Here is a 226122-nt window from a genome sequence, read left to right as displayed (position 1 = left end):
TGCAATACATTAGGTACACACGTAGAGAAGATGGTCTGTAGGAAGACTAAATAGTTACCCCACCCTCACCCCTATGGGCTATGATCACATTATAAACAAGACATCAATCAAAAAGTTACAAAACACCAACATAAAAAAAAAATAATAAAAGGGGATAAAAATGACATGAAATACGAAGACCAATAACTGAAAATTACATAAAAATACAGATGCTTCTTCATGTTTTTAGTCAGTAAAAATAAATACCAGGGAAATAATGGTACTGCAAGTTACATGAGGAAACAGAGAAGACAAACAAAGCAATGGTCGAGATATTAGGGAGATAAGGAAAGGGGGAAGTGAAGGTCTCTTCCCCCCCGCCCCCACCGGGTTCATTCACAACTCATCAGCATCAGGGTTGATTGTCAGGTCATTGATTAGCAGTAGTAAGGGAGTCCAGGTCTTATGAAAGAGTGTCAGGGATCCTTGAAGTGAAAATCGTATCTTTTCGAGATTAATACACTGTAATAGTTCCTGTATCCACCTGTCATGTGTGGGCGGGGAAACGTGCTTCCACTTCAGAAGAATGGAACGCCTGGCCAGCAGGGTTGTGAAGGCGATGACCCGCTGGGTCGTGGTGGGCATGTTCTGTGTTGGGGGGATGCCGAACAAGGCAGTTAGAGGGTTAAGGGGTATGGGTGTGTTAAGGGCCTGTTCAAGGGTTTTGAAAATACTAGACCAGAATGCATTCAGGCTGGGGCATGACCAAAACATATGCGTGTGATTGGCAGGAGATTGCTTGCATCTGTTACAGGCATCGCTTCTAAGAGGAAATATTTTGGCTAGTTTAGCATTGGTAAAGTGAGCCCTGTGGAGCACCTTACACTGCATTAGACCGTGCCTAGCACAGATAGATGAGGTTTGCACCAAACAAAGAATATCCCTCCACTTACTGTCAGATATGTCTACACCCAACTCACCCTCCCAGGACTCTTTTACAGATGTAGTAGAGGCTTGGTCAAAGGAGGCAAGTTTTCCATAAATAGTAGATACCAGCCTTTTTTGGTCACAATCAAGGGTGAGAAACTGGTCAATTCCTGACTCAGGGGGGCGGTTGGGAAAATGGGGAAATTGCTTTTGAGCAAAATGTCTAATTTGGAAGAAGCGGAAAAGATGACTATTTGGCAGGTGATATTTGGCTGACAAGGATGCAAAGTCAGAGAAAACCCCATCCTTGTAAAGATTACTGATTGTGACAAGCCCGTTACCAGCCCACATACGGAAGGTGGGGTCCGAGCAGGATGGGGAGAATGAGTGATTATTTAGTATTGGAGCTAGGATTGAGGCTCTGTGTAAGCCATGTTGCCTTCTGAATTGAAGCCAAATCTTAATAGTACTGGTAACAATTGGGTTGACTGAGATTTTGTGCGTCATTACGGGAAGTTGGGAGCAAATCACAGAGTGTAAGGAGCTAGAGGAGGAGGAGATCTCCATGTGAACCCATGGTGGGCTGGAGTTAGGAGTCTTGGGGCCAATCCAGTAAAGGAGTCGGTTAATATTAGAGGCCCAGTAGTAGTGACGGAAGTTCGGGAGTGCCAAGCCACCCTCCGACTTTGGGAGCTGAAGAATTGATTTTTTAAGACGGGCGGGTTTATCATCCCAAATGAACGCATTTAGTTGACTGTCAAGACTGGTGAAAAAAGATTTATTGATGTAAATTGGGATATGCTGGAAGAGATATAAGAATTTCGGCAGAATTACCATTTTAATAAGATTGACACGGCCAACAAGGGATAAGGGAAGGGAAGACCACCTAGATAGATCCGATTTGCATTTAGCTAAGAGTGGTTGAACATTTTTGGGAAACAGATCTTTAAAGGAGCTGGTGATGGACACCCCCAAGTATCTGAAGCCATCTGATGCAATATTAAAGGGAAAAGCGGTTGGGGGGAGTGTCTTCGCCAGTTGGTTTACAAAAAATAGTTCGCTCTTTTGGAGATTTAATTTGTAGCCTGATAAACGACCAAACTGCTCAAGGATTGACAATATAGGAGGAAGAGAGGACACAGGATTGGAGACGTATAGGAGAAGGTCATCCGCGTAAAGGGAAAGTTTGTGAACTATACCATGACGAGTGATGCCCTCAAACCCATTATGGCCTCTGAGCCATATAGCTAGAGGCTCGATGGCTAAATTAAACAATAGGGGAGAAAGCGGGCAGCCCTGGCGTGTCCCACGTTGGAGAGGGAAAGCAGACGATTGAATGCCATTTGTGTTTACCGATGCAGAAGGTGAGGCATATAAAAGCTTAATCCAAGAAATAAATTTTGAGTCAAAGCCAAATTTTTCTAAAATGAAGAACAAGTAGCTCCACTCCACCCTATCAAAAGCTTTTTCCGCATCGAGTGAAACTATGACTTCGGGGACATTGGACGGGGGTGAGAAAATAACATTAAGTAGCCTCCTGGTGTTGAAGAAAGAGTGTCTCCCTATCATAAAGCCTGTTTGGTCAAGCGGAACTATAGAAGGTATCACGAGTTGGAGGCGGAGGGACAAAATCTTAGCCAGTATTTTACAATCAACATTTAGGAGAGAAATTGGTCTGTAGCTGCCACAGAGAGTAGGATCTTTATCCTTCTTCAATAGTAGAGAGATGGATGCCATGGACAGGGTTTGAGGTAATCTGCCTTCTTTAAGGGAATCATTATACATCCTTGCTAGAATTGGGGCCAAAAGAGACGAATATGCCTTGTAGAATTCGACTGTGAAGCCGTCCGGACCAGGGGATTTCCCATTTTGCATAGATTTGATGGCTTCCTGTATCTCTAAAGTGGAAATGGGGTCCCCCATTCCGCCTGCGTTGACTACGTCAATTTGGGGGAAAGTTAAGGAGTCAAGAGGATTTGGGTTTATTGTGCCAATTGTGGGGCATTCAGAAGTGTACAAATTATTATAAAATTCAAAGAAAGACTTGTTTATTTCAATCGGGTCAGAGACTAAATTGCCTTCGGGCGACTTTACTTTGGGGATTAATCTGGAAGCGTTAACTGCCCGAGCCTGTTGAGCCAGAAGCCTCCCAGCCTTGTCCCCCTGTTCAAAAAAGCGCTGCTTAGTTTGCCTCAGTTGTCTCTCCACTACGCTCGTCATTAAAAGGTCATGTTCCAAATGTAATAATATGCGTTCTTTATATAAGGTTGGTGAGGGGGAGAAGGAATACGTTTCATCAATTCGGAGAAGTTCTTCCAAAATTGCCGACAGCCGAACCCTTTCATCCTTTCTTAGTTTGGAAACATACGATATAACCTGCCCACGAACATAGGCTTTAAGAGCCTCCCACACTGTTCCACAACTTACGTCAGCAGTGTCATTAATTTCGATATATAAACGAATCTGAGAGTTAACAAAGTCCTTAAACTTGTCATCTGACAGCAGGTGGGAACTGAACCTCCACAACTTAGCGGGAGTAACACTAAGAGGGAAGTGGATGTCAATTGATACAGGGGCGTGATCTGAGGTGGCTATAGGATGGTATTGACACGCGCTGGCAAGGTGTAGCAAGCTGTCATCAAGCAGAAAAAAATCTATTCGCGAGAATGTGTGGTGGACGTGTGAGAAAAAAGAGAAAGCTTTACTTTGAGGGTTTTTAAATCTCCAAGGGTCTGAGATTCCTAATTGTGCTGCATAATTTGAGACTACATTGGCGGATTTTGAGAGAGTGCCAAGTTTAAGGGATGACCTGTCGAGATGCACATCTTGAATCAAGTTAAAATCTCCACCCACGATTATGCGGTGATTGTCTGCGTTCGGGATTTTAGCAAAAAGGTTCATAAAGAATTGGTCATCATCCCAGTTGGGTGCGTAAACAGAAACCAAAATTACAGGCATGCCCTGCAAGACACCTGAAACTATGACGTAGCGGCCATTATTGTCGAGAATAGTATTTGTTGGTACGAACATCACACTCTTGTGAATAATAATGGCAGCACCTCTGGCTTTACTAGAAAATCTTGAGTGGAAGTAATGGCCCATCCATGCCCGCTTGATGCGAAGGGTGTCAGACGTTTTAAGGTGTGTTTCTTGTAAAAATATAATGTCCCCTTTAAGATGTTGCAATCGAGTCAAGACCTTACCAATTTTAATAGCTTTGTTCATTCCTCTGGTGTTCCAGGAGATCAGGCGCACACTTCTGCCAGCAGTCGTCATACTGTTAGTCATATGGGGAGTCTAATGAAGGTGGTCTGAAAACGTTGTGCTTCCCGAGGACTGAGGGGAGAGGAGTGGTGGGGGGGAAGAAGAAGACCGGGGAAGGGGAAAAAACAGTACAAAAAAAACAAGCGAAGGCAAAAATAGACAAACCATAAACAAAACACAACCCATAAACCCAAATGTGACCATACCCGGAGCATCGCAAATACAAACCCTGACTGAGCGCTATAGCTCAAAGCTCAACAGCAGAACTTATCTTCCGGGGTCCCGTTCCCTATACTAAAAGCGGGAAGCCCATTGTAACACGGAAAAGTATCAAGTGAACAAACAAAAAAACAAAAAACTCAAGTGTATATATATATATATGCATAAAATAGCAATTATACTAACATCCATAGATAGGTAAACAGCCTACCAATATAAGCATAGCAGGGGGCAATAAGGCACTGACATAGATCTCAAGTAACATACATAAATAAAATAAGGCCCAGAGATCAAGTAAAACAAAATAGAATTGCACTTTAAGGGTTAAAACCCATAGAAGGAATCAGTTCAAACAGCATTCAGAACAGTCCAAGTACCTGGGTCCCATGTAGTGTAAACAGTAGCAGGTACATTCATGTTCATTGCAATATCAGCACTAGGCTCAAACTATCACTGCAAATACCAGAGCGGCCAAAGTGCATGTACAAAAAGTGTCCATGAAAGCAGAATACAAAAAAAAGTCATAGTCTCTTACTAAACGTCCCATCAGACGCGTGAGACTGATTCAGCGTCAGGACGAATGGATGCTATGTAGCATTTAGCCTCTGCCACCGAGGAGAATCTCTTCTTACCTCCCTCCTTCGATACGATGGAAAGCCTCGCAGGGAACAGCAGGGCTGGCTTGAGCCCTAGGTTGTAAAGCTCCGCCATCACCTCTCGGTATTTGTAGCGCTGTTCCATCACTTCGGGTGCGTAGTCCTCGTAGATGGCGATGGGCGTACCTTGGTATTGTAGCTTGCCTCTCCTGGCCCGGGCCTCACGGATAATATTCTCCTTCTGCTGGTACCTATGGACGCGGATGATGACCGGCCGTGGCCTCTGTCCCGGCTTGGGCTTGTCGGTGAGTGAGCGGTGGGCCCTGTCGCACTCCGGCGGCGAATCAAAGACGCCCTCACCAAGGACCTCCATCAGCAGCTTCGGGAAGAATGTCGAGGGATGAGTGCCCTCAATGGATTCTGGCAAACCGACAATTCTTATATTGTTGCGCCGGCTGCGGGACTCGAGATCAGTGACCTTGGCCACCAGTTTAGCATTGCTGTCCGTTAGCGTAGCACAAGTAGCCTCCAGGGCTAACATGCGTTCGTCCTGCAAGTTAGCATTGGACTCGAGCGAAGCAATTGTCTGCCCGTGGTCTGACACAGTCGCTTGGATTCGGTCTAGTTTGGCTTCAAGAGTTGAGATGGCAGACTTAAAGTCGGCAGAGAGAGCTCTACGGTGGTCTTCAAGGAGGCTAGCCATGTCCGCCATGTTGAGATCGTTGCTAGCTAGCTCGGGGCTATCGGTCCCGGCGGTTTTTTCTTTTTTGTTGCTTTTCGCCAATTTGGACGGCATACTATGGTGGCGTTGTGAGCGGAATAATATTAATGTTCACTTGAATGTAAGTTAAAGAAAAGTTATGGGCTTCAGAAAAGTTACAGCACAAAAGTTTGCGGGAGCAGAACTACGCACGTCTCTACTCTGTCATGCCCAACCGGAAGTCTCAGGCCTATACTGTTTTGAATAATTTTGTAATCCATTTCATATTGTGTACATTTGCAGAAAGTAGAAGAACTCCTGGCAGAATCAGAAGTGGAGAGTAGCAGTTTTGCTTCCACAGAGGAATCAATGGAGATGGCCACTGATGGCACCGGAACAGGTTTGTGATTGCCCCCAGGTTTTGTTTTAGAGGAGTACATTGGCTGGTTTTACCTTGCATGTTATCATGACTGGCACACACAGTGGACACATGAAAAAAAAAATCTTCTTTGTAATATGCACACCTTAGATCTTACACTTGTTATGTAAAACAAAAAGCTTAGCATTAGTCTTGTTCCCAACACCAAACATGCAACCGGCAAACCAGTCTGCTAAATATAATTATTGTAGAAAGTTGCTAGTCAGGCATGATATTGACTTACATATGCATTGGCTCTAGCTAAGCATTACTGTAGGGTACATGTTTATCATGATAATATTGTCTAGAACTTCTAACCCCTCGAAAATATTTTACAACATCACACTATGAAATTTATGTTTTCACCTGGTAGGAACGACAGAGTCAAGATCAGGCCTGCCAGACAGACTGGACTCAGACAGCTACTGTCAGCATCAAGACACAGACTGGGAAACAACTCACAAAAACAAAGACACAGTCAAAGGGTAATGCCACTATTGATTGGTTAATAGTACTGCATTATTAAATCGAAGTTTAATCAGTTCCTAAAAAAAAAAAAAAACAGTTTGACAGGATGAGCGCGTGTGTCATATAATACTGTATTACAGTACGGGATATTCCTTCTAATGTTGAGTTTGTTAACTCTAAATAGTAAGCAACAGATCAACATAGATTTGTGGTTTTATATAAACACAATATAGTATTCCATTGATCATTTCATTTCCAGCATGCCAGGTGACGCCCGAGATGCTGACTGCAAGTCTACCAGTACCAGGGAGGCAGAGAAAGCTGAAAGTCCATGGCACCAGAGACCCAGCTACACCTGACCGGCCACCACAGGCTGCCTCTAGCAGCAGAAGCAGCCAGGCGTCAAAGCTGGAGCAACACCAACTGGAAGACGCGTCGTCCAGCAGTCCAGCTGCACCACCATCAGTATCAGGCTCCTCAGACTGGGAACCCAGTAGCCCCATCTCAGCGGCTGATTCTTCCCACAAGTCAGATCTGTCAGAAAGTCGGGAAGCATTTGGGGATGAGATCTGCAACAAGGAACCCAAATACATCGTCTTTGGCTCCAGCCTCGGGAAACTGCTACAGTGGTGCCACTGTCCATCTTGCGGCAGCGTCGACATCCGTCACGTGTGGACAACCACTGGAACACTACTTAATATCCACCAAACATGTGACTCCTGTCTGCAGGCAACTGAGTGGCAGAGTCAACCGAGCATTGGAAACTTCCCTGCAGGCAACATGCTGTTGTCTGCAAGCATACTGTTTGCCGGTGCGTCGCCAACAAAGGTGCTGCAAGTCCTAAACCACATGGGTGTGATGACCTACGTGAAACGAACATTCTTCTCACAACAGCGAGACATCCTGCAGCCTGCAATACAGGGTGTATGGACGCAACAACAGGCAGCCCACATTGCGATGCTGCAGACTGAAGGGCGACCTCTGGTTCTGGGGGGTGACGGCAGGGCCGACAGCCCTGGACACTGCGCAAAATTTGGAACATACACTACAATGGAGCTGGAATCAAATGTGGTGCTAGACCTACAGCTGGTGCAGGTACAGTTTATATTGTTCAAGTTCAGGGTTTTGTGTGAGAAATTTAAAACTTCATCTGTAAATATTGTAATAGTAACAGTGTTTCAAATCATATTCAGCTCATTGCAGAGCTCCTGTCTAGTTATCTGCCTAACTGGAATGTCCCCTGCTGTATTTTCAGAGCAACGAGTGTGGTGGGAGCTACCATATGGAACTGGAAGGCCTGAAGAGGATGGTGGCCTTCTTTGAGGACATCCTGGAGATTGGCACTCTCGTCACAGACCGACATCGCCAGATTGCCAAATGGATTAGAGAGAATATGCCGTACACAAAACATCTGTATGACATCTGGCATGTAGCCAAGTGTATGTGTCAATGTTGTTTCTTTTGAAGTTCAAGGAGTAGAGTCTTCTATTGAGTTATCGTAAAGTTGTTATCACCAGACAGACAGTGCAGTGTAACAAATCTTATTTGCACACCTCACTCAAATAGATAGATCTCTTTATGATGTCAGTTTTATTTATTGTCTTTGCAGCTGTTGGGAAGAAGCTGAAAGCCATCTGCAAGCTCAAGGGCACATGGTGTAGTCCTAAACGATAGCTGGGGATTCTGGGTAGTGTAGTGTCTTCTGCCATCCTTTACTACGAAAACATATTTGTTTCTCCGAATCGAAGGGGAAAAATACAAAAGCATTGCACACAATTTAAACCAATCAATGTTGTGTAATTAAGGATAATCTGGTGTTCTTTAGTCGATGAGTAGTGCAGATATCACTGTAAATCAATCGACAGTAAGGGGAATACTTACTTCCGGGTGTACAATTCTCCGTTATCCAATGGGAATGGACGCTCACATTGCCTTTAAGGGCAGCCGACACAAACGAATGCCGTGCTTCCATAAGCGTCAAATCCCGCCGCAGATGGGAATACATTGCAATCAGTTGAAAGCTATTTGCGTCCCTTTATGAAGCTGAAGGAGCCTAGGAGCGTCACAACTGCACGCCACGGGACCCTGACCAAACGTCGCTCCTGGACGATTATGGACTGAGAGTGTGTTGTCTATAATGGGGATTTAGAAAACAACGTTATGATACATAGAAGCCAACGGTATTCTATCGCAATCAATTGTCTTGATACAGCATGTATGGCTTTCAGCGAATTTGCCGCTATTTCACAAAAAATGAAAGCAAAGAAACAGTTTGTTTGAACCCCACTGACCTAGGATTAACTTTTGCTCCATTTCTCTCACTTGCTGACTGATCGTTCCTATCTTATTTAATATCTTCATTGTTCTGTCTTACCTCCACCTCCTCAAGGTGAATGACAGGAATTACGTGACGCCTACTCGAAGAACTGAGAATCTGCCTGTGTGTGTGTGTGTTTTAACTACTCTAACTTTATAGAGACCTTTTTGACACAGAAACACCTTGAAAATATCCCCATTATTTTTCTTTTCAAATAACATGTTCTTATCACAAAGTGCTGTAGTAAAATGTAACAGTTATTTGTGTAGATGTTACAATGAAATGTCATTGGGAAAAAATGACTTTGCAGCATTCTCAAATGTCACCATTTAGTTGTATTTTTGTTCTGTTTTCGAATAAGGCAAAAATAGCCTCATGCTTTGTGAAGCTAATCAGCCACCGGTCCCTTGTCTTTGTGAAAAGTGTTGCACTTTAGGCAATTCACAAAATTCCAGGCACATGTAATTATTGATTGCCTGGAAATGTCAAGAAAAGGCTATTATGATTCTATCCGGTGCTTCAGAAAAACACAAAAGAGCCCGTAGCGGGGGAGAACATTTTAAAATGCTTATGGCTGATTTCCTTTTTTATTAATTTTGCTTAGAATTTATAAATAGGTCGATTCAGAAGTGTTCTCAGTGGTCAATAACATATTATCACTCCTGAATGAAAAGCTTTTGACTTCAAACCTTTCAGTAGCCAAGATTACCATCATTGTTTCTGGCTTGATGATTGTGCGCCGAAGTTGTAATTATATTAGGTGATATTTTGAAAAGGTTTAATCAGCCCTAAAGGTGGTAAAATGTTATCAAACAGAGATGTAATGATGTTTTTCAGTTTTGTGAAAACCTCTACAGATTCACAAGGTAGGGAGTTGCTATAGGCTGGAATGTGTGAACATAAAAAAGATCAGACCTCTACAGGGGCCTACCTGGATGCTCTTTGTCTTGATGGGTTAGTGTCTGTGTTTCTTCCTAAAGTTCTACATGAAGCATATCAAATATTTTAGTGGTGACCATGTTTGTTGTTGATGATCCGTTAAGCTTAGGACACCTTTTGTTCAATTTTACAGTGATTTTCTACTGGGTAGTCTATCACTCAACCAGTCTATACCTGTTTTGCTACACAATATCACACACTCCAAAGACACAACCAGTGCAAAAAGGGGCCACATTCAAGAGAAAGTGCCGTTGGAGGCTAGGCAGAGGCGCGGGAAGGTATTTTGAGTGGGGGTGCTGAGGTGCGGTCCAATGCGCTAATTACGCACGGGGGGTGGGGATGACGTTGACATACACTGAGCAAAACCACACACACACACACACACCTAACACACACACACAAAGTCCATAACAATGGACTCCAGTGTAGTGGCGTTTTGTCCCGGAGGCCAAGGGAAGCCAGGCTTCCCCTGTTTTTTCGGATTGTAGTTATAATTTAAATAAATAACACTTTGTTTTGTTTCGATAATTTTCCTTTGCTGTGTGATGCTGCCGGCCCGTCTCTCCCCCATTCTCATTGAGTATTTTACAAAGAGTGAAACAAACAGCGACCCTCTAGATGTTATGGTGAAACAGTAGATTGCATTCACTGTTGCGAGAGGAGGCCAGCCGAATCTGGCTTCCCTTGGTGAAAAGAAATGGAGGGATTGACCACTCAGATGAGGCCCACGTGATGCCCCTGCCAACCTGTGATTGGTCAGGGCCATGCCAAGTGAAGCCAGCCGCTTCTTGCTTCCCTTCAGAGGCGGCTGGCGACTGGCGATTTGATTGGACACTGCCATCCAATCAAATCACATCAAGGTCAGTTTTAATACTGTAACTGTCATCACCGCCGTTAGAAATGATCAAACAAATGAAGTATTATGGAGGGTGGAGATTTGGCGTACTTAATCAAACATAACTTTACTAAACTTCCGCTACAGCAGCAACTACAAATTAAATCAGATGACAGGCCAATGCCCGCACTCGAGCTGTGTACACAGAGGAAAAAGTGAGCGAATCGGACGTTCAATGAGGACAATTATGTCCGCGTGGAGTGGCTAACTGGAAGCGCTAAACTTCAGCGTCTATTTTGCTGGCCATGTCTTCTTTTTGACAAGGATTCGTGCTCCCTGAACAATCCTTGGGCAACTTGTCTGCATAAATTAATAAGTAAAATGCTAAAATTAATAAGACGAGAGAGTTTCAGCTGGAGAGTGCGTGCAGACCTTTCGGTTAGATAACAGACGTGTGCAAGTCCTGCATCTGTGTGATAAAAATGTGTGTAAAATGATACTGGCCATTATTGACCACCCCCCCCGAACCAAAAAAATGGGCTTCCCCTAAATTTTTCCCCACGCCATGCTACTGCTCCAGTGCACGCTATTACGGGCACTATAGAGCACTAGGGGTTGGTGGATCGATCCCAAAATATCGATACTTCCGATATTACGTTACGTTTCAAAATATCAATACTAGAGAGAATAGGATCGATACTTTTATACTTTTTTTTCCGTCTCCTCTACTCGTCAATTTCTTCAAAAAACGATGTGCAGACGAACACTATGGAATGCCATTTAATCCAAAATTACATAAATAAAAAAATACATAAATAATTAAATAAATACATATATATATAAATATGCCTATGAAATAAATTCTGAAATAAATAAATGAGGCAATAAATATGTATACATGTACATTTAAATACACATTTATTTATTTAATGGGACTTTTATTTCAGTAGAGACGTGCCATAGAGCATGTTGCAAAACACACAATAGCCAGCATGTGTAGTTCTGGGGACGGGGTGGGGGAGGGGGGACGGGGTGGACCCGTTCAAATCCAGTTTTGGACAGTCTGCCGCGGTTCCATCCCATTTCAAAGTGTTGTTCGACGCTCTGCGTAACCCTCGGCGCACACTCAAACATGCAATCACAGAGCTTGAGGACTATCACAGGGTTTGTCAAGCGAAGCGGAGAGAATAATTACTTCCGGGTGTACAATTCTCTAAAGCAACTAGAGCTGCACCTAGTTAGGATGCCACCTGGGCGCCTCCCTAGGGAGGTGTTCCAGGCACGTCCAGCTGGGAAGAGACCAAGGGGTAGACCTAGAACCAGATGGAGGGATTATATCTCTTCTCTGGCCTGGGAGCGCCTTGGGATCCCCCAGTCAGAGCTGGTTGATGTGGCCAGGGAAAAGAAAGTTTGGGGCTCTCTGCTGGAACTGCTACCTCCGCGACCCGACCACGGATAAGCGGGAGAAGATGGATGGATGGAACTAGAGCTGCTCCGACTCTCGGTCCTGACCGTCCTGACGGACTCCAACTTGTGTTTATTAATCAAACAAATAAATAAACAGAAGGATAATTATGTGTTATTGTTGAGTAAATAACAGTGTGTGGTTTAGAAAAGAATACAAAATTAGAAGGAAAAAACGATGAAACAATACAGATTTCAGTATTCTGAGCCCCTACTCTCCCCATAACTGACGGCAACAAAAGTCCTACATTATTCAATTAAAATAAAGAAGTAAAAACAATAAGTGTGGCTTGATATTGAGTAAGAAAAAGGTTGATAAACGTTGTGAGAATGGATCTGCGGAGAGCAGATCCATTCACACGTCAGTGACCACCAACTGGCACAACGGGGGTGACTGTGGCGTTGGCGGAGTGATTACTGCGTTCGCCTCCCACCCATTTTTGTTTGTTTTACAACGTCTCGTGAGTAAGGTGCAGTACCGGAGTCCAACAGAGAGGCAGCAGTTGTGGGTCAGTAGACTGTGTACTGTGAAACCTTCCCTGCCTTGAAGAAGAATTGATCCTTCATTGTGAACAGCGCCATATAGAGAGATTCTATTATATTAAACACAAGTCATGTGCACGGAAATAATGTTCAACCATTGGTCAGACATTAAGGGGGTAAAAACGCAAATCCCGGCAATTTCTACCGTAGCCTCTGCCATGGAGCACCGGCACTTTCGGCAGGTTATTCTCATGCTGCTGTTAATCTGGAGATCAACAGACACTAGCAGCGGCGCGCGCTTATGATTATATAATCAGACAACGTCCGTTAAAAAACATTATAACATGTATAATGAGACGTTCTGCAGTAAGGAGGGGCGTTTCACCGACGACAGGTGTTCTTACTTTTATGTAGCTGACGGAGAATTTTTACTTTACACGACACTGTTCAACACTTAATTCTGCTTCACTCTTTAACTAACCTTGGATGTCTTGAAAGACTCTTTCGCTAAAGATTTTGAAGATATCCCCGCTCTTGTGACACGTAAATACTACGATTCCTATGTTTTGGTGCGGTTTGCGTTCACACCAGCAATGAGCCGCTCCAGAGTTCGCAAGCAAGCGCTCCGAGACCACCTATTTTAGCGGACCAGAGTCCGGTTGTTTAGTTCACTTAAGAGGTCTCGGATTGTGTTCACACCGACCAAAATGAACCGCACCAAGCGGCTAAACGCACCAGGGATCGATTCAACCGGACTATACAAGGCAGGTGTGAACGCACCCTTAAGTTTATAGTCTGTTTGAGTTTTGCCCGTGTGAACGCAAACCGAACCTTCTGAAAAATGAAACAATGTAACAAACTGTCGTCTTGTGCGCACCAGAAAACGGACTATTCGGTGTGAATGCACCCTAAATGTACATGTAGGCTATACATATTTATTGCCTCATTTATTTATTTCAGAATTGATTTCATAGGCATATTTATATATATATGCATTTATTTAATTATTTAATTTTGGCTTAAATGGCATTCCATAGCACACAAGTATGCCTAATGCCTATATGTGCTATTTTTCTCCACTGACGTCCTCCTCTCCTCGAGGCTCGCGCACGCGCAGCGCGCTCCCTGCCTGAACGCCGATTATCAAGCTGACTGACAGCAGCCAGCAGGGCAGGACAGCAGCAGCCAGCGACTCGCGAGTGCAACACACACACGCGCATGACGGCTTAGAGAAAGAGGAGCGTTGTGTGGAGCAATTTCACAACTGGCAATTAAAACTTAGCGAACTGTGATGTGTGCAAGAAGACAGTTCGCTACTCTGGCCACTTTGTATTGTTATTTTCCATGTTTGCACTTAAAATCTGCAAAAGTAAAACGTTTATTTGCCTATATAAACTGTCCTGTCTTTATTCATGAAAATGAATTCAGATTTAGTCTATTTATGATGCTTTCAGCTAAAAAATCATGTCATGCAGTTCTCCCCTATATGAAAGTACATAAGACGCTTTTCATGAATAAAGACAGGATCGGTATCGGCGATACTGGCCCTGAAATACTTGGTATCGGATCGAATCCAGATTTTGTGGTATCGCCCACCCCTATACACAAGTTATTGAGCCGTTTCCGCTCTACATCCTGAACTCCTCCCTTCGATGCAATGCACTTCCGTTTTGGCGGACTGGGTTTGTTTTGCTAGCTAGCTCCGTTGTGCCGACAAAGCACTGATATCGCAGAGACAAAGAGGATATAATTATTACAACATGAAGAAAAGTGGTTCGGGAACTACGTGTGCGGTAGTTGGTTGCAATCACTCGAGAAAGCACCTGAACGAGTGGTTAGATAGAGAGTGCTACGACCACAAACCAGCTACGAAGAGGCAATGTCCATGCGCTCCATTGTTGACATTTTTTCGCAAGCCTGATACCGACTCGGAATCAAGGACCTGGCTGAAGGCATTGAATTTAAAGAAACCACCCCGCAACGTTTTTGTTTGTTCCTATCACTTTGTTGACCAAAAACCAACCAAGGATAATCCTTTCCCAGCGTTGTGGTTGGGGTACAATCGCCCTCCCCAGCCAAAGAGACGTCAACTCACCCAGCGGACCACTGCCTCCCCCCAGATAAAGAAACACAGACTTGAAGCTGAGGGTAAGTTCAGCAACTTTAGCTATGAAGCTGACAATACTGTTAATTATGAATAAGTTGTCATACACTAACATTGCTACCGGTATTTTGCTAAGGCAGTTGATTGTTTTGGAGATGGGACAAACAATGCCCAGGACGGCTACTTCATTAATTGTGTGTGTGTGTGTGTGTGTGTGTGTGTGTGTGTGTGTGTGTGTGTGTGTGTGTGTGTGTGTGTGTGTGTGTGTGTGTGTGTGTGTGTGTGTGTGTGTGTGTGTGTGTGTATGTGTGTGTGTGCGCCTGCGTGTAGATAGATAGATAGATAGATAGATAGATAGATAGATAGATAGATAGATAGATAGATACTTTATTGATCCCCAAATGCCTGCCTGGACTCTATGCCTGCATTAATTTAGCTCCATCCATGTTTTCTCTTCCCCTTTTTAGATGCTCCTGAAACCTGTCAGCCTGCCTGTGAGACTGAGCCTGCTACACCAACATTTCAAGATGCCCAGACCCAATGGGAGGATCCGTCACATATTGACCACACATACTCTTCAACAACACAGTCTGTTAAAATAGACAAGGCCACACAGTGCGAGGCAGAAATGGGTCCTACTGTGACTAGCACCACGGTCATTGATGATGCTAGGTCCCGGCTGTATACAGGAGTGCGTATGGTTCAATTTTTCACCCTGGTGACGGTGTTGTTGCCTTTCAGTAAGCCATCAATTACCCTCCCTGTTGTTGACCAAATCCTGATGACCTTGATGAAGCTAAAACTAAACCTAATATTAGGAGATATTGCTCACCGCTTCAATGTGTCTACATCAATGGCAAGCATTGTGATTAGTCACTGGATTGACGTGATGGGTGAACAGTTCAAAGTCCTGATCCCCTGGCTTCCAAGAGAGACAATTCGTGCCACCATGCCCGTGTCGTTTCAGAGGAACTACCCTCGAACCACCTGCATCATTGACTGTGCCGAAAGTGCCATGCAGAGAGCCACAAACCACGACTCAAGGAGTGACACTTTCAGCCAGTACAAATCACGCAACACTGTGAAATATCTTGTCACTGTGGCCCCTAATGGGCTAATCATGTTTATATCTGACGCCTATGTTGGCAGAAGCAGCGATAAGTTTATCACCATGGACAGTGGGTTTCTAGACTATCTGAGGGCTGGTGATGAGGTCATGGCGGACCGTGGGTTCACCATTCGAGACTTGCTTGATGAGAGAAGGGTCAGTTTGAACATCCCTGCTTTCACCTACAGGCGCAATCAGTTGACCAATGAGGAGACGACACGCACCAGGCGAGTAGCCAATGTCCGCATACACGTGGAAAGAGCAATCCAGAGACTGAAGGTCTTTAAGATTTTATCCCAGACCGTTCCCATCAGCATGGCACCGAAACTGGACAACATCTTAACCATCTGTGCTGGCCTAGTTAACCTGAAGAGTCCACTGATCAGAGTGCCTCGTGAGGTTTAGAATCTTGCCTCGTGTCCCTGTCTACCAACACCCAGCCATGTTGTTCATTAAATACAGATAAACACAACAAATACTGCATGCATTGTATTTTTTAATATTATATATGAATATTTTCATAGTGATGTAATTGTGTGGGCTGCTTTTATATTTTAATTTGTAATACCTGTTAGGATTAAACATGTGATCTTTCTTGTTGAAGCCATTTCTTTAGTTTCCTCTCAACAATTAATTCATTCAGTGTTATTTATGTACAGTATGAGCTTAATATGAATGATGAACTGTGTTAAAAGAAATTGTAGCACTCTAAGGAACATATGAAATGCAATAATGCAATAACAGTGCAATAATGAAATTAAATTACATCAAACTTTATTTTCACTCAAACAGTACAGGCACATATGATATATTGCACAGCATAAAGAGATCATGTAAATTGTGCATTATGTAAACAACAGACAACTGTTGGCTCCTGTGGGCATGACCTAAATAAGGCAGTTTATTTTGGTTTTAAAATGCTGAGATATTTACTGCAGAACTGTAACCTTCCCTCAACAAAATCGTCAACAATTTTCGGGAGCATGTGGGCAAAGTAGAATGTGCGCAGCCTTATGATATGCCTTCAGACTGTCCATTGCTTTTCCATCTATTGCCATGGATTGAACGAAGTAGGAGCAAATTTTGCTGTACGTTATGCTGGGCCACGTCGTCATGTTATCCTCCCAGTTTTGCACTGAATTTGGGTGGGGGAGAGTAACGCCATCTCCAGTCAAAGAAGTAGAATCGTGTTCCCAAGCTAGCATCACTGTTAGCATCGAAATCGCTGTGTTTACACCAGTGCCCGTCTGACTGTTTACACCGGTTTACACCGACAGACGCTGTGCAAAAGACTTCCGGCGGAAATGAAGTGCATTTGTGTAGGGTTATGGCGCTACCCGTGGTTTGTCGCGTAAACTTGTCTATAGAGCACGCACAAATGCGCGAGCACACACACACACACTGGCCGTTTCTCAATCACGAGGATGCTTGCTTGGTAGCACATGTCTTCCGAGTCACTTGCTTCAGAAACTAGGCAAGAATCCTTCCTGGCATTCGGAAAACGAAGAGTGGAACAGGCTAGCAAGTGTGCAGGTGTGCGTCATATGAGAGGCCCCGCCTTACATTTTCCGCCACAGATTTGGGGAAATTGGTCCGTGCGCAAAGCATTGTGGGGATTTTAAGGACGCAAAGTCTACCCATGTGCAGCCTCGAAATTACCCCCAAACCAAGGACGCGGCCTCTATGGAATTCCAAGTATGCTGGAGATTGGAACAGTCCTCCGGCGGCACTCGATGACGTAGCATCCTTGAAATATTGGCTTGGAAGCCAGTTTCCTCGAGTTTGAGAAAAGGCCACACACACTATTAAGATGTAAAATATTATTTTACCAAAAATGTGGAATTTACATTAATTGAAGTAGGCTATCAAGGCATTGCTAATTCCTTGCTACATATTACACAGATTCTGCGTAATAGTGCCCTGCCCCTGTATCTTCTATTTAAATCGTTTTAGCAGATTTAGCGTTTTTAGTGAGAAAGCATTCCGATTTTTTTTCCGTTTTTGCGCCTTGTCAGTTACTGGTCACTTGTGTTGTGCGTCACGTTAAAAGTAGCCGACAAAAAACAAAACACTATCTTTCCACATCTTTTTTATTTTTCTTCCCTAAAGCTAAATAATTTATTATATAGTTTAAAATGATATATAATATAAAATATATCTCAGGCACAATGAAATGAAATACAAAATATATATATAAAGAAATACAAAAATAAAATCTGTAGTGAGGCGTGTGGTGCAGTGGTTTGTCCGTAGGTGTTCGGATCACAGGTTCAAACCCCACTGCAGTCAGCATGTCGTTGTGTACCTGGGCAAGACACTTCACCCCAAATTGCTCCTGTGGGGATTGTCCACAGTATTGAGTATGTGACGCTTTAAGCGTCTAACAAGTAACATGTAATGTAATACAGACAGAGGAGCTCCGCCTGCCGCTTTCCCGCGCCCCTGAGGCTAGGTGAGTTATTTTAGAGATTACTCATTACGGCCCGTCTACACAGCAGCGTTAAAAAAAATCTTCCAACGCTTCCAACGCTTCTCTGCACATTGACTTTGAATGAGGTGACGTCACTTTGCCTCGCTTTTCGCCAAACTGCATTGTGGGGAAGCAAAGCGAAGATTTCCAGGATTTCCAGGATTTTCAGGATTCAAAAGTTGAGCAATGTTCAACTTTTGAAGCTGAGGTGGAAGCGTCAGCCAATCAAATCCCGTTTATGCAAATCTGACAGTACAAACGAAAATGTTTTAAGAACAGTAGGACATAATGTTCTAACAATGTTTTCAAAAACATTTTAAGAAGGTTATCACCAAACATTTTAAGAATCTTTTTAGAGAGCGTTATCCTAGCTTTCAGAAGAACATTCTGGGAACCAAACAAAAACTTCCCGCTGAAAATGTTTTAAGAATAGGAGGGCATAATGTTCTAACAATGTTATCACCAAACATTTTAAGAATGTTTTTAGAGAACGTTATCCTACCTTTCAGAAGTACATTCTAGGAACCAAAATAAAACTTCTCGATGAAACTTTCCTAGAACAATGAATGGTAACATTCTCAAAATGTTTTTAGAACCAACAATGTCTAGCTGGGAACTCAGACATGCCTACGCAAACATGCAATATCATGAATTACGTGCTTGTTTTTTTCTAAAAAGGAAAATGTGGTGACATCAGATTTCTTTTAAACATCCTTTTCAAACAAATGCAACAATTTTGTTTTTTAAAGCGCACTACAAATAAATCTGACGTTGATCATGACCCTGTTAATATTTCGCATCACAGGAACATTTTATAAAAAAATAATAAACCTCCTGAAAACATTATCCAAATGTTGCTTTCAAAATGTTCTTCTTTGGTTATCATGTAACATTGAGGGAATTTTCTAGAAAAGAACATCTTTAATGTGTTACCCCAAGAGCGTCCAAAACACGTCCTTAGAATGTTGCAGGTAAAACGTTCCACCTTTGTTAACATATCACATGAAAGGAACATTTTATAAAAAAACGTTCTGTCATCTCAGGCCTCAATAACATCCTCAAAACATTTTCAGAATGTGGCTTGGAGAATGTTCTTTATTTGTTATCATTTAACATTGAGGGAACGTTTTATAAAGAACATCTTTAATTTGTTACCCCAAGAGCGTCCAAAACACGTCCTTAGAATGTTGCAGGTAAAACGTTCCACCTTTGTTAACATATCACATGAAAGGAACATTTTATAAAAAAACGTTCTGTCATCTCAGGCCTCAATAACATCCTCAAAACATCCTCTGAATGTTGCAGTTAAAACGTTATGTCTTAGTTAACCTTAAACCTTATAGGAACATTATTTGAAATAATAAACATCCTAAAAAGGTTATTTGAACGTCAGATTAAAACGTGTCTTTAAAACCGTATTAGAACCTATAGGTAACGTTAGCCAAAGTTGTGAGAACGTTCCCCGCTAGCTGGGATGTATTTATTATAAACGTTAGTCCTTAACTTCTATCACTGTGTATATCACCATTCAAACATATTTTAAAAGTTGAACAAACCCCACACAGCTCAGTAAACACTGTGAAATGTTGACTTTATTTAATCATTTCAGTAAAAACTAACGTTCATATTTAGGGAGGTTCAGTGGTTCCTAAGCTAAAGGAGGTTATAAAGGAAGTTTGAAACCTCCTTTCCTATCATGTAGAGAATTCGAATGGCACTTATTATTAAGATGTATGCGCTCATACATCTGAAGAAAATTATCACCAAAAATGTTAAGAATGTTTTTAGAGAACGTTATCCCACCTTTCAGAAGAACATTCTGGGAACCAAAATAAAACGCCCCGCTGAAAACGTTTTAAGAACAGTAGGGCATAATGTTCTAATAATGTTATCAAAAACATCTTAAGAAGGTTATCACCAAACATTTCAAGAATGTTTTTAAAGAACGTTATCCTACCTTTCAGAAGAACATTCTGGGAACCAAAATAAAATGTCCCGCTGAAAACATTCCTAGAACAACGAATGGTAACAAACATTTCTAGCTGGGAACTCACATATGCCACCGCAAACATGCAATATCTGTTTACAGGTTATCATGAATTAGGTGCTTGTTTGTTTTTTTCAAAAGGAAAATATGGTGACATCAGATTTTTTTAAAACATCCTTTTCAAACAAATGCAACAAGTTTGTTTTTTAAAGCGCTGTAGAAATAAATCTGACATTGACCATGACCGTGTTAATATTTGCCATACAGTAAACGCAACGTTTTATTAAAAAAGAATAACATCCTGAAAACATTTTCAGAATGTTTCTTGGAGAATGTTCTTCAATTGTTATCATGTAACATTGAGGGAAGGTTTTATAAAGAACATCTTTAATGTGTTACCCAACAACGTCCAAAACACATCCATAGAATGTTGCAGGCAAAACGTTCCACCTTTGTTAACATATCACATTAAAGGAACATTTTATAAAACACTTTCTGTCATCTCAGGCCTCAATAACATCCTGAAAACATTTTCAGAATGTTTCTTGGAGAATGTTCTTCATTTGTTATCATGTAACATTGAGGGAACATTTTATACAACCCTTTCTCTCATCTCAGGCCTCAATAACATCCTCAAAACATTTTCAGAATGTTGCTTTGAAAATGTTCTTCATTTGTTATCATGTAACATTGAGGGAACGTTTTATAAAGAAAATCTTTAATGTGTTACCCAACAACGTCCAAAACACGTCCTTAGAATGTTGCAGGCAAAACGTTCCACCTTTGTTAACATATCACATTAAAGGAACGTTTTATAAAAAAACTCAGGCCTTAATAACATCCTCAAAACATCCTCTGAATGTTGCAGTTAAAACGTTATGTCTTAGTTAACCTTAAACCTTATAGGAACATTATTTGAACAAATAAACATCCTAAACAGGTTCTTTGAACATCAGATTAAAACGTTTCTTTAAAACCTTGTTAGAACCAATAGGTAAAGTTAGCCAAAGTTGTGAGAACGTTTGCCGCTAGCTGGGTAGCCAATCAAACCGCGTGCAAGCTAGGAGAGCCAGACGCAGTTCATTTTCTATATTCCCTGAAAATGGAGGAGAAATTAGTTATTGCGGTAGCAAATCACCCGGTTCTTTATGACCAGTCGCTAATAACTTACTGGGATACAAACCGGAGGAACCAGGCATGGAGGGAGGTGGCAGAGACAGTGGGTGAAACTGGTAGGTTTTCGCCTGTTTGGGGATTTTATATCCAGTTTACTTCGTTTTAACATTGCTATTGCTTTGTATGTTAAGGTGACCAGATTTTCAAAATTAAAACCGGGGACATTTTGAGTTTTGCGGTCAATATATCATTAACATATCCAATTTTCTTCGCTGTTAAAGAAAAAAGGGGGACAATTCTGGTTCAATGTAATTCGAACATTTGAACTGTTGGATACAAACAGAAGTACGATAGCTCATATATGAGACTTCAAAGGTCTTTTATTTTGAAACTGTACATCAGATTGTCCCGATTCTCTCTGAGTGACTAGATGGGGTGTCCTGCTATCACCCTGAAGTGAAATAAGTATTTGATACTGGATAGTTTTTGTTTTATTTTTATCTAAAAACAGAGGGATGATAGCTCATATATGAGACTTCAGAGGTATTTTATTTTGAAACTCTACATCAGAATGTCCTGATTCTCTCTGAGTGATTAGATGGGGTGTCCTGCTATCACCCTGGAGCGAAATAAGTCTTTGATGATTTGACAGTTTTTTTTTATTCTTGTATAAAAACAGAAGGACGATAGCCCATATATGAGATTTCAAAAGTATTTTATTTTGAAATTCTACATCAGATTGCCTGATTTGCTCTGATTGACTAGATGGGGTCTCCTGCTATCACCCTGAAGTGGAATAAGTATTTGATTGACTTCGAATGACTCTTTGATTATGGATGGTTTTCATTAAATAATAATCAAAATATTATCAATCGATCTAATTTGAGATTTTAAACGGCATACATTTTAATAGTCACCCAGTGAAAATGTCAGATATGTCTTCATAACTGTATCCTTACATTTTACATTCACTCAGTTATAATGTGGTAGTTATACGTAGTTTGTTTTAAATTATTATTGATCATATTATATAGTAGCCTACATATTTCTTAATTTAAGCTCCAGTATATATGAATATGTTGGGTGTGTTTTTTAGGTATATTTGTTATTGACCGAGTAAACGCTTTTATTTTGAAGGCAGTTTTTACAGGCCTCTACCGTAATGCATAGGATATTCGCGCACCGCAATACAACGTACGGGCAGGCTTGACTGTGTTTTCCGAAGTAGGGGCTGGTTTGACCACGGTCTGTTTACCCAGTGTTTCCTGACATGAAACGTTTTATCTCACCTTGCTATGTGTTTTTAACGTATATTAAAAAACGGGGACATTTCCGGGGACAGTTTCAACCGGGGACAGGCCAATACAAACGGGGACTGTCCCCGGAAAACGGGGACGTCTGGTCACCCTATTGTATGTGGGTGGCGGGAGATTCATGAAATTGGTTGTTGGTCGCGTTGCTCGCAAATAATCCCCAAGCTTTCAGACACGCCCAGCTCCAAGATTTTCAAGATTTTTTAAAAACTGCTGTGTGGACGGGCCGTTACTCATTGTAGAATTAGCCTACCGTCTCTGTTGAGCTAACAGCTAATACCCTAGCTAGCTTGGAACATGCTAATGCTTATCAATCACAATAACTATTTTTTCCCCCGGTACTAGTCTGCAATTACTTCTTGGCTTTTGTTCTCAGCTTTTAAAATCATTGAATTGAAGGACATTTTACAAAAAAGTGGTGCATGCTACAGTTAGCATGCTCACTAGAGCTCAATACGAGAGCAATTAGTTTGCACCCTTCATCTATTTATTGCCAACCACAACACATATTGTAACTTGAGCCCCTCCTCAATATAACATGACAGTCACAATGTATATGTAGTAAACAACACATTATACTTTTAAATAATAAACACTGCAATACATTGGAGGCTATGATCATCTTTTGAGTCATAGTAATCCCAGACAGATCTAGTCTTTTCTGTAAACACGGTCTTTCATGCTTGTCACACTGTTACATTGCTGTCAGGATCCCAGGAGGATGTACCATCCAAGGCTTCTTCACACTCACAAAAGGTAAAGAATTAAATGAATACTTGTTTTACACACACACATGCCATATCTCTCCCATTTCATCTATCATTCCCTCTCTCTCATTCCTCTCTTCCTGTCCCCAGTGTTCAATTCCACATCGAGTTTTCACAGGAATTTAAGCATGAATTAATAATTAGCAACAGCTGCTGTTCTTGTGTATGTATGTCCATGTGTGTGTATATGTGAGCGAGTTTGTGTGCGTCTGGTGGATGCTAACTATTCTCACGGGCTCACTGTCACCTCAATCACATTTTGACACACTAAGCAGCCTGCCAAACACCATACACACAGACACATAGTGCACACATGTGTGTACATGCAAACGTTAACATCCAAATTATTATGCACACCCACACGTGAATGCACATGACACTTGCATCTATCATTCACCACCACACACACACAAACACTGTCTATGTATATTTTTGTGCCTCCTTGGCCCTCATCCATTTTGTCCTTTTCGTCTCCTTCCTTGTTTTCTCTTTCTCTGTCTTTGTCCCCATTTGCTCAGCTGCTAGCTATGAATTATGTATTATATCCTTATGGAGTGAGAAAAGTTAGCTTGGGGCTATCATTCCCCACTTAACGATCATTAGCTGTGTCTTTGCTCCAATTAGAGCTTGATGGCAATTCATGTCCTTTTTTTACATCTATCCAACTCCTACATAATGTAGCTTATTGCACCTGTTACTGTTGCAGAAAGGACATTTCACAAATGGTGTGTGAAACTGAACTGATACTACTTGTTATGCTGAGATTACATTGATCTTTGTATTGCAGAACATAGAAATATAAAAAATAGTTGCAGGCAAAAGTAAGACTGTGAGTATGTTGATAACATGGGATGAAGGAATGAAAGAGAGCAATAAAACGATTAATTGTTGCCTCTTGGATCCTGTCATTCAGGTTCATTTAATGATAATACTAATTTATTACACACCAGGAGATAGCAAACCTGTTGTTTCTTTTGACCTAAGGTATCCTCCATCAGCCATGCAGTAACATTGGTTCAGAAAGTTATACGCTGTCAAGCAGTGAAGTCTTTCTTTTTCTCCAACTGCAGTCGTATGCATACAGAAATCAGTTGAGACCACAGCTCAACCTTATCAGTAATGAATAACAATGATAAAAGAACAAACACACTTAGATATAAAAGAGTAAAAGGTGAACAGGCTTGCAAAAATTTCACACCTGTTTAGAGATGCATTGTCCCCAGTGGATAAAGCCTTCTTTTTCTTGGTGATCCCCTGATTTTAAGCTCTAGTGCTATAGACCTGTGGGTTTTGGTGAAGTGTCTAAAGACTTTGATGACTAATTAACTTGCATGGATAGGATACTAAATACATTTGCAGACATCTTGGGACCATATATTTCTGTTTTGGTGGTCATGCCACAACATTGCACATGCATGCATGCATGCGCAAGTCATGGTAAGATATCAATAATTTGTATGGCCCTCGAAGGATGTTGTAAAGATTGAGAGAGGAAAAAGGTTCCCCATCCCTGGTCTAAAGGATAGGTTGGTTTAAACTAAGACAGTGATCTGTCTTCATTGGTGGACATATGCAACAAAATATTTTACCTATATCAGAGGTTCAACCTAACCTCGTTGGGGCAAGATATCTACAACACCCAACACTGCTATGGTCCTATGTTGGGAGCTAAATGTTTCCAGGATGGTCTCTGCCTCAGCAGAGTGAGAATACATCTCTAAATACGAAATAAATGCTCTTTCACCTTAGGTTTAAAGTGTATGAGGTAGTATTTGACATACCTTGCCCAAGAACCTTTTATAACGACACATTGCAATTGATTGCTACCATTCTAGCTGTTGCCAGAATCAAACCTTTAACCTTTCAGTTACAATTCAGTTGGTTTCTGTAACCGCAATGCCCCCCTCGCCAACAGAGAAAACAAGTTGTTCCCTTTGTCATTAAACCTTTACTACACTGTTCTTTATTTTGTCAGTGTTTTCTCTCCTTTCCCAGATTCCTCTTTCCTTCACCAGACAGACTTTTTGCCAAGACCGGATTTTATTCTTGCTGACTTCAAGGCAATTTGCAGGATAAATGTCATCCTTTCCATTATGCTAACATTGCCGCACTTCTCGTCTTACCCCGCAGAGAAACACACACACACACACACACACAGACACACACACACACACACACACACACACACACACACACACACACACACACACACACACACACACACACACACACACACACACACACACACACACACACACACACACACACACACACACACACAAACACACACACACACACACTCACAAACACATTCAGACACTGAGTTTGTGTGAGCATGTTCCCTGTTAGCACCCTAGCCAGATGTACAGTGGGTGCCACTGCGGTGCCATGGTAACGAGCCATAAACCCAGACTTAAGTCTTGCCTGTAATAGTGTAGGAGTCCTTCTATTCTCTGTTGGTCACACAGCAGCAGTAAAGTTTATCTTTTTAAAGATTCCAAGAAGATGGCACCATAAAGCAGATCCAACAATTTGGACACGATCATTGCTTGACATACAATTAGCTAGATTGTTGTATGCTGTGGGGAGTTCTTCAAGACACTATAGATTTCCTTTTATGTGGTATAAAATGTACTTTATCATCCTCACTGTCTTTCTCTGCATGTGTCCACCCTTGTCCTCACTAGTTTAGCTTAGAGGGTTATGGCACTTTTCCACTGCAGGACCTAGCACGGCTTAGCACAGCTTAGTTTGGCCTTGGTAGGCCAGGCTCACTTTAAGCTGCATTTCCATTACACTTTAGTAATGGGGTAGTAACTATAGTAACACAGTGTAGGCGGGGTGATCGGCTGTTCGGCGGGCAGAGCGCAAGCCCCCAGGAAGTGTGCCGGACTCTGAGGAACAAATTCGTAGTGGCCAAACGGCGGTGCTACAATTTCCGTATCAGTCCGTGACGTCACTGGGCCCAGAAATACTTTTTCCCATTGACTAACATGGGGAAAGAAACGTCTGTAAATCAGCGGATAATGTTTTTTAAACTAAATAAACTTCCCAGTATGTATAGTCCTTATTAGAATCATTTGGTCCTCAGAGTTGTAAAATGCACTAAAAGCCGAATCTAGATTTGTTTTCTCTCTCCATTCTTCTACTGAGCCTAGAGTGGGAGCTCGGGGGCTTGAGGAGCGCATGCTCTGGGAGCGCACATACGGGTTCTTCTGCTCTGACAGCCAGGCATGATGGGTAATCTGTGACGTTTCGCTCTCTCAAAAGTTGGGAAATGTTGTCCTCATGCACCAATGAGCAGCTCTCATAGGAAAGAACGAGACCCCGCCTCCGACGCTGTATCCAGTTCTTATTATACATCCGTGGCGGAGCGACGCTGTGTAAAACTGCCGTGACGTCATCTTCAATGCGACACAGCTCAAACACCATAACGGAAGCAATCGTGTACTTGGTTCTTGATTTTTATCTATATAACAAGACGAAATACAGAAGAAGCCAACAGGAGAGTTTGGGCAATCATACAACGCAGCAGAGGCGACAAGACGACTGATCACTACCAAACGACAACGCTACTAGGTAAGCTAACGTTTGCTATCTAGCAATGTGTTAAGGGTCACACTCACTATACGCAGGGGCGCACCTTGCGAACAGGCAAGGCAGGAAACTGCTTGGTACCCCGGACCAGAAGGGGCCCCCCAAAGAAGGTAGATTAAGAAGGTCCACAGCAACGACAACATGAAAAAAAACTTTAATTTACTGCAGCGACATGTCGGGTAACCCCCTCAAGGGGTCCCCATGCATAGCGCGCCGTCAAAAGCTCATCATTTCAGTTGCGCTGCTCCGCTCCGGGGGGGGGGGGGGCTGTGCGTGGTGATGAAAAGCTAGTTCGAGGGGCCCCCAGTGAATGTTTGCCTAGGGCCCCCACAGACTCTAGAATCGCCACTGACTATACGACCAGTGTTTCAAGTTAATTAATTTTAGCTACCACTGTTACATATTCAAATATGTATGCTTTGTATGTGTATTTCAGAAGATATACCATTTGCAATGTCGCCGCCGCAGACCTTGTATTTGGACGTTCAACCGAGCTACCGAGTGGTGGGGTGTGATTATTCCATCCCACCTACACTCAGTGGGTGCAGAACTTCTGGACGTCTGAGGAAACCTACACCTATCTGTGCACCAAATCTCATTGAGAGGCCTGTGATGATGAATGGGAGGCAGCAGCGGCAGCAGAGCCTGGGGTAGCATTGGCACAAGGTGCAGAGGAGGAGGGCAGTGACATACGAGAGGGTCTGATGCAACACATTCATTGTACTGATTGTAAATTGTATTGAACATAAATAAATATGTTTTACTCTTTCACATATACATGTTTGTCAAATGATTCAAATTTTTTTTTATCAGAATTAACTATTTGGTAAATATTTTTAATTTCAAGCACCCCATAATAAGAACATTTGAGAAAATAAAAGATCATGAAAAGAAAATCTTTCTAATAAATTAAGAAAGTTGTTTTGTGGTTTGTTTTGTTTGTTTAGATCTACTATTAACACAGAGGAAATCACGATAAAAATATGTGTTACAAACAAACAGTTTAATCATCGAACGAGTGGAAATAACAAAGCAAACTATAAACATAAATACAAAAGTGCAAAACTATACATAAATGCAAGTGTAAAAGGCCACTACGGCCAGCTGCAGGTGCCGTTCCTGCTGGGCCAGATCTGCACTGTGCATCTCCCTCAGGACTGTGAGGTGCTCCTCTCCTCGTTTCCTCTATAGACAATAAGATAAAATAAAAATACAACTTTTTTTAATCACCGTAGGGAAATTCAGGCAGGTCTTATAGCAGCAACAGCAATAAGAATGAAAAAAACAGGACAGGTACTGTACAGGTCACGTAAGGATATAAGAATAAAATATATAAGTATAAACAGAACAACAGTAAGGATGAACTAAAGACAGTTCCGGCCCTAGATGTTTACAATGATTGTGAAAGTGAATTACATTATGTCCAGCCTGTTGATAATGATATGTATACATATGTATGAGTATGTACAAATATACAGTCATGAAGTCAATGGATAATTACAAATTAATATAAGTATGAATAAATATGAGACCAGTTTAAAGTGCAAAAATACAAAACAAAGCACAGTCCAAAATGAGTGGAAAGCAGTGCAGGTCCATGTGTCTGCTGCACAATACTTAACAATGAGCAATATACAAGAATATATTCGGATGTCACACACAATTTTACTAGCTGCAACATTAATAGTGATTCTTACTACTTTTAATTTTGGTACGTTACCTTACTTGTAACAGAGCATTTCCACACAGTGGTATTGCTTATTTTACTTACTGACGATGATCTAAAGTTTAAAAAAGGTCACAATTCCAGTCGTTTTGCCATGCCTATTTCTTTGTTGACGGTAGCTCGTCTGTTTTAAAAATTGTGTTTATGCGACGCTTGGAGAGTGTCTTGCGCAACGATTGTGATTATTCTCTCTGACCAATCAGCAGTCGAGAGTGTTTACCTCACTAGTTTGGTTTATTCAGCCCAGTCGTGGCCCGGTAAGAACCTCGATTTTGGAGGGCCAGAAAAATAGTGAAAAAGTACCCGTTAGCTGGAACTACCCCTACTGGAAAAGAAAAAAAAAGGCTTAAACCGTGCTACGTGCTGCAGTGGAAAAAAGCAATTAGTGGCTCAGCTTATTTCACACTATACGTCTCACTCCTATTCCTGTACGTTTTTTCCTGTCCTCTAAGTAACCATGAGGCAGAAGGACTGATGTATGGTTAAAAATATGGAAGAGGTTGCAGCGTCAAGAGCTACAATTTAATGGAGAGATAGAGGGATAAGAGAATAGTGAAGAAGTAGAATGGAAAGACAAAGAAATGGAAGGTCAAAAAGCGGGAAAGATTGTGATGTAGAGAGGAAAAAAGAAGAGTAGAAGGTTGAAAGAAGATGAAATCAGTTGGAAAGGTCATAGTGAGGCTACTAGCCATTCTCTCCAAAGACAAATGGGAACAAACCTTCTAAGACCTGATACTAAAATAACACTCCATTTTCTTTCTTTCTCTGTCAAAGCTTAGGTTTCCATGTGGCTTTGATTGGGTTATCATATCTGTCAATGAAACTAAAGAACATTGTGTTTATCTCTTATCTTTTCACATGTCTTTTATTTATCTGCTTCCTAATACAGTACTTCTTCTCTTTCCCCACATTTCCCTTTGTTCTTTCTGAGGATTTATTTTACAGAGGATGAACAGATTCCTATGTAAGCACGACACTCCAAGAAGAAATTGACCTCTTGGAGGAAACGGCCGAAAGAATAATATTTGAAAAAGTTGTGAACTTAGATTAACTGGGCAGAAAGAGTTTAGGGTGAAGATAAAAGGGCAGAGAAAGAGCAGGATGTAAAAGACAAATAAAGTGAAGGAGCTGTAATAATGACAGGAGATAAGAATAAAAGTATCACCAGTTCTTATCTACAAAACGTATTTTGTTCTCTGTAGAAGCTTGCACATACTGTATGTACACTTCTAACCCCTCAAACCAACACAGTCTCAATCCCAAATAGTCCAATCGCGACGCTTGGTCAGGATCCTTTGGCGTGAAGTTGTGACGTGCCGATTTTCCTTCAGCTTCATGAACGGACGCTCTAAAGATGTAATGATTTGGATGTGAACTAAATAAGTAGTGAATTAATAGGAAGGTTAATAAGGAACTAGCATTCTGGTCTAGATTGTATTATGTGTGATGCATATATTTCCAGGGAATTTTGTATTAACATCCAACTTCTAAAAACTTTTGTGATCAACTGCATTTAACCCAGTGGTTCTCAAACTTTTTCTGTCAGGCCCCCCTTTGGAGAAAAAAATAAGTTGGGCCCCCCCCAACACAAATAGTCAGGCTCAGTGGCAGCGCCAGAGATTTATTTTGGGGTGCTGTGGGGTAGCTTGACGTTTCATAGAGGGTGCTCAAACATGTACTGTAGGGTTTCCCATTAATGTACCGGGCGCTACAGTGGAATTTTCTAATGCAACAATCCCCACGCAAATACACAGTATACCCGCGACTGTTACAATGAAGGCTCGATAATCAGCTCACGGCATATAGGTGTAAGAAGGGGTAAAGTGCTATTTTTATAGGTGGTGTGTGGACCTCACATAGGGGGGTCAGGGGGCAAGCTCCCCCGGGAAGATTTGTTTTTAAATATTGAAGTTAAAAGCATCAATCTGGTGCACTTTGAGACCAAAATTAAGAGATCTATGGATACATCTCTCAACACAGAACTGTAAACAGATTTACTATTTCTTTATGGATATTTTACAAATCAATTAAACTTTATTCTTTTTTTTAATGTCATATAGTATTTCATACCTGTTTTTCATTTATTCTCTTATTTTTTTATAACTATAATGATCATATAATTGTGTGCCTCGGAAATAATTGTTTACATTAATGGTGACCAAAACATTTGAGACCCACTGAGATAACTCTGAGAGAGTCCTTTAGCCAGGGGCGGACTGGGAATAAAAAACAGCCCGGGACTCTCGACCGGCCCACCGCGGTGCCGCAAGTAAATACCACTAGTAAATTGTCGACTAATAATGAAGAAAATTAACACATTTGTTGCAATAGTAATTTATGCACTAACTACATTACTACTTGTAGCCTACTACAACATTTGAAACATCAGTTCTTCCTCATTTTCCTCAATTGTTCATATTTGGTTTATTAAAATAATGATATTGTGGTCATTGTTAAAAAATGTCTGCTATTATTATGAGTATTATTATTTGTATAATGCACTTTCTGCCTTCCTGTCATTAGGAGTTAGACATAGAATGGTTATGTAATTGATTTGATTAGAACCTTCATTATTCTAAACAGCTGGGACATTTCGCCAATACCTTTATATTTTCTACTCTTCACTTACTTGTCAGCATAGGTCGGCATTGATGTAGAGAGCCGACAGAAGACCTTGTTTATATTGGCATCATATTGAGAGGTGCAGCCAGTGACGCGTCCTAAAACCAGGAAGTAAGCTGCTGGTTCCCTCGACAAAAAGCAATGGGATTTCTCCACAGGGTTTTGGAATATACGTAGCTGGAAATAAGGTCTGTGGAAAACAAACCTGTTTGATAAATGCACGTTTTGTTCAGCCGGATAATCTCCATATGTCTACTCTACTTTTATAATTTTCGAATCATAAATCTAATCGATAGATTATAAAAGGGTTTTAGGACGCGTCACTGCACCACAAGAAGCCAACTCCATCGATCAAGCTGCCTAAAACTTTCTCTCCCTCTTCTTCTCATGCTCCCTTTCACTCTCCTTTAACTCCTCCGGTGACTTTCTTTTATTTGAAGATTGTTTTTTGCTCGGCGCTTGGCCGGTTACCGCTGGTATTAAAAACATTTTTGCGAATGGTTAGGTGGCGCGATAGTCTGCAGTGAAGGAGCGCGCTCCCGCTCACGGGAGCCTGCTCGCGCTGCACTCCGCAGCAAACAGCCGTTTGCTTTTCACCCAACAACGACAACCGACTCACGGAACGCTATGTTGTAGCGTCAGGGGCGGATCTAGACAAATATTCCTTGGGTGGCAAGAGGGTGGCAGGAGAATTTCAGGGGTGGCATGGTATTGTGTGTTTAGGTATAAACTGTTCAAAAGCATACCATTCATCATAGATCTCTACAATTTAACCAAGATATATTTGATGTTAAAGCCAACCCAACGATCTGTGCAAAGATGGGATAAGAAAAAGAAAGAAACATTGCAGGTTACCTGCAATGTTTTCTTTGCATACAATAAAAGTATGGGAGGAGTGGATCTTCTAGACTCGCTGATTGCTCGCTACAGAACAAAGATCAGGTCAAGGAAGTGGCATCACAAGATCGTGTTGCACATGATGGATTTCACTCTAGTGAATGCGTGGCTCTTGTACCCCAGGGACTGCAAGGACTGTGGCATCCCCAAGAAAGAAGTGTCCAGCCTGCTTAAATTCAAAGCTGAAGTTGCAAGTTGCCTTTGCAACGAGAGGAAAGTTTTGAAGAAGAGGGGGAGACCATCTCATAATGTTGACAGAGACCTGGCTGAGAAGAAGCACAGAGGTTCTTCCTCATCAGTGCCATCAACACATGTGCATCATGAACACACTGACCATTGGTCTGTGTGGGTGGAGAAAAAGGGCCGGTGCAAATACCCTGGCTGTAAGGGTGAAAGTGCAGTGATCAAAGTGTGTCACGTACCTGTGCTTCACTGCTGACAATAACTGCTTCATGAACTTCTACAATAGTGAGTCTATTTTGTCAAATGGCTCAATAAAGTTTGATGAAAGATGCCTAGGCTCTTTGCGTATTTATTCCTAAAGGTTGTTTCACAATGGTACAATGTTGCCTGCAGGCAACATTCAGACATGTAATCTTGTTAAAATATAAAAAACAACGATTTTCACATTTTCATTGGCATGCAATTTAACGTGTTGAGGCTATTTAGTATTTTCCATGTGTTTTTAAATACATTTTGTTCAAATTTGAAACAATAACTCTCTTTTTTCATAACTTACTATTATGGTACACTCAAGGCAACACACCCCAAAAAGTACCCCCAAATAATTATTTATTTGAAATACCTTTAGATTATGTTTATTTGGTCTATTATATGACAAAAAAACACTCCAAACATTTTTATCATAGTGCGTACCATCGAGGGTTTTAATGAATTTTAACTGAACAATAACTGAATGAGTTTGTCTCACTCTTAGACCAGCAGGGGTACCAAATCTATGCAGACTGCTGCAATAAGTATATTAATTAACTGTCTCGTCGATGTTTGTCTAAATTAATATTATGTTACTGTAGCTGTCAATCACTGTTATTATTCACATATTCAGTGTTATTATTAAAAAAAACTATATTTTTTGGAGGAGTTAATGATGAATGTTCCACAAGATGCTTGCTCACCCTCCTTCAAATTTGAAAGACAAGTAATTACTATCATATATCAATATAATCAAAAGAACAGTTCAGCACCGCACAACTTCATTGCAAACAGTTACAACCTTGACTTTACATTAGAAAGAACAAACATTAAAGAAGTGACTAACTGCATCAGTTAGGGTTAAAAAACGTGTATTCAGCTCAAACATAAACATCGCTGCAGTAAGTTATTTTCCAGTGGAAAGTCCTTACCTACTGGCCTAGTTAAATCAAAGTGGTTACTTTTTTATTTGACTTTCTCAGGACTTAAAACAGAAAAAAATAATATTTACAAACGTAAGGTCATCATCTTAACAGTTTATTATGCTCATCGAGTCATCCGTGAGCAGAGCATCAAGTTGGCATGCCTATAACAGCTGAATGTGGCGATTACCATCTTGCTCAGCAAAACGCCTCACAAACTTATTAAGATTTAAAGCTATGGTGCATTTTGATTCAATGCTGACTACAGCCTGAAGAACATATCGAGGATTAAAAAACTAATGTCACAACAGGACTTAGAAAAGCTTGTCCATGCTTTTAACTTTAGTAGACTCGACTACTGCAATAGTGTATTCACAGGGCCGACAAAAAAATCCATCAGAAAACTGCAGCTGATTCAGAACGCTGCTGCACGTGTCCTCACTAACATTAAAAGAGTGGATCACATCAGTCCGGTTCTGAAATCTTTACATTGGCTTCCAGTCGGCCAAATAATAGATTTTAAAGTACTATTGCTAAATCCTAAATCATTACATGGTTTAGGACCAAAGTATATTGTTGAACTCCTACATAATTACGAGCCATCAAGGTGCCTCAGGTCTTCTGGGACGGGTCTGCTATCGGTTCAGAGAGTAAAAACAAAACATGGAGAGGCAGCTATTATGCCCCGACAATCTGGAACAAACTACCCAAATCATGCACGTCCGCAGAAACGCTTACTATTTTTAAATCGAGACTAAAAACATATCTCTTTGGCGCTGCTTTTAATTGAGCTGCTCATATTTGCACTACAGTATGCCTTTTAAACATGTATTGTATACCTGTGGTGTTTATTTTAATTATTTTATTATATTTGCTTTGTAATGCCTGTTGTAAAATGCTGTTATATATGTGTTTTTACTGTATGTATTCCTAAAAAGTATTTTAATTTGTTTTGTAAAGCACTTTGAATTGTTGCGTACAGAAAAGTGCTATATAAATAAACTTGCCTTGCCTTGCAGCCAAACTTGACAGTCTCTTCTCTGTCATTCCAGACCGCAAATACCTCATTCCTTCCATTTACTTGGATCCAAAATGCTTCTCGTTTTGCGCTGTCCCCCCGTTCAAAGGAAATCGCCGCCAATCATATTTCCAGGCTCGCGCCAGGGCCGGGGGAGGGGTTACAAGGCGCGTCTTGTGCTGCATTCACTTGCACTCGGATATTAGAGATTTTCTCTCATAAATGCCCGATGAGCCACAACTTTTCTTTCAAAACAAAGCTGCCAACTGGGGTGGCAGCTGGGGTGGCAAGGCATTTTTCTGAGGTGGCAGCTGCCACCCCGTGCCACCCTGTAGAACCGCCACTGTGTAGCGTTGATAAACAAAACAATTTAACTAAATTGCTAGTCAAAATACCAATAACACAGGAAACATTTTTTAAAGCAATATTTTTAGTGGCCCGAGCGGGCAAGTGGAAAGTAGCCTACCTATGTTATGCTGGCCCGGGGTCGTAGGCCTGTCACGATAATTAATTGTGTTGGACGATAAAGTTTTCTGGAAATTATTGCGATAAACGATAATATTGTCGGCACCGTTTTAAGACCATTTTAGACATAATGATAAGATATAATAATAATTCAAGTACATCCTCTCAAACATAACTTTTTATTGAACATTCAACATTGCAAATGAAATGTGAAATAATATAAAATATATAAATGATATATAATAAATAAAACAAATTAATTAAATTATAATAAATTAATTAAATCACACACAACCAAAACAATAAATTAAATAGAGTCAGGCTGGTAAACAGAGCTCTCTCTCTCATATATATATATATATATATATATATATATAAATAAATAAATAAATATGAGCACACATTATCTCACAAGCAAAAGAAACCTCCTTAAAACAACAGTCAAGTGTACAGTCCACTGTCAAAGACCCAGATGCCTCAACAGGCCATATCCAAATCTGTTTTTCTAAGTTTTCGAGCAAGGAACACCAACATGTTTGCATTGTCGGGCGGGGGCTCTCCATCTCCAGCTGCCGTGTTTGCTCCCAGCTGGGAAAACGGAATGGGGTGGTTGTGTTTTAGGTGGTTTAAAATGCATGGTATTGCCTGCTTTTGTCGCTACCTTTTTTTAAACCAATGCGACACACCCCTCGGCTCATTCAAGTCTGTAGGTTCGCCTCGTTGATTTGGTTTGAATCCAAAATACTGCCACACCGGAGAATCGAGATGTGTGGTTAGGTTTTGTAACCAATTCCATTTCACTTTAAATTCCCCGCGAGTAAGTCACACGTTGTCTCCCGCTTGTCGCTATATTATTAATTTGGCTGCGACGCTGCTGCACGTGCACGCGGAGTGCCCTGACCTGGCTGTGTGTCAGCCCCGCCCCTCACAGCGCGCCTGGCAGCCACAGCGCTCCAGGCTAAAATGCTGGTCACATCTTTATGTAAACGGCAATTTATCGAGCTCAGAAAAGTAATCGAGTCCATTTTTATTTATCGTACGATAAGTCAATTTATCGATTATCGCGACAGACCTACCGGGTTGTCTAAATAGTGCTTCCGGGCCAGCGGGCCATTTATAAGGTCCGGCCCACATCGTCCGACCGGCCCACTTCAGTACCGGCCCATCGGGATTCGTCCAGAACGTCCCGATGGCCAGTCCCCCCCTGCCTTTAGCTCACTGAGTCTCTTACACTTTGTTGTTGAAAAAACTCCTTATATCCGTTAGCGTAGCTCGCTAGCACCAGAAGCTAACAACAACGATCTCCGGTACCGGTGCGCTCTCTCTCTCTCTCGCTCGCGCCCACACACACAAAATGTCCCATTCCACACACACACAGAGCCGAGCTTTAATGAAACACAGAGACCCAGACGTAATAGTACTGTATCATATTTTTTTGAATCAATAATTTTTCAAAATATAATCTTTTTTTTTTTTTTTTAATAACCATTTTTCCTCCTGGTCTCTCGCGCCCCCCCTGTCATGCCTCTGCCCCCCCTGGGGTCCCTTTGAGAACCACTGATTTAACCTATCCTCAAATCAACATTTTAAATTTGGTTTATGACCAAATACCTACAAACTAATGACATTCCCATAAGCCTCAGCTGTATGTAGTAGTTAATGCTTGTTACCAAATGCTAACATGCTAAAACAGTGTAGGCTATGTGCTAAATATAGCATACATTAGCATTTAGCTAGTACAGTATAACAGAGCCACTAGCATGAGCCTATTGCCTTTAACTTCCGCCGACATGGACCGATGCGGTGCTTCCCTGAGCGTCAAATACCGCCGCCGATGGGAATACATTGCAATCAGTTGAAAGATCTTTGCGTCCGTTTATGAAGCTGAAGGAGACTCGGTGCGTCACAACTGCACGCCAAAGGACACTGACCAAGCGTCGCTCCTGGAAGATCAGGGAGTGAGACTGTGTTGGAAGGTACTTTAAACATTTGTTTAAAAATCTGTATTTGAAATGACTAAAGGATGTTATCCAACTAATGTGAACTGTCCTCATAAATTAAGGCATCATAAATTAATAGCATAACATTATGTTGATATATTCATACATGCAAATTAGTCGCTTTTCGGCGCCTCCCGCTTTTTTAACGCTGATTTGGGTGACTTGTGTAATTCGTGGAGAACCGAAGAGTTTTTGTTTGGGGGGGGGGGGGGGGGGTCTGACTCATGGACTGACGGACAACTTCTCTCTTCAAAACATAGACTTTACTTGGGCGGGCCGCCCACGTATAGCCTATTAACGGCCGCCAAAGTATATTTTTGTATCCATCCGCGAGCATGACTAGTGGACAAATGATCCCTCGCTCTACGCCTCCTGTACCTGTTCGCTCTGCTATCGCGTGAAGGGTCTGCTTGCTAACAAGCAACCAACAGAAGACAAACAGGAGTCACATGTTGTTGCACATCAGTCATGCGCAAATGACTCGCACTTCTGCACCAGTCAGTTGCGCAAGCACCGCATGTAAGTACATTTTTCTGTTGGCTGTTATAACATCATTAGCTCTAAAGTGCATGTATGTTATGTATTTTTACCATAGACTATATATAAATGGTATTTTTTGTATAATACAATTGTATTGCATCAGCTAATTGTATTGCGTCAGCTAAATGAAATGTAATGTATTGTAGGCTATATAAGCTTTATTTGTACCTAAAGGTGATCGGCCCTCCGATTAAATCGGCAATTTCACTCCAAATGACTCCATTAATTATTAAGGTACAATTCCAAACGTGTACACCCTTTTAATTTTAATTTGGCAAATACTCCGTAAGCTCAATAATAACATATAAGAGCGATCAACGCGCTAAAATAAATTAGCATTACGCACGCGGTAATTTTATACTTGAACTATATTTCTGTCAAACTGATCAACATAAACGACATGAGCTTAATACTTAGTCATATTTTTCCTGTGCACTGTGGAAATGAACACATGACTGCTGTGTAGTTTACTAGTTTGGTATTGAAGTAGCCATATCTGATATTGAATAAGATTTAGAGGCCTAGCCATGAGTCTAATGAGTGTTTAATAATGGGGACACTTAACCTTAGTGCCAACTCTAATTTGCATTCATTTTCAGAATGAAAGATCTTGAGGAAAGTGATGCACTTGTTGTGAAAAAGCTGGATGCAGGTTGCAAATCCAGCTGGAAGTGGTCATGGCTAAAGCTAGATGTCACAATTGAGGTGAAGTCAGTCAAACACACATTCCCACTGTCAGACTTTTTCAAAAAAGTTGACAAAAAAGGATGTGCTAGATGCACTCTGTGCACAAAAGAAATTAATTATGGCAGCAGGGGCGTGCATGGCCTGTTGGCACACTGTCAGACAGAAATTCACAAACATAAAGTGACCACAATCACAGAAACACAAAGTGTTGCACAGCTCCTCAGAAAGAGCCCATTCCCAGCAACCCCCAAAGCAGCAGCTGACAAGATCAGGGAAAGGATAGCGCCTACACTACCAGTACCTATGTGTGATCGCATATCCAATGCAGAGGTATGTGTGTGTGTGTGTGTGTGTGTGTGTGTGTGTGTGTGTGTGGAGAGAAGAGTAGCCAAGCCAACACAACTGTCCTAATGCTTTTGTGCAATGTTGGGGGAGCTTTTTGTTTTAGAGCAAATGCTAAGTTAAAGGTGCTGTCAGTAGGAAGGTTCGTTGTAGCTAAATTAGATTTGTTTTCCTGAAATGAGTAATCTCATATATTTTAATCTGTTTTCTAGGCAATGGTCCTGGCTGTTATTGCTGAACATTCCCTACCTCTCTCAACTGCACCTGTCCTAGTTGAACTGAGTCAACAACTGGCTGCAGACAAAATAGCACTTAGTAGGATGAAACTGTCACGAACCGCTGCCTCTTACAAGATGGTGCATGGTCTGGGCCACACATTCTCTGAGAGAACGCTCTCCAACTTAAGGAAGTATCCCTTTTCTCTTAATGTAGATGAGAGTACATCTAGCAGTAATAAAAAGGTGCTTGCAATGCTTGTGAGCTACTTTGACCAAGAGCTGAAGGATGTTGTGGTGGAACATTTGGGTTCTCTGGAAGTTGTTAAAGTCAATGCTGCCAGCTTGGAGGAGCTCATCTGCAACTTCTTTAAGGAAAAAGATATTCCCTGGTCAAACCTGGTCAGCATAATGTTAGACTCATGCAATGTGATGCGAGGCAGCAAGTCAGGACTGGAGACAAGAATTAGACAGAACCATTGTAAAACGCTTCTTGATGTTGATGGTGATTCATGTCACCATGTGCACAATGCTGCAAAGAAGTTTGCAGAGCCCTTTGAGAACTACTTGGAGCAGCTGTTTACAGATCTCCATACTGACCACCTGTGGGCATCAGATCAGGTAACTGAATGTCAATTTTGATTTTAGCTTAAGTGATAGATTGAGTTTGTCCCCGTGTTTACTCTAATGTTTTGAGTTGTGTGACACTTAGTCTTGTAAAATGACTTATGTCTTTATTTGCAGATCATGTACCTGAAAGAAATCGCTGAATACATGGACATACCTGCTACAAATCCCAGGAGGTTTGTCTCCCACCGTTGGTTGTCTGCGTATGACGTTGGGATGCAAACAAAAAGACTGCTGCCTGTGTACAAGGTCCTGTACTATGGTTTCATGGGGAAAGAGGACAAAGCTCTCTACCAGGATCCATTGCAGAAGCTATATGAAGACTACCATGTCAGCGAGAAAGCACAGCGAAGGATCACATTTGTGCACCAAGACCTCAGTAAGAAAGGTATGTATATTAGTTTAAACAAGGAACTCAAATTGTGAATGTCCTGTTTCTGAGAAAGTTATTAATACTATAATAAAATGTGTTATCTTTGTTTTTCTTTTGGTAGGTATGACTGAATTGGGGAAGAAGAGGAAGAGCCGAGTGGTAAAGAAGATCTGGTTTGAGATCCAAAAAGTGGACCTGCATCTCAGTGTGTACCTCAGTGTACTGCCAATACTAAAAGAGTATGTGATGGTTTTCCAGGTGAGTGTTTTTTTGTATATACAGTGTATATAACACACACCATATAGAAATAACATGCATATTGCAATTTTATAAACAAAAGATGGTTCAGTATTTACTGAAACGTGCCCTTTCTGTGCATTTAAGGAAAGTCAAACCTTGGTCCACAAGCTGCATGACAAGCAGCTTCAAGTGTTTGTCAACTTCCTGGCTTGCTTTATCAAACCAGAGCATCTGAAGATTTCGCCCAAAGCATTGACAGAATTGGACTTGGCCAACCAGACACTTTATTCCCAGCCCTATATTGGTAAAGTGGCAGAAAACCTGGAAGCAGCCCGTCGAAAACACCCGGTTAGTGTGTGAAATAGATTAGTTAGTATTTAGGTAATGTTATATTAAAGTAAAAAAGAGTCCTGGTGGAAAGAGGCCAGGTTAACCCAAAGGCAGCACACCTCTTACTATTTCACATACATTTGAATATTATTCTTACACCAAATCTCGGGTTTTACCATAGTCATTTTTGTATGAATAATTGTTGCATGCCTTATTTAAACATTGTTTTGCTTGATGTTGACTAGTGCAGGCCATCATTTCACTGATAGCTTTAGTATTGAGAAACGTAGCACTGTGCTGCATGAAACTTAGGATATTCATCAAAGTGTTTTTTGTTTTTGTTTTGTATTTGTGTTAGGATTTCTTTGAAAAGGTGACCAAGGCATATGTGACTTGTGGCAAGTACATGCAGGTCAAATTGCCACTTAAAAGTAAGACCCTACAAGCCTTGTCCTCTATTGATCCTGTTGTGAGGGGCCATTCAGAAGCAGGGACTCAACTGATGAAGCTGGCAAGAATCTTGCAACACCTAGTTCCTCCAGAGAGTGACATCACCCAGGAAATAATCAGATACAACGTTGACTTAACACTGGCACAGTATCACGAGGGAGACAACATGGTCATGTGGTGGGCTCATGTTATGAGCACAGGGAAATATCCAGCTCTCAGTGGGGTTATCAGAGGTGCTCTTTCTATCTTCCATGGGCCCATGGTGGAGTCCTCATTTAACTTAATGGGAGATATTCTTGACCCTAAAAGCTCAAGAATGAACATTGCCACGCTCGATGCAATTCAGACAGCAAAGTATGCCATGAAGTCTAGGGGCATGACTGCCACCATGATGTTTAAGAGAGAAGACGAAAAGTTTGGACCAGTTGACAGAACACTGTGCCGCAACATGAGGTCTGCTGCAAGAAGGGATAAAGCACAGAGAGAGGAGAGGCTTATGGAGAAAGGGAGGAGACAGGTGGAGTATGGCTTCAAGAAAACATGTGCAAGTTCCCAAGAGAGCAAGAGGACAGCACAGCAAGAGGAGAAAGAAGCAAGGTTGAGACATGCAGCTAAGCAACGGAATGCTGCTAGACGTAAAGCAGTAGAAACACTTGTGCAAGCAAAGAAGAAGAAGAAAAACCCTTAAAGTCAAAAGTGTATAATATCTACCTGTAAATAATAATAATAAAAACCCTTGATTTATAACTTAACATCTATGTCTCCTCTTGATCTGAGTATATTATAAAGAATAGCCAGTTAATTGAAGCATTATACAGTTCTGTTTTATATGAGTGTTGAGAGATGTATCCATACATCTCTTAATTTTGCCCTCAAAGTGCACCAGATTGATGCATTTAACTTCAATTTAAAGAAAAAAATCTTCCCGGGGGAGCATGCCCCCGGACCCCCCTAGAGGAGGTGAGGTCCCCCCACAAATAAACAGGTTCATATGGATAGGATACTAGATAAGTTTGCACTCTCATTGTATATAATGATAATAGATATGTTTCATTGCGGAGGACCCCCTGTTTTGTGTGTCCCCCACTTCTTAAACCAAAGTTACGCCCTCGATAATATCTACCTGTAAATAATAATAGTAAAACCCCTTGATTTATAACTTAACATCTCTGTCTCCTACTGATCTGAGTATATTATAAAGAATAGCCAGTTAATTGAAGCATTATAGCACAGGCCTTTGTCAGACGGTATATTACGCAGTTTTTTTTCTGCTTCGAATAGTTCTCTCTTTTTTCACCATACCTGTGTTTGCATCCCTGTATATTGATAAAACAAGACTAAGAATGTGCAGCCATGTTTGAGATGAGCTGCGGCTCGCCTCGAAAGTAGACGAGAATAGCCGATTGCAGCCGGGGGAGGTCTCAAAAAGCTCGCCTGAAGTCGGACAGCTCGGAGTCGGCTTCTTCTTCTCTCGTTTTTTGGCGGATTGCAAACAACTTTAAGGTGCATACCGCCAACTCCGGAGTCTGCTTGACTCGGTTTGCATTTATAAAGAATGCACAAATGTGTTTAATCGTTAATGTCAGATATGTACTAAGTAAATACATTTGATCCTGCTCAAGATTAGATTTAACTTTATTATTATTGCACATATTACAGGTAGCCTACTGAGACAACGAAATGCAGTTTAGCTTCGAACCAGGAGTGCAAAAAGCAATAAAGTGAAAAGTAATGTACACAATCTACAGAATACAATATAGAATGAATTGAATGATGAGTATAGTATAAAATATATAGATATTTATTTCATGATGATAAACATTGTGGAACAATGATGACAAATTTGAATGGAAGTGGCGACGTAAAACTGACACAAAAAGACAAACTTTTGCCGCCAATGGAGAGTTTCATCACCAGCATGGGGTAAAAACATAGACTGTATATATAAATGGACGTAGGGTCCGTGACGTCACCCATAGGATTCTGCAGAGTTGCCGAGAAGCCCTTAGTAGGCGGAGTCGGCCACTAACGGCCCGTCCACACAGCGCCGTCGATGAAGCTTCAACGCTTCTGCCCATTCACTTTGAATGGGGTAACGTCACGCTTCGCCGAACTGCATTGGTGGGAGCGTAGCTACGCGTTGCTCGCATCAAAGGTTGAGCAATGTTCAACTTTTGGCGCCTCGCAGAAGCGTCAGCCAATGAAATCCTGTTTGTTCAAATCTGCCAGTACAAGCGCTAGCCAATCAAACCGCGTGTATGCTGGGAGAGACTACGCAGGTCCTTTCCTCCTATTCCAAAAAATGGAGGGAAAATTCATTATAGCGGTAGTGAATCACCCGGTGCTGTATGATCAGTCTCTGTTCATCTACCGGGATACAAACCGGAGGAGCTATGCATGGAGGGAGGTGGCAGAGACAATGGGTGAAACTGGTAGGTTTTCGCCTGTTTGGGGATTTTATATCCAGTGTACTTTGTTTTAACATTGCTATTGCTTTGTATGTCGGGGGCGGGAGATGCATGTGTTTGGTTGTTGGTCGCGTTGCTTCAGATACGCCCACCGCCAAGCGTCAACGCACGCTGCTGTGTGGACGCTCCGTAACGGCTCGACAGTGAGGTCAGAGTTCAACTCCCGCCTACTCCAGCCTGCTCCAAATAAGGGCAAAGAGGCGGAGGCGGGACCTGCTGCCACCTAGCTGAAAGTTCCAGAGCTAGCTGAAGCTAACAAGCTAAGCTAACATGCTCCCCATCTGCACACTGCCATGGCATTTTACGTTTCTAAGGTAAGCGGACATGAAACTATTCAGCAAAACTATAAATAATAATCTAAGTTATTGAGTTTTTAGCATAATACTTCAGAATCTTAAAATCCTTTAAAAACGTTTGTATGCAATTGTGCTAAATTCAAAACTGGAATCAAGCAAATATGAATATGTTTGCATAACATTAGTTATTTATATTTTGATATCACTTAATTATACGTTTAATACATTTAAGTCAAGCTAAGGTACATGTGATGGTAGCTAGTTCGTGCTCTTACCTGTGAGGCCTCCTCCAAACAGCATAATAACCAGACTGTATCATTAAAACTAAGTACCAGTTCTAGATCCTTGACTTTAGACAAACAATTCAAAAGACAACATGTATTTAAAGACCAATCTTTATTTGAATGTGCCTCTTAACCTGATATATGAGTTATACAGTAATAGTATTGACAATCTAAAAAAAGTGAGCAACTCAACAGTCAACTTAACATTTCTTATTGTCTAAAGCATTTGTGATTTTCATTTTCCCCCTCTCATATTCAGTGTGGACGGATTGAGACAGCATGGTGTCCAGAAAGCTGCAGAGACTTCAGGGAGAAACCTCTGTGTGATGGACGTCCTGTCTGTTGGTTTGGAGAGGACTGAGGGTCTTTCCTCAGCGAGGAGGACCAGGCCTGATGGAGGAGCCCATGCTGGGCATAGCTGATACCAACTGCACAGGCGTAGTCTGTCACTTTATTTGACTAAATGTGTTTACTTATACATTTAATAGGTTTACACCTTCTGTCCATATGTTCTTTTTATTTAAAACATTTGATTAACTTTTGGTTCACATTTCAATAAATTGTATTTGTATTTGCACTCCTTTTGTCCATTATTATTACTGAAAATGTTAGATTACACATTCACATCTGACTGAAGGTTGGCCCTATTTATTTGTGACGTTGCAAACTCTGCGGTACAAGGCACAAGTTATGTGAAGCTCATAAAGCGAGGCAAATAGAAATAATCAGCTGATGGAGTGTAGATATGGAAATATGTGCATTCGATCAGCTGACTGTTTTTACAATCAAAGTAATTTCTTAGTGTACTGGTCTTAAAATCTCATAACATCAGCTTTTAATGTTCCTCTTGGATGTTCTTCTTGACCCTCAGAGAAGGAGAAAATGTTGTGTCTTTCAGGCATGTCCTTTCCTAACAAAAATTACAGGAAACATAAAACATATTATTGCAGAACAAATGCGTTATTTATGAAAGTGGTGTGTTTGTGTGTTTAGGGGCTGTAGATACAATTATTTTGTAATTGTAATGTTTTTTTTTTATTACAACAGTGAGCTACAAAGACAATCAGATTATGAATGAACAGTATGAAGTTCATCAACATTGAAATATATGGTATCAAAATAATATTGAACTGTTATCAAAACGTAGTGCAACTGTAGAAGCTTGCTCTGTTGTCTCACTGAAAGAATAACTTTTACCACGTTTTTTACAGACAATATTGAGAGATAAATAGTAGCAGTTCTCACTGTGCTAAATATCTTTGACTTCAATACATTAAATTAGAAAGCTGACAAAATCACATTGCTTGTTAACATCTAAATGTAACTTTTTGCATGGAAAAAACCCTCAACTTCACCGATGTGTATGTGATCTAGTATTTAGTATTGTTTAATGGAATGTATATCAGTGTATTAAAGTCAATACTTCATTAATTTAAGCCAATATCTTTCTTGATTCTTTGTACAGTATGAAAAAAAGAGTCTTTGTACCTGAGCTGAAGTTCACTGCTGTGAGGAGTCCAGTTCTGTCTCTCACTCTCTGGTCCGGCCTGTCTGCATCACCTGGACACCTTAAACAAACAGATATATATGTAAAGTTCCATGTCTACAAACAATATAACTGATTATCTTCTGTTGAACATGTTGGATTGTGTATTGTCCGAGTCAGGGTCCTTTTTATTCTACTGTAACTTTGGAAATTGTGTTACCAATGCTTACTGTTTATTTGAAACCAATTTCACACAATACACACATACACTACTTCGACATTAGCTTGTCTACCTATTTGAGCATAGCCAATTTAAATTAACCTTAGCGATGCATACAGTTCCTACCTACATAATAAAATATCTCTCTTAAAGGCCCTGTGAAGTGTGCACATGTGCATGATCTGTTATGCTAATACGTATAGTAATGACCAAAATTGTCCATTGGAACCCATATCAAAAGATGTTGGAATAGCAACAAATTTGACGAGTTTTGAATTTTCCGGGGAAATCTGCAGTCGACCTTCGCCTTCGTGGGCGTGGCTTGCGATCTACTGCGTGACGTCACGAGATGGACGCCGCCGCACTGTTTACATTCACCACCGTTCGTTTTTTCTCTTTTTCAAAGTCGAATTTCTCAACGTTTTTGAGCTAGTATTTTCCTGGAAAGTGTGTCGGAGTCGACTGGAAGTGATTGCCAATCGAGAAAACCTGACAATGGAGGCGACAGTGAAGAAAGAGGGATGAAAAACACAGGGGAAACGATGCATTGCCGCTGGCTGTAGTAATGTCAAGTCTGCCGAAGTGGCGATGTTTCTGTTCCCAAAAGATGAAGGTGAGCCTGGCTGGTGTCATTGTTTCGTAGATTCTTTGATTGATCATGATAAATAAAGGCCACTGGTCGATTCGAGAGAGAGAGAGAAAGAGAGACTGACAGAGTTACAGGGTTGTTGTTAGCATCTGGTGCTAGCTCGGAGCTAACGGAGATTAGCTGTTTCAACAATAAGGAGAGGGAGAGTGCTCTCCTGTGGGACTGAGAGAGATAACGTCAGCTCAGGGAGGTAAACTGTAGCCTAAGTTATCTCAGTGGGTTTGGTCATCTATGTAAACAAATATTTCCATCTATGTAATATTAGTTGTATAAAATAGGTTAAGAAATCCTTCCAATGTTTTTTGATTATTGAAATATATGTTTCATATGAGTGTTGAGAGCTGTATCCATAAATCTCTTAATGTTGCCCTCAAAGTGCACCAGATTGATCACTTTCCTCATCTATCCTGTCCGAAAAGCTGTCCAAATCAATCATTTCTCTCACACTAGTATCACTTTCCAGAGTCTCCGCCATGTTTACAATCGCAACTGGGTACATCTTGTGACGTCACAGCCACTATCGTCTGCAACTTCCGTTAGGCTCAGACGGCAAGATTAATAATTCATTAATTATGAATTATTAAAAATTATTTTAGCCATGAACAGGCACAATGATATGTAAGGAATGAAACTGCCATTTCATTTTGGTGCAAAAACATGCACTTCACTGGGCCTTTAAGTTACAAGGATGACCTTATTTTATCAACCTCAAACAGAAGCCTTTTGTTCTACAGTATTATCCCACTTAACGCTTAACACTTGTCTATTTCGTTTTAACCTTTATAAATATAGTCTATGATTTTAACTTGGAGGCTACTATTAGCGCCGTTAGCACCGATGTAGCTACCACTCGCTTACACGCTAACCCAAGCCTTAACATTAATTACGTAGCTGATTAAAATCATTAACACATAATAATAATAATAATAATAATAATAAGTACTCGAATTTCACTTACCGCAAAACCGCATTCATGCACCGTCTGTTTCAACCGCAGAGCGAGCCACAATAGTCTGATATATAAGCATGAAGAACAAACAAGCACGGCCGGGGGCAAGTTGTGTTCCCTGGATGAGCGGAACAGGCAGAGTGCCTGTAGCTTCACGGAGCAGGTAGCAGAGAGACAAGTAGCTAACAGCAGCAGTCACTTCACAGAGCCGTCACTCAATGTGACCACGCCCTAATTTATGCAAAAACTTTAAGACCTAATATAAATAAAAGGTTCGTGTTAGAAAACAATTCACTCACAGATCCATAATCATGAAGGTGGAATCTAACTATATTCATAATAATATTTATTGCCTCCATGGGTAGAAACATGTTTTTTCTGCTGTAAAGTTGGGCATTTTAACATGGGGGTCTATGGAAATTGGTCCTTTCTGCAGTCAGTCCCTATCGGCCAATATATGAACTGCAGTGTGTGCCACTTCCGTATTGGCGTCCCGGCTCTTCCACAGAGTTTGCCGCTTGGATAAAAACCACCAATGAGCACTCAGCTCGATATACCAGCGAGTCGTTTCCCATTTCGCTTCCGCAGCCCATGGAGAGAAACTGCGCCGCCTCGCTCTCAAGTCTGCGGGCGTATTTGTCCCTCGAGATTTCAACGTCTCATGTAGGCGAGCCTCCAGAGTAAGTCGGACAAAATGACTAACCATCATGCAACGGCAACGCACTAGTAAGACGGCGATCGCAATTGCGCAGGTCTGCGTCGGTCTCGCTCATCTCAAACAAGCCTAATTACTAACAATCATGCAACGCACTAGCAAGACGGCGACCGCAATTGCGCAGGTCTGCGTTGGTCTCGCTCATCTCAAACAAGCCTAGTGTGAGCGTCCATTCCATAGAGAGGCAAAGTCCCACCCTTCTACTTCCGCCCCATGGGACCTTATTTCGGAAAAATTATGTATTGAAGTCAATGGGGAGAGAAAACGTATCTTTCGATCCCGTTTGAATTGTGCCATGAATTACACATATGATGTTTGTCAATCTTAAAAAATCCTTTCCATGTCAAAAAAGTCAATTTGTCGTAAAACTGTTGAAATATAAGACTATGAAAATACGCAACTAGAAAGACTACAAATCCCAGAGTTGCGTAAGTCATAATTGTTTTCCTCCACTAAATATAAGAGATAGCTAAGATAACTTTAACAATATGCCTTTGTGCTTTGTACCAGGCTGTAATCATACCAGCAATGGGTCTTACTCGTTCTTTCGCTTCCCGTCTGATGAAAGCACCAGGAGTGGCTGGCTGGATCAAGTTAGCTACCTAGCTAGTAGCAAGCACGTTAGTTAGCATTACAGCCGGCTTAGCCTTGTCGTTTTTATTAGCCTTAACATGAACAACATTAAGTTAACCAAAGTTTTCAACAGTAGAGTAGTAGTCATATTTCTTGAACCCTTTGAAGAGTAGGCCTACTGTCACACCGGTGTAGGCCTACTGTCACACCGGTGATCATTCTATAATACACCTTTAAGCCCGGATGCCCCCGAGGGAGACATGCTAACGCTAACGCTACATTAGCATCGGCGGTCTTTTATTACTGAATGCTATCTGCACAAATGCAAAAAAACATTGAACATTAAAAAGATCAGGCAGTTCAGGGAGAATCGAAGGAAGGCAGGCAGGCAGGCAGGCAGGCAGGCAGGCAGCTTTGCATGACATTCTTCTGGACGTGTTTCATTGTGCTGATAGTGAGGGTAGATAATCCCTTGTTTGGCAAGACAGTAGTGATGGCCATCTTGGTGACGTGTGTTGTTGTGCGAGACCAGAGATGTAGTTCATTGAGCGGTTTCACACAAAAAAGTCTTACTTCACATTTTTACGGAAAAACTTTATTTTTTTTACTTGCAAAATGATCTTTTAAATTGACAAACATCATATGTGTAATTTGTGGCACAATTCAAACGGGATCGAAAGATAATCTTTCTCTCTCCATTGACTTCAATTCATATTTTTTCCGAAATAAGGTCCCATGGAGGTCTACCGGAAGGAGAGGGACTTGGCCACTCTATGGAATCAAGGGACACATGAACAAATAAGGAGTGAGAGTGACAAGTTCGCCAAAACCGGAAGCTGCATACACTCTGGTGTCTACCATTAGCAGCTAACTTTTTTGCTCCGATTTTTACATAAAAATAGAATTATGGATTATAAATAATTGTTTCAAATCCACAGAAACATTGTCAACCTATGGATCAACCGATTCAGTCGCGTTTTTTCTCGTTTTAATACCATTGAACACATCTTTTGATCAGATTGATAACTACGTTGAGATGATCTCCCGTAAAAGCTCCGTAAAGGTACGTGTTGTTCGGATTGCTTAGTGATGATACTATATTTAAATAATCTGTGGAGTCTCAGCTTTAATCGGATATATTGTATGTGCTGTTTCGATAAGTAATAAGGGTATCTTAATTTTGAATTCTGTACTAAAGTGCGTTACCATTTTTTCGCTTAGTGCTAATTCAGATGCTTGGTATTACCCTTGTGTTTTGTTTTGGTAAAAATGGTTCATATCTTCAGTTGGCTGAGATTCTTCCTGTTAATCTGGTGCTACACATTAATAGTTTCATAAATGTTAAGAAGCCCTGAGACATAGTCTCGAAAAAAAACGGTGGGGGGAGTCCACTGGGGGGACCGCCATGCTTAAGAGGTTAATACACATGTTAATTTGACTCAGATGTGCTGATAACATCCGCAATATAAATCTTTAAACGTCTTCTTACCTTTAAAAGTCCATCACGAACGGTCTATTATGCTGCAACTCTAATGTGCTGCTAGCCGCGGATTGTGGAGCCTCTCAAAAGTTGGTTTCCTGCTTATGTATGCGTTTCTGGCCGTTGTTCCGCGTTTGCACCTGCCGGCCACTGTAGTTTATGAAGCTGAAGGAGACTTGGCAATTCACAACTGCCTGCTAAAGGACCCTGACCAAGCGTCGCAATTGGACTATCAGGGAGTGAGACTGTGTTGTAGTGATGGGCATTTCGAATCCCTTCGGGGACACAAATCTTTTGATTCAGTTCACTTTAAAGATTCGTTCACTGATTCGTTCACCGGTTCGCGAACGACTTCTGGTGATTTCCACGTTCGCGAACGATTCTTCTTTGTACTTAATTCGTTCAGTGAGTCTTCACTACTGCCGAAGTCCATACAAGAAGTTTGCTGGCGTAAAATGTATGATATTAAAACACATTTTACACCTCACCTTGTTGCCCCATGAATTATGCTCTGGGAATAGGCTACATATTATTTAAGAAATATAATTGGCCATTGTTAAATCTCATAAATTTGTGCCTGACTATACGATGTATCACAGCAGGCTAGCACGTTATACTTTCAAACCCATGCATGTACTATGTGGCCTAACTTAAATCCCAAAGCATTAAACTCCATTTGGCCGAGTTCAAAGTGAATAAAAAAATATAGCCTCTACATCGGTGATGATTTATTCATATTCTATGTACCCATCTATGTTTACCTTTAGCTAGCGGCTAAGCTAGTGGGACGCTACGGAGCCCAGCTATCCGCCCTCTGAAGCTTTTAGGGCCGACAGGGGGAGGAGAATGTCCCGCTAACGCTGTGTGTGTGTGTTTCACATTAACGGGACGCTATGGAGCTCAGGTATCCACCCTCTGAAGCTTTTAGGGCCGACAGGGGGAGGAGAATACAACGCTGTGTGTATTTATCGCTAAGCTAGCTGGATGCTACGGTTCAGGTATCCGTCCTCTGAGGCATTTATGGCGGACAGGTTGAGGAGGATGTCCCGCTCCTGTGTGTGTGTGTGTAACGGAGCTCAGATGAGAGGGCTCTGATTACAGTTTTAATCCTCTGTCAAACTACATGTTTTCTGCCATATTTGATGAGAGATAAAATTATTTTCTGCCACAGAGTTTTAAAGAGAATAACTGAAAAAGTACGCAGTAAAATAACTTCATAGTAGCCTACTTGTGGTAGAAGTCCAACTAGTACTGAGTCCAACAGTAAAGTACTTCATTGTATTTGTGGTAGTTGTCTAACTGAGTCCAACTCTGTGTACAGTAGATGGAACATCCAGTATTTCGGAGGGGCCCTAACGGGACCCTCCTCTTGAAAGAAAGGGATATAAGATAAAAGAACTGTAGGAAACAGTTCTGAACTGTTTCCGCCATTTCTTTAAGTTCGTCGTTCGCAAACAGCTTCTCTTTACCTTTTTGCGGAAGGCGGCGACTCAAAAAAACCAATCGTTTTGTGGGAGGAATCAGTTAATCTCGTTCACTTCAAAGATTCGTTCAAAAAGAACGAATCGTTCGCGAAAGACCCATCACTACTGTGTTGCTCAAACACCCAGACAAACAAGCACACACACAAGTAGAAGTGAGGCTGGAGGGGTTATGGCCCCTACATACGGCGGTGTGCGTTGCCGCTTCAACGCTTCTGCCCATTCACTTTGAATGGGGTGACGTCACGCTTCGCCGAACTGCATTGTAGGAACAAACACAAGCTCTAGCCAATCAAACCGCTGCTTGTGTTTCCGGGGCGGGAGATTCAGGTGATTGGTTGTTGGTCTAGCTTCAGACATGCCCGCCGGCAAGCGTCAACGCACGCCGCCGTGTGTAGGGGCCACTAGGGTGGGCTTGTAACTCCCATTTAGGTCAAGCTGGGGTTACGTATGTTACTTGTAAAATGCTATTTGAAGAATACATATTTCGGTAAATATTTGCAGTAAAGCTAACAGAAACCTCGATATTAATGAAATAAATTACATTTTACGAGAAGAAAAACAATGTGCTTAATTTCTTGAGTCCGTTAAAGGGTCAATACCACTCATGTTTGTAAAGCAAAAATAAAACTATAGCCTCCTAGCATAAAAAAACTGGACACAGCTAGCTTACCCAGTCATGCTTACTGGAGGGTGGAGGCTTCCTATAATTTATATTCAAATTATAAATACAAATACATTTAATGTGTCAATTATTGAACTTTAGAGGTGCCTTACAGTAAGTGACTTAGTTACATTCTGATACTGTTCGGCTTCCCCCTGTTTCAAATCGTTATGCTAAGCTACATGTAGGCCAGGGATCACCAACTGCATTTGTCCAAGGGCCAAAATGTATCCAATAGACACTTTCGCAGGCCAGCGATTTTTATATATAGCCCAGAATTTTGAAGTTGTTGAAGGGTTAACGGGTGTTAGTGGAGCACGCCTAGGTACTGCGGAGCGCATAAAGCTTAGCAGACTCTTCACTCTAATGAAGGATCACTTCTAGGCTACTGTCCGGCAGCTCCTGCCTCTCGGTTGGACCAGCGGGGTTAATGCTGCGGAGCGCATTCACAACGAAGGATCACTTCTTCTTCAAGGCAGGGCAGGCTACGCAGTACGCAGCCTACTGTCCCGCAGCTGCTGCCTCTCTGTTGGACTCCGGTACTGCACATTACTCACGAGACGTCGTATTAAAAAAAATGAATGGGGGGGCGAACGTACGGAGCCCCTAAAGGGACATGAAAAAAAAAAAAAAAAACGGAGAAAAAAAAGTCAGGATAACGGGTTAGTATCTCGTGCGCACGAGATACTTTCTCGTGCGCACGAGATACTAAGTCGTGCGCACGAGAAAGTATCTCGTGCGCACGAGATACTAACCCGTTATCCTGACTTTTTTTTGGGGAGAAAGTTACCGGTGCGCCAAGGAGGAAGTGAAGCGCACAGGACACAACCATTTAATTGCAGACTGTTATGTTTACGTGGGGAAATGACAGTGCATTATTTGAGATATATTTCGTACTCAGACTTCACTTTCAGGACATTTCGGCCAGGGGTGTGTGGTCACTCCAGGAGGCAGAGGGACGTGTAACTCAGAGAAGAGCAGCGCCAGCGCTCAAAGAGCTTTTACGCACCGCCTTCTGTGTTTACATTCATTCATAGATCAAAGCAGACTGGTTTACAAACTCTCCTGTTTTGCCAATCCGGTGGTTAAACCAATAGCTCTACACCCCTGGCCGAAATGTCCATAAAATTAAGTCTGACTTCAAAATATAGTCTATCTCAAATAATGTATGCTCTGTCATTTCCCCACGTAAACATAACAGTCTGCAATGAAATGGTTGTCTAATGTGTGTTCCACTTCCTCCTTGGTGCATCGGTAACTTTCTAAAAAAAAATAAAGTCAGGAAAACGGATTTGTTTCTCGTGCGCACGAGAAACGAATCAGTTTTCCTGACTTTATTTTTTTTCTCTCTCCATTTTTTTTTTTCCCATGTCCCTTTAGGGGCTCCGTACGAACGCACCAACCACTCCGCCAACGCCACAGTCACCCCCGTTGTGCGAGCCTGATCAGAATGTCTGGCGGGCCGGATGTGGCCCGCATGCCGCCAGTTGATGGTCACTGATGTAGGCTAACCAATTGCTATCTCTTGAGAAAAAAGTAAATATGCGTATTGAAATGAAATTGTGCATATTTCCCCTGACTGACTGAAAAAAGTCTTTAAAGTTTTGTCATGACAAAGTCAAACAGTGGAAAAGAAAATGTGTTGAAACCGATTTTCTACAGAATACCAAACATTGTAAATTGAACTTTAAATAATGTGGACCACCATCCACTAAAAAGTGTATTGCTAAATGTCAATTGGATTTTCTTTACTTAAAACATAGTGCCTCTATTTCTTTTGGAGGTTAAGGGGTCAAACTCCAAGAAACACTATTGATCCAATGCAGCATTAACATTCATGCTGACGACTTTAAAATGCAGTGCCTGTCAGTGAAGTATACGCCAGAAGGCTACAGGCTGGAACGCTCGCAAATGGGTATAAAATTACAATAGATGATTAGGACATTTTCTGGTGTAATTATCATGTTCTTCCATTTTTGTGAGCTGGTTCAGTATGAGTATGTCTTATTTTGTTTTCCTCTGTTTATTTATTTCTGTGCTTGCTTGCTTTTTTCATTATTGTACTTTTGGGTGTGATTTGTTGGAGATTTGGAGGATGTTGAAAACCAACCTCGTCTCCGCGTGTCGTTTGATAAGCTGGGTAAATTCGTGAAAAGGAAGGGATTAAGAAACACCAGAATACAAGTTAAACAATAATCTTGCTTTAATGATAAAGAGTAACAACACAAATACAAATACAAATACAAATACAAAGACAAAGGAAGTACTTCCTGCTCCCTCTCCTGTCCTACCCTCCTGGTCAGCCTGAAGAAAAAGAGGTCGAACCCCTGGAAAACACAGTGTTTCATACTAAAAACACAGGAGGGGGTGTGTGCGGGCTTTCCCCCCGAGGTCATCTTATTGGCAGAGACCAACACATGGCCTGTCGCACCCAATCAGTGCGACACAGCAGAAGAAACCCGGAAACAAAAAGTCTCTTTCAGTTTGACGAAGACCAGACACCTTTTGGTGTCTGGTACGAACCGGCTCTCAACAACAAGTTTCCTTATCTTATTTCACATCTTGTAGCCAGCACACAAACATCTCCTTTATGGCCCTTTGTCCCTGAGTCCATCTTCCCGCCTCAGGCTGCCACACACAAGTTAAAAGTATGTTTTAAGATATAGTTGTTATAGTTGGCTAAATATACGTAATACATGTTAATTACTTTCCTATCAATAACAACGAGGAACACATTACCTATGCTCTTAAGCAGTATTAGAGATGCTTTTCAAATAGTCAAACTTCACACAGGCCTACCTATGGCCCTTCCATTTGTTTGAGCTATTGTTCACATCTTTACTTCAAATAAAAGGTTTCACATTGTATATTTCCAGCTTCCTTTACACATACTGTTATTATTAATACAAAGTAACCAACCACACACATCTATTGAAAACAAGTCGATTCCCCTGATAATTGACATGCTGAAACTCTTCGGAATGTGTTCCCTCCCCCAACTCTCTCGTCCCTGTCATAAAAAACTGCTTCCATTTCATATAGAGTAATAAAAGATGTTTAAGCTAATTTCTCCACAATGTTTGTAGCCATTTAGTACCCACACATGAAAGAATAAGAACAGAGGTATAGTGGACCAGTAATCCTGTAGCACATATATTTACTGCAATGAAAACACACACACATCTGCTACAAGATTGTGTAACGCACACCCTTCTTTTACGAGGGAAACATTCCAGAGTTTCGGCACTATCTCCAAATAAGGGTGTCCCCTGCTCCCATCTCTTCTCTAAACACAAGGACTTCACCTCAATATATTGGGGGAGGGAAAAGATACTTTGTCCCTTCAAATGTAACACACATGAATATATATAAGGTGACATTAAAATGAATATACCAGATTTAACTTTCCTGCCATACCACGTTACTTTAATCCTTCAAATAATTCAAATAATCCTTCAGATTTAAGGAAAATGACCCTTATTCATAATAAAAGGGAAGGACTGAGAAAGTACAGGGTCTCTGAAATGTGGCTAGCTTTGAAAGGTCAGTGTGTGCGTGTGTGTGTTTGTCAGTAGCAATGCCTGACTTAAGGCAGCATTACATTTGAATTCCAAATAAATATACTTTTCTCCATTCGTTCACTGTTATGAACCGAGACACAGGACGCAGGACCCAAAAGCAGGACTCGAAGACAGTTGTCCAAAAATAGAATGTTCTTTAATAACAAAAACTATATCGTACTTTAAAAAAATAGAAAACAGTTAAATAGCCAAAGCTAAGTTGTACAGCAACACAAAAACTCACTTGGCAAAAGGTCTAAATCTCAAGGTAGGTATATCAGGAGTCAAAAAAGGCCCAGGTTCTCACGACATGAAACATAACGAACAGACAAAGGAACAAAGAAACACCAGGGCTATATATAGGTGAGGGGGATGGGCACAGGTGAAAACAATCAGGGCAGGGCCAAGCAATCTCAAGGGTGGGAAACACACAAAGGTAGGAAATGTGGGATCTGGAATGAGAGGAAAGATTACTTTCAAAATAAAAACAGGAAGTGACAAGATCAGAACACAAAACTAGAGTAAAAACATGACTAAACCTAACATACCTGTAGAGTCACAACAGTTCACTGTGTATAACACACTATTTCTACTTTCCTCTACCTTTTTACGTTCCCTCTTTCGGACCTGTGACCTGTTCAAAGACCGTGGCCTGTTGAAAATTCAATTTGCACTCACTGACTCTCAATCAGTCCCAGAGTCCCTGAGTTTGAGCAGCGTCACATTCTCATATGTAATTTATTTTCACAAGGAACACACGACAACAGTAATATCTCACACACTGAGGTCGTGTGGCATCCATTTTGACAAAAATAAATAGACAAATGGATTTGGATAGGGAGACTATGAAAATAATGGTGCTTATGTGTTTGGGCTATCTGAGCTGTGGCTTTGTTGAACAGTGTATCAAGTTGAATATACATTACCCTCACCCCAAATATATTTACATTTTCTATCAATATTTTCACTTTCTCAGCAGCTCTTTTAATATTTTCTCTCCCTTTTGGTATCTTTTGTGTATTTTTTCCACCATTAGCATTTCTTTTCCTTTTTTTCTTTCCCTTCATATCTCCGTTTCCCTCTGTTCTCTGTCTGTGTGGGTCAGACTTTCTCTCACAGTGGGGGATAGAAAAATAACATCATAATCTCAAATCTGCCACTTGGGATTTCACACATTATATGATGCCATACTTGGGCGTGCACAAGAAGAACATGTAAATGGGAGTTGATCAAGAGAAGACAGATTGATTTAAAATGTTATTAGCTTTTTACAAATATTAAAATCTAAAGCTAAATACTATACTACTATAGAATTAGATCTTGAAACCTTTGACAGAGAGAAGGTAGTGACTGAAACTTATCCCAGGAAACTCTAAGGGGAGCATTTACCACAACTCATAGAATCCCACTGTATGGTTCTTCCTAATATTGAGAAATATTTAAAGTTTATTGTCTTAACATTGGATTGTACAGTTCATTTATTTCTTTTGGTGAAACTAAGCCTTTACTAAGGCTGTCATTTATTTTAGGGAAATGTCTTGAGAATTGTAGCTTTAATGCTTAACTGTTGTTTAACTTGTGTTTTTTAGGAAAAGTGTTTGTGTACTGGTGCCTGAAGCAGAGGCAAGCGTTCCTGTCAATGTTGCATGACTTGCTTTTTTATTGTACTATTGTACTGTTGATCTTTAGCAATGCACATCCATACTTGAAAGGAAGCGCGCCATTTGCATAAAGGAAGCACACAATGAACAATTCTTTGCAACTGTTGCCTTTACCAAGACAGCTTAAGTTTGCACACTTACAGTAGGTGGATAGCTAGAAGTGCATAATACATATTATTCTCCAGTTTAAGGGGCATCAACACATTGCAATCTGTATAAAATTCTTTGAACCTCTTGGGAATTAATCCAAAGCGAGAGTCTGTGTCAATCTCCACTATTATTCGCGATGACAATGCTAGGATGAATAAAGCAGGCCGAGACATTTCCAATGAGATGGCATGTTTAACATAACAAAAGGATGTTTTTCCCTGCATCTTATTCTGTTTTTCTGAGAAACCCTGATTTCATTCAGGCAGTCAGTCAGTCTGCTCTCATCTCTTTTTTTGCATTGCCTTTTGTAAGCCCCCATAAGCCCCCATCTTTCCTTATACCCTTCACAACATTCTTTCATTCGGTCTATCGCTCTGTATTTCTTGTTACAGTATATTTCCTCATCATTTTCTGTATTCTCTCATTCCTCTCTGAGGATTTGCCCAGGACATAAAAAGCTTGTATATTTAATGATTTATTTATTTGTTTCTCATTTGCATGAGGGCAGAAGGGGTGATAGTGTGCATGTGCGTGTGGGCTGGATAAGAGGGGTCAAAGTATAAGTATGATGTAGTTATGGGTTTGCAATCAATGAATTTACATACAGTAATGGGGAATGTTTGGCAGGCAGAATGCTGCAGCCAGAAGGGAAAAAAGTCTGACCTCTGACAAATGGACTGATCACAGAGGCAGATGGAGACAGAGAAAGAGAGACTGACCTCGGAGAAAAACTGAACGATCTCCCACTTAATTTCACAGACACTCATTTACAGACGTTTTCATAAGAGAGGGAGAGAGAGGGAGCGGAGGGAAAGAGATTAAATTGCTTCATGCATTGATAATATCTTATATTTTGTATTAGAGGGAGACAGGACCGAGCCAAAGAAAGAGAGAGAAGGAGAGGGATCGACAGGCTGACCAATCTCTGGGCGATCTCCTTAATTTCACAGACGCTCATTTACAGGCGTTTTCATAGAAGAGAGGGAGATTAAATTGCTTCATGCATTGAAAGTGTCATATTTTTTGTAAAAGAGAGGGGAAGGAGATAGAGGGCGTGAACCCGTTGGTCTTTTGGTCTGCAATTCCACTGAATCCAATTCAGAGTTAGACTGCTGCCCATTCCATCGCTCTATTCATCACATTCTTATGGCTCTGAAAAGGCAAATACGACTGAATGTATTGATTTAAAGGACCAGGCGGGTGATATTCAAAACATTTCGTATCATCAACAGAAAAAGAAAAGCATCAATGGATTTAATCTAATGTTGCAGGTGTAGCCTGATAGATTTTTTCTCCTTGCCATAGAGCTCCACTTTTAACTATTAAAATCACATCAATGACCAGAACATTGCACTGGCTGACATTTCTACACAAAATATCGTCCCGCTTTCATAAATACATATAATCCACCAATATGTAGTATTCCAGTTCTGAAAATAGTCTCCAATAGGTGTACTACTTACTGTTGTTTGAGTAGCGTTTGCTTAAGAGACAGTACATATTTCTCAAAGGAAAATACTGATATTGAAAAAGAAATAACCTACATATTTCTTAAAGATTATCACTTTCACCTTAGTTCGTATTAAATTGAGAGTCATATACATTCGTTTTTTTTATTGAATACAAAATAAATAAAAGCCACAGGTAATCATAATGTCACAGGTAAGGTGGGACTTCAATTGCTGACATTTATTCAAAACAATATGCAATTGCATTTAGTTTTCTACTTTAGTCCTTTTCTTTTCCCATAGCTTTAAATACATATCTGTTTGGATATGCACAAACACATCTCCATAAACAAGACCATTTTACTTATATCCTGAAGCACTTTAATATTGATTGTGGTGTAAAATGTATATTTCTAGGTGTACATAAACTGAAATAAAGATCACTTCCCAGGGTGTATGTTGAGTCACAGACTGCCTTGATGTATTGCAACTTGGTACTGTGACATCAGTGGCGAATGGAGAGATCACAGCCCAGTAACATCACGCACACACACACACGCACTAACGCACGCACGCACACACACACACACACACACGCACGCACGCACGCACGCACGCACGCACGCACACACACACACACACACACACACACGCACACACCTCCCGGTCAACACAACAACTAATAGGAGCTGTCGGAATAATTCCCTGCTTGTTATACACACATAATTAGTTTTCAAAGTAGCTTTCCGCAAAATATAGTATCAATTACTTCCCCTCTCTCGCTATCCTCCTTGGAGACAGGTGAATCCTTTGCGCCCACATTTTCTGACGTGACAGTGTGTTAATTGAGCTATTAGCCAGAGGTGTGTGTGTGTGTGTGTGTGTGTGTGTGTGTGTGTGTGTGTGTGTGTGTGTGTGTGTGTGTGTGTGTGTGTGTGTGTGTGTGTGTGTGTGTGTGTGTGTGTGTGTGTGTGTGTGTGTGTGTGTGTGTGTGTGTGTGTGTGTGTGTGTGTGTGTGTGTGTGTGTGTGTGTGTGTGTGTGTGTACATGTGTACATGTGTATATGTACAGGTGTAGACATTCCTTTTATAATTCTGCTGTGAAATTACAAGCCTAAATCTTACTATAATAAGTTATAACACATCTTTTGTCATTGTCACACAAGGGGTATAAATTAATCTGAGGTAAATGTAGAACCCATTGTTTTTTTCTTTTCTTCTGAATGTCCTGATCTTGACTACACTAGTATGCTTGTCTTGTATATTTCTGTCTTATTTCCAAAAATATCATCGAAATGTTGGCAATGTTCACGGGAAATCTTACTCATAGACATTTGTTTCACTGTAATGTAAGCAAAAGTAACATTGTTTTTGTTTTCTTAGGTTTCGAGTAACCATTGGCGCTGCTCTTTACACAAGAGTTATGTTTTCTCAAATTCTCTGAGGTGTCCACTCCAAAGACATTTTTATTCTCTCTCATTTTCTCTTTCTTTTGCAGCATTTTCTGTTCCGTGATGAAACTTTAGCCATTGTTTGACTTTCCCTCAGTGATCCATTTGTGCATGTTTGTTTTGTGTCCATACAACCTCTCCTTCCATATACCAAGTTTAGAGCCAGTAGTCTGTCGGATTACAAGGTCACCCTCCTAAATTCAGCTCGAGTCTATCATTTTGACAGTCTTTTGTTGTGGTCAGGCCTGGAATTTCGTCATTTTAGGGGCAAGGCCACTTGGCCTTTTGAGTTGTCAATTTTTTAAGGGCACAAAGGCCAAAAGCCAGGGCACCAAGGCCATAAATTAAAACAATGATTTAACATACGATATGAAGTGACTACGATTGTATATGCATTTACAATACTTTTATATATATTTATTAAGCATTCAATGGACACCAAATTGCAATTAAACAAATTCTTTATTAAAACTACAAAGGATTCTTATAGCACAGACATGTTTGGCTCACTGTGAGACTTTGGTAGTGGGCCTACGTCAAGGTGCGTCCTTATTCTGAGTCACTTGAAGATGGAGATGATGACGAGTCAGGGAGATTTGGACTTTTGGGGTTCCTTTGACCATAGGGATGAATATTGGGTCTCCTTTTGTTGATGCCAGCTGCCCGCCATCTTGCCACAGCTTCATCACTTTGATATTCAGCAGGAGCACAACCCTGGGATTTGATGAGGAGTAGATCTTCAATTGTTGAAGTGTGCAGGCTTAAACGCCAATCGCCCTGCATTCTCTTCATTACTGAGAACTGCGTTCAACTTGAGAGGTAGAGACAGGAAAAACTAGGACTATTTGTATTAGGTGCAGCAGATTGGGGTACATTCTTCCCTTCTCCAACAAGAATCTGGACCATAATGGGAGGAAAGTTTCCCTACTATGGTGACGCACAATGTCGTATGTAGACAGTTCAGGCATGCCACAAGACATGTGAATGGGTATTTTGATCGCGTTTTGAAAATTGGGCGATATAAACGAGCAGCAAACATTGAACTTCCGTCTGCGATCGCCGGTGGTCAAATAAGTCTGCACAGAGGTCTTTGACAGCTAACAACACAGCGCTAACTGCCTAGCACTAGATAATAATAAAAAAAGAACACAACTGCAACATAACTCAGGGTTCTTACACCTTTTCCAAAGTCAAATTCAAGCACTTTTCAAGCATTTTCAAGGTGCATTTTCAAGCTTTTCAAGCAGCGTACAGCTGTTGTAAATTACATATTTATATGCACTTATTTATACTCAAATGATTATTTCCCTACCTCACATTAAATCCGATGTTCTTTATGCTATAAACAACCAAATGTGTGTTTCGTAATAGCATTCTACATAAGGATGACAAATTAAAGATAAGAAAACAAAGTTTAATATTGTAAAATGAGTGACCCATATCATATATAGTAGACTGGGCATCCCATATAACCTGGCTGAGCCAATATAAAACAATCAGCCAACTAACTTTTCAATAAATTCTTTATTAACATTTTTAACATTGTTTAGGTCCTTTTAGGGTGGCAGTAAACATACGGCTCTCCAAGGTTAGGACAAAACCATTGAAACACAAAGCTGATATAAAAAAAAGCGTGTGCAGGGATCCTCTTTCTGTGTAAGAGTTTTGGAGGTTTCCAGGGAATCTTTTTCAGAATATGAAACTTTTATTGCCAAAATCTCCCGATAAATACATGTTTGAAGCTTGTAAAGGGAAGATGACAGCTCTCCCTCGCACTAATGCTTTTACGTAGCGATGCTCCCCCCTCCCTCCCGCTGACATTATGAATGTATGGCGTATAGCAGGGGTCGGCAACCTTTTTGATATGAAGTGCCATTTTAAAAATGTTTTCAGCGTGCCAACGATCGATAATTATCAATGGGGGGGGGGGGGGGTTGAGGAGCTTGACGCTCGTCAACTATCAGCTGGAGGGCGGGGGAGCCTCGCTGCGGGGAAGCAGTGTGTGGACCTGTCAGCGCAACTTACATGATGCCGAATTTAACAAACACATTTAAATAATTGGTTTAAACGGCATAATAATAAGGACGATCGTCCGTTCTGTGATTCTCCAGAACACACAAGTTATGATATTAGGGTCATGCAGAGTGAGATGAGATCGCTGTCCCTTTAAGAGAGAGAGAGAGGGGTGCGGCTTGTGCATGTGTGTTTGTGGATGGTAGAGCGACAGTGAGGGAACGTGTATATGTTTCTGGAAGTGAAACGGGAAAGCAGAAAAACAGAGGTCTGTGATGTATTTTGTGAAACAGAAGAACAGCTAAATAAATGCAACGTCCTCCCAAGAAGAGCTCGCCTCTCTCCAGTCATTTGAGCTAAAGTGGGTTATTGAACCTGAAGCTTGTTGCTTCTGCCCTCCTCGACTACCGTCTGGGAGCCGACAGGAAAGTTCAACACACAGATGGCCAGTCCGCCCCTTTGTAGCATATTATTTCGATGAGAGATGAGGAGATCGCCACTGGGCTTTCAACTAAATACACAGCCACGCAAAAACTGCGTCATTTGTACAGCTCCTTATGGGTACTGCAATTAGTGAAGTGCTTTCCTCCGTGGTGAAACGATCAGCACTGCACCACGGAGGAAAGCCGCAGAAAGTCACCTGGAGTTAAAGAGCGGGGCTGCGTTGCGTGCATGGCTTCCTTCTGCAGGTAACGGGGAGATGACCTCTGGCGGCGGTCTCGCGTTCAGGATCCGAAAATTTATTTAAATATTTTGCACACTTATTCCACTTATTCCTAGTGTGCCACTGGTCATGCCAATGCTGGCACGCGTGCCAGGGGTTGCCGACCCCTTGCGTATAGTAATCATAGATAACACGGCAGGGTCCGTTACAGTTTGTTTTCATCTGATTTCAAATAAACAAAGTCTTGGCTTTCAGAATATTAAACTTGTTTTGGCAAATTCAGATGATAAATACAACTTTGAAGCTTGTAACGGCATAATTACAAGCAGAGAACGGAGTAACTTTACGTCAAAGCAGGCATAACAACAGCCGGTGTTTCTCGTGAGTGTTTTCCCCGGGAAACTAACACAATACACACAAACGCAAAAATACACAAACACACACTCGCGAGCTTCCCCCAGACCATTAATACAAACGAAAATATGTTTCCTCCATTAGAAAGCTAGGAATATCCTCTTTCCAACAGTGTATAACTCAAAATGTGTCTTCGGGTCAATGTGACTGATTTCGATGGAGCAAGTTTAGGCACGAAAAATACTACCAGTAGAAATACATTGCTTTTATGTGCTTCATCCTCTGAAAACCACAGGATGGCGACTGTCGCACATACTGACATAGGTACGCTCCTTTTTATTATTGTCACCTGCATAAGCAATAATCCCACATCGAGTTCGCTAACGTTACTAGCTTAAACAAACGTAACATGCAACGTTAGCCTAATCCAAAATGCTCTACTACGGCTTACCTTTCATATTGCTCGTCAGCGCAGACTCTCCCATCGCGAATAATTGAAATTCTTTGTGGCAAACTGTGCAGAAGGCGAATCGTTGGGTTGATCCTCGTTTTAGCCACAGCTTGTATTTCTTTTCGGATAGCCAACGCTCGTTAAAACAGCAACCTCCTGGCATACTGTTATTCTCTCATTAGAATGCCCAGGTCACACAAATAAAACACTTGCAGGTCGCGCGCATAGCGCGGGAAGGCCGGAGCGGAGCTGTTTTATGTAGAAGCGAAGCAACTAAGGGCGCTCCGACTTCTTTATTTTCTTTTAATCTAAAGAGCGAACTATTCAGTCAGACAGCAATTTATTGTAAAAGTAAAGCATTTACAATTTCAAGCACTTTATCTCAAATCCAAGCACCATTCCCAAAATTCAATCACTTTTCAAGTCATGAAAACACCTCGTAAAAATTCAAGCATTTTCAAGGATTTCAAGCACCCGTACGAACCCTGATAACTTATCCAAGTAGTAACAAAAACACTTCAAAATATTATAAGTATGCATTACCATACGAGCAAGAAATAGTAATGTTATCCATAAAATTACACTTAAAGCTGGACAAATGAAAAACTTAACGGCAAACAGGATCATCACAAAACCTTACCTCACCTCAGCCTTTTCTTGAGCGGAGAATCAGCTAGCTAGGTCCTAGAGACCGTCCTACGCACACGAACGCGTGAGGGGGTGGGCGGAGATAGGTCCTAGACTGATGTCAACTGTCATCATAGACCGTCCGAGCGGTGCATTCCAGGCTCAAATCAAGCGCACAGCTGATTTTTTTTTCCTCCTTCAAAATATGCTGGTGTTGAAGCCGTGTCAGAAAAGAGGCAGACTGCTAAACCACAAAACTTAGCCAGAGAGGGCATCAAGGCCACTGTGGCCTTATGGCAGATATCATTTTTAAGGGCACAAGGCCAAAGTGGGCCATGGCCCTCGTGGCCCTCGTGAAATTCCTGCCCTGGTTGTGGTTGTTGTTGTTTGGCAATCTGGCCCAAAAATTGCTTTTTTTATAATACAAAAGGCTCTGAGGAGGCCTGAAGTATGTAAACCATTTGAAATTGTTATATAATGTTTTTTATAAGACATGTGGACACATTTGGGGCACAAACTGTAAAACTGTTCCCTAAATCTGTCTGGCATCTAAAATGGAAAAAATCCTGAATCGCTTTGAATGATAAGTTCAAAGGAGCACAGTTAATATTTTGATCACACACATTTCTATAAACAGAGACCATTTCAATTAAGTAACATTGACTTCCATAGCCTGAAATCACTTAATTTGTATTTACTCTGTAATCATACCCTTAAATCACTCACTGCAGTTGCAATGTATCGTCCGTCAATGTTTATAGACTATCAAACCCAAAAAGTGTAACATTTTCAGAATTGGTAAATAATTTGACTTTGCTTAGTATTTTCCCATTTAAAGGTGACCTATCATGCAAAATGCACTTTTGTACGTCTTTTATACATGAATATGTGTCCCCGTTGTTCCAGGGAACTCACCAAGTGTCAGAAAACACAACCCTCTCTATTTTCCTCCATACTCAAATCTCTTAAAAAGGGGCTACAACGGATTTGATACAGACTGATCCAGATTTGAACACTTCTGTGACGTCACAAAAGTGGCGCTACGGCTATTGGGCCAACTCCACCAATCAGGAGGAGACAGCCACGGACATTGCAGTTTGAAAGCGCTGGAGACGCTGTAGTACATATGCCAGGCCTGTAGATGGTGCTGTTCTCACAGAATCAGCCCATGCAAAGACAGTGTTAAATTGAGCGAAATGAGGAATGGCTAAAATGCATGATCTGTTTGGTATTTTGAAAAATAAAAAGTATAAATATGCCTTATAGAGGTATGGTCCTACACTATATTATTCAAATATAGCATGATAGGTCCACTTTAATCATCCATCTATCTATCCATCTATCCATCTATCCATCCATCCATCCATCCCTTCCTCCGTCCATCCCTTTCTCCATCCATCCATCCATCCATCCCTCCCTCCATCCATCCATCCATCACTTCTTCCTTCCATCCCTTTCTCCGTCCATCCAGCCACCCCTTCCACCATCCATCCATCCATCTCTTCCACGATCCATTCATCCATATTAGCCTTATCCATCTTTAATTCAAAGATGCCCAGTTGAGCTATAAATGGTTTATACTCTTCCCTGGATAGAAGCATGGCAACTACACATGTGACACATTGAAGATCTCTGCACGGACAAGTGATGATCAACGGCTTTGTTATTACACACAGAAATAACTGTACACTGTGTGTGTGTGTGTGTGTGTGTGTGTGTGTGTGTGTGTGTGTGTGTGTGTGTGTGTGTGTGTGTGTGTGTGTGTGTGTGTGTGTGTGTGTGTGTGTGTGTGTGTGTGTGTGTGTGTGGGGGGGGGTGGATGTGTGTGTGTTAAAACATGTAGTGCTATTGACAGCCTGCTATTCTCCTACAGTGCAGTGGGATATGGGCTGTGACCATTGGTATATGTGTGTTCGGGCGACCAAGGATTTAGGGGAGTGGACTGATCGAAATCTCCGACTGACAAGTCCTCCTGTCGGTCTGTCTGTATCTGAGGGCGAACATGTGCCCGACCCCCCAACACACTCACATGCAAGACCAGTCTGCAGAGTGTAGGACAAATCTTTCAGTGACATATAACATGTTGAGCACCGGGGTATAGCATTCTATCTCGGCTGGATTTATTTTTTATTCTAATTTATTGATGAGATTTAGAGATTTGGAATGCAACACAGAGCAGTCTAAGTAATGTGAGCAGACAAAAGAATAATGAAGAATCAGAAAGAACAAATACAATAAATAAGTAAAAGAATATTGAAAACATTAACATTAAAATAGAACACTTTGATACTCTTTCGTTACAGCACAAACTTGTCATTGAAAACTAAAACACACGAAAAAAAGACGGAAAACATAGATGCTGGTCGCCCCGTCACAACCATAGACAGAAACACAAGTCGCATTGTATATAAAATATAATACAAAGGTTCATTAAAGCAGTTAGGCATAATCATATGTCAACTAACGGTTAACCCATATGCAAAAAATATCCCCATGTTGTATTACATTTGGCAAGAGAACTATTTATAGTACACCTACTTTTTCCACTTTAAGTAGAAATGCCTTACATGAAGCATGGAGCTAACGGTTATCCCTAAATTGGCAAGATGTACTGTAGGTAAATATAACCTTCCAAAATGACATCCATTTTCCATCTGTAAAGAACAAAGGTTGGTATACTCTATACAAGAACCACATGAACATTTTGTTCAGCTCTTCCTATACTTAACCCCTTTTCCTTGTGAGCCCACAGAAAGTATGTTTGGCCTTAACATCTATTATGTTAATACAAGGCTTTGAATTGTTCTTACCAAATTGTTTTAATATTTATTCTGTAGAGGTTTGGTTATTCTCTAAGAATGTTATAGTTGACAATATCAACATGATATCTGGACATTTGTGTGTTGTTCAATATCCAATAAACATACTTGAAAAAATAGAGTCAATAAAGATGGGGAATGTGAACATGTTGCTTATACAGTATATGACAAGTCAGAGGAACTAAATAGGTTAGGGTTCTTTAATCAAGGTATTTTCATTGAAGTTCTACAGACCACTAGCAACCCACTAAGCACACCCTTAGTGCCTACAGTATTGCACGTGTACAGTATCTTCTCAATAAAATACAATTATGTAAAAGTCATAATCCTAGTGTTAAGGTTATCAGTTTCCTTTTTTTATTTTTCTAAATCTGTCTGTTGTTACTTCCTGTCTTTGTGTGTTTTCCCACCTGTTTAGATTGTCCTAATGAGTTTCCCTTGTTCCCCATTAGACCTGCATCAACATGACCTCTCCACCTGCACTGTATCCCCTCATTAGTTCAGCTTCTATTAAAGTCCTGGTTTTCTGATTAGAAACTGTTGGATTCTTAATTGTTGTGTGCACAGGGAAGTGCTGTTCTGTTGTGCCTTGTCTTGACCCGACCAAGCCTGAATTAAAGGTATTTGGTGTTAAAAGTTCCTGTCTCCTGTTTATTGGTCCACCGTACTCTGCTTTCTGTGACAGTAAATATAGTATTTTACCTTTTAATATGCTGACCCCCAGGAAGGGAGTATATACATCAACATTATTTCCATGGAATGATAGTTGGGGCATGAGTTATTATTGTGTATGTGGCCCCCTGGCATTCTGTGATGTGCCTCTCCCCCCCATTCTTAATTCTGAATGCCTTGTGATGCCCAGGGTGATTTTAAAAGTATGATTGATTATACATCTGAAAAATAAAGGTACATTATATTCCGAGATATTTCAGAAGTAGGAGGTGATGGAGCGACTTTTGGAGGGACAAAGGAATATGTGTCCATGTAATTGAGTGCTTCCATGTACAATATGAGCTGTATGTGCACCCCGTGTATTTTCATTCAAGCATCTTATAATACTCTGCTATCCCCCACTGCACCCTTTAATTTTCCCTTTTCTTTTTTTTAATGCTGAACATGTTCTACTACACATATTGATTTGTTTGCCAGGGTCTGGATGCATCTGGCCCAACAGCAGGGGAGCATTCACATCCTAGCATGTTCTCCACAGTTCATAATGGAGGAGGCATGACACAGAGCACTGCTGAGGTTAGGAATGTACCATATGGGGTAAAGAGGGGGATGAGCAACCATATGGATCGAGGTTTGAATACAAGTGTGTCTACAGTATATGAGGAATTGTTTTTTTCAGTTAGTTTCAATGGTTTTGAAAGGTACAGAAAAATTGATTTGTTAATTACATTTTTCAATGTTTTGTTTTCTTTGGCAAGGTTGAGTTGTTATAATTCACACAAGGTTACGATTACCTTCTTTTAAAAGGATCACTCACCACTACAGTTTAAAGATGTGGTTGACCTCAAAATTATTAGTTTAGTCTGAGCACTTTTTTTTATTGTGAATGACTAAATATTTAAACATTGCCATGTACCCTATATAAAATCTGCAGCATACAATAAGAAGACAATAATATGAGTTCTGAATACTTTAGCTTTCTTCTTACTCCTTTGCAGTGAATGCAATAATATGAAAACTCATGTCCTAAATTATTATCAAGTGTAATTCTTACTTTCAAACTTTCACCAAAATAAAGGAGGGGAAAAAATGCATGCATCCACAATGTTCCTCCTCCCCTGGGGTTCATTAGAAGCAATGGAATTCAGTGACCCAGAAACTAAACCTAGCCCAAATCAATTAGCAGACATACACATGCATATTTGAGCTGCTAATTACAAAGCCAAACTCCACCTCAAAGGAGGGGTTTCCCCTTTGAAGATGAATCAAACAGTGAAAAACTAAAATGTTTTGTAAATATTTTTGTTGGCTTTTCAACATTAAAATGCTGAGCTGGCATCAACCAGAAGAAGATTTTTATGGGATTTGATTAGGTAACGACACCAATTTCACTGTCTGCTGTATGAATGTGGATCTCGTTAATATTATGACTGCAACAACAATGGTTATGTGGTATACCCTAAAGTCTGTTGTATTTGTTGCTAAGTGCGTGCTAACTCTAGGTTTTACAAGGGTTAAAAACTAGACTTTAGACTGTAGTCCTCCAACTCATACGACCAAATAGGCCGATTGTTCAGGCCCAATTATTACGACCAAATATGTCGTTTGTTCAAGCAAGCGCTTAATACGTCCTATAATTACGTTTGAAAGTTTTCGCCCTCTAGTGCTCAAACGTTACAGATGGTCGTTTATTCACAAATAACCCTCTCTGTAAAATCCTAAATTGTATGATAGTTTGGCCATTAAAACGCTTTTTGATTAGATTTCTAGCGAGAAGTGTATATTGTACTTTTAGAATCCACGTCCAGTCGATATGTAGGATCTGTCGTTTGATAGATATTACAAAGATGATTTGAGGCAGGCCCGGTTCTACGGGGGTGCATAAGTTGAGTCCTTATGCACCCTCATTTGAAAAATGAAAAGTGAAAAAAAAAAAAAAGTTGAAAAAAAAAAGAAGATATTACATATACTATAATAATAACAATAATAATAATAATAATAATAATAATAATAGTAGTAGTAATAATAATAAGAAGAAGAAAAATAAGAATTTAGTTGAAATAAAAAAAATTGTAATTGTGGTTGAATAACATTGTCTGCTGCATTTACTTGGTCAATTTAAACGGTAAGTAATGTTATTATGTCAGGTGTGCATGACCTGTGCCGCTGCGCGTTCATCATCTGCAAGTTGCTTACACAGCAGTCAGTGATGGACATCAGAAAATGGTTAAAACAACCAGCCCTAATCGCCAGCAGTAACACTGCATCTACTGCAGGTAATAACAGTTCAGATCATGGGGACATTACGTTACCCGCGGCCACTGTTGTGGACACTAACTAGACCCTCCAGAAAAACGCGGGCAAAAATCCTTGATTATGCGGGCTAAATTCCTTGATTATGCGGGCTAACATCCATGATTATGCGATTAAACATGCGGGGTTTTAATGTGATTTTATGCGGTGAAATTGCGGGAAGTTGTGAAATATGCGTAAAGTTGCGAAATATGCTAAATATGCGGGGAAAAAGAATTTAAAAAAAATTCAATATTGGGCTGTCTTATTTATTCTCTCTCACACACAACCTGCCACTAACGTTAAACCCCTTTACTATTCAATTAAACACATTCAATGTTTATTTATTGTAAAAGCAATTGGGCTATTTTAATCTCACACACACACCACCCCCCCCCCCCCACACACACACACACACACTTCTCCGCCTCATTCTGTTTTCATTTACTCGTTCGTTATCTGACCAGCTTCAATCATGTAGGCTACTCACTTCGTTTCTTGTAGCCCTCGAAAGGGTTTTGGAGGTTGATGCTCACCGTCGATTTTCTCTTATGCTCCAACCAATATACAGTCTATGGCTCCAACACACAGTTGCACGGGGTGCAGAATAGTTTCCCCCCACTTTTTGCATGGGCGAAGTTTGAACTTTAAGGTTGGGGGTGCCAAAAAATAACTACAAATGTAATGTATAGCTATAGGCTGCAACACAAGGATTCATACATGAAAATTGATCAGGATAGCCTACAGGCTACTGCAGGTGTGTTTTCATAACTAATATGCCCAATAGATGAAATTACTATGGCAGCGGAACTCGCCGCAAAATAAAACGGCTGCTGCGGCACATACTGCTGCTATAATTAGGCTATAACACAGAGGTCTGTAGGATCAATGTTCCCCAATGCTCACACACTTTTTAATGAACTGTATAGTGTTAAATATGTTCTTTATTCTCGCGTCCAGGAGAGAAGCTTTAAAATGAGACTAAATGGAGTCTCTGAAAAGATTCAAATGGGATACTTTAATTAAAAAAGGCGCGGTAGTGTTACAGACAGAATATTGTTCCGGCAGAAAACATCTGTGATCTGGCTCTCCTGAGCAAGAAGAGAAGAGACCGGATCTCTCCTCCGGCGCTTTTATATATCCTCTGCTGGCTCCTCCCCGCCAGCCGGCTCACCTCGTCTCCAATGTCCGTTATTCCATTTAAACAGAGGATAGGTTCTTTTCACATCCAATATATGCTTAACACGCCGTTTCTCCTCATATTCTCTTTCATCACTTTTCATTTAACACATTCTAAACGCTGTAATCAATACTCTAAACAATACTTCTCGGCTCGTTTGGTTTCCGGTCATTCCGGATGTTGTCACATGCTACTCTCGTCTGTAAACAATAATGTATTCAAATAAACTGTACTTTCATTTAATATTCAACATGGTAGTACCCCGACATCTATAGTTGTAGTGTTAAATCCGTAGGTTTCGGTTTGCACCACTCCATATCATTTCGCTACTCAATTCACCTCTTTAGGAAATCGTATAGACAAGTTTACGCGCCAAAACACGGGTAGCGCCATGACACTACACAAATGCACTTCATTTCCGCCGGAAGTCTTTTGCACAGCGTCTGTCGGTGTAAACCGATGTAAACAGTCAGACGGGCACTGGTGTAAACACAGCGATTTCGATGCTAACAGTGATGCTAGCTTGGGAACACGATTCTACTTCTTTGACTGGAGATGGCGTTACTCTCCCCCACCCGAATTCAGTGCAAAACTGGGAGGATAACATGACGACGTGGCCCAGCATAAAACCAAAATAAACTGCCTTATTTAGGTCATGCCCACAGGAGCCAACAGTTGTCTGTTGTTTACATAATGCACAATTTACATGATCTCTTTATGCTGTGCAATATATCATATGTGCCTGTACTGTTTGAGTGAAAATAAAGTTTGATGTAATTTCATTTCATTATTGCACTGTTATTGCATTATTGCATTTCATATGTTCCTTAGAGTGCTACAATTTCTTTTAACACAGTTCATCATTCATATTAAGCTCATACTGTACATAAATAACACTGAATTAATTAATTGTTGAGAGGAAACTAAAGAAATGGCTTCAACAAGAAAGATCACATGTTTAATCCTAACAGGTATTACAAATTAAAATATAAAAGCAGCCCACACAATTACATCACTATGAAAATATTCATATATAATATTAAAAAATACAATGCATGCAGTATTTGTTGTGTTTATCTGTATTTAATGAACAACATGGCTGGGTGCTGGGTGCTGGTTTGTGGTCGTAGCACTCTCTATCTAACCACTCGTTCAGGTGCTTTCTCGAGTGATTGCAACCAACTACCGCACACGTAGTTCCCGAACCACTTTTCTTCATGTTGTAATTGTTATATCCTCTTTGTCTCTGCGATATCAGTGCTTTGTCGGCACAACGGAGCTAGCTAGCAAAACAAACCCAGTCCGCCAAAACGGAAGTGCATTGCATCGAAGGGAGGAGTTCAGGATGTAGAGCGGAAACGGCTCAATAACTTGTGTATATTAGCCACATGCTAAATGCTAACCGTAGATGAAGGATTTTCAGAATAAAAGCTTAACTGCTTGTGCACAAGAATTTCTGGTTTTTCAGTATAAAAGAGCGTTTAAACTGACGGTATGTTTAAGCTACATTATACCATCAAAACATTGATTTTAATTTCTAACAATAGGCATACTAACTAATAACTGTAGGATATAAGCACAGCAGTTTTATCACATTTTGACCTAATTTCAGCGATGAAAACAAAGCCAACCAACAAAGTAATGACTTTTGTTCACCGTCATCTAGTGATTATGATCTCCATGCATTCAGTGTCTCTGCCCCACAACTGTCAGCAGCGGCCGCTAGCAGGACCGAAGCATGTGAGCACAACGCAAACGGGAGGATTTGGAGGATTTTGGTTTGAGCGTGGAGCGGTGTCTGCTGCTTACTGCAGCTGGCTATCCCCGGATGCAGATGCTGCGCAATTACGCATTTAAGCTCAACAAAACGAAATAATTTGAATGAATGGCTTACCTAGTGCAGCATCAGGCGCCTCTTTTTCCGGCTGGCATAGATGTCCACTATCTTCTCAACTGACAGTTTTGCAGTCAAATCTCCCTCAATGTGCAGCAGGGCCAGATCAGAAAATCTCTCCTGGATCATTGTAGTTCTCAGCCAGTTTCTGATCCTCCTCATTGCTGAGAAACTTCTCTCTGATGTCGCTGATCCAATGGGCAGTGTCAGTGCAAGCTGGAGTAATGGGAAGAAGTTTGGATAGCTCTCCTTGCTCACTTCGTTTTGCAGGTCCTTCAGGTTAATGGGAGATTGGACAGCACATTTTATCAGGTCCATTTCTGCTGTCACCAGCTGTGGATGGACGATCTTGAGGCTTGCATATTTTCTCAGAAGTGGTTCAATGCCTTTCTTCTCACACTTTATCACAGCATCACATGCCGCTGCAAGCTCCATGGCTTCACCTGAAAACCGTCTGTCCAACTCGGCCATCATATTGTCCAGCACAGGGAGATATAAATGACAGTAGATGGCGTGAGCCTCAAATTGTCCGTCTATTTCCTCATTCCTTTCATCTCGTTGGCGCTGCCCAAGTGTGGCCCCCACTACATACTGGTAAAGCGACAAAGGGGGTCTTGAACTTCTTTTTTGCTTTGTCATGGAGGGGGGGTCACTTTCTGCAGGGGCAACTGGCATGCCGACGTCCTCGCCAAACTGCTTGATCTGGCTCCATATGCCTTGCCAACCTTCCTCCTCTCCTCTGCGTTCCCTCAAGTGTGCTCTCAGACTGTTGATCGTGGAGGCAGCATCTGCAAGTGTTGTGGATTTGGACTGAAGTTTCTTGTGAACAACGTGCACAACCTGCAGTAGGTCCTCAAGGATAATGAGGCAGGCGATGAAGCCAGGTGTGGTCATGTGATTATACAACCCACTTGCTTCCACTGACCATTTCTCTCCTTCATCCACCATCTCCTTCAGACAGCGTGTGATAGGCACATAATGTGATTTAACCGCAAAGACGCATCGCCATTTGCTCGCCCAACGCGTGTCACTGGGTTGCCCAATTTCCTTTTGCCTTAATCTCGAGTGTTTTCTGCATCGCCAGAAACCTGTGGTGGTTGCTTGGTTCTGAAAACACGGAGTACAGCTTATCAATAACATTTAACGTCATTTTGATGTCTCTGTTGACTGTGCATGATTCCACCAGGACCAGATTAAGTTTATGGGCCATGCAGTGTACGTAGATGGCAAAGGGGTAATCTTCCTTGATACGCTGCTGCACTCCAGTTAAATGCCCAGACATAACTGAGGCCCCATCATACAACTGTGCGACTATTGGGACGTCCTGCAGTCCACATGACTCCAACCCCTTCTTGATACCCTCAACAATCCCAGCAGCATCTCGGGAGGCAGAGCAGTCAATGAAGCAGATTAATTGCTCCTTAACCTGTAGCTTTTCTGCATATCTGATACACACAGAAAGTTGTTCAGACTTTGATGATTTGGCCTCATCCGCGATAACCGTGAAAAAACCAGTCTCACGCACTGCATTTGCTATTTCCTCTCTGACTAGCTCTGCACACAAAGAGATGACCTCGTTTTGAAAATCTGGACTTGTACAATTAAAGTACTTCTCATCCTGCATTTTGCGGAAACTTGGGTCATACTTGCCGAGGAAGTCGCACAGACTCAAAAAGTTTCCCTTTGTTTCATCATCATCATCCGGCTTGCTTTTATCTGTTTCTGTATCGACTGTATTTGTGTGCTTTTTTTCATTTTTATTTTCTTGTATTTCCTTTTTTCTCCATTGTATTTCCCGATGTCCACGGAAAGGGAGGCCCAGTTGAGACAGCAGCTTAACGACATCCACGACCTTTGTCAAATACTCCCTGTTTTTATCCACTGTGTTCTGGTGACTGGTTGACAAGTGGACTCTGACAGATCCATGCTTTTCAGTTTCCTTGTAGCCCTCCCACAGTCTCATGCAGGCCTTGTGTTTTTCACAAGAGCTATGCTTTATCAGCCTCTCAGTTAGCTTACTCCAATATCGCCCGCCTTGTTTAGCTAGTGTGTCTTCCTCCTCTCCAATCTCCTTGGAAAAGTGGCGGCAACAAAAACAAAACACTGCGTCCCTTGAAACCGAGTACTCCAGCCACGGATGCTTGTTATAAAAGAATGCAGAAAAGCAACGATTTCTATCTCCAATTTTGTGTCTTGGGAAAACGGGAAGCACTGGCTGTTTGGGGCCCACACTTTTATCTCCTAGGTCACTGGGAAGTTGACCGCCATCAGAGGCTGTCTCACAGGGATTGCAAGCGGCGGGAGCTGCGGTGCCGACCGGCGCCAAGATGTGGTGGCTGGTCGACGGGCGAGGCGGGACTGGCGGGTCCGGAGCAGGTGCAGCTTGGGTGGCAGCAACGGTGGCGCTGGAACTTGAATCCGAAACTGGAGTTGTTTTGGTTGCGAAGAACCTGCGTATATCCATTTTTTTAGTCTTCTCCTGTCAGGTTTTGGCGGCTGGCAGACTCGACTTGTCTGAATTTGAGTGCTCAAAGTGCGCATGTGCGTGCAGCGTGTGAGGGCGCAGCAGCTGCACAGATCGTCTGTGTAGACTCATTTTTGAGTAATGTTCTGTCTCTGACAGCAGTACACACTGAGACAATATGTTTGTGGATTTAAATTTATTATGTTTATTGAGTTTGGATTTATTGATATAGCGTTCCAGAGTTATATTTATCTAGGCCACCTACTATCTGTACATCATAACTAAAAAAAAAAAAAAAAAGACTCCGGCCACCAGGGGGTGCCGGGCACCCCGGGAACTCCCCCAAACTTCGCCTATGACTTTTTGCCCGGTCTTTAGTAGAAATGTTCGTCGGTAAATGAGATGGATTCGATTTTTTCATCTTGGTGTTTTCTCTATCGTGTGAGCTCCACACGTTCACTGCTGGTTCACTCTATACATTGTTGTTTACATTCTGTTATGCGCGAGCTGATGACGTCACGTCAAGACGAGTTAACTTTTTTTTTTCTCAACTTTGTGTGGAAAAATGCCGGGATTATGCGGCCTTTTGATAAATATGCGGCCTTTTAAAAATCTGCGCCATTTTGCTTATTATGCGGTAAATTCTGCGATCGCAGAATCGCGTTTTCGTGGAGGGTCTAACAAACGCCTGACTCGCCGGCTTTGCCCGCCTCGCCCATGGAGGAGGAGCAGCCGTCTTGCCCCAGACGCCGCCACCCCTCGGCGGCCCGCAAGTGCCAGAGGACCTCGGCAAAACAGAGCCAGGTATATTTAAAAAAGTACCCAACTCGCCTGCACAGTGGGGTAAGGAACTCATTTTGCGATTGGCTGGAATATTCAGGTGAAAAAAGATGCCATCTTCTGCTATGCATGAAGACATTTCGGTTCAAGTAAGTCAGATGCCTTCACCACAACTGGCTACAACAACTGGCGCCATGCTCTTATAGGCTACGTGATAAGGAACTGGGAAGGCATGAATCAAGAAAAGAGCACATAGATCTATAGATCTCTTCATTTTGCTCTCAAAGTGCACCAGATTGATGCTTTTAACTTCAATATTTAAAAAAAAATCTTCCCAGGGGAGCATGCCCCCAGACCCCCCTAGAGGAGGTGAGGATCCCCTAGAGGGTGTTAGGTCCACTCCCCACTTAGGCCCCAGCCACACGAGGACGAAAACGGTCGTTTGCGTTACTGTTTAGTGTCATATAGACCGTTCGGCCACACGAGGACGACCGAATATGACAGTAAACAACTGCGGAAACGATAACGGGTCCCAAGGTGGATATAACGGCATACGTAACGCTTTGGGCGGTCCAACGGCTCCGTGTGTGCGCCCTATACGATCATTTTCTGATAATGATGACGCAATAGCCCCGCCTCTCCCCACCTCTGCTGCTTACCCCCGCGTCAAAGTAAACTGCACACTGAATTCAGATTATTTATCTTTCTCTCGATATGGACATAAACGCGAGTGAAGTCTAATCTGACAGGACGGAGACACGCAGCTCTACTCACCTGCAGCTCCTCCCGCTGTGATGCAGCGGTGAACGGAGCAAAACACACACTTCAAGTCAGATCATCACCCTTAGCTATTTTAATTACCTCTCAAACTACCTAAACTAGTTATAAATATGTTTATTTTTACTGTCGGCCGGGTCACTCATTACTGGATCAGCTGCTGCTTGAGACAGACACTGACGCTGTCCGAAGAGAGGGAGGAAAAAGAGAGGCTCCATGTATTATATTATTATATTATATAGATTAGTTATTCATTTGTTTTAAAGCTCAATAAATAGCAAAGGAGACCTTTGACCGGCACTTTTATAATTGTGTCCGGAAGATTAAAACTTTAATACATGTTGACTGGCAAAAAACTCTGCCCGGTTCCCTCGGCCCCACCGCGGAGAATAAACAGAAGGGCAACCATGACAACCATGCTTCTTCGCTGCTTTTGTGGAGGAAGTTATAGCACCATGTACAGGCTCCTGCATATGTACTGCAGCTTCTCCAGCGGTTGGAGCTAAACGGAGCTGTCTTGTGTGGACCATGGATGTATAATAAGAACTGGATACAGTGTGGGAGGCGGGGCCTCATTCATTCCTATGAGAGTTGCTCATTGGCGCATGATGATAAAATGGCCCAACTTTTGAGAGAGCGAAACGTCACAGATTACCCGGCATGCCTGAGAAGTACCCATATGTGAGCTCATAGCGCATGCGCAACTTTAACCAAAATGCTCGTTCACATCAAGCACGTCAATTTGCGTACACGTAACAGCACCGCACGTTCATGACAGCATGGTAATTGTCATAGTATTGTTAACTGACTACAAGGGGAGTTGTCATATACGTTACGGCATGTTTACGACAGTTACAGTAAGTGGGAGTGGCGCGAGAGGTAGTCTATGTTGGGATTGATGGACCACCGGAGGGGGGCAATAAAGCGTCCTATTAAATAACCAACTGTTCCGTTGTCTGTTAATATCCAAGATATTACATGGTGTCAGAAGTGTTCGAGGATGGCAAGTGTTTCGAGAAACCCGCCGAATGGTCAGACTGGAAGAAACGTTTTACCCGGTACAGGACAGCTACTAAATTGGACAAAGAAGAATGTCCAGTTCAAGTAAGCACGCTGGTGTATGCGCTCGGGAAGGAAGCAGAGAACATTCTCAGCTCTTTTACCTACGGGGAAGAGGAAAATGAGTGGCAGTATGATGTTGTACTGGCGAAATTTGACGCATATTTCATCCCGAAACGCAACATTATACATGAACGGGCATGTTTCAACCAGAGAGTGCAGAGCGCGGAAGAGCGCGTAGAGACATTCATCCGCGCACTATATGAGCTGTCGGAACATTGCAACTTCGGAACGGCTCGTGAGGAAAACATAAGAGACAGAATCTTGGTGGGAATTCTAGACAAGAATCTGTCTCAGAGGCTACAGCTGATCCCTAACCTCACTCTGGAGATGACGGTACAAGAGGCGCGTCAATCAGAGGAGGTAAAAGCTCAAGTTAACCAGCAAGGGGAGCGGGCTTACGCCGTGCAGGAAGTAGCACAACGGCATAGCAGAGTTGCAACACAGAAGTGGCGGCACCCACAGAGAGAGAGGCGCCAGGAGGGAGAGAGTGAGAATGACCACAGGAAGTGCTGGCGGTGCGGCAAAATGCCACACAGCCAGCAGGATGACTGCCCAGCAAGGAGGTCTACTTGCAATAATTGTGGGAAAAGTGGACACTGGGAAAGGGTGTGCAGGAGCAAGCAGGTGAGAGAAGTGACTGAGGGTGAGGGATCAGAAGATGGACAGTATTATTATCTGGGCTCAGTTAATAGCATGCCTCACAATGATAATGAATGGACATTGACATTAGAGATTGGCAGCTCACCTGTAGAATTTAAAATAGATACTGGAGCCGATCTATGTCATTAGAGGGCAGAGTGTGAATAACCTACTCAGCAGGCCAGTAGCTGTAGCAATGGGGTTAGTAAAGCGAGTGGGCGAGGTCAACACCAGTGAACAGGAGTTTGGCCTACTGAAAACACAGCTTGTGAAGATAGCTCTAAAGGACAATACCCAGCCCTATGCAGTATGCACAGCACGCCGGGTCCCCATACCGCTCCTGTGTGCAGTGAAAGAGGAGTTGGAGAGGATGGAAGCCAACGACATCATTGAAGCCGTGACTGACCCAACAGAGTGGTGCGCACCCATGGTGCCAGTCCAGAAAAAGTCTGGACCCCTCAGAGGGGATGATAGCTCAGCTCAGCGGCTCCACAGTCTTCTCATCACTTGACGCAGCGTCAGGGTTCTGGCAGATCCCACTGGACAAAGAAAGCCAGAGGTTGACCACCTTCATCACGCCGTACGGAAGGTACTGTTTTAAACGTCTTCCCTTTGGGATAAGCAGCGCACCTGAGATATTTCAGAGGAAGATGGTGGAGACGCTGGAAGGGCTGGATGGCGTTGCCGTCTACATGGACGACATCATCATCCATGGCAGCAACACTGGCGAACATGATGAGCGGCTGCAGAAGGTTCTGGATCGGCTGGAGTCTGCAGGCCTGAAGCTGAACAATGAGAAGTCTGTGCTGAGAAAGGAGGAGCTGCACTTCCTGGGTCATGTGATCAACAAAGATGGTGTACGACCCGACCAAGCCAAAGTGTCTGCAGTCAGCAAACTTGAACCACCAGAAAACGTGCAGGAACTAAAGAAAGCACTCGGCATGATCAACTACCTGGGGAAATATATTCCAGACCTTGCCACAGTGGGCCAGCCACTATATGCACTGTTAAAAGCAGACTCAGTGTGGATGTGGGGTCTGGTGCAACAAGCATCCTTAGAGCGAGTTAAAGAGCTCCTCACAACGTCACCTACCCTGGTGTACTATGATGTTAACAGGAGCACAGTGGTCTCAGCAGATGCAAGCAGTTATGGGATAGGCGGTGTCCTGCTGCAGCTCCATGGCGAGGACTGGAGACCGGTAGCATACTGCTCAAGGCGACTGAGCGACGCTGAAACCAGGTACGCTCAGATAGAGAAGGAGTGCCTGGCGAGCTTGTGGGCGTGTGAGAGGTTTCAGATGTATCTCTACGGCCTACCAGCATTCAAACTGATTACGCATCACAAACCCCTCATCCCACTGATGAACTCCAGGGATCTCGACAATGTGCCACTCCGCTGCCAGCGACTCCTCATGCGGTTGATGAAGTTCAACCCGGAGGCTGAGTATGCGCCGGGGAAAACCCTGCTGGTTGCAGACACACTGTCGAGGAGCCCACAGGAAGACAAGGGGATCAGTAGAGACACAGACGTGGAGTGTTACGTAGCAGCTGTGATGAGCAGCATTCCAGCATCGCCAAAAAAGATAGACAGCATCCGCGCGGAGACGGCAGCAGACGAGCAGCTCCAAGAAGTGATCAGGTACTTACAAGAGGGGTGGCCTGAACACCTAGCACACATAAACACCTGTGTTAGGGAGTACTTTCCCGTTAGGAACGAACTGTCTATGCATGATGGGGTAGTGACCAGAGGGAGTAGAACAGGGATACCAGGGAGATTGAGGTCAGAGATACTAGAACGCATACATGAGGGCCATCAAGGTCTTAACAAGTGCAGAGACAGGGCCAACACTTCGGTGTGGTGGCCTGGCATAGCCACACAGATCACACACAAAGTCGAGAACTGCAGTTACTGTCGGGAGCAGAGGAGAGCACAGAACAGAGAGCCTCTCCTGTCAACACCTCTCCCAGACAGGCCGTGGAAGAGAATTGGCATAGATTTATGTGAACATGAGAGAGAGATACCTAGTCATAGCTGACTACTACTCTAGATACCTGGAGATACTCCACATGCCTACCACGACTAGTGCACATGTGATCTTGAAGCTGAGAGCCACGTTTGCCCGGCACGGAATACCGGAGGAGGTTGTCAGTGACAACGGACCGCAGTTCAGCAGCGATGTCTTCAGAGGCTTTGCCTGTGACATGGACTTTAAGCACACAACCTCTAGTCCCCACAACCCACAAGGAAACGGTTATGCTGAACGTGCAGTTCAAACGGCAAAGGGGATTCTGAGACAAAAGGACCCCCTACTTGCTTTAATGGTTTACCGTTGTTCTCCACACAGCAGTACTGGTGTCAGTCCGGCTGAGCTCCTAATGGGCAGGAAAATCAGGACGACGCTGCCCACTCTGGCCAAGAACCTGCAACCAAGGTGGCCGAGTAGACATCACATCAGAGCTCGAGAGGCTGCGGAGAAGAGGAAACAGGCCTTCTACTATAACAAGCGCCATGGCGTGAGAGAGCTCACACCACTGCAGCGAGGAGACCATGTTCTCACCAGACTGGACAATCAAAAGAGAGAAAAAAAAGAGGAGATGTCATAGTTATTGATGTGTTTATATTGTTAAAGAAAAGATATCTAAGTTATTGATATGTGTTGAATTGTTAAAGAAAATATATCAAAGTTATTGATATGTGTTGATATTGTTAAAAGGAAAAAGGGAGATGTCATAGTATTGTTAACTGACTACAAGGGGAGTTGTTATATACGTTACGGCATGTTTACGACAGTTACAGTAAGTGGGAGTGGCGCGAGAGGTAGTGTATGTTGGGATTGATGAACCACCGGAGGGGGGCAATAAAGCGTCCTGTTAAATAACCAACTGTTCCGTTCTCTGTTAATATCCAAGATATTACAGTAATGGCTTGTTTTTATGATGGATTTGATATTAACGAGGCGGCAGTTAGCAGCTAGCGGCTAGCTAGTAATTATGCAAATGTACACATCAATCGTTATGTACTTATATTATGCTGTCACAGGATCTAGTGATATCCAAGCAACAGAGCTTCATTTAGCATGAAAGAATTATTGCACTAATATATATATATATATATACAGTGCAATAAGCTTCTTAGTGCAATAAGAAGCTACAGGGACGTTAATCTAACGTCGGTTATATTAACTTTATTTAATACAACATTTACGGTACAATATTTAATCATACAGCCCATGTAGTATAATATTTTACAAATGATGAATCACAGCAAACATGTGCAATATATCCATTATTACAGCTCCGTGGGATGGCAGTGAGACGATATGGGTCCGTTGTTATTGTGCATCCATGGGTAAAGATAAACGCATGTAGTGCTGAACCTGCTGAACACATAACATGAACGTGCCGGGCGGCGCGGTCCCGTGGGTTAGATGCGCGTTCATAATGCAGAGGGATATAACTCTCAGAATAACGTTATTAGCACATTTTTACAACTTGAGGAACGAATGTTTTTAATAAGGGCTATACAAACGTTCATACTGGGTAGTTTATTTAGTTTAAAAAAACATATCCAACGAGTTACAGACCACTCTTTCCCAATGTAAGTCAATGGGAAAAAGTGTTTCCGGGACCAGCAACCAAACGGAAGTGTAGTAGCGCCGTTTGGCCACAACGAATATTCTCATCAGACTCCGGCGCACTTCCTGGGGTGGACAGACACTATCCGGTGAACATTGCATGTGGACGGAAGCTTTTTTGCGATTGCGTTAATCCTATGCGTTTAGCCGTATGCGTCCTCGTGGGGCCGGGGCCTTATAAAAATAGCACTTTACCACTGCACCATCTCTAATCTCAGATGCACCCTGAGTCATTTTGTTCTGGAACCGGGCCGGCAGCCTCCATGTAAAGTTACGGGTTGAAAGCAGTATTTCCGGTCTCAAAGTTTTCATAATAAAACCAATGATCAAATGATTTAACAGTGATACATTTGCACAGGGTTGGGTTGTAACGGAATACATGTAACGGTGTTACATAATCAGAATACACAAATCAAGTAACTTGAGTGTTTGAAAAAAAAAGGGGCGGGTCCGCTCAGTGAAACGATAACAACGAAAAATGGAGGAACAGAAGTCTGCGTTTAAATTGTGTGTGTGTGTGTGTGTGTGTGTGTGTGTGTGTGTGTGTGTGTGTGTGTGTGTGTGTGTGTGTGTGTGTGTGTGTGAGTGTGTGTGTGTGTGTGTGTGTGTGTGTAGAGGTGTGTGTGGTTAAAACATATCAGCCTGCTGTCGCTCTTAGCCTTGCGTGAAAGGCACTGCGCGCTCCTCTTCTCAGAGGCTGAGTTACGGCTCCTACACACTGCGGCGTGCGTTACCGCTTCAATGCTTCTGCCCATTCACTTTGAATGGGGTGACGTCACGATTCACCGAACTGCATTGTGGGAGCAAAGCGTAGCTTCTCTCGCGGTGCTCGCTGCAAAAGTAGAGCTTTTGCCACCTCGACGGAGGCGTCAGCCAATCGAATCATATGCCAGTACAAGCTCTAGCCAATCAAACCCCGTGATTGTGTGTCTGGGGCGGGAGATTCATGGGATTGGTTGTTGGTCGAGTTTCAGCCCCCCCCGCCGGCAAGCGACAACAGCGCCGTCGTGTGTAGGAGCCGTTACGGTACGTCCACACAGCAGCTTTAAAAAAATCTTCCAACGCTTCCAACGCTTCTCTGCCCATTGACTTTGAATGGGGTTGACGTCACTTTGCTCGCTTTTCGCCGAACTGCATTGTGGGGAAGCAAAGCGAAGATTTATAGGATTTTCAGGATTCAAAAGTTGAGCAATGTTCAACTTTTGAAGCTGAGCTGGAAGCGTCAGCCAATCAAATCCCTTTTATGCAAATCTGACAGTACAAGCGCTAGCCAATCAAACCTCGTGCAAGCTGGGAGAGCCAGACCGCAGTTCATTTCCTCATATTCCAAACGAGAAATTACGGTAGCAAATCACCCGGTTCTTTACGACCAGAACTATTTACCGGTATACAAACCGGAGGAGGCATGGAGGGAGGTGGCAGAGACAGTGGGTGAAACTGGTAGGTTTTTCGCCTGTTTGGGGATTTTATATCCAGTTTACTTTGTTTAAACATTACTAGCAAGCGTAGACAGTATCTTTAGCCAGCATGGAATGTAGCATAAAATAGCACCATAGACATTCATCTCATACATGTTCATCATAGCCCTTCCCGCTGACACTTTAACTCTGCCACATCATAGACTATATGCATCACATTAATGCACACAATGTCATACTTCTTTCTGCACATATTCTGAGTGGAGAAGAACCGGGATTTTTTGCTTTGTATGTCGGGGGCGGGATATTCATGTGATTGTTTGTTAGTCGCGTTGCTCGCAAAAAATCCCCAAGCTCTCAGACACGCCCAGCACCAAGATTTTCAAGATTTTTTCAAAGCTGCTGTGTGGACGTACCGTTAACCTCCTGGTGCTGCAGAGATTTCATGAAGTGAATGACATTTAAAAAAAAATAAAAAATACTTTATTCCGAGTGTTCTTTCTTTTCTCTTTGGAAGTCATCACATAACAGCATTGTAATACACGGTTCGGCTGCATAAACTATTACATATCTGAGTCATTCAGAAAAGGTGGAATCTGGGTGATACAAATCTGCTGAAATATATTCCTTCTAAACACATCTAAAACGTGTTAAATAGCAATAACTAACTCTTAACTTGACGAATCCACAACAAGAGCTTAAAGTATTTTTCTTATTTTTTATACATTATGCAAAGCTTATTTACATAGGAATGTCACTGGTGTTATGTGTTACCAGGAAGAAAAGTAAAACCAGTTACACCACACAATTGAAAATATCAAGAATATACTGTAGTGATCTCTCTACAATAAAATAGCTTAGTGCAGGACGTCCAAAGATATTAACAGGAGGATGTGCAAAACAGACAAACTAATAAGGCTTTATTTAAACATTAAAGATTACTTAAGTTAAGGTCTTCTTTTGAATAAGAAAAAAACGTTGGGATTATCCACAGATAAATATGAAGTCTGACAAAGTACTTAACGTCCAATATATTGCATAGTTTAGTTTAGGTATCTCAGGTGTAACTAAAGTCTGATTTAAGGGTTGTTTATATTTTCACATTATTAATCAGAATGCAGAGTAAGTAAATGTAGTAATTACCTCTAAATTGTAGTAGAACAAAGTAGTATGCTGCTGTAACAAAAACATTTCCCAACTTGGGATCAATAAAGTATATCTTATCTTATCTTAGGATGATCGATGGCTACTGCCATACAGTATTTGCAAAATTTGCCTCTGAACCTTGACAAGTGCATGTTTCAGGCTTATCAATGAACAACAGGAGGGATTCACAGACATAAGGCCAGCTGTTAAATAAAGCTCTTCTGACCTTAGGTGTCATGTGGGTATATTAATTCACCCATTTATTAAAGATATGTTTTAAATTTGATAACACCACTGTCTTTCGTATCCCCTAAACCTCTAGGGTGTACACGTTTAATACTGGCAACTTCTAATTGTAGGAAATACGAAAACGTCTTATAAAGGGATGTGCCATATAATGTTGCGAAACACACAATAGCCAGCATGCATGTAGTCCTGGGGGAGGGGGGGGGGATGTATGGGCTGGACCCGGGGGCTGGACCAGTCCAATTCCAGTTTTGGAAAGTCTGCCGTGGTTCCATTCCATTTCAAAGAGCTGTTGACGCTCAGCGTAACCTTGTCGCACTGCCACTCCAACATCCAATCACAGGGCTTGATGACTAATCACGGGGTTTGTAAAGCAAAGCGGATGGTGTAGTCCCAAACGATAGCTGGGGATTCTGGGTAGTGTATTGTCTTCGGAAACTGTAGTGTCTAAACTCCTAAAAAACTATTTGTTTCTCTGAATCAAAGGTTAAAAACACAAAAGCATTGTACACAATTTAAACCAATCAATATTGTGTAATTAACAAGGATAAACTGATGTTTTTTAGTGGATGAGTAATGCAGATATCACTGTGTAATCATTTGACAGTGAGGGGAATATATCCGGTTTTATTATGAAAACTTCGAGACCGGAAAAACTGTTTTCACCCACACTAACTTTACATGGAAGCTGCATACACGTTATCCTGACGAGACCTCAGATCATCTTCGTAAATATCTATCAAACTATAGATCCTACACCTCCACTGGACCGGGATTCTTAAAGTACAATATACACTTCTCGCTAATCAAAAAGCATTTTAATGGCCAAACTATTCTACAATTTAGGATTTTCCAGAGAGGGTTATTTGTGAATAAACGAATAAACGGGAGCATGTTGTTTCTTACACGACCACTAGAGGTGCTACACTTTAAAACGTGGCTATGGGTCGTAATAGAGAGGCGAAGTCCCGCCCATCTACTTCCGACCCATGGGACCCCGGAAGCGGAAAATTATACATTGAAGTCAATGGAGAGAGAAAAGTAATATCTCGTTCCCGTTTGAATTGTTCCACGAATGACACATATGATGTTTGTCAAATTAAAAGAACATTTTGCAAGTCAAAAAAATTAAAATGTGTCGTAAAACTGTGAAGTTACACCTTTTTTTGTGTGAAACCGCTCAGTGAACTACAGATCTCTGGTCTCGCACAATACGCATCACCATCACAAAGATGGCCGTCACGTTAGCAAATGTCACCTGTTTCTTTCAGAATGAGGTGAAAAAGTATAAAACGAGGTGAAAATCACTCCAAGTCTGAGCATGTTGAGAGCTGTACATACACGAAATGGGAGTTAGTCGGTTCTGTAAGAGCCAGCATGCGGGCCCGGCTTTAAAAGGTTTCAGTGAGTAATATGAGTGCAATGTTTAACGTTAATGTCAGCTAGCTAACATTAGCTAACAAGGTACACTAACGTATTTTGTTTTAGCAACTAGTTTTCTCCTAAAGAACTTCATGGTCTCTGTGTATGCTGTGGATAACATTAGTGTTCACAAGAACAAGATACACTCCCGTGTTTTGTTTTAGTTGCTCTTCAGATTGACGCGGCCAGTTTTATATCGACTATATGTGTGATCTCCTTTTTACATCTCGTTGTGTCATTTGAGTTTATTTGCTGTGTGTAGATTCAAGGATTTTGGTTATCTTGTCAATTTGTTTGGTTATCTAGGCACAGCTGTGTGTGACTCCCTCTGGTACACTGGTATGTGTTTTCCTAATGTAGAGAGCATTGATTAATTAATAAACTACACACTGACTCTAGATCCTGACCAAATCCTTTTTTGTTGATCAAATGTTTTTCAAAAATGTATTGTATATTATATAACAGCTGCACATCACAGACCGGAGTCTCTGCTACTGTGGACCACGAAGGAGACGATCATCATCCCCATCCCCAAAGACCCTGCATGGCATGGAAATCTCCTCCTCCTGGAAAAATTCTACACCCAGAATATGCTCCCTGTGTTGGCCAGTAGAGAGGAGGACATTTAAATAAACATACTCTTAACACCCTCGGACTCTACGTTGTGTTTCGTATGTGTGATGGGGTGTTATGCAGAGGGGAGGAAAACAGGACACAGCAGATTGGGATTGTGGTGGAGATGCTGAGCAGTTATTTAATTGTTGCATGTAATTATTATTATACTGCGTGCTTCTTAGTTATTCCATCTTTTGCTGTAACATGGATCTGTATGTAACTCTATATTTACTTGTTATCTACCACACTTCCTTCTACACCATACACCATCATTATACATGATGGTGTATATAGGATATATATATTTGTATACATATCTGTAAATTGTATAATTTTATTTTTCGTATTTGGGATTTTTCTTTTGTCCACTCAAATACACTTGGCCCTTTCTCTTTTCCATGTGGAAAATGGCAGCTGCATATTCTGCTTTTCTCATCTGGCTCCCTGTCTGCTCGTCTACAATGAGAGAATTATATAATTAATTACTAATAATCATTTAAACCTGTTATTACCAATATTTCATAAATTCTTCATGTAAACTTAAGAGCACAGCTGTATTTTGAGTATGTCAACTTGGTTCATCTTACTGGGGGGCAGCTACATAGATGTCGGTGCAGTCAACAATCATTTTGCAGTTGAAGGCAGAATTAATTTATTATTGACTCAGAATGAAGCACAACTTCATGTCATACAATACATTGACTTTATTTGTAATTGTGTAAAAAAATATGAGCATTGATTAGCAAGCAGGACCTGCAGGAACAGAGAACGGTGATGGATGGAGCTGGGAAGAGAGAAGAATAAAGAAAACAGATCAACTTTATTATCGGATATTAAAAATTCAATTTCAAAACAAGTTGCCGCTCCTAGAGTTTTCTAGTATGTAAAGATGATTTCACATGACCAATGCAAAATATCACACTCAATACATGTGTGTCTCTGGGGGGTGCATTGTGCCTTTGATGTATATAAATAATATACCAGGGCTCGACATTAAGGACTGCCCGATGGCCCGGGGCCATCTAGTATTTAGCTCGGGCAATGAAGCCTCACCCGCTGGTTGCCCGATCGGGCAATCTATTATGCCAGTATCAAGCAGCTCGCGGATCCAGTAATGAGTGACCCGACAGTAACACTAAACATATCTATAACTAGTTTAGGTAGTTTGAGAGGTAATTAAAATAGCTACGTGTGATATTTTAACCGGAAGTGTGTGTTTTGTCCGCTCACCGCAGCATGTGATCATGCATAGCTGCGTGTCGACGGTGTCGACTCGTCAGAAGCAGCTGATCTCTCTCTCCCGTCAGATTAGACTTCACTCGCGTTTATGTCCATATTGATCAGATCTAGCTAGTTCTAGCTAATGATATGACTACCTGCTTATTAAAAGACACCTAAACAATAAGTGTCGCTATGCAACTGGGTGAGGCCACAAAGTATAGCGCACCATTATGCATTTGTTTACATGCCCACCGGAACCCTGAGGCATAACCAACAGATCAACGCACAATCAACCTATACAGGACATCTCTTTCTCCACATTAAGTGTTAGACATTAGAATTGACTATTCTTGTCTGTCACATACTCTTCTTGTCTGTCACATAAGTGGCGCAACTGAAGCGGTATTGCGCTAAAGGGAAATTATTTTGACCGAAGAAATTTAGATTTGCCGGCTATAACGGGAACTCTGACGTCACCATTTTGTGTGCTTCGCGGATGCGCTCGGCTCCTCTCGACTGCTGCTCGGGTCTGCTCTGTCAGCTTCCGGATGAGAAGCTTCGACCAATTTAGAGTAGATAACATTACAAACATTTTTAACAGGGGCCATAATAGTGTAAATAATGTTTGTTTTGGCAGTTACAACTGAATGTAATGTTTTCTAATTTTTTACATCTGGGAAGGCATTTGCCTTCATCAGATGGAAAGTGTCTTGACCAACAACTTAAGTATTTCTTATAGCTATGCAGGGCATGCAAGCGAGCAAACAAAAACAAGAACAAACAAGTGAAATAAAGAATAAAATTGAAATTGTACAATATAATATTGTGGTGGTTCATCTTATAATTCAGTCGAGAGAATGCACCAGACAGCATCTAAGACCTGCAAAAATCAAAATGTTCTAGGGGGAGGCCCCCCAAACCCTTTGTGCCATTTCGTCCGCGCGCATTTTTCAGGGCAATCTCTATTGGGCTCAGGGCCATCTGTAAATTAGCTTAGATGGTGATTTAAACAACACTTTAAAGTAACAACACTGAATAATTATCTCTTTTAATAATTTTCTCTCAGTAATCACTCAACTACTGTCTTTCCAAAAAACAGATTGACTCACTCTCACTATCATCACAATGAAACACGTCCAGAAGAATGTCATGCAAAGCTGCCTGCCTTCCTTCGACTCTCCCTGAACTGCCTGATATTTTAATGTTCAATGTTAACCATTTGTGCAGATAGCATGAAGTAGAAAAGATCCCTGATGCTAATGTGGCGTTAGCCTACCTCCCGCCCCTTTAGCACCTGGTGAAGGGGCGATAGGCTACTCTTCAAATGTTTCACAAAATACTTACCATCATGACTACTCTTACTGTTTAACATTTTGGTTTACTTTATGTTAAGGCTAATACAAATGACAAGGCTAAGTAATGTAATGTAATGCTAACTAACGTGCTCGCTACTAGCTATGTAGCTAACTTGACTATGTTCCATGCAAAACATGTATATTACATGATATGTTTGGTCCTGGTCCTTTCACCAGACGGGAAGCAATAGAACGAGCAAGTGGTATGATCACTTTTGTGATTACAACCTGGTACAAAGCACACAGGCATCTTGTAAAAGTGAATTTATTGGAGCAATCTCTTATATTTATTGGAGGGAATAAATCAGTTATGAGATCTTCTTCTTCTTCTTTGCTTTAATTGCGAGTTGCAACCAGTCTTGGAGCATTATCGCCTATGACATCACTTACGTGACCCAGAATGCGATTTGGGATTTGTAGTCTTTCTAGTTGCGTATTTTTAATAGTCTTATATTTCAACAGTTTTACGACAAACTGTGACTTTTTTTACATGGAAATTATTGTTTCAGATTGACAAACATCATATGTGTCATTCGTGGCACAATTCAAACGGGATCAAAAGATAACTTTTCTCTCTCCATTGACTTCAATGTATAATTTTCCGCTTCCGGGGTCCCATGGAGGCTCCCGGAAGGGGAGGGACTTCGCCTCTCTATCTATCTGCTTAAACAATCTACCTATAGAGAACCGCAGTGACGCGTCGTAAAACCCGGAAGTAAGTTAGCATTTTTAGCTCTTCCGGTTCCTTCCTCAAAAAGCAATGCATTTTTTCCATAGGGTTTTGGAAAATAGCTCAAAATAAGGTCTGTGGTTGACACAAATTTAAGAGGTAATTGACGTTTTGTTCTACGACATTAAATACATCAGCAGTGACCCCACTGGGGATTTTTGAAGAGTTTACATGTCTGAAAAACGATGGTTGTTACCGAATGGCTGAATAGGACTACAGAAATTGTCGAGGCCGTTGTACGTCATTGCGCCGAACAAGTAAACACTCCCGCTAAGTTTGTTTTCCCCTGTGTTCTGCTTGAAAGCAAGTACCTGCCTATCTTTAGTATCTGTATATCTATATCTGACCATTAGAATCTGTATTTTTGAAATTGTCGTTTTTAACACCGTAGTTTTACAAATTATAGAATAATTAATTACCAGTGTTTTCCAATTTTACTCGGCAGTTCGTTTTGTTGGCTAACGTTAGCTAAAGCTAGCGCTACTAGTTAGCTACGCAATGGTTTGTTGCTTTGCTCCGGGTTGCAGCCACAGGTCTTCACATGAAACGTGCTTGTTCTATCATTTCCCGGCCAATGTTTTCCAAAGGAGAGTCTGGATTCGTGCCATGAGGTAAGCTGACGTTACATTTTTGTCCATGTCACGGTGAAATGTAAATAATGGGTAGTGACTGTATCGCCGTTATAGAGATGGCGCTGCTGAAAAGACCGCAACATAAGTAAAGATAATGAATACATCCTATTAAAACCTGTGTGGCTTATATGATAAGTCTTATTAGTACAAGCAGCATAACGTTTCACCATGTAACTAAAGATTGTAGTCAGGGAAATCAGTTTGACACATTGAACTAATAACAAATCACCTCTGGCTGGCAGAGAACTCTCTGCTCCATAGCTTCTCTTGGACGTAAAATCACATGTTCATTTTACATTTATATTCAATTTAATATTCCATCCCTCACATACTTTTGTATATATAATAACTTATATTTTGTTTTTCTTGTTATGCTGCTGCAACACAAACATTTCCCAAATTGGGATCAATACAGTAATATCTTATCTTAATTAATTAAGAAATATAACTATTATAATTAGTGTAGCAGCTGACACCTATTTTCAATATGGATTAATCTACCATTTATTTCTTTAGTTCAATTTTCATCTATAAAAATGTCAAAATAGTGAAAATGTTCACGAGACTTATCAAAGTGCAAGGTTATATCTTTAGATGTTTTGTTTTAGCCTATGTACTGTATGTCTTAATGCTCTTACAGTATATGTGACGGTGTGACTTCCATGAAACTATATTTTATATCTTCCCAACAGACGAGCTGACAGGAAACCTAACACTCTAACAACCACAACATTGCAAAGGCGAGTAAATGTAAATTAAAAACAATTCACAATTTTTTTATTTCTTCTTCCTTGCAGTGAGGTGAAGCTGACCTTGCACTTGGTGCCAGTAAGGATGTTCCTCACGCAGGCTGAATGTTTCTCCTTCCTTACTGACACAGAAGCCCTTGATTTGCAATGCTTCACTAATTGTCATTTCCCTGGCTCTGTAGGGACACTTTACCTCCAGCACAGTGGAAGACCCTACCAGACCATCCGGAGATGCCCCCAACAATCCTGATAGGGAGAGCCACAAATCTGACTCATGGACCTGCATCTGAGTTGCAGTGGTGAATGCCCTGACGCCCTCACATTCATTCATAGTCCCCCACTGTACAGACACAACACCATCAAGGGCCTGTTGTTGCCCTAGCACCCTGGCAATAAAGGAAGCAGTCACACGCTTTGACCTCAGGACAGCTCCAAAGTTGCTGGCAGTCAACCTTCCTTTCCTGAACAAATGCCAGTTTGGTTTGGTTCGCTGACCAGTGGTAGCCACCTGAATTGCCCTCTCTTGCTCTTCAGACAATGCGATGCTTGCCACAATTGCCTCAAGTCCCTGATGCCCAACAGATTTGATAATTTCAGGAACAGTAAGTGTTTCCAAGCTGTAGTGTTCCTCTTCTGGCTCGGGGGAGAGAAGCCAAGAAATTCCTCAGAACCTGCCCCTGAGTCTGTCCCTCAGCCAGTCACGATCTTCGGAGGTGGGCTCTCTTGTCAGCGGGTTAAATTAGTTATTGGTTTCAACAGTCACATTAAAACAGTTACTAAATCAGCTTACTATCACCTAAAGAACATATCTAGGATTAAAAGACTAAAGTCACAGCAGGATTTGGAAAAACGTGTCCATGCTTTTATCTTCAGTAGACTGGACTACTGCAATGGTGTCTTCACAGGTCTCACTAAAAAATCTATTAGAAAGCTGCAGCTGATTCAGAACACCGCTGCTCGAGTCCTTACCAACACTAAGAAATTGGATCACATCGCTCCAGTTCTGAAGTATTTACACTAACTTCCTGTGTGTCAAAGAATAGATTTCAAAATACTGCTGCTGTTTATAAAGCACTGAATGGTTTAGGACCAAAATGCATTTCTGACCTCCTGCTAAATGATGAATCATCCAGATCTCTCAGGTCTTCAGGGACTGGTCAGCTTTCTGTCCCCAGAGTCAGAACTAAACATGGTAAAGCATCGTACAGTTATTATGCTCCAAATATCTGGAACAAACTCCCAGAAACCTGCAGGTCCGCTGCAACTCTTACTACTTTTAAATCCAGGCTGAAGACTTTTCTTTTTGTCGCTGCTCTTAATTGAACTATTCATATCTTAGACTGCACTGTAACTTTTATCCATGTATTTTTTCTTTTAATGTTTATTTTATTAGCTTTTCTTTTTAATGACTGATTTTAAATGCCATTTTCTTAATGTCTTTCATTTTTTGTAAAGCACTTTGAATTGCCTTGTGTTGAAAAGTGCTATATAAATAAACTTGCCTTGCCTAATAAAGATTTCATGTGACACATACAATTGATTTGTTGATCGGAATTAATGTGAATAAATTAACTCGGTCTTAAAAGGTTAACGGTACTCTTGCTATCACTACTCACCGACACTATAAACCTTGTCCCTCATGATAGCCCTGACAACACCGGTAAGCACACCTTCATCTAGGCTGCACTGTAACGTGTCCTGACTTGTAGTGGTTCTCTCCTCTATCTACACTCTTCTTGTCATCTTTGTAAAACGATATCAGACTGGTAATTAACACAGCCATGACTTCTAGTTAAATTCAGTGTGGCTAAAATGAAAAGCTTTGTTAAAATATGCAAGCACGCGAAAGTCAAATTCAGCTTTATTGTCAAAAATTCTACATGTGTTATACATCCAGAAATATCGTTTCCCACAGTGTGACATGTATACATAAAACAAAAAGGGCCTAGATAAACATGGTATACATTAAACAAAACGGGCCTAGATAACCGGGGTATACAGTTTAAAATGTTAATATATTTAAAGTGTTCAAAGTGCAGTTTCAGTGCAAGTCAGTTGAAACGATCTTAAGTTGGCGTGACGTTGAAGTCGTGCGACCCTGCTGCTGTACTGGCTTGTAGTTCGTTTATAGCATAACGTTAGCATTTCACTTTTGGCGACTAGATTTATGATTCAAAAATTATAAAAGTAGGGTTGACATGTGGAGATTATCCGGCTGAACAAAACGTGATCCCTCTCTTAAACGTGTGTCAACCACAGACCTTATTTCGAGCTATTTTCCAAAATCCTATGGAGAATTTGCATTGGTTTTTCGCGAAGGAACCGGAAGAAGTTTACTTCCGGGTTTTACGACGCGTCACTGCGGTTCTGTATTTGGTCGTTTTTTGTGGGAGGACAGGCTGCAGCTGTGCAACATGGCCAACTCTATAGATATGAAGGGGTTATCCTAAGTTAACGATACACTAAACTATTATTAGTTTCAGGTGATTATTATTAATAAAAACATAGTTCTAGTAGTTAGCTTAAAGTTTTGTTTCTATTTTTTACAAGCAATTAATAGTTTATTAAATATTTTTTACAAGAATAGGAAAAAAACAACATTCAAAGAAACAAAAAAAGAACATTTAAAACAAAGAGAATGCCCAGGTACTGCCAGGGGCGGACTGGCCATTGGGAATACCGGGAGTTTTCCCAGTGGGCCGGTGCTGTGCGTGGGCCGGAGGGCCAAAAAAAAGAAATGCCTAAATTCTACCGGCCCAAATTTGTAAGTGTTCTGGCCACTCCCTTGAGGGTTGTTTGATAGGCGTTTTGATAGGCTACCTATGTTCTATCTATCAGATAGTTTCACTTTCACACATCAGGCCCGTAGCAGCTGTCACTGCGCAGTGAACGATCAGGAGTGAGTGACTGAGAGACCTAGGTGGCAGTTGCTTACAGATGGATAAACAAGCTCCAAAGCGTAAAGGCGTTTTTGTATAGTTTGTGTATATAGTATACAGTATTGTAGCGAGGGCAGGGAAACGGGGTTCAGGGGGAGTGGCTGTACCCGTAGGATAGAAAAGGGGGAAGTGACGTCTGACTCAGAGGTCGCGCGGCTGTGGAGAAGAACGTGTTGCCCACATTCTGTTACTGAGTTTAGGCTAGTTAGCTAGCAGGTTTATTGTTTTGGATGCAGTCACTTTTGCCTCCACTTGCTGTTCAAATAAATGTTGAAAGAAAAAGTAAATCTGTTTACAGTTCTGTTTCATATGGGTGTTGAGAGATGTATCAATAGATTTAGTCCCTAATTTTGCTCTCAAAGTGCACCAGATTGATGCATTTAACTTCAACATTTAAAAAAAAAATCTTCCCGGGGGGGGCTAGCCCCCGGACCCCCCTAGAGGAGGTGAGGTCCACCACCTGCCCACACCCCCTGTTAAATTGTCTCACCTACATTGAGGATGCTTCCTACGCCCATGTTTTATTCCATGCGTCAAGTCAGGCAAATTGGGTCCAAATGTTATGTTATCAATGATCTGTTAACATTAAAATGAATACATATATGCTGTAACTATTTTGCTCTAGGCAACTCAAGGGCTCAGGTAATGTGATTACTATATGAATAATGGTCCAAAATAACATTAAATGCATAGGGTTTTTTGTTCAGTAACATACTTTCGTCGCCGGCCGGCCGATACATGCCGCGCATTAAGTGGGCCTGTCTGTCAATTAATCCCCGGGCCACTTTTTCCTCCCAGTCCGCCCCTGGGTGTTGCTAATACAGTAACCCTATTTCAGGCTCTGTTTTGTTCATGTGTCCCAGATGGCATAAACAAGGACCCTGAAACTAAAGAACCTCAATTAAATTCAGCTATAATTATTTATTTATGTTGAATATGATTTATTTTCTGTAAAAAATATATAATTTGTCAAAAGTAGTGTTTTAATTTTTGACATTTCAATATGCTGATTTTGATAATTATGGCTGTCCTTTGACTTTAAAGTCCCATGAATATACCATTTTTTTTAAACAATGGATCAAATGGTTAATTGATAGTTTGAGAGGTTTCAATTTCAGTGACAAATCCACAGAGGATTAGAACCCAACTCTGCTGATCTTTTCAACTCCACAAAGTATTTCAAGCATTTTAGACCTGAACTGAGATTTAAGAAAATGTAATATAACAATATCAAGGCACAAACATGATTCAGAATAAATGGTAATGAATGTTAATGTTGTTTTGTCTACCAACAGAATTTATTAAGATTATAAAAGTCATTTGTGTTGTTGTTTTAAGCTTATTTCACTGCCAAACAAACAAACAAGTAATCAATGCAGCTTTAACTATTTTGAGTGCATACTCCTGCTATGTTAAATAGCAGTATGCGGTTTAACATAGCATGAATGAATGTAATGAAGTATTTATGCAGCACAATACTGGTTTAAAAAAAAATAATTTCAGTATGTTTCCACCACTACAACAGTTACAGATACCTGCTTGTCTCATGGAGATATACCACAGGTCCTCCTTCCTGCAGTGGTCAGACTGTAACCACCACAGCCCCTGGTAACACAATACAGAATGTTGAGATATTTTGCAATAAAACCTCCATGTGCAATACACATGACACTTTTCCTAAATATGTGCTATAATCACCTTTATTTGAAATACCTACATTGTAATGAATGTCCCAAAAAGATTCTGTTTTAATAATGTCTCAACACCTTACATTACATGTCACTAAGTTCTGAAGTTGCTGCTCATCATTTTTAGCCATATGTCGTTTACTTACATACTTATGTGTCTTTAATTTCATTATAGTATAACTAATGTGTGATTTTATTCTATATATTAATATATTAGCTTATTCTGTATAATTGCATGATGTCTTTTTTTTTTTTTTTACCTGCAGCCACTTTTGCTTTTATGCCACTTTTGCTGTAAAAATGTATTGTAATTGGAAATGTACATTGTTATTTGGGTTAATAAAGGATTTTTGATTCTGATTCTTTACAGTTAAACAAAAGAACAAAGAGAAACTTCAATCACTCTTCAATCACTAGTCTTTTTGATTTTCTGCCCACCATGTCTCACATCACAGTCTTTTTTTATTATTATTTTCTTATTAATGTATTATATAAATGGACTCAGCAATTATTATTATTATGTATTTGTTCCTTTAATTCCTTATGTTCATTTTAAAGGAAACATGTTGTTCTTGTTTCTGTTCAGGTTGTTTATGAACATAGCAGTGCGTTTCTGTATAGATGTTGCAACTGTACAGAGCTTTGGCAATACCTATTGTATGTCATTATGGTCATACTGAAAGCTATTTTGAATTGAATTGACTGCAATTTTGTTTTCCTGCACACCATAGCTTGCTGTAACTTTAGCTCAGAATGTGTATACTACATAGATTGTGTATACTTCTCTGAACTTTTATCCTCGCAATAACTGGAGTACTTCCCCTTTAAGAAAGTGACAGCAACAAGCGGTGGAGGAGCTGGTCAGAAACTGGCCAGGAGCGGACGGCAGTGAAGGAATCTCCAAACTTTTCCAACACACAGTTCCATAGTCTGTGTTACTATTTAACTTCTCCTACGGCTTGTCATCGTAAGTGAAAAATAACGGGTTTGTTGCCGTATTTTGTGTGTCGGTGATGAAGTGAATGCCACTCACCGCATGGAAGAAGGAAAGTAGCGAGTGGAAAAACTTCTGGAGTGATGCCCGAGCGACTGCATCCCTCCCTCCAAAGTTCAGCTAAGGTGGCTAACATTAGCTAGCGCAAGACTCGACTCGCTGATATAAAAGTTAATAGGATAAGATAAACGTTTGTATCTACGCCAAAACACCTAGTAACACAATGACTAATGTATTGGCAAAGCGTCGTGAGGATAGTTAATGCTTGAGGCAAACTGAACCGCTTTCATCCTTGGCTTGTTATCTTAGCCCGGACCAGGTTACACTATCAAGCTAATACTTTTTTAGCAAAGTAGAGCTAGCTGGTAGACTGCTAGCCTCTGTGAAGTGAAGTTAACCAGAGTTAACGTGAGGTAAAACTCTGAGAAATTACACATTTCTCGTTTATCTCCAACATGAAAACACTGCTGTATTATTTTAACTTTTCTGGAAACTGAAAGTTAATACATGGACCAATGGTAGTACCAGTTGAGGACATGTACATAGATGATAACTCTCATGACTATAGCATGAGAAAGTAATGTAAAAGCCCGGATGTACCTACGCATGTCATTATTATTACATTGACTTGTGGAAATCAGTGGAAATGTCGTGGACAGACTGTTATTAGAAAATAGCTTTACTGACTCTGGACAACTTTGAGACGTTCTTCAACCATCCTTGCCACTTTATTAAGACTTTCTGAAGGACATACTGCGGGTTGGAGCCTTCCTGCATATTTATCACCTTTTATTCATCACCCACATCCCGAGGGTCTGCATCTTGGATGAAGAGGAGAGTGCTATGATGAAGGTGACGGTGACATTTGGGCAGACAGGTGTGGTGGTGCCCTGCAAGGAGGGGTGGACTGTGAGGGACCTCATCCAGCAAGCCACGCAGAGATACAGAAAACTCCTCGAACAGGTACCATTTAAATAATGAAAAAAATAGTAAGACACTTGGCCTATGTTGTGACACATGTGTATATTGTTATAGCTGCTCCAAAGGCAACAGTATTTATTATAATTTCAAACAAAAAAGGATTTGGTTTATGCACCAACATCAGTAAAAAAAAGATTTTGAGGGATATGCATATTGATTGAATATTGCTATATTGTAAAATATATTGTTATTTGAGTAAATGCCTTCATTAGAAAATAAAAGATGTATCCAGCAAGTAGTGGGTATTACTTGAGATTTTGTTGGGACTGATACTAGTACAATACTAGATAATTAGTACCAAAAAGTGTACAGTTATTGCGAGTCAAATAGTACTTGCTTTATAACTAACGTTCTACTGAAACATCGGCAGTTACATCTCAACATGTAACTTACCTTTTACTACACATTTTCATTGAAACAAAATAGGTCATTTCCAAGAACACGAATAGAAGCATGAACAAATGTGGTTTTAAGTCTATTTGACCTTCGAGCCACCATTTGGCTACATTATTCATTGTTAGAAATACTTTCCTAAAAAAATAGTACAATTTGTATGAAGTCCTGAAAGACTGATTTAAAAAAAGGCGAGATTACTTTTTATGAAACAGCAATTTCATAATATCTGAGGTTTTCCCCCAAGTCATAAAAGAATAATCGAATGCTCTGTCATTTTTATATCATGAAAAGGGCCATATGATTATCACACCTCAAAGTCTTGGGAAATTAGACAAAGCCATGGAGGTCCAGTTCTCCATAATTGCTGTATAAAAGATTAAAAGCATATCTGATGTGAATTGTGATGGTCCAGACAGGAGCAGGCATGAGTCGTTTCCACTTCTCCAGTGTAAAATGTAAATGAGACTCTCTTGTGGTTCCTTTATGACTGCTGTTGATTCCCCGCGCTGCTCCTGGGGCAGAAACCTCATGACCTCCATCAGACGACCAAATCTTCTCAGTGACTCTCTCCATATTGGCTCCATTATTCAAAGAGCACACCAGTCATATATATATATATATATATATATATATATATATATAGATGGCCTCGGTTGGGATTGAAGGGGAGAAGCTGTGTTTGTGTTTTCGCTAGACAGACACAGCCTTCGGAGAACTCTTTTCTTTTCATGCTCTTCTTTTTTTTTGCTCTTTTCACACTTTTGCCTTTTAATCTGCTTTCATCTACCTATCTATATCAGGCCTCCAAACTCCTTGTTTTTAACCCCTCTATATAATCTATCATAATTTTATGCTCACAAGTTCATCACCTCTTCACTTTCTACATAGCCAGAACTCTTGCTTCCCTTTAATTTAATCCCTTCTTCCTCTTTAAACACTTCCTTATTCACCTCCTGTTCTGCTTTATGAGATGACTCTGTTCCGCCTAGAAGTATAGATTCATAGTTTAAATTAGGGCTGCGTAAATAAATAATTGTAATTGTTTCAAAATTGCAATAGACTAGTGCAGTATCCAAATAGCTAGGGATGCACCGAATATTCGGCCGCCGAAAATTATCGGCCGAAAATGGTTAAAAAAGCCCTTTCGGCTTTCGGCCGAAAGGGTTCTAGCACCGAAAAAATATCACCGAATGTCAGAGAACAGGGTTACGTTGGTAAGCTAACGTGTTGTTGTGATGACGTAATCAAAACGCAGCGACAAGCACGGCGCGCGACCATGCTCGCGGCTGGCTCACAGCCAACATGTCTGCCGCTTGGAGATATTTAAAAATATCAGAGAAAGAGGCGCGGATTGCAATTTGTAAAACGTGTTCAGCTGACATTTCTCGAGGGGGTGTAACTGCAAAGACTTTCACCACTTCGGGATTAGTCCACCACTTGAAATCAAAACACCCGGACAAATATGCGGAGTAAGATCAAATCACAAGCACTGACAGCGAGAGACTGTTCAGCGCTGCCTCTCATGTGCTTGATGAGAAGAGGAACAGACTTATGACTGATAAAGCAGAGAAGCTAATGTTCATTAAAAAGAACCTCCCACTTTTCCTTAATAAGTAGACAAGGCTGGCTTATCATAAGCTTATCTAGTTCTACATGTCTACTCTATACCCACTTTCCTGAACAATTTTCATTGTGAGTTATAATTCACCACCTCAGGTTATCATTAGGGGGAAATGACAGCAGCACAGTGTTCAATATATTGTACTTTCGGTATCGAAATGATACAATGTTGTTTACATTGCTCATGAGGACAGACCACCTTATTTGCAGATTCTTGAAATTGTAATTTAATTTGTAATTGATTGTGGATTTTGTATCCAGTTTTCACTTTATGTATCTTTATACAATGTGTACTACTTTACTTATGAGGACAGACAGCCTTATTTAGATTCTTGAAATTCAGTTGTAATTTCATTTGTAAATAGTTACATTCATGTGGATTTATCCAGTTTGCACATTTGTATGCATGCACTTATAGGTGCATTTGTTGTTGTTGAAGGCCTGGCTGTTACAGTCTTTATTTACACTATTTTGTTGTAGGCCTAACTGGCCTAGATGTTTATGCAGTTTTAAAGCACCTTGGCTTTGTTCTGAATGCACTTTGTTGTAGTTATCCTACAGAGAAAAGAAAATGCACTTGACTTGGAATTAATGTACTATATGCATTCAAAAGTGCTGAATAAATGTTTTATGGACCCATACTAGTGATTATTATTTAAGTTAAGTTAAGTTTTTCCATAATCATTTATTTTTCCATAATCAGGCAGCTGAACAACATTGGTAAAAAATGTATACATTATATATATATATATATATATATATATATATATATTTCTATTAATAATTTTCGGCCTTTCGGCATTCGGTTTTCGGCCAACTGTTTCCTATTTTCGGTATCGGTTTCGGCCAAGAATTTCCCATTCGGTGCACCCCTACAAATAGCAGTACAGTATGTGCAACATTTGTTGATTTCTTTTTAAAATACCATTCTGATTAAAATATTTGTGTTCTGCCGAGAAGTCCCGACTTGCAGAAAGTATTGTACAGACTTCAAACTAACATATAGTATATATCATGTAAAAAGGTATTGTATGTAAGCTCTAAGCGTGGGTGTTTCCATTAGAAGCTGTTGATTGGCACCTGAGGGCCTGCTTTATCAAGGCAGACATTTTGCTATGTTGTAGGAAAAGCACAAGCGGCACTGATAACATTGAAAAACAACTGCATTCCAAAAAGCTCCTGGTAGTGTGCAAACAGGGTTAATGGCATTGGTCGGTGGCACATTTGATCATTGTCTGCCCTGAAAATGTAAATGTTTGAATGAATACACAATTCCAAACAAAGACCAGAACATATATATAATGATTTCTTAGCAAAAAGTTATTTAAAATTGTAGTCTTAATTCAAAAATAAAACGTTAATGCTTGGCATAAAAGTGTCAGATCAATCAAATGTAATGCCCGCCATATTACAGTGCAGTTTACATTCTAACTCTCACACTAGCGCTGCAACATTTGAGGTGTTATTGATGTTCACTGAGAGCGAAGTGAGTGCTCCAGGTGTGTTCTCCTGCAGCAGCGGTTTGTGTAATGATGCACCTCCCTGCTCTATCGATTAGCTCTCGGGGTGTTTCAATGCTTTGCTTCCTGTTTGTGTGATTGAAAAAGCTTGTTAAACACATGCACGCTGTGTGTGTTTTGGCTCTTCTTCCTTATCTTCTTCCTCTGTTGTCTTTCTCTCTCCCACACCTTTGTCAGCACTTCACAGTCTCCCCTCCTCTGAGTGTTTACATTCCCCTTTGTAACTTCTGTTTTGACTTGTCCTTCCGCCCTCTTTCTTCCCTCTTTTTGATAGCTAGTCCTTCTTTCTCCTTTTTACTCATAAGTTGTTTAATATTTTAGGTATTCTATTTGATTTTTCACACCTCCCATTCACCTGCTTTTGCCTCCTCATCAACTTCTTTCTCCTCCTTTTTTTGTGGAATGGATTTACGTATCACCTTAATTGCTCCCTCTCGTCTCTTCTTCTCTTATGTTTTTTTTTCCCTCAGTCTCTTCCCATCATTCCGTCATTTCCCTGTAACACTAATCTGTTGTAGCCGTGTAATTATGGCTGTTAATGTGTTCCAGGATTAGAAAGCAGGGATGTGTGTGTGTAGAGCTGTCCACTCCCTAATCCCCAACCCCCCAGTGCTAGGCAAATCATGTTTTTAAATGTTCACAAAGGCAGCTTTCTCCCTGACTCTCTACCTCTCCCCCTCATCCCTATCTGCTTCATCCTGCCCAGAAACTTAGTATTCTGCTTGTATTCAAAACATTATTTTAATCTTATGTGTTCCTGCGCGCATCCACTGTATCTAACTGACACTGGCAGTCCTATTTATCGGCTGCTTTGTTAGGAGTTCCCACAGCGGTGCTTAAGAGGAGCTAACACTTTGAATAGCTGTTAAAGCTACATTTCAGTGAGGGAGTTCTTGAGGTTTAGTCTTAAGTTGAGCTTCAGTGAGGAGTTTTCATTCTTTTGTTTTTAGATTCACATTGACTGCAGCCCAATAATAAGAATGTATCTGCCCTTTTTTTTTACCAAGTATGGAAAAAAAGGAGGATTCAAATGAGTCCTTTTATACTCATTCAGGTTCATATTTGTAATGTGTGCCTCTACTGTGACATGTTTTACATTATTTAATGTTCAAAAAATGCTTAATTGAGCCTTTGCAGGCCATTTACATGCACACAAACATATATCACACTAGAGCAGGGGTGGGGAACCTTTTTCCTCTCAAGGGCTATTTAAATTTTTTCAACATCCTCCGAGGGCCGTACAAATGATTGACCTCTGCTTAAAAAAACTAAAACCACAGCCCATTCCTTTCGCCTTTCTTTCATGCTGTGCAAAGAAAAAGCAACCTCTGAATCCAGATATCTCACCATGACTCGCGTATGCATGCACGTGCACGGTTGTGGCATGACCACCACAACAGAAAGATATGGACACAAGATGTGTGCAAATGTATTTAGTTTCCTATCCGTGTGAACATGATTTAAGTGGGGGGGGGGGACCTAACCTCCTCTAGGGGGGTCCGGGGGCATGTTCCTTTTTTATTTTAAATGTTGAAGTTAAAAGCATCAATCTGGTGCACTTTGAGAGCAACATTAAGAGATCTACGGATACATCTCTCAACACCCATATGAAACAGAACCGTAAACAGATTTTATTTTTCTTTATGGATATTTTACAAATCACTCCCCTTTCAAACTGTATTCTTGTTTATTAATAACAACTTTTTTACTGTCATAGTATTTCATACCTGTTTACTTTATTCTCTTATTTTTTTATAACTATAATGATGATATAAACATATGCCTTTACCTCACTGGTTGTAGAAAAAGCTTCTTATATTCGTTAGCATAGCTAGCTAACCAGATGCTAACTAGAAAATGCATTTCCTGCAGAAAATGCGTGCGAATGCTGCAAACTGTGAACATTTATGGCTGAAAATGCAGAAAAATCTGAATATGTTATTAGCTGAATGGTAGCTGCTTTTAGCTACAAAAATGCAGAAAACGCTTAATTTTTAAAAGAGAAGGTTTATAAAAAAGGTATAAACAACAACACATATAGCCTTGATGTCCTGAAATAGCTGAATAATGTAATAGTTGAATGGTTTCTGCAGGAGAGAGAGAGAGAGAGAGAGAGAGAGAGAGAGAGAGAGAGAGAGAGAGAGAGAGAGAGAGAGAGAGAGAGAGAGAGAGAGAGAGAGAGAGAGAGAGAGAGAGAGAGAGAGAGAGAGAGAGAGAGAGAGAGAGAGAGAGAGAGAGAGAGAGAGAGAGAGAGAGAGAGAGAGAGAGAGAGAGAGAGAGAGAGAGAGAGAGAGAGAGAGAGAGAGAGAGAGAGAGAGAGAGAGAGAGAGAGAGAGAGAGAGAGAGAGAGAGAGAGAGAGATTTTTTTTTTTTTTGAAACCACCTTTATTCACAATTTTTCACAAAAAACAAACAGACACATTATCACCATATAATAAACGTTCTGTTTGACATGGTGCTAAACTTAAAAACAAAAATCAGTAACATTGTTTAACTTTCACACAAAAAAAACCCCCTCACAACTGAGATCAGGAAAAAACATAGCATCTCTGGAAAAAGAGTCATTGTCATTTGGAGACTTCAGTCCATTCCAGTGAGCAGCGATCAGTGCCTCTGCAGCAGGAGGCACTGATCCACACACCTCCACCACCTTTCCCAGCGTGAGGATCCTCTCCTCACAGAGTCTCTGCTGCAGAGAAGGCCCAGCACCTTGAAGAGACCTCCATAGAAACCCGAGAGACCGTTCAACTGTAATCCTTTTAGGTCCATCAGGAACAGCGACTCAGCCAGACCCAGCCCACCACAGCGCTAATAAGGCCCGAGCTACGGGTCTCCAGACCAGGTCAGCAGGTCCAGTCAGGAAACTCTGGAGGAACCGGAGCCTGAAGGCAGCCCCTCTGCTCGCCAGGTGAACCAGGCCATGTCCCCCCTCCTCCTTTGGCAGGAACAGGAGGCTCTGAGGGACCCAGTGCATGCGGTCCCAGAAGAAAAGCACCACAAACAAAGATGCTCTCTTAGCATCCCCTTGAGAAACGTCAATCTTTAAAGAGCCCAGCTTTATGTCACTCATAATGACATTATAATTGCATAAACAAAAACATGGCTTAAGAAAAATAAAAAGAGAAAAAAATAAAAACAAGATGTACTTATTCATCATTCTTTGCAGTTTCCTCTCTAATCCTCTGAAGTATCTTCTTTAACCGAGCCTTCTCTGGGCCGCTGAAGAAAGGTTCCCCCAACGGCCCGTCTACACTACAGGCATAAAAAAATCTTGAAGCTGGGCGTGTCTGAAGCTTGGCGATTTTTTGCGAGCAACGCGACCAACAACCAATCACATGAATATCCCGCCCCCGACATACAAAGCAATAGCAATGTTAAAACGAAGTAAACTGGATATAAACTCTCCAAACAGGCGAAAAACCTACCAGTTTCACCCACTGTCTCTGCCACCTCCCTCCATGCCTGGTTCCTCCGGTTTGTATCCCGGTAAATAGTTCTGGTCGTAAAGAAACGGGTGATTTGCTACCGTAATATCTCGTTTGGAATATGAAGAAATGAACTGCGGTCTGGCTCTCCCAGCTTGCACGCGGTTTGATTGGCTGCGCTTGCACTGGCGGGATTTGCATAAACGGGATTTGATTGGCTGATGCTAAGCATCGAGCCTTAAAAGTTGAAAATTGTTCAACTTTTGATGCCGATAGATGCTCGTGATGCTTGCAAAGTCATGCCATGCTCCCCACAATGCAGTTCGGCGAAGATTAAAAATCTTCTACGTCATCCCATTTAAGTGAATGGGCGAAGCGTTGAAAGCATTTTTTGATGCCTGTAGTGTAGACGGGCCACACTGTCACTGTCCTCTGAGACTCCCTCTGGCTGAGAGGAGGAACACAGCGACTCCTTCTTTGACACCTTCCCTTTTTGAGCCACACTTCCTTTGCTCACTTGTTCGTTTTTCCTTTTAACAGGTAACCTTAATAAATCCTCATCCATTACCACATCCTCCAGAACAGACTCAACCACTCTGGCTGCAGTTTGCTCACTATCTGCTTCCTGCATGACCTGAGTGTCCGTATGTGTGATACTGTGTGTACCGGCTGCCTGTGTGCTTTCTACGCGTGAAACCGTTGGCTCTGCCACGGACCGACTGATCGGCAGATTCACCACCGGCGTTTCCGGCGCGGGCCCGGCCGTGAACAAAGCAACCGGCAGCGGCTCCGCCGCGGGCGCGGACCCGGACCCCATCACCGGCGGCCCGGCCTCGGACAAGGCAACCGGCAACGGCTCCGCCGCGGACACCGTCGGTCCCGCTGCGAGCACGGACGCTGCGAGCATGGACACAGCGGGCGCGTCACCCGCCCTCTCCGGGCACGCGCGGATCAGGTGTCCTGCCACTCCACAACCAAAACATTTGAAGATGTCAGACGTAACATATACAGTATACACAAAATCATCAATTTTGAACGTGAGAACCAGATTCAGATCCTCTTCATCATTCTTCAGGACCATAAGCACCTGTCTCCTAAAAGACACAACGTGCTTGAGGTACGGGGATTTACAGCCCAGGGGGATCAACTTAATGGGAGACGCAAGCTGCCCGTGTCGAGCCAGCTCTCTCTCCAACAACTCGTTTCTCAGAAACGGGGGTCCATTAGAGATGATTACTTTTTTTAGCTGGAGTGACAAGGGGTAGCACGGTTAACAGCATCCCTTTAATCACTAGCCCGCTCTCCACCAGCGGGTTAGCTTTCTCACTGCAGTCTAAAAATATGACCACTGCACTATTCATGCGGGAGGCAGATTTGACTCTGCCATATCCCACCACAGCCCCCACAGCCAGACCACACTCCTCCACCGACACACTTACAGGTGGAGAGAGCTTGATGGCGTGCTGGCGAGTCAGCTTCTCTAAACCAGCGCAGCTGCCACGGAACGCCATGCCGGGCGGCGTGACTGCAGCTGCAGCCGCTAGACAAACAATTAGGCAAACAATTCACCAGTGCAACCAAACAACACCACCAACAAAACCCAAAGTCGGTGAAGTGATGCACAAAGACATCAACTATCACCCAGAGAAAAGTGAATTGTTAACAATGGTTTGAAAAGTTGCAAACTTCTAACAAACGCTCTCCGCTCCGCTCACCGCTCCACTCACAACGAGAGAGAGAGAGAGATTTTGAAAAAGTTAAAAGTTTCCCATCATGTGCTGAAAAGGCTGAATAGTTTGATATTTCAATGGTTCCTGCAGCTGAAATTAGGATGAAGGAGTTAAATAAAGATATCAAATGTAAGTAGTAGTGATTGAACATTTACAAACACCTGTGTGTGTGTAAACCCAGAGATCAAAGGGTTCCATGGTGTCTGCTCTGATTGGATGATGTGACTCATGTGTGTGTGGCTCCAATCTGCCCAGCAACACCATGACAACCAACTGCAGCACTGAGTCCCATAAGAATGCATTGAGGAGTATATCTGACAATTTTTCCACCTGTTCAAAAAATATGGCTCCTATCAAAAAATTACCAGCCCTTGAGCATCAGGGAACCCCAATGAACGGAAATATGTTTGTTTTTTTGTTTTTGTGTGGTAAATGTGAAAGGAGATGTCTGAAGTGCACTTCACTCTGTTCTGAAGTAAGATCCGGATGTTGATGGGAATCAATTGGGAGCTAGCTGGGCTTTTTGTCTCTTCATGCCCTCAAGAGGCATTTTGTTTAATTTTTTTTCTAAATCTTTTTTTATTTTACAACCTAGGAGAGGTTTCCCTAAGTTTTTCATGAAAAAATATGTCTGAGGAGTGTAGGGTTTTCGAATTATGGCAAGTTTAAAACATTTTTGGGGGAGAATTTTAAGCACTGCTCCACTCTGTTTTGAGATCAAAGCACTCTAGATTTAACAAGCTGCTCCATCCACTGTAATGTTACAATCTGAAAAAGGTCTCTCTACCAAGCTCCAAACTAAATTCAATATCTCAAAAAGTTTAAAAGATATCAAAAAATCTGAATAGGAATTGAATAGCTGACGGTCTTGTGATCATTTGAAAGTGTCTTCCTGACATTGACTTCAATGATGTTAAAAAAAGAGTTTAAAAAGATGAATATTTCAAAAGGTGTGAAATATTTTGAAAAAGTTGAAAGTTTCCAATCAATTGCTGAAAAGGCTGAATAGTTTAATAGTTGAATGGTTTCTGTAGCTGAAAGTAAGCTGAAGTTATGGAGAGCTAAAGTATTGGCTGATTTGAAGGCTCTTCCCATTGACTTCCATGTTAAAAAAAGAGTTTAAATGGCTGAATATTTCAAAAAGTATAAAATATTTTGAAAAAGTTGAAGGTTTCCCATCGATTCCTGAACAGGCTGAATAGTTTAATATTTGAATGGTTTCTGTAGCTGAAAATAAGCTGAAGTTATGGAGTGCCAAAGTATTGGCTGAAATAAGGGGAAGAATAAAGATTTGAAGAACTATAGTGGAATCCCTTAAACAGCATTCGCACTAATAACAACAAAGTTATTGACTGTATGATCAGTATGACAGATGAACAGATCGCCACTGGGCTTTCAACTAAAGGCACAGCCACGCAAAAACTCCTTATGGGTACTGCAATTTCTGAAGTGCTGGAGCCGAGTTCTGGTGCTCTCTGTCAGCACTACACCCCTGTCAGATGAGACATATACCACGTGATGACACGTTAGGCTCGTGTTGTGTTCAAGGACCCTGACCTTGGCCAGGAAAAACAGGCACTCGCTTGTTTAATTATTTTGCGGTCTAGATTTCTTAAATTTTTTTCTTTTTTGCGTGTGTTTATAAATTACCTCGAGGGCCGTGCCGAATGGTCTGGAGGTCCGTATACGGCCCGGAGGCCGGAGGTTCCCCACCCCTGCACCAGAGGGAAGGGAAAACCCCTAAAAAGCATTAGGGCTCTCTAAGGCTTCGCTTTATTAAATGCTGTATAAAACGTTCAGTTTTCATTTATCTACTTTGAACATAAACATATTTATTCATGCTACGCTAAAGAAGTGGATCACACTAGAAAGACCCTCCAGAAAAACGCGGGCAAAAATCCTTGATTATGCGGGCTAAATTCCTTGATTATGCGATCAAACATGTAGGGTTTTCATGTGATTTTATGCGGTGAAATTGCGGGAAGTTGCGAAATATGCGGAAAGTTGCGAAATATGCTATATGCGGGAAGAAATAATATATATATTGGGCTATCTTATTTCTTCTCTCTCACACACAACCTGCCACTAACCTATTCAATTAAACACATTCAATGTTTATTTATTGTAAAAGCAATTGGGCTATTTTAATCTCAAACACACACACACACACACACCTCCCCCCCCCACACACACACACACACACACACTTCTCCGCCTCATTCTGTTTTCATTTACTCGTTCGTTATCTGACAAGCTTCAATCTTGTAGGCTACTCACCTTGTTTCTTGTAGCCTCGAAAGGGTTTTGGAGGTTGATGCCTCGGTGAACGTGAGTTGTTTGGCTTTCTTGTCCGCAGCAGCAGAAATCATTTTCGAATGTTGTTTCAAAGTGGGTCATCACCGTCGATTTTCTCTTATGCTCCAAAACACAGTTGCACGGGGTGCAGAATAGTTTCCCCCCACTTTTTGCCCGGTCTTTAGTAGAAATGTTCGTCGGTAAATGAGATGGATTAGATTTTTTCATCTTGGTGTTTTCTCTATCGTGTGCTCAACACGTTCACTCTATATACGTGGTGTTACCTCTGTGATGCGCGAGCTGATGACGTCACGTCAAGACGAGTTAACTTTTTTTTCACTTTGTAAAACGGAAAAATGCGCCTTGATATATGCGCCCTTATCTGCGCCATTTGTGGCTTTTATGCGTAAATTTGCTGCGATTATCTGGGCAGAATCGCGTTTTTCTGGAGGGTCTAGCTAGAGAACATGAATCAAAACCAAAGAATATAACCCAGCAGAGCACAATGGAAAAAGCTTAATGAAAGACATGGAATATGGCCAATAATGAGTCTACTGATTTTCCTCTTTATTTAACTCCCTGATCAGTCAGTTAACTCGGCAAGTGTCATTATTTGGTCAATTGTCATTTACTTCTTAATCCTCAGAGTACTTGGTGCACCGTGATCTGTAATTATTTGTTATAATACCACGAAGCAAAAACAGCTGGCTGACAGCTATAATATAGAGCTATCACCCTTGATGGATGAACATGGAGGCTAAGCTGAAATTGTGGCGGGGAAAAGTAGAACGAAAGAAGAAAGAACATGAAAAAATAAAACACAAGGTCCTTGTAGAGAGGAAATGAATAAACCGTTGAAGAAATCCGAGATGATGAATGTAAAAAGGAAGATAGCTGGCACAGCAGGGCGAATAGGAAGTGTGGCCGGGGAACAGGGAGGGAGGGAGGGAAGCAGAGGTGGTTTTTCAGGGGGAGTTGTCGGGAAGTTATTAGCTTGTTGACAGACTTCCTAATTACCTTGGGCCAAACAAAAGCGTGCAGCATGCTTATGGATTTATGTTGTCTCAGGTTCAATCCAGCTGTATTCTTTATAACATCAAGCTGGATCACATCAACATGAGAAACCTTTGTTAAATCTATTTGCAATACATGTATATTGTTATTATAGACTGTAAGATGGATGTATATGAAAGGGTTCCTGCCTATGTGGGTGTGTGCTGTAGTTTCATTAGCCAGGGCAGGAATGCTGATGAGGCGTGGCAAAAACAAGCTGATAAAATCGTAAAACATCCTGGACCGATGCCAGAGCTCAGGCAATTATATCTGAGAGAGAAGAAGGGGCAGGGAGGAGACGCGTGCCACTGTCTCAGACAAACTGCAGGAATGTGTTCATCCAACATGACAACTATTCTACTCTACTCTAATCTATTCAGTTGTCTTCTCCAAATGAGGTAGTGTGTAAGGATACACACATGCTTTTCCAAATTAGCCTGTCAAGCTTGCAATTGATAGATCATTATTACATAGAAGGAATAAATGCAGGTTATCCTGGTTGGTTGATTTTACATGCAATATTAAGGATTAAAAGATGGCTGTTCAACAGACAGAAATGTGTTCACATTTCTGAATCCTGATAGGGAGTTAAGACGCTAAAGAAATATCATGATAAACCTACCATAGTCTACGTTTGATGAGAGACATGCCACTAATGACAATAATGTAGGCATACTGCTGCTGTCAGTTGCTAGCCTAACTCTAACCCGTGAACGTTACCACAAAACTATATATTATTCATAACAGGTAATGTCAAAGCTATATGAACTGCATTGTTGTAGTTTAGCTGCAATATAGGCTATATGTAACATCTAACATTTAAAAAAGTCACCTGTAATAGTTACCTTATTTAGGACTAGATGCCGTTTGCATGGTGGAGAGCAGCAAGGTGATGAAGGGACCTTTGAAGACAGCGCCACTGCAGCGCATGCGCACTTCTTATCTCATAGTTATGACTTCTTATCTCATAATTATGACTTTTTATCTCATTATTATGACTTCCTATCTCAATATGACTTTTTATCTCATTATTTCGACTTTCGTATCTCATAATTATGACTTTTTATCTCATTATGACTTTCTATCTCAATATGACTTTTTATCTCATTATTATGACTTTTTATCTCATCATTTCGACTTTTCTTATCTCATAATTATGACTTTTTATCTCATTATTTCGACTTTCTTATCTCATAATTATGACTTTTTATCTCATTATTATGACTTTTTATCTCAATATTATGACTTTTTATCTCATAATTTCGACTTTTTTATCTCATAATTATGACTTATCATGGGGATTTTATTTTTTTCAATTGGCGGAAATGGGCTTCCATACATCAGAACTCACTGACTCTACTAAATAATATTTTGTAGTTATAATACTCATTATATTATAGCTACCATGCTTCACCATTTTGCAACAATTTCAGACCCCTCAGTGTTTCCGTTCTGGATCTTATTATAGGACATTACATTTGAGGTAAAAAGCTCCATCCCGACCCATTAGTGCTAAATTGGTTTTGATCATTTCAGAAAAGCATTTAAACAATTTTTTTCCCTTTCTTAATATATTCAAATAAAACGTTACGTTTTGATTTTATTTGAATTAATTTCTGTATTTCTATTTAATATCCATATATATTTTCATATTTTTTTTTCTTCTGTGGAAAATCTGTGCAGAAAATATAAAATCTACACCTGGAATAAAATAAGGCATGTATTGAATATTAAACAATTTATATATTTTAAAAAGAATTACAGAACTGAATCCAAATAATTATTCAACCCTAAAAGAACATATTTCTAGATTAATACAATATTGTATTTTTTCGAGAGTTCAAGATCATAACTTAAACATTCAGTTAAATTTTCTGTTTTTGAAATATATATATTAAATAACAAATAAAATATTTGCCCAGATTTAGCTCCATACAGATGCCTTTCACATTTTGTGAAGAAAATATAGGCTCAAGAATTCGACTAAAGTTACATTTTGCAGTGTTTCCAATTCCACTTCTCCTCACTGCCTCAAGTTTTGACAGCAGTATGCATACCAAACTCTTGTGTCAACTAACGGACTAAAAAGGCTTACTGTTCACAGATAAAGAACAAGAGGGAGAGGTGGGGGTTAAGCACACACCTGACAACACTGAATAATATGTTAACTCTGGTGGGAATGTACAACCCAATAATAAGTCCTTGATCACGTCCAGAGAGTAACATTCCCTAAAATTGCCTAAGATGATCTGTAATAGTATCAGGCAAAGCAGTGTATTAAGTGCTAATCCCCCTGATTTACAGATAATATCAGCGTGTTTACATCTCTTATCTTGAGTCTTACAGTAGCTAAGTGTCCCTCTCAGTTTTTAAGCTGCCACACTTGAAGGCACAGGGTTTCTGCAGTTCACAGAATAAATGTGAGACATTATCCCTGCACTCTCCCTGAATATCAGATTAGATCACTGTGCTCTTATCTCTCTACCTCCCCATCTCCTGTCATCTTGGCTGTAGGACTTGCTTCCTTTAGTAAAAGATTAAAGGAGAGTGTTGACCTAAAAACAACAGAAGGTCTCAGGAAAAAGGAGGCTGTTGAATATAAGTTTGCCAAAACGTTGTATTTCTAAAACAAATTTCTTTTCTTGACTTACTTCAGCAGCAGTTTTATTTTTTTTAATAAACCAAATTAGGCACCCTGTAGGTTGTATCTGCCGCTAACAAATTAAATGAATGGATAGGTGTTCAAAACATCATTCAAGTTCTAATCATAATCAATGAATGAATTGGTTAATTTATTATGACTATGGTTTTAGGATTTTTAAATTGTAAATGCTTATAGCAAGTCACAGGTATATCATGATAACAAAAAGAGAAAGAAAGAAAACGCTTATTAATTCAGACCAACTGTTCAATATTTAATTGTGGTTTACATTGTGGTTTACAACGAACATTGTATTTACATTTAATACAAATAATCTTAACACACATCTCAAAAGGATTTGTTTTTAATAATAAGAAAATGCCTTCCTTAATGATGTCTGAAGATATATATATATAAAATAGATAGATATATAAAATACACCATATTATTTTGACACCATTTCTTCACTTAAAGGTGGGGTAGGTAATTTTGGAGAAACCAGCTTGAGTGCGCTAGAATTTGAAAATACACAGCTGGAGAAAATCTGCCACTTCCTTACAGAGCCCCTCCTCCAACACACACGAACGCGCACATGACCAATGAGGGCACAAGATAAGTTTGTGCACAGATGGAAGGCTGACAGGCAGGTAGGCCATCCAGTTATTTTAGCCGGGCCGGCTGATCAGTCGTGCTTTTTACAGTGCTACGGCTTCCACAGAGGACATTTTGACTTTGCTGATGACTAGCAATCTATTTTGTTTTTTTGCTAAAACAGTTATCAGTTATAAAAAATACAATTTCGTCAATCAATAGCACTGACACAAAAGCATTGCAAACAAATAAGAAAAGAAAAATAAGTAAAACAAGTTGGAGATTTACTACATCAAAACTAAAGCATTATCTTCAACTAGTGCTAGTTTCCTAACCACCATAAGCAGGCAAACTGCCCTGAGGCCCTTAATCCCCACGGTCCCTGAAAGCTCCATGTTTACAGTGTGTCAATTGGTTTGTTGTGATTTGATGAAGTGCTGATTTTGGGTCCATGTACCTCTAAGGCGCAATATTAACTGAAATGAAAAGCGTAATATATCGTCTGCTGTGAGAAAAGCAATGCGCGCCTGCAGGGCACCTCGGTCCTTTGATGTGGATGTAATGACTAGACTGGGCTTTGTTGACCGTAAATACATTTATATTGCTTGTGAGTTCACTAAATGGAATACTACCTGGGAAGAAATATCTTCCAGGAAGCAAGCCAATGAAAATGCTACTTTTTTATTCTTCTCTTTAGTCTTGTTATTTATTAAGAATGCTCTTGTCGAGGCATAGTTAGCAAAGTTCTTCGCGAAGTGAGTCACTTTGGGTGCTAATGATGGTTAGAGGACTTACCATTAAACCATCATAGACAAAATCTAACACTATTGGGACTCATTCTGAAGCCCAACCAGTAATAAAAACAAACTTCTATGAGATGTTATGTACAAAGCTGTAGACAGAAAAAGATACAAAATAATTTACGTGACACTTTGGCACTGAATTTTCCCATAGCAATCATAAAAAACATTCACATGTGTTGTCCCAGAGTTAATATGCCCCAAAATCCTGATTGATAGTGCTCAAGGAAGATAAACACTGCAAATGAGGAAAATAAAACAATGTAAACACCATTTTTGAAAATCTCTCCTTCTCCCGAAATACATCTGGCCTGTGTGTCAGCCAAGTCAGTGTTACAATGGAGTCATACAATTAATTCCAGCTAGAGAGGGAGGGAGGAAGAGATGCAATTTAACAGGATAAACAGCCACATTGTCAGTTTTGTGCAACACTCATGGTGGAGAATCTGTTTAAAAGTCTGTTAATATGTAACGTAATAATTAAAAAAATGGTTCCAGGCTATAACTTGGGATAAACAGCTTTCCTTAATGAACAATCAAAACCATGCCTGTTGTACTTCTATGTTACCCATGTTACCAGGTGCCAAAGAGCAACATGTAGACTTAAGGTCAAACATTTTGTCATGTAACTCATAAAAAGGAGCAACATATCACTGGAGTACAATGCGTTCAATGTTTGTTCATTAAATTGCTGCTTTCTTTAGGAAAAGTTAAGAAATCACTGGTATTGGCATAACATATTTGCAATAACCAAATAATAAGACAACTTAAAAGTCTTCACTATTGAAATAATAACATTTATGTGCCTGGTAGGGATGCTCCGATCGATCGGCCGCCGATCGATATCGGCCGATATTCGCTCTCTGCCGATCGATCGGTGCTCTCTAAAAATGCCGATTGCGAGAGCCGATCACATGACGTAAAATACATGACACTTTTCTCTGTGCGCGGCAAAAAAAGCTCACCAAAATGGCTTCAACGGTCTGGCAGTATTTGAAGGTATCCGGAAATGACAGTGAAATAGCGGTATGCAACGTGTGGGAAGCAGAAATCCTGCAGCTCCGCACGCTGTGACGGACCGGTGAGCGGAGCGAAAGACACACTAAGTTAGACCTAACACACTTAGCTCTTTTATCTACCTCTGGAACAAGCTAAACTAGTTATACATATATTCCCTCGCTCTACCCCTTGCTATTGCGTGAAGGGTCTGCTTTATGCGCTCCGCACAGTAACCCTGCTGCGAGGCATACAGCGAACAGTTCATGAGCGTGCTCACTAGCGCACCCCCCCCCCCCCCCCCCCCCCATTCATAAAGTCAAGTACCCCTCAACAGGTCCGGTTTATTTCATTTTAAGGATGCGCACCAAGCAACATCTCCCGGTGCTCCTTTGAGAACCAGGGCAAACAAGTTATGTGCACCCCTGGTAATAATTATGTTGGTTGTTGTTTGTAGAAGTGCCAGTGAATGAGCCCCATTAACTGAGTTTTAAACATCACTTTAAATGGAAGATCCCCATAGCTCCCGCCTACTCGACCTGATCGGCGATTGGCAGGGGCGCCGCCAGGGATTTTGGGCCCCATGAAAAGATATCACATTGGGCCCCACCACCAGGCACAGGCCATGCCAACCAATAATTGCTGTAACCAAACCTCCAGAACCCAACCGACTAATTTATCCTTTAAATAACTCTACCTGTACAGGCTTGCATCCATAGGCGCCGCGTGAGGCTCAGGTTTGGGAAGGCTAAATAACTTTTTTTGCCTGACGCTGCCCGCCTCCAGCGTGTATAGAAAAGAGAGCAACTCATTGACCAATGAGAGCTCAGTGTGCGGAGTTTAAATCAATCAAGTCATATTACAGGATAAAGGAAATACAGTTTAAACTGCCTTATGCAGAGAAGACGCCGACGTGTCGCACTTATCATTCATATCACATCATCAATCAGATCATCGATCATAACATATCATATATTTCCTTATCTGAGTCAGCTTCTCGAGCCGTACCTGGCCGTGCAACACTCACAGTGTCACATACTGTATGCAGAAGTATTATTTTAAGCAACACATTAAGTTGACGAAACACTCGAGTCAAATGTAATTAAAGTCAGATCCACTCGTGTCGGGGCAGTGATATCATAAAACTGTTGTACGCTTTCAAACACTCTGTAGTTTATTTATTTTTTAACCAGTTGTACCTTGCAGGTGCAACTAAGTGGCTTGTATCCTGGATTATATGTTTAAGTCATGGATGTTTAAAGCTCATATTTGTCTAATATTAGTTTTTTTTTCATTAATGAAGTATGACGCTGCGCTGTCAGTACACTTGTCCCTGTTTGTGATTGGTCAAATGTTGCTAACCCCGCCCCTTTCACGTGAACGCGTTCTCAGCTGGAGAGAGAAACCCTGGCTTGATTTACCGACTTGATAACCAGCGTCGTAGGACCGCTTAGCGAGATCTCGTTTGTTAGGGTTAGTTAACATAACTCAAACATATCTAGGGTCTGTTGAACTGGCTTCGTAGAACAGGGCACAGGTGGCTGCATAGCAGCGCTAATGTCAAAGACACAAACATTATACATTATATTTTTATTTTACCAGGATGCAGTGACACAAATATTTGGGAAGGCTTAGCCTTCCCTAGCCTACAGTACCCGCCGCCCCTGCTTGCATCTATCTTGTAGTCCAATACTAACCGCACAATAATTACTGACACTGAGCGGTGAAAATATAACACTGTGCAGACTGCAAATTCTACTGCAACATTCTGCTGCAGTAGAATTCACTATTTGATATAACAATAACATTCCTGACAATATATCATCAATAGTCATCTTTTATGGTGTACAGATGGAGCACTGAATTTCGGACTCCAGCTTACAGCTTCCTGCCTACCACCAGCCAAAGACCAGTATAGAGGAATGTTAAGCCCTCCCACTATTTTCCAAGAGGGCGTTGCCAAATCTTCAATTTCAGGTTTTAACCAGGAGATGGCGCTTCATTTAGACCCTCCAGAAAAACGCGATTCTGCGATCGCAGAATTTACCGCATAATCAGCAAAATGGCGCAGATTTCTAAAAGGCCGCATATTTATCAAAAGGCCGCATAATCCCCACATTTTTCCACACAAAGTTGAGAAAAAAAAAAGTTAACTCGTCTTGACATGACGTCATCAGCTCGCGCATCACAGAATGTAAACAACACTGTATAGAGTCAACGTGTGGAGCTCACACGATAGAGAAAACACCAAGATGAAAATATCTAATCCATCTCATTTACCGACGAACATTTCTACTAAAGACCGGGCAAAAAGTGGGGGGAAACTATTCTGGACCCCGTGCAACTGTGTGTTGGAGCATAAGAGAAAATCGACGGTGACGACCCACTTTGATTCATTCAAACATTCGAAAATGCTTTCTGCTGCTGCGGACAAGAAAGCCAAACAACTCACGTTCACGAGGCATCAACCTCCAAAACCCTTTCGAGGGCTACAAGAAACGAGGTGAGTAGCCTACAAGATTGAAGCTGCAGATAACGAACGAGTAAATGAAAACAGAATGAGGCGGAGAAGTGTGTGTGTGTGTGTGTGTGTGTGTGTGTGTGTGTGTGTGTGTGTGTGTGTGTGTGTGTGTGTGTGTGTGTGTGTGTGTGTGTGTGTGTGTGTGTGTGTGTGTGTGTGTGTGTGTGTGTGTGTGTGTGTGTGTGTGTGTGTGTGTGTGTGTGTGTGTGTGTGTGTGTGTGTGTGTGTGTGTGTGTGTGTGTGTGTGTGTGATTAAAATAGCCCAATTGCTTTTACAATAAATAAACATTGAATGTGTTTAATTGAATAGTAAAGGGGTTTAACGTTAGTGGCAGGTTGTGTGTGAGAGAGAATAAATAAGACAGCCCAATATTTAAAAAAAAATCGATAATTTTTTCCCGCATATTTCGCAACTTTCCGCATATTTCGCAACTTCCCGCAGTTTCACCGCATAAAATCACTTAAAACCCCGCATGTTTAATCGCATAATCAAGGATTTTTGCCCGCGTTTTTCTGGAGGGTCTATTCATTCACAAATACAGAAAGACAAGTTTCATGGACTTTCAGTTGTGTTTTGAAGAGCATTTGAACACATCAATATTTTAGATCAACTAAAGTATATCTAATCTTGTAATTCAATAATATATAGTCTTTATATATTAAATAATCATAATTATAATGTAAATGTTTACATTACACTTCTTTATTTGTTATGCTCATACTTTAACCTTTACAATCGTTTGCTTTAATATTTTTGTGTTTGCTTCCTCCTGCTCCCTTTCGGACACATACTGTATGATTTATTATTATTATTAATATGAAGATATTATTAAGATAAGATAAGATGTTACTTTATTGATTGAACATTTTAGTTTAGAATGTGCTGTCCCACGGTAATTCAGAAGGCTCACAGGTCACATTCCGACCATTATTTAAAACAATAGGTGCTTTCACACCTTCTACAGTTTGATTTGTATAGAGGGAGCTCTGTCAGTTTTCGAATTACCCATTGGCTTTTGGGGAGCCCTATTTTTCAGAGCACATCCTGCTACTAAATATGTCACACGCACGCTCTGTTGACTGGCGCAGCAGCGCGGATGCGATCAATTGCTATAAAAACACTCTTCTACTAATACAGACGGTGTCACTATGCCGGCGGATGTGGCCGTTGTTGAAGCCTCTTCAGGCTCCGCATCGGCAGGCCTCTCCCTCGGTGTGGAGCTGTCAAACTCGACCCTAACGCCGCTTACAGCCGGCCAACTAAAAGTTGTTTTCCGTTCACGTTGTCATTTTTAGACTCCTTCGCTTCTTTGCTTGTGAATCCAAAAGCTGTGACGCTTGGCTGTTTTCGTTTTGCCATATTTTTTTATTACACAGCCAGAGTTAAAAAAATATCAATATGAACATTTCAAATACCGCGCCGGCATGACCGCCATAATCATAGCAACGTAAGTAAGAATGCAGCGCCGCCACATACAGATGGCAACACCCAGACATATTCACAAATATAAAACAAATATTCAGAAACTGTAATGAACAATAACTATTATTTATTTCAAGAACTGTTATTTACAGAAACTCAACATTTCTAATCTGTGTGACACAAATATGCACGATTGTTTTGGGCTCCCCCTATTTATCTCAAAGTCAGCCTTCAGGGGAGCTCCCTCCCTCTTCGGGGGAGCCAAGCTCCTCCTAGCTCCCCCCCATTTCGAACAGTGTCTGTGGCTGAATGGCCAGCGATTAGGTGCGGCGCATTTATCATAGGTGATCAGAGCTAACTGCCTGCCGTCAGATTTCATTTAAAAAACAGATCTGATTTTAAGACTATTTCTGCGCTCATAAAGAATGATAAGAATAAGAATAATGCGTATTGAACTGGTTTCATTAATTAGTGAGTTTATTTAATACTAGAACCTGCCAATCGGGTCAATTTGTGTGATGTGTGTTGTGTGTGTGCAATGTAACTTTTTTTCAATAAAATATTAAAGTCTCCCAGTCCCTGACTTTTCCTGAAAGTGTGTTATGTAGCACCCTATGTTGTTAAAAATTGCATTCTAATAGCGGGATTTGACGGTTTTAGGTAGGCCTATACAAAAACCTCTGGCGGTTCTAGTGTTAAGGTAATTAGGTACAGTAGAAGCCCTTTTTTATCAGTAACGAATTCAGCAGTTGAACATAAAAGCCAACTAACTGAGGGTCACTTGCAATGAAAGTGTTGTGTCTAACTGTAAGCTTGTCACTCAGAGTAACCTACCGTTAATTTAGCTACTGGAGAAGAAAGATCAAGGGGGGAGGGGGGGAGAGAGCTGTGGTTGATGGGCCATTAGTTGTGTAAATACACAGCTGAGAGCTGCCGTTTCATTCAGACTGTTGTTCAAAAACTGTAACAACGGACTATTTTTCTTAGCGGATGCATGTCAATTTAAATCAATACATACAACTATTTTTTAAATCTGAGTAACATTAAAAGTAGTCATTGTGCAGATTGGTCCATTTCAGAATAATAGATATGATATGTTTTATAATGATTGATCATGAAAGTGTTCTCAAAGCTGCTAAAGGTGCAGCTAGTTTGAATGACTTTGTATACTGCAGGGTAGCTTGTGGATTTACTCCAGGTGGAACTAAAGTCTGATTTAACACTTGATTATATTTCACTTAATTAATCCAGATCTGTGAAGTAACTAAAGGTATTAAATACATGTAGTGGAGTCAAAGTACACCATGTACCTCTGAACTGTAGTGGAGTAGAAGAACAAGGTAGCAAAACATTGAAATGCTTAAATAAAGTACAAGTATCTCAAAATTGTTCCCAAGTATAGTACTTGTTGAGTTTATGAACTTAGTTACTTTACACCATGTGGCTATAAAGATAAAAATACTTAAGCCTTGCACAGAGGCATGAAAATACATTTTCAAAATGCTCAACAGTGCTGCCAAAATTATAAACTGACTGCTACACAATTTAAAATAAATGCTTTTATATATTTCTATTAGATGTGACTCTTTGGCGTTTCTGTTATTATTAACACTGCTGCTTTAGTTGTTCTGACTGCTAAAATCCTCAGTCATTCCGTGGGGTGGAGGAGCCGGGGGCTCGGATCCTTGTCACCTTTTTCATACCTGATGAGTTTGCATCCCTGTATGTTAAAAAGCCTCAGTCACCTTAATTCATGTAATAAAAACATCTCAGGTCAGTAACACTCAAAGCTAAATGTGCAATACCATGTTCAGCTATGTTACTATTTATAATGTTATTGTTGTTACATCAGAAGATGTACATATTGGAATGATTTCTTAACTTACAGTAGGCTATTTTTTACAATGTGTGTTGGAAGGATTTATTAAATTACAATTAATATTGTCATTGTTGAAGGCTTTTAGAGAAGGGTGAACGATAAGCCTGAATTACATAATTTTTTTTACCTAAAAACATAAAAGCCACAATAAATAAGTCACAATTATTCTAGTTATTTTTACCTCCCGTATTGCTTTCAACCCACCAGCTTTTATGGTGTTGTTACGTCACTAACTGTAAGCTTGTCACATACAGTCTATGGTCACTCAGAGTAACCTACTGTTAATTTAGCTGCTGGAGAAGAAAGATCAGGGGGGGAGGGGGGGAGAGAGCTGTGGTTGATGGGCCATTAGTTGTGTAAATACACAGCTGAGAGCTGCCGTTTCATTCAGACTGTTTAAAAAACTGTAACAACGGACTATTTTTCTTAGCGGATGCATGTGAATTTAAATCAATACATACAACTATTTTTTAAATCAATAAAAACATTTTCTAAATCCATAAAAGCATTTCAATTAATATTGGGAGTCATGTCGTTACTTTGTTGAGAATGTGGCCATGTTATAAGCGGGATAATTTGCAGCGACTTGTTCTTTATGGGGAAAATAACACCCTTCATCCAGATGAGGATCCCTCCGCTACACTTTGGGATCCTGATCGACCGACGAAACTCCATTTAAAATATACATATTTTTGGTGAATTACTGAGTTTAGGCACGTTAATAACGTTTTAATGAAGTTGAAAACAGTATATTCATATGTGTCAGTGATTTCATGTCAATTCGGCGAACATAAACATAAATGATCTTGGTGAAGATGATGATTAAATTAGGATTAAAAATCGAGAGCCGGGCTGCATTTCCTCCCGTTCGTTTTTTTCGAATAACAAAATTATTTTGTTAAATAACAACATGGTGATGTTTTGTAAATGATTACATGTCTCTTATTTAGCACAGTAGTATGATATCCGTGACATATGGATCTTAACAAAGTTCCGCTGTACATCCAGCATACTGTATCTCACTTTATTTCACATGAGCTCCAGTGTGGAACTCCACTGCAGCCCCTGGTGGATCATTGATCCATTGCAGCTGGCTTCATTAAAATTACATTTATCTATCACGGGGGCGGTCTCAAGTCAAGCTGGAGGTTTTCCCTTGAGCGAGGGCAGATCACGTACCAATCACGGCCCTCGCGTTTCAAACGGTCTGAAATGAATCGCTACATCTGCCTTTTTAATAACATTTTTGAATGGAACATTCATAAATCAAAAATAAATATAACTTAAATATACATGACCTCTTAAATTAAAATAAAGTGAACATTAACACCAATATTATCCTTTATAAAATGCTATAACAAAAAAAATAACATAAGCAGCAGATTTTTTGATTAAATATGCATACCAACTATAAAATAAGCGGGTATTAAAGTGTAAATGGACAACAAAAATCAGAGCCTGTTCTCATTCTTTTTCTCATCATGCATCTTGTGTGTAGTGATCCAATATCGTTACCATAGCCTTGCGCTTTAACAGTTATTACGAGCCCTTGCTCAGCCTTACTCACCAAGAGCCCAGCGCCTAGCCTTCTTACAGGCAAACTCACTGATCAAGTCCTTGAAGTCCAGCTTTCTAGCCAACTGACTTTCAATGGACAGCATGGCAAGACTGCAAAGCCTTATGGGGAGACAGGGCTGCGGAGCCTAAAGATGGATCTGTTGGTCCTGGCACCAGGGGGATGGACAACTGATTTAGTATGAATAGCTGCTAGAAATGTACCTGAATTGAAATGAAAAACCTCAGCATTTTCTGTGAAGATATTAACAGTACTTAATGTCAGCAAAACATTACAATTATTATTTACAATGGACTAAGCTTAACTAACACATTTCCACCACTCATGGACCACACCCACCGTTTCTCTTGAAAAACTGGGCGACATACTGTCGCCCTTTAGTCCCTCTCTCTTGTCTTTCTCTCCTTTTTTTCTTTTTGGAAAGCCTGACTTTGTGAGTGGTTGAGACATGGCACACACGTAAGTACTAGCATCCCTCCTCACTCTGCTGCTAGAAAGTGCGGTGCCGCACAGTGTTTGGAGGCAGGACCAAACCATTAAATGTAAATAGAAGGGGATGTACAGAGGCTTTAGATAATTAACTTTTGGAAGAAAAAAAGTGAAATGAATCGTAAGTGTAGTGAGTACATTATCGATATAATGTCCTATTATTGTTAATTATTGATGATTGATGAAAGGTCACTTAAACATTTTTTCTTAATGTTCTAAAAATGTTTGGGGCCCCTGTCAGTCACGGGCCCTTAGAATCGTCCTAACTTTTCACCCCCTTACAGCGCCCCTGGCGATCGGTATCGGCTGATACTGATTCCGGCGATTGGCCCCAAAATTGGCGATCGGAGCATCCCTAGTGCTTAGCCTTAACAAACACATTCAATTTACATTTCCTAAGCTCCTTTTTTAAGGGCCACCTAGCTTCTTTTTCTGAGTGCCAGCGTCTATTTTAAATTCTAATAAAGAGAGATTGCTTGCCTTCACATGTGGCCAACTCAAGAAAAAAATAAGAAATGCTAAAATATTTCACTTCTCTGGAGCGCTGGTGAAGTCAATGTTGAAAATGGGAGAAAAGCTTGTTTTTCCCCATCTTTGTCCATCCTGATCTTAATAAGTGAGACAGAAACTAAGACGGGCAGACACCTGTTGTTGCTGCCGGTGAGGGGGTCGTACTCTTTAAGGCCGCACAAGGATTGACTGAGAGGTGACAAGCTCATTCATGCAAAATGTGAGCGCAAGCAGTTTCTTGTTGGTGCTGATGGTGGAAAAAATAACTTCAAACCAGTATATAGTAGCATGAATTGGGAAAAAAAATCAAGGGGGCGGTGATACTTTGCGCAGATTCCTTGTCGTAGACACATTTAATCGTTCAGGGATTATTGTTGTGCCAGAAAAATACACTACCTAGATATAGGGCCTAAAACACAAAAAAGTTTAAACGGAAAAGGAGGTGTGTGGCGCAATAGAATAGTGCGTTGGTGTTGGGATCAGGGGAGCACAGGTTCAAACCCCACTGCAGTCAGCATGTCGTTGTGTCCCTGGGAAAGACACTTCACCCCAAATTTCTCCTGTGGGGATTTCCCACAGTATTGAGTATGTAAGTGGCTTTGGATAAAAGCGTCTAAAAAGTAACATGTACCGTAATTTTCGGACTATAAGCCGCGCCTTTTTTCCCATTTTTCGACGCTGCGGTTTATATAACGGTGCGGCTAATCTATGGATTTTTACAGCTAACGGCCAACACCTTTAACTCTATGGGCTCTATGGCCGGTCCGCGGACCCCCACCTTTAAGCGGCGGGTTCCAGCAGGAAAAGCTGGAGGCCGGAAAAGAGTGAGACAGGTAGCGTGCAAAAGTAAAAGTGGAACCGAGAGTGGTATGCCGCTGCTGCGGCTTATATTCAGGTGCGGCTTATAGTCCGAAAATTACGGTATATTGATCTTGGGTTTTATATACATTTGTGACTTTTAATATCATTTAGGTAGAGGCTTTGAATGAGCCCAACGAGTTTTCTGTCTCTTCATGCACTGTTTGTCATCTCTTATCTTTGTGTATTATTAAATTGTGCAAAACCCTTAATCATTAAACTATTTCCAACAAGCATATCAAATGCCATTAATCTTGTTTTTAATAAAAAAATGTTTTTTTAAATTACCGTAATTTTCGGAGTATAAGGCGCACCTGAATATAAGCCGCAGCAGCTAAATTGAATGATGTGTACATATATAAGCCGCACTGGACTATAAGCCGCAGCTGTTTTAATGTTTAATTACCATATGTAAGGGTTCGTGCACAGAGGGGATTGTCGGGAAAGAGATGGCTGTTTGAGGAAGCTCCCATTTATTAACATTTCAACAAACAAGTTGCATATTTGCATAACGTATTCAAGTGTTACCATTTAGTGCAATAGTAGCTACAGAACATGTACTGTGCTGTGTAAACTGTACTGTATCACATCCGGTACAAACAATTGGTTAAATTCAATAACACTTTAAGCACGACATATTCTATCCTTAAAATGTGAATATGAAAACCAAGCATCGTACAGTGGTGACATTATTTTGTACGGTATTGCAATGCAACAAGGTACAGTTTTTTCTATTTTACACAACATTTAGGAAGTCATCGCTCTCTGTCTTACTTATAAATGTACAAAAAAAACAATATTACACCATAACATTCTATTTTAAAGAGGAAGTAAATCATTAATTATAAAGGATTTTGATGTAGAGTAGGAACATGTATGGACATTGAGACTTGCAGTGATATTCTTGGACTTGGAGCGCCCTTCTCTATCTCCCCCTCTCCCTGATGGAGTTCTTGAAAAGCATCGACAGTGCCTGACCCTGAAAGAGTGATTTAATGGAGCGGCACCCTGCAACATTTTGAGTCATACCTTTCCTGAGGCTGTTTGTGGTTTTTCTACGTGTTTGCGTGCACGTTGGTGTGCGTTGTCTCAATATGTTGTTCAACAAGCAGCTCTATGTAGTCAGCTGTCCGGTGCAGTGTGCGTGTCATTAATCACAGACCCAACACAGCGGAGCGAGGGAGGAAGGAGGGAGAGAGAAAGGCCGGGCCCGAGTAATCTGTACACAGCACCTAAGGAAAGATGTGGAAGATGTAAGGACGAAAGAAACAAAGAAGAGGGTGGGAATGCGAGAGTTGTCTAGAGAAAGTTATACGTAAACTGTAATGAGGAGCAGAGTGGAAGAGTTAGGGACACGCAGGGGAGGCCTTTAGCCCTGAGAATTGGTTTCATCAAGGGTGGAACAATTATTCAGAATTCTATCAAAATCATTACATGGACATGTGCAATACTCAAATCACTGGAAGCACAATTAAAGGATAAATGTGTTTAAAATACCATTTTGAATGAAGTATTGTGAAACTGCAGAGATATCCTGGCCTACCAATAGTATTCTTCACACTTGTCATAGAAGTTTGTTTGGTACGCATGTTCTTAAAAATTCACACCATGATCATTTGTATATGTTTTTCAATTATGAATGCAAATATTTATGTAAAATCGACGAATCCCTCCTATTTCTCTGAATGTTTTGTTACACAGACAAGCATTCGTTTCGGTACTGAGATTTTTTTTACTTTAGCTGAAATCAGCTGATCATTACAAAAAAGAACCTTTATCGGAATTAAAATGTCTTGAATGAATATTTGAAAGTCTTGAAAATGCTTAAACATGGATTTTTAAAATCTTTTTTTTCCTGAAACCTTAAAGCCATTTAAAGAAAAACCTTTTTGCCAAATGCATATCCAATTTAAGTGAATCAAATCTACATAGCTGAACATGTTTGGGTAAAGCTAGTTTTTTCATTCCAAGGGACATTACCCTTTCAAGGCTTCATTGAATCAGCCTTGATGGAGGTGTGACTGACCAACCCAGTCTCATAAAAAAACGTGTAATAACTATGTTGGTCCACAACTTTGGACGTAGTATTTATACAAAAACGCCTCTGAAATTGTAAGATCCCTACGTTTTTTTTCACCATTCATTCCAATGGCTGGCGTCTATGTCACGTGATCTTCAAATTTCTCCCTGCAGAAAAAAAAAACATGGCCGAACTTCGTTTTATTCTCGGTGGAAAATGCCTATTGTAAGGTTAGTTTGGCCATTAAAATACGTTTTGATGTCATTTGATGCGAGAAATATGAGTTGTTATTTCAGATTATGTGTGCAGTGGATGGACATGATCTTTAGTTGCTAGTTATTACGAAAATTACTTCAGGAAATTGTGTCTATACAACGTTTTCATTGTTACCAAGGTGGTTGCTAGGGACGCTGCTATCGATATTATTTCTTTTATGTTGTGTAACTGTTTAATGGTGTTATCTTTTTTGCTACCCTCTTCCCCGTCAATTTATAGTGTTGGTCCACAGCGCAAACGTATTAGTTTAAACAAAATCCGCATCTAAAATTGTGGCATAGAGACGTTATTTTCCCCTGTGCAATTCTCCATTTACTTAACAATAACACATAATTATCCTTGTGTTTATTTATTTGTTTGATTAATAAGCACAAGTTGGTGTCCGTCAGGACCGAGGGTCGGGGCAGCTCATTTGCTTTAGAGAATATTACACCCGGAAGTAAGTATTCTCTCCGCTTCGCTTGACAAACCTTGTGATAGTCCTCAAGCTCTGTGATTGGAGAGTGTGCTCCGAGGGTTACGCAGAGCGTCGAACAGCACTTTGAAATGGGATGGAACCACGGCAGACTGTCCAAAAGTGGATTTGAACGGGTCCACCCCGTCCCCCCCCTCCCCCACCCCGTCCCCAGAACTACACATGCTGGCTATTGTGTTTCGCAACATGTTCTCTATCTATGGCACGTCTCTACTGGGAGTTCTAGTTTTAAAAGACGTTTTTGTATTTCCCATAATAAGAAGTTGTGTACATCCCTGGAGGTTTAGGGGATAGGAAACACTCAAATTTAAAACATATAATTAATAAATGGGTGAAAATTGCTTGTGCCCATAATGGGCAGCATTAATGTATATACCCACATGCCAGCTAAGGTCAGAAGAGCTTTATTTAACAGCTGGTCTTATGTTTGTGACCCCTCCTGTTGTTAATTGATAAGCCTGAAACATGCACTTGTCAAGGTTCAGAGGCAGACTTTGCAAATATGGCAGTAGCCATCGATCATCTTAAGATAAGATATACATTTGTGTTACATCAGCATGTGTAACAGTTGTAAATATGCAGTGGTGTTTATTTGTAAATCATTTAGTATAATCACACAAATTCTGTGTTTTATATTGAATAATTCTGTGTTCTTTATTTATTGATGGTTCAATACCTGACAAGGCCGGAAATGAAATATCTACATACATCTTATAAGAGTAGAATACATATGTATAATATCAGTTAAAATAAGTGCTTCAACATAGTTAACATTGCTGGAGTTATCCACAAATAGTGATAGATGTCTTGTTATACACTGTTGAGGAACCTGCGACCCAAGTTTTTCATTCATTGCATAACTACACCGTTTGTGTGTATGATATGTCAATAAACCTTAGAAAATCTTGAAATCTTGAAAGGGATGTGCAAAATAGTCATTATATACAGTCTTTAACTATTAGTATAGAATAACGAGTAATGAACAGACTTTATAAGGATCCTATTAATATCTAACAATACAAATAATGAAATTCAATAACATGCTTTAACCACTAGGTGTCCCTTTATATCAGCTGTGCACCTTTATGGTGTGAATCAGGGGTGGGGAACCTTTTTCCTCTCAAGGGCCATTTCCATTTTTACAATATCCTCCGAGGGCCGTATACAAGTTATTGATCTCTGCTTAAAAATTCTAAAATCACAGATTCATTTGGCCTTTCTTTCATGCTGTGCAAAGAAAAAGCAACCTCTCAATCCAGATATCTTACTATGACTCGCGCATGCATGCATGTGAACGGTGTGGCACGACCACCAAAACAGAAAGATATGGACACAAGATGTGTGTGGGGGGGGGAGTTAAAAGCATCAATCTGGTGCACTTTGAGAGCAACATTAGGAGATCTATGGATACATCTCCCAACATCCATATGAAACAGAACTTTAAGCAGATTTATTTTTCTTTATGGATATTTTACAAATCACTCCCCTTTCAAACGGTATTCTTGTTTACTAATCATTTTTGCTATATAGTATTTTATACCTGTTTACTTTATTCTCTTATTTTTTTATAACTATAATGATCATATAAAGATGTGCCTTTACCTCACTGGTTGTAGAAAAAGGTTCTTATATTCATTAGCATAGCTAGCTAACCAGATGCTAATAACAACAAAGTTATTGACTGTATGATCAGTATGACATATGAACAGATTGCCACTGGGCTTACAACTAAAGACACAGCCTGGCAAAAACTGCGGCATGTGTACGGCTCCTTATGGGTACTACAATTTCTGGAAGTGCCGGAGTGACGTTCTGGTGCTCTCCGTCAGAACTGCACCCCTGTCAGACGAGACATATACCACGTGATGACACTTTAGGCTCGTGTTGTGTTCAAGGACCCTGACCTTGGCTAGGAAAAACAGGCACTCGCTTGTTTAATTTGTTTGCGGTCTAGATTTCTCAAATTGTTTTATTTTTTGCGTGTGTTTATAAATTACCTCGAGGGCCGTATACGGCCCGGGGGCCGGAGGTTCCCCACCCCTGGTGTAAATACAGCCTATCTACCAATTGGATCAAATATAAAAGTCAGCCGAATTAGTGTTGATATTGCGAGGAGACGTATTGTGTTAAAAATACATCACGTTTTCAGTGTTGGCGGCAGTTCCTCATGTTTGTCTAGAAGTCTTCTCATCAGGGCTCTATAAATAGAGAACTACGGCAGATATGTAATATTTAATGCAGCCGAACCGTGTATTACAATGCCGTTATATGATAACTTTCAAAGAGAAAAGCAAGCACACTCGGAATAAAGTATTATTTTATTTAAAAAAAATGTTTTCGGTCTGTTTCCGGTATTTGTTTATGACAATGTGATGTGAGATGTGAGACTGGAATTGCACAGGGGAAAATAACGTAGCCTATCTATGCCACAATTTTAGATGCGGATTTTGTTAAACTAATACTATTGCGCTGTGGACCAACACTATACATTGACGGAGAAGGGGGTAGCAATAAAGATAACACCATTAAACAGTTACACAATATAACAGAAATAATATCGATAGCAGCGTCCCTAGCAACCACCTTGGTAACAATGAAAACGTTGTATGGACACAATTTCCTGAAGTAATCTTCGTAATAACTAGCAAACTAAAGATCATGTACATCCACTGCACACATAATCTGAAATAATAACTCATATTTCTCGCATCAAATGACATCAAAACGCATTTTAATGGCCAAACTAACTTTAATATAGGCATTTTCCAACGAGAATAAAACGAAGTTCGGCCATGTTTTTTTTTTCTGCAGGGAGAAATTTGAATTTCACGTGACATAGACGGCAGCCATTGGAATGAGTGGTAAAAAAAAACGTAGGGATCCTACAATTTCAGAAGCGTTTTTGTAGAAATACTATGTCCTACGTTGTGGACCAACGTAGTTATTACATGTTTTTTTGTGAGACTGGGTTGGACTGACTCCTGCAGCTACTAATTATAAAAGGCAGTCAGGCACATATGTATACTTATACATATAATGGGTAAAGAGTTCAGCAGATTTCAGGTTTATTTGGACATTATCTTGTTTAATGATGTTTGTTGAACCTGTGTTACAGGAAGGAGATTTCCTGGTCAGGACTCACCATGTTGAATACTGTGATGGGGGGATTCTGGACCCTGATGACATACTCAGTGATCTGGTAGAAGACAAGGACAAGGTAAGATCTGCTGGAGAAAAAGCCATGTTGTGGCATTGCTCCTGGTTTAAGTCTGACAAAGATTTGAAAGAGATCAGTGAGATAGCTTTACTTGATTTAATTTCACTTTAATATAAAAACTGACATTATGACAGTGGTTTTGTCACTTTAAGCTGAGCACAAACAGCCATGTAACATTCACCTTCTCAATTCAAACCTGTGAAGTCTGACTAACTCATGTGAGGTTAAATAGCCTCACATCAAAACAGCTTGATTCCTGAGTGACCAACAGTAAGCAGAGTATACACACATGCATGTTACTCAACAAATATAAAGCTTGCCAGTCCACAAAGAAAATAAACAGGTGTCTGACAGCTCTAATAAACCATCTGTATCCCTATTGATCCTTTTGATACCTCTCATATAATGCATTGATCCTTTTGATTTAAAGCTATTCATTGGTCACATAGCAAAGTGTATGGACTTGTACGAATGTTTGAGCAGATTTCTGTGTGTGTGAGTGTGTGTTCACAGTATTGAGCTGCAGTGTCGTCTTAGCCACTCCCTTGGATAGAATATTGCCTCACAAGCAAAATTCAAAGGGAAAAGGTTTTACTTTGCCTTCAGCATTAGGCTGTGTCATTAGCAATTCACTTTTTGGAGACTTTGCAAACTCAATCCATACATCCCTGTTTCCTTAGTTTCCCCCTGAGGAATGTGTCATTTTTCATTTTCCCCCTTTGGAAAGGTCTTTTCACTCTGTCATATGGACTCAGGCATTATTAGAATGTGATAAATGGCTTAGATTAAGGGTTTTTTGAACCATAGTTAAGGACCTGAAAGGAATCTGGAACCCTCTCTGCACATTAAAACAGTATCAACATGTTTTAATGAGCCTGTGTCCTATGGTGAACTGAATTTTTCATTTAGGTCACTGCCTAAAACATCTGAGCAACCTACTGGCTAGAAAATGTTATGCACATTACCCCGTGCTCGGCTCATACTGTATGCCTTTAAGGATGTATACATTCTGCAGGATTTGTTGGAGATTCTCTGAACTAATTAAGAACAAAGTTGCATAGGTTGGCAATTTCTCTCAGGGCTGTAAGAATCTAAAGGATTAAATTGATCTCTCCTTCTCTAAAAAGGGCACACAGTTAATATCTCGCTTTTAGATCTTGTTACCAAGTTAATTTAGTTTCCAGCTGAATGAAAAGTGTTTATTATATTGTGTTATAAACAGCGTTTTTGTCCCACATGACGTTTTAAAAAATATTTGTAGCTTATGATGTTCTCTCTGCTGGATGAGTTTCCCTCATGAGCCCTAATGTCTCAAAGTGAGCCGGAGAGTTACATGATGACACGCTAAGCCCCCGCCCAGGGGCCACACGACTCCATGACAGGAGCAATAACAGAATCAGGAGACCAGCAACTGACCTCAGGGATTACTATTATGAGAGCCTGTTGCCATGGTGTTGTAGAGCTTCAGAGAGCAGCATTCACCCATCCTGCCGTTGGATAGTTTTCACTCTCCCTATGCCAAATTCAACAAAGAAGTACCTCCCGTGGCACGTACACTACTTCTGCTATCAATCCCCCAGTACAATGCTCTGTTTTATAGATACCAATCATGGATGTACACAAATAACTCGATACAGCGTTTGAGGCGAGGCCCTGTTCATTCATAAAAAAGTTGCTTATTGGCGCATAAGCCAAACTGGCCTGACACTCAAGAACAAAGAGCATGCGCACTTGTGATTTTCTTAAGCCCCGCCTCCAATCCATCATGGCAGAATTGTTGCTGTTCACGGCACAGCCAAATGAATAAAGGCAGACAATTACTCGGCTCTAATATAATATTAAATAATATTTGGGGTAATCAGTGCCTTTTATTTAAGTGACAGTGTTGAAAGGAGGAGACAGAGGGGAGACATGCAACATATGGTCCGAAGCAACTCCTGTTGGAACAAGGGAATCTTTTGGACACAGCCCATATATACTTTTAAAAGGTTTTAAAGAACAGCTGGGCAACAGTTGACACAAAGGCAGTGGTTTATTACCATGGAGATGAAACGGTCCAAACATGTGTAAAGTTTATCTAACGTGTGCCAGATTAAGATATTTATAGCCCCTTTTGTTAATGTACCCTCTTTACCTTAATCTGAGCTCTAACCAAGAACCCTGAACACATTTACGTAGTCACAACGGTAATCTAACTTGGTCTGTCTTTGTAAAATGTTCATATCATTTTTAATATCGCAAGTCTATAATTGAATGACGTGGTATTAACTTTGCACTGCAAATCGTGCTGAGAGAAAAATTAGCATCTTGTAACGTAACGATTTCTGATGTCACTTAAGATCTTGTTATTTTGAGTTTACTTCTTATTTCACATATTTCTATAAAACCAGAGGTTTAGGGTTAAATATAGGAGTCAAATGCAAATCACAATTAAATGTAAACTAAGGTGCCCATTTTATTGTTCAGATGCGCTTCAGGATATACGTCAGCAAGTAAACGCATCACCGTCAACACAGCTTTTACAGTCAGCGCTCATTCTGACCTTGTGTTGTTGCGAGAGGGTTGCCAGTTATCAGGTGATTGTTTCCGCGGCTTTCGATGTCTTCAAATAGTCTGTTATGGAGGACACTGATTCACAACTCACCATAGCGTTCTCATTCATCTATGAACAGAGCTTCACTGTTAAAGACTCAGATCAGATTGAAGAAAACTGAGTTAATGAGTTGATGTAAAAAGAGGCCAAGTTTAACCTAGCTAAAAATGATAAGCACTGGTTCATTTGAATTAGGGATGCCAGAAACTGACCATGATCAAAATCAAAAATCGGACAGCCCTGGTGAATAATAATCGATTATTCACTATATTTTGGTTGAAACTAAGCCAGGAAAAAAACCAAAAACATAAATAATAATAAAGAAATATATAAATAAAATCGAATTTTAAAAATTATTTTCGATTATGGAGACTGTAACGAATATTCGAATAATCAAATAATCGCTGGCATCCCTAATTTGAATAGAAGGATAAGTGGTATACAAATATAGTATAAAAACACATGGATACTATAAAATAAAATGGTCCTTATGCGGATAAAAAAAAGTGCCTCACTCTAATTCCCCAAAACACACATACAGTGGGACGCACGCACGCACGCACGCACGCACGCACGCACGCACGCACGCACGCACGCACGCACGCACGCACGCACACACACACACACACACACACACACACACACACACACACACACACACACATAACCCGTGCAGAATGATACCCAGCAGTACACACTTCTGAGCAGCAGAGATTGCATATGAAATGAAAGTGTGAAATATTCATTGGATTCTGAAGCGAGACTCTCATAGTATTACTGAGCTGAGATGAATAAACGGCTCCTAATCCCAGATGAGTGTTCTACTGTAGCCCAGACTCTCACTGACTGGCTTTAGGTTTAGACCACAAAGAAAACACAAGAGTTTCGAGGTCTGCTGAAGACAGAGGTCAGAAATACTGTTTAAAAAATCCATTGCTGAAATACACCCGACTGCTGCATTTGAAGGAGGGCTCAGATTTATTAATGTTTAAGGTGGTATGGTACCTACTATGAGGAAGTGTGCTGCCTATTTGTAGGCTTATAAATGTAGGATATATTTACGAATCTGTCTATTTTGGATTTTGATCTATTATATGATGTGATGTAGGACATGTTTAGCTTAGCGTGGTGTAGCTTAGCTAAGCAAAGCATAGCTTAGCGTAGAGGAAATAATAGCAGTAAAGGGGAACCGTTAGCATAGGTCTGTCAATGCTACATTTAGGTGCTGAGTCTTTTTCTAGGCAAATTGGTAAAAGAGACAACTTCACTTTGACAATTAGTTTGATGGTTGTTCAGTTCCTCTTTCATCTTTCAAGTAATATCTACATTTATAGACAGAGCTACAGAGGAAGGCAAATAAATACATTAATAACATGAGAAAGAACCATTGTTCAGTAGATAGACCCTTTGCATTATCGCCTACCACCTCAAAGAAAATAGTTTTAGCAGGTGGAAATATATATGGAAAACTATTTAACTATTTTTCTAACGTGTTTCCTGTGCAAATGTACCTTTTTAGACCGCCGCACAAGCCCACTTTTTCTTCTCCATTCCCCTAATGTCTCCCTTGCATGTTGTTTATCAGGCCCACTCCCAGCTTTATGTCTAGGAAAATGAAATGTAAGCAGGAAGTCTGGATTCCCATCAGCAGTTTCCATGTAGCTGGAAGTGTAATTCCTAATGTATTTTTCCAATCTGGAAGGTATTGCAGAAACAGCCGTACAGAGAACAGGGTTTGTTTAAAAGGTTAGCTGGTAATGGATAGCAGGGGGGGGGGCACTGTTGCCTTGTATAATATTGATGTATGTTCTAGGACATTAATAATAACACATGCTGTTGATCAAATGCACTCATGCAAACACAGACCAAAAACACACTTGGCATGCGTTCCTTTGCAAACATCAGGGTTAAACACAAATATTCTTCAAACAAGAGCGCTGGTGATCACTTCAAGCATACATTTACATGTCACTGATACAAACAATGCATTCTATTATGGTGGGAGTGCATTTGTGTGTTTACCTTACACACATAGTAAGCCTAATATTATTGATCTATATAAATGAGGCTAATTAAAAACCTACAATCAGACATCACACTCTACCAAATTGCTTCAGTCAAACTTTGTCTTTTTAACAATTTAACACATACGCATACCTTAAACACACATGCACCCAGTAAGGCTGGTTAATGAGGCTAACATTAATCATAATATTAATTTAAATGTCTTTTATGCATTGTGTCATACCACAATATGGCAAATGTGTACACAATTGCATGGTGTTAATTTTGTGTCTAATTTTAACTTTGACAAAATGTTTATATAAGAGAACACAATATGATCATATCATTATGTTCTAATACCATTGAAAGACGTTTATAATCGTTGATACCCGAATACATTCTCGTGTTTGACCTATTTCAATGGAAAGACTCTTTGGGCACCAGCTAGCCTCAAGGTAGGTAGGCTCAGCGTGAGCAGAACTTTAATCATGGGTAATTGTGCCAATCATTATTTTGACTATTAACTAGTCACGCACATGAACATTACATGGCAAATGGTTTGGTTTGATTGTATTCAGATACTAATGGCCTTTACCAGGACTTCTTGTTGGTTCAGATACTAGCTAAATGTTTCTATTCATGAACACCTTTACTCTCTCCAAGGCATTTTTTACATTTTTCCTTTCCTCTAATACAGTGGTTCTCAAACTTTTTCTGTCAGGCCCCCCCTTTGGAGAAAAAAAAAAGTCGGACCCCCCCAACACAAATAGTCAGGCTCAGTGGCGACGCCAGAGATTTACTTTGGGGGTGCTGTGGGGTAGCTTGACGTTTCATAGAGGGTGCTCAAACATTTAGGGTTTCTCATTAATGTACCGGTCGCTACAGTGGAATTTTCTACTGCAACAATCCCCACGCATATACACAATGTACCCGCGACTGTTACAATGAAGGCTCGATAATCAGCTCACGGCATATACAGTTGCAAGAAAAAGTATGTGAACTAGAGATGTTAAGATTCACCGATTCGCATCGGTGCACCGGCATAAACGTTCAAGATGCGAGTGCACCGGTTGAAAGAGTGCACATCGGCTACAGTTTGGGTTGAACCGGGTTGAACTCGCGATGCATCGATTGCGTAGCGTCTGTGCATCGGTAAAAAAACGATTCATTCATATAAAATCCCCTCATCTTGTCAACGCTCAGCAGAGACGATCTTTGATATTTGCTTCGCCACTACGGAGAACGAGAGTCTCAGTTATCAACACACACGGAAGTTGAGGAGAAAGAGAAACACAGCGCACTGAAAAATACCTACAAATCAAACGTTTGGCAACACTTCGGATTGTTCAAGAAAGACGGTGTAATAGTCCTTTATGCTATATAGTTGACCGCAGGTCATAGAGAGTAATAAGGTATCCGTAGACCTTTGTATGAGGTATCTTTATTACTTAACAGGTCTACAGCCATGATACATAGATCCGTCCTAGATGCGGACTTGCATACACACAGTATCACTCCGCAGCCGCACCCCATCAGCAACATCCTGATGGTATATGTGCGCGGCACTATTACTACAGACGGTCAACTTGAAAAATCACTCGCAAATTGTTAACGATGCCGAGCCGCTTTAAAGTACACAAGTAGTACGAGGAACTTAACGACGCACATAAAGAGGCGACGTGGGGTCTGCGGCTGAAAAGAGAAACCTGAAAGTGAGACATATGAGTTAAATCACTCAGTGAGGTGTTCTGTCAGAGAGAGGTGTTTAGCTTACAGCAGCCTGTGACGGCCAATAATAATTTAAATGTCTTCCTTACTGTAAGCAGTTATGAAATACCTGTTTGTGAAAGGTTATTTGTTTTCTTTATTGTTCAGATAGAAACCACTGCTTTCTGCTCACTGGTGAGTTGGCCTCTGAGTGTTAAGCACATCAGGCTTGCAGCTGTATGGGCATTGCTCTATGGTAGCTGTTATTTGCACATTGTTAATCATGAGCAATGCATCCTTACATTGTTTAACTGTGAGGTGTTATACAATCGTACTGTACTCTGGAGAGCTTTTAAAGGTAAACAAATAAACGGCATGATGGGATGTGCACTACCAAATATGTAAAGCACTTTTTTGTTAATGTATGATTTGCTGCATATAAGGAATAAAACAAAAATCCTCTGTCGTACCATATTGAAGTATCATTATTTTTGCATCGTGTTGAATCGCATCGTATCGCCCCGAATCGCATAATGTTGAATCAAATCGTATCGAACTGTATCGCAACAGGGGTGAATCGTATCGTATCGCATCGCCTGGTGTTTCAAAGGTATCGTTAATGTATCGTATCGTGGCAACGTATCGAGATGCGCATCGCATCGGCCTCAGTGATGGAGATGCACATCCCTAATGTGAACCCTTTGGAACTACCTGGATTTCTGCATAAATTGGTCATAAAATGTGTTCTGATCTTCATCTAAGTCAGAACAATAGACAAACACAGTCTGCTTAAGCTAAAACCACACAAACAATTATATGTTTTTATTGAACACACCATGTAAACATTCACAGTGCAGGGTGGAAAAAGTATGTGAACCCTTGGATTTAATAACTGGTTGACCCTCCTTTGGCAGCAATAACCTCAACCAAACGTTTCCTATAGTTGCATATCAGACCTGCACAATGGTCAGGAGGAATTTTGGACCATTCCTCTTTACAAAACTGTTTCAGTTCAGCAATATTCTTGGGATGTCTGGTGTGAATTGCTCTCTTGAGGTCATGCCACAGCATCTCAATTGGGTTGAGGTCAGGACTCTGACTGGGCCACTCCAGAAGGCGTATTTTCTTCTGTTGAAGCCATTCTGTTGTTGATTTACTTCTGTGCTTTGGGTCGTTGTCCTGTTGCATCACCCATCTTCTGTTGAGCTTCAATTGGTGGACAGATGGCCTTAAGTTCTCCAGCAAAAGGTCTTGAGAAACTTGAGAAATCCTTTTTCCGTCGATGATGGCAATCTGTCCAGGCCCTGAGGCAGCAAAGCAGCCCCAAACCATGATGCTCCCTCCACCATACTTCACAGTTGGGATGAGGTTTTGATGTTGGTGTGCTGTGCCTTTTTTTCTCCACACATAGCGTTGTGTGTTCCTTCCAAACAACTCAACTTTGGCTTCATCTGTCCACTGAATATTTTGCCAGTAGTGCTGTGGAACGTCCAGGTGCTCTTTTGCAAACTTCAAACGTGCAGCAATGTTTTTTCTGGACAGCAGTGGCTTCCTCCATTTTATGACCAACTTATGCAGAAATCCAGGTAATTCCAAAGGGTTCACATACTTTTTCTTGGAACTGTAGGTGTAAGCAGGGTTAAAGTGCTATTTTTATAGGTGGTGTGTGGACCTCACATAGGGGGGTCCGGGGGCAAGCTCCCCCGGGAAGCTTTTTAAATATTGAAGTTAAAAGCATCAATCTGGTGCACTTTGAGAGCAAAATGAAGAGATCTATGGATACATCTCTCAACACAGAACTGTAAACAGATTTACTATTTCTTTATGGATATTTTACCAATCATTCCCCTTTTTAAACTTTATTCATTTTTTAATGTCATATAGTATTTCATACCTGTTTTCAATTTATTCTCTTATTTTTTTATAACTATAATGATCATATACTGTAAACGTGTGCCTCGGAAATAATTGTTTACATTAATGGTGACCAAAACGTTTGAAACCCACGGAGATAACACTGAGAGAGTCCTTTAGTTCACTGAGTCTGACAGGAGAGGACTCTCCTCCACTTTGTTGTTGAAAAAAACTCCTTATATCCGTTAGCGTAGCTCGCTAGTACCAGAAGTTAACATCAACGATCTCCGGTACCGGTGCGCTCTCTCTCTCTCTCGCTCGCGCACGCACACAAAATGGCTCGTTCCAAACAGACACAGAGCCGAGCTTTAAAGGAAACACAGAGACCCAGACGTAATAGTACTGTATCATATTATTTTCGAATCAATAATTTTTCAAAATATGATTTTTTTTTAATCTTTTTTTTTTTTAAATAAGCATTTTTCCTCCTGGTCTCTCGCGCCCCCCCTGTCATGCCTCTGCGCCCCCCTGGGAGGGTGCTCCCCACACTTTGAGAACCACTGCTCTAATATCAGGATTTATGGTGAAGGATCCACAGGAGAATCAGTATGAGGCGAGGAAAGCAGATCAGATTGATATGTTTTTCAACTTTTTTGTATTGCTGACACTGCACTGCACAATACTCTGTTCCTTTGAAAGGTTCTTGTATCATTCCCCTGATCTGTACCATTATAACTTTGTCACAGAGTTTATAAGCCCAGAAACCTGGCATGAACATCAGAGGAAAGAAGCGTTTGTGAGATAACAACTTTTCCTTTGGCTCTCCAGTGTTCACCTCCTCAGATAAATGTTGTTCAGTAAGATCTACAATGCCACATTGAGTACTTTTCTGAAACTGTTTGTAAATGGCCTTGTTAATCCTGTTAAAATGCACTTTGAATTGATCAAACTTGAAGCATGTCTGGGGATTATACTGTCTGGCAGGCCGATGAGCTGAAACAACCCTAACAGTCAGACTTGGAGACGTTTAGATGCCAACGAGCCAACTCAGGTGTGTGTGTGTGTGTGTGTGTGTGTGTGTGTGTGTGTGTGTGTGTGTGTGTGTGTGTGTGTGTGTGTGTGTGTGTGTGTGTGTGTGTGTGTGTGTGTGTGTGTGTGTGTGTGTGTGTGTGTGTGTGTGTGTGTGTGTGTGTGTGTGTGTGTGTGTGTGTGTGTGTGTGTGTGTGTGTGTGTGTGTGTGTGTGTGTGTGTGTGTGTGTGTGTGTGTGTGTGTGTGTGTGTGTGTGTGTGTGTGTGTGTGTGTGTGTTTTTTGCTGATTCACTTAACCTTTGTGGGTTGACATCACACTTTAAAAGGAAATTATGAGTGAACCCGATTGCCCTGAAGATCTTTTGATAAATATGATTAGAACAAGCTGGGAAAACAGCAGGAAGCCTAGAGAAAAAAAATTCAAATGTATTTACAATGTTTCTTTGTTCACATTAGAAGGGAACTTCCATATATTTAACACGTTTAATAAACTAAATTGAAGAACAAAGAACGTTCAAGAGAAATATTACCGATACATATTAAAGAAAAGCAGCATGCCATATTGAAAGTTATATTTTCCCTCACCCCAGCGGAATTGTACAAGTGTATTCAGTCTCAGGCCCTTGGTAAGGGTCAGACACAAGCACAAACACACAGACATATAACAACCTGCAAGTGATTGACATGTTTTTTCATTGGTCATAATAAACTAACCTAAAATCTATAATGACAGCAAAGTAAAGGCAAAGGCCAAGTGAAATATCAACAGAAAACACAGCTCTTGAATTGAAAAGCTTTTCATTAGATACACTGAGTCTGGGCTCAATCCCAGTCAACCCAGGGAGATAACAGAGTAGCCACCAAGAGACCGAAATCAGAAAAGGGAGAAACTCAGTGGTGTATGAAGACAAGGAGGGAATAGAGGCTGACGCATGGTACAAGCAAATCGGTTTATTTATTTAAAAATTGACAAAAAAAAGGCACTATAATGTTGAAGTAATTCTGCTGGAGCCTGATAAAACTGATCCGAAAATAATAATAAATGAATGTTACTGGACGAGGTAATGGAATCTTCAAAGGAAACCAATGTCAAAAAGACAATACTGGACAAACTACACAAAAAATATCCTTTATTAATACTTAACACAATTAATATGACTATTAAGACTAACACGTAGGTGGGAGGTGAACAATGGGATTAGGTCTGCTCGGTTTAAGCATCAGGTTTTTGTTAAATTGCCTAGGATTAAAATGTCACGATTAAATGCGGACTGTGTCAGAGGCCACCCAGGTAAAATGATGTTTCTCAATATTACGTCTGCATGTTTTTCTATTCCCTTACCAGTCTCATTGTTTTCAACTGAGTCATGGTTCAATTCAACCTCCTCAATGAATAAAAACGTATCTTATACGGCATGCTGTATGAATCAGATCAAATAATGCCTGTACGTCTGTCTGCTCTGTGTGTGTGTGTGTGTGTGTGTGTGTGTGTGTGTGTGTGTGTGTGTGTGTGTGTGTGTGTGTGTGTGTGTGTGTGTGTGTGTGTGTGTGTGTGTGTGTGTGTGTGTGTGTGTGTGTGTGTGTGTGTGTGTGTGTGTGTGTGTGTGTGTGTGTGTGTGTGTGTGTGTGTGTGTGTGTGTGTGTGTGTGTGTGTGTGCGTGCATGCGTGCGTCATTTCTGATGATAACTGTAGAGCAGAATTACAGGGCATTACGTATAATAACCCTTCCTTCAAAGAGGGTCATAATTGCCTCATTCTGACTGGCTGGTGTTTTGCTGCTCACAATGACAGAGCTAAGCTGCTGAGAAGGGGAAAGAAAAACAATGGAAAGAGAAAGGAGAAAGAGAGGAAAGGAGGATAAACATGTCCAGAAGTGTGAGGGGAGAAGGAGACACTGAACATTGTTCAAAATCAAGACTTAAGAAGGAAGGGTAAAGAGAGCCAGATATCAGAATCAAGCTCATGCTATATCCTAATTACTAGGATATTTTACATTTTGTTCTACACATGTTGGCAAAGCCAAATCTAGTTTACAATTGTAGTCAACTGACAATTGGTTAGTTATTGGTTAAATCCCCAGCTCTTGCAGTTAACATGTCATTGTACCATTACTTAACCTGAATATTGCTCCTGATGGCATGGCTAACTGAATGTTAGCCTCCCCATGTAAAAGCCCTTTGACGGGTTGAAAATAATTGTCATTCAAATTGCCAAATAAATAAATGCAGTCTCAATATACTCTGCATTATGGGCTTTGAAAGAAATGCAACCACCTCTACTTGTGCGTAGTTTCCTTGTGTTTCTTACTTTGCTTGATCACCTTGTTATGGAGATCAATCATGTTATTTATGTTTTCCAGTAGCCTATTTGTTCCATCCATCCATTTATTTCCAGAAGCTATATCCCAAGGCTATGCCCACCATTAAGTCACATTTTAAACAATATATGAAAATGGCAATGGATGGCTTGATTCAAATCCGCTTTGAATTGTCATACACATTTAGATGCCAAGCCTAGTAAAATGTAGTCTCTGCATATAACCCATCCTAGTATTATAGCACAAAGATTGTCAACCATAAGTCGTAAATCACATCCATGCATTTACATGACCTTTAAAATTGTTTTTGGCTCCCAACATCTTACTACTTCTCAACTTACCCTAGCTAAAGGCTAAAAACGTGGATAGAAATACAAACACATAAACATATGACAAGATACTAGAACCCAAAGCTTTAAATAATTGGCAATGATACTTTTCCAAACAAAGATTAAACTGTATTTAAAAGTTTCAAATGTGTTTCCAACCAAACACAGCTAATAGCCCCACAGTTAATTGCCTTTTAAAAAAACTAAAATGATGATTAATGTCTATATGATTATATTTCAGCATCGATGTAGATGCTATTACGAGTTCACAGAATCAGTGATGACAGCAATCAATCTGTAAATGATGCGCCACATACATTAGCTCAGCCAAATTACTTCTGCACATGTGTTTGTGTGTGTCTGCGTAGGTGCACGCCTAGATAAATGTGCAGTGGCCCGACACCATCATTTCTCACTCACGATTACTAAATGACCATTTTTGTAAGCCCTTAATTGATTCATTTGTATCTAGAACATACACACTATGTAGCAAATAAAGCATTAATGTGCATGCTATAAGTTACAAAGGCCAGACAGAAGACAGAAATAAATGAGCACGTTTTACAGAGCTGCATCTGTTCGCAGCAGCAGCTTGTGTTATTTACCAACGATCAGCTGAGTTTGTATAATCATGGTTAGACAAAACTGTCAAGTTAGAGAGTTCAGAAGAAGGGAAGGGCCTTCTGATAACAGGAAACCTGCTCGGAATACTTCCCTTATTAGCATTTCCCTACATTGTTAACAATTCTAGTGTTGAAGTGACCTTTAGTTATTTGGGTTTTACTGATGGTTAAATATGTTCAAAGTAGGAAAAGAGGTTTGGCTCTGACCTTTGATTGACATGAGGGATAAAGTAGTTCATTGGAATGGGAAAACATAAAGAGCAAAACAAACACAGCTGAATGTAGGTATCTTTTGTGTTTAGTTTCCTCAGCTTGTGCTGATTTAGTCTGATATGAAAGTCAGGTACAACCTCACACTGGACCATTATACACATTCACTTTCTACTTTACTTCCTTGTTTTACAATATAAAGTTTATCTGATGCTGTTTGGGGGGAAGGCAGTAGCTCAGCTACAGGCTTGGCGTGTGAACTGGATATTTACCCGATGGTCACTGGTACAAGTCCTTGAATGGAACCAAAAAAGAAATAATATGTATATATAGCTAATGGCTCCAGGGCACCAAACCCCTTCACTCATACACCTCTCCTTTAATGCATGTGTTTGTACATGAATCTAAAAACAAAATCTCCCCCAGAAGATTAAAGGTATTGCACAACATGAGTAAATAAACAATCATTTGAAATATATACATCTCAAAAAAGAAGATAAAACAGAACCAAAATAGTTATAAGATAAAAGTTGAGCGTTAATATAAAAATATGTCCATCGCTATCTGACAAATAAAACACTATTAAGGGGCACATTAAATTAGATATAAATGTAAACTTATAAGTCCAATCAACAAAAAAGGATGTCTGTCTGTTGGCCTGATTGTGTTCTCCAGAAAATGGTTTTGGCTGACTGGAAAACTAACACACACACACACACACACACACACACACACACACACACACACACACACACACACACACACACACACACACACACACACACACACACACACACACACACACACACACACACACACACACACACACACACACACACACACACACACACACACACACACACACACACACACACACACACACACACACACACACACACACACACACACACACACACACACACACTATAGTCATGTAATACAAACAGTGTTTTAGCCACCTTTGCCCTCTCAGCCCTCCATATGAAGTTGCCAACTGACGAGAATAATATTGACCTTCCACTAAAGAAAGCAGTGCTGCTTATTGCTTTCACACATTGCACTGGTTTCTTTTACTGGGTATGTAGGGGGTTGTATGTGGAGGGCATATGTGTAATGCACCAGTATGAGGAAAGTTTATATATATATTCCACTAGGAATGCTCCGATCGATCGGCTTGCCTAAATGGCTTCACCGGTCTGGCAGTATTTGAAGGTGTCCGAAAAAGACGTTAAAATAGCGTTATGCAACCTGTGCGAAACAGAAATCCCTCAGAGTTAGACCTAACACACTTAGCTATTTTATCTTCCTCTGGAACAAGCTAAACTAGTTATAAATATGTTTATTCTTCATTGTCGGGTCACTCATTACTGGATCAGTGAGCTGCATGAGACGATACTGACGGGCTGTCAGTGGAAGGAGAGAGAGAGAGAGGAAAAGAGAGTGCTTCCGCTCATTTCTCCCGTGTTATTATCCAAAGTTAACGTAAACTTGAATAATGTACTTCATTTGAATGTAATAATTATGTTGGTTGTTGTTTGTGGAAGCGCCAGTGAATGAGCCCCATTAATTGAGTTTTAAAAATCACTTTAAATGGAAGATCCCCATAAGCCCCGCCCACTCGATCGGATCGGCGATCGGTATTGGCCGATACTGATTCCGGCGATCTGCGATCAGCCCCAAAATTGGCGATCGGAGTGTGTTTCTTGGGGTGTTGCCAATTTTGCAATATAATAGTTGTGTCCATACATCTTTATATACATCTCTATTCTGACAATCTGTTCTTTTTTGGACAATGGGAGTGAGTGAACTATTAGCTACAGTAGTTGCTTGTAAAGAGGCAAAAGACTGTGTGTTTCCAAAATGCAGTAAATACCACAAAAAAGATTAGTATTTTGAATGCCCTACAAAGAATAATCCTCCTCTAACCGCTTACCCTAACCCTAACCCTATATCAAAAATAATATTGAAAAAACCCACAAAATGGAACAAGGCCCATTTTTTTTTATATACATCCAAATTAATATGATGTCCCATATCATAATCATTGCAATAACATTTTTGATATATGTGTGCATGTTAATGTCATGTCATTGAAGAAAGACTTAATTGTGTTTGTCTTTCTTGGTTATATAAAGAGAACTGGATACAGTGTCCGAGGCGGGGCCCCATTTATTCCTATGAGAGTTGCTCAGTGGCACATTAAGCCCAAAATGGAGCAAATGTATATTTAGAAAAAGTACCTGTATCTCGGTCCATAGGAGCATGCGCGTTTGAGTTCTCATTCATAACACTCCGTTCGATGTCTCACTATGGGATGCGCCTCATCGCGGAGCAAACAGAAGCATCAATCTCATTACGCCAATCCTGATTGGCTGGTGATCTTGACGTCAGCGTCAGGGAATCCACCCACCCTATAAGTAGCTTGCGCAACGTCGCAGCGTCATTCAAACACCTCTTCTCGCTTCAGAGCACATCTCGACATATCAGTAGCCGGGCTAGCTTAACAGTCCACAGACTGAACCCAAAGCTAACTTTCGGTCGACGGGCGCTCACCGGCTACTTTTCTGCTTCGCAAGAAGACTGTTAATACTATCACACCAGTTAGTATTGCAATCTACCTCGCCGTTTCTTCTTCTGCCTTCCCTCACTACCGACACCACGGTATCGAGGACGTTTTTTATTTTTCTCTCTCACACCAGAGGAGGAGAAGATAAAAAGGTATTAACACACCAGTTAATATTCTTTGAGAATAAAATTCTACACCGTCGCTTTTTCTCCGGACTAACGACAGGTGGGGAAATAATTTTTTCTCTGCAACGTACCTGTTACGAGCGGGTCCTCTCCACGCCGTCACCACGGCAAACGAGATGGACGCTTCTCTCCTTCACACCAGAGGAGTCAGGGACTCGGAGGCTCGGCTCTGCGGCTGCGGGTTGAAGATATCAGGCACAGACTCACACCAGGTCTGCTCGTCCTGCCTCGGGCTGGAACACGCCCAGGAGACTATCGACAACCCCGGCTCGTGCGGGCATTGTGCCCGCTTCACCATCAAGAGCCTCCGCCGACGGCTAGCCCGCCAAGCTAGCTTGTTGGGCCAGGACCCCCTCATGTCCGCTGTTTCACCGGCCGGCAATCAAGACATGGGGGCGTTCGCCGCAGAAATTGAGCCCTGAGCTGTGTCAGGCTGGGGCTCAATAACAGCGGCAGCCGCGGAGGCCCGCGCTGTGTCAAGCTGGGGCTCCCAACTGGACCTCACCATGGTCTCGCCCGCGGAGGATGTCCTGGAGTTGGACTACATGGAGGACGAAGAGGATGCCTCTGAGTTCCTCATGTCCGACTCGGATGAGCAAGAAGATGATATCTTCGTGTCATCAGCTCAGGCCGCAAAGCCGGGAGCGATGGCTTCTCTCCCGGGCGGTAGCGCACCAGCTTCGCCCTGTCTGAGCATGGACCTGCAGGCCGTGTGTCAACGCGCCGCGTCCAGGCTGGACATCCCATGGCCTGAAATGGCCAAGGAGACCTCCAGGTCTCACTACGAGGGGAAGACTTTGCCCCAAGCAGCGAGGACAAAGAGGCAGCTCCTTCCAGTCTTCCCGGAGATGCTGGACGAGGTGTCGGTCTCGTGGAGAGACCGCCCCTTCAGTAATAAGGCCCCAATCCAGGGTGCCTCCTCCCTGGACTGTGACAGTATGGAGAGGCTCGGCCTGCTCCGCATACCGCCCATGGAACCGCTGGTGGCAGCCCACCTCCAACCGAGGCTGGCTCCGACACCAAGCAGGAACCCCACGCTACCGGTGAAGGCAGACCGATTCCAGTCAGCGATGACGGAACGGGCCTATAAAGCCGCAGCGTTGTCCGCCAGGGCACTCAATGTCTCCTCACTGCTGACCGCCTACCAGGCGGAGCTCTGCGAGGACCTGTCAAGCAAACCTGGGCCGGCCGTATGGGACGAGATCGCAGCGATCACAGACATTTGCCTCCGTGTGCAGCGCTGTGCAGTCCAGGCCACGGGCAAAGTCATGGGCATAATGGTGGTACAGGAGAGAGCCAGGTGGCTCAACCTGACCAACCTCCCAGACCGGGAAAAGGAGGATGTTCTTGACATGCCTATCGTTCCCGAGGGTATTTTCGGCTCCGCTTTAGTCTCGATGCAGCAGAGGCGTGAGTCGAAAAAGAAGGAAGACAAGGCCCTCTACCTCTGTCTCCCCCGAAAGGTCCAGCCGCTACCTGCGACGGTCTCGCGGCAGTCCTTCGCCCCAGTTGCCTCACGTCCTGCCCGGTTCAAGGTACCGAGGCAGCAGAGGCCACAGCCCGCCCCGAGTCCCCAGCCCAGGCAGGAGACGAGGACGAGCTGGCCGAGAAAATCTCCGGTTCCGGCAGCAGCCGTTCAGGCACAGCCGACTCAGATTTTCGGTCACCAGTCGAGGAAGAAGAAGCGGGTGGTCTGACAGCCTCCTCTCCTCTCCTCGGTGACAGAGCTGGAAGTTCCCTGTTCCCCAGCTCCAGACGTTTTTTCGGGGTGCCACCAGGCCCCCATCTTCCCGCCGCCTCGAGTGATGCCGCAACGCCATCATCAAGTTCGCGCCAGATGGGAAACGGACTTAATACCAGAGACAGCAAGTTCTGCTATCTGCCTAAGTCACAAAAAAACATGTCACAAATACCGTTGTTTTCGAATAAACCATTTTTCACTGTTGCATCCATGCTTCAAGCCGAGGGCGCAGTCCAAAAAAATGAAAAGAAAAACAATAAAAACAATAAACAGTCTGTCACCTGTCCCTCTTTTGAGAGCAGCTACGGCCTCTCTCAAAAGGCGGATAATAGACGGGTCTGTGAAGGCACCGCCGCCACGCGCATGCGCAGTGCCGGCTGGGGTTGTCAACCTGGGGTACCACCGTGTTCAGACACTAGAGGGCCCCATAACACAACAAATAGAGACTCAGAGGGAAAGAGACGTGACATCTCCGCTCGCTTGCTCACAGATTCTGCTTGGGTTTTCAAGGCAGTAACACAGGGCTACAGGCTCCAATTCGCTGTCACCCCCCCTCGCTTCTCGGGTATTCTGTATTCACAAGCCCGGGGAGAGTCAGCCCATATTCTGGAGCGAGAGATTCTCTCGCTACTAGAAAAGAAGGCTATATCTATAATACCCGCCGAACAGAGTCAGAGCGGCTTTTATTCCAAGTATTTCCTCGTTCCCAAACGGGGAGGGAACGGAATTCGGCCAATACTAGATTTGAGAGCTCTGAACAAATATCTCAAAAGATACAAATTCAGAATGCTCACTCACACATCCCTGCTACGTCTCGTGCGACAAAACGACTGGTTCACATCAGTCGATCTGAAAGATGCGTATTTCCACATCCCAGTATATTACCCACACAGGAAATATCTGAGGTTCGCATTTCAGGGTGTCTGTTACGAGTACAGAGTACTTCCCTTTGGTCTGTCTCTCAGTCCGAGAATGTTTGTAGGATGTACGGAAGCCGCGATAGCCCCGTTAAGACAACAGGGTATTCGCCTGGCAACCTACCTGGACGACTGGTTGCTTCTCGCACAGTCGGAACAGGAGGCTATTACGCAGACAAATGTCCTCGTAAAACACCTGCTCGACCTGGGTTTCATAATAAACACAGAAAAGAGCATGTTGTCCCCAGCCCAGACTGTACTCTTCCTGGGCCTACACCTGAACTCGGTCTCCTTTACAGCCCGCCTGTCAGCAGAAAGAGTGGAAGCCTTCAGAGCTTGTCTCGCTCATTTCCGGCTGCGCAAATATGTTCTCTTCAGATCATGTCTGCGGTTACTGGGGCTCATGGCGTCAGCCATCATGGTGGTACGACTGGGACGCTTACACATGAGGGAGTTTCAGCGCTGGGTAGCCGCCCTCAGAGTAAACCCCGCGCGTCATGGCGCGCGGAGACTGATGGTCACTGTGAAATGCGTAATGGGACTGCGCCACTGGCTGCACCCAACCTTTCTAGTACGGGGCGTGCCTATGGGTGCTGTCCACCACCGACGCATGTCTGACGGGCTGGGGAGATATTTAAGAAGGTCGACCGGTGAGGGGTCTCTGGAGCAGAGACCTCCAACGGTCGCACATAAATTACCTGGAGCTTTTAGCGGTGTTCCTCACCCTGAAACGCTTTCTGCCTTTTCTCAGAGGACACCATGTCCTCGTGAGGACAGACAATACGACCACAATATCGTATATAAACCGTCAAGGGGGTTTGCGTTCTCTCCAGTTACACATGCTGGCACGCAAACTGATCTTGTGGAGCTGCGGTCGTCTCCTCTCTCTGAGAGCAGGGCAAACCTGTTGTCCAGAGTTGTACCACTATATGCAGACTGGACTCTACATCCAATGGTTGTGAGTCAGCTGTGGGTGCGTTACGGCCGAGCCGCGGTGGATCTGTTCGCATCAAAAGAAAATGCTCATTGTCAGCTGTTCTTTTCAATGCGCGATCTAAACGCACCGTTAGGCGTGGACGCGCTCGTGCACGTTTGGCCTCCGGTCCTCCTGTACGCGTTCCCACCCCTGGCTCTGATACCCCCAACTCTGGCCAGAGTGAGAGAACAGCGCCACACACTGATCCTGATAGCTCCACACTGGCCTGCAATGTACTGGCTGGCGGAGATTTATCAGCTGCTGTGCGGACGGCCGTGGCAGCTCCCCCTACGCAGGGACGTACTGTCTCAGGCGGGGGGGACAATCTTTCACCCACACCCGGAGCGCCTGGCCCTATGGGCCTGGCCCGTGAGTGGTACAATCTGAATACAGTGGATATGACCTGTCGCTGAAGACAGTGCTGTTACTGGCCCTGGCATCCGCCAAGCGAGTCAGTGATATTCATGCGCTCTCTGTACATCCTTCGTGCACTCAGTTTGCTTGGTTGGTAATTTTCCAGATAAGCTTGTCTGGCAATACGGGAGTTCAATATCCCATAGTGAGACATCGAACGGAGTGTTATGAATGAGAACTATAGGTTACTTACGTAACCCCAGTGCTCAGAGTAACATGTAGTGAGATGTCTCACCAGATGACCCTCCTTGCTAAGGTGAAGCGAGAAGATGTGCTTATTTTGAATGACGCTGCGACGTGACGCAAGCTACTTATAGGGTGGGTGGATTCCCTGACACTGACGTCAAGATCAGCAGCCAATCAGGATTGGCGTAATGAGATTGATGCTTCTGTTTGCTCCGCGATGAGGCGCATTCCATAGTGAGACATCTCACTACATGTTACTCTGAGAACTGGGGTTACGTAAGAAAACTATAGTTTTTTAACGCCGATCTCCTGCTCCCGGCTCATTTGTTGGAATGGAGACGGAAAATAATTTTGGATTCAGTTTGTAGCGCATTTTAAACTTTTAGCCAATAATGTTTTAGAAAAAGGGCTATACAAGTGTTCATGATGGGTAGCTTATTAAGCTAAATACAGACGTCTTTAGCCCAATGTAAGTCGATGGGAAAAATGATTATTGGGCAAGGACTAGAACTGGAGCGTAGTGCCATGTTTTGGCCACTATGGACATTCTCTTCGTGATAGCTTGGTTTCTGTACATTGTTGTCACAATCTCAAGTGGTTTGACACCCATGTGTACTTGCTCTTCTTAGTCCTTCAAAAAGGTACAGGCCATAAAGTAATCCTGTCCAACGTTCCTTTGTCCTTTCCTTTATGTCGCCTGACATTTTTCATTATATAGTCATCATATGTGCTAATTTTCATTGATGGGTTGGGTTGTGTGTGGGCAGGTGTATCTGGTAGTCCTTGAGAAGGGTAGAAGGACCATAAACCTTGTCTTTCTCCAGGAGCTGCGATATCAGCTATCAGCTAAACTGTGAATTATATTTGATAAGGCTATGGCCTCATAGGTATATTGCGGTATACTGACACGTATATCAGTCTATAGTGACAGTCAAAATATATTATAAGGGCACCCTTTACTATATGCACATACTGGATGTATGCGTGTCGCTGAACTATCAGCTTTTGTGATATATGGCTTACGAGGTTACAGATTCAGAGCTGATTTACAATGGCAGTCTGTGTAATGAAAATCCTTCTTTGTGTTTTTGATAGGCTACAAGGGTATATGTTCGTGATTGGGGGCTGAACAGAGTGCCATTAGGAAAGATCAAATAATAGTCATTATAATGCTGCCATATCAGTGCATGACATTAAGGATTTTGGGAGATGGCCCTGTGGGCTATCTAAGCTAATTTACAGATGGCCCTGAGACCAATTGAGATTGCCCTGAAACATGCGCGCGGACGAAATTGCACGAAGGTTTTGAGGGGCCTCCCCCTAGAACATTTAGATTTTTGCAGGTCTTAATGTAGATGCTGTCTGGTGCATTCTCTAGACTGAATTATAAGATGAACCACGACAATATTATATTGTACAATTCCAATTTTATTCTTAATTTCAATTGTTTGTTTGTTCTTATTTGTGTTTGCTTTCTTGCATGCGCTGCATAGCTATAATAAATACTTAAGTTGTTGGTCAAGACACTTTCCATCTGATAAAGGCAAATGCCTTCCTAGATTTAAAAAAGTGGAAAACATTACATTCAGTTATAACTGCCAAAACAAACATTATTTACACTATTATGGCCCCTGTTAAAAATGTTTGTAATGTTATCTACTGTAAGTTGGTCGAACGAATGCCTCCTCATCCGGAAGCTGACCGAGCAGACCCGAGCAGCAGTCGAGAGGAGCTGAGAGGAGCCGAGCGCATCTGCGAAGCACACAAAATGGCGACGTCAGAGTTCCCTTTAGCCGGCAAATCTAAATCTCTTCGGTCAAAAATAATTTCCCTTTAGCGCCACTTATGTGACAGACAAGAAGAGTATGTGACAGACAAGAATAGTCAATTCTAATGTCTAACACTTAATGTGGAGAAAGAGATGTCCTGTATGGGTTGATTGTGCGTTGATCTGTTGGTAATACCTCGGGGTTCCGGTGGACATGTAAACAAATGCATAATGCTGCGCTATACTTTGTGGCCTCACCCAGTTGCATAGCGACGCTTATTGTTTAGGTGTCTTTTAATAAGCAGGTAGTCCTATCATTAGCTAGAACTAGCGAGATCTGATCAATATGGACATAAACGCGAGTGAAGTCTAAACTGGCGGGAGAGAGAGATCAGCTGCTGCTTACGAGTCGACACGCAGCTCCACATGATCACATGCAGCAGTGAGCGGACAAAACACACACTTCAGGTTAGAATATCACACTTAGCTATTTTAATTACCTCTCAAACTACCTAAACTAGTTATGAATATGTTTAGTTTAGTTGTCGGGTCACTCATTACTGAATCCGCGAGCTGCATGATACTAGCATAATAGATTGCCCGATCGGGCAACCAGCAGGTGAGGCTTCATTGCCCGATCGGGCAACCAGCAGGTGAGGCTTCATTGCCCGAGCTAAATACTAGATGGCCCCGGGCCATCGGGCAGTCCTTAATGTCGAGCCCTGCATATACTGTAGCCAACCTGCTAGAGCCGGTAGCCCATAAAGCTGGGATATGTCCCCACTGCGGAGGACCCGTGTTTGGAATAGACTGGGCCCTTTAGACATGTCATCCCCTAATTCCAAATCAGGCACTGAAAAATAATCTTCAAAAAATAAAATATAAAGCCATTATTTTGTGGAATTAGTTATAAAACCCGGAAATAAGTTAGCATTTTACCACTTCCAGAACGTGTTATTTGTTATATGCCTGAAATGTGATCTGTGGCTAACATCAAGGTTTGGTTTGACAACATACAATGCGTAAGATAACGCCCTACTTGTGAAAGTCCGAATATTCGATGTGTATTTAAAAATAAGTTTGCTAAAATGAGCCTTCTTAACGTCATCACGCCGAACATTAGCCACCTTTTAACTTGGATGGTGATGCTCGGCCACGCCACCGTGATGTGTAGTATTTATAGATTCACGTTAGCTTTTTACTCCTGGTGATTGCATTTCCGCTTAAAAATAATAAAGGTTGTGTTAAAATGTGTAGATTGTCCTGCTCAACAGAGCGTCTAAGTATCTTAAATGTATGTTTACCACAGAGTTTATTTTCTGCATTATTCCAAAATCCAATGGAAGAATCCCATTGTTTTTTATTGAGGGAGCCCTTGTAATGTTGTCTGGGTTGGCCTAAAAAATATGGCTGCACCACTCTATTGTTCTTAAATCTTATTTGGCAGCAAACTCAAATGGGGATTTTACCATGTGTGTGTTTTATCATGTGTTTTAGGTTATTGCTATGTGCAAGTTATTGCTATGTGCAATAAGCTTTTGTGTGTGTGTGATTCCAGCAAATCATCTGTCAAATTGCTGCTGACGCCCGTCACATCCATCTGTACATCTTTCTGTTTTACACACCGACACACACCGACACACACACACCGACACCGACACACACACACACACGCACACGCACACGCACACACACACACTACATAACTCATCAAGAATGTAATGGCTTCAAACAAAACCTTTAATGTCGCATAGTCTCATATGTTACAGACGTGTCATGTTTCACATGATCACACACACAGATGGGTAATACAACATTACTGGTGTTGCACATTTTGAATAGGTTCGTAATGTTCCATTAGTTTGATTGCCTTACAAAATGTCACACATGATGGGTAGAAACAATAACATCTGAATCGAGCTAAACTCAATTAAATGGCTGTTTTTGTGTTTTGATTTAATGGCTAAGTTTTAATATTGTTCATTTACGACACAAGTGACGTGAGTGGATTGTGACACTTAGACACGGATACATGGAGATGAAAATGCTTGCAGAAAGATCCGCACACAAACACACTTTTGCTTACACCCACACACCCTCACACTCTTCAAAAGCAGTGGAGTGGAATAATGGACAAGGCGATGGAATAGTGGGCAGATTTGATCATTCACACTCTCTTAACCACCAGCCATCTGCTAAATGCATGCATTCTTGTCTTTGTGTCTGTGGGTGTGTGTGTGCTTGTGTAAGTCTACACACACACACACACACACGCACACGCACACGCACACACAGGATCACTATGATTCCTTAATGGCTTGGACGAACACTTGTCATGTTAAACAGCGTAATTCTTGTGTCTTGCGTCTGAGATACTAATTAAAATTAAAATAAAATACGTGCTTAATAACCGAAAGCGATTGCTTTGAAGACGATAAGCGTCTGAGGGCGAGGGGCAATATTTTGGGGGTTCTGGAGTAGCCAGTGCATATCCTTGCCAAGACTTCCTCTTCTATGCATTGATCAATGTTTAACAGTTTGATTAGCAACTTGAGACACAAGATTGGAGTTGAGAGAAAACACCTAAAGCCAGATTTGTCGATCTCAACACGGATTGTTTATCTGCATGATACCAAAGCTTGCTAAAGCTTGATTGGTCAATATGACTGTCTACAAAGAGAGCCCAGAACGCTTTGGATAGCAACTTCTTCATTAGTATATGCTAGCAATGCTACACGTGTGTGATATTGATTTATTTATGCTTTCTTATCATGTGGTGGTATAAATACACAAGATGCAATCTGTACAGTAAAAGGATTCAAAATGACTGTATTAAAAAAGTTAAAACACAAGACAAACCCTTCTAGATACTACAAATATGTGAATTACTTACAGAATAAAAAATTGCACCGTACACTCCAACCGTCTTATACATTACATAGAACCGATGCTTTAAGATACAAAGGGCTCTCTTTCCAATTAATGGATTCCCCCCCCACAAAGGTCATACAGACTTGGCTCATGCACCATTATCTCTGTTACATAGAGTCTGCTCCTCATGACAGGATAAAGAGGAGACAACAGCGAGATCTCAGCGTAATGAACCGCAATGCTTTCTCTCACCTTCACCTCATCCTTCTGCTTTTACTACCCTCCACCTCCACTCTCTGTACACCAGTTATCCTCTCTACATCCATCCACTGTCCTTCTACCTACTCCAACTCAACACTTTCCTGTTTTTGAGAGCTAAAAAAAGTTTTCATTTTGTATTTGTTGTATCCCTACCCATACTGAAATACTTCCTTCTAAGCTTCTACTTTCAGATCTTTGTATTGAACATAGCTCCTCTCTCTCCATGTCCTTAATCCTCTACCAGTATTAGGTAATGTCTTGGCCTTTACTCCTCTGCTCGCTCTAGCCCCTTTGCGTACCCTTCACCAGGCACCTCTTTCTTTCACCCTTTCCTCTAATGTAGCCAATCATTTCTCAGTCACACCTTAGTGTTCACATGAGCTTGTGTGTATGTGGACTCTTCATCCGTCAGAGCCACATACAGACGTGATCCAGACCTGATACATATGTCGACCCTCAGCGGGGGAACCAAGGGGGGTTAATTGAGTAATGGCGTTTGCGAGAGAGGGAGATAATACCAGGAGGCAGGATGAGACAGAAGACTAGGCAGAGGGGAGGGGGAGATGAGAGCATTAAGAGAGCGGGAACGGCGGATTGGTGGAATTTGTAAGAACATATGAAAAGAGGAGGGGGCCAAAGAGAGAAAGGGGGTTAATGGCTGGAGTGAATAAAATGGAAGACACTGGGAGGCTGATAATTAAAGAATTGAGAAAGGGCGCCGCAATAAAGACAAATGAGGGGTTAATGGTGAAGGTGTGCGAGATGGGCACGGGGTGACAGCATGAGGCGGCCCACCAGCAGGACACAGAAGATTGATTTTAAGTGATAGTGAAGGGGTTAACGGAGTGATTGAAATGAAACGAAGAGAGAGGCAGAGAGGGTGAAAGCGAAAGGGTTAATTATGAATATAATAAACGATGAAGCCAGTAGTGTTCATGGACCTTGGCTGTTAATTAAGAAAAACACAGCTGCACCTGGGACCCACCTAGAATAGATGGATACTCACAAATACACTTTCGTGTGTGTGTGTGTGTGTGTGTGTGTGTGTGTGTGTGTGTGTGTGTGTGTGTGTGTGTGTGTGTGTGTGTGTGTGTGTGTGTGTGTGTGTGTGTGTGTGTGTGTGTGTGTGTGTGTGTGTGTGTGTGTGTGTGTGTGTGTGTGTGTGTGTGTGTGTGTGTGTGTGTGTGTGTGTGTGTGTGTTACTAATTGTTATTATTATGAAGTCCACCTCCTCATGGATTCATTGTGCTGATGAATTATCTTAATGAAGTACCTAGATAGGGGGTTGTTGGGGATAGACGAACTAAACCATCATTACGGAAGCTTATCTTATTTACTCAAACTGTATGATGACACTTTAAATATATATATATATATATATATATATATATATTGTTATTAAATTGAATTGACTGCCAAGACAATTATATATAATTAATTTGAGCTAAAATGTAATGCCCATCCTTTTTTTTTGTATTAATTATGGCACGCTAGCTAGCCAGTGGCAATTTAGAGATGTTGCTATCCTGGCTCCAAAATGGTGGAATGAGCTCTCCATTGACATCAGGACAGCAGAAAGCTGACAAAAAAAAAATATATATATATATACCGGTATTTTTAAAATCTTTATTCAACCAGATGAGATCATCGATCTCTTTTTCAAGGGAGACCTGTCCAACATGGCAGCAAGTAGGTTACGACATGAGCATAAAACAACAGATAACACAAAAGGACATCGTATTCACAGGGCTACATGTACATACCTAGAGACATTGACAAGTACCAACAGTATATTTATACCTCGCCCTGTCAATAAGCCTCACCTTCTTGGCAACAACTGTATTGTTTTTGAAGTGGTGGAGAGACAATGCACAGTTTTACCCACTGCTGTCACCCATGGCCAAAGCATGTCTCTCCGTCCCAGCAACATCAGTAACAAGCAAGAGAGTCTTTTCCACAGCAGGGGATATTGCAAACGCCCAAACATCCCAGCTTCTACCTCGAAATGTGGACATGCTCATATTCCTAAAAGATAACCTTGATGATGCTGAGTTAGTGAGTTAGTGAGTTAGTGAGTGAGAGTTGAGTTACTTGGAAAACTAAAGTGAAACTTGATTTATTCTATTGCAGGGTCTGATTATTATATTGTTGACACTTTAAAATACTGCTATACTTCTAAAATGAGTTTTTGGTATCGTTACATCCCTACTGAAAACTCATCTCTTTAGACTCCACTTCGAGCAATAAAATGACTAACAAAGCACTTATATACTAATAAAGGACTGGCTTATCTAAAGCCAGTTGAGTAGCACTTGAAATGTTTTAGCTCTATGAAACCTAATGTACTTATATGATTCTGTTTTCTTCAAGTTTGTATCTTCTTAGTCGAATGCACTTATTGTAAGTCGCTTTGGATAAAAGCGTCAGCTACATGAAATATAATGGCTTGTCCAACCTAAAGAAGCCTGCTACTACAGTTTAAACATAGATACAGGCAGGATTCAAAAATCCAATTTACAATTACAGTTAGGATTTCGTAAGCTAAGAAAACATAGGAGGTCTGAAATGGATACGACACAAACATAAGTTTAACAAATGCTCTGTACTAGGGATAAAGGACTTTAGAATTAGGATATTATTCTGTACTGAGGCACAAGATGACTCAACATTTGTCCACCATATTCCTTTGTGTTGGTCCGACTGTGTGGAGAGACACACTTAGTCATATCAGGTGTTAATGGACAACATGATAAAAGGTAGTAACCAAAAAAGGCTTTAAGCTTAGGAGTAGTAGAGGAGGAAATGTCAGCTTGAGCAACTAGTTTTTTGCCTGTTCTTTCTCTTCTTACAATAACTTGGGCAGTGTTACAAAACCTGGACGACTTAATCTCATTTTCAGAGATTAGAAAGAATAGGCTTTGTCTTTGACGATGTGGCATTTTTGGCAAAGAATTGGAGATTCTAGAAGGCTTTGAAAATATGTTGTTGGCTCCAGATCATGAGGCCAAGGCAGCGTAAAACTCCTTCATTAGTTTCAGTCATAAAATCTGTTTAAAAACTTTACATGTAGAAATCATTGGTGAAAATCGACAAGTAAACAGGTTTTCAAGTACCGGTACTTGTTGATTTATTTGGTTCCAACTTTAACTTATTGAGTTTATAAAAGGATCTAAAATTCCTCATCAAAATAAATGTTATCAATGGGTCTCACAAGCTATGGCCAGGTGAAAACACCTGCAAGCTCCAAACAAATGAGAAAGAAAAATAAATAGCTTAATTAGCTTGATGAGAACAGTTGAATTAGATGAGACTATTTTAGCATGCAGATTTTTATTGTTAAGAAAAACACTTATTAATCCCTTTCATTGACCCTCAGAAGACCTGCCAATCCCACTCTGTAGTTCATTGTGATTACACTGAGACAGCATCATTTGCTGCTTGATCTAATGACTTAAAAGCCTCAAGTAAAAGTCATACAGGTCTATTATGCAATTTGCTTTAGCCCAAGGGCTGTTTAAAAAAAAAGATGTCCATAGAGATCTTTATTGAGAGACTGTATGTAGTCTGTATTAAGGAGGAGTGTCCCTTTAAGTACTCATCATTCAGTGTTGAGATGGATTTGATTCATGCTCTTGTGAATAGAAGATATGATCTTTTAGGAAGACTAATGTAATCACTCTGTGTTGGCGATGAGCTTTACTCCTAACCTCAATCATCAAGATGTTAGAAGGACCACCTCTCATGTCAACCTTTTGGAAAGAAAAGCAGCATTTGTTGCGTGTGTGTGTGTGTTCGGGAGAGATTTATTGTGTACGTGTGTTTTTAATCACACACACAAAAAGCTAGTAGCAGTTATCAGAAAGATTTACATACATTGACAGAGTAATGCGCTGGGCCGTGAGAGCTTTATAAAGAGTCAACCTGTCCCTGAATGTGTGAGTGATGATAACAGGCTCATTTAATTGCCTAACCCCCCGACACGCACACACGCACACACACGCGCACACTCACGAATAACACACACACACACACACACACACACACACACACACACACACACACACACACACACACACACACACACACACACACACACACACACACACACACACACACACACACACACACACACACACACACACACACACACACACACACACACAGGCAGATTCTCAGTTCTTCGAGTAGGCGTCACATAATTCCTGTCATTCACCTTGAGGAGGTGGAGGTAAGACAGAACAATGAAGAAATTAAATAAATTAGGAACGATCAGTCAGCAAGTGAGAGAAATGGAGCAAAAGCTAATCCTAGGTCAGTGGGGTTCAAACAAACTGTTTCTTTGCTTTCATTTTTTGTGAAATAGCGGCAAATTCGCTGAAAGCCATACATGCTGTATCAAGACAATTGATTGCGATAGAATACCGTTGGCTTCTATGTATCATAATGTTGTTTTCTAAATCCCCATTTTAGAAGTTACATACTTCCTGAGTTAAACCTGATTATACTACAAAAATGTAAGGCTTATTTATTTCCACACATTTTTTACAACCTGGCACCTGCTTCTTGAACCTCGCCTGTTGTGTAATACATGTTAGGCATCTGCATACTCAAGAGTCAGGCACTGAGAAGCATACATCACCATTAAAGACCTAAACATCTTACCCATCCCCCTGTCTCCCTGCTCTTTCCCTTCCTCCCTCTCATAATGAAAGCATCTGCACACACTAATGAATAGACTGAGGGAAGTTGCACAGCTCTACATGGGAAGATATGGAAACAATCCAATCAGGGAGATCATGTCTGTCTTAAGAGTGCCTTGGTGACTGGCTATCCATTTGTTTGTCCAAAAATGTAGTTGGGAATCTACTATGAGAGATATAGTCAAAGAAAAAATAATAATATTGCAAACTCACATCATTATATAGTTCTTTTTTTTCTTAAAGGTGGGGTAGGTCATTTTGGAGAAACCAGCTCGAGTGCGCTAGAATTTGAAAATACACAGCCCGAAAAAATCTGCCACTTCCTTACAGAGCCCCTCCTCCAACACACGAACGCGCACATGACCAATGAGGGCACGAGATTAGTTTGTGCACAGATGGAAAGCTGACAGGCAGGTAGGCCGCCCGGCTAAAATGATTGGTCGTGCTTTTTACAGTACTACGGCTTCCACAGATGACATTTCTTTATGGATTTTTTGTCAAAGCACTTAAGATATTCATTGCTATCGGGATGTTAAGAGCATTCCATGGAATATAACAAAAAGGGTATCTCGAGCCGGCTCCTCAAACTTACCTAGCCCACCTTTAAGGGCAGCATTATTGCTAAAAGTCTATAATTGTCATGTATTTTAAGGATTCCCATTCAATGCTGCAAAATGAATACAATAAAAGTATCTTTAGTGTTGTGTCCACTGTCAATCAAAAATACATTTTTATATGAAAATATGAGAATTATTTTTTCTTTATCATCCATTGATAAAAAGTGACATGGCGAACAAAGACACATTGTAGAAGATATGCAGAACACAGTGTTCCTCAAATCAGTTTAACCATAAACATGTATAACACCATTTCAAATATGAATGACTCTGGGATGACATGTACTTGAGATAAACACATGTCTTTGTGAACTTTATGTTTTTTCATTTAGTTTTACAAGATAGTAAACACAAACTGCATCAATAATAACTCTTTACAACTCATAACTCTTTAAAGTTTTAGATTACATCATATTTTCTATTTGTATTACTGATTGCCCACATTTTATGTTTTGAAGTTAAGGTTAGGTTTTCCTTCTCGGGTAGATGAGTTAATGGTGTTGGGTTTATTTTCCTTGCACTGCTTCGGAGAGACATTGGTTGGGAGATTGATTGTTCTCCTTCAGCTGTGAAGAAGATAAGCTGTCTGGGGGTCAGGAAACACCCTTTCTGCAATTGACCCAATAATCCCCAAATGTTCACAGATTACAGACACGTGAATGGCCAGAGTGCCAATCCTCCATTGTATAGGCCACAACTTCCCCCCAAGCATTTTGAAAGTTTAACAACGTTATACTGTAGATACAAGGGTATAAATCATTTTGAGAAAAAAAGTGATAATTAAAGAAGAATCCAAAATCATGCTTCTCTTGCCTCTTGAGAAGGTGACTAATTTGTGTATTAGTAGAAGGAGTAATACATCTTTTATCTTATTTTGTGTGAGTTTCTGTGTGTGTGCATGAATTTGTGTGTAGTGCATTGATCCAGCTTTAGGACTGTCAGCTGACAGTTATTACTGCTGTGCGTTTTGACATGTTAAGCCTCAGATAATCACCATCAAAACACTTTGTGCGTGCGCACGAGTGTGAAGCCATGCATGTATGCGAGGAAGAAGATGGTGTGTATCGGTGGGTGTGTAGCCTAATCAGTCACATCTGACAGACGGCAAATCCTAATTCAAAAGCCACTCAGTCATCCATTGTTATGTGAGAGCCAATTGAATGAGATAAGATGTTGGAAAGAAAGGAGAGCCGGAAGGAGAGAAAGGCCGGATAAATGAGCTAGCAGGGGATGTGAGGGCTGTAGACTAAACCGTGAAGTCTGTTCGAACATTTATAACCTTCAAGGATATGCATAGCGCTCACCTCATTGTAATAATCCCCAAAATCAATACCCTTTTCATTTTTAACATGACAATTACCCCCTGTGCAAAGCAACGTCCATATGGCGATTGTTTTGGCATGCAGAATGCTAATTTCCTTGCTTATTGAAAGAAAATCCCAAATATTTGCTCGTTTATTCTTCCTGATTGTGAAGATTTGCTGCTTTGTTCTGTTTTTAGATAGTTAGATAGGTAAATACTTTATTGATCCCAATTTGGGAAATTATTTTGTTACAGAGGACGCATCAGTATGTTCAGACATAAAATAAACAAATGGAACAGAGAATAAGCAACTAAAAATAAAAATAAAATGAAAAATATGATATCAAATATAAACAGTATAACAATTCTGGAAAATTTAAATGTTTAAAAAAAAGTCAAAAATACTGCATATAATTTATATAATTGCTAATCCCTAATGTTTCAGCTCTGAATAATTGGTTAGTCGAAGATTCGTCTCAGGCTCTTGGAAACTCTGATGGATTTTAAACTTTGACGCCAATAACTGTTATCTCTTCTCTCTTACAAAAGAGTAGTGTATAAAACATTCAGATAACAGTAACCTGATTTTTAACTGGCTGGTGCTGCCTCATTCTTTCCCTGATAAAAATTGCAAACTTTAGGCGACTACTCAAACTAGTGATTGCTAATGAACATTATTTGAAACAACTTGATGATAAGCTTCATGAAATGTAGCTGTTGTACCGTTGGTTTGCTATCTGCAAACTGGTATCTGTATTCAGTTGGAGATCCCAATGTTTGGTAAGAAAGACCTCTCTTTAAAACTTGCATCGGAAGTTAGGGTGTCCCAAATTTAGTAGGTTTCACTTCTATCTTAAAACGTCACATATATTTATTTGTATATATTAATCATGATTAAGGTGAATATATAAGTGTTTGAATGGACTTGTTGTCAGCAGATACTTCATATTTAAGAACTCAGATTGGCATTGGAACCAAAACATCCTTGGTCAGGACGTTGGTAGTTTCTGATACTTTGTCCACCCTGTTTGTACCAATGAGGGTTGACTACGTACCAAAAACAACTTTCAGGCTTGACTTTTTGCATTTTCAGTAGGATAAAATATTTAATAGAATTCCCAATTGTTTACAATTTTTCCACCAATTTTGTGAATAGCATATCCAACTCAATATACACAAGATGTCTTCTTCCCAGTAAGTGAAGTGTGTTCAGACTCCTCTAGTTAATAGGCTCCTCTGGTCTCTGAGTGCTGTCTTTCAGACCTTTACTGGTGGATCAGAGAATATGGCCTGCACAGAATGTGTCCATCTGTGCCTCTGTGTGTCCATAATGCTGTTCCATAATGCTGTTCCATATGGCCAACTGTGGTCCACACACAGCCTCAGGGAAGCGGTGGTAGATGGCTAACACACTCACACACCACGCTCACACCTTACTGCTTTCTTCCTCATGTACAACCATTCATACATGTACACTATGTGTGATGACGACGACACACACACACACAAGCATTTATACACGTAAAAATACACACAGTATCTGCATGAGGAAACAGAAGTTGCTATGTTAATTTGGCTGCGTGACAGACACTGAAGTTCTGCTTGTCTGAAGTTCAGTAAGACACTGAGTAGTTGATGGAGGGTTCTCAACTTTCAACAGTTAACCAATCCAAGTATTTGGAGCTGTGTGCAGCTGATACAGTGTCCGGGAAGCAGTGTGGGGATCTAGTGCCTTGCTCAACAGTGGCAAGGAGGTGAACTGTAACCGCTCCAAGTATTTGTCCCTTATCCATACCGCGTCAGTTCTGGGACTTGAACCGGTGACGGTGTGGTTCCCCGGTCCAAGTCCCTACAGACTGCCACGTTTGTAAAATATATTGGTATAAAGTCTGATTTAATTGAAAATATATTAGTATGTCTTACACGGTAAGACTCTCCCACTCTGTCCTAATGTCTGTATTTTCATTCCGCACAGTATTTCTGTCCCCCATTCATCTTTCCTTCCTGTCTGTCTTGTCTGGATTTCTCATGCTCTGCTGAGAGTTGAGTTGACTGGAGATCAATAGAGGGTCAGCACACACACTGACACAAACCTACACAAACACTGGAAAGTGCTGAGCAGGTGAATTTCATTCATCCATATTCTCCGTACGGAGACAGCACTGTCCTGATTATGGATTACCATGGCGATGGATCGATTGCAGCGGAGAGGTCACCCTCCGAGACGTGTGTGTGTCGGAGTATTTCTGTCCCTCTCTTTACATTTAGTGTATCTGAATCTAATGTGTAAAGTGTATTTTCCTATTGGTACATACATCTATTTTTCATGTTGGACTCTTATGGGAATACAAGAGAAGAGAACATGAATGAAAATACATGAAGGAATAAAACGGCAAGATTAAGAGTCTCAAGACTGGGAAAGAGCGGCAGTTGTATCAGATTCATGTTTTAATCGATAAGCTCTTTGTTGCTTTGTGGGTGTATCCAATAGAGCAAAGTGCTGGAACATGATGATTTACATCAGCTGATTTGTAAGGAACCAGTACACCTCCAAGGGGAGATCGGGACCAGCTGGAGAGGCAAGCTGTGGAGGTGGTTACGGAAGAGAAAGAGGAGCATAAAAGGAGGCAGGGTAAATGAGAGGAAGCGGAATCATGAAGAGGAGGGAGGGAAAATGAGAGGAAGAAAAAGGGAAGCCAGAGGGAAAACAGGGCTAAGCAGGAATATTTGCTGATGAAGGACGAACTTGAACATGGCCTCACATAGAAGAGCTGACCTGCCTCAGGGTTTTTCAAATTCTCTTTGTGATCTGCATTTAAAAAAAATGGGAATCTCAGAAAAAGTTTTCGATGTAACTTCTCATGCTGGCTTAACAGAGGGCCTGTATAGATTCCAGATTGACCTTGTCCAAACCTGTCCATCTATCTTCTTTTATGAGTGCACCATAAAGAATTGCGTATTAAGACATTTCTTAAAGCTTTGGAATTACACCCAAAAGGCAGAGAGGGGGATGGATGCAGCACCAACACATTTAAGCATGAAACAAATGATCACACAGCTTTACTTCCGGTAGATCACTATTGCTTCCTCTTTTTTTTGCTTCTAACATGTATACATAGTTATTTTCCTTGGATATGACAACACAATTACACAATGATACAGTAAGGGCCACAGGTGTGGGGTGTGGGGTGTGGGTGTGGGGGGTTTGGGGGGGGTGTCCTGCTGGCTTCAAGATACTTTACAGATGCAGCTTCTTTATGTAGAGCTAGGTGGTGCTGTCAGTCTATCCACAGTCACTTTGTGTGTGTGAATGTGTGTGTGGTGTGTGTGGTGTGTCATTGAGTGATCAAACCTGCTCTTTCTCAGGAGGAACCGTTGCGTCACAGTATGAGCTTTGTGATTTTGAACCTGGATGACACATGTATTATCCTGAATGTATTGTTGTATTCAGATTATTGCAGCTCATTAATCACATTTCCTTTTCATAACACACTGCAACAAAAAGCTGAAATAGCACATTTGGCTGTTCATTTGCATATTTGCCCAAAGAGAAATTGATAATTGTTATTTTAGTACACAGTCGTACCTTTCCTCAACCCTCTGATGTATCCCACCCAAAACATCAGCATGTACTGACTTAACACAGCCCTGGATACATTCCTCATACAGTTTAATGGACATGTGCCATCATGTGTAGCCACCCATCCCCCCCTGCTTTTTGTTGTTAAGTCCATAGTGATGGAGTGGTCATTGCTAAAGATATTGCTGACTGCACAAGATGCCAAAGCATGCTTGAGCATCATAGATTTTTCTTACGGTAAGTGGTCATGGTGGTCATGAGTGGAAATCAAAGCTTAGTGGTGTACAGATAGCTTAAGCATATTTAAAGGTGTGTGTGTATGTGTGTGTGTGTGTGTGTGTGTGTGTAAAAATGGGAGTGCGCGAGCTGCGTGTATTCACTCATGCATTTGCCTGATTGTAGCATTTTATCGATCCTCTCCAAACTAATCAATCAGTCCCTAATCGACCCAATTATAAAGGGTATGATGAAAAGAGATGTGTGTGTGTGTGTGTGTGTGTGTGTGTGTGTGTGTGTGTGTGTATGTGTGTGCGTGCAAGCACTCATGTCATGTTATGCACTTACATCCTGAACTGCTATTAATCTATCCGAATTTCATGTGCTCTTTTCATTTTAATAAAAGGAAAAGGAACCAACTCTGCACTTCTCCCTCCCCGCCAATCCTCTCACTTGCACACACCCTCAGATATTGTGATGCTGAGCATGCACATGCTATTGTATATCATGTGCAGCTCACCGATATATCACTGTTTATTGGCGAGTGAGCAGAAAAAAAAATAATATAATAATAATTACCTTGTGGTCTTTTACTCTCCATAAAATCAAGGGCACTATTATGGCTGTAAGCAGGCCTCAGTTCGAGCCAATTACTTATACCTGAGTTGCTGAACTTCAACATAACACTAAGTGCCGTTGTCAGTTAAATTATTATATTTTTGTTATTTAAAAGATATAGAAACATGGTGAGGCTGTCCTGAGATAAAACCATCCACTCTAGACCCTAAGTTGACATTATGATAACCTATAAACAGTTAATGTCAAAGGTTAAGGGCAAGTAAATTATCTAATATCAATGTCCCTGTTGGGCTTGTGAAGCTTTTACCAAGACCCCAGGAAATGCACATTTTCGTTGGCATAATTGTTGAATTACAAATTCTGTGTCAGTCGCGTGACGCCATGGGGCTCAGAAATACTTTTTCCCATTGGAAAAGAGATGTCTTTTGGTCTACGTATAAGTTTGGATGCTGGAGGGTTTAAAGAAAATATAAGTGCGCATGTGTTATGGGCCCCATGGATACAACATATTTGGATACTTTTGTAGTTGAAAGTCTAGTTATTTTGCTTCATGTTGTTCTGAGCAGTTTTTGTAGTAATTAACTGAGCCCTGTCTGGATTGGTCAATGTTCATGACTATGTAGGGGCAGTGTGCTTGATAGAGTTAAGCTGCCCTCAAATGACCATTGCCAAAATGGCTCTGCGTTGTCGTTGTTTTCCTATAGAGAGCGTAGTGCCGTCCCACCAGGATACCCTCAACATAGCACACCTCTCAAAATGGTTGCAGAGAGCTGTGCTTAAATTATTTCAACTTCATTGTGGCTCACCAAAGGACACACAACCAAGTGAATAACAGCTATATGAAGTGTTGCAGTTAACAGGGAAGGTCACCTATAAAATGAGAACTAACTGTTTCAAAACACAGCTTTGCGCCCTACCTCGTGCTGAGCCAATAGAAAATTGCGTATCATGAAGGCAGCTTTAGGCTTTCAATATTTCTTAAGCTCCAGTTCTTTCATTAACCTGATAACCTTCCCCCAAAACAATATCAATAAGTCACATTTTCTAACACATAAATCTTTTTTTCCTATTTGTGATGGCCATTTTACAAGCTTCTTGCGAGGGTCCTGAGGTTAAGTGTGGCGAAGATTTCAAATTCACACATTTTGACACATTGGTGTATTGGTGTCTGGTTGTAAGTGTTTGATTTTGGCCAATTGGGTCAGGCCTTTGATTGATCCTTGCTTACAGGTCAGGTAGTTCAACACATATAGACTTTACCTCTACCATATGACCTCACCGTAGCCTCCACTTTGTCCGAGGTGACCTGGAAAAATCTTGTATTGACCAAACGGTAATGATAAATGGAAAAGGGCCTAATGGAAAGGACTCAGGCTCAATGAGGAAATATTTGGCTAGCTTTAGTGTTCAACCCCAGGGTTTCTATGTGTGACTTTAAAGCTCCCATGTCATGCTTTTCCGGTTATTACCCGTCCCCTTGTGTGTTATGAAGGTTTTTCTGCATGTAAACGGTGTGCAGAGTCAAAACCCTTAAAGTACACCCTGTAGCGAGTAAAACTCTAACACAGAAAATACCTCCCCAAAACGCCTCGTTGGTGAAACGTGCTTACGAAAGCACGTACCCGGAACAAAATGGGCCAATCCGTGGAGCCGTTACGTTACGTCCGCGGAGCCGTTACGTTAAGCCCGCGCTGATTGGTCCAAATTGACCAATCCACACACACACTCAGTGCAGGCAGCTCTGCTGATTTCTGCTCCCTGCTGCAGGCTGACAGTTGGGAGCGCGGCGAAATTCTTTCTGCAGACCCATTCTCACTGCGTTTATCAACCTTTAAACCTTTTTCTTACTCAATATCAAGCCACACTTATTGTTTTTATTTCGGCTGTGACTTTGTGTGTGTTCAGGTTGAGTTTTGCTGTGTTTGGCTATGTATCGCTAAACAAGGAAATCACACCTCCACGGAGCTCAGCACGATTCACAACTTACCGACCAATCAGAGCACACTGGGCTCACAGGGAGGCGGGGGGGGCGGAGCTGCAGCGAGCCGTTTAGTGGAGAAAGTGAATACTGCTGAATACACATACTTTACAAAGATGCTGTATGCGAAACCAATGTGAGTTTGGAAAATTGCACAGTATTTTTCTATTTTAGTATACCTCAACAATGGAATTATGATCAGTGGAAATGGCCATGACATGGGACTTTTAAATAAAGCTGGAATCAATTATTGTATAGTTGACAACCAGAGTTGGTAATGGACACTATTGTACTTTTGCAAAAATGTGCTAATTTGGCCCTAAATTGGACTCATAAGAGTAGTGTAGTGAAGTTGGCTATTTATACAATTGAAGTGTCCTCAAGCTACATTAGCTATTGCATTGCCATTTGTGGTCGAACATGACCTTTTAAATCCCCTTAAAAAATAATAAAAACATCACAAAACCAACCACAATTTGATATTCAGTCTGTTTTTCAGTTCTCCCAGAACCCAAATGAAGACACAATGAAGTCTTATTGCTCCTTCAGCTGCATTTTTGAGTATTCAAGCTCACAGATGGATGAAGGCATTTCTACATGATGTTGTCAAAAACCCGATCAAAGTAAAATATGTGTTTTGATAGCTGAAACAAAAAATAACAGAACACAATCAGAAGTTACTAGCATCTTTATCTTTAAGTCTGTCGAAAGTTGTTGATGAGAAGTTGTTGAATGTCATATATAACAGCGTGACACACACCCATAGCATTTCTTGATTGCTTAAAGAAGCAATTTGCTTATTACTTAAAGGCTGAAAACACTCAGTGTGTAACACACCTGGAAACATCTCTTACAATGAAGCAATAGCCTTTAGGGGGAAGAAAGGTTGTGGATAAGAGGAACAGATTCAGAGTTGGCACCATGTCACTTTTCATTTTTGCAGAAAATGGACACATCACTGCACTCACACTTGACACGGTGACACTCTCAGAAAATCTCAAGCTTCAGGTTTTCTTTTTGCTCTTACTCTCTGACATCCTGAAGGTTTTTAAAGTAGATCACACCTTTCAGTCCCCCTCATTATAATCATTATAAGCTTCTGTCTCTCACATTCTCAACGTCCATTTCTCTCTGTACTTTCTCTCTAAGCCGACTCACCTTCTGCGTCTCTCCCACCACTCTCTCCCTCTCCGTGGTGTCATTTTGTTTGGCAGGTCTTTGAGTCCCCTGTCGAAGAGAACAGAAGCAAAGTCTTAATCTCTCATCGCCTGGCTGTCTTTCCACCTTGGCTTTTAAAGAAACTCAGCAGGGCTATGTTGAATTTCTTTACCCATTTTTCTTCCTGTCATTCTTTCAGATGTTCTTTTTTAAGATTCTCCCTCTGTGTTTATCCGGAAGCTATTAGTCTTGTTCTTCTCTCTTAAACAGGCAGATTTACTGGAACTGGATAACAATGTAGGGATACTTTTAAAATTAAATATATGTATTTTCAAGACATTCAACATAACAATACAATCAATAAAACAATATTTATATTTATTAAAACCCTTTTATTTATTTTTGACCTGTGCTTATCTCAGATTTGAATATAAAGGTGCCCTATTTGTTACATACTACACCGTAGTTGTGTATTCAATATGACAATAAACCTCTGAATCTTGAATCTATTATGCTTTTCTCTTTCCTCTAGTCTGTTTTATAGGATGTTGTGCATCTAAATGGTCTGCAAAGGCTCAAATCCCAAAGTTACCTCCACACACTGCCCCCCCCCTTGCCTGAAATGCCTCCATTAGGCTCTTTTGTTTTCTTCTGTAACATAGTGACATCATTATGTAACACCCACTCTTCTATTTGCTACGATCACACATTTGACGTAATAGGCTAATGGGCGGGACATCTAATAGTGGTTGACCAATCACAACAGAGCCGGCCAGCTAACCAATCAGAGCAGACTGGGCTCTGGTTTCAGACAGAGGGTGAAAAGAGGTGCTGAATATGTCCTCTTAAGGATTGACTGGTTCAGACCAACCTTATTGAATCCTGGGACCCTGTTCCCCAGACTTGATCAATTAGTATTTCCCTGTTCAGATCATAGAACTCGAGACTTAATATGTTTTTATAAAAGGTTGATCCATTGGACAATACTTTGCGACAGAGCAGCTTGACAGAAAGGGGCAAATACGATCTATTTGTCTTTAAATGAAGTCACTTATGGTAACACAACCAAAGAAAGGTTTTACACTTGGACAGAAGGTGTAATTTAAGTGTTGAAATGTAAAGAGATGAACTTTAAAAACAGAAATGGGGAATGGATATTGAGGAAAAATAAAAAGATGCACCTTACATCAAGCAAGTTTCAAGGAAAAGCAAAGCAAAAGTCAGATGATTGTTCATTATAAGACTGAAGATAGAGATAGACGATGAGAAAGATGTGTGTTAGATGGAAACTGGGAATGTGACAGAACATGAATGTGTGAGAGACGTTGGTGCCGAATAGTGATATATGGATGAGAAGGGGAAAAGAAAGGTGCGATATTGTATAACTCGATATTATTCTGCTGTGTGCCTGGAATGGAAAGGGCACACATAAAGTATATTTATCTACCGTAAAACACACAAGGTTAAGTAAAGCTTGATGTTAAGTTTCACTATTTAGCTTTTCCTGTTACATTTACAATTTAATTCGCTGAAGGCTTTGGTCCAAAGCCAAATCAAAACGAGGTACAATCCAAGCCACAACAGATCAAGGAGAAGCCTTTGAGAATAAGTGCCTCAACACTCAGTTCCACCTGTCACCAGTGCCATAGGGCCTGCAGGTGCACAAAGTAACATTTAAGTGGCTAGAAAATTACTTTTTTTTTCAGAGAAAGATCAAGACGGAGTTAGAAAGACCAAGACCTTTTCTTTTGCTTCTCCAGTTCCTAATGTATCAAACACCCCGTGCAGAAACTTACAGTAAAAATCTGCTTTAATCATCAGGTCGGCCTTGAAAAAAAGAAAGAAAAAAAGATGCAGTCTCTGGACTTCTCTGCTCTCGCTCCTACATAAGCTTTTAGTTTAAAATGTTGGCATCACTTTACACTTTAGAATTACATTTTCATAATGTCGGCGTTGTTTTTTTTTGCTTTCTTGTGCAGAAGAGACAGCCAGTAAAATCGAAGTGCAGTGACTCACATCTACAGTATGTGTGTGTTTGTGCACTGCTACACATACTTTTATACAGTTTGTGTCTGTTTGCACGCATGTGTGCTTCGGTCTGTATAACTGTATGTTGCGTACTTGATGATGGTTCCAGTGTAGCAGGAAGCCTCTGGCTTTACTGGCAAAGTCCCCTTTCTTTACTCTTGGCCACTATAGACACACACACACACACACACACACACACACACACACACACACACACACACACACACACACACACACACACACACACACACACACACACACACACACACACACACACACACACACACACACACACACACACACACACACACACACACACACACACACACACACACACACACACACACACAGGTCTATTCAGGCTTTACGTGGAGACCCCTAGAACACTTTGTTGACACGCTCTGTGCTATGTAAGGTTAAACGCAGACTCAGTGTAATGCTCAATAGACAGGGATTCAGCTATATAACACAGTTGGAGCTAGCAGCGCGTCACACACACGCAGAGACAGACCCGAATGGAAGCCGCTGTTAATCAGTAGACACACACTGTCGCAGGAATGCTGGGCTCCTTGGACGTGCTCTATAGCGTCCTCATCCACAAGGTAACAGAAATGGTGTAGAAAAAAAAGACACACATTTACAACAGGATTTTATTTACTGTGGTTTCTTACAATCATAAAAAGAAAATTGTAGTTTGTCCTTTAGCCTAACCTTCTGTAACTGTTATAATACACCTGTTGCTAAATGCAAAATATGCCAATAGTTTTAACATGTTAAATTAAGTGCAGTTACGTGTCTAAGCATGTTTTCCTTCATGTCAACTCTGTCAATTACTGCAATATGCTTCCAAAGATAGGCATTTTGAAGTGGCTTTTCTTTATTCTGTTACTGTAATCATACTGCTGTTGATAACGGCAACATATAACTCAAGTTAAAAAAAAATTAAGTACATGAAGGTACATTTATGTCAGATTGAGCCCAGGGTTACTCCCAATTTGCTAGCCTCTGTTCGGATGTTGTCTTTGTGTGTTCATGTTGCCTTTGGTATTGCGTTGTACTGTGAAATATATGTGAATTGCAGTGGATAAAGTGTATAGAAGTATCTTCTCTTTCAGTGTGAGTCAAGAGACTGTGAGTGGAGTTACATAGGAATATTTTAATAGATATCCTGTTGCTACACTCTGATTAAATGCTGTGCTCAAAATGATGAACAGAATAAATAAAATAAAACAAATAATCATCTACATTTTATGTTTTATTTCTTCTTTACTTGTAGCTGATGGCGGTGTATGAGGAACAGGAAGCCCAGCAAAGGAGTGTAGCTAACACAAGGTTAGCGCAGAGCCCTGATGTCTACCAATCAGAGCTCTCCGTCTTCCAGCCAATCGCAGGGGGAGAGATTGAAGTCAATTCCTCCGTCCTCAAGTCCAGTGAGTCATTTTTTCTTTTTAAGGTCTGTATTTGGTATAGCCCCACTCTAATCTTGACATGCGGAATTTTCTTTTCTTTGCACATAGTATAGTATTAGGAGTGAGGCTTTGTCATTTGGTAACTCTTTCCGTTCTTTCCTTTAAAGTATTAAACCTGATTTAGTACTATGTGTTCTTTCCAAGGGTATTTGCAAAAGAATGTTATTTTACAAAGTTGTAAAAGCAGGATATTTGTCACCCTTTGTACTCTCAAGGTATATTAAACTGTATTTATCCGAGCCATAGAAATGTGCTGACATGTATTATACCTGCTCTCTAGAGAGCAATGAACTAACCATCAGTTATGTTCTGGCATTTGTCATTGCATCACTAGGGCTGCAACTAACGATTATTTTGGTAGTCGACTAATCGGTCGATTATTTTTTCGATTAGTCGACTAATCTAACGATTATTTCTGTCACACCCTCCATCTCTGCTTCCTGTGGGCACGGCTCCTTTTCCGGGCTCCAGTGCATGTTTTACCTCAAGTCTGCACACCTGTGAATGTCACCCTGTTGTCCAGTCCCAGGATCAATTCAATCGCATTTTATTCTTGTCATTTCGCAGACCCTTGTTAATTATTATTTTAAGTTTGGAATTAATTACAGCGTCCATAAAGCTCTAGTGTGCTCTACTACGCTGTAAGCTTGGCGCTGTTTAGCAGCTCGTTGGTGGACACGCAGCCTCAACATAACTGAAATAGCGTTTGCTTAGCAAGCATTAACCATGAGACGTTCTGTTTTCCAACATGTAAGCTAACGTAAACATGACTATGGCTAACTTGCTCAAACTTACCCATGATCCAAAGTAGCAGTCCTCACGGTTCCAGGGTGCTTGCGTTTTAAATGCTCGTGCATCACTGTAGTGCTGCCGTGGAATGCCAATTCCCCTTTACAAATTCTGCATTTCACTGACTTCTTTGGCTTGTCGTCTGTGAAATACTCCCACACTTTCGAAACTCTCGGTCTCGCTTTTTTGAGCTCTTCATCACCCTCATTCTCTCTCCTTTCCGCCATCGTTCGTATTCTTTCTTCTTTGTTGTTAGTACAGAATGCAGTCATGGCAGACAATGGAGAGTATACTGCCCCCAGCACTTCCTGTAGTGCATTGCAGTTACAAATGAACATTTGCGCAGTTTTGAATTAACGTTACCGGCTCTCTGATTGTTTTTATACGACGCGTCGACACTAAAATTCCGCGTCGACGAATTTTTATGATCGACGTCGTCGATTATGTCGACTAATCGTTGCAGCCCTATGCATCACACAACATTATCTATCAATAAAGAGATCAACACTCCATGAGTGTGTAGTATAAAAACAACACAAGTGTTCTTAATCCTCTCCTGACTTTCTCTTAAAACCATGCACCTTGAAAGTAGGTAAAGTTATGAAAGAAATCCCAACTCTGTTTCTTGGACTTTGTAATATCAAGGTTACAGTAACTGACACATGGTCTAAATGCTTTTTCAAAGGAAAAATATATCTTGAGGGAATCTCTGTTCCAACCTTTTAGGTATAATCTGTAGGTCAGTGCATGAAGAGGGCAATGTCAAAAGTGATGTTAGACGAGAAACAGCTTCACTGGGACTGACTTTAGATGGAGGCTGACTGCTAGGCCGTGTTGGTAAAAGGACAGAAGTGAAGTCTCAAAACTTATAACCATAACCATATTGTTATAATCATTCAATTCAGAATGAAATGAATATATAATGAAGTACAGGTTTGACCACTTATATAGTGGTGTATTAATCCTACACCTGGATTATAAATTAGCATTTTAGCACTTCAGGGCTCCTTTGAGTTAAAGTCAACTGAAAAAACACCCCACTGTTGAACGTCTAAAGATTGAAATAAGCGGTTGCTTACAAATGAGACTACTAAACGTTATTTGGCCGAACACAAGTCCACCTTTAGCTTAGAGGGGTCGACGTGAAGTCATGCGACCAATGATGTAGTTCACTCCTAGCATTACATTAGCTATTTACATCTGGCAATTGTATTTGTGCTTCAAGCTGGAGTAAGAGATTATTTGTTATAATATTCCAAAATCCAATAGAAAAATCTAACTGCTTTTAGTCAAGGGAGCCCTTGCGATGCAAACTCTTGCATCGGCCTACACAAATATCACTGCTCCACTCTACTGGGTACAAAATATTCTTAAATATCCTTTGAGAGCTAAGAACCATGTTTTATTAGGAACGAGGCCACCTTTGAATTACAGTGCAGATAAAAGGTCCAGATGTGATGGCCAAGTTCTGCAGGCCAGTGATTGAAAACAAGAGCTCGAATGTTGGCACCACCGTCCCTGAGATGCAGAATGAGATGGGGATGAAAGAGAATCAGATGAAGAGAGGACAGGAAGTGTATGTGTAACGTCAGGCGGCGGCAGAACCAGCTGTGATGTCTGCGTCTGCTAACTGTTTACTATCTGAATGACCTTTCTCTACCTCTCTCTGGCTCCTCTTTCCCCTCATTTCTTTCTGTCTTATGTCAAGTCAAGTGCTTATGCAGTTGAGGTACTGTAGATGTTAGTGTGAGAGGGCTTAAAGCTGTCACAGTAACTTGTCCAAATCTAATTTTGCCTTAACATAACAAACCATGGCGGTGATGGATTACTTGTACCTACAGTTCTCCAAAACCCGCCGTGCGCTAATCACAGACTCCACTCCCTTTAGTTTTGAATTATAGACTCCATATATGCTCTGTTGCTCCATCCATCCAGATGACATTTAAACACAATCTGTCAAGGTTGTTTTCAAAATGTCATTAATATGGCAAATGAAGTGTGATAATGCTCATCCATCTCTTGTAGGTTGTATTCTATTAGCCAGTTTCATTATTTTCCACGCTTTTGATGGCATAGTAATTTCTTATTTAGCTTAAACGATGTTGAGCTCAAGGACTACCACGCTTATCAAAAACCATATCTTAAGTAACATTTGCCCTTTACTCCTTGCATGAGATCTAATTTCACATACTTTAGATATGACAACAACAATCGTGTATCTTGTACAGATACTACTAGTTCTGACATAATTGACATTTCATCTTGTATGACCTTCCTGAGTGAAGCTGTATGATCCAGACACCGTTAAGACAGGAAGTTTAGTCTGTTTCACTATGGCCGCCTGTCAGCAGAGATTAGTTGTAATGTGTGACTGTCATGGCAGATTAGAAGTAAGGGAGATCTGGAGACTATCACTGTCAGAGTGGGAAGGTCAGACTGAGGCCTTGATCGCCGTCTCAACCACTTGTTTCTCTTTCACTGTCTCTACAAGTCTCTTTCTCCGTTTGCCTTACTAATTGTTTCTGCTTCTCACTGTCTTCCGTTCTCTGTCCCTTAACTTATTTTTTTGTATTTGTTAACAACTAGTTCACATAAAACTTCAATAAAGTAAGACATCAATAACGAACATAATCAGAAACCGAGTAGTATCTAACTATGATACATTGTCAGCAGCACAATGGGTAGAGAAGAATGCTGTATTGTTTCATGTGGTAAACTTTACACAACTTATGTAGCTGCTGTAATGGTTTTAGCTAAAAATATTACCGTTAATAAAAGCAATGCATAAATGCCTTTTGTCAAATACTTGGGGTTGGGCTAAATGGAGATAATCAAACACTCTATCCATACTTGGCAATATTGCAGCGTTGACTCTTGACGTTTAACAACGAAAACATGTTTTTTGATAAATAATCATCAGCACTGTGTATGTAATCGCTAATTAGGTAAAGAGAAATCATTCGAACAGCTTGAACAGTTGGGTAAGTTCAGAACATGATTTCACTTACTGTAATGCAGCCTTTAAATGAACAAAAAACACTTAAGACATACTGTATTAGAATCAGAAATCTAAAACAATATTTGTATACTTTACTGATGCTTTTAAACATATAGTGATATATTGTCTATCTAATGCCCAACCCGACAAATAGTTTACATCAATTCAGATGTGGTCTAAAGTTCATTTAATGCTTTGTTATTTAAGCTGCTTGATTTAAACAAAGTCTGATATATAGGCCTTTCTTCACAAAATACATTTTGACATGTCAGAGTAGGAAAGGCACAGGTGTAAATAAGGACAATACATTGATCTGAATTTGGCTTCTTCAGTTTCAGGGTTCCTGATATTGTTCTTGCTGGCCTACTGTCACACTGTCATGGCTTACTGTGAATGGCATATAGTTCAGCTGGGAATAGTAGTATTACTGCAGTCAAATAGGGTATGGGGGATTACTAGGTCATCGAACTTCGATACAGGCAAATGGACAGAAAGATATCACTGTATGTCCCTAAATACAGTGCAACATTTTCGCCACTTCTGGTTTGGTGTCTTGACATGTCTGCTTCAGGGAAGCACTGGGAAGGTGATATGTTGCAGCGAACCAATATGTCATAGCTTGGAAGTCAATTTGATCCAAAGGCTTCTTTCTTTTTTGTCTTAACAATTTTTCTTATGAATTTATTGTTCTTTTATCTCCCTTCATTTCTATAATTTTGAACCCAGCCACCTTTTTATATATATATATATATATATACATGTTCTTTGTATCTCCCTTATTATCCTCTCCTTTGTTAGTCCCTTCATTTATATATCTATTTCTCATTTTGACATCCCTTTGTCCTCTGTCCATTTATCCGTCTTTCATTGCCTTTCTTTGAAAAGATGAATTCATATGGGGTTTGATGTAATCCATACCCCCAGCCAGTCTTAAGAGCACCTAGGGTCCATTTTGTGACAATCAATATACGACCCTACAAATATCATTTGGCATGTGTTCTGAGTAGTCCACTCATAGAGAGGTTCCCTCCACCCTCACCCTCACCCCCCCCCACCTTTCTCATTCAATTCCCAGTGGAACCATAGAGGCTAACATGACAATGGTCTTAATGTATATATGGATTTATGGACCCTATGAATGGGGATGGTAGATATGAGGATTGGCGGTGCAACACACGGATCATATGCTATAAATGTTATTTATTTGGATAGCTTTCTGCGTTGTTGACTTTTCCCGCAATTTCACTATTTCTTCAAGCTCCAGCAGAAGCACAGGCAATAGTGTGGTGCGCCTCATCCGTCAGCTGTGGTTAAATGATGATTTTATGCAGTGTGCTGATGGGATGTGGAGAAGGAGACACTATCATATGCACACAGAGAACTGCACATCGGACATTTATTGGCCATTTGGGCACATGAACACCAGTGTGCTCACTGAAGGGATATTAAAGAAAGGGTTCATCATACATTAACTTCTCACACATGTGCTCCTTACAGGCCTAATGAACACACACACATCTACACAAACAACATTCAAGAATGAGTTCACTGATAACACTATGTAATCAACAGATATGGTCAGGGATACATAAATGTCTCATGGGTAATGACATTGGATGATTAAAAGAAGCAGTAATGAAAACCCTTAGGCTTCATTTACATAATGAATATTTTAGCTTCATGCTTTCCATCTTCGTTAGACTTTTATCCTTTTCTAAATGTCCGCTGCCCACCAGTCATATCACACTATTAATTATGAAGAAAAAAAGATTGTCGACTTACAGTAGTTTCCATAGAGATGGTAATGTCTAATTATGGCACTTTTGACAAAGCACTTCGTTTATGTCTATCCAAATCAAAGGAAGCACAATATTTGTATAAGGCTAAATGTGTGTTAAAATACCACATGAAGTATTTTCGTGTTTCAGGGATATCTCGTAGCAAAACATCACACATAAGCAACTCCACAAATTGTTTATCTTCCATGCCCAGTTCCATTCTCATAGAGCGAACACTGTAAAATGATGGTGAATGTTTTGACCGACCAAGAGCTGCAGCTGGTCACATCTAAGCATGTTCCAAATCTTATAAAATAAGACACAGATGTGGGCAGTTATAGACCTCTACCAATTGGAGGGTTAGAAGCTTTCCAGAATGACTCCTGTAGGCCTTTTTACCGCTTAGAAGTATGCTCTATGTAAGTAGCGTTGGATAAAAGCACTAGCTAAATGACATGGAATGTAAAAAACCTGCAGCTGCCTCAAAGAACCCCAATGCAAACTATTGTGCTACCATGCTCTAAGTCACATGCTCTATGAGCTGCAGTTTCCATGTTGTTGATAACATGTTATAAGGATCATTTATTACACTAAATGTGGGCATTTGCTTCTTTTTTTTGTTTTAAACGCACTTTGGCTTGGACTAGGGATGCCAGAAACTGACCATGATCAAATTCGAAAATCGGACAGCCCTGGCGAATATTAATCGATTATTCGTCGCCGCCCAAGTTTACAGTAAAACAAACTGGTGGTGTGATCAATTGCCATTTACAATTATTAATACTATTACTATTATTAGCATTAGTCTATATTTTGGTTGAAAGTAAGCCAGGAAAAAAAGGAAAAACATAAATAATAATAAAAAAATATATAAATAAAATCGAATTTAAAAAAAATAATTTTCGATTATGGAGACTGTAATGAATATTCGAAAAATCAAATAATCGCTGGCATCCCTAGCTTGGACTGATGTCACTGGCACGCTGCACTGACAGAGTGGACATTTATTTTGTCAACCGAGCAACATAAAAACATTCTTCTCTCCTCTCTCTTCCTACATCATCGTGCTTTGACACTCTTAAAAAGAAGCGCACACAAACTCTCTCTGAAGTGTGGCAGGACCGGCTCAGGGTTTGTATCTTGTCATCTGAAAGATTATTATTAGACATGAATTTAGCTGAACTGTGACTCCTTCAAAAATAGCATTAGCAATTTTAAGGCAGTTGTGTGTGTGTGTGTGTGTGTGTGTGTGTGTGTGTGTGTGTGTGTGTGTGTGTGTGTGTGTGTGTGTGTGTGTGTGTGTGTGTGTGTGTGTGTGTGTGTGTGTGTGTGTGTGTGTGTGTGTGTGTGTGTGTGTGTGTGTGTGTGTGTGTGTGTGTGTGTGTGTGTGTGTGTGTGTGTGTGTGTGTGTGTGTGTTTATACAGTACACACACTTGTACAACAGTAGTACACTTACTGTTGAGATTTTCTCAAGCCTTTAATAAAAAATATTTCTGCATTATTCTTTCTCTTTACTTTCCATCATATATCTTGTTCCATTAACAGTCTGACAGGAAGTAGTCACTCAGTGTCATATTGGAATGACAGAGATCCAGGTTAATCTGGTTTTTAACTGAGCACAGCTTGAACAAATATAGCAGATGTAACATGGATTAAAGCAGAATATTTTTTTAAATTTCGGGTAGTAAATATTGTTGCAAGTCATACATTGAAGTTATTTTTCTGCAACAAAACTGCTGTTTAGTGAGTGGTTATTGGAAAGTCATTACATTCCTCCTGCAGATACCTCCTAAAAGATAATAAACAAAGGAAGGAGAGAAAGGACTGATTTACAGACTGTAGTGTACCACATCTGCTTTAAACATTTTCGCTAGTTATCCACTGTAAACAGACACACTTTATGAACATACATCTCTGCTTCTGCTTAGAACAACTTTGAACCCAGCTATGGAACTACTTTTGTGAGGCTGTGGTGACATTTGCAAAAGTATAGACGAGCAATGCTGTTACTAATCTCAAATGTGCTTCCTTTTGTTGATCTGGATGTGTGTCATTTTTAGAGAAAAAACAACTGAAGAGTACACATTATGACTTTGCCATTGATCTTTAATGGTAGGCATCGATAGAAAAAACAAAACACTACATATATCAGATGTGTGCGTTTTCTTGTGTTTTCTACAGACACCCCCCTGTTGGTGAGAAGCAGCAGTGACTCAGCGCTCAGCCCCCAGCCGACAGACTCTGAACCCCCCCTCAGTGAGGACACCACCGGGATGGTAAGACCCCAAGGCCCTCAGACAAAAGACACACAGACACATCCAGTTTGACACCTGTCTTCCTTCCGACAAATAGTGTTTTTGGTTTGGTACATTTTATTTTTCATTATGCGAAATATGTACTGCTCAGTAAACCACCTGTTACAATTTAAAAAAGTTGCCTTTCAGTGCTTTTGCATACACATTTGGTTATCTGGGGTGCCTACCAGCATAAACACTGATTAGTTAGTTATTTTTTGTTAGTAAGTTAAAGTAATTATTTTGTGGGATGTCCAGGTCAGTATGTCCCACATTGTTTGAGAACAATTTCTCGCAATAACAGCCATTCAGTCCACACTTGCCTTATACTGACAAATCTAAGAAAGGTTTTGTGTTTTTTGACATTAAATTAGGTAAAAACTTTAGTTAAGACCAACATTTTAATGACTTTTGTCAATTATGCTCATGCAAAATAGATAAGCTTTTGTGTCATCTGGGTGATATTTATTTTTTACTACTTTTGTCCCACTGTTAACAGAATCTCAGTTAACAATGACAATGACATTTTGCGAGTCCCTCATAAAAATGATTTTAAACGATTGCTGTGACCCAGAGATGGAGTACTCGAGTCCTGGACTCGGACTCGAGTGCCAATTTTCGGGACTCGTGACTCGACTCGGACTCGCGCACTGATTGACGCGACTCGGACTTGGACTCGTGAATTCTCGCGCACGATGACTTGGACTCGGACTCGTGAATTCTCGCATATGATGACTTGGACTCGGACTAGTGAATTTTTCCCCCCACGATGACTCGGACTCGACTTGTACATTGACGCTCCGACTTGGACTCGGACTCGAGCAAGTTTTCTCTGGAGGCTGATGTCCTCTATCCTGGCGTGTGCACCTGTGAGGCGAGTTCACGTACTGGGCCCCGCTATTCCAGTCTAGAGATGTCTAGAGACACACCCCGCATCGTGCTGTATGCTTTCACACATTCTGCTTCCACATTGGAAAAGAGCAGCGCAAAATGCTCGTTATGCGGAAACAATATTGAAGAGAAGGCTCCGTAACACATTACTCTAAGGATCGAGTTCAGGCATATAGGCTGTCTTGAACACTATCATCAGAGTAACGTGATCTAATCAATAAATAAAGATTCAGCCGATAACACGAAAGCACATGGCTACTTAGCATGCAGAATGACATCATTTTGCATGCTAAGTAGCCATGTGCTTTCTGGGGCTAAATTATGGAAGCAAACAAGAGACAGAAGTATTTGAATTTGATCAGACACCGAATTTGTAGCTTTGAAAATAATTACTTTGAAAATCATGTATCTGAATTTTTTTTGCTCCGAATTTACCTATGTGAAATAAAAATGTAAAAATTCTAGTTAAAAAAATGTGAATATTCAAATTCAGATCCCAAAAATTCAAGTGAAAAAATTCGACGTCAAATATTTCAGTGTTAAAAATTCGATGTCAAAAAATTTGGTGTATAAAATTCGACGTCAAAAATTGCGATGCAGCATCATCCGGGCTACTCAGACAGGATAAGCAATCGAGCCCGAATGCAATCAAACCAATTTCTGGCCTATCAGAGCCAAGCGGCGAACCCCGGGACAGTGCGGTGAAGCCCAATGCTGCAAACTGTAGGCGATGGATGTAGATGGGAGCAATTCCCGCAGACCCTATTTTAAAATGTCCAACTTAAAATCAGAAAATTAACATGTTTCTAGCCTGGATCCACAAAAAAATATTCTGTATATAGTTAGATTCCCCCTTCATGACAACGGGACTGCTTCTCCTAGCTCGTCTGTCTCACTGCTAGCTCCGTTAGCTCCATTGGCTCTGTGATGCTACAGCGGCTCAGCTCATGAGGAGAACACGACTTGAACTCGGCCGTGTTTGTTGTGTTGGTTCCTGGTGGACTATTCGTCATGCAAATATAGGATTTATCTACGGTTAAAACAGACCGTCCATGAATGCAGTTTCTTCGGTAAGTCAACCCTGCATACTTTATGTTATGTTACTGTTGTTTTTATTAAGCTAACGTTAATGAATGTTTAGAGTTGGCTTAGCATTTGAGCAATCATAGCTCCATCTGTGCTAACGATGCTATGCGTAGCATCCAAGACTGTAAAACATTAAGTGGGATGCTACTGTATACCTAAAGGCTTCTGTGCGAGGTTGCTAAAATAAGGTCATCCTTGTACGTTAGATAGTTAGTTTGCTAGTTAGGTTACTGTATGCATTGTTAAGGTTCATTTAAATTCGCTATGCTCTACTATAGCATAAAATAGACTAGCTAACGTCAACGTATTGTTGAAGAGAGGAAGAGAGTTACTTACCCGAGCGGCGAGCCCCACTGTTCTCCGTCATTTTTCTCCCGGGTTGTTGTGATCACATGACTGACAAAGCCGTGCTCTGATAGGCCATAACTCGGTTTGATTGCATTAGGGCTCAATGGTTTATCCTGTTTGAGTAGCCCGGATGATGCTGCATCGCAATTTTGGAAATCAAATTTTATACACCGAATCTTTTGACGTCAACATTTTGGGATCTGAATTTGAACATTCAAATTTTTTTCACTTGAATTTTTCCATTTTTATTTCACATAGGTAAATTCGGAGCAAAAACATTCAGATAAATGATTTTCAAAGTAATTATTTTCAATGCTATATATTCGGTGTCTAATAAAATTCAAATACTTCTGTCTCTTGTTTGCTTCCATACTAAATCTTTATCAGTAAACCTTAACCGTAAAAGTTCCTTCAAAATAAGAGTTCCGATCTTATTACTATCAAAATAAAAGTGCAAAACAAAAACTTTACCATAGGAAAATATTGGCATACAAATATAATCACTTCTCTAAAAGGTAACTCATTTTAAATATAGTTAGACATATTAAAGGTCATTTACAATATTAATATTAGTAATAAGCTTTATATTTTTAAAGCACCTATTACAATAATTGTAGCCAAACTCGCTTCACAGCAGTTCAATAGACAGATTAGTATAACGACAGTATAAAAGCAATGTAGAGGAGCAGCTACGTTTCAACACATATATCCACAAAGGTTAATACATGAAGACTTGTGACTCAGATTTGACTTGGATTCTTCTTAGGTGACTCGGACTTGGACTCGGACTCGAACATAGGTAATGATGACTCGGACTCGGACTTGACTCGGACTCGACTTGGACACTCCTTGGGTGACTCAGACTTGACTTGGACTCTTCTTAGGGGACTCGAACACAGGTAATGATGACTCGGACTCGACTCAGACACTCCTTGGGTGACTCGGACTTGGACTCGGACTCGAAGAGTGGTGACTCGAGAGTGACTTGGACTCGTGAATTGGTGACTTGACTACAACACTGCTGTGACCCATGTCTTACACCTCTGTTGGGTCAAATTGAGCACTCCGGCATAGTGAACAGAAGAATCTAATTGATACATTGCAATGACATTTACTGATTAGATTCTTTTTCCCACTTTTGCTAAAACTCCTAAAAATGTTCCTCTTTCCTTTGGTGTCAACAGGACACTATAACATGTGAGAAAAATGTGCCTCAGTCATTTAAAGCACTGACAACATCTTCTACTTAAAAAAGATTTGGTTAACTTTAATGCGCCCCAGTAAATTGCTGTTTCATTCACATTATTAAGATAATACTTTTAAAGAGGTCTAAAAGACAACTGATTTGCGTGCAATTTATATCATGAAGTCCGATACGTTCGACTTTTCCATTGTGTCATAATAGGTGCATAAGGTTTTCCAAGATATTGATTTAGTTTGATGAATCATAATGGACACTGAGCTTTCTCTTTGCTTTTGTGATCTAATAGGCAGAGCACTCTGAAACTGCTAAGCTCATTAATACTCCCCGGGGGATAAACACTTTGATTTTAATGACCCCGTGGCCTTTCCTCTAGGTCTCCCAAGATGCTCCTGATGATAATGTTAAGAGCTTACCACATTGCAGATATCATCTTTTTATACGTAATACTTCACAACCTAACCATGTATTTCCCATTGGAATGACCACATTTATCCAGAGAAATTGATACAAATCCTTGAGACGCTTATTAAAGTTGCCTTCCAATTTAAGACCAACCTTGGCAACCTTAATGTTATACATGTCTGTCATTAGATTTTGTCAGGCCTTATTCTTTATCTATAAAATCCTCACATACATACTGAAAACATATTGCATAGGTCATATTGCATGGATAAACATTCAGAATAATTGATATACAGATGTAGCACTTCATTTCAGACTCCAGCTTACAGCTTCCTGCCTACCACCTGCCAAAGACCAGTATAGAGGAATGTTAAGCCCTCCCACTATTTTCCAAGAGGGCGTTGCCAGATTTTCAATTTCAGGTTTTAATCAGGCAGGAGATGGCGCTTCATTCACAAATACAGAAAGACAAGTTTCATGGACTTTCAGTTGTGTTTTGAAGAGCATTTGAACACATCAATATTTTAGATCAACTAAAGTATATTTAATCTTGTAATTCAATAATATATAGTCTTTATATATTAAATAATCATAATGTAAATGTTTACATTATATTAGGTACAGTAGAAGCCCTTTTTTATCAGTAACGAATTTAGCAGTTGAACATAAAAGTCAACTAACTGAGGGTCACTTGCAATGACAGTGTTGTGTCTAACTGTAAGCTTGTCACTCAGAGTAACCTACAGTTAATTTAGCTGCTGGAGAAGAAAGATCAGGGGTGAGGGGGGGAGAGAGCTGTGGTTGATGGGCCATTAGTTGTGTAAATATACAGCTGAGAGCTGCCGTTTCATTCAGACTGTTTAAAAAACGGTAACAACAGACTATTTTTCTTAGCGGATGCATGTCAATTTAAATCAATACATACAACTATTTTTTAAATCAATACAACTATTTTTTAAATCAATAAAAACTATTTCTAAATCCATAAAAGCATTTAAATTAATATTGGGAGTCATGTCGTTACTTTGTTGAGAATGTGGCCGTGTAATAAGCGGGATAATTTGCAGCGACTTGTTCCTTATGGGGAAAATAACACCAATCATGTGTGTGTAGAGGTGTGTGTGGTTAAAATACTTTCATGAAGTGAAGGAATTTCCTTCTATAAAACAGCTGTGGGCAGCAGTGAGTGTCACGGACATGAATTCATAGATCAAGGCAGACTGGTACACACACTCTCTTGTCCTGCCAGGCGACACGCCCGTTCTAAGCCGTGTCCCTCACTCCTCACATCCCAAGCAACCCCAAAAAGTGTATTATGTTACATCTCAGATGTTATGTTTCAGTTGTGCTCTGTCTATGTTCAGTGATGCAAACTTGTCACCTTTCAGTGAAATTCACCGTTTTGAATCCAAAATAAGTCTTTTGTGTGATTCATGTAGATCTGCAATAAAAATATTTTTGGGGTATGGGGGGGTCTGGGACCCGGAGTAATCTGCGGCCGTGAGCTGTTATGTGCCATAATGACACGCATGGTGTTCTTTTTTTATGTATTATAATGAAGTGCGAGCTGTGTGCTCGAGTCTTCCTGCCTGTCGGCTCTGCTCATGGATGTATAATAAGGCTCTGCTGCTCCGACATGATGGTCTAGCTTCAGAAGCTACATTACCTACGTGCGTTCGTTAATATTAACTGCGCGTCCGGAGTCACTGTGGCACAGACTGGACCGCTGGTGAACAGCTGTTAGAACGGGCCGTTCAGGTGTTCAGAGCATAGCTCCCTGTCGGAGCGGCAGAGCGTGATGTGAACTGAAAAGTTTTTCTGTGGCAATATTATTTAATGAATCGTTGAGCTAGCTAGCATACATTGTCACTATCTGCTAGCGTTAGCTTTAGCCTTCTATTTCTAATAGTTTTTTTCATAGGCTATAAACAGAGGTGGTATAAGTATATATATATTGTACTTGAGTAAAAGTAGAAGTACTCAGATCTTATACTTGAGTAAAAGTAGAAGCACATAGATCTTGTACAAGAGTAAAAGTAGAAGTACTCAGATCTTGTACTTGAGTAAAAGTAGAAGCACCAGGTCTTGTACTTGAGTAAAAGTGGAAGCACACAGATCTTGTACTAGAGTAAAAGTAGAAGTACTCAGATCTTGTACTTGAGTAAAAGTAGAAGTATCAGAGTGTAGGAATACTCTGTTACAGTAAAAGTCCTGCATTCAAAATGATCCTCAAGTAAAAGTAGAAAAGTATTATCATCAAAATATAGTGAAAGTAGCGACAGTAAAAGTAGTCATTGTGCAGATTGGTCCATTTCAGAATAATAGATATGATATGTTTTATAATGATTGATCATGAAAGTGTTCTCAAAGCTGGTAAAGGTGCAGCTAGTTTGAATGACTTTGTATACTGCAGGGTAGCTTGTGGATTTACTGCAGGTGGAACTAAAGTCGGAATTAACACTTGATTATATTTCACATCATTCATCCACATCTGTAAAGTAACTAAAGGTATTAAATACATGGAGTGGAGTAGAAGTACACCATGTACCTCTGAACTGTAGTGGAGTAGAAGAACAAAGTAGCAAAACATTGAAATACTTAAATAAAGTACAAGTATCTCAAAATTGTGCCCAAGTATAGTACTTGTTGAGTTTATGAACTTAGTTACTTTACACCATGTGGCTATAAAGATAGAAAGACTTAAGCCTTGCACAGAGGCATGAAAATACATTTTCAAAATGTTTCAACAGTGCTGCCAAAATTATAAACTGACTGCTACACAATTTAAAAATAAATGCTTTTATATATTTCTATTAGATGTGACTCTTTGGCGTTTCTGTTATTATTAACACTGCTGCTTTAGTTGTTCTGACTGCTAAAATCCTCTGTTATTCCGTGGGCTGGGGGAGCCGGGGGCTCGGATCCTTGTCACCTTTTTCATACCTGATGAGTTTGCATCCCTGTATGTTAAAAAGCCTCAGTCACCTTAATTCATGTAATAAAAACATCTCAGGTCAGTAACACTCAAAGCTAAATGTGCAATACCATGTTCAGCTATGTTACTATTTATATTGTTATTGTTGTTACATCAGAAGATTTACATATTGGAATGATTTCTTAACTTACAGTAGGCTATTTTTTACAATGTGTGTTGGAAGGATTTATTAAATTACTATGAATATTGTCATTGTTGAAGGCTTTTAGAGAAGGGTGAACTATAAGCCTGAATTACATAACATTTTATACCTAAAATCATAAAAGCCACTAGTTATTTTTACCTCCCGTATTGCTTTCAACCCACCAGCTTTTATGGTGTTGTTACGTCACTAACTGTAAGCTAGTCACATACATGGTCACTCAGAGTAACCTACAGTTGGTTGATGGGCCATTAGTTGTGTAAATACACAGCTGAGAGCTGCCGTTTCATTCAGACTGTTTAAAAAACGGTAACAACGGACTATTTTTCTTAGCGGATGCATGTCAATTTAAATCAATACATACAACTATTTTTTAAATCAATAAAAACATTTTCTAAATCCATAAAAGTATTTAAATTAATATTGGGAGTCATGTCGTTACTTTGTTGAGAATGTGGCTATGTAATAAGCGGGATAATTTGCAGCGACTTGTTCCTTATGGGGAAAATAACACCCGTCATGCAGATGAGGATCCCTCCGCTACGCTTTGGGATCCTGATCGACCGACGAAGCTCCATTTAAAATATACATGGTGAATTAATGAGTTTAGGCACGTTAATAACGTTTTAATGAAGTTGAATACAGTATATTCATATGTATCAGTGATTTCATGTCAATTCGGCGAACATAAACATAAATGATCTTGGTGAAAATGATGATTAAATTAGGATTAGAAATCGAGAGCCGGGCTGCATTTCCTCCCGTTCGTTTTTTTTCGAATAACGAAATTATTTTGTTAAATAACAACATGGTGATGATTTGTAAATGATTACATGTGCACAGTAGTATGATATCCGTGACATATGGATCTTAACAAAGTTCCGCTGTACATCCAGCGTACTGTATCTGACTTTATTTCACATGAGCTCCAGTGTGGAACCCCACTGCACCCCCTGGTGGATCAATGATCCATTGCAGCTGGCTTCATTATAATTACATTTATCTATCACGGGGGCGGTTTCAAGTCAAGCTGGAGGTTTTCCCTTGAGCGAGGGCAGATCCCGTACCAATCACGGCCCTCGCGTTTCAAACTGTCTGAAATGAATCGCTACATCTGTAGGAAAGTAATTCAATTTGCCACCTAAACAAATATCTCAACTAGCCAGTCAAATATGCAATTAGCTGTCCATACTGGCATTGGTTAAACTAGAAACAAGTCACTTTTCCCCCGTTTTCGCCACAAGTGTAACCCTGACCTACGGCAGCAGTGTGTTTCTGTGTGATCTGTGTGTAGTGAGTATGTGTGTTTAAAGGTCGGGGGAGTAGATCCTGCGGTGTCTTCATGTTCTTTCTAATCCAGACACGCTTTGTCACATCAAACTCTTCGAACAAAGACGGATGACTCTCCAGTTCTTTCCCTTCTCTTTTCATCTTTATTCTCCCTTTCTCAAAAGGGCAGAGGGCAAGTGCTTGCTCCTTTTCCCTTTTCTCATGTGCTCCCCCCCCCCCCTCTCTCTTTCTCCTTACTTACCTCTGCTGATCTCACTTTTTCATGTCTCCTTTATTAACATTTTCAACTTGGTCTAACATTTTTCACATTTAATCATCGAATACAAATGTAGACACTTTTGTACTAAAACCTACCTTTTCTTTGGCTAATCATGTCATGCTTTTATCTCCTTCTCTACAGACTAGAAATGTTGTAAATGTTTCTTAATTTGCTGCCCCATTCTCTTCTTTTTGCTTCTGCTCCTTCCATCAAAATAATTCAATCACCTTTCCTCATCCATTCTCTCCAGCCTCCACATCTGCTTTTTAACTTTGACCTTAAGGCTCAATGCTTAACCCTTGATGCACAATGTCCATTCGTCTTTCCACAGAAGATAATCAATCTTTTTTCCCCATACATCTTCTATTTCCTCTTTTTATGTGGAACCAATGGCCTCACTTCTTTCTCTTGCGTTAACACCCCTTTACACCATACCAGATAGGTAAAAGGTCAAACCAAGAACTTATTTTCTTCTCTTCCTTTCTTTTACACACCATTTCATACATTTAGTCACACTTCAGAGCCATTTCATTACAAGAACACGTCAACACATATAATAATACAGCATGACGGTTGCTTAGAGATGAAGCTTTGAGCACTTGTTATGATAGTGCTACAGTTCCATATTCCCTAAAGGTGGTTGGACACAGCTAATCCCTGATGTTAAATGGTTAAAACATACTCCATGCCTGATTAGACTCTGGAGTGGTGAGCCCTCCACCCCTGAGATTATTCACTGGACAAACAACCTTTTTTTTATTCCTTCTTTTCCCCGTAGAACAACCTGTTTGCAAGTTCCAGATCTTTTGGGGAATGTGATTGGTCCTCAGAGGTGTCCAGTCTCCCTGCTTTACCTCACTGAGGCTAAAAGAGTAGTGATATTAGAAGATAATGCTGTTGTTGAGGTCCACTGGGTACTAATAGCACTTAATAATAACAACAACACTATTTACCTAACATGACTATGCTTAAGACTAAAAACCTATGATGATCCAACAGAAAAAGACCTGTGCTGTTGCTAACATTGGACACTTCCCTTAATACACTGTATGTCGTACACTGTGAATTCTTGCCCATTATGTGAATTTCAAACATGTGGTGTTGTCTCAAACATATGCTGTGCTCTGACAGGAAGACACACAATCTCCACTGTCAGCTAGCTGTGTTACCAAGTCAGGCGGTAGCAAGTCATTACAGACTGCTAAATTAACCCAATTAAAATAACACTGGCTTATAAGGGCTTATAAGGGCACCATTCAGGTATTTAAAGTGAACTATTACCATATGTTGCATTGTAAATGAGCACATATTAGTACAGAAGTACGCAAATTGAAGCACAGCATTGTCCTCTGTTCTGATTTGCAACCTATAGCAACATGAAACGCTGTTAAGCAGCAATGAAACACTAATCTATTTACTTTAATTTACCCGCTGAAATGTAATCCAAAGCTAAGGAATGTAGATCATGTTGTTCTGAGCCCACATTCCGCTCCTTACATCTTAGCTCTGTTTTCACTGCACGCCATCACTCCTATGGCTATCAATATGAAATATATATTCAATTACATAGTAGGCTTGTCCAAACTGATTGTGCGTCTGTGGGCTTCATATGTTGGTGCTACTGCGTGAGAGAATGCATATACGTGAACCCTGTCTCCCTTTATTAAAGTTCATGCTGCCTCCTCAGGTTCCCCTACTTTCTCAGTTTACACTTAGAAAGTAGAGGAACCTGAGGAGTTTACACTGAGAAATTAGCGAAGACAAATCCAATGTAATTCCATTGGAAGACTGGACTTGTTTGTGGCCTTTGCTGTTTTCGGCCTATTAGGATGTTGGTGCCTTGTAAAGAAATAGCTAAATGAACTCACGGATATTAATTTAAATGTAATTAAAACAAATCAGACACAAAAGAGAGGCTTCAAGGCTGACAGCCAACCGATTCAGCTACAATTCAAGAACAAAACACTAATTTAAAAGCATGGTTAGCTAGGAATCAGCTCTATCAATGCTAAAACAATCTATTGACGTTAGACGGTTGAAATGTGTCTGCCAGTAGATATTATGCAATACCATTTCCACTATTGTAGCTACATGTTCATAGCTTACATTCGAGTTGTTCAGAACCCAGCTGTCTTTAGAGTGACTTATACCCCCTAACATTAAATGTTAACCTCGACCAATTCGATAAATGCAGGCATATTATCCAAAATATAGTCAACAGGAATCTGTATATGGACGTCAATATTTTCCGACAAATGCAAAAATAAAAAAACATATTTAGATGGCAACAAAATACTAAAATGATGCTGTTTCCTTCCATCTTTTTCAATGTGATACTTAAAAATAGACATGAATATGCGTTTACGGAAACATGGCTACTGTCAGTCTTCATTTTGGCTCCTTGACTGTCCCTTACTCTTCGACTCTCACTCACACCACACACTTTTCTCAAACAGCCCTCTTCAAATGGAGGTAATGGCTCTGGGTAATTGTTCAAATTGTCCCTTGGCCTTTTCGGTGAGAGCGATGAGAGAAAGAAAGTACTCTTCTTGCAGCAATTCTCTGTCTTTCTTATCTCTCAGTCTCTTCTACTCTCTTTCCCCTCTCTTTATTTATTTTCAATCCAGTAAGATTTACTGGGGCAGTTTTTTGTTCTAAATGCCACACAAAAATAAGTATAGAGGGCCAAAAAATGACTACCTTTTTTCTTCCGGCTTGCATCACACACACACACACACACACACACACACACACACACACACACACACACACACACACACACACACACACACACACACACACACACACACACACACACACACACACACACACACACACACACACACACACACACACACACACACACACACACACACACACACACACACACACACACACACACACACACACACACACACACACAGGTTATTTCCAGCGTGTTAATCAGGCTGGGAGTATTTGTTCTTACCCAGAATACTCCTGGGGATAATAAGGCAGTACAGGACTTATTTATCATGCTACAGCTAGTTTTTGTGCACTTGCGAGTAGTCGTCAGCATGTGTGTTGTTAGGCAACTTGACAGTATAAACCGTTTGATGGTAGACATGTATCTATTGGCAAGATACTGCCATACAGTTACCGTACATGGCATTTACATGTGCACATACAATAGGCAGGGTTTTCTGTGTGAATGTGTCTGCTCTTCTAGGTCCCCACCTTCCTCTTTTCTTTTTGCTTTGCCTATGTTTGGAGAAGTTCATAACCCTAAATCTGACTGGTACTAAATAGTGAAGTAAAAAAACAGGAACTCTATCCAATTCACACCAATACGTTCTGGCAGAAGTAAATGCTGCTTATGAAATGGTCTTTATTATAATTGTAATAAAAAATAAATAATATAAATATATAAATGATCAACAGCAGAACATGTTCTAATGTCAATGTCTAGTTCGTTCTTAATCAGATAAACTGTAAAAATGTTATTCATGTAAATAGGTTATTGTTCTATACAAATGAACTAAACTTGTTTAATAGAAACATAATGGTGCATTCCAAATATTTATTGGTTTACTGTTCAGACCTCTGACTTATGATATGGTATTCATCAAAACGCAGACTCACTTAAGTATTTAAGATGAATTATCTTAGGTTTATCACTTGCACACACACACACACACACACACACACACACACACACACACACACACACACACACACACACACACACACACACACACACACACACACACACACACACACACACACACACACACACACACACACACACACACGCACGCACACCAATCGCATAAGCAGCAACTCACTCATACTCACTCTGTAAGCGTTTTCAGTGAACACTTAGCCTGATTGGTTATTCAGTAATTAGTAATATCACTAATAGTTCACTCTTTTTTATCCGCTTTTAGCAATTGTTAGATTGGACCGAGGAGACTCATTCATTATAAGCATAGTTATTCAAGGTAGGATTATCCATCATTGAGTTAAAATGGAAATTGGGCTTCTCTACCCTGTAGTTTTTTGGAGGGCCGCTAATGCTCACAAGTATCGATTGAGCTGTCCAAGGTCAGTAGACTAATGTATTAATTTTTACCCCTGCAGTTGTTCTTGATGTACAAATACATCTTTGTCATTTCATGAGTACATTTTTTGTTCTTCAAATGGAGAATTTGGTCCATCAATCATTAGCTCAAATGAGCTTCACGTGAATAAATAGTATTTCTTTATTGGGATGTATTTGGTACATTTTAATTAAGTATTATTATATTAAAGGAAAGCAATGATTGGCTGACCGTGCAAATCAACCTTGGAACATATTCATATTAGCACGTTTTATCTAATTTTTTGCAAAGGCTTTCCATGATGTGCATTATTTAATAACCTAAATATTAGCCATTTAAATGAATTAGAAATATTAAGTAATTGAGCTAATTAACTGAAAGTATGGTATTGGCTGCATGTTTTGGTACATATAAATGGTTGACTAGTAAGATATTTATACTTTTATTTAAATAAATAAGAAACTTTGAGAGACTACAGATTGTATGCTTTTTCATACAGAAATATATAACGTACAAGCCACTTACACATTTATAAAAAATAGGATTTTAGCTGCCTTTTTGGTGCATGTAAATGGTGACTAGTAAGGTGTTCATAAACTAATTTAATGTAATTAAAAAAAATAAACTTTGAGGAAGTCTTCAGATTCAAATAGATGGCATACAAGCCACTTATATACATTTTCACACAATATCTTAAGGTTAACATGAATAATGAGACACATTTATTTCTTTGGATTCATTTACTAGTTTTGAATTACCCTTTGATATGGAACATAGGGTCTTGGCCTTTTTTTAATTAACACGTTGGTCTTCCAAAGAAACAGACTTTTTCTATGTGCAGTTATTAAATGAGACATGCAATTAAGCACCAAAGACCTTCCAATTAATGTATGAGTAGCTGTTGTTATGACAAAGAGGTTAGGATAATTAATGTTACCTGTCATCCCGTTAGTAATTAAGCTCACATGACAGCATCTGCAGCTAGGCCAGACTAATTGATTTCCAAGCCACCAAACCCCAAACATATGGTTACAGTATCTGCAGTCTGTCGTTCCCCGTCGAGTCTCATCCCACCTTTATCCCTCTCTTCTCATCATTCTCTGATTCCTTTTTCAAATCTTCATCCGTTTGTCGACCCAGCCTGAGTCTCTTCAGCTCTCTGACATTTTCTCTCTTCATTACTCAACCGTCTGTCTCTCAGCTCTCCCTTTCCCTCCCCTCTCTGCTTCCCTGACAGTTGGTGTAGGTCATGAAGGCAGTATAGGGAGAGGTCAAAGGTGAAGGGTCATGTTAAGAGTCCATTAGTGCCTATTGCTAACATTGAGCCTTATTGACCTGCATGTGTTTGTCTGCATATGCTCACACGCCTGAACTTAGATATCCACGGGCACATATGCAGACATATTTGCAGATTACAACTGAATTATAATAAGTACATTGATTTCTTTGTCCCAAGGCATGCTTGAAGCACTTTCATAGGGATTTACATACAATTCAAATGTAGTAATACAATATATGTAAATTGAGCCTGTAAATGCGATCAGAATCAGACCAATCACAGTTATGACATATTTTATCTTTATAGAAAATCTTATATATTTTTTAAATATAGCACATATTCTTTTCAACTGAGCAAAGGGTGTACTTTATTTACAATTGATGTAAACCTAAATGTGTGCATACGTGTATATTATTATTATTGGTATAATCCTATAACTTGTTAATAACTGTAGAAGCTGTAGTTTTTGTAGGTACAATTGTAGTTTAACTAACTGGGAAACATCACACAATTCCTATTCCTCTCATATGGATAGTGAAGACCACTTTTGCTTTTTAAATTATACAAATATTTTGTTCCTCTACTGTGACATGGGAGAGGAACTCCCTCTGCGGCGAACTTTGGAATTGTTGCCTTTGCAGACCATTTACATGCAATAAAAAGCTATAGTTCAGGAAAGGCAAAAACTTAGAAAAGCACGATAAATACAAAAAAATTCTAGTAGAGATGCAGCTGGCCTAGGTCGACATAAGGACTGAGGTTCCCTGTAGACCAAATCTAATCAATACCTGCCCTATACAATCTTTAAAAAACGTTATATGCTAAATGTCCAGCAGTTTTGAACAAAGGTGTGATTTCTCTAAGAGTCCACATGTATTCATGGTACAGTGGTAACTCCATGTACTCTCAAACATATGTAGTAATGACAGTCATTCACATAATAGTGTCTACGCACAGAGACTATCACATGTTGAGCGTCAGACGATTCATCATCCTTATACTGTTGGGCATGTAACCCGTCCCTGTGGAGCTCACCTCTCCGTGTCACATACAACACACACACTTCATGTCATCGTATTAAGTCATTATTACAGCTCCCTTGGCTCACATTTACACTCTTCTTCCTCACACCTCTCTCCCTCTTTCTCCCGGTTGCCATGCCCATTGACAGTGTTATTTATTACTGCTTGGCAACACTGTCTTCTTGCCCACATATATTAATTGCTATTTGTACATCATCCATCCATCAACGTAGCGGCTCCTTCACTCGTCAATTCAGTCATTTCCTTTATGTGTCTGTCAAATTGCGAAGGCTTACTTGTTAATCTCAATATCTTCATATTGCGTGTAGTGCATTTAAAGCAAACATCCAAAACACGGGGAGTTTGTTAATGCCTCCACTTACTCATTCCTTCAAGTTCTTTGTTTATTTAAAAAGCTGTATTAGATAATTCATCCACATGTTTTGGAATTCATGTTATCCCCCTTTTTTATATTTTTGTCTTTTGTCCAGCCATGAAGTCTTCCACTTCCCGACGGATTGAATGTGCTGTTGGAGCTTGTTCTGCTCTTTTCTTGCTGTCTCTTACTCAATCTGAAAAATTTGATTGTGTGTTTTCTCTACAGGCGGCAAGTCCAGCTGTGGAAAAAGCAGCAGGGTTAGACCGACCCCCCAGCAACCACACCTCCAACGACAGGTCAGTGCGTTTGTGACTCTTATGCTTTAGTCTACATACTGTCTTTATGTTATGTCATTTTTGGTATAGCTATGCACAGTTGTCTACATTCCTGTTTGTTGATGTTCATGTGTGTGTTTGTGTCCTACTTTCCCTTCATTAAAGCTGTATCCTAATCCAGATCAAGGCCCTTACAGTTCTAGTTTGTAAAGAAGCCCCATCATTAGACCACTACAAAAGACTGCGAAAAAAACGGGGTCAGGGTCACACACACATTCACACGCTCACAAACATGTAGAGACTGCCATACACACATCACATGGCCGTTAGAAATGAACAGCTACAAACACACTTGCAACTGTTTTTTTCTTCAGGCAGACACAAGTGAGCACAGACCATGCATACACTAATGAGGGCTGCCTAATGAAGTAGTAGGGATACAAAATGCTGTGTGTGTGTGTGTGTGTGTGTGTGTGTGTGTGTGTGTGTGTGTGTGTGTGTGTGTGTGTGTGTGTGTGTGTGTGTGTGTGTGTGTGTGTGTGTGTGTGTGTGTGTGTGTGTGTGTGTGTGTGTGTGTGTGTGTGTGTGTGTGTGTGTGTGTGTGTGTGTGTGTGTGTGTATTTTACAGTGCGGACAGATAGTTGCCATGCCTGTTACAAACTTTGAGTCTGTTTTTCTCAGGTTTAATGTACAGTGCCTAGTACAAATCCATTATAACTTTCTTCCCATGTTAGCGTGTTCCTAGCTAACCTGAATCAATCATCTACACATTTTTATTCAGCGTCTACATTTTCCTGCTGTATTTAGCAGATCTCATGGCGCATAACACGTAACGCCCTTACATTACGTTTGTTCCTTTTCATGGGTAATGTTTTGAATGAGTCAGTCTTTGCTTCAGAATAATGTGATGACAGTGAGGTGTATTTTCTTAACTACGTAAAGACTACTTTATTTATCCACTCTTGTAATTTGATATCTTTTACACACATGTTGGAAAAGTAAACTCATCCAAAATGTTTACCACAATCACCCTCACATGTGTTAATACCTAACTTAATTATGGAAGTTTAACTTGGAAGTAACATTGTAATGTCATTTTCTAATAATGTTTTCCTTCTAATGCATCTTATCAAATATATTTAAACCAATACATTGTTAATAATGGAGAATATAGATACAATTCGGCTTTTTGTAGCGACATTTTCAAGTTATCAAATGTTACAGGTAGTATGGACTTTGTTGTGGTCTCTATCGATGTCCTAGATGTTGGAAACTCGTGATGATTATGATGTGACCCCGAAAGCATCATGTCCCAGCCACCCATATTTTTCTATCTGTGACCGAATGGCTCAAGCAGAAAAAACGAAATGTAATTAAATGTTTTCTCATTTGCTTGATTTATCCCAGTCTTTTACAGAGAATAAAAAGTTATCATTTCATAAACATACAAAAACCATGCGTCCACTCAACCTAACCAAGGCCAATCTTTGCAATAGCATGACTAATAGAAAACCTAGGCAGAAAACGTTGTAAATTTGAGAAAATGGCCGTTACATCATTGATCAATGTGCTGCTCTGTCTGGCTCCATTGACCTCTGTTAATGGACAGTGTATTACTCATAGACTGTATAAAAGAAGGGGACATTGTCCCTGTGATGTCGCCCATTGGTTGTGTGGATTACCATTTTAAAGCCTTGAGTTTTAGGCATTTTTCTTTCGCCATACTTAATGTTATCAATTAATGCTAGTTCTAGTAAGTTTGGTTTGCAAGATATTTCAGTATTCTATATTTACTGTTATATTAATGAGGTATTAAAGTATTCTATATTTACTGTTATATTAATGAGGTATTAAAATGCTGTGTGATAGTGTCGCTCCCACCCCTTAAAGTAAACCCTGCTTTTTTGTCTATTTTACTCTAAATGGAAAGATAATTAACTAAATGAACATCATGCAAAAAAGACTTGAATTGAGACCATAAACTTGAAGGAAGTGAGACATAGGGTCTTTTTCTTATAGACCTTTATAAAATCAGACTTATAAGAGAGCTAAAGCATTTGATGTCAGCCAAACAATGTTTCATACACACACACACACACACACACATACACACACACACACACACACACACACACACACACACACACACACACACACACACACACACACACACACACACACACACACACACACACACACACACACACACACACACACACACACACACACACACACACACACACACACACACACACACACACACACACACACACACACACACACACACACACACATGCTCAGTGCTTCTGTTGAGTTACATTAAAAACATTTGTGATCTGTCCCTGAATGCATGATGAGAAAACAAGTTCTTTGTAAAATAACTTAATGTGAACGACTGATTGAAGTGAATAGGAGAATATTGGTAGTATTTTATTTTTATTTGGCCTTATGTTACTATAGACTCCAATGAATTGGATATATAGCTAATTATTTAAGACAGACACATTTGTTTCATATTCTCATGAACTTATTTTTTTACACATCATCTCATGTACACACACTCACAGAGAAACCATCTCAGCTTTGAGTAATGTAAAAGTGATGTAATGGTTTCTGTGGTCGCCGGGGAAACGATCCCTGAAATTGCAAAAAAGTCCAAAATGAGTAGAGGAGGGCTGCCATAAATATTGGAACAGCATAAGTGTAAGTTAAATGAATAAACGTGTGTGTGTGGCTCTATATGACTTTCTGCTGGTGTGTATTGTGTGTGTGTGTGTGTGTGTGTGTGTGTGTGTGTGTGTGTGCATGTGCATGTGCATATGTGCATGTGTGCATGTGCATGTGTGCGCCTTTGTGTGAAGCTACACCTATAAAAACAGTAATGGCTCGTCATAATTTTAACCACACAGCACGGTCACCGCAAAACTCATTACCTTTGAATCAAAATGTGCTTTTTATACCGGGAAACAGATTTACTGTAAATTGGTTTATTGAAATAGCATTGCCATCATACTATATTTCTTTGTGGAATAAGGTACTGTGTAATAGAAGCTAGGAGGTGAAAAAATAAATAGGTTTCATTGGATGCACTAGACAAACAGGATGTGAAAGAGTATATTTATATGTTATTATAACACTTCTATTCATCAGAGGAACATACGATACTCTCTACACTCACTTTTTTACAAAGGGTCATAAACTCAGTATACCTACACTTCATTTTGAGGGGGCCTGAGCTACCCTTCAAAATGCTTGAAGGTGGCAATAATTGGCACAGACGTCAGGACTGGCTCAAACTGTAGTGACATGTTTTGAAAGTTGCCAGCGGACTCTCTGGCGCCCCCCTATTGACTGGTCACATACAATTATTCCAATGTTTTCAGAAATTCGGTTTGCACATTTCCCTATTCATTGTGGACATAACAAAATAGACTTTCATTAACCCCACTCTCCCTGGAAGTCTCCAATTTTTAATAATACATTTGTCCTGAGTTGAATTTTCATGTGGAATAACCCTTTGACACATTTGACGATAAATTGCGAAGGAATACTCAATAGCTCAAATGATAGGGTTATAGGCAGGGGTGCACATAACTGGTACGCAGGTACGCATGAGCGGCAACAATCCGAAATGCGTACCGTCTCTTGTGTCACAAAGCGCATTTGCGTACCGACGTACTTGTGAAGCTTGACCCCCCCCCCCCCCCCGTTGACGTTCGTGATACAGAGGGCTTCATCAAATAACTTTGAGTGGAGCCAGAAGTTGGAGTACCAAACACTGACTCCAGGTACTCATCTGAGTACCTCACTGAGAAAGTTATGTGCACCCCTGGTTATAGGTCAAGGCTGAAGACCACATTTTTGACAATTTACACATGTCCAACATTCCAAACTTTTTGGATATAAGTGCTCTGATATTCACAAGATGTTGTACCCACATTGCTCTTATTGTTGTGAACATATTTCAGATTGGCTTTTATTAGCCCCGCCCTTCCCGGAAGTCTCGCGTTTTTGTTTATCGGAATTTTTTTCTCCATTTTGACGCTAAAATTCAAATAAAGAGTGGAGAGCTTAAATTATATCAAGCAATGAGGTCTTCAGTCGAAGAAAAATACACAGTTTTTGACGATTTACATCAGTTAAAACTATTCAAACCACTTGCTTACAACTACTCCGATATGTACACAATTAAGGGTCAGGACCCGTTCAGCGATTCATGCAGCTTTAATTATTTATTTTAATAAGCTCACTCATTCATCAACAACTAACAGTTTTTAAATTAATGTTATTATATGTTTATGTACTTGCATACATTAACCTTTAGCAGTATTGTACGTTTTTCTTTTTTCACATCACTCTCTCCCCACTTCTGTGCACTTTAAAGACCAGCCAAGAGAGAAAGGAAGGGGAGATGAGGGTTGAGAGGGTGAGAGGAAGAGAGTGGTTTGGTAATGCACATCCTCCCTTTTTGTTATTTCTCCTCTGTGTTTCTGTCTTTCATAGCGAGGATCAGTGAAGTGGCAGGTGGATGAAGAGAACACCTGCTCTCTTCATCTCTCTGCCTCTCTGTGTGTTTGGCTCTTTTTCTCCGTCTCTTGTTCTCTCATCGCACACAGTCTCTTTTTTTCTCAAGTCTAACCCATTTTATCTCTCTCCCTTTTCTCACCCCCACTTCCATTTTTTTGCAGTGAGGCAGCCTGTCAAACATCTCACAAAAAAATGTAAAACCCAAATGGATCTGAAGTGCATGTGTGTGTGTGTGTGTGTTGTAGTGGGAGTGTTAGAGATCAGAGGCACAGCAGCAGGAAGGGATAGAGGGAGGAGTGGATTACATTTTTCCTCATATTAATGCTATTCATTAGCTTGTCTAATTAATTCAGTGCCTCCTCTCTTTACTTCACTATTGTTGCTTCCAGACGTACCTCCCTTTTTACCATCTTTTCTCTTTTGCTATTTCTACTTTTCTTCTTTGCTCGTCTCTCTATCAGTCCCCTCTTTCTTCTTTCCTTTTCCTTTTAACCAAATAGTACTTAATGTAAGCGTAGTTGTCCTTATCTAGAGAGGGGAATGTTCATCAATGTGTTCACCACTTTAATCCTGAGACTGAAATCTATAACAAAATGTCTTGGATTAATGACATGTTCGATCCCAAGAGGATGAAACCTAATGACTTAGCTGATCCTCTTACTTTTCATCTGGTGTCAACAGAATATCAACATTTTCAGTTGCCCAATCTAAAAACATATCAGCATGAACATGACAGGGTTGCATTCATTTTGGTAGTAATGTTCAAGGATACCATATACCATCAGGTCTGAAACACTTTTCTGAACACTTCTTTTAAATAAGCTATTGTTTGAGGTTACGGTTAATTGGCAATTAACATACTTGTAACATACTTTACTAAGATACTAACCTTCAGAAACATTCCCTGCTTAACATCAGCTTGAATTATAATCTTTGTGAGCATGCTATCATTTGGCTCTTATTTTAGACTCTTATGTTTTACTTCAATTGTATGCTACTTACTCCATGGAATATGAAATATAGTCAGGGCTGCACATGACTGGTGCGCATGCGCACCTCTGCCAAAAAAAGAGCACCGGGTCATTTGAAAAAAAGTGATGAAAATGGGGAATGTTGGCTTATCTGGCGCCCGCAGCTCAAAGCCAAAATGCGAGTGAGCGAGGGAGAGAGGGAGGGTGCACCGGTACCGGCGCTGTTGTTATTAGAATCTGTTGCTAGCTGCTCTAACGGATATAAAAGAAGACGTTTCTACAATAATGTGGAGGGAGAGTCCTCTCCAGTCAGACTGAGAGGCTGATAACTACAGCTCAGTGAGTGTTTAGATAACTTTAGTCTAAGTTCAAACGGTTTGGTCACAATTTATGTAAACACGAATTTTCAAGGCACTCCTTTATAATTATTGGGATAAACAGGTTTTAAATCATTCCAATGTATACTATAGGACAGTAACCAAAAACATCCTTTCAAACTGGAGAGATACAAAAATGCATAAATAAATAAATGTTAAGGTAAAATAAGATATGAATGAACAACATAAATAAAATAAGTTACACATTTGTTATTGGCTGTGGTAGGTTATTGGTTATGTTCACATACTTATTTGATTACATCCACTTGTCTAAGATGACAACAGAGACTTTCGAACCAAAACAAGCTGTTGACTTGCAGACTCAACCAGAGAGAAAGAAGTAGGCCTACATCATCAGCTACCATGTCTGACAGAGAGGAAGACAGTGAGGAGAACAGTGAGGAGAACAGTCAGGAGGGTAGTGATGACAGGCAGCTTGTAGGATTACTGGTCGTGCTAATGTTGTCTTGTGTTCACCTCTGCATGTGTGTTCAGTGCCGTGTGTCTGGCAAATAAAGTCGAGACCCCCTCAAAAGTTACGGTTTATTTCATTTTAAGGATGAGCACCAAGCAACATCTCCAGGTTCTCCTTTGAGAACCAGGGCAAAAAAGTTATGTGCACCCCTGACTATAGTAATCTTTATAGTTAGCAAACAACCAACATTCGTAAAGAGGACATATTATGCTCATTTTCAGGTTCATATCTGTCTGCTGTGCTGTGACATGTCTCCATGCTTTAATGTTCAAAAGTTCTTGATTTTTCTCATACAATCATACTGATTGGTTAGCTGACCGGCTCTGTTGTGATTGGTAACCGCTTAGAGATGTGTCAGGAATGTCCGACCCCCCGCTTTCAATGTGTTGGAGCGCTAGCCAATATAAATGCAAGTGTTACATTGTGATGTCACTATGTTACAGAGGTAAACAAAGGAGTCCAATTGAGGTGTTTCAGGCAGGGGGAGTAGTGTGTGGGAGAGGGAGGGACATTTGACATGCACCAAGACCTACATAACAAATTACAGGAAAGGGATAACCCCCAAAACATAATAGGGACCCTTCAAGCCTTCACACACAAACAGGAAGTTATACAATATTTCCAGCATTGTACATCCCTGAAACTGCCAATTAAAATGTTTTTTTACAGAAAATTATAAATCTACAAATACATATAATTTGCAGCTTTCATCAGCTAGACATATCATGCATTATGATCGTTTTGAATCATTTTGCAAGTGTTAACACTACTGTACATACTCAAGACATTATAATTAGTATATATTATGAAACTAGGAATACATTTTAGTTGTTCCTGCCACTGCATCTTTTTACCTAACCACTGTCTCCATTTGTTCCTCCAACATTCCTTTCACTCCTACACATTATCTCCGTCTGTCTTTGTTTCCTCCATCCTTGCTATTCTTCCCTCCCCACATCTTTTCCTTTTCTTTTCACTCTCCCTCTTCCATCCTTCCTCCCTCTGCCCTGGCCTTCCTCTCTCTAGCAGTCCCTTGTCTGCCATTGTCTGGATTAACTCACATTTGCTGAGTGACTATGAGGCGGCATCAGGGAGACCTTGTTTTTGTACTTTGCATATTTCCCACTGTTGCCAACCAGGAATCATCAACTAGCCTCTCTCTGGATTCTATCAGCATCTGCACTGCTATCAGTTCATGAGGGTTTAGGGATGGATGGATGGTCTAGAGAGGAGTGTAGAACTAAAGAGTACAAAACTAAGTTCAGACAAACTCACTTAGAAAAAAACACACACAGGGAGCAGGGAGAAGGTCAGGGGAGGATTAATGGCTGTGCTCTGATAGATAAACTAATCAAACAAACAAAGACTTCAACGCACACACACACACATTAAAAACACAGACAGAATGTAAAGCAGACACACTCGAATAACCCAAATGAGACATTGAGAGATTGAAAGAGAGGAAGAAGCCCATTGAGATGAATGGCACACAAAAAAAAGTTTTGAAAAACATGAGCTCACACACAGAGACAGAGCAGTTGTTTTGACTTTGTCTGCTCTCCCCTGTCTAAGGGCCGGGTTCACAGACAGGGATTAAGGCCCCAACAAAAAAGTGTTTTTAGCACGCTGAAAGCTTCCATGGAAGTGATGTGCCAATCCAGGATAGAACTTTCAAAGTTTTCCTTTAGAAGACACACATTGTTATGCATTATACATCTAATCAGTCGGGTGTTCTTTTTTCATGAATGTATGCCTCGCTGCACATTCTCCTGTTTTTCACACAGCCACATGCAAAATAAACCAACAGCTTCACTCATAACATTGATTTAAAACTATTTTATTGAATTAAAAATGATCGTATTGCTTCCACTATGAAAAAAATACTCCGTTCTACAGCGTACTATCGGCTCGAACTGCGACAACAATGACGTAACTTTAAATAACGGTAGCACAGATCAATATTCACTGTAACTGTCCAAGTGTGTTTACAGTTTCTCTTCCACTAACAAGTTCTTAAACAATGCAAGAGCCCATTCCATGTTCCCATTAGTGTTCACTTCCTGTCTGCCTTCTTCTGTGGTTTTCTTTGACGTCCTGCGTTGCAGATTTACCTTTAAATTATTTTCTTTGTATAAATATTTATATTACATTTGTTGAGGACATTTTGCTTTATTTGTTTTAGTTTTAATTCAACATTCCTACTTCAACTTCTTATGTTTATACATATTTGTATTCTTTTTTTTGTTGTTTATTTTTAGTTTATTTAATTTTTAAATGAAGGTTTCTGCTTCTGACTTCAGATTCAAATGTTCAAAACATTTATCCTGGTATTTGTTCATGCGTAATCATTATTTGTCAAATAGAATAGAACTTAAATCTGCTCTTTTTTTTTTTACAGTGAAATAACTTCTACCTGTGTTTTATTTTTGTGAAGTAATATTACATATCCTGTGGTTTATCTCATTGGTTTCATGTCTTTGGTGTCTGTGTTCATCTGTGCAGCTTGACTACAACAGTAGACATGTGTTATGGTCCTGTTTTTCTGCCTTAATCCTTCTTTACTTCATCTGTGCATATGTGTACGACATCTTTATGAGTCATGTGTTATTCACATCATTCCAGTAGTTAGCTTTGATCACAGATGGGTCCCTGGCTGTTGAGTCATTATGCAAATGTATCTGGAAGCAAACAAAACACAAAGGTTCCATTCATGTTACTGTGACACAACTTTACCTCTAACATATTTGAGTATATTTATTTAGTTTTTCCCCTAATCATTGTATTCTGTGTTTGTGTGCTCAACTGGGCAGCCTGACTAGAACAGTGGAGATCCTGGGAGACGACAGTCCTCTGGGAATCCACGTGGTCCCTTACAGCTCATCCCTCAGTGGACGGTAAGTTGTGTGAACGCAGACCAACACACAGAAACAAAAATGCACACACACAAAGAAACACTCATCGAAACAAGCCCTAATTCTGCCCTTTAACCAATATAGTTTGTTTATCTGCTGCGTTACATAATATGCCTATACTCTTGGTCCCTGGAGGCGTGTGGCGCAGTGGATAGAGCGTTGGTGTTCGGATCAGGGGAGCACAGGTTCAAACCCCACTGCAGTCAGCATGCTGTTGTATCCCTTGGCAAGACACTTCACCCCAAATTGCTCCTGTGGGGATTGTCCACAGTATTGAGTATGTAAGTCGCTTTGGATAAAAGCGTCTAACAAGTGACATGTAATGTAATGTCTGCGTTTATGAGGAATTCTCCACCTTGGTGCACAAACACACATTCTCACGCAATGGGAAAAAATAGGGGAAATTGCAGAGCTTTTCTCTGGGTGTGAGACAGTCAGACAGTGGACGGGGATTTCCTACAGCAAAGCAGGATGAGCTTTTATGGCTGTTCTCATGACTCACCTGACCCCGCCAATCTCCTCCTTAAATTCCTCACTCTCTTTTTTCCTTTATCCTCCTCCCCCCATTTTCCTAAACACCTCCATCTCTTTCCACCATTTCCCGTCATCCCTTTCACCTCTTAGCCTAGTTTCATCCTCTTGCAGCTGACATCTTTAGAGTGTCATAGTCATCACCTCTGCTTTGTTAAGCTGTGATTTAGTAAGGCAAAGGTTCATATTAAAGGGGCAGTGCACCCCAACATTAAAAATACATTCTTACCTGGCAAGTTATCAATCTAGACCATTTTGCTGTTGGTTTTCAGTGTTGGAGATATCAGTTGTAAACAAATCAAACATTTTTCTTCAATAAAAAGGAACTACTTGGTATTCAGTTTGTGGTGCTCATTGCACCAAGAATAAAACAGAAAAATCAACAATGCTTCCTTATATAAATGTTGACCCTGTTACTAAAGAATTATCCACCAAATGTAGTTGTGAGCGGTTTTATGTAACAACTATTTTCTTTGTACTGAATTAGACCAGCCAAAAAGCAAGCAACAATGCTAGTTCCACTATATTGGAGATAACTTAGCCATCTCTACGACAAAGGTCTCCAACAAGCCCCAAAACTAACTAACTTAATAAATAGCCCTACAGGTAAGAGGACGTATTTTCTATTTTGCCGTGAACTATCTCTTTAAAGGGGCCCTATCATGCTCACCTTCAGGCTTCAATATTGTAAATCATGTACGATGCGCTAGAGAGCTAGCCAATAGAAGCGTGAGTGTCACATAGTGATGTCATTCTGTAAATGAAAACAAAGGAGTCCATTGGAGGTGTTTCAGGCAGGGGAGTGTCTGAGAGAGAAACTCCCTCTGGAAGTTGTTTCTTTGCAGACCATTTAGATAACACACAACAGGAAAGGGAAAACCCCCAAAGCATAATAAGAAAGGGCATCAGTTTTTATGACCATCGTAGTCATGCCTGTATATTTGTCACTTTACATTTTCATGTTGTACATGTCGGCACACTTTTTATGTCTTAAGTTTGTGTGTGCTTTTCAGTCATATTATCTTTGGTAATTGATCTACCTGTCTTGTTATCTGCTAGTTGAACACTTTGCTTATCAGTTTAAGGTGAGTTATATAAGCACTAATAATGTTTCTGTTAGGAAAATATCACTCAACACCAGGTTGAGAATCAATAATCAGGTACTAATTTATTCTTGCAAGAAGGAGAAGAGTTAAATCACATACAAAGGATATGGTTTAACTCACACATGTATGTTGCTCAACGGAGCAGGAAAAAACATCAGGCTAATAAGATCCAAAATACAGGAGATAACAACAAAGTCGTAAATCGAGGTGGCGCTAATATCAGCCGCGGGTGTCGGAAAAGCGCCGGGTCATCTGCGATGGGTCATCTGTGACGTCTTCTGGACTTCCTTCACGCCTCATAGCAATTAGATATGTAGGAGACAACAAGTATGTGTCTGTCTCCTCATAAAGATCAACAACCTGAAATGCCCTGCCTCCTCCTATCACAAAGAGGTTGTACACAGTTCAGAATCATACATGACATCAGTGCATTAAAACAAACCCAAAGAGGAGACAACAGTATTTTCTCCAACAGTTTCACAAAGAAAGAGACAAACAGATAGTTGGGGGCTCTTTCTGTCAGCAGTGTCTAAGTAAACATATAGACACTCTCTGGGGGTCACCCCATCAGACACATCCATCCTCTGGGACACACAGAAAGTCACTCTAAAGACAGTCTGTTTGCTTGTGTATCTACAAAAGTAGAAGTGATGGGAACAGACCTTAACCCCTCTTCTTCTCCTTTCAGGTCTCTCGGTCTGTTCATCCGTGGAGTGGAGGAGGAGAGCCGCTCACGAAAGGAAGGCCTGTTCCAAGAGGACGAGTGTATAGTCATGATCAACAATAAGGACCTCATGGACAAGACCTTCAGCCAGTGAGTGCAACACAGTGTTTGTGAACAGGGGGTGAAGACATGACTCATACAAAAGCAAGCCCCCATAATATTACAGATACATTCATTTCCTGTAAAATATCTGTAGTGTGTCAAACAACAACATAGATAAAGATTCCCGCTTTAACAACGTGTTTTACATTACATTATACGTTCATTTTGTGATTTTAAGTTTGTGTATGGCTATTTATTTAAAGGGTCGGTTCACACAACTTTGAAAAGAATGCTTAATCTCACAAAAAGTTAATGTAAAATCAAATTGAATAAGGACTAGTGGAATATTCAAATCGCAAAAAAGCCAAATATTGGTTTAGGGCAAAGTATGTGTTTAAAAACCATTTTATGATTAAGGATGTTTTGTGGCTACAGAGATATCCCAGCCGACAAAATGATATTATACAGACTTAACAAAACATATTTGTAACCCATCCTTTCATTATCGTTTTAATATATCTATCAATGAACATTTTTTAAATGATCAATCCCTCCCATATCTTGGATCATATTGCGGTTGCAATATCAGTCAAAATGATCACAATAAGTTATTTTGTCCAAATTGTGAAGCTCTTATCTTGCCTACATTAGTGGTGCCAATCCACACAGGAGTTTGCCCCTGTTTACATAAATGTGCCTTCAAGGTTTCTGTCTTCCTCAATATAACATGGAATAGGAACAATAGCTGTCTGAATTGCTACAGGGATAGAATATAAATATGCTGGTTATATGCCTACATATACATACAGTAGACACACACATATGTGATTTAGGCGAATAAATCTTGTAAAAAGGGAGACGTAAGCTTTTAAAATGTGCAATTGAGCTTTCAATCACATTCATGTACATGTTAAAGTATTGAACAATTACATAAAATGATCAGCAAAATAAAAAACTTAAGAATACATTTATATATGAGCAGATGCATTCTAGTCTAACATCCTATCAAGTCTGTCCAAGTCTGTCTTTTCTTCCTGCTGCCTCTGTCTCTGTGTTTTATGTCCCTCTCCATTGTCAGAGGGCTTATATCACTGTTGCACAGCCATCACAGACAACAGCAGAAAAGACACTTGGCAGATGTTTGGAGAGCATTGCTTACAAATTCATTCATGTGTGTGTTTATAAGAGTCGGCTTCTGTGTGTCGCTCCACTTCATTCCTCTAAGGGAAGATTTGCTCAAGATCCATTCGACAGCAGATGTTTCACGCTGGAGTTTGCTTACTATACCGCTGAAGCACCTGAAGAGAAGTACATTAACACGAGTATTTAAGTATGTAACATGATTACAGAGCATTAACATGACAAAAGACACACCTGTAAGAACGATTTCCTACAGATGGAAGGACTGATGTTGGTGTTATCATGATTACAGCACATTACATCGTCTATGAAGTCTACACAATAGTCCTTGTCCAGCGTTCAGGGTGGTAATGAGATTATATGAGAGATGTGTTATGCTCTACTGTAGGTAAACGGATTATCACCGGATGGGTTTGCTACATATTGTTCAAAGATAGGTGAATGGGCCCGAGTCCACTCACGCACGCACGCACGCACGCACGCACGCACGCACGCACGCACACACACACGTACACGTAATAAATATATATTCATAACAAAAACAGGTCTATAATTAGGGAATTTGACAGGCCATTTTCTGACATTTGAACATATGACAGGTTTGAGCATGATTTTACACACAATAACACGTGCGTGCGCCCACACACACACACACACACACACACACACACACACACACACACACACACACACACACACACACACACACACACACACACACACACACACACACACACACACACACACTCACTCACACTCACACACCTTCTTCCATTGTCTGATTAGAATATCTCTTACATCAAGGTGTTCGCATCCATTGTCCAACAACAATGACAATATCTATCCTCGACTTCACACACGTCAACAAACATCTACCGTAATTTTCGGACTATAAGCCGCGCCTTTTTTCCCATTTTTCGACCCTGCGGCTTATATAACGGTGCGGCTAATCTATGGATTTTTACAGCTAACGGCCACTAGGGGACCTCCTAAATCTATGGATTTTACAGGTTACAGTCCACCACCTTTAACTCTATGGGCTCTATGGCCGGTCCGCGCCCCCCACCTTTAAGCGGCGGGCTCCAGCAGGAAAAGCTGGAGGCCGGAAAAGAGTGAGACAGGTAGCGCGCAAAAGTAAAAGTGGAACCGAGAGTGGTACGTGAGACAGAACAAGAGCAAGACAGACAGACATTACGAGAGCGAGACAGTTTGTCCCCGTACCACTGGTTGAAAACCACTGCTGTAGATCACTGCCGGTATGTGCGCTGGGAGTTTGAAAGTTGAAAAGTTTGTGTGTCTGAAACGCTATGTGATACAGTACAGTTTACACAGCACAGTACATGTTCTGTAGCTACTATTGCACTAAATGTTAAAACTTGAATACGTTATGCAAATATGCAACTTGTTGGTTGAAATGTTAATAAATGGGAGCTTCCTCAAACAGCCATCTCTTTCCCGACAATCCCCTCTGTGCACGAACCCTTACATAATGTTAATTAAACATTAAAACACCTGCGGCTTATAGTCGCGTGCGGCATATATATGTACACATCATTCAATTTAGCTGTTGCGGCTTATATTCAGGTGCGCCTTATAGTCCGGTAGTTACATTGTTCTGCATTGTGGTCTTTCTACAATAAAAAAAAGTGTCATTCTGCAAGGTGAGACACGAGCATTTGCTCAGACTGCCCAGTGTGTTTAATGGTTTCATTATGCAAATTCAGTCAGAGTATAATTAAGAAAATATGACAACCCATGCTTTAACTCGCCTAGAAACCACTTTTTGGATTACCATACAACATCATATTATCCATGGCATTTTAAGGTGCTAATTCCTTATTTTTATGAATGGAAATTGTTCATTCGTATCCACAGTCATTTTTTTTATCAATCATTTGCACCATATATTTTCTTAATTTGGCTGCCCATGGAGTTTGGTGCATGTAATTGCTAAGAGCTTTTGTTATCTGCATTTCTTAGACACATGATCATATTACCAAGTGGAGTTTAAGTAAACCAGAAACACTCAAAAAGACTTACAGGTACTTTCAGTTGGAAACCTAAGTATAAACAAAGCTCAATATTCATTTATAATACATAGATTGTGAATACAGTGTACATTTAACCACTGGTTAAATATTTATTAAGATGGAACTTGCCCAAAGTTACATTTTATCACCAGATGTATGCCTGCATGTCTTTCTTTCTGTTAAATATAACATTTGAAAGTATTATTATTGCTAATTTAATGTATTAAATAGTGAATATCCTTTATACACAACTTTCTAAACATAGTCTCTAGTTACAGAAAGTTTATGATCATTTTACATCTAATAATAATCTCGGCGGGAAATAATAGGAGAGTGATCTAATAGAATTTAAATAAAGTGGATTTTCTCTGTCTGTTATCTGAGGTGAATGATGGTGTGTACCAATCACCCCTGACACAATGGTCCCCCTAATTTACTTAGCATAATCTGATATAAAGTAATTCTCTGCAAAACAATCTCTCTTATGGATCATGAAATTATAATGGCCTGCTGCACAGGTGTCATTGTTCTCTGTTGCGTCTCCTGTTTGCTCCTGCCTTCACTTTGCTCCAATAATGATAAATACGCATCACACAGTCAGCCACCAGGAAAATTAAAAAAAAAGATGACAATTTACAGTATAAAGCAGCTTAGAATAATGAACTACAGCTTACCACAATATACATCTCAATCTGACGTACATGTTTTATTTTAAATAAAAAAAGAAAAGCATTTGATATTGTTAAACTTGCTGTCACATTTTCCAAACACGGGATATGCTTTTTCAGGTTTCATTTTTGCAAAATAACAAGAGGCTGGGTGCCATCTGATAAACAAAGATCAATTATTTCAAGTGGAAAAACATTTACTAATTTTCTCTGGAAAAAGTGCTTATTAGCCCAGACCTCTGTTGGATGGTCCGGGGGATTCCTACACTTTTTGTTTTCCTTCATAAAGAAGCCTATTAAAATGTAAAACAAAAAGATTCTCATTGTTAATCAATGGTCGGTGGGCCGCGTGGCACCCTATTGGGATTCAAGTTAAGAATCCCTGATGTACAGTGTCTCACATACTTTACCAAAGCAAAATATCTATCCAGACAACAATGTCATCGGACATTAGAAATATACATAACAAAATCAAAAACATTGTCATTGTGCCGGAATTCCACCTGGCACCTTATTGGGACTTCAGTTGAGAATCGCTGACGTAGACCGACACCAACACGTACCCATCCATTTCATCAAAACATGACACAATAGTTGTATTTTGATACACCAGTCTTAAAAAAATCACTTTTCTACATGCTGGGAAACTCAACCATAGAATAGAGCACTGGTTTCCAAGTTATTTAACAATAATATTATAATCTACTTTTTGGTGTTTTATCATTTTAAATGTAATATGGGATTATTGACGGATACGTTGTCGTTGATATTAGATAATCAGTTGAATTACTTTGAAAAGTAATTGCCAATAAAAACGATAATTAGTTACGGCAATATTTATCAATCTTGGAATTAAAAATCAATTAAAATCAGTTTAAGACATATGAGCCTAAGATATTTACCAGTGTATTGAAATCTTCAAAAATCCAACACACCATTTATTATAATTTGCATTTAATTGTTTTTTATCTTGTATTCATCAAAAATAATATTCCAAAGACACATTTGACAATGTATCTTTGTTTTTTTCCCTCTTAATCGAGTTTTATATCCTTCCATAATGACTTTGCTTGTCAGAGATTGATGACTTTACACTTTATGTAGCTGTGATTTATGCCATGATTAGTTTGAGTGATAAATGCATGCACCTATACACAAACTTATACACAACACTTTCTGAATGTTTTCCTTTGTTGCTCTGAACTCATCACTCATTTCTCCGTCTCTTTTTCTCTCTCAGAGCTCAGGAAGTGTTCCGTCAGGCGATGCGCTCCCAGGTTGTCCGCTTGGAAGTAGTTCCCTCCTCCAACAGAGAACGCTATGAGAAGAGTTTTATTGGTCAGCTGATTGGAAACAATGCCGGTCCAGACAGCAGCCCTCGGGTGGCCAAGTCCAAACCACCGCCTCCCCCCATCAAAGCCAAACCTGTGTTCAAGCCCTCTGAGAATCCAGTCATGCGATTGGCAGAGGAAGCTGCCTCCACAGAAGCTGCTGTTAGTGTAAGTTCTCTGCTCCAAGTCAACTTGACCTGAGATAAGATCAGATAAACCTTTATTGATCCACGCAGGGGAGTTCCGGTGTCGCAGCAGCAACATCGAGGAAACAAGGAAACACAGCATGGGTTAGAAAGTTATACAAGTTGAGATAAACTAAAATGTTGTTACATTGAATATAAAGAAACAATCGACTCATTACATAATAACATCATATTCAGATTATCCTTCATTAATCACATTTTTTTAACAACATTGAACCAAAAGTATCTATATTTGTAGGCTCCTTGATTAGCAACAGGAAGAAACTGACTGAAGTCAATGTTATGTTTTCTTTGCCGTATGCTTTAGACACAGCTTTCTGCACAAGCTTTAAAAAAACACATAAAGCATTTCTGCCTCCCCAAACCTTCCTCCCTTAAAGCTCAGGAAAGTTTGCAAAAACTTAAGAATTCTTTAGATATGAAAATGCCTTGATTTTACTTTTTGTTCCCCAAATGATTTGGCATGGCTTGTAATGTCAGCTTTTGCACCCAGTGTATCTTCAATTTAGAATTGTTGGTATGACTTTAAATTCTGTCTGTGTATTTTCAGTTTACACAAACTGAATCAAGGAAACATTATCTTTTTTAGTTTACTTCATCTTTTTATTTGATTTCAGTCTTTCTTATCCAAACTGATTTACTTGTGTCGTTCACATAACCATGGTGACATGGCTGACATTTGAAAAACATCTGGCACAGATGCAACAGTTGCTTGGCAACAGCTCAGCATCACCTTATTTTCTTAAAAAGGGGTCTGTTGATCTATATTCTGTTCTAATGACGTCAGAGCACAGTTTCAGAACTAATGAGCATGTTGTCCAGGTTCATGCACACTACGGTGTGGGTTATAACAGGCTTTCTTTTCACTTTGAGTCAGAATTAGAATTAGAATATGAAATGTATCCCGAGGGAATTGCTTTTTTACCAGTTGCTCATTTAAAAACACAATAACATAAAGGATAGGTAAAAAGTAGGGCTGTCAAACGATTAAAATGTTTAATCAGATTAATCACAGCTTAAAAATTAATTAATCATGATTAATCACCATTTGAACTATGTCCAAAATATGCCATTTCTTTATGTATATTGTTGTGGGAATGGAAAGATAAATGAAAGAAGGCGGATATATCAATTTAACATACAGTATGTTTATTATAACAGTGTTCTGTGTGTCAAAATGAAAGACAGCCCACACACCTATCAATCATCAAACCGTGGGGTCTTATTTCATTACGTGTTGATTTCTATCAACACGTAATGTTGTATCGATGTATAGAGATGTACTACAGCAAAAGTATTCTCCGTCGGGACTTCCTGCAACAACACCACGCCGTTATCTTGATTCTGATTGGCCAGAAGACATTATCAAAGATGTTCTATTGAGAAGACGATCACTACGTGACAAACGTTTTAAAAAACGTTTCTGGTCTTCTGTATTTCCAGACGAGTGGCTACTGAAATCAATCTTACTAACTGCTGTCCGTGCTCCGCGCAAGTTGGCAGACTTTATTTTGCTTACTTTAACATCATTTTTCATGGTGGGGCTAAGCCATTTCTTGGTATGGCTGTAGCCTACCCCAGCGCTGCCACTGGTGGGATGTATGGGGCGGGCCATTCTGCACATGCGCTAAATGCGTTAAATATTTTAGCGCAATTAATTTCAAAAATTAATTACCGCCGTTAACGCGATAATTTTGACAGCATTAGTAAAAAGTAGGGCCGGGACTCGATTAAAAAAAATAATCTAATTAATTAGAGGCTTTGTAATTAATTAATCGAAATTAATCGCATTTCTAATCACATATAAATATTTGACCTGAGAACAGTGAGAAGCAATTTTTTTCACATGGATTTTAGTATACCATTGAATAATGACTGAATACATAAGCTTAAGCAACAAAACATTGTTTATTTTTTTTTCAAGGTGGTACTTAACCAAGACCAACAGAAAAGTGTAATTTTTGCCATAAAGTGTAGCAATAGCATATTTAGGAATATAGTACATTTCAGAGATTCAGGTAGCCTATAGGTAGGTAGACTTTCTGTAAACTATAACACTTTGTTTTTTAAGTAAAACACAATACTTTCAAGTACATTCAGAACATTGGAAACCCTGACTATTAGAAAACATCTCTCTGTTGCTTCAGAGGCCATAACAGACTTTGTTGATTTACCAACAGTTGATTTAAAAAATCTAATCAATTTCAGTCCAACTCTCTCAATAACCTTGGCCAAAACAATAAACAGTTCAACATAAAGTGCCAGTTGCACCAACAGCGTAATAAATAGTTCAACATAAAGTGTACCATTTAAAATAAAATAAAAAAGTGCCAGTGATTGACCTCAATCCCTCCTATTCTTCCAATATCCTGATGAAAAATAAAATCTCTCTGTTGCATAGGCCACTGTTTGATCAACGCGAATTGGGTGTGGGTCCTTGTACTCCGAGTCGGGCTAACATCCACGCTAGCTTCCACGCTAGCTGCTATATGTTTTACATTGAGGTAATACTTGAGGCTTGATGTGCTGCGGTGATATGCGAATTCCTTTTTGCATAATTTGCAAACAACCGTGCTCTTATCGACGCTTCCATCCGTCCGTTTTTTAAAACAAAATGTCCCATCCACGGGGCCAACCAAAGCGGTCTCATCAGCTTCTTCGTTCATGTTTGACTATTGTTCACTGTGGTTTGTTGTTGTCTGAAGTCATGAACGTTAGTTGGTGCTCCAGTACAGGACTGTCTCAGAAAATTAGAATATTGTGATAAAGTTCTTTATTTTCTGTAATGCAATTAAAAAAACAAAAATGTCATACATTCTGGATTCATTACAAATCAACTGAAATATTGCAAGCCTTTTATTATTTTAATATTGCTGATTATGGCATACAGCTTAAGAAAACTCAAATATCCTATCTCTAAATATTAGAATATCATGAAAAAGTATACTAGTAGGGTGTTCAACGAATCACTTGAATCGTCTAATTAACTCGAAACACCTGCAAGGGTTTCCTGAGCCTTGAAAAACACTCAGCTTGGTTCAGTAAACTAAATCACAAGTATGGGGAAGACTGCTGATCTGACTGCTGTCCAGAGGACCGTCATTGACACCCTCCATCAGGAGGGTAAGACACAAAAAGAAATTTCTCAAAGAGCAAGCTGTTCACAGAGTGCAGTTTCAAAGCACATCCACAAAAAGTCTGTTGGAAGGGGGAAATGTGGCAGGAAACGCTGCACAACCAAGAGAGATGACCGCAGCCTTAACAGCATTGTGAAGAAGAGTCGCTTCCAGAATTTGGGGGAGCTTCAAAGACAGTGGACTGAAGCTGGAGTCCAGGTATCAAAAGTCACTGTTCACAGACGTGTCCGGGAAATGGGCTACAATAGCCGTATTCCCATGGTCAAGCCACTTCTGAACTCAAGACAACGGAAGAGGCGTCTGACTTGGGCTAAGGAAAAGAAGCACTGGACAGTTGCACAGTGGTCCAAAGTCCTCTTTTCAGACGAAAGCAAGTTTTGTATTTCATTTGGAAGTGAAGGCGCCAGAGTCTGGAGAAAGGCTGGAGAGGAGCAAAATCCAAGTTGCTTGAAATCCAGTGTGAAGTTCCCACAGTCAGCGATGGTTTGGGGAGCCATGTCAGCTGCTGGTGTTGGTCCACTGTGTTTCATCAAGCCCAGAGTAAATGCAGCTGTGTACCAAGAGATTTTAGAGCACTACATGCTTCCGTCTGCTGAAAAGCTCTATGGAGATGAGGAATTCATTTTCCAGCATGATCTGGCCCCTGCCCACAGTGCCAAAACCACCAGTAACTGGTGTACTGACCATGGCATTACTGTCCTCGATTGGCCTGCAAATTCCCCTGACCTGAACCCCATAGAGAATATGTGGGGTATTGTGAAGAAGAAGCTGAAAGACACCAGACCCAACAATGCTAATGAGCTAAAGGCCGCTATTGAAGCATCCTGGGCATCCATAACACCTCAGCAATGCCACAGGCTGATTGCCTCCATGCCACGCCGCATTGATGTAGTAATCCGTGCAAAAGGATTCCCAACCAAGTACTGAGTGCATTAATGGACATTTTCAAATGTTTGATTGTGTTTTGCTGTTATAAATCTTTTTTTTTTTACTTGGTCTGAGGAACTATTCTAATTTTTTGAGATAGGATTTTTGAGTTTTCTTAAGCTGTATGCCATAATCAGCAATATTAAAATAATAAAAGGCTTGCAATATTTCAGTTGATTTGTAATGAATCCAGAATGTATGACATTTTTGTTTTTTTAATTGCATTACAGAAAATAAAGAACTTTATCACAATATTCTAATTTTCTGAGACAGTCCTGTATAATCGGTACCCCTGAAACTCATCCAGTGAGAAACGTTCCGCGGTGCAAAAATAAGTGCGATTACAATGCGTTTTAACGCGTTAATTTTTGTGTAATTAATTGTTGTGTAATTAATTAATCTTAATTAACGCGTTAAAGTCCCGGCCCTAGTAAAAAGAAAACATAGCAATAGAAAATTAGTAGTAAAATGTGTTTTTTCCGATCTTTATTAGACCTATTTCATTTTCCTGTTAAATGATGATGATCAATACATCGAAAACGATATATCATAAATAACTCAAATTGTCAACAACAAATTGATACAAAGCTTTAGAAGGTTAGACAAAAAACAACAAAAAAAACATTACATTGTATATGTAATGAATAATAAACAATATGACAAGGATCAATCACCAGCTCACAGGTTTAGAAACTATGCATGTAGAATGTGACAAATGGGGCATTTAGAATTAAAATGTCAAAAAAAAAGCAGCCTGTCTTCTCTAATGTTTTTAACAGCTGTTAAATGATGTACTTAAATGCTCAACGTTCTCAACCTAGACACCCAAAGGAAGGAGTGAGAGCCCCTCTCTTAAGAAAGGACCTGTTCTCTCAAGCCTGGTGACCAATAAGAAAGCAGGACGAAAACTGAGGATCGATCTGAAGAAAGGTGAGGAACACACAGCTACTGACGACTCATACCAGTCTCTCTCTTGATGCAGTGTCCTCAATCCCTCCTTCAAAATAACACACTTAGTTATTCAAAAGAAAGATGCATATTATTTTCCATCTGTGTGAAAATGTAGACTGTTTTTGGGGTAAACAAATGGCCTGCCATAATGTTATTGCTGCAAATGTAGTGGTGTGTCAGATCAGCACTTTGCTTTCAAAGATTGAGGAAGAACAAAGCAAAACCAAATATGTTCACCTCCGTGTATCAGATTAGATTAGATTATATATGAACAATGCTACTTAATTACTTCCAAAGGGGAACCTTTTTTGTTTACAGCAGCATGTTAACAAGGCATTTCACATGAGTAAATAAGATAAACGGTAAATATATACATATCAACACTAGAAATATATATACCTGTAGAGTATCTATAGAATACACATTATACAGAATAATTAGGAATACACTTATAGACTAACCTATTACAACAAAATATACATCAATATACAGGATATACATTTAACAAGTAGTTGCAGTTTTTACTATGTTATTCAAGAGGGAGAAAGGTGTTCCTTTTCTTTTTCCTAGACATTTTCTGAATTTGTTAACCCTCCTATTTTTTTTCCTGTTTTTAAATGCACATAATGGACCTTCTTTATTTTTGCTGCTTGTCTCCCAGCATTGTGCTTATTTCTCAAAAGCTTCCTTTCTCTGGTCTCCGGCCCCCTCTGCTTCCCCTCATCCTTCCTTTCTCCATCTTCCTGATTCCCTCTCTTCAGGGTCTGTTAAGTCTTTATTGATCTGTTCATTTCTGCTGATATGAATTCATACCAGACCAAACTGCTGACTTGGCTCTGCTAAAGAGACCCGACTAAATTAGGTCTATAAAACAAGTCTCTGTGTGTGTGTGGTCTCTTTTGTGAGTGCTTTCACACACGTGTGTGTGTGTGTGTGTGTGTGTGTGTGTGTGTGTGTGTGTGTGTGTGTGTGTGTGTGTGTGTGTGTGTGTGTGTGTGTGTGTGTGTGTGTGTGTGTGTGTGTGTGTGTGTGTGTGTGTGTGTGTGTGTGTGTGTGTGTGTGTGTGTGTGTGTGTGTGTGTGTGTGTGTGTGTGTGTGTGTGTGTGTGTGTGTGTGTGTGTGTGTGTGTGTGTGTGTGTGTGTGCGCGCGCGTGCGTGCATGTGTTTTTCACTGATTGCTATTTTAATCTTCATCACGTCTCTTTCCAGAGCATTCACTCCCTATTTCCGCTGTGTTGCACTCATTTCTCTTTTACCTTTTCCTCGTCTCTTCCTCATTACTTTTTTTTTGTATACCTCCTCTCTGCCCCACAACTGAACCCATTTTTAAAGCCTTCACACCTGCAAATACTCTAGCACCATCTATAGCTAAAGGGTTTACAATTATTTTACACACACACACACACACACACACGCACACGCACGCACGTGCACGCAAGCACGCACACACACACACACACACACACAAACTCTGATGGCTTTTAGTTATCATGCTAACAATATGTAGTCAGGAGCTGAGTCAACTGTGTGTGTGTGTGTGTGTGTGTGTGTGTGTGTGTGTGTGTGTGTGTGTGTGTGTGTGTGTGTGTGTGTGTGTGTGTGTGTGTGTGTGTGTGTGTGTGTGTGTGTGTGTGTGTGTGTGTGTGTGTGTGTGTGTGTGTGTGTGTGTGTGTGTGTGTGTGTGTGTGTGTGTGTGTGTGTGTGTGTGTGTGTGTGTGTGTGTGTGTGTGTGTGTGTGTGTGTGTGTGTGTGTGTGTGTGTGTGTGTGTGTGTGTGTGTGTGCGTGCGTGCGTGCGTGCGTGCGTGGACATATGGACATATTTCAGAGATCACTCTCAGAGCTTCTGGGAAACAAATTCGGAGGCAGGTAGTGAACAGCTATACAGGATATTTGTGTCGAGACAGGCTTAGTAGTGATACTTATGCTTCTATAGTCAACCTTTATACTCAGTCACATTTATTTGTGTGTGTGTGTGTGTGTAGGCTCAGAAGGTCTGGGATTTACCGTTGTAACCAGAGATTCTTCCGTCCACGGTCCTGGTCCTATTCTGGTCAAAAACGTTCTGGCACGTGGAGCCGCTGTCAAAGATGGACGCCTGCAGTCTGGAGATCGCATTCTTGAGGTAAAGGGTAGCTTACTGTTAGCATTCATGAAATCATGAAAACAAGAGATACAGATAAAGGTAGATCTGCCAAAGCGAGTGAGCGGCCGATCACTCATGTGACCAAACAAATGTACACACACATGCCACATAATGGTTTTAACTATGCACACATCGGCAAACACATAAACATCAAAGCCACACTCTCACAACCAGTGGAGTTATGAAATACTGTAAAATACTTTACTTGAGTATTTCCATTTCATGCAGCTTTATGGTCCTCCTGACCAATATTGTTCTTTTTACTCCACTACATTTTCCTGACAGCTTTGGTTACTAGTTATTTTACAGCTTCATTTCTAAGCTAAAATAAAATACAAACAAACTGATAAATTAACTTTGATATATTAATAAAGGTTAAGATATTCAGCAGCAGTATACGAAGTAAATGAGTTTCGTATTTACCAGGTGCTACGAACAAATGAATGCATCAATAGTCATATTCCAGTCATTTCATGTATTTGATTTTCAAATAGGCCTTTACACACAGTAAGTACTTTTACTTTTGTACTTGAGTAAGATTTTGAATGCAGGACTTTTACAAATGAAAAGTATGATTACACGTCATGTCGTCTGTTTGGAAGTTACTGAACGTCAATGAAGAAGACATCAAAAAAATGACACTTATGCTGATAATGGTGATGTATTGACTTTTTGTGTGTGTGTGTGTGTGTGTGTGTGTGTGTGTGTGTGTGTGTGTGTGTGTGTGTGTGTGTGTGTGTGTGTGTGTGTGTGTGTGTGTGTGTGTGTGTGTGTGTGTGTGTGTGTGTGTGTGTGTGTGTGTGTGTGTGTGTGTGTGTGTGTGTGTGTATATTTAGGTCAACGGTGTGGATACCACAGGTGTGGGCCAGGAGGAGCTGGTGTGTATGCTCCGCAGCACGCGACAGGGAGAGAGTGTGTGTCTTGTGGTCCTACGGCAGGAAGACATGTTCCTGCCCCGAGAGATGGTAAGAACCAATCACAATGCTGCATTATCACTCAATGAAACAAGATGTTCCTGTTGATTGGCAGGTCAGTGGCTAGTTTAACAATTGAAGAACTACTTCTGCAGCGAGAAGGACAGGCATACGCACAGCTACATGAACCAGTTTGCAAATATCCACTCCCTCTAATTATGCGGTTTCTCGTCCAACCAACAGGCTTGCCTTGATGATGCACAGCTCAGCAACCTATAGGAAATCGTCTTGTTATACGCAATATTATAATAATATTTTCTGAATTATTTTGAAAGATAACACATTTGCAGTCATGTTTTCTGCAGTCATGTTTTCTCTTACCACGCAATCGTGTAACACAGTATTTCATAGAACTCCATTTTGATTAAATGAAACGAGCCCATTGTAAAGCTTCTTCTTGATATTGGTAAACCATTTTGGGTAATCTTTCCTTTGCACTTGTTTCTGCTGAATTTCATCACTGTTTTCATTAATAAACACTTCTTTTATTCACCTTTGTTCTATTCTTCCATGCTTTGTCCTTCAATCTAACGTTGCATGATCAACCACTATGCATGCTTGTTATAGCTCTCTTTAGACTTTTTCCAATCCCTGCTGTTGTTCGCTCTTCAAATCTATAAAAAAAACATGATTAATTAATGTTCCTTATATAAATATATTCTGCTTTCACATTTAAACATGTAGAGAAAGTCTGTAGCTCTTTATCATTCACCTGAAAGGTGTTGTACTCTTGGAAGCGGTTCTTAAAGTGAGCGAGTTAAATATTGATCATACGTTCAATTATTTGGGTTTTTTGATTACGTTTCACCCACTAGCTAGATTCGATATTTAAGTTTTCAAATATTCAAAAGTTACTAATATGACAACCCGTGATTTGCGCAATCAGACTATTTCTACTTACAGTATGCATGTTATATTGGGTGTATATCATCCTATGAAGGGGGGCCACGGTCTAAAAGAGTTTGGGAACCACTGCTCTAAGGTGTTTTTGTGAAAATATTAATTTTTCCCTTCAACTTTGAAACTTTGAAACCTGTATTCACACTGGCACAAACAGCATAACAACAAGTCTTGCTCTATAAAACCACAAGTCCTTATTTTATAATTTAGCCAGACTTACTTTTGTCTTCCCTCCACCTATCACTCATGTCTTTGGTTCATTGTATTTTATTCTTTAAAAGTTCACTTCTCTGTGTTTTTTCCCCTTTGTGTCTTTTTCCGCTCTTATCGACTGGTGTTTCCTTAAAGGCTGCAGGGAAGTTAAACACACACACACACACACACACACACACACACACACACACACACACACACACACACACACACACACACACACACACACACACACACACACACACACTCATGCGACCCTGAGCCCCAGCCCCATAGGAAATTCTGTTTCTGCAGACAGGAAAAGGAGAGGTGTATTGGGAGTGTGTAATGTACATGTGTTAACATCTAGGATCATTTGTGAGTATTGTATCTAGTCCAGATGTCCCATTTCTTTTTATACGCATGTCTGAACTCCATGGCAGTCTTCTTTGTCTACTTGTTATGATGTTACGTGTGTTTTTTCAAAACCTCTCTCTGACAGTAGCACTTAGTAGTACTTTGTCTACTTCCAGACTGTTTCATGGCAAACAATACTAGAAAGCTGCATTTGAAAGGGGTGTGAATCTGTGTGATTGTTTCTTTAATCTGGGGGAAATAATGATCACTTTCTAAAACTAAAATAGGTGTTTCAATGATGAACTAATCAGGAGAAAAATGACAGTTGAGTGCTGATGCTCATACATTTAACTGGGGTTTCTAAATGATTTGCTGCTAGCATATACAGGGTGTCCGCGGGGTCTTAAAAAGTATTAAAAGTTGATAAATCAATTTAGCGAAAATTAAGGCTTTTAAAAAGTATTAAAAAGTATTAAATGGCATTTTCCAAGGTACTAAGAAGTCCCACAGCAACGACAACATGAAACACCCTTTAATTTACTGAAACGACATGTCGGGAAACCCCACAAGGCGGCCCCATGCATAGCGCGCCGTAAAATGCTGCTTATTATTTTAAGTTTCGTTGCCTTGCTCCGCTCTGTGTGTGTGTGTGTGTGGGGGGGGGGGGGGGGGGGGAATAAACGACTACGGTAACGGGTCCCAAGGTGGGAAGACCGGCATACGCAACGCTCTGGGGGTTCAACGGCTCCGTGTGTGCCCTATATGATCATTTTCTGATAACGATGAAAGAGCCCGCCTCCCTCTCCCCACGTCTCCTGCTGCTGCTGGGCTGTCAGAAAAGGGGGAGGAAAAGAGAGGCAGTCACCGTTTATTAAATATTCTTATATTATTATACAGAGAACAGAGTCGTTATCAATTTGTTTTAAAGCTCAATAAATAACAAAGAAGACCTCTGACCGGCACTTTCCTAATTTTGTACGGAAGATTTAAACTTTAAGGGACATGTTGACCGGCGGAACATTTTTTTTACGGAAACTGCCGCACGGTCCCCTCGTTCCTTGGAAAAGGCGGAGAGGTGGGTGTTTTTCATCTGCTGGTGGACTACCTGAGAGATACAGCAGGAGAACACGCCGTCCACCGAGGAGAATAAACAGAAGGGCAACCATGGCAACCATGCTCCGGGTTCTTCTTCGCTGCTTTTGGTGTATTTCGGGCGGCAGCAGCGCCACTTACAGGCATGACATAGTACTACATCGTTTCCAGCATTTGCAGCGGTCTAGTGTGAACGGACACGTTAATGAATCGAATGCGTTTGAAAGGAAGCCTTTTTTGCGCTTGCGTATGCGTTTTACCGTGTGGGGCCGGGGTCTAAGCCAAACTATATACGGTCACAGAGATCTGCTATTTTAAAGTAAAGTCAACACATATAGACCCTAAATATAGTCTATATTAAGAACGAGAAAAGTCTTAACATATATATCCTTTTTTGTAAACATATGACAAATGTGTGAGGGTGATGACGTCAGAGCATCGTCCTATGTGCCAGGGCTTAGCCCCGGACAGCCCCAGCCCAATTTAACCCCTGGGTATTTGTGATGGAGCTCCTATATGGGATTACCCCGCTGAAGCTCACCAAAGTTTAACATATTTCATAGTTCAAAGTTTTGTCAATTGTTTTGTTTATTGGTCAAATACTGGTTTCTAATGTTTTCTGAGGAGTTTGACTGGAATGAAAGAGCACAGAGTCTACAGAAGCAACAAAGCAGCATACTGCATTAAACCTGACCTTCACAGAGAGGTTGAAGTTCATGTGGAGAGAAGGCTTCAGTAGTCTGTCTGCACTCTGTTTAGTTTTGCTATCTTACAATCAATATAGTAAATGTGAGGTAAAGTGTGTTGCCAATGTAACCGGTTAGAACTCAAAGTTGCGATGAGGTCTTAAAATGTATGGAAAGGGTCTTAAAAAAGGTCTTAAAAGGTATTAAATTTGACTTCAGGATTCCTGCATATACCCTGATATATGGTTTATGACATTATACTATATTTACAAAATCCCTCTACCTCAATACCTGAAACCATCCGCCTCATAAACACCTTTTCTGATTTAACCAATTATACTATTAACTGGTCTAAATCAACCCTTCTTCCACTTTCATCTCATAGCTGTGTGATGGCAGTCCAAACACCGCCTTCTTTTTTCTGCGTACTGGTAATTTGACTTATTTAGGAATCAACATTTCCCCCAGGCTGACAGCATTAGTAAATCTGAACTTCACCCCACTTCTCAAAACAATAGTAGACAACCTTCAACGTTGGATAAATCTCCCAATATCCCTTATCGGCAGAATTGCAACAGTCAAAATGACCATACTCCCAATGATAAATTACCTATTCTCAATGATCCCTATTAAACCCCCACCCACTTGGTTCAAATCTATAGACTGCCATCTCAACATTTTAGTGGAAAAACAAAACACCTAGAATCA

The 226122-nt window shown here is 40.6% G+C and overlaps 4 protein-coding genes across 5 annotated transcripts; all 4 read left to right on the top strand.

Moving 5' to 3' along the window:
- Nucleotides 1-7209: 7209 nt before the first annotated feature.
- On the top strand, nucleotides 7210-8245 carry LOC307029671 (uncharacterized protein; the record flags this gene model as incomplete). The annotated part of the gene is made up of 3 exons (XM_079665750.1): nucleotides 7210-7666; nucleotides 7827-8010; nucleotides 8181-8245. Exons 1-3 carry the CDS (start codon nucleotides 7352-7354, stop codon nucleotides 8243-8245), a joined length of 564 nt encoding a protein of 187 aa, XP_079521876.1. The 5' UTR covers nucleotides 7210-7351.
- Nucleotides 8246-14259: 6014 nt separating this feature from the next.
- On the top strand, nucleotides 14260-16416 carry LOC307030830 (uncharacterized protein). Its single transcript, XM_079667496.1, has 2 exons — nucleotides 14260-14757; nucleotides 15181-16416. Exons 1-2 carry the CDS (start codon nucleotides 14370-14372, stop codon nucleotides 16224-16226), a joined length of 1434 nt encoding a protein of 477 aa, XP_079523622.1. The 5' UTR covers nucleotides 14260-14369; the 3' UTR covers nucleotides 16227-16416.
- A 20950-nt stretch (nucleotides 16417-37366) lies between these two features.
- LOC307028511 (uncharacterized protein) lies at nucleotides 37367-41710 on the top strand. 2 transcript variants are annotated; one of them, XM_079663607.1, is made up of 7 exons: nucleotides 37367-37673; nucleotides 38294-38711; nucleotides 38936-39559; nucleotides 39683-39953; nucleotides 40060-40196; nucleotides 40323-40526; nucleotides 40867-41710. In XM_079663607.1, exons 2-7 carry the CDS (start codon nucleotides 38295-38297, stop codon nucleotides 41644-41646), a joined length of 2433 nt encoding a protein of 810 aa, XP_079519733.1. In that variant the 5' UTR covers nucleotides 37367-37673; nucleotide 38294; the 3' UTR covers nucleotides 41647-41710. The 2 variants fall into 2 exon arrangements, with proteins under 2 accessions (XP_079519733.1, XP_079519734.1); XM_079663608.1 differs by lacking the exon at nucleotides 38294-38711.
- Nucleotides 41711-97893: 56183 nt separating this feature from the next.
- LOC307029139 (partitioning defective 3 homolog B-like) lies at nucleotides 97894-222679 on the top strand. Its single transcript, XM_079664806.1, has 13 exons — nucleotides 97894-98003; nucleotides 98767-98993; nucleotides 131221-131322; nucleotides 173311-173464; nucleotides 181251-181345; nucleotides 196965-197035; nucleotides 206175-206258; nucleotides 208602-208727; nucleotides 213758-214016; nucleotides 218940-219048; nucleotides 221053-221192; nucleotides 222050-222178; nucleotides 222371-222679. Exons 2-13 carry the CDS (start codon nucleotides 98874-98876, stop codon nucleotides 222404-222406), a joined length of 1425 nt encoding a protein of 474 aa, XP_079520932.1. The 5' UTR covers nucleotides 97894-98003; nucleotides 98767-98873; the 3' UTR covers nucleotides 222407-222679.
- Nucleotides 222680-226122: the final 3443 nt, after the last annotated feature.

This window comes from Notothenia rossii (assembly GCF_949606895.1).
Source record: "Notothenia rossii genome assembly, chromosome: 2".
In the NCBI taxonomy this organism is placed as follows: domain Eukaryota; kingdom Metazoa; phylum Chordata; class Actinopteri; order Perciformes; family Nototheniidae; genus Notothenia; species Notothenia rossii.
The sequence above is the reverse complement of the archived record's forward strand: the minus strand, read 5'-3'. Positions and strand labels throughout refer to the sequence as shown.

What these genes read in the sequence shown, in the direction of transcription:
- LOC307030830 (XM_079667496.1), top strand. Translation starts at nt 14,370, where the DNA reads ATGAAGAAAAGTGGTTCGGGAACTACGTGTGCGGTAGTTGGTTGCAAT. An exon ending in ACACAGACTTGAAGCTGAGG is followed by an intron (nt 14,758 to 15,180) that starts GTAAGTTCAGCA and finishes TCCCCTTTTTAG; the next exon opens with ATGCTCCTGAAACCTGTCAG.
- LOC307028511 (XM_079663607.1), top strand. Translation starts at nt 38,295, where the DNA reads ATGAAAGATCTTGAGGAAAGTGATGCACTTGTTGTGAAAAAGCTGGAT. An exon ending in AGTATGTGATGGTTTTCCAG is followed by an intron (nt 40,197 to 40,322) that starts GTGAGTGTTTTT and finishes TGTGCATTTAAG; the next exon opens with GAAAGTCAAACCTTGGTCCA. An exon ending in CAGCCCGTCGAAAACACCCG is followed by an intron (nt 40,527 to 40,866) that starts GTTAGTGTGTGA and finishes TATTTGTGTTAG; the next exon opens with GATTTCTTTGAAAAGGTGAC.
- LOC307029139 (XM_079664806.1), top strand. Translation starts at nt 98,874, where the DNA reads ATGATGAAGGTGACGGTGACATTTGGGCAGACAGGTGTGGTGGTGCCC. An exon ending in ACAGAAAACTCCTCGAACAG is followed by an intron (nt 98,994 to 131,220) that starts GTACCATTTAAA and finishes CCTGTGTTACAG; the next exon opens with GAAGGAGATTTCCTGGTCAG. An exon ending in ATGGACAAGACCTTCAGCCA is followed by an intron (nt 208,728 to 213,757) that starts GTGAGTGCAACA and finishes TTTCTCTCTCAG; the next exon opens with AGCTCAGGAAGTGTTCCGTC.